This window comes from Rhea pennata, chromosome 1, assembly GCF_028389875.1.
Source record: "Rhea pennata isolate bPtePen1 chromosome 1, bPtePen1.pri, whole genome shotgun sequence".
Lineage (NCBI taxonomy): Eukaryota > Metazoa > Chordata > Aves > Rheiformes > Rheidae > Rhea > Rhea pennata.
In genome coordinates this window covers 97997069-98285426 of record NC_084663.1, presented here as the reverse complement: position 1 = coordinate 98285426, position 288358 = coordinate 97997069, and the positions used below count along the sequence as shown (strand labels likewise).

Sequence of the window (288358 nt, the reverse complement as noted above, 5' to 3'; positions counted from 1 at the left end):
GTAGGCAAGCAGCAAACAGCCTCCTTCCCTCTGCAGTGGGGCCTCAGTCAACTGGCAACTTGGGGGAAAAAAAGCTAAGGGAGAGATTTCTAGTCATGGCAGTCTGCTACAATGACGGTTAACAGGGAGCAGATCTGGGAGTGAAAATAACAACTTTAAAGCAGTTCTTCAGAAAGGCAACATACTCATGTCATTTTTCCTTTTTTTTTCTCTGCCTCTTACACCACAGGATGCCTCATGTGGAAAAGCATAAAAATATTAAACACATGTAAATTTGTGAGCTGGAATTCTCTGGTTGCAGCTAGATGCATGAGCCAAACCTAAAAATAAATCCTTTAAAATATAAGTCCTGTTGGGAAGACAAAACAAATGTAGAACAGTCACTGTCAGAGCAAATAGTTTGCCTGTTGTTGACACCCTTGAACACCTAATGTTTCCTGTGGGTTTCCTGGCTTTCAGTCAGACCTGCCCTCTGAACAATCTCACTGAGAAGGACCTGAAAGATGAGTCCCATCATAACATGAGCACAGCTGGCTAAGTACAAACACACTTCAGATTTTTTTTTTCCTCCCACCAAAGTTTAAGATGTAGCACAGGCTACTTAATATCCTGGAGCTCTTCGTGAAATTTTGATGACTACTCAGTCTAAGGGAGAATGTCCCTGACTAGAAAAGGCCCACAAAGGCAATGCTTTGGTCTAGTGGCTTACACTGAGGTTTTGTAAAGCTGTCAGTACAGCGCAAGTAGTTTCGGTGTGCCTTGATTTCAAAGTGATCTCAGTTGCACTGTTTCCTGTACCTCTAGAGGTGATATTATTGTAGTGCATGAAGGGGAATGCTGCTCCTAATGTCAATTTTTGTATGCTAAGTGTGTCCTTTGCAAGGGAATTAAGCAAAGCTGGGGGGACTGGAAACCAAGACAAGATGATGATTCAGCTCCATATCCCCTTTCCTGCTTTTGACTTGTATGCTCCACAGCTGCTCAGCTGTGCCAAAATGTTGTCCTCACTTCTCAAAAGCCACAAGGAAGCTTGCACCAGGAACAGCGTTGCTTCACTTTCTTCACCTGTAGGTTTGTTAACACAAGTGTGCTGAAACACATTGCTTAAGTTGTATCTCTAATAGGTCACGTTTCAGGGATGTGCCTTGTCACACACACACCATGGAAGCTAGGAGAGGTGAATGACTTCTTCCTGTTTGCATGGGGCCTGCATCTCTTCCTACAAGGAACCCCAGAGTTGGGGAATTGATTTAATGTCTGGATGGGAGCTCAAGGATGAAGTGACCTTTCGGAAGAAACAGAATACTGAAGCAGCATCTAGAAGGTGAGCAATTTGCAGTTAGTTTTCCATGTGTTCCTCTGCTGTCACTTGAGACTGTTTTTCTGTGAAGTATAGTGAAGAAGGCTTGCTATTCCTCTGGGATAGAAATAGGGTTTGTTGGAAGAATTATGTTTCAGAAGTGTCTACTGCGATGGCAGTAAGGTGGAGTGGAGAATTGCTGTTCTTGGATTTTTTTTTCTTTTGATTGAATGATCCCTTCAAAATACGTTACGGACTGATTTATTTGTCTGCACTGATATCATTGGTATTCTGTTTATCCACAGAAAAACAGCAGCTGAAGCGACCACTGTATAAGAAAGGCTTTTATATTTTAAGCACCTGCCCATCAAGTGTCTTACACAGATTCATTTCATGCAGAGAGATCACCAAGTGACACCTTTTCATCACTATCAAACTGGATTTGGACAAAGGATGTTGACATAAGACTCGTTGTTTCTACCTTCATGCCTAAATCACTGACCTTGTCCATCTCTGCACATGCTTTAAGAAAATGGTTTTTAGAAGACATACCTTAAAGCTTAGATAACAGCTGCTCTTTCTTCTTCTTCTGAGAAATCTGCTTATCAGCAGGAGGAAACAGTTAAAATGATTCTTGCAGGATAGAGATACTGATCTCTGGTGTCTTTTATAACTCTTTTTAAAACTGACTGGTAAGCCCCTCCAGGATATCGATGGACAATTAATGCACTGTAGGTTTCCCTCTTCCGTTCAGATGTTTGCTTTTGACAAACCGATGGTGGGACTGCGTACAGCTACCATTTAAATTGCAGAAGAAACAACATCATTTCCTAAACAGGATACAGGGAATGCAAATGGCAATCTAGGGTTATGTCTGAGTCTTTGCTAACTAAATTTTTGCCTGGGTGTTGTAACTCTTTCATTCATATCCTAGATATGGCTGAGTTGCTCAAGATTTAGTATATATATATAAATATATAGTGCAGTTCTTTTCTTCAAACTCAACTAAAAGTAGGTACTGTCTTTTTAAACTCATTTTAAACAGGGAAAGGCAAGATTAGTTTTACATATTCTTACACATTCCTTTTTCTTGGCATGCAAACGTGTTGCTAGTCGTTGTAGGAAATGCTTTGGTAGTAGCTTTCTGCCATTTCTGTGTGGGACATGTAAGAACAAATAAGGGAAATATAGCTATATAAGAAATATAGCTCTTTGCTATAACCACTCTAACAAGACATGATTTTTGAGGTAGAGTTGTTTTCTGAGAACTAAGCAATGGAGGCTGTCAGAGATTTCCAAAGAGGGAATCTCTAGCGTTATAAAATGCCCTATTTTTCAATATCTAGATAATAGCCTGATGTGACTAGATTTATAGGCAGGGTCGGTTACACATCCACACTGTCATAATTCAAATAGCCATGAGGGCTAGCTCTGGCAATAACCAGCTGATGGCCCATGGTCTGCATGCAGCGTGCAAGGGCACTGTGCCCAGCAGAAGCAGGAGTAGAGCAGATAAGGGACTGTGAGCAGGAAGAGCCTGATGATTTAGGAGGGGGACAGCAAGGGGGACAGGACACAGAACAGGAGTGGGACTCTGTGAGCCAGCAGGTACCAGTCCTAAGGAGCAAGGAGATGGAGGTGTGCAGGAAGCAGCCTGGCAGGGCATGTGGGAGGGCAGTGCAGGACAAGCACAGTGCCAGGTAGCTACAGAAGAAAAGGAGTTTTCTGCACCAATGCCAGAAATGGGGGAGCAGTGAGAGCAACAGTATTAGCAGGGTGGGGGGAAAGGAGTGGAGATAAATTCCCCAGAAAAGGCTCGGGAGCCTGAAGGAGGGAAGGAGAAGGAGCTATGCGCTACAACAACATCTTGTTTCTAGTCATTGCACCAAAAGCAAATGTCATTACCACCTTGGTGCCTTCATTCTGGGCTGTAGATCCTCCCCAGGTGATCTACATGCTACTTAATGATGAAGATGCCCCCCACCGGGGAGGCAGTGGTCTATGGCAGCAGTTGTGGCTGGATAGATAATCTCTGAGCTGCCTAGAGTCCTCTTTGGATACCACCTGGAGTCCCCTCTGTGATCTCCTTTCAGTGGGCTTGGCTAATGCTGTTAACCCCACTTAAGGTGGCAAGCAGTGCAGTGACACACAGTTATCCTTGTTAGCATAGTGGTAAGCGCTCTGCTGGGTAATTAAATTGCTCAGCTTTCCCCACATTGGCCTTGAGCGCCACCAAAAAAAAAAAAAAAAAGAAGAAAAAAAGGAAAAAAGGGACATATTAATGTGAGTCACAAACGGCAGCAGGAAAGACTTTCAGAGGGCTGATGTGCAAACCAATTTCCTGGAAAAAGAGTATTGTGTGTGTGATATCTTTAAACTGTGAAGGTTTTAAAGGGCATGGTCACAACCCTGTTGTCGAGGAGCTGTGAACTGTGTCAGACTGCAGCCAGGCTGCAGTCAAAAGAAACTTGGAGTCTCACTTCGAGGTGGTGTGAAATTAAAAGCCAAAGGCCAGGGCTGTTTCACTAACTCAAAAAAGAATAAACGAAGGGGAATTTAAATGCAAGAAAGGTTGGTATGGATGAAGCAGTCAGGATGTAAAAGGGATTAGTCGGAAATTCAGACATTTTTGAAGAGGGAGGTTTTTCCAAGCATTTTAATTTTTGGTCATTTTTCCTACTCAATTTCTTCTCTTTGGTTATAGTCAAATAGACTCATTAATGGATTACTGGTATAGTAACAGATCATGGAGGATATATTTTTTTTCACTTCGAAGACATATAAGTTAAGCATTAGTTTGAGAAAATCAAAGCAAATTAACCTGAATTTATCTTCCATTTTACTTTGGAATCAAAATTTAGATTTGAAGAATAATGTGTGTCTTCAGACTTTAGCACTTAGGCTAAATTAGCACTCTGGGAAAGGCTTATCTTTGGCAATTCCCTGCCCTCCTACCCTGGTGGGGTGATAGATGTTTATTTAATTTGCACAGTACAGCTATTTGAGACAGGCAAACACAGGGAGTTTATTGCTCCCCTGCATGGTTTATAGCTTAACACCTGAATTTCACTACTCTTGTAGATTAACAACCAGTGCCATTCATCTGGTTTTACTGGGGTGAAGACAGAGGACAGTCAAAACAAGCGAATGTGTAAATGTGAACATGTGTCAAAAGAGGCAAGAAAGCTAGAATTACTTAATTCTTCTCATCCTTGAGTCTGGTTATTAAAGATTTTATCAGTCTCATGGTAGAGAGGCTCCCTTTTAGCATTACTTTTACCTGAGGAGTTGCTGGTGTGGTTGTTCACCATCTGATCACAGCTTTATAGCTCTAATAACTAAGGGCCAGGCTTGGGGCCTCTCTTGCTCCTTAAATAGCTATTGATTTTGAGGCTGTCTTCAGGCATTGCTTTTTCCTGTCTCCTCCTTTGCTCTCCGCCAGGTTCTGAACCTTTTCCAGCTATGACTGTTCCTATGGTGTCTGGGATGTCTGTCTCGGGGCTCTACAACTTTCCCCAAACTACTTTCTCACTCTGCTCCTTCTAAAGCCCAGAAAACAGCTCATTCTTGTGACGCACACTCCTCAGGTTAGGTATTTGCTTCTCGCTGCCTTCCCACATGCCACAGCCCGTCGGTGAGGAGCACCTTCGCTCTCGTCCACTGTCTAGCAATCACTTTCCATACAAACCAAGCTAAAGTGAGCTCTAAAAGAAAGGATTTATTCACAACAACCAAAACAGAGAGCACTGGCACAAACATTTAGAAAAGACAAGTTTTGAGAAAATGAAAGGAAATTGCTGTAAATCTGCTGAAACTGTATGTAAGAGGTCACCATCCATTTACCTGTTTTCAGCCACCTCTTACAGCTGCTTACCTGACTGGTTCTTTAGCAGTTCTGTTCTTCTCTGTGCCCCAGGCTTCAGGTTGCCTCTCTTGGAGATGTACCTTTCACAGCAAAACCTACTAGCTTGCATAACCAATGTGCTCCTCTGATATCAGACACCAGTTTATTTTTTCGACTCAGTTTTTACCCTCCCAAAACATATTTTCTTCCAATGTATTCAGGAGGATGCGTTCCCACTAAATATAGACTCTGCTTTTTAGGGGGGTCTGGGGAAGTATTACTTTAGCAGATTATGTCTCATAGCTGCTCTTTAACTGGCTTATTTAACAACTTCCAGAGTTACCAGAGAATAACACCTCCATTTTCCTCAACTGTCTTCCTATATAAACCAGCATTAATTTTAAAATGTGAAACACCTCTATTTGCTGGACCTTCCATTGGATATCAGTTCAAAAACTGGTCACAACACTTGTCCAAATCTCTATTGTCAGAAAAACATGTAGCTCTTGAGACTAAACATAATGGTAATCAGCAACTGATTTGGGCTGACTACTGGCCAAAACTAAACTTTTGAGGGGTAACCTTGGGCTTTTCAGAAGGCCTTAGGAATGAAACTCAGATTTTATCAGGTGAAATATAGATGAATGAATTTTCAGAACTAATAGTCTATCATAAGAAGAAATTCTTGAATCTTCTCATTTTGTTTTTAAAGCTTAAGATTCTTCTGGAAAGGATCTCTGCCTCTCACAGCTATGATGATACTACACAGGGTTGTAGTCCGTTGCGCACTTAATTCAAGCAAGCTGGAGCTTTACAGGACAAAATGAAGATCTGCCTTGGAGCCATTGTAGCCTAGAGAAGCATGGATGGTGAGCAGCCGTTTTACAGAAGTAAAGTTTTATTGTTGCAACCAGATGTTTTCTAAAGAAGGTAACACTTGATTTAAATGTTTATAGAGATTTAATGATATGCAGGGAGCTGGGCACACTGACTGTGTTGGGATTTGTTCAAACTGTCTTCTGGGTGGAAACACTGCTGTGGCCCTGCTTTCATTTGTGCAGAGCTTTCTTCCCACGCTCTTTTCCAGCTCTTCAATTTAGGGTGAGCTCTAAAGTGGTAGTGGAAAATATGTCAGTTTTAAACTACTGCCTTGGTCTTTTGAATTAGTCAAAGGCTATGAACTGTTTTTAATTGTGGAAAATGGTCTTTTGATCTCCTTTGAAAAGTGCTCAACGAAAGTATTGCTGTGTAAGTGGGTTAAGTTCAGCCACAGGGCTGTGGACTACTACTAAAAAGTAGCTCTGCTAGGACATAGAAGGCATTCAGAGAACTCAGAAGAGTATTCATGCATATGTAAATATTAAATTCAGTAGTCTATCATCACTGTCTTTCAGTTCTCACTTTCAGCTTGACTTCAGCTGGCATGAGTTTCCATGCATGAATATTTGTGGGCTCTGAATTTTAATTGTTTTTCTGTTGGTCTCTCTGTACTGAATACCCAGGAGGAGTCATGCTCATTCAGCTTAGAAACAAAGACAATACAGTATGATTGGCAACAAAATCACAGCAAGGCACTGTAAAGAAATACACGATCCTTTAAAAAAAAAAAAATATATATATATATATATAAAAGCAATTGGCAAAAATTGTAATTTTGATTTTCCTGAAATTATTCAAAACTTCTTCACTCACACTGAGCCCAGGAAAGAGATGAAACTGAAAAACTGAACTTCACACATTAAAAATACACTGGTAGGCTATTAATGTATCTTTCTATTGTAATATCTATTTTACTTTGCAATCTGTGTGTAGATTCATCACTTTCTGCTGTTTCTACTGACAAAGTGCTCATGCAACTGCTATTGTTGATCATTTCTGGAAGCACAATGTGGGACTGGCATATCAGATTAGGAGGGTCTCCTTACACACTGGAAAAACTAATTCAGATCTCATTGCTACCTTGTAAATGCACAATATTTTCCCACCTTTATGGATAAATGTATTCTCACTGTGCAATATGTGAGAATTCATGTGCTGTCTTAGCCAATTTTTATGTTTTGGACAAGCTGCTGTGATATGTATTCAATAGTGGGTGGCCTAAATTTGGAGAACTATAAAGCCTATAGTTTAGCAGTTACTGAGTGGTCCCTTCCATCCAGGAAACTTGCTGGTTATGAGATCTAAGTAATGCAAGTAAAAAGGAAAATGTATCAGGCATATATATATAGCCTCTCCTTAAGGAGCTTTTCTGTAAAACCGTTGTGCTGTCAGAAGTTAATAACGATCCTGTCACCAGATAATGAGACAGGAGCACTCATAATCCATTATTTTCATTGAACATAATGATTGGTAGTGCTGTTACACATCGTATGATCTTGTACTAGAGAGATAATGATTTCATGTCTGTACTCTTCAGTGCTGGGAGGCATTTTCTGCATAAACATACACACTTCAGGATGTCCAATTTTAGAGGATGGTTAAAACAGCTCTTTAACTTGATAGAGTCCTGATGCTGCAGGACTTACAGAAGACAGATCGCTTCTGTCGGGGTCAGATTCAAAGGACAGATCAGTCCTTTGCCAGCCAGCTTGCTCGTGCAGAGCAGCTACTTTCAGACTCTGCTCAAAACCCAAACTGACAATTTCAATGCATTTCTCTCAAGTTTCCCCTACCAGACTAATAGTTGCAGCAGTTTCAAGTTAGCAGGTTTCAGTGCAGATTAGTTCAACTTGAAAAAGATTCAGAGAAAACTTGGCTGGCCTGAGCAATGTCAGTGAGCTTCTGAGAAAAATGTAGTTACCTATTTCTGGTTCTCCTGGGACTCATCATTTCTTCTAATGAACTGGCTGAAAAGCAGATTATACAGCATGCTTTTGTTTTAATCTCTGCTTACTCATTAAAGTTCCTTAAGAAGCTGATCCTAGGAAAATGTGCCTAATGCTTTCATGAAGTGTGCTGATAACCCCTTTATTTCCAGGCATGCAATTTTAGGTGCTAGTTTAGACCTGGAAAGTGAGACTGCCTACCTGAAATACCCCATATTCCCTCACTCTGCTGCTTTGTCACTATTTCCATTAGCCTTCTAGCTTAGAGGCATCTGCTGTAGGAAACGGAGCCAGCAGATAAGGATTTCTCTGAAAAATCCTTCAGCTTCCACTCCTGGTTTCAGACTAGTATGTCCTAATGACAAAGCCTTCTGTTTCATGTAAAGAGACTTTTCTGTAATTCTCTTATTTTGTAGTTTTTGCTTTATATACTGTTCCCGGAAGATCCTGGTATATCAAGGCAGCCTGAACATTTTAGTGAGGTGCAGAGCAACCTTTCATTGCTGTAAATGGTACCTGTGCATGTGCCTTGGCTATATTTAATCTTTTGGCAATTACTGAGGCAATGAAAAGAGACCTCAGCTTGGGGCAGAGAGGATGAGGAGGGAGTAGGGTGCTGTGTAACCTTGAGTAATTAAAAAAGGAGATTATTTTCTTATTTATAGGAAAACAGTTTCCTTAGGCCACAAAGTATCATGGTTGATTCAATTGTCCGTATGCCTAACAAAATGTAATTGTCCCAAATGACATATGAGCCTTCTGTGGAAGGTTCATTCAAATCTTGCTTTAAATTACAGATTCCTATTTAATACATCCTTCTAAATAACTACCTAACCAGTTATGCTGCAGGGGTAAACAGCCAGCACCATGCTAAGTAGCTGCCTGTTTAGCCACTTCCTTCCCACAGTTGTTTTCTTATCGTTAGATAGTTCTACCGGCATTTTGAGGATGGCAGACTGACTGCTTTCCGATGGCACCTTGCACAATCAAGCCTTGGATTTGTGCTGATAATATGGATAGCAATTGTAAGGATGGTTTTTAAGTCTTCCCTGCACTAGCTCCCTGCTGCGCAGCAGCTTTCAGTCACAGCCAGGACACAGCTGAATGAATTACTCAGACAGGATCTCACATGCTTATTCAGTCCTGCCAATGAGGTAGTGACTGGCATGAAATCACCTTAGCAGTGGCTGTGCCACCCGGAGTAAGCAGCCAAATACGAAGTGTTGCTCCACACAAGTTATCTGGTAATGCCTGGGGCAACGCAGCTTTTACTGTTTCATCCTCAAAGGCTGCAACACACCAGTCTTACTCCTTTTCCTTCCTTCCCGAGCCGTACCTGGACTGGCACTGACCCAGGAGAGCTGGCCCTTCTGCAGTGGATGGAGAGAGCTGAAGCGACTGAGCTCTGTGAGTGGTAGGCACAGCCCACCCAGTGCTGCAGTAGGATGTTGCTGCAGGCTGGCCTCAAAGGGAAAAGCCGCTCGCTGGGTCTCCACGCATCAATCAGGTTTACAGCCAGCCAGCTTGATGGCCTCGCTTGTGTGAAGAGTTGTCACTTCTTCCCCACAGATTATGCTTGATATGATATTGTGTGTCTGAAATACAGATCTCTTTGACAGTCTTTGGAGCAGAAAAGTAATTACTGGAATTTTGTAAGATACTAATCATATACAAAGAGTGCTTATTTCTTTTCCTGACTGTGTTTTTCAGTTGTGGATAATTTTGAATTCTTTATGGTCTAACTTCTGATCTCATTGCTTCCTATGAGTGATGCAAAACACTAATCATTTATTTTCCACTCTACATGGATTGGTTATGGCAACATACCTGCCTCAGGTGGGTGATTTGTATATTTAATCAGCCAATATAAAATCACTGTGAACACAGTTTGCTTTTGCTGGCACTGAGGATAACAGCAGTAGATATAGATTAGATAAGTGTTTTCTCTCTCCAGTTTTGGTTTAAATTTAGGCAACAGAAGATCAAATGTAAAGCAGGTGCATAAAAATGATGTGATACAAGGCCAAATGTTTTATGCATTAAAATTGAATGAGACCCCATTCAATCGTCTGAATTACCATAGTGATGAAGTAGCATGTAGATCTGTCCTTGAATATCAGGTGCTACTGTTCTGTTTGAAGAAAGCATTTCAGCTCAGAAAATAAGTTTCTTTCATAAAATCATAGAATCATAGAATCAGTAAGGTTGGAAGGGACCACTGGAGATCATCTAGTCCAACCTCCCTGCTCAGCAGGGTCACCTAGAGCATTTCCTATTACCTTTATGTACTGTTACTTGCTGAGCTCATAGAAAATGGTGTTTCAATGTGGTCCTTCAGACTTATCCCACATTCAGTGTTTCTAACATGGGTTATGTATTGCTTACTTAGGCTCTGCAGCTCTGCTTTGAATGATTTGTGTTTCTGCTTAGAAGAAGGCCCATGTAGCATTAATCTTTTCTGTAATTACTGTTGGAGAATTGGGTTTTCTTATTTCTCCTGTCACATCAGACAACACTTGAATCTTTCATCTGGCTTTCTAACAAAAGCAAGGCTCATAAAATCATGCTGTTACGGTGTGCATCTGTTTGTTTGTCTTCTGTGTCCAGCCACAGTGAAAATTAAATGCTGAGCTCTTTTTAGTTGAATTTAACAAAGTGGCAGAGATCACAGAGAAAAATTGGTTCTTCTAAGCTTTGCACATTTAGGGATCCAAGTAACAGAGAGAACAAGCAAGTGCTCAGACTGTGGAAAGGGCTGCAGTGTGATTCAGATCTGACTAGACACCTGGGAACCCCCTTGGAGGAGATACCTTCTAAGTGCAGCAGCTAAGGAAGACCTTCAGCTGGAGCTGCTAACCAGCCATGAATCTTTGAGGAGTCTGATCTCTGTAGTTCCACTTAGAAACACATGCTGCCCATGTCACTCAGAAAAGAGACTCAGGGCTGTTGGACAGATGGTTTCCTGCATCCCCTCCTAGTTAGCTTCTGTACAAAGGCAAATCTGACACCAGCTTTCTTTCCTCTCTTTCAGCACCCATTCCTTCTCTTCTCCATGACGTCCATGATGTGACTGGCCTCAGGGAGTTGGTGCTCCTTTTCCAATAAGTTACGTTGTTTGGAAATCAGCTAGAGGCTGTGCAGTTTTCACAGAGCAGGAGGACAGGAGTCCCTTCCTGCTCTGCTACTGAGACCGAAAACTTCCAGAAAGAAATTGCAGCCCATCATCCTGATAGTAAAGAACCTGTGTCCACCTTCATAATCAGCAGAGCTGCATCTGAAATTCTCTTTATTTTAACTTTGTGCTTTGGATTTTACATCGGTAAGATACTACCTGTGCATCTGTGCTGCACAGAAAAAGCAAGGGAGAAAAGCCTGTGGGTGGCAACATGAAGGTATGTGGGAAAAGTCAGAAAGGAAGAGTTCAGTGTTACCTATGCTGGAACACTATGTAAAGCTAAATAAGGGGAACAAACCTGGAGGATGAAAAATTTTTTCCTGGTCTTTAATAGACTGCATAGGAAGGAGTTTAACATTCAGATGCCTGTGAAAGCCATTTAGTCAGTGTCATGATTGTCATGTAGTTTGATAACAAGAAATAAGCACCTCATCCTCCACTGCTACTCATGCGTGTACAATTCTTCCCATTTAATTCAGCAGGACTAATTATCTGAATTAGTGGCATTAGCTTGAAGCTATGTTTTTGCAGATTGAGTCTCTGGCTTTCAGAACAACTTCTTTAAAAGAATTAGTCATGTCTAAATACAACAGAACTGTCAGACTGCATCTTCTGGCTTTGTCTGACATTTTGGTCACAAAATCAACCTTATGCAAGACTGTCCTCATGGCAATAGGCTTAAAGCAGTGGTTACTCTAATTTTGTGTCGCTGACAGTGTTAATAGGTTCATAAAGTTTGGAGAGTTACCTCACTAGCTGACAGTAAATGAGGTTAAGATACACTTCATTTTACCCTCCACTTCACTGCTGGACTTCATCATCCACACTCCTGGGATGTCTGTAGTCCAAACTGTTTGTAAATCAACTCCCAAACTAATGCCCATTTTGATTTAACTTACAGGATGGACATAAAAACTAGAGCTAATTCTCAGGCAGATCCTACACCCCTGCCTTGACCACAACATCCGTTAAAGAGGCAGGCTGAAAACAGCAATACTTCAGGAGCTGATGCACAAATGTCTTGGACATCTCTGTTTACTGGGCAGCAGCATCCGTTGGATCAGCAAGGTGTACAGCTGGAGGAAGCAAAATCCTCTGATTTTTAACTTACAATTTAAAATAAGAGGCTGTGCTTATCATTACAGTCCTGTTTTTTTGCAATGAACTGAGGAGCTTCAGTAACTTCATAATGCCTGCTTTTATTACTGAGGAAAACAGTGGAAGGGTTGAGGAACTGCAGAACTTGTTTATCCAAGGATGGGTGACAAGAGAAGAGGAGTGTAACAGCCAGGACATAATTGTGTGTTTAACTGTTGGGCTCTTTTAGTCTATACGTCACTTGTCACCCCTTATCTTTAAATGAACAGTTCATAATTAAGTAGTGTGAATGAAAATGTGAAATTCTACATAGTAAATACTGAATTTGCATCTCATTTATCTTTTTCAAGTACTTAATGAATTTCCAGTTTCAGCTAATGAATAATGGAAATTTCAGGCCCAGTGTCCTACGCAGGGAAATTAATAATGGCCTGAGGATACTTTCAAGCCTAGCAGCATGGTAGAGATAGCTGAGATGTCAGAATACGTATTCTTCCTTAGAAGATCCAACACATTCTTCATATTCATTCCATTTGGTATATAGTTCATATTCACAAAGGACTTGGCACTCACAACACATAAAACCTGCTCTTTGAGGATGAAAAGTGATAAAATTGCCTTCCTTTACCTACTCTGCCCTTAGGGTTACCATATGCTTTGGTCTCACCAACAGGTCTTTTTCCATGTGGAAACTTTGACTAGGGCTGAAAACTTACTAGTGTTTGCTAGGAATTTGTTAATAATACATTGTAAGAAATTTGAGATCTCCCTCCCTTTCTTCAAAGATGTTCCAGAAGTCCTGAAACAAGTCAGATTAATGGATGGGAATGGGAAAACTTCCATACTCAAGTACTTGGCATAAAGAACGTTTTGTCATCACCTCTTTAATTAGAAAAGGAGCAGTGAATAAAAGTTTTCACCAGCTCCTGCTGCTACAGTGTAAGAAAAAGCAGCTCACTCTTGTAGCTGTGGTTTCTGTCACTTTTGGCATTCAAGTCAAAGTCCAAAACTTTAAATGTGGAAAGCGAAGCTTTCCAAATAATAGACAGTGGGATAAGATAAAGTCATTTGTGGCAAATACGTAACATGCCATATCCTAAAATTGCCAGATATGACAGATGTGTAGGATTTAATTGCTCATCCTTGTCTGTTGCTGGAGGTGAGTCCCAGACTGCTGCAGCATATCCATGTAAGATCTGATGTTTTCTCTAGAAAAGATGGAATAAATTGCATTAAAAAAACCCTCTGAAAATTAATTTAAAATCTTGTTGGCAAGTTCAATCTTCAGATTTGCAAGTCTTTGCAAATATTTTCTTCTAGAGGTACAGCCTCTTGAACCAGATTTCTGCGTGTGCTGTATAGGCTTGCTTTTCTTGACCATCTTGAAAATACCAATAATCATTAACAATAAGGTTGAAAATCATTATTCTGTGTTATCCAGAATGTCTTTTCATAGCTTCTAGCTTGTTGTCCTTTCTACCATATGTGTTAGTTAAAGCTCCAGATGTTAGTTTGTGTCGTATTAGCATTATGAATTTTATTCTGTGTGTTAACCAGCCTCCTTCTGAAGTCATAAACATGCTTCAGGGGGAGTGCCTGGAAATATTTCTGCAAACTAGCTTTAATTCCTTTCATATGACAATCGTAAGAATTGCCATTCTGCAGGCATATCTCATCTTGCTGTACGTCTGGCACTGTCAGGATCACAGCCTTCAGACGCATGTAGTGGACAGCTAATAGTTAGAGGTTGTCAGGCATGTTTTATCTGAACAACTTTTTCTGCTGGAAAAAAGTGGGGGTGTGGGTGAGGCATTCAGGAAAAACATAGAAAGCATCCTAAAGTAACTTCAGTTTTGTTGTAAGACAGAAATGAGGGCTGCCAGGCAAGCAAGCCTTTGCCCATCTCAATTTTGGAAGTTGTGAGATAATATCCTGATGCTTCCTTCCACTTGCCCAAGGACCTTGACTCCGGGCCTGGCAGGAGGACAGGGCGATTGTACCTTTTAGCTGTTTCTTTTCCATCTTGCTCCTGCTCAGAGTGAGTGAAACAGGCAACACCTTTCAGGTGGGACAATCCTAAGAATTTCAATTTGTGACTCCCCAAATCAAATTCTCGTCTTGCAAAACAGCACGCTTCAAAAACCACTTTTCAAAATGAAAATTTGTGCTTGTGGTCAAAAAGAAATCTACTTTTAAAGCAATAAAATTCAGACTATATTCAAAGTGTATTATGAGAAAAGGTTTGCTCATTTTCCTGTTAGTAGTTGCTGTTAGACTAATCAAATTGCTATTTCTTTGTAATTATTTTAAGCACTTAAACTTGTAGGTTTGTGAGTTTAGTGCTACCCACTCCTGTCCTTTTTAAAGGATTGCAACATCTTCATGTGAAAAGCATTTTTCAGGAGCAATGTGTGTTTTCTGCATTATGCTTGTCAAACGGAATCATTTAGCAATTGTTCCCTAAATTTCACTTAATTATCTCTCAAAAATGTGTGTATATTTTAGTACAGTCCTAAACAATTTCTTGATGACAATTTGAGATACTTTATTTCATGTAGTTGTCTGCCAATCTATAAATAATGGTTTTACCAACTGCTACATCTCATTCTCCATTTTGTTCAAATGATCTTTTTATTCTACATTGAATACAGTTTTGTTAGTGAAATAGATTATTTTTTTCCTTAGCCTTTTATTTTTCTACTGAGGAATTGCTTTCTGTCAGCATTTTAAACCAACCATATATTTCTACATTTTAACTTCTGGGGACTTTATATATGTGTGTGTGTGTGTGTGAGTGTGTATTTTATAGATATATAAAAAACATAAAAAGCTTTTCATGAAGTTCTTGCAAAGCATTCATAAAAAAATAAAAAGAACTTACCCAATAAAGTGACCACATTTAAGTAACTATAAAACTCAGACAGTAAAAACAACAAATCTTCAGCTTTTCAATTTGTATAATGAATATAGTCATATTTCTTAAAATTAATGTGTCTCATTATGCTGCTAGGCTCCAATTGCCAGTTTTGTTCATATGTTTTTATATTTGTCCGTTTTGTTTCCTTAGAGGCCTGTACCTGTTCTGACCCTATGAAATGCTCTGTGAAGAAACTCCATTTTTACCTGGCAATAGAAGGATCAAAAGCAAAAGATCCCAAATCCATGTAGTATTGTGCTGTGTTTCTCAAAGATGTCCATGATTCACTAACCTATGGTAGATCAAAACAGAAAAGAATATTCTTAGCTTTGATACTAAATAACAGTAGATCGAGCAACCTTCCCTATGCTGAGACTTTAGATACACACAAATAGCCTTGCTTGCCCCAAAAGGTTTCTGTTATGTGTTAATCCCCATTCTGCCTTTTTTTTTTTTTCCAGTAGATATTGCAAGATTGTGGAAAGAATACCTGCTCAGCCACAGTGTATCCCCATGCATTCTGGCCGCTGCTTGGGTCCCAGTAGTTCAGAGAATATGGTATTTGTCGTTTAAGTCGTATAAATTGATTTGCGGATTCTTCTGTCAGAAATGGTGCTCCGAGGACACCTGAAATGGAAGCTGAGCAGTATTTATAATATCAGCAGCATGGTTTAGTACGTACACTTTTATTTTTTTTATATATCAGCGTAGCATGTGTTTGAAATTTTAGTTTCTTTAAAAGAAGTCAAATATGGTCTTACCTTAGATCTTCAGAAAGATTTTTTTTTATACCCTGAAACTAATAAAACAGCTCCTATAGATCATTGTTTTCCTGTTGAATCCAAAGTGGATAAATTTACAACCAAATTAAAGCACTACCTTATTTTTAATACTAGTGTTTTGCAACAGAAAAAGTTTAGACTGGAATTGCACTCGTCTCAGGTGTGCTGAGAAACTTGAAGTAGTGTGAATTTCACAGCTAGCTACTTCTGAATTTCACTGCACTCCCTAAGCCCTGTGGAAAGGTGAGGTGTAGTCTTTATTCTCCTTAGCAACAGCACAGAAATTATCTGCCTGGAAGCTATTCTGTGGACAGAGGATATTGTACTGCTAATCTTTTTTTGCACCACATTGCTCTAGACATTTTTTGATGTCATCACAGGTGCAGATGATCGTCTTGAAGCAAGAATTCCTCTCGAGAAAAAAAGCTAAATTCCTCACTAACTTCATATGAAAGGCCTTGGTAGGGGAAAAGTCTTTTCTTGTTAGTCTCCAGGGTTTTTGACTTACACCCATCTAGGGCTAAACTGGTCTGAAATAGCACTTCAGTCCAAATTGCACAACTTTCAACAAGGTTAGGTTTAAACTCAGATGAAGTCACCCAGTGTGAGGCCAGTGTCCATAAACAAGCTTGCTCCAGTTTTATCGAATGGGTTTAAGTGAACACCTCAGGCTGAACTGCATGAACTGGCACAGCTAGGCCAAGCACTTGAACTAGTGTACATCGAGAGTCTGTCAATAGGAGTTTTGCAGGCCAGGCTGTTGCAACCCTGCTGACTCTCTGTTGCTCTTAGGCTCAAGGCAAGAATCTGTTCAAGAGGGGAATTGGCCTGACAACATCCAACATTTGCCCTTATGCGCAACGCTGAGCAGAACCCAGTTCACTCGCCCTTACTCTTGCTGGTTTTGCTGAGCAGCTGCAGTGTGGCCACTCTTTAGTTTTTTTAAAAAGCAAATATGTGCTGAGGCCATAGAGGTAGCAGATGTGCGAGGTAGAATATTTGTTACTCCTTTTCACTTGTATTTCTTTTCAGAGTCAAAAAATTCTTGGACAAAAAGGTGAGAAAATGCTTGATTGTACATTTGCTTAGCAAGTGATGAATGCCTCGGTAGTTCTTCCCTACTTCGGTTTCTTCAGATTCGAGGTTACTAGAGTCAGAAACTGGAGGTAGAAATTTTGGAAGAGGAGATTTCTAAGGAACACTATCTTTACCAGTTTTAACTAACATACAAATAAACCAAAGTTCAGACATCCTGTGTGTAAACTCTTGTAGTATGAAATGCTTTCTCTCTTAGGTAACCAAGGAATAGCTATCTCTGGACTTCAGAAATCAAGTAAAACTTTGGCCAGGGGAAAAAAAGATATATTTTTTGCCTTTGTCTATTAAGCTGCTACCCCTCTGTTCCAGAGCTGCATGAGATAAAACAAAACACCAAATTTCAGGTTTTCTCTGGCACTTTACTGTTATCCAGTAGAAAATCTATGAGCTATTAACTTCCCTTTAGTTAATTTGTTTTGTTTAGGTTTTAAATATTTTGTAAAGTCGTGATCACTCTTCTGGACTAAGATAATTGAACTGGGATCAGAATTTGGCTCAGTAACAGGCTTCACTTTTGTTTAGATATATATACTTAGTATATAGAGGCAGCATGTGCAGCTCTCCATCTCAGAGAAAACTTACACAGAAACCAGGAGATTGGAATTTTAGAGCATCCACGTGGGGCACTAGAGAGACTGAGGAGCAAGGGCATAGGTAAAAGTTGATGAAATTGCTCAGAACGTGTAAAGTTGAGTTGAGAGGCATAAAGAAGTTCAAGTTCTAGTGAAACAAAGTTAAGTCAGTGTTAAGAAGGCTGCACGCATTGGATGTGAATGTTTTTATTCAATTCTGTTTTTCCTCCTTTCTCCAAGATGAGTATGTTATTTAAAAAGCATATTTAGAGATTAATAGTAACCGGAGGGAAAATAGGAGGAATGTGTGTGGGAAGTGAACTGTTGTAAAGGCTGTATCAGCTGCTACCAGTCAGAGTATTTGTTTCCTTTCATAATTTCTATAGATTCACTCAACATTCTGATATGAAAATCAAATTACAGAAAAACTGGCCATTTTTCACATGCCAGATACTTAGCTTGTGTAATTTCTGCCTTCAACAGATAGTTTTGTCTGGCCTGTATATAGCATTCAGAGGGAAAACTATTGCTTCTTATTACTCCTATGATATCTTCTGAGCATCTCATTTTGGCTTAGTGAGAACTGGTATAAAATTAAACTTAACAGAGAGGAGATGGTGGTAGCCTCTTGTCATCTTTAGTCAAAATTGCAAATGGGTACTTAATCCAGCCTTGAAGGTCAGAAAACCTGATTATGGAGAAGGCATATTAAATAGCTTGGAATTCTGGGCTACTAAGAAAAAAGTATCAGAGTATAGCAAGCAAATTATACTAAAAGGATAAAAACAAAAGCCTGCATGGCTCTTAAGTTACTGTGCATTAAAATCTCATATCAGACTCATATGGGAGCATAACTCTATTGTGCATGGATAGATTTTTAGAAAGCAAGATACCTAGCTGGGTGCAACTCCAAAAACTCTATAGGGAGACATCTTTTTCAGTCAGCTGAATGCATAATGATCCACTTTGTCATACAGACAAAAATGGAAGTATGGGATTAGATTTGACACCTTTGTCTGTTTAGGCACCCACTAAATTGATACATTTTTCTTTTCTAAAAAGCTGAGCAGTAAGAGCTCTTGAGTGCTTAGCAGTCCTTCTGGAGAGGAAGAAGCCACCACTTGCATATCTAATGAGAGAATTTAATCATAAGGAGACAAACTTTTAGACATGCTTTAGTTTAGCATACACTTCTCCCCTGTAAGGAGTCTTGCTATGTGGATCAGCGGCAGTGTGTAAGCAGTGAGGAGCAATCTCAAGTCCTGGGACCAAACTTTAACCCTTGTGTGCATCCACCACAGGCAAGAACAGATTGTGCCTGACTTGCCAGGGTGTTTATGAAAAATATGACCATTACTTAGCAACACTTTACTCTCTCTTAAATCATATAAACTGGAGCTATTTGTTTCCTTGCTTTCTGAAGACTATCACATGTTTCTGACAATCTGAAAGCTATTGCTGAAGTTATTTATGTCAATGGAACTTAAATGTTGTAAGTCAGCAGTTGCTGTGGCTCTCTTCCTTTTACTCTAGTAATTCTTCTAATTATCGGCTTTAGTAGCTGTGCCTGGTCAAAATGTCAGATCACAGGGGTATGCCTGCCTGTGCTATCAGATATTAAAGCCAACAGTTAGACAGAGCTAAACTTCAACCTTCGACACTTTAACCTTGCTGAAGTTGCTGATGCTGACGTGTTGGGAACTTTGAAAAGGTAAATTGAGTGCTGCAACTCAGCTGTGTTCCTTAAGGTTAGGTATGGGCCGGAACGAAGCCCCGTGCTTCAGCTCTCTAAATTTCTAAATCCAGAAAATATTTACAAAGCCATACACTAGTACATAGTTGTCTTTCTTTTTTTTTTTTTTTTTTCCCCCCATCAAACTTCCAAGTATATCTTGGACAGACTTGTTCATAAGAGTACTTTGTGCCAATAAAAATCTTATTTTCATTTTTGATCAACGTATTTTGAAACATGCAAGGATTCAGAATACCACAATGCAATAATGTAAGTGCTGAAATAAAAGAGTGGAAGTGGCTGGTTCTGTCTTAGACGGTTTTCTAAAGTATTTTTGTAGATTATGTGACACTCCATAAAAATCAGGATGTGGGTATCTGTCAGTACTTTACAGGTGTATGTTAACTGCTGCAGGGACACTTTTTGGATTTTATAGACCACCTTTGTGTCACCATGTGTCACCATATTTTCAGTTGAAAAGCATGTTAAAGTTATGTTAAAATAAAGTTAGGTTAAAATTAAACTCCTGCATATTGCCTTTGCCAATGGTGAAAAACAGATAGTTGTTTGTGCACTGACTATGTATCCCTACATATTTGGATGGGGACAAGCACTATAATAAAACTAAATCAGATTTGCTAATGCCTATTGGCTGTAGAATTTAAGTCACCTATTGTTATGCGATTGAACGTAGTTTGTATCACCCAGTCTTTGGAATTTTGATCGCATCTGCTTATATTTAAAGTTTGAAGCATAGTCATCTCTATTCTTTGACAATTCTTAATTTTCCAGCACAGGACACAAGAGGTCTCTGGTTCAGGAGATGAGATCTCAGTCATTAGCAGTCATTAGAGATACATCATTCCCTCATCAGCAAAGGCAGACAAGAGACAGACAATCACCCATTGAATGTGTTGGTGTGATGCCAGAGGTCAGGAAATTTTGCGAGGACCAGTAATAGCAAGAAATATGGCAAAATTCCCAGATAATCCTAGGGAAAGAACGACTTTCTCTGCAACAGAGAATGAAAAATGCTCCACTCTTTGCTGCAGCACTGTGTAAAGGCTGAAGAAAAGCTCCAACAGCCCCAAAAGCCTATTCCCAGAGGTGTGCAGTGGTGCAGTAATCATTTGTAGTGGCTGAACTGAGGGTGTGATGAAGTGTCAGGTTCTCATTACTGGGCTTATAGGCTCTTTTTTAATTCACTACTATCTTGATCATTGCTCAGAGGTTTCACAGTTAATGAAAAACTGAACTGCACATTGCCAATGATCAATGCAGCTTTTCAGAACTCTTTTAAAATCAGTAGTAAATCGTTTTTCTTGTCTTGTAAAGAAAGAACCTTGGAAAGAGGGCAAACAAGGTTGTTGTGAAAGACAGAGGGAATAAAAGGGAGATAAGAGCAAAGATAACATTCTTCCAAAGCAGTGTCATCAGGCTGCTCACAGCCTGGTTTCTGGTGAACCTGGATGTGTTGTCCTGGCCTTTAATGGAAAGGTGGTGAGGTTCAGGAAGACCCAGAAATGGTCCAAGCTCAGGTGCACAACAGATCAGGGAGTGCAAATAAAGGCAAGGGAAGGTATCTAGATGTGCTGTAACCTGCAGCAGAGAGAGAGCCTGCAGAGCCTCAACTGCAGCCAAACCGTAGGGACATAAGACAAGAAAGAAAGAATTTGGTCCAAAAGAAAGAGTATACTTGAAGGTGGCCCCAATCCACAGCACAGCTTTTTTTGTACTGTGTAAGGGCAAAACCTCTTTTTAATAATCATTTCTCAGACATCCTTTTCTCCACTGAGAAAAATGAGTGACTTCATCAAACTATGACTGCTGCTCCTCTTTTACTTTACTGCTCTGTATAAAAAGTGAAATACTTGGGCTGTTTCCCTCATGTGGGAGGGAGGCTTAATTAATTCATGTTTAAGTATTGGCTAAATCTGCCTGCATCGTTGTGCCTTAGTTCTTCTTCTCTTGTCTTTACAGCGTGTGTGTTGAAGCACTGAGATCAAAGAAATGCTTTTAATACATTCATGTGGATGGAGCATCTTTCCATGATTTGGGCAATCACATGAGAAGTCTAGAGTCACTTAGTGCCTGCCTTCTTTGTTTTAATTTAGTGTGAAATAAATTAGTCTCACAGCGTGCACATCACTGATCCTTGACCATACCAGTCTGTATTTCTTTGAAAAGAACATTCTTTTAGCCTTAGTGATGCTGCAGTCCTGCTCCATCCATTTACACAGTGGTGTAAGTTTTACAAAGTGATTCTGGATTTTAGATGCCCTGGTTGCAAGGCGTTATAAAGGTCCAATGATCAGACAGTCTGAGAGCGCTGAAAAAAATCAGTCCTCTTAAGCGATTTCAAATCAGGCATCCCAGAAATCACTTGTAAAATTGATCATTTTGAGCCCTTACAAATGCACGTGAACTGTTGGTGTTTCTTACAAACAATAAATGATGTGATCAGAATAAAAAAATAGCGTTAAGCTTTTTGACAATATTAACAATTCAGGAAGTCATCCTCTATGAGACTTTCTCAGCCAGGAATGTGTTCTCACCACCAAGAGCTGAAAGAGGTTCAGCAGGAAGAGCTTCAAAAGCAATCGCAAGGAGCAGAATCAAGACTGTATTTCACAGACTTGCTGTGTAGCCTTGTGCTCGCCCACTCTCCCATATGTCCTCTCTGCAGTGATTTCCAGTTAATTCTCTTTTATCAGCGCTATTCTGGCTGTAACATGGTTTTCTTGCCAGCTGACTATTTAGCAAGCCAGAAGGAAATGACAGGAGAGAGGGTGCCAGGCACTTACCTGTAAACAGCAGAGCAGGCACCAGAATTTGAAACATTTTCAGAGACATTGCAAATTGTCCAGAGAGTGTTTCCTTTTTAAAGCAGGGACAGCCATACAATTTTATACTTTGCTATCTTTAGGTTTATAAATCATTCACCAGATACCTCTAAAGTGTTGGTGCAGTCAGAGGGCAGGGTACAGTGCTTAGCTCTGATTTGTCTTGTATGCCTCTGTTCATACACTTTGGACTTTGCAAGCTGATCCTCTAGTGAGACACAATAACTCATTATTGTGTGGGTACATTAACTTCTGCTTAAGCTTTATAATGTGAAATAGTACACTGGGCTTGTTCTGTGCATGCTGAACATGGCAGGTGTCTGAGAATCAGGCTTTTGCTTAACTATTTTCCCCTGGTTGTAATGGAGTATGTGTTTTATAGTTTGTGAAATGAGTGGCGAGAAATAGTGTTTGAATCAACCTGCTCCAAGAAGTGTCTAAATATGCAGTGTATTTTAGTTCTATAATGCTTGGATTGGGAAAAACTTCTAAGAAAACCTCTTGAGAATGCACTGGGACAGGAAGGGAAGGAGGGAGTTCAGTACCTGCCAACTAGAAAAGAATCATAGGATCTTTTGTTTTCTCTTTCTATTGTCAGGAATCTGCAGAGGGTGGGTCACTGTGAATTCACGCTATCTTACCTTTCTCATGTCTTCGGGTATATTTTACTCTCCCCCCTTTTTTTTTACATAATTAATTGCTTGTAATTGTTTTGTCTTGCTGCAGTCCCATTCATCTTCCTAAACTCATATGCATCGAGGAGAACAGACCCATGGAAAAGCTGAGCTTTATCACACATTGAGGTGAGTTGATCTGTAGTTCACCAGCTCAAGTGTACATACACTCAAAGACTTTTAGGTCAGAGAATTAGACCTTGTTGACTTTACAGGTTCCAGGGACCAGATTCCATACTGTTGGGCAGGAGCACTTCATTCTTAGAGTAAGGACAACCATGGTAAGAACCACTCAGTCTAGATAGTGAATGGACCAAAAGTTTGTTGGGAAGTGAAATAGCATTTGCTTATGTAATTATAAAGCCCTATCATTTTTGTCATCATACAGTGGTAGACAGGAGGGAGGAGGGGAGATATTTTGGCAGCAGGCCTAATACTAGAATTCCTAACTTTGCTGTATGTCATTTAGCAACTTAAGTATTATATTAGCATCATTCTTTAAAAAAAATAAATCAACCCTCCCCCCAGAAAAATTATGCTCGGAGGCAGGTACTCTGCACTCTAGGAACACAATAACCAAAAGCATTAATCATCTGAACTTGGAATATTTGGATCCACCTTCTCCACCTCTGAACTACTAAATTAAGTGTTTGATACCAGCCTTTTGGGGGACTAGCATTAAAGACTGAAAAAACTAGCATTAAAGGCTGAAAAAACTGGACTTTTGCCAGTGGGTAGCCCAGGTATCTGGCAAACATAAACTCTCAGGAACTGTAGACCTCCTGACAGAGCCTCCATAGTTATCTTTTCTAGCTTACAGACCTTTTTGAGCCATCTTCTCCAGTCCGTTCCACACTTAGCTCTTCCATGGATCTGCTTTCTATTGCAGTTTCCCTTCTACAGGCTTTTCCTCCCAGTTCCTGTTTCCTTACCTATCATGACATATGGAAAAAATATGTTGACATGTCATTTCATATTCATCACAGTTACCCTTTCTTTAATGTGCAGTTTGCTCATAGAGAGAAGAGTTAGTGAAATGGCCTAGGCCAGGTGAGATGATAACAGCCTCTGAGGCTTCCTAGTTACTCGGGCACAAGGAGCACTGCTGGACTGGCAACATAGACCCAAATGTCCTACTCTTCCTATCTCACCTTTCTTTGTGTCATCTTGTTGTCTTTGTCTGATTTTAGTCTCCCTCCTGCCCTCCCAGTCTTTCTTGTCCAGCCTGCCTAACTCTTGTCTTCTTCCAAGATTTATCTTCCCTCCTGCTGTGTGCAATTTCACATGAAATGATTCCACACCCATAAAGCTGAACTTCTTCTTATTGAATAATTTATTAGTCCCTTGTATATAAAGTGGCTTCCCACTGCCATTCCCCACCCAAGTCCTTTCTTCCTCTAATTTCCTTACCACTTCCATGTAGACATAGAGCTGCCTCCTGCCAGCTTCCTCCCCAAATCCTGCTGTGGCCCAGGCTCACTTCAGCTCAGGATACCTAAGAGGAAGCTAGTGTCCTTTCCTGGACCTCTAATGAAAACAGTAAGTATATTCAGTCTGAGGGTTGCGTATGCCCAGCTGTCTCACATAGAAAAACTTTTCGGAGCCAGATATGTTCTTAGCTGTTCTTTGAGGGCATTATATAGGCAATCTGGACATCACTAAAAATCATGAAAAGCTTTTACTGAATATAGAATTTTAGCTGTTAATCCCTAACAGACAAACAGATTGCACATTTTTTGGAAGATATATGACTTGGCCCAGTGGCTCAAATCTTCATATGGAGAAATGAATCATCATACCATTCTCATATGATACCCTCCCTCTCTTGTCAAATTTCTGTACCCTACTTTAAGGCATGGAAAGCTTTTTCAAAGGAGTTGTCACCAGAATATTCAGTATAACTTAAATCTCCCCCCCACACACACATGTCCTTGTCTCATTTGCAGAAATAGCTGAGATATTGGCTGAAATGCTTCCAAAAAAATTCAGTCTGAGGCAGACACCTAACACGTTTTAAAAAAAAATCAGATGAAATGATAAAAGTTTAACTAAGTTACAACCATGTGAAAGTAGGATTATATAAAGGGACATATCAGGCAATCTTAAATGGTACCAGCATTATTAATAAGATTAGGTGCAAGTCAGGCTTCAAACAACAGAACTCTAAATTAGCAGAAGACCAGATTTTTTTTTTTTTTTTTTTTTTACCTTTCATAATTTTATACAGTAAATCACCATTTCAGAGGAAAAGTCTATGTTCTTCATCTACTGGAATCAAATAAAAAGTTTTTTTTTTTCTTTTAAGAAAAAAGGTAAAAAACTAAAACAGTAACTGACTATGGCTGGAACAGATTTAGAAAGAGCTAGAACAAAAGAGACTGGGCTTATCTCAAAAACATACCAAGGAAGATGACCATTGGCTTTATAATGTGGTCTCTGTGTCCTGAAATATTTTTTCAGGGGGTTTGACTAATGAAGTAGTTATAAAATAGCTAATTTATAAAATATCTGAAATACATAGGAATTCTCTGTCTTTAAGATCACTTGCTGCTTCAAGTTCATTGAGATTAGCAAACAGATGGTGAAGTTATTTGGAAAGGGCACACAGATAGGAAACCAGTCTACAAGACTCAGTTATAGAACAGAAAGGAAGATCCAGTTGAACAGTTTGAGGTCATGAGCTCGAAAATGCCACATTCTTTTTCTTCCTTGGCACCTGTTTCACACCTGTACCTGTGTCTCACAACAGGAAGCTTAACTCTTTTGGTCTAGTTTTGCCACCTAAATATAAAGGCAGTTTCTTATACTTTGCAAAGTGCTGTGTATCTGTGGAAAACCATCATCTTCTGTGTGGATTTATTATCAAATATTTCATTGGATTCAGTTTGTCTAACATTTACCAGTTGTGTTTATTCAACTCCAAGACAGCTTTGACTTAAGTGGGTCTGCTTACACCAGTCTTGAGCTTAAAAAAAATAAAATTAAGTGTTGTGTTGCTGCGATATTTTTCTGGAATGCAGATGAGATAAGTGCAAGTAGTTTTTAGGAGAGCATAAAACACACAGGGTGTGGAAGGTTTCTCTCTGAAAACAGAGCAGTAAAAACGTGTACAGAAAGTTGCACACCATCCTGGGGACAATCTACTATGAATAACTAAAAACAGGGCATTTATTAGCAGTCTGAAGAGCCTGAGAACATTTTCACCTTGTCTTGGTGTTATGTTTGGCATTCTCAGTGTGATTTGGACAAGCTAGACTGAGCAAGGATGCAGTGCAAAGGCAAACTTGAGCTGCTTAAGTGAAGCACTGCCTTTCAAGAGTCCATGCATGAGGAACACAGCAATAGCTTAATGTTTAATGTTTCTTGATGGATTCACAATACCTTAGGTTTGTAACCATCTTTTAAATGTATTTTAGCTTTTGATATCCATCACATTCTGCGGCAATCCACAGCTGAACTAGTGTTGAACCCAGCGGCTGATGACTATTTGGGGAGAGTTTCTTCTATCTCCTTTGGTCTCATGGGGAGAGCTGGTGTTGGCCCAGCCACATAGTTTTGTTCACTGTTTCTCGGCTGGTGGGAAGGAAGGAGCATTAACATTGGGACCATCTGTGGTGTGGGCACTGCTAACAGCTCAGCACAAAAGACAGCCCTTGGCAGGAGTTCTGAGAAGGTCCTGGGGGCTTCCCAGCACTTTGGGTCAGTTGCTGATTCCTTACTGGGTTACTCCAATTACTATTTTCTATACTCTCCCATACAGTCCCCAAGTAGCCAAGTCTTGGAAGGCACCTGCTGGGAGCCTGGCACTGAAAATGAGTATCGACATGCGGGCTAAGAGCAGCACTCTGGCTCCAGTTGCCACAAGCAGTGCTGGCACGGATGCCTCTCCGAAGCCACCAGCACCATGCTAGTGTGCAGCCTGTCGACTCAGCTGTCTTTAAAAAATGTTTCAGCTTCTGGGGAGTTCATTCTCCCCTACTTTTCTGAGGTGATGGTGTACAGGCAATTTATGTACTTCTGTGTGCAGTGAGTTTGAACTAAGAGCAACAGGGAGATCTAATGTGAGTAAATTAACAGGCTTTTTATTAGTTCCTCCTTCAAATACCTAGCATGTTTTGAAGGTAGCTTGCTGTCATATGATATTTGCCACAGCAAGATTGTGCATTTTATACTTTCTGGCTTGAAAGTGTGTTTTAGTTCATGGTTTTTTATTCCAGTCAGTTAGATTTCTTGCTGAGCCCACACTCGCCTGTGCAGAACAATACTGCCAATGCAGCTGGTTTTGTGCTCAAGCACTTTTCTTCTGTTCATCTTTATGAGTCCTGAGCACAGGCCTGAAGCTCTCTTGACAGAGGGAAAAGGTGTGAATGTTTTAACTGGCAATTTTTAGGAAGCATTGAGCTGCATAGTACTCTCACCTTCTTTTTAGCACAAATATTCCTTGGTTTGCAGAATTGTAGGAGCTGGCGTGGTAAGTGCTCTGCCATGTGCACTCACTAGCCCAGATCTCCTAGCCCTGTTCCTAACACACAAGGAGGGCCCAGCACAACCAGGGACTTTGGTTTCCTTCCTTTCTATAGTGTTATCAGTGCAAAGTTTAATAAGGGATGCCAAAATTCAGTGGAGTGAACTGGAAACTTAAATAATCATTACTTTGAGCGTTCCCCTTATTTACAAAGGCAAATTCAAGCTCAGACATGACTGCAATGGCTAAGAAACTCCGCATCTCTTTTGATGCAAAGGTTTAATTACTAATCTTCTAATGTCCTCCTTAGAGTGTTTACTGTATCGTGTACAGCATTTGTCTACATTTTCAGCAACTTTGTTATGATTTACATTATGCCTGATTTTGTATCTACTAAGTGTCCTATTTTCAGGGAATAATCTGTATCCTCAATAAACAGCCAAGTTAGATGAGCTACAATTGTCTGGATTGCGTAGAAGATAAGTTCTTTTTTCTTTATCATTGAACTCAAGCATAGGTCCAACGGTGTAATTGCGTGGCCAGCTCAGTCAGCACCACTGATAACTCTCTGATGCTGGCCTTGCTCTCAGCTCGCCTGAACACAGCTGCCCCAGTGTAACACACTGGCATGAGGCTGAACAAGAAGCTGAAGCAATGTGCAAAATCTCTGAGAAGCTGTCAGTACTTTATCTTCTGAAGCCTTACTTCCTATTGTGCAAAAGATTATGCAGTCTTGGGGCTTTTTTATTTTTTACTTCAGATTTCTGCTTTAAAATCTCCTACGGTAGCATAACCTGCAGTTCTCGTGTGGCAGCCAGGAATTGTCACAGCGTTCAAGACAGGTTGCTGCTGTCTGATCCTGCTGTGGTGTAGGTATTAGCTGACAACTCTTGGAGCCGTTCTAATCTATCACTCCTTATCCATGACAGAGCAGCAGGGGCTTGCGGGCACAAAATAAACGTTCCCCTTGGCGTAGTATAAGGCTGCACCCAGAATGTCCTGTCTGTTTTGCTGCCTTTTTTGCCAGCAGTGCTGTGGAAGCTGAGGTAGGTGCAACTTGGGTAGCTTAAAGCAATTTTAAATGCAGAATTCTTTAAGTCCTCTCTCTTCCAGAAATTAGTATATATTGCTGCCAGCCCTGCATCGGTTTGGGCCAGTGTTCATGAAGTTTGACTGAACTGGTCAGGACAGGACATGATGAATCAGTTTTCTCTTACGTGAGCCCTTGGAGGGATGACATGTGCGTGCGGTTTCTCAGCTAAAAGAGTAAAGCTGTTGGGAGTGTCTTGTGCTGTCATCCCCTTCCTATGTACGTAATGCAGCAGTTTCCAACGTCTACAAGCAAACAAATGTTTTAACTTGTGGTAAAGTCAATTTTTATTAGTTCTTTCTAAAAGCTGAATAACGTCAGCTAAAAGTATTGGCTTTGACGTATAGGATTAAGGGTCAAACCATAGCCTGTGTTCTCAAAAAAACAGGGAAGTTAGTGTCCAGATGAGAAATAAGACAAATCTTGTAGCTGGAGCGATATGAGGAGCATTGTTAGTGCTCTCAGAGGCTGCAGTGGGAATTAACTACTATTGGTGTGACTTCTGCCACAGGTGTATTTAACACAGTTGAGTTAAGTCCTTGTTCTGTGGAGTCCGTCTGTTAATCTGGCTTCAATCCTCCTGTCACCTGCTGTTGCTGAATGTGGGATGAACTGATCCTTATGTGCACTTGGTAAATAAGGCCTGGTTTTAATCTCATTATAGTGGTAAATCAGGGCTAGACCCACTAGGACTGGAGTTACGCAGATGTGAAACCAAGTTTGGTCATACTAATTGCAAATACATGTGTCTGCATAGCTCTTGCTCTTCATAGATCATGCTGTCGTAGTACCACAAAATGGTTTGGATTTCTACTAGATTCAAAAAATGTATTAGCCTTTCATCTCAGTAGAGAATAGCCCTAATAATTGTATCACCACTTAAAGTGTTGGGAATGAATGTACAGAATATAATATAGACAAAATATTAAGATGTAGTGTGAGCAGGAGTTTAGATGCCTCTGTCAGCGTTTCAGTGTTCAGAAGTCCTCCACAGAAGCCTTCACAGTTGTGTGTCATATCTGAATCGTCAGAAAGAGCTGCTTTCACCTGGCTCAGGATGTCTGAAACTGAGGGCACCACTCATGTTCTTTACATGACGCAGTTACTTTGCTATTGCTAATTGCTTCTCATTCTTAAAAATGTTCACAGTTATTTATTTTAGATCTACTCGTGATTTCTTCAAAGCAGCTGCTGAGATGTTTGACAATGCCTGGAAAATATGTTGCTTTTAAAAAACAGATATTTTTAATTTTCATGGATCTGCTAGAGTGAGGAAGATATTCTCTGCCAGCCAGCTATTCTTTGACAAAATCAGCCATACTCTACAAAAGTACTAAGGAGGATGGTAAATGAAATATGATCTGCATGAAGCAGCTGGAATGTTTTAGTATTTTATCTTTTTAATTATTCATTGTTTGCTAATGAGAGAAAATGTTTTATTCAACCAAACCTGTATTGTTGTGTTCCCTTTGCTACTGAAACAGTGAGTGATGTCTGGGGCTGCTTCCTCTCCAGAAAATACTAAAGCTGTTCACTGTATCTCATAGGAAAATAGAACAAAACTTAATGACAAGCTGTTATAATGGTTTGTCTGATTGCTTGAAAGAAAAGCACTGTTTCATCAGCGCTAAAACTAATAAGCTATCTAAAGCCGAGATGGTGTGTTGGAAACATAAGTCTCTGATCTTCAGGTTTGTATTTCTGGGTTACTGTTTATTGCAGGGGTAGGAAGATAAGGTTTCTCTCTCGTGCTAACTAGTGGATCCAACACTTCTAAATTCAAAAACTTATGTTGCAACTAACATGCTATTTTGAGAGAAAATAACATTTTCTTATTAAACAAATATGTTGCAATTAAGCGTTTCACTAAAAGATTCCCATCAGTAACTCCAACTGGTGTACAGAAGATCCAGCTTTTAGTTGCCAGTTAGTGTTGATTTTAACTTGTTTTTTGTCACCGTTCCTCAACTAAGTAGTTTTGGCTGGCTGTGAATTTACCATCTCCTGTGATCATAGAGTATGCACTTTCTAAAACACACTGTTATCACACATGCAGATTTATTCTCTTCCATTTCTTTATTTAATAGGACTAATGCTTTAAAATATCTATCAAGGATAAAGGGAAAGCTCACTGTGTGTGAGTCACTAGCCAAAGTTACTTTATAATGTTAAGCCACAATAGCTCGGTAGCTGTATGTGGGGGAAATGGTAATTTTTAAATGTAATAATTTTTGATGTTTTTTAAAAAAACAACAAAAAAGTAATTCCTAATTTAATACCAGAAATTTTCTTTTTAATCAAAAGCCAAGTTATGTTTCTAAGACATAAAACATTTTTTTGTAAGTTTATAAGGGCTAGAAAGCTGTTATTTGTATTCAAGGGTTTTTAAAATATAAAATGTCTAGATGAAGAACTGAAATACTATGTCAAGATGAAAGGAAATGGCCAATATTTTTCAACTTTTACAGTGGGATCTCTTTATTTAAAACTGGAGGTGGGAGAAAAGTTTCTTATGACTGAATGCTTCCAGGAAGCTATTAAGTAAAGCATGCCACAAAAACATGACATAACAGGGACTGAATGTTGAAAAGATGTTAATTCATCAGTGTGCTTCATGAGCTCAGAGATACAGATTTTCGTCTTACAAAACATGTGGTCCACGTCCCTTAATGCCTTGCTGGCAGGATGGAGAGCAGGGAGGGAGTAAAGGGTCATTTCAGATGCACTTGTGAGTTAAAGGGTAATGTAAGGTAACGTGATACTAAAACTCCTTTCTACTTTGTGAGAAACTAATGTTCTTTGAATAGCCCATTGGCAAGCCGTGTCTTGAAGTTTGTCAGTGAGATTATTGAAGTGTAGAATGAAGGAATTAAAGAGAGATCCTCGTGGTGCCTTGCCTCTTGCCATCGACAAGGCTGCAGAAAACTCCAAGGCTAATAGTTGTCTGGTCCCTTTGCTGCTGTGTAATGTCCCATAAAATGCTTCCACCGCCTCCACTCTTGCCCCTGGAATACATGATTTTGATGATAGTGAGATATAATGGAAAGGTCTGTGACACGATCTGCTTAACCACATCATTAGAGGCTCAAATAGGAAGGGGTAACTGTGACAAAAAGTCAGTCTTTGTGAAATTAAGCTCCAGGATCTGTCATCAAACCCTGCTAGCTGGAGATGTGCAATTCCATCCACATCAGTAGCATTCAGGTGTTAATAAAAATGAGCAATTAGCTGACAAAGTATCAGCCTCTGAGGCACTCTTGAATGTCAGATCATACCCAGGTTTTGATGCTGTAGATGTATCCCAGCGAATTCCCTCTGCAAGTGCTCCGTGTCAATGATATATGTTCAGTGAAGTGCTCAAGGTTGAGACGAAAATCGGATTGAAATACAAGAATTCTAAAAGCTGCAAATCAACTCCTGGAATACTTAATGGCTATTTTATTATTTTTTAACTGTCCCTGACGTATTTAAGCTTTCTGACCTTCCCCTTGCATCAGTAGCACTCTCAGCTTCATTTCTCCTGAAATATTCAGTAGCTTGCATTCTGAAGCTTTCCACCTCTTAATCCTCTTATTGTCTCTCTTGATATCAACCTCAGCTGCTGACATGACAGCTTTTTCCAATATGTATGTGAACTAAATGGTTTGGATAAAAGCCAAGGAACATCGTGCCTCCTGGAGAACTGTAGTAAACAGATATTGCATTAAGACCTTGCTAGCCAGAGTGAAAAGAAAAAAAAAAAAAAAAAAAAAAAGAGAAGAAGAGCAAAAAAAGACACTAGCAAACTATTGCCTGAAAGACAACTTAATTCTATAAAGCTTGTGAAGGACACACAGGGCTCACTGCTCTTGGTCAGCTCCATTTGCTGTGGGGCCTTCAGTGTCACTTAGCTTGCTGCAAATGGATACAAATGGCATTGAAGTTTAAATGACATCTCTTCCATGGAAGGGCTTTCTTTCACTCCTGCAGATGACTCGTTGAGGTGAAAATTAATGCTTTTGGCTTTTGGCAGTTGGTACTTTTCTTTAATATATATACATTTTAAGAGCTTTTTTTTTTTTTTTTTTTTTTTTTAAGGAAGACTCTCGTTCAGGAGCCCCTTGCAGCAGCCAGCTGTGCTGCAGGACGAGTGCTGCTGGTGTCATAGCGCGAGGGCCTGAGTTGCTCGTTCGCCCGGAGGGTTTGACATGCCAGACGGTTGCATGCACGCTGAGCCCCAGCCTGCTCGCTGTCACCGCTGCCCCTGGACGAGGCTGGCTGCTCCTCCTCGATGCCGGCAGCGCCTCGCTTTTCAATTAAGCTTCTGTTACAGCTGTGTGAATTAGAACGATTCCTTTCTTGACCTAGATGCCCTGTCAGTAACTTTGCTCTGCTAAGTCTCAGAGACTCGGGAGCTACCAGACATGACATATACACTAGTAAGTAGAGGAAGCCCCACGACAGAGGACGTCGCGCTGATTGCCCCAGGTAAACATATGGAGAGTGAGTACGCTGGTCTGTGGCCAGCTCTTCAGTTTAACACTCTTGGCTGCACGCTCTCTCAGGAGCTGAAAACTCCACTTTGGAAATGTCAGGTGATGACATTTTCATTTCCCTTTGAAAACTATCCCACAGTCAAACGGATCTTGCCTTCTAAAAACATTTCTTTTCCTTCTTTCTTTCTTTTTTTTTTTTTCAGACTGTCTTCATGTTTCAAATAAAAGGGATGAAAAACAGTGTATTTTGTGTTTGGGTGCATAAACCTATTCCTTGGCATCAGTAGAGCCAGTAAACATATTGTCAGCTCAGCTTCCTTACAGGAGAAGGCTTTTTTGTTTGTGTTTTTTTTTTTGTTTTGTTTTGTTTCTTTTTTCCCCCAGGTGAGCTGTTCTCAGCTGACCTCTCTGATCCATCCCTGGTGGAAGAGCACTACCCGCTGCACAGGGCTGAGCTTTCTCAAGTTTGCTCTGGTAGTTGATCCTGCTCAAAACTGGAGTTGAGCTGGGCTAATCCTCCTACTACCACAGCTCTCTGACAGTAAAGATGAAACCTTTTTTTTTTATTTTTTTTTATTGTCATATGGGGGAAATATTTCAATAAATCTTCACATGATAGTGAGATATCTCAGAAATGAGTGTCTTCACTTGCGCTCCTCCCTTCTTCTTCCGTATGTGCTGCTCGCCTCCCCTGCTGCCAGGAGCCTCAGCTGCAGCCTTGAACAGAGGCCAGCATTTGCTTAGCTCCCGTCGGGCTTGAGAGGGGTGCCAGGGCAAGTTTCCTTTCTGCACAGCTTGGAACAAAATGAAATGTGTCCATATGTAGAAAATAACTGCAGTAAATGGCAGGAAATTGGAGGTAGAGTAGCGCATTAGAACACTTTATCGGTTCTTTTCTGTGGGGATGAAGGAAAACTTATAACCAAAAGGCTGAACTCCGTCCTAATTTCCAAGCATTTTTTTTTCCAGTAGGTAATGATGGGCTACTTTCTCTTGTGCTTTTTGGATGATGGATGTGGCGTGACCCCTAGTAAGCTAGTTGCATTAGTGCTCAACTGCATAGCTAAAATGAATTTTCTTTAAACTAATAGAATACCATATATGTAGAGTACTTTATTAAAAGAACAAATATGCTTCGATCAATAAAGAACATTTGTACATTATTTTGCTAGAAGAAAAAATTCATATTAGATTGGGGGTTTGTTTGTTTCTTTCTAAGATGACTGTGCATTTTCTTAGAGGAATAAAACGTGAAATTGATCTTTATAAAAGCCTGTCTGGCTTGCTTTACGCAGTAGCACCACCACATGTCAGAAAGCAGCCAGAGGTCCAAAGCACAGTATTTACTCTTCATTCTGTGATGAGATAAAAGACTCAGTAAAACCTGCTTTAAGGAAAATATTGAATAGTTCCTGTTAACCCCATAAAAGTAAGATACTAATCTCGGAATAACCTTACTAAAAACTCTTCTTCCACCTTTGCTCAGTTTTACGGCATTTCTCATGCCACTGCCTAAATTGTTTAAGGTTGCAGCGTTCTCCCTGCATTGCTGTCTCTCCAGAGCTCACCGTTTGTTAGCTGGTGGATGCAGTCCTTGCTGGCCTGAGAGTTCTTGTGTTGCCTTTTATGTTTATCAATACATGCTGGGATCTTCCAGCAGAAAAAAAAAGTGAAAATCTAGGAACAAAATCACTGTCTTGCTGATGTCCTGAAAATTGCTTTTCCCTTTAAATAGCGCACTGGTAAGAATTAAGTCTGGGACTTTCATGTTCTCTTAGATAGCCACTTAAGATAAGCTTTCCCTTAAGCCACAGGCACTGAGGAGTCAAAAGAACGCTTTTGCTCTGAATTTACAGGCTTCATGGTGACATGTAGTTAGTGTCCTAGAAAGCTGAGGAAGAGCAGTGCAATTAGAGGCTCAAAATAATATTGGCAAAGGTGAGTGTATACGAACTTTTGTTTTGAAGCTAATGAGAAAAGAAGCTTACAAGGAATACTCATTAATTTCCTTAAAATATCTATAATTTTAATTAAAACATGATTTAAACAATACTCATTATTTTCCTTAAAATAGCTATAATTTTTATTAAAACATGATTTAAGCATAAACTACTATATACTATTTGTTACTTAAAAGCGTGGTACCTATACTCCCATTCTCAGTGTTGTGCTTAGGCCAGGCAAAGAATAACCACTGGTGGTCCATTATTTGCATAAGGCCATTTATCCTTTGAATTCAATATTTTTAAGATAACTCAACTCAATGCCATCTGCTCATGAGAAAAGAATCACCATATGCTCGCATCTCTGCATAGTGTATTTTCTTACATGATCCCACGTAGACATTTCCTAAGAACTCTTTCTTACAACTGAGTGTAATGGTGGTAACTTGCATTGGTTTGAAGACTGTGTGGTATGAATTTGCATAATTTTGCTGTTGTGTTTTACAAGTTGATGTAAGAATAGCATTAAAGTGTTCTAGTACAAGAATGCACTACTTTATAGCTTATTTCTCTCAAAGAAAGTAAGTAGAGTATTACAGTGGAGAAGTCCTTAGTTCTCTGAAATTGTTTTCTAGCATTCTCTTGGTGTGCCTTTTTTTCTTTTTAAGACAGTATTTGTTTTTTTTTTTTTTTTTTTCCTGAGTAACCAAACAGTCTTGCCATCCAAAGGTATCTTTGTGATTTGGTATTTTGTTTGGTTCATGTTGCTGCCGAGTAGATAATGCAAAGTCTATGTCTTGGTATTTTTAAGCCTGACGCACTGAAAATAAACTGTTCCCAGGATGACATTGCCAGGTATTCTCGCAAGCCAGCTCTGCGTATTTAATTCTTTGAAAGACATCTGGCAAGTTTGATTTTCCCTGGAAGCAGAGCTCTTCATTACCTGCTGAAGCTATCAGTACATATTGAATCTACTGGTTCTGTAACTAAAAAAAACATGAGCATGTGTGTTTGCAGTAGTGGTACTTTGTGATGGAGCAGTGAATCTCAGTCTAGTTTGTAACTTTGACGTTGCCAGACTGCTGATCCCATTAATGACAGGCCGCTTGCTCTTGTGTTTCTCCTTATATTAGAAAAAAGGAGAGCTGTTCTTACCTCTCCTGAATACTGAAAATCAGTATACTCATACTTTTGAAGTATCTAGATCTTCATATAAAATATGATTCAAATATTGGTTAATTTGTAAATAAGGCAAATATTTATGGTTTGATGCAAAATTTGATATTAATATTGATCCTGATTTGGGTAGAAAATGAGTCAGACCACTGGAGATAGGCCACTTGTCTCTGAAATCCAGTATCTTGATTCTGCCAGTGGCTAGAGTCCAGTTCTGCACCAGGGAGAGGTGTTTGTATTAGCTGGACCGAGCTAGCTGAGGAGGGAAAAAATGTACTGGATTCCTGTTAAACAGAACCACCGATAATATAAACTTGAGTTCTCACAAATGCTTTGTTCTGAAGTATCATGAATGATAATAGTACAAAGAAAATACTGTATGTTTTTGAAATTGGACATTGGGCAAGTTAGGGTACTATATCTGATGAGTGCCTCATAAGCACAAGTCAGTAAATAGGCAGTCTATTTGTGTTTCGGAGGAAGCGAATGATTTTATTTATTCTGGAAGTTTTTCTAAATGGACATGAGGCTCCAAGATTATTAGATTCTGTGACAACAGACTGAAGTCTAAGGGCTTGCTTTTAAATCATCAGCTCATAACCCAAGGTCTCTTTTTTCTTCCTCTTCTTCTTCTTCTTCTTCTTTTTTTTTTTTTTTTTTTTTTTTTTTTTAAGTAGTGGCTCACTTTATGGTAAGTTGCAAGAACTAAATGGAATACAATTATATAATCATGAATAGTGAAAAGCTAGTGGGTTATCTAACACACTTTAATTTACAGTTGTTGCTAACTGAATTCTTATTTTCTGGCGATCTCTAAGGTATTTTGCAGAAGTATATTTCTTTATCATTCTGCCTCCCATTGTCTTCAAGGTTTTCAGAAGAACGCTGCCTGTTGCCATTCATATCCTTGCTTTGTATGGATATAGTTTCCAACTGATCTAGTTAGGAGGAATAGATAAGTACCTGGGTCTGAAATGATTTTTCCCCTCTCTACAGTCTATGTTTATCCTCAAATTATCATGAACACAACAGCACTAGTACTGCAGATTTAATCTGAGCCTGTTAGGAGTGTCAGATGTGCTTCTGTCTTCTTAAAATAGAATAACGTCTTGACAACAAGTTATTTGAAAGTAATTGGCTATTTTCTAATTTTATTGCATGTGAATAGGAAAGGATTTCATATTTTTCACTGACAAAGATGCAACGACATGTGCATACTTTTCTGATGTTCTGTGAGAAAGATGGTCTCAATGAGGTAGTTTAGTTTGTTTAATTGTCACACAAGTGCTTTCAGTAAAGCTTCAAGTATCCTTTCAATCTGATCAAATTTAAAGCTCTTAGATATTTAAGTGACTGATGTTTTTAAATCATCTGTTTATATTGTTTTGAATAATAAATGTATAAAACCATACTTACAAAAATTGAAATTTGTCCTTTTTTTTTCCTTTAGAAAGTGTATCTGTGAAATACAATCTTCATTCAGAGATCACTGCCTGTGTTTTGTACGATTACTTTTTTTTGTAGAAAGATCAATTTGTTATGTGGAGTCACTTGCTAACATCTGCAAATCGAGAAGATGCCTAACTGTGAGCCCTACCCTGTGGGACCTGGCGTCACACGGTGAGCTGCACCTCCTGCGAGAGCCCCCTGGTTCCATCCAGTCTTGCTGCCCCTCTCACCAGACTAGGTGCTGGTCAGGAGAAGCCACATGTCGTCACTCTTTCTAGGGTGAGAAAAGCAGCTACATAGAGCTGTGGTTGAATAATTGACTTCTGATATAATGAAAAACAACTTTTCTAGAGAAAGGGCTCACTGGTTTGCCTCATTAGAAGGTACTGCACCAAGTCTAGAGCAGCTGACAGGGCAAGCAACAAAATGAATGCTGAAAAACCTGAAAAAGGAATGGACTTGAAAACATGAGTGACAAAAAGAGAAGGAGGGAGCAACATAGTAGTAACTGTCGTAATAAAGCATCTGACTCACAAACTTTTATCCAGAGACCCAAAACGTTTATTAAAGCAGCAAGAATAGAGAGGCCACAGAGAAGGTGCATGGTCTTTGGGGTCAGTACTCTGACTAATAACCCTTCTTACTTACAGATTGGCTCATCCTGTGCTGATTGAGGAGGGAGAAACAAATGGAGTAAATGGGCTGTGCCAGACTTTTCTTGCAGGAAAAGAAATGGCCAAAGATAGATTTATGGGACAGCAGAGCTGCACTCTTACACCTTCGCAAGAAGTCTTCTTGTCCTCAGTGAGCAGAGGAGAGAAAGGAGCCCTCTGTGGCTGAAATGTAACAGCCCCCTGGAAATACCTGAAGAGCAGAAGGACACCAAAGAGGAATTTGATCTCTCCATAGGTGAGATATACTTCTAATTTAAATGCTAGTAGTTCACACCCTCATGTTTATAAAGGACTCTTAATAGATATTTGCCCCCAACAACTAATGGACGTTTTCTCATACACAGGCCTCAAGGAAGAAAGCTGAGAAATTTTCAGAACATGCTTTTACTGTGGTAAACATTAGCTTTGCATACGGTGAGGAGAGATGTGATCTCTGCATGACAAAAAAAAAAAAAAAAAAAAAAAAAAAAAAAAACGGGGGGGTGGAAGAAGAGAAAAGGAGGGGAGGTAAGCATCTTCATGCTGTAAGTATAAAAATAATCAAAAACATTTCAGGTATGTTGAGAAAAAAAATCCATAAGCGAGAGCGTGGTGGTTATGTAGCGTGGTTACAAGGGATGAGGGATAGGGAACCGCAGCTGCTGCCAAGCTCACTGCTTCTCCTCCATGGTTGCTGTTTTCACCCTGCTGTGTTTCCTGTGCTGCAGTGCACCCAAGCACTGACTTCAACTTCACGTGTGCTTTTTATGTGTTTTCATGTTGCCTCCAGAAACTTTTCTCCTTCAGATATGTAACTTGGTAATGAGGCTATTGATATGAGAAGCCCTCATGACAGAGGGCTGTGGACAGCAGCAACAGTCTGACCTGGAGCAGACTGCATGATTTTGCTTTAGTAACATGTGTAATAACAGCACGTTGTGATGGCGTTGAGTACCAAACAAAATAGTAGATAAGCAATGTTGTGTGAATTATCTGTACGTGAATGTTTGATCTGGTGTTTTTGTTAGAAAAGTAAATTGGCCTTCTCAGCTGTTTATTTAGTCATTTCTCTTTGGGCTTATGAAGCAGTGCAGTTGTTTCAGGTGTTATAGTTCTCCTTATCTTAGGTATTGATTTACCTATTTTGAGACTCTGGCAGTGAGGGCCAACTGTAGCATTTATTAACTCAAATTTTAGTACAGCCTTCCAAAACAGTATCTCTATGAGAAGTATGGTACTGTTAGTGGATATTTAGTCAGGCACTTCTTTCAGATAAGCATTGAGGAAATACGTGGCAGAGAATGAAATCTAACACCGTTCTTCAGAGTGCAAGATTATGACAATAAAGCAGGGCAAATCCTTTACAAGATGTAAGCTGGTTTTCATAGATTGTTTACTGGATGTTCAGCCATTTTTACTACTTTTTCTTGACCTAGTCTTTGAAAAGATCTCTGCAGAAATAAGAGTCATGATATACATTTTAGAACTATTGGTCTCAGGTTTGGGAAACAAAATGAAAATGTTAACTATTACTAGATCATTTCTATGATTTTGTTTCCCCCTAACAAAAACTCCTTACAATTCTTTCTTTCTTCAGTAAGGCTAATTATCTTGAGGGTAATTCTCTGCTTTATGACTTCTCAAAAAACAAAAAGTAAAATAACAAGAATATTTTTTTCTAGCCTTGAAAAAATACTACAGGGGTTGTACTTTTTAGATAGTTATCCCAATACCTTTATAATCATCAAGTACCAGAGAACCTATCACAGTTTATCATGAGAATTGTGTTGTGGAGGTGTCAGTCATTCTGAAATGCTCTCCTTTAAAAGGTGAATTAAGACAACAGTCCAATGCCACCTTTGGTGTAAGGGGTAGGTACAAAAAGCTACCATTTTAGTGATTGAATTTTTATGATTTTTATGGTAGTCTTTATGTGCAGTTATGCTATTGTATGCTGTTGCTACTGCATACAGTAACAGCAAAGTTTCATTTAAGATGCCTTACATTCATGGCTTTTTATAGAATTCAGTCGCATAATTTCTATATGGTCATGCTTAACATTGGTAAAATACTTCAGTCAAAAGCCTGAGCAGATGACTTGAGTTCTTACAAAAGAAATCAACAGCCCTACTGTATTCTGAGAAGAATCCCTGTAGATATAGTTGTTTGTGTCCTTCACCTGCCTTTGGTGTGGGCTTTCTTTAGTGTCTTTACAGAGCATAACACACGATGCAAGAACCTTTTTTCAGCTTGTATCTTACACGTAACAGGATATTCTTTTTTGATTTTTGTTTTGTTTTGTTTTCCTTTACAGATCTGATTTTCCAAATACTTTGAAATTTTCCATCATTTTCCTCAGCTCCTCCTCCCAGTGTCTCAGCCTGAATCAACACAGAAGTGTAGTATTGCAGTCATGATGGTCTGGGGGCCTAAAAGAGACAGAATTTAGAAAGAGAGCTCAGAGCACATCCACTCTAGACCTCTTGATGTTTATTTGAAAGATAAATATTTTTCTCTAGGAAGTTTAATTTTTATGTAATATTTTAAAATTAAACACAGTGGAGACCCGGACTGTATCTGGAGACTGGTGAAAGAGCCATTCTGAACATTGGGCTGCCAGATGAGTGGCACAGCTCCACTGGGATGCTGAATTAATACCTCTAGCAGACACTGCAGGAGGAAGGGTCTGTTGTTATGGCAAACTAATAACACCTGTGGGGGTGAAAAATAGCATAGAAATGACTGCTTTTTTTTTTTTTTTTTTTTTTTTTTTTTTTAACATATGGAAAGGTAGTGAGGACACTTGGTTGTGGGAGTGAAATGGTGTCATTCTGGTAATATTCATCTATTTCTTAATGGGTTGGGTGAACAGTTCAGAAAATGTATTTTTCTAAAAAAAGAAATCTACTCCTGCCTGTGCTAGCTCAGAATTTTTTACAAGTATTAGCTAGAGGAAAGAAAGAAAAAGGCAAGTTAAGCTCTAAAAACAGAGGAAGACCCACTGGAAATATAGTACACTTTACTTAGGGCAGAATCTTTTATTTATTTGAGAGGTTTTGTGTTTTCAATATATGCCCAAGAGAACTATGGTTTCAGTTAATTTTTGTAGAGCATCATTAACTTGCTGTCTTATATATCATTCACTGACATTTTTAAAAGAAAGTTTAAACTTTCTGGGATCTTTTTTCCTTTTTTATGCCTTTTTTGCCATTTTGCCAGGAAGAATATCAAGTGTGCCAATAAATCCTGATAATGAATTTTGCAAAGGAATGCTTTAGAAATTTTGATCCTACAAGAAGTAAAATGGGCTAAACAGAAAGAAGGTATCTGGATGCCAAGGGAAAATATGAAAACTCATAAGGAATAGAAGTTACAAAAGAAGAATCTTGCAGAGAAACTAGGATAGTTGGTGGTGGTCTCAGAGCACTCTGTCTCCATTTTTAATCCCTTGTACTTTTGTGCAGAATTCAGCAGCAAGGACTGGTGAGCAAAAAACATTGGGAAAATAAGGGAGCTGAATCTCTGGTCATGGAGCAGAGCTCCCAGCAAACAGGAAAAGGAGGAACAGCCTGAAGATACTATTGTTTTTTTACTATTTTGAGGTCAGCTCAGTGGCTATTGGATTGAGCTACTCTTTTGGTTAGCATATGGGAATATTTCCAAAATAGCTTTTGTATACCTTAGCTACTGGTGTATCTTCAGTAATGATACATGCTGTACTAATGGGATCATACAGAGAAGACAGTCTTCCTCCTTCTGTTAGCTAAATGTCCTCTGCCTACCCTGGGCTGCCCAGCTTTCCTCTTTTCTTTGACCTAAGCAAGGATTTGCTCTCTCAGATTAGTCAGGAAGAGCACCAAGACTGTTTATGGAAAGGTCCTTTTCATTGCCTTCACTAGAGACACTGGAAGGGAGAGACCATAGTCATCATTCTTCATGGGAAGTCTTCAGAGGGCTTCAGCTGGAAGCTGTGAGCCAGGAAAGGGAAGAATTAATAAAGTCGCATAATTAGGGTAGAGAATCATAGAATCAGCAAGGTTGGAAGGGACCTCTGGAGATCATCTAGTCCAGCCTCCCTGCTCAGCAAGGTCTCCTAGAGCATGTTAGACAGGCTTGCATCCAGGCAGGCTTTGAACACCTCCAGAGAAGGAGACTCCACAACCTCTCTGGGCAACCTGTGCCAGTGCTCTGTCACTCTCACAGGGAAGAAATCCCCCCTCACATTCGGGCGTAACTTCCTGTGCTTCAATTTCTGCCCATTGCCTCTTGTCATGTCACATGGGACAACTGAGAAGAATTTGTCCCCATCCCCCTGACACCCTCCCTTCAGGTACTTGTACACATTGATAAGATCCCCCCTCAGTCTTCTCTTCCCAAGGCTAAACAGGCCAGCTCTCACAGCCGTTCGTAATAGGGCAGTTGCTCCAGCCCTCTGATCATCCTCGTAGCCCTACGCTGGGCTCTCTCCAGTAGCTCCATGTCTCTCTCGTACTGGGGAGCCCAGAACTGGATGCAGTACTTGAGATGAGGCCTCACAAGGGCTGAGTAGAGGGGCAGGATCACCTCTCTCGATCTGCTGGCAACACTCTTCCTAATGCACCCCAGGAGACCATTGGCCTTCTTGGCCACAAGGGCACATTGCTGGCTCATGGTCAACTTGTCATCCACCAGCACTGCCAGGTCCTTCTTGGCAGAGGTGCTCTCCAGCAGGTCAGCCCCCAGCTTGTACCGATGCCTCAGGTTATTCTGCTATTTTTTCCCAGCTCTTCAGGCTTACTTCCACCTTGCTCTTAGCTCTTTTTTTTTCTCCTCCAAAAAAGAAAGGTTTTCTATCTATACTGTCCATACTAGATGCTCTAGAAGATCCTGCAGTACAGCCGTTGCTGCTATGTGATTTAGTAACTTTGCTGGACGATCATGCCTTGGGCCTACACCTGTGTGTCATTAAATCCCACTAACTGATAAGTTTGTATCCTGTATGGATAGAGTATCCCATTATAAAAATTGCATATAGCCAAATACTGAGTGTTTAGTTCCATTAGCTTTAAGTCTAGTGGAAATGCTTAAACTGACACATATTTTCAAGAGTCTGGCAAAGTTACTCCAAAGAAAATCCATAAATCCTTTAATTTCCTACAGAACTTGCTGTGAGAATCCAGGACACTTTAGTCTAGTGACTCTGGGTTGGCTCTGTGCTCTTTGCTTATTATGCATCTGATTTTCCCCATACATTAGAGTTCATGTTTTGTGGTCTGCAAATAAACTTAGTTAAATGCCTTCCAGAATGATGGTCATGAGGAACCTTTGGAGCTATATTGTTTTTTGACTCATGGATGGGAATATTTATTCAAGCTGAGAAGGCAGGGACAGCACACATGCCTTGTTTCTTTCATAGACCCGGGTGAACAAGGTTACGTTATTGTTGCACTCTTAGATACTTTAATTCTCAAACCAATGCACTTGAAAACCTAAATAACCTTTTTGTCATGGTGGGAAATTGACTTAGATGGCAGGGTGACTCATAATTTAAGCAGAGTTCAAATCACATTGGCAAGCAAGCCTGCTTTAGTGTAATCATCTGTAACAAAAGCTTGGCAGTCAGCGCAACCTAGGGCAGCAGACATGGTACAAAGTAATCACCTTAAAAGGTCCTCTTGTTTGTTCTTTTTTTTTTTCTTGAGCGTCTCCAAAAAAAAGTTGCAATATAAGATTACAGGTCACTTATGCAGCTCTTTTTTAATGCCCCCTTAATCTTTCAACACATCATTTAAGCAGAATTGCTCTTGAAGTAAATCTTTCCATGCCTAATTAGTGGACAAGTTCCCATTCGTGTTGGACCTGATCCAGCTCTCTCAAATATCAGCAAAGAGACTCCAGCTAAGTGTACAAGGTGAAGTAATCAATTATTTAGCAACTAAGTTGTTAACACCAGATCTTTATGGAAAGATTGATCATTGTCTCTGTAGTTTCTAGCACAGGTGATAATATATAAAAGGCTGCTGAGTCATTTTTCTTGGCTAGTGTTGTAGATGAGCTGTAGGTGCAAAGGCTCTGGTAAAGCATCCTTCCAGCATGTGAAATACAGCTGTTCTGAACAAAGATATTGGAATTACCAAGCACTGATAGTTGGCACAGATCAGTCTGAGTTTCCCCTGTGTTCAGCCTACATCTGATAGAGTCTGGTCCAGCATTAAAAAAAACTGTTATCTGAGATCATCTTGCATTATAGCCGGTGGCTGTGGCAGACAGATGCTGGTGCTGCAGCTCCTGTGAGTATGGGAGCTTTAAGCAAGTCTTTGGTAATACTCAGTTCCAGTCCTCTTAAAGTGTTGGCTCTAATGAATTACAAATTTTCGCATGCAGTTCCATGGTTGATGATCCTTGGATGATAAGCTATGTTTTTCATTTTGTTCTAGCCTGTCTTTCTGCAGTTTTATCAGATTTAGGCTTACTACTGCTTAGCTGTAATTTTTCTTGTCTTCTTTCCCTTGTGGCATTGCAGTATGGAGTCTAAAAGTAGATTGTTTTGAAGTGCTTAACCTTGACCTTATCTCTGCCTTCTAGTGTAACTGCATTTGGCCAGCAGAGTGCTCCTGAAAATCTTTCCCTACCTGCTGTTGTAATGTGCTTGTGTGCCGCAGGGTAGGATGCAGATTGCACCTGTCATGCACACAGCTGGATGTCATAAATGATTCACAACTGTTTTTAAACAAGGCTTCTCTTAGGAAAAGGCTTTGTAGTAAGCGCTTAATAAACTCAGCAAGCCGCTACAAAGAACAGCCTAAATAGGACAGGGCTGGGGATCTGCTGCATACATCAGATGATGTCTTTACCTTTCCTTAATACAAAATTTTAATATCACTGAATCAGCTGCTACAGTTCAGTTTTCTGACACTGTGGACCACAAACATGTGGCTTTTCTCTACCAGTAGTTGTTTTAGACTTGAGCAGTGGCTGCCTTAGCCTGTCACAAGGCTTAACCTTTGCTCTATGCCTTTGTTTTAAAATCCTGCTGAGCCTGCCTAAGGGCTCTCTTAAGTAAATCACTTTTCTTAGATACCTACCCTAAGGTGTTTGGGGTCCTGATAATTTTCTTTCAATTGCTGTTACCATTTCCCTTCATTCTTTTTTCTAATTTTGAAAACTGCTTATTGGTGACAACTGTTCAACAAGAGAAAAGTGACTGATCCTCCCAGACAAAGCTTTCAAAACTGACTATAAACAATCTGTTTTGCCACTACAGATGTTTAAGCAGATTCGTTACCTAACCAAGTATTCATATGAATTTTGCAGCATTTAAGCTGAGATAGATAGATAGATAGTGAACTGTTGAGCATGGTAGAAGGCACTATGCATAGAACTGGAAAGGGACACTTTGTGGAGGAAAAGATATCAAAGTGGAGTGACATCTTGTAAAATGTTAAGCATGAAGTAAAGAGGAATAAAGAGATGCTAAAGAGTGCTGGCTTGAGGGAAAGCAAATGTGGCAGTTTTGTGGTGTTAACACAGTGAAATCTTTAGCTTCTGCTCTCAGGAGTTGCTTGCTGTTGCTTAAAGCCTCAAGATGCTATGCTGAACCAGAAAGGTGGCTGCCTGTTAAATAATGTCAAGACATCAGTTGCTGCAGGTTTCCTGCCTTATGTTGGAAAGCACTCTGGATCAGCAAGGATCGCAGGAATGTAAGCTTTTTAGTTTCTGCTGCAAAAAACATATATGCTGCAAGTCAACTGCTATCTTATAAGTGAACTGAGGAAGTCACTCAGTGTTGAGAAGGGAGAGCCCATGGGACACAGCACTGCTGCAGTGCTGCTTAATGTTTTAAATGTGTGTTTAGTGATAATACCCGCTTTTTCCATCATTTTCTGTTTCTCAACACTTTCTAGTGCTATATTCTTTCATTTGTGTGTCCCTTCTTTGTCTGATCACTTTTAAATATTATCCTGGATTCCATTATCCTGGTTCTCGGTTGTCTTTAATGGATTTTTCTGTGATTTGTTCTATTTCAAGTACCAGTTGCAATTTCTCTTTGTTAATGCATTATATTTGCCCTTGCTCCTTTTTTCCTGTGAGATCCAAATCTCTTCAGATCTTATAAATGTGCTACTACATTCTTACATTTGTTACAAATTGTGAATGTGATATTAAAATGTGATGAAGTCTAATCAATTCCATACAATAATGCTCTCACTCATGAGATCAAGGCATCATGCAAATGATACATAACTGGTCCTTTTTACTCCCTCTGCTGATTTCTACTGTTTCAAAAGCTTTTTATTTGTTTGGAGATGGGGGGGATGCGGAAAGTGGCTGAAAGGTGTCAAAGAAAGACCAGTTTTAGTAATTCTGGATAGTGCTTCAATTCATTAATTGGTTTTGTACCCTTTTTAGTCACAGAAATAGAGCAAACAGTCAATTTGGTTATGCCATTTGGTGCTGGGGAATTTCAGCCTCTTAAAATCTGGAAGAAAATTTCTGTTTTCTGCTATGAGTAAGCTGGTGCTGGATATCTTATGTCCATTTCAAATCATAAAAGCGGAGACCACGGTTTGTGACAAGGGAATTGAATTAGGGCATTTGGGAGCTGGTCCCAGATCTCCTGAGGAAATCTCTGCTGCTTTTTGGCTCCTCTGTCAGTCTGTTCTCTGCAGGTGTCAGAAGTCTTCTTCAGACTTACCACTTTGCTTTTCCAAAGTCTGGGTGGTGCAAGGCCTGGACAAGCCTAGTCCAGGGGCCAATCTCCATCACAGAGTTGTCTGCACACTGGTTTTTGATCCTTTGCTTCCACTGAACATTTTCGCAGGGACTGAACCTGTCTCTGCTTTCCTTTTGCATGACATGCACCATCTCTCACGCCTGTGGTTCACGTCAGCTAAAACCTGTCTGCTCCCCATGCCCTTCAGCTCCTCCACCAAAAACATCAGTCCTGAAGACTTCAGGCTGAATGCTGATGTCGTCACTGTTCAGCAACCTTAATGTGGATGTTTGGGTTTCTTTTGGTTTTTGCTTTTAAGAGATCACAGGTTTTATACCTCTCTGTCTTCACCAGCAGAGCTCTTCAGAGTCAAGGATGAAGAGGAATTATTTATACTATAAATCTTTGATTCATAATTCTCATCTTTTTGTGTTTATGAAACTGCGATCTTCATCCACCCTTGGCTTTTTCAGGGCTGACCCCTTACCAGCTAGCTTCCTCCGCCATCTGGATTGGGATCTGAAACTGCACATCAGACTGCATTTGTCAAGAAAGTTCTTTTACACAGACAAGCAGCAAGTAAAACACACTACATGGGGGACTTAGAAGCACACACCTGATTCTGTCTTTCAAGGAGCCTGTCTCTAAATTCTTTACCCATTGATTTAATTGGTATTTTTTCTGTTATCTACCACTTTACCAGCAATTTAGGTTGGTTAATTACTATGGGCAAGTATCAGGCAGATGTTCAAGCTCCCTCCATTATTATCAGTGTCATTTGTTTTGTTTGGTTCATGCTTGATCCACTTTTTTTTTTTTTTTTTTTTTTTTTTTTTTTTTTTTTGGCATTTCAGGTTCTGTGTGTTTCCTCTTATGCTATTGCCAGTATCCTGTAGGTTTCTGGACTCCGGTAATCCTTTGGACTAAATGCCCATCATCAGTCTATTTTATCTGTCGTACCGTTGAATGCTACACTGCTTCAGGTGCAATATTTAAATTTCCTATCTTTCAAACTTAGCACTGTTCTTGCCCATTGCAGGGATCCTTCAGATGACCAGAAAGAGTTAGGCTATCTGTACTGCTCTTTTCTTATTCTGCTGAATTACCACTTCCTTTGTGCTTTTCTTAGTAAGCAATGAAGACTAGTTATTGATTAATAAGTAATATTTCAGCATCTGCAGCTATTTCTCCCCAGTCACTATGGTCTCAATGTGTAATTGTTGTCTTAGAAGTTTCCACACTAACTCAAATTTCTGGCTGTGAGACACTTTTTAAACCCATGAGGCATATCTTTGAGACTAGCATTCATTGAAATAACATTTTTTTGACTCATGATTACTGCTGGCAGATTAAGGGGCAGAGCTGTTTATTTGCTAAATCTGTAGCTACATGTTTATTCTTCTTTACAAGACTGATTTTCTTCTAACCTCCCCTCCCCCCCCAATGTCCCTCTGATTTTATGTGAAGCTGATGTTACCAGCCTTTTCTTTATTTTTTGTCATACACACAAAAAAAGGTTGAAAAGGGCTGCAAAATGACTTCTTGATTCACAGTCCTTGAGTATACAGAGAATTTGTTCCTTCATCAAAACCACCAGAGAGGCAACACCCTTTCAAAGCAAAGGCTGTGCATATAAAACCTGGCTTTTGTGCTACCCAGGAAATGTAAGTAAATGAAGCAACGAGTCTTTTGTAAATCATATGAGCTTCAAAAGCAGGTTGCTGTTTGCAGTAGCGCAAGTTGGTTGCCTTGCTCTTTTTTTTCAATAAGGCTTAGTATATCTGACAACACATGATCTTTAGTCTAAGTACTGATCAGGTGGCTGTGACAAAAAATGACAAATTCAGGGTCTGCATAGAGCCTCAGTTTCTCCAGTTCATTACAGTGACTAATTATAACCCTTCTGATCCATTCTTCTTGGTTCAGTAGTTGGAGCTGTAATATTTGTTCAAATTTTCCCTTAGATAAGATGCAACTTTGCGCATGCACTGACAAGTATTAACTTTGGATTCCTAGCACTGCACATATTTATCCATTCTATACAAGCTGACATTTTGCATCCTTTTGAAAATGCGTATAAGAAGGAATCTCAAGTTCTGTGCTTAATCTGCTAGTTGAGAGAACCAGGCAGTCTCTGTTTCTAATAAAAAACCTCCAGCTCTTGGATGGCTGCTCTCTACTTTTCAATAGGACAAGTGTTTATGCTTTATTTTAAAATTTGAGCGTTCAAAAAGAAATTACCTCTGATTTAGTGCATTTTTGCTCATCTTACTAGTTTCCAATTTGAAATAGACTCTTTGGAGCAATCAAGAATTTATGGACTCATCTCATTAATTGTTTTTGACTTTAATATCATAACAAATCTTCTGACAATTGTTAGTTTTTATGTTCATGAGTAATTTATGTCTTATATTGTCAATGAAAGCTTTTTAAAAGAGCACTATTAGATAAATGGACATTTCTGGTAATCTTTGCAAAATTACTCATAAAAATTCAGTGCTAGTGGGGGAAAAAAAGAGTCTGGTAATGAGACTAATTCACTCTTCAAATGTTACAATATCATTTGAGCATTGTCCCATTATCTTAAATCACTCTCAAGTCTAAAAGAACCCTTTCCCATTTCAATTTTCTCTGGAAAGCTTTCTGTAAAAGCAACGAAAGTATCCAAATTAATTTGGAAGATCACAAAATTGCTATTTCTTTTTAGAGGAAAGCTGTCTTACACTGATCTCTTGTATGCAAAATTATCTTAATGATATCTCCTTTCATCTTCGTGTTCTCCCTTGAGCAGTTTGAGTGCTTTCTGGCTCTTGGCGGTTGCAGCTAAACACTTAAAGTGTATGTCAGAAATGTTGTAGTCTTGAGTTTGTCTCCTTTTTGTTCCAGGAGCTGCTTTGATAGAAAGCCAGTGACATCTTTTCACCAAGTATGATATTAATCAGTGGTTCCCAAACTTTTTTCTTTTTTTTTTTTTTTTCCAATTTTATATGGGAACTCCCTCCTAATGTGGGGCTCTGCTTTGCCACTGTTGCCCTTTGGTACCAGGTTCTTGGACACCGCAGCCAGTGATGTATCCTGAGGCCTTGCATGCTCCGTTGGGGAGGTGGGTATAAGGGATACAGAAAGCCTGGTTCATCTACACCCTTATTGCCTCAGTGTCTCTTTTTCACTTTCATCAGTGCCACCTCTGGGAAGGCAGGCAATACGTCCTACAGAGCTCAGCTGCCTGTGTCCTGCACAGCCAGTTACCTTGTGCCAGGGGTGTCTCCTGGCCGATATGTGCGCTCTGCTGGTGATGAGAAAGGGTGAGAAAACCACAAGCCATTTAAAAGTTTTTTTTTTTTTAATTTTTCTTGTTAACTCTTGTGCAAGTTTTTCCAGTCTCTAGCAATCTGACTGTGCACTCAGTTTTAGCTTAGAATGCTGCTGTTCCACTTGGTAAATGTTACTGCCAACGTGAGTGTTATCCAGGAGATTTTGTCTAATCACTTGAGTAGTCAGCTTGAGTTAAGTCAATCAATTTGGATGAATCAAAGAGCTGCTTGTGATTGTGGTGCATTCGTTTAATGTATCTGTTAGGTATGTATGCTGGATACCTTGGATGCAGACATTATGATTTCCTTCCTTTAGTCTCATGAAATTTAAAAGCACATCAGATGGACTTCTGGAAAATAGTATTGCAAAGATGAGAGTGAAAGGTGACTTTTAGATTCTATGTTGGTTTTGAGTGGCGTATCGTTTTTCAAGAAAACGGTTTAGGTTTTCTGATAGCCAAGGTGCTGAGCATTGCAGACTCAGGTATTATTGCTCTGTAATTACATGGCCCTCAATGTATTAAAAAATATTGTATGTGCTTGTAAAAATCTTGAGAGGTGTCAGATCCACCCTTTGAAGAAACCATTTGTTGTACTCCTCTGCATGCCTCCTTTCATCTCCTTGTCATTAAAAAATGCCACGATGAATGAAGGTAAAAGGGAAAAGCATAGCTCAAGATTGGTATGCAGTATCAACCTGCTGGCTCTATTTTGCTCAACTGTGTGCATGCTCAAATTGCTTTTCAGTATGCACTCCTGGTTTACAAAGTGCTAAGGCTTATTTGCCAATAAAAAGAAGTATTTTTTATTGTTTGACTTTGTCATAAACTTTCTCTGAACTTGCAGAATATTAAGACTTTTTAGAAACAGCATCAAGTGTCATGGATGGAAGTATTACCTCATTTTAAAGAAAAGTTTTGCTTAGCAAGCAAAAGAGTGATTTAATTGCTCTAAGGACTGATAAACAGAAGAGGAGTAAGAAGGGAGTGGTTCTGGGTCAGCTATCAGCAACATACAGAAACATTTTGAAATAAATTAGCCTACTAATATATGCAGTTCTCCTGTACATCTTCAGTTTCAAAAAGCATATGCAAACTTCCTATTGGATCATAGGATTTCTAAATGGCATTGAACCTGAATTTTACTAGCAGTAGGGGAAAAACTACTTTAAAAAAATGGAAACTCTACACTCTGTGAAAGAATGTTTATTTCCTTCAATTTTTTTCTTATTTTCTTTCTCATCCCTTAAAAACATTATTCCCCAAGTGCAAGGGTACTACTTTCAGACCTATTCTTACTGCAAAATGATCACAAGGGGTCAAAATTTGCAGGCTCCTTGCAAGAGAGACTTGATTGGAGGCTACCCAAATTACATCTTAGTTATTCTCTGGACATGTGGAGCTACAGCATGCTAACTGCGGGAAGCAGCCGTGCTTTTACCTGTACAGCTTCAGGCCTGCGTCCTGCTTCCCTTCTTGGTTTTGTCAGAAAGAGCCAGCAGTCAGCGTGCTCCTCTGCAATATTCTGGCTTGGTCTGAATAAGCCTTTTCTGGTTGTTGCCGTTTGGGTTGTTCTCTGTCCTTTCTACGTGCTCAGGCCTGTAACTGACCCTTTCCCCCCCACCCAAAACGGGCTTGTGACCTGAGTGGATGCTCAGCCCGAGAAACCTCAGGCCGATGAAGCTGCCGTGAATAACTTTTGTGCGGCTCGCGGAGGTGACTGGAGCCGTGTGGACGGCGGCTCGGCAGCCCCGGCGCCCTGCGCGTGCCGCGTGGCCCGCAGGCGGCAAGCCCTCCGCACCTCGCAGCTGCGAAACGTGATGATTTCTGAATCCAACATGGCCGAGCTGTCGTGGCACTTGTCAGAGAAATGTCCTTATTTCCCCGAAAGATGTGTTTTGTAAGGCTCTAAGCTAGGCTTTAAGCAACTGCTTGGTGCATGCCGCCTAGCCGAACAAGCTGCAAAAGAAGCTAAGCGCTAGTTCAGACCTTGGGAAGAAGCTGTCTCGCATGAAGCCGGTGAGGTCCTGCAGCATGCATAACCTCTCTCAAGCAAATTCAGAAACGTTGCCTTCTATTTCCAATATGCTACAGTGACACCTGGCCTATAGGGCCCGGGATGCTCCTCTAGAAAATCAACACCGGCGTGGGTGTTTTTTTGGGGGGTGGGAGGTGGGGGCAGTACTACCCGGTTTCTTTAGAATGTAACTGTTCCAGCGCAAGTTAAGAGCAAACTGAACGAAAGGCTTTTGAAAATTACCCCACTGGCAGCATCAGGCAGCAGAGGAGAGCAGCTAAACTGCTGGCTGCTAGTTCCATCGTTTCTGTTGCGGAGCAGGAAGTGCTTTACTTAGTAGCCAGCTTCCCCAAGTTTGCCCCGATTCTCTATTGCTTAGACTTCCTTATGGTTAAATCAGTCGTCCTGTGGGAGAAAACAACTGCATGTTGGCTCCCCGCCCCCGCCCGCCTTTATTTCTTTCTACAGTCTTGTGCCTCTTTACAAGCACACGGACTTGAATTTGGTGCTGTTTCTCTGGGGGCTTATCCTAAGTAGAGGCTGCCTTTTCCTCCTCTTTCCTCTGATGAAATTGCCTGCTCAGGTTGTATTACTGAACGCTCGGGAGAATGCTGAAGGGATGTGTCGGATCCTTGGAGAGAAGCAAAGGCGCCATGCGAGATACACAAAGGATGGCTGCCGTGTCTGAGAGACAAGGAAATCTGTAGGAGATTATACCACACCTAGGAAAACTCTGTCGAAAATGCTGGTTCCGTTGGTGAGAAAGGTTAGGCAGACATTTCTTCTGTTCCTCATAGATCACATGAAAGCCGCGTGAAACCCGATGTGCTGGAGCCTGTGCCGGCAGCCAAACCACTCGGGAAGGGAAGCTAGAGAAAACCCTCCTGCCTCTGGCCACCTCCTTGCTCCTGGGTTTGGATGTCTCCTGCAGCCTCACGGCTTGCCGCTTGCCAAGGCCGTGCAGGAAGCCATCAGCAGATCTGCACGCTGACAGGCCCTGCAAAACCTCCTCTGGTGGCCTCCGCTTGCAGCACGAGGTTGCAGCAGACACCTCCAGAAGCCCCTTCCCACCCAAGCTCCTCTCTCCCTCTCGCACCGCTTCCGCGCGGTTCCCTCCAGCGCTGCCTGCCTTCCTCGGCAGTGCCTGCACCAGGCTTAGTCTCCCGACGCCGACCTGACACAAAGAAACACGGGGGCAAACTCTTCCCAGGCTTTTATTTGGAGCAGAGAAGGGACGGGGGGGCCCACGATGCGGCAGCCTTTCTGCAGCAGCCAGCAGAGAGCCTGTGTGCCTCTGCCTCCGTGCTCTGCAGCAGCCCCCGTCTCGCGGCACCTCTGGCACCTGCATCCTCCGCTGTCCCTCTCACTGCGCTGCGAGGCAGCAGCAGCAGCAAGCTCTGCGCAGAGTGCCGAGCGCTGCCCTGAGGCGCGAGGACCATCGCCTGGGAGGCGCAGCATGTGGGAGGTCGGCGATGCGCGCGGGGGAAGGAGAGTCCTGGGCGAGGGGCCGGGCAGGCACAGGGCAAGGCTGAGGGTCTGCGTGTGTGGGGCAGGCCTCTGCCCTTGCTCCCGCGCTGGCTGACGGGGCGAGAGGCACGCCGTCCTCCGCATGCTGAACGCCTCCCGCCAGAGGAGGTGCCGCGGCCTCGGCTCCTCTGGGCGCTGCTGGGGCCGGAGGCGTGCTCTGCAGCTCACCGGCTGCTTCCCTGGCCGTGTGCTGGGGCTCGACGGTGGGCGAGCGCGGCACCTCCTCCTGGCACCTTGCCCCGTCCTCCAAGAGGCTCCTGAGGCTCGGCCTCACCCAGGTCATGCATAGGGAGATGCTTTGCTGCAGCTCCTCCCCTTGCAGAGCCTCTTCCTCAACCTCGCCTTCCTCGTCGCTCCACTCCGGTGGTTCACGCTGTGGCGCTCCACCAGCTCTCCTGCTGCCTCCCCTCTCACGCTCCCTCTCGGGGGCATGCGCATAGAGCCGCTCCAGCACCTGCCACTTGGAGCTCGCGTCCTTCAGGAGCTCCACTCGTGTCAGCTCCGGTCTCCACAGGTTGTAGAAGGAGTTCCTGGCGCAGAGCTGAAGCGAGAGAGGGAGCTCTGTGAAGGCACTTGCTTTGCCCAACACAAACTGCCCCCCACGGCCCTGCCAGCACCGGCACCGTCAGGCCCTTGCAGCAGGGCACAGCGGCTGGCCCCGACGCACGGAGGCTTCCCCCCTGCCACCGCCCACCCCCTGCACTCACCTCCCTGGGTCGAATGTTGAGGCGTCCTGACGCGGTGAGGGAGAAATGCTTCCCCTTGCCCTCCTCTTCCTCGCTCTCGCTCTGCCTTGGCCTCCGCTCCTTCCTCTGCAGGCAGGCTTCTCACAGCTGCGCCAAGGTCTGCCCGGTGCGCGCCAGGCAGCTCCTCTCGAGCTCCTCCAGTGGCTCGGTTTTGATGGAAAGCACTGCGAGGAACCGTGAGGTGTTGTCCGGGTGCACGCGCAGCGTCCTGCCTCGGAAGCGACACATGATGCCCAAAGGCTGCTGTCTGGCGCCCCGTGCCGCCGATGGTGCTTTGGGTGACGGTGGAGCACAGCCCCGGCCCGACGATGCTGGTGCACCGGCTCCTCTGACCTCCCTTTGGCCACCGTGAGCGTGGTGATCAGGCTGTTGCGGAGCTGCGGCCTCTGGGCTTTTACTGTCCTCTCTGCTCTGCACCTGGAGAGCGCTTGCCAGGGCTGCTGCAGCAGTGGCGTGTGCCAGCATCTCCTGCACGGCGCCTGCACTCAGCTCCTGTGTGCTGTTGTCTGCACGAGGCTGCACCAGCTGTCGCCGTTGTCCGGGGCTCCTCTCAGCTGCATGGACGAGCCCCAGGCCTGTGTCCTCTGGAGGCGTGGCAGGGGTTGCGGGGCTGTGTGGAGCAGCTCTCTGCCTCTCAGCCCTCCTTTCCTCTGGTGGGGCCATTTTGCTGTGGCACCTGCCCACCATGGCTTTGGCAGAGCACCGTGGTTCCGCTGTAAAGCAGGGGCCGGTGAGCAGAAGCTCCTCTGAAGCACCTTCGGCCCTGGTCTCCTGCTGTAGTGCATCCTCTGGGACAGAAGGGGCTGCTTCTCCCGGGGCATTCTCAGCACGGGGCACCTGGTCTTCTGCAGGCGGCAGGTCAGCGCCTTGGGACACCGGGGACTTGCTTAGCACCCCGTCCTGCACCTGGCCGTGCACCATGGTGTCCAGCCGTTGCGCCTTGACCTCCCGGGCACAGGCCTTTCTGGGAGCGGCGAGCACCTCCCTCTTCAGGTCCTGGCGCTGTTGTTGGGCAGTCCTGCCGAGAGCCACCGCCAAGGGCAACTGTGGCAGCCTTGGCACTGCCAGGCAGCTGGGCCAAGGCTCGTCCCGCTCCTTGTGGCCGGCCATGCCTTGCACCTGCCCTTGAGGCATGGTCTGTGCTGCCGGGGCAAAGGAGGAGTGTCCTGGGAGCTGCCGGCTTTTCCCGGGAAGAATGCTCCACTGTGTGGCACCACTGTCTGGCACCAGCCTCGCTTTCCCCGCTGTGCAAGACCTCAGCCTGGCCTCCGGTGTGCAGTGGACACGCTCTTGACTTGGCCGGGGCAGAGCGCCAGCTTCCCACTTGGCCACTCGAAGGGCAGGCAAAGCAAGATGGCTTGGCTTGAGCTCTTCCCTTCGCAGCCTCCACCCGCAGTCCAGAGCCTTCCCAGCAGCACCAAGGGGCGGCAAGCGCTCCCTGCCATTGGCCTTGCGCCTTGCAGAAGATCTGCAGGCTGCTTCCAGAGCAGGCAGCTGGCTTCCTCCTGGAGACGCGGCCCTTTTGGCCACAGAGGCCTCCAGGCCTCCCTGGGCCTGCCTAGCTGCCTGCCTTGGCAGAGGGGGCAACCTGGGCACAGGCAGTGTCTCTCTTCCCCTCCTGTGCTCTGCCACGAGAACATCCCTGGCACTGTCCTCTTCCCTCTGCAATCCAAGCCCAGGAGAGGGGAAAGTGGTTGCAGTCCTTTGCCCCACTCCCCAGGCTTCCCACAGGCACACTGGTGGCACCTGCACCACCCTAAACGAGGGCAGCGCTCTCCCAGCTGCGCAGCTGCTGCCCTGCTCCCAAAGGCTGCCTGCGCAGGGAGCTGCCCAGCGTGGGGCAGGAGATGGGCAAAGGCAGTTCCCCTGAGCAGCCGCAGCCATGTCCTTGCAGACTGCTTGGCGAAGCAGGCCGACAGCCCGCGCGGACCAGGGACCTCGTGCACCCTCCCACCACTGCCCGCCTGCTTCTTGGCGCCTCCAGGCAACCACGCAGAGCCTTTGCCACCATTGCTGCGCAGCTCCCATCCCTCACGGCTGCTTCTCCCTCCACACCCACCACTCACCTCCCTTCCGCCTTCCGGCGTGCCGCGAAGCCCTTGCATGGGCTGCGAGCAGCCCTTCGGCTGCTGCTGCTGCTTGTCCATGTCGAGGACTCACAGCTACTCTGGGGACTCGCTGCTCTGACGCCAGAGGGACCTGCTCCCTCCTCACCGAGCTACTCCCCTCAGAGTGTGAACCGGGTCAGGCCCGGCACAGCCAGGGTCACCATGGGGCCTGCCCCATCACAATGCCCGAGGACGCATGATGCCACCCCCATCACTGAGCCCTGCCTCTTACCTTGCACCCCCCCCAACCCATGACCACCTCCTGATGATGACCACAGCCACCCACATCACAAAGCCTTGTCGGTTGCCGTGGGCACCCCATCACCGTGTCTTTGCCTCCAAGCCTCTGCTCCCAGCTCCTGAGCCATCCTCACCGCTGGCAACTGGGCAGCAGCAACTAGCCTCTCTCCACCTCTCTGCTCCACAGCCCTTGCACGGCCTGCCCTTCTTCCGGCTGCCCAGAGCACACGTCCACCACAAGGCCAGCCCTCTTGCTCGGCCCAATCATCCTCACCCCGACCCTCTCCAAGGCTGCATGCGCCGTCCCCACGCAGCGCTCCCTGCCTTCCCACTGCTCTCCCACACAAAGGGCGATTCCCGCTCCACCCCTTCCCAAAGAGCCTGCATCATCCGCGGCAGTGCTCCAGGCAGGGGAGCCGTGGCCCCGGGTCCCCAGGCACATTGCAGCCCTCTGGCTGCACTCAGATGCCCAGGGCCTCGTCCTGGCCCTCAGGCAAATGTGAGAGTTGTCCCCGTCCTCTTGGTCTCCAAGCACTTCCTCAGTTGCCTGCATACACTGGGGGGGGGCTCCTCCGCGGCTGCTTTTCAACACATCACCCAACACCTTCTCCTTGCCCTCCCGCGCCATCACTTCCTCACTCTTCTGGGCGTCACCGGCTCCCCTCAGGCACTCCTGCCTTTGGGCTCTCCTCCACCCCGGTGTTAGTACCCATCTACCTGAGGCCTTTCTGTCCCACTAGCAAGGAGGGAAGAAAGGAAAGGGACACAGATACATGGAAATCTTTGAATCAAATATGCCTACATGTACATGCAAATCTGGTGAGACCCTCGGTGCCTGCACGTTAAAGCCATGTTTTAAAAACCGGGATCTGCTTTGGGTAGAATTTGGTAATTCTGGTGTGTGTTAAAAATATATGCAATGTGACTAAAACCTGAGCTTTTTCTCATAAGAACTCAGTATTGAAAACAATAAACAATCTTAGTACGGTTTACTTCTAAGTGAAACATGCTGCCCTGTTCTGTTCAGGGTCTTTAAGTCCTCAGTTCTGTGCTGGTGGCTGCAATGCTTGGATTCTGTTTTGAAGAGAGTCATTTTTTTTTCAATATGAACGTGGATTGTCACTTCAGAAAAGGAACTTTCCGCTAGCTCAGAGGGCTTTCTTCGTGGTGTGGGCTGCCTTGAGTCATGGAGCTCTGCTTCTTCCCAAGTCCAGTGTCCTCATCCAACACTACCCTCAAAGGTGTGATTTTGGGGGGAAGGGGTTTTCAGCTGCCCCAGAAGAGTTGCTGTCTTTTGTAATGCTGCTCGTGTTTGCCGGATCGCACTGCCTTTTTGGTCGTGGGCCTGGAGGTGCTCTTGCAATACTTAGCCTCATAGGATCACGATAGAGCGATTGGCAAGGGAAACGGCAATCCTAAGAAGCGGAAGACTACCCCACTGTAAGGAAACCTCTCCTGGGCAGCGGGTACTCCCAGCACGCTGTCATATTTGCGTCTCCATCATCTTCTGGTCCCGCCTCAAAGCAAAACAGCTCTTCTACCATAAATGGTTTTCACCTTACAGGTAACATGTTGAAATAACTGTAGAAAAACCATCTTCTGTGAGTCGATATTTGAGCACATAGGAGCAGTGTGCATGATTCTCCCTACGTCGTTAGAAAACTCAGGTTCATCGTGGCTGTTCTTGAGCGTGTAGATTTGTGGGATGAATTTCCGGATCGAGATGTTAAATTGCTGTCTCCTAAGTGTTGCTCTGAGAGCCTGCTTGCAGTGACGTCAGTACCAAACTTCTGGTGACTTCAGTAGAAAAGCTTTTGCTTTGTAGAAGTAGCTTTCGACTGCTTTAAGAGTTTGGCTGGTGCCTTCTCTTTGCAAAAGGCTTTTTTTTTCTTTGCATTTGGAGGTTGCATTTTTGCTCGTTCTTCAGCAACACTGTCGGAATGTTGCTTGGCAAGGCTACCTTTTTGTAAACAAGAGAAAGGAGAGTATAAAAGCAGAAGGACGAAATGTTAATGTTTTGATACAGTTACTTCCTGTATCTACCTTCCTGTATCATTTACTTGTGGGAACGAACTGTACGGATATACTAGCTTTAGCTGTAGCAAACGCAGCTAGCGCAAGTTCTGCTTTGGTTATTATTAAAGTGTTGGAGCTACTTTGTGTTGCTGTATCTTCCCTTGTTTGGGAGACTGTAGTGACGAAATAACTCCTTTAATGGCACAAGCTGTACCATCGAGAGTAGGATTTGCTGATACTGATAAACCCTTTGTTTTTTTGATGAACTTCCTAGTAATTCTTTAGGTAGGTCTTTCCTCATAGCTTTCCGTGTTTCCTTTCTTGAGTTGAGCGTGAAAAATGACGGAGATGCATTTACAACCGGTGTTAGAAACGTTTATCGCAGTAGATTGTTCTGTGCCTGGATTTCGTTCTTTTGCTGTGTTACTTTGCTGTAATCCCTAGTTCTTCTCGTTTAACACTTCTGCGGTTAGAGAGGGAGAATTAATGTGAATGAATTTACCATTTAGCTTATTTCTTCTACTATGAGAATAGACTTTTCTTTCTTTTCTTTCTTTTTTTTTTTTTTTTTTTTTAACTGGAGCTCGTTGAAGTTCCTTTTTGGGAAGATTTGAGGTAAGGAAGAGCCAGGTTTTCCCGCTGGATCACACCCCTGTGTCTAGTCCAATATGTGATTAGTTTGTGCGAGGAGGAACACGGGTGGTTCCCAAGGCAGCCCGGAGCCCCTGCAGGGAGACGGAGTTGCCGTTTGTCTTGTGGAACATCTGCAAAGCTGCTTCTCCCCTGCACGTTAAACTGCTGCTTTCCATCGCAGTAGAAACGTTTTCAAGAAGTGCTGGTCCTCATAGCTCCTCGGCATGCTTACTCTGCCGTTTCAGTTCCTTTCTAGGCGAGATTCCTGTAGACCATTTCCAGTCTGTTAAATAGAGGGGAAAATATCTCAAACCTTAACGTTTGTAGAACTTATCAATCAAATGACGGTGGCAAATAAGATTACATCTTCTGGGCTGTGTGTGTGTGTGTGCTGTGAAGGTAGCACGGTTACTCAAACTGTCGCTTTGAATTTTGTTTTTCCTTTTACAGTTGCATTCCATGCGTTAATCGTGATCTTCTCTGAGCCATGCTTCTTAGCTTTTTTTTTTTTTTCTTTTTCTTTTTCATGTTTGTTTCGGAAATTGATGTCGAAGACATTGCAAACACAGTGATTAGGATCTTCCTGTGTCAGTTGCATGTTCTACTAGCTGTAATTCAGGTTTCCATTTCCTACTGCTTCCTCATAGCAGAACTACTTTGTAAGCAGTTTGTTTTGTTGCGCATGTGCACATAATTGTCCGTTAACAGAAACTAAATTCTTTGGCTTGGCTTGGCTTGGCTCGGCTTGGCTTAGAGAGGAAAACTCTGTAGTATCGTATTGGTGATTATGTGACATTATGGAAGACTATCTCCTTCAGGGATCAAAATTATTTGTCCAGATAAAAATAGCACACATCTCTATACAATACGTACAAATACTCTCTTTGATTCTCTCTCTCTCTCTCTCTCTCTCCCTCTTGCATGCAGTTAAAATCGAGGTGCCCATGGTATTTCAAGCTGCCTGTGTCAGCTGGGTTGGTTTTCATGAGGAGAGCACGTGTGTACTTGTGACCTAAGCTCTGCACCTGCCTTTCAGTTGGTTTGCCAGGAGATAAAGATGTGTAAACTGCAGGAAGCACTACCTGACCCTCCGTGACAGTACCTCATTGCAATAATTGCTAATCCCCGAGTGAGACAGCCATGTTTTGTGTGTAACACAGAGGAGGAGGTTGTGTTAGGAACAGTTTGGATGCTTACTTCAAAGCACTCCCAAACAGAGCAGGTGCGACAGAGCTCGCCTAACTCTCTGCAACAAGCTTTTTGCCCAGTTCCCCCCTGAAATATCCCTGAAGTGATGTTGGACAGATTTGTGTAGCTATGAAAGCTCTCAGCTGCTACTACTATACACATCTCCAGAACTATACTGATAGGCTTAAGTCCCCACATTTCTGATTCCACGTGGTAAACAGTCTCTGTCCATTTCTGGCTCACCGTCTTTCCTCTCTTTGCCAGATTCACCTGTTTGGCTCTGGAAGAAGAAGCTGAGAGTTGCTATTGCCAGGGCCTGGAATAGCCCAATATAGCTGGGCACGAAGGGCAGAAGGAGCAAAATACTTCTGCCCGTCGGTGCATGAGCGGCTACGCACAGAAGTTAAACTGGGTATCTGCTCCTTTTGGAAGATGAGGAGTGATCCAAGCCCGAACCCAAGTCAGCAGTTGATCCCCTGCGTAATGGCAGCAGTAGGCCTGACTTGTGGCAGTATTTTATGCCACTTTCCTTCTTCTTCCCATCGGTGTTTCTCTTTCCAATGGCACTTAATTTAGATGTGGTTCGGCATAAACAAACCACGTCTTCTAACTTGATGTGCCCGAGCTTTTGGGGGCGCAGGAGCGGTGAAGGCCGTGTTCACGTGCAGCTCACAGGAAGCCGTCCTTTGAGGACTTGCTTCCCACAGCTCTGGGCGTGGCTCGAGAGACTGGAAGTCTGGGACGAGGACTTGCTGGGATCTCAGCAGTGGGGAGAATACCAAGGTGCTGCTTGGTATTGTCGACTGCCAATATCTGCTGTTGGGGTGCTGCTGCTTGTTGCTTATGGGAATTAGAAAACTGATGATAGTTCCCAAGTCACATGGAGCACGTGAAAGTCAATTTGACTGTAGTTCTGGCCAAGTGTTAAAGAAAGCCAACTTTCCTGCTTCCAAAGATGTACTTGAAGCACGTGGCTAACATGGTCAGATGTCAGAGGCGATGGGTAAGGATGCCTTATGAGAAGAGGAATTGGATCAAGGCGTTGGACTGCCAGCTTTTCTGCAGTCACGATGGACATGGCGCTTGCCGTCAGACAAGACCCTTCACCTTTCCTTTCTGCCCTCACCCCATCGCACCGCTCTGCAGTTGTGCACTTTCTGGGCTAAACGTAAACTGTCCGTCCAGATCACTGGACATGTAGTCCTCAAGCCTGCTCACGCGGGAGCATCAGAGCACTTCCCCCAGCTTCCACTGAGCTTCAAACCTAGAGTAAGAAAGCAAATGACACCAATGTGTGCCAGGGACTTTCAGTAATGCTTTCTGTACTGTGTGCGCTGCCTTCTTCCTCAAAACAGAAGTGTCTCTGCATTTGTCAGAGACAAATTGCGTGGGGCTCAATGAGAGGACCAGAAATGCTTTCTCAAAGTTTTCCTAAATCCACATTTTTTAACAGCACTGCCTGCCATTTTACCCAACTGTTCGAGCTCCATCTTAGCCACCTCCACGTTCTTTCTCCTTTCAGCTCTTATGGCTTTCTTCTCCGTGCCCTGTCCTGTCTTTAAAAACATATTGCAGCCTTTCCCCATTTTGATGTTACATTTCCCACCCTCCCAGGACTAATCAGGACTACAGTATTTGCATGTTTTAGTTTCACCAGCATGCGATCCACTTGGAGCGTGCTCACTTACTCTCCCTACAGTTTGTTGCAGTGTGGGCTCTTTCTCTGGGCTGCCTGTTCTCCTGCCCATAGAGCTCTCATTTCCCATGGTTTGAGCCTCAGAAGGGCAACAGATCCCCTTTATATGTTTCCAGTGCGTGGTAGCTTGTATGCGGCTTCATTTACAGTTGGATCATTTGACTCAGGTGGACACGCTGGCTGGCCATACCAGCGGCCGAGAAGGGATGGTTAGGGCAGAGGATAAGGACAGGGCAGGTTTATGAGGAGGTGCCTCCCCAGACCGCTCTCGTAGCCTCTTGTGACTTGTGGCTCAGCTTGCACCTGAGCAGGCGCAGTATGTTTGTGTTTAACGGCCTTTTTAGGAGCTTGCTTTCATGGGTTTGTCCAATTGCCTTTGAACCCCTACACAGCTTCAGGATCAAAGACAATTTGTTTAACCTTTGCATTAAAAGTACCTCCTCTAGCTTTTTATTTTTTCCTTTATTTTTAAAGTTTTGTCTGAAGTCCCACAGTTCTTACAGTTCTTCCCATGACTCTCATGTTTTTATGCATTTTTCCCCCATCCCTTGACTCTGAGGTAGAAGAAATGTGGGAGCCGCTCCCCGTTCCCTGTGTGACACAAGCAGTGATTGCCTACCGCTGAGTGGGATGAGGTGGGCTATTACAGTCACTAGTGCACAGTGCCAAGAACTTTGATATTTGATTTGGAAGAGGAAGGCAAAGACAATTTCAGGCCTTTCTTGTGATTAGCCATACTCTTCGTACCAGCCGTACTTACTGAACATTCTTAATGCTTAGCTCAGGAACATCACACTGTTTTTCTATCACTCCTGTGATGGGGCAGTCTCTGAAACACTCTCAAGGTAGAGCGCTGTGTAAGCATTTACTGCTCTCTGCAGCAGTTCTGGGAACCTGGAATTGGCTGCAACAGCTTCAGTGTTCAGAAAGGGGAGCTGGAGAAAAGCTCTTATTTCAGGGTTCATACGACCAAAAGTGAGGACTCTGTCTCTGAGTTTTATATTACAAATGCTATTCTTGTTGAACCAAAGCTATGCTGAAGTCATACTACGATGGGAAAATCCAGAATATACAGAAGCATCAACTTTGCCAACAGTTAATAGACTCAAAAGATGCTATAGGCTAATTTGTACTTATTTGTGACAGTCTGATTTTGTTTCCATTTTTCATGTATATAAAAAAAAAGATTGTTGAACTTGAAAATATATTGAGGCTCTCGTGGAAATAGGTCTGGACATTTGAACGTTGCAGTTCAACATATATAACAGAAGTTGTTTTAATAGCATCTTGGGGAAAAAAAAATAGCCAGACCTAAGCAGCTCCTTGGGTTTCTTTGGGTCTGGGTTCTTTTATTCTGATTACATATTTATATACTTCTGCATCTGTGGAGGTGTTGCTCAGAAGCTGGCTGAAGAAATGGCAAGTCAGCTTTCCTGGTTTCCTGTGACCTTAATATTCTCAATAATTTATTTTTCAAATCTGGATACCAATGAGTAGGTTTCTAAATTTGTAGATTTAGAATCTGTAGAATTTTAGGCTCTAAAATTAAAATACAGAGAAACTAAATAATTTAAAGGCTGCATTATTATTTGCTTTTGATAATATCCTTGCTCTTAAATTGATGAGCACTCATATAAATTATATCTTGAGTGGTTCAGTAAAGTGCTTAGAACTTTAAGATCTTTGTTTTTTGAAACTTTGCCTGCTCTGTCGCAGTTTTTCTTAGCAGAATATTGGAGTACATTTAGTCTCTGAAAAATTTATTTAGTTGAAGTATAGTGTCAAAGCTTTTTAACAACACTGGAATCTTTTTAGGGAGTGCATTTTACAAATAGATGCTGATATCTATTCTTTTACTATAGCTGTATTTGTTTTTTGGCAGGTGGGAATGGCATTTTGAAAAGTGTTTAAACACAGCTGCTTCTGTTGAACAGGCGACATGTCAAGAAGCTTTGGTATGTAAAAGACAATTAATTTCTGCAGTGTGCCCTCATAACTGCACATCTCCATTTCCATTTCCATTTGCACAATAAACACTTTAAAAGTGTCTCCAAATTGCAGGCATGCAAGAGTACACGACTTACCTAAAGCTTAGTCAATATCTTTCCTATGCATTGAATGTCTTTATATTTTCAGAGGACTTCACAAAGATGAGGTAATCCTCACTGCAACCCTTGTATTAGGTAGGTTGTTAACTGAAAGGAGAAATCTTTTGGAAGTCTTTTCTGCAAAAGAAAGATCTTTTTCAAAGCAGTGCATACAGCTGCTTGCTCTGGTTGTTTTTTTGCCCACTTGATATAGCAAAGATTTGCTTCTCTGATGTACGTTCTTGAACTGCAGACAGTGCAAACTAGTCAAACATATTGCTCTGGCACAAGAAAATTTTGGCTGTATAATTTTCAAGGCAAAAGGGAATAGCTTTTCTCTGGAGCATGTTTAGGTATCTAGGTGCCAAACGGCCTTTGACACCCGCAGAGGCAGTTCCTTACAAATGCAGGTAGACAGTAGAAGTGCCCTGTGTTGCTCAGAGTGGTAAGCCAGAATAACTGCAACTACAGAAAGAGAAACAGAGCTGGGATTTAGCAGGATTATACCAGAAAAAGTCATAAAAAATAAAATACCTTTGTTTCAGCTAATTCCCGCACCTTGAGAATACACTGCTGTGCCTTCATTTGCTTCTTTACGTATGCTATACATTACTTCTTAACATTAGTTTCATTTTATATCTTTGCCTAAAGAATGTGTCAACATTTTGTAACTGTTGATTTGCTGATTTTATTTTCATCCATTTTTGTTTAGTCATTTCTAAAGAAATATGAGAAAGAGTGCAGCAATTTGGTGCATCGTATTAGTCCAGGCTGTGTTGCTTCCAGAGAAAAGAATTGAGGCAAACCTTTCAATTCGAGTCTGCAACTTAACCATTAGTTTGCATTAACTCACTCAACTCTTTTTACAAGCATTATTGTAGAGTAGTCTGCTCCCATTTAAAATTTGCTCTCTCTTCCTGGTGTACCAGGGGCTGAATCCTTATGCTTTACAGTAGGGAAACAACAAGTCTGAAGTTGGCCAGCTTATAAGGTTGATTTTGGTTTTGTTGCACTCTTTATATCAGCAGTATCCTGTGGAAAAGGGTCTTCTTGCCAATTTAACTCTGGTTTAAAATTCTTCTTTTTTTTCTTTCAGTCTCCTGCCATTCTGTGGCAATATTTATTTTGTGGAAGCCTGGCATGAGCTTCTGACTTTCTGACATGAAAGTGATTCTGTGTCTCAGTTTATCATAATGCAGTTAAACAAGTACAGCACAAGTCACTCTGAAGAACTGCAAGGACATGTACTCCACATCAAAAGCTTAATAAAAAGCTCCTGTAAATAGTTTTTCCCCCTCAATGGCTTTGAAATACAGTATTTTCTTGATTAAGTTGTCTGTTCTCATGAGGAAGACTACTAGTAATAACAGTAAGAGCAAGGAACATGACATTTAATTTGCCTTTAGAGTTAAAAAGGGAAAATTTCCAGATGGTATATGAAATTGGAAGATTTATGTGTCTCAGGTATACTTATTTTGATGTAGAGTCAATAATATCAGCTAATTTTCCTTCCCAATTAGGTACATATCTTCATACACTGAAGATTGCAAAATGGTTGTAGCAGAACCAAATCTTTCACTTGCATGAGAAACAGCACTTACTGCTGGTATAGTGCCAGAAAATCCCTTCTACAACACATGGAAACTACTGACAAACATTGAACAAACAGGGTTTGCCAAGCTTGCTTTAGATCGTCAGAGCCTCATGATGCTCTGCTTCCATGTAGCATGCCAGGTACTCACTTACAGCCTCTGCAATGCATGTCTTTAAAAAAAACAAAAATCAAAATTAAAACAAAAAAATCCTAAAACTTCCCCTGAGCACCTTCTGGAGCAAAACCTGCTGGGACAGAAACCCAGCTGGACCTGAAGCTATCCAAAGCTGCTTCTTCCATAAAAACACACAACTCTGCATATTCTGTGACTGCTTAGCAAAAGTATTAGAATTCAGTGGAGTGGAAAGGAAAGCCAAAAGTGTGTATTTAATATGTTTGTATTCAATTATTCACCCTGCCTAGTCATAATATGACATTTTATAAGCATTTTTACTGGTTAGTCACTTTTTAACTATCTTTAAAATGCTGGAAATACTGACTTCTGTAACATAGGAAGCACAATGATTACTAATATTTAGAAAATATTCTGCCCACTTTACTACTGCTTGAGTCACACAACATGCCCTATGAAAGGAGAGATTAGGTCGAGAGATTAGGTCAGTTTTGACCAGAACAGTCTATACCTTCAAAAACTGCTGTTAGATGATCAATAATCTTACAGAAAGCAAACAACAAACATTACTGGGAAGGAAAAAATGCATACTAGGCCTTTTTGCAGGAGAGGGTGAAGAAGAGGATAAGGGAGGAAGATGACAGCTTCATAATACTGCTATATGGAAAAAGTCTCAATACTACTACTGCTGATAATAATAATGCAGTTAAAATTATCATACACACAATTCCTAGCTTCTGCTCCTTTCCCTGACACTATGCTTATCCTTCCACTGTCCCTTGGGGTCTAATGTTGATGGCTTTGAGGGAGAAATGGGGGAACATATGGCTCAAACCCTTAGCCAGGAGATACACAATGTTGATGATTTCTTATTCCTTACTTTAGAATCTACTTGAGGTACTTTTTGTGTTTGATAACGTGCTTTACACCTCGCTCTTTCTTCATTGGTTAGTTCACATTACAACTAAATTTCCTTTATATGGTGAATTTTATGTAAGTTGGGTGCTTTTTGTTATCTTTGTTACCTCTGAAAGTATTTTTTGTTGTTGTTGTTTTTGGTTTTTGCCAAGTTACAGGCAAAAATTTCTACATTTCTTTAACTGGCCATTGGTGAGTTGTTTCTAGTCCTGGGGCTTCCAGTGTGCTCTGTCCCTTGCCCATGCATCCTGTGCCCCATCACTTACCATCCCATGCCTGCACTTCTCTACACCATGCCCTGTGTCCCCTTGTTCAAGACCTCTGCTGTCACACCGTATCTTCTACAAAGAATATCTATATAAAACTACAGCTATACCATGCAGAGAAGTAAAAATAAAACGATTCAGGCATAATACTTGGTCATTACCTAAATTGCTGTTACAGCTAAGGTGGGAAGTGGGGGGAAGCTCCAGGTATGTCAAGAAATGTTTGGACAAAGTAAGGTTGACAGGGCACTGTCCTGAGGCCTCACAAACTCAACACAGAGCTTGTGGCCTGTTATTAGCATTAACAATATTGCATTTATTGGGCTACAGGGCTACACCATACTAGCTACAAAAAGATACAACCCATCTTCATTAGTAATGTGATGCCAGTTAGGGATGTTACTCTAGGAAACATTTTGGAACTACTTCAGTTAGTTTTTCAAACCTCATGTCATTTTTATAGTGCCACATTTTCTCTTCCAGTGGGATTTATGGGCCCATCTCCTGACTTTTTAATAAGAAGCATGACAGCAGGATTCAGTCACTCCTGCTGTGGATGGGCCGTCATCTATTACACTTTGAGTCCTGTCATTTCCTCCCTCCTGAACACTACCCAGCGTGGGATCTGGAGTCAGTTTAGAGAACATGAAAAGAAAGCTCTTCTGTGACAGGCTATTTTGAAAAGGTTTTTATTTTTATTTTTTAATGGCAGCTGTTTGATAGAACTTTTCGGAATACCTCATAGTTATTTATAAAAGCTTCAAGGAATGGCTGGTGAATGTGCATGAAGAATGCAGTTAAACACAACACCCACAAGAAATGTGGCACAGGGTAAGACATCAGGCCCCATGTTTACTTCAATGTGCCAGTGGCTTTGGTTCATCTATCCTGTCCCCTGTTCCCACCTCCCTGAGATATGTGCCTTGCATGGAGAGTGCAAACACAGTGCTTTCATGTAGAAAGTAGAGGCTCTAGGGGTATATGGACTTGTACCGAAATTCCAAGGACTTAGGAAGAAGTCAACCTTTCAATTCATTAACAGAGGCCTTTTGATGCAGTTGTTTTCTCACTAGCTGACTTCAGTGTTGCTACACCCAATGAAAGTATGTGTAGAAGGCAAAGGCTGATTGACTTTTTATGTTCGTGATTGTGTTGCTGTATATTATTATGTAGGTATCTAAGTAGCTAGAGAGAATAAAGTATTCAGTATCTTTTTTGCATAGGACAAGCCAGAGTCATCAACTAGTTCCCTAGGAAAAGATCACTCTAATGACCTATGGGTAGTACACATTTTTGATGAAGCAGAGTGGTGCAGCAGAAGCATGCTGGGCCTGTAACCCAGAGGCTGATGAATTGAAACCATCCTCTGCAAAGGCCTTTTATCCCCTAGTCCCTCTCCCAGAGTGGTGGGGGGCTCTCACTTTGGGGGCTGAAAAAGCTCAGCTAGAAGAGCATTAGACTAAAGATCTAAAAGTCCCTGGTTTAACCCTGAGCTTCAGCAAGAGGGTTCCTTGTTGCTGCAACCCTGTCTAACATGCTCTAGGTGAACCTGCTTGAGGAGGGGGTTAAACTAGACGATCTCCAGAAGTCCCTTCCAACCTTACCAATTCTATGATTCTATGATCATCTTTGGCAAACATTTGCAGGGGATGAGAAGGATGGAGGAGAAGAAGGTGATCAGGAGTAGCCAGCAGGGATTCACCAAGGGCAAATCCTGCTTAACCAATCTGACGGCCTTCTACGATAGAGCAACTGGCTGGGTAGATGAGGGCAGAGCAGCGGACGTTGTGTACCTTGACTTCAGCAAGGCTTTTGACACTATCTCCCATAATATCCTCCTACAGAAGCTCAGGAAGCATGGGTTAGATGAGTGGACGGTGAGGTGCATTGAGAACTGGCTGAATGGAGAGCTCAGAGGGCTGTCATCAGTGGTGCGGGGTCTGGTTGGAGGCCTGTGGCTACTGGCATCCCCCAGGGCTCAGTACTGGGTCCCATCCTGTCCAGCTTCTTCATCAATGACCTGGATGAGGGGGCAGAGTGCCTCCTCAGCAAGTTTGCTGATGCTACCAAGCTGGGAGGAGTGGCTGATACACCTGAGGGCTGTGCTGCCATTCAGAGAGACCTAGACAGGCTGGAGAGTTGGGCGGAGAGGAACCTCTTGAGGTTCAACAAGGGCAAGTGCAGGGTCCTGCACCTAGGGAAAAATAACCCTAGGCACCAGTACAAGCTGGGGGCTGACCTGCTGGAGAGCACCTCTGCAGAGAAGGACCTGTGAGTGCTGGTGGACGACAAGCCGACCACAAGCCAGCAATGTGCCCTTGTGGCCAAGAAAGCCAATGGTCTCCTGGGGTGCATTAGGAAGAGTGTTGCCAGCAGGTCAAGGGAGGTGATCCTGCCCCTCTACTGAACCCTGGGAAGGCCTCATCTCAAGTACTGCATCCACTTCTGGGCTCCCCAGCACAAGAGAGACATGGAGCTACCGGAGAGAGTCCAGCATAGGGCTACAAAGATGATCAGAGGGCTGGAGCATCTGTCCTAGGAGGAACGGCTGCAAGAGCTGGGCCTGTTTAGCCTTGGGAAGACAAGACTGAGGGGGGATCTTATCAATGTGTACAAGTACCTGAAGGGAGGGTGTCAAGGGGATGGGGACAACCTCTTTTCAGTTGTCCCATGTGACACGACAAGAGGCAATGGGCAGAAATGGAAGCACAGGAAGTTCTGCCTGAATATGAGGGGGGATTTCTTCCCTGTGAGAGTGACAGAGCACTGGCACAGGCTGCCCAGAGAGGTTGTGGAGTCTCCTTCTCTGGAGATATTCAAGGCCCGCCTGGATGCAAGCCTGTCTAACATGCTCTAGGAGACCCTGCTGAGCAGGGCGGTTGGACTAGATGATCTCCAGAGGTCCCTTCCAACCTTACTGATTCTATGATTCTGTGAAGCTCATATTGGGTCCAGCTTAACAGTGAACTTAGCTTTTGAGCCACACTACTCTTTGTGTTATATTTATAGCTTTATAAAAAAAGCCTCGTTCTGGTGAGAGCAAATGTGTATATGAGTGAGAGCCAGGCAGCAATGGGATCTCAACAAAAACCTGGTTGTGTAGAGGAAGCAGCGTAGACATGCATCCTGATTTCATGTCCATGGAGAGATGAGCTCTTTTCTTTGGACCTAGGATATAAAAACATCTGGGGACCTGTACGCCTGGTAGCATTCTACTCTGAAAAGTGGCTTTGTAAAATAAATTTAAAAATTACACCTTGCTTCAGATTGCTCTACAAAAAAGAATTAAGTGGCAGGGAGAAGCTGCTGGCTTTGGCTCCCAGCAAGGCTCTTAACATTGTGCTTTGTTCTGACTGCATGATTTTAGCATAATCTTTTAGAGAAAGTGGGTTTTACTTGCATTCAGTGCACTTAACAATTGGCAGGTTTTGCCGATGTACTGAACAGTCCTAGTGTAGATCCAGGGTTTTTCTCCAAGCAGTGCACGCTCTCTAGAGCTAACAGCTAAAATTAGTGATGCCTGATTTGTCATTCGATGTTGAGAGGAATGATACAGAGTACATTTAGAGAAGGATCTATTGTATAAGACAAAGACTCTCTTATAGTAACTCTGAAGAATTGCCCAGTGTGTGAACAGTGCTGTGTTTTAAAACATCAATGATAATCCCTTGCCAGGCAACACAGGATAGTGGTAGCATATAATATACTTTCTTTACTGATTCTTTCTGTTGTATTGATTGGTCCTACACTGTAGGTGTGATTGAATAGGATGCTTACCCTCCTCTGTCCCTTTGGGCACTCTGAAGAAACTAGTGCATTTGTCAAATGACAAAAAGAAACTCCGTAGTGGGTTAATTGAGAGACATCAAAAGAAACAGAAAACTTGCAGTCCCAGGTGAGCTGTTACCGAAGTTTATCCAGCTTCACATCGTTTGTGGTTTGTCTTCATCGGCCATTCTGCTAAATTCTGTGTGGATGTGAGAATGGAATATTGTAGGGATTTTGATTGCTTGTTTGTTTTATGGGCCGCCTCCCCGCTTCCTAGGAAGAGCAGATAAACAGTATTGGTAAAAGCAGCAAGAACCATGTAGAACTTCTTCCATGGCTACTATGGGGTTACAGCTGCCTAATTAATGATTGCTTGGTTGAACTCGCTTTATAAAAAAAATCATAAATACCTCAAAAATCTCCAGGTTGATCTATATTTTTTAAATAAAACACTACATTTGACAGGAAAAGTACTAAGACATTCACAGCTCTGTTCTAGGTATGGGTGTTTATGAGTTTGTCATAAACCTTGATTCAGGTTTTTTTCAGATTGGCATTGGGATTCTGGAATCCACTGGAATCCCTTATCCAAATGCAGCTAGAAGCTAATACATCAGAAATAAATATATATAATTTGCTAAATATCATATTTACAGGGAATGAAACAGATGGTTATTGATTTGAAAGATACAAACTTTCTTCTGTCTATACTTGGAATACAGAAGCCATTGCTTGCTTTGATGTAGTAAGTAGTTTAGGAATTGCAGGTTGTGAGGAATAAGATGAATCAGCACTGTACAGGCAAGATGTTTTCCAAATGCTCTTAAAAAAATTATCTACCTTAATCCATAGAAACAGTGGTCAGAAACAGTGCAAAGACAAGCAAACTCTTTCAGGAACTTAAGCCTAATGTTTGGTTTCTGAGGACAAATCCTGCCTCAGGAATTGCTGGATCAGATGGATGGGCAAGGGATAAATAAACATCTGCTGTTAGAAAGAATTTTCATCGCAAAACTGTATGGTATAGTACTTCTTCAGATGACGAAGTGCTTGTTCTAGGAAACAAGCTTCTAATAGTGTGGAACAAGGACATCTGTTTATTTCTATTTATTTTTGGAACAGTAAATTACTGTTTAGTGAAGCTGTCATTTCATGTATGTTGTTTATTTCATCCCAATTTCTAATTATGTCTTGTCTTGAAGGAAGAAGAAATCATAAGGCCTCTCTTAAATATATTTAATGTTTGATTGCTGTCTTAGCAATTTGAAAATTTCTTTCTGAAGTAGATTTTCAGTAGTAGTATGGTTCTAAAAATTACTTAGCATGTTCATTTTTAGGTCATCTCATTTCACCTTTCTGTCATGTCATGCTCTTCATCAAATTATTCTACCACTTCCCAAGAAAGTGTCTTCATAGAGTTATTATTAATGGTCAGAGATGAAGACAGTGCCACACATCTGGAATTTCTCTCCTTTGCTTTGCAGTGGTAAAAGGACAGGAACTGGTTTCATGCTTTATTTGCCTTTATATCAGCACAACTGTACATTAAACTGATTTCTGTATTTCTCATACAATTACTTTTGCGAGGTCACCACCTGCCTAAAACGTGGTGGATGCGTCATGCTGTTCGCCTGCAGGCTGCAAAGCATTGCAGCCCATGTACCATTTTCCTCCATCCCTGGCGGCCGGAACAGGTGGCGGCGCCAGCATCCGTCGAACGGGACTGCCTGCACGGCAGCTGCGTGGGGCTCTGCAGCAGCTGGTCTCGGGCTCTGACCTCCTGGCACATTCAGAGACATAGGGTTGTCTGCCTGAGTTTCCTTCTGAAAGTGGGACCTTGTCCACCTGAGCGTTTCCAGAACGGTAAATGTACCTTTTTCCACTGCCATGTTCTGTTGCTTGTGCTCCTTAATGCTCTATCTTTTTGAGCACTTGTGATAGCTACAAAAGACAGGCTTTGCAAAGGATTTCTGGGATGTTTGCTGTCTTTCCAGCTCTTTGACAAAGCGCAAATTGGACAGTGCACCACTCTGCCTATGCTCCCCCACTGCTGTCAGGGCTCCTGTGGGATATGGTTTGACGGGTTTTTGCAGTCATTTACTTTCCCTGCTCACACCCCTCTATTAAATCCCTCCTGAGGGTCATGTTTTTCTTCTAAGTCATGGAGTCATCTCTCTGTCTCACTGTTAACTGCATTTTTGGCTGACCCTGGTTCTTGCTTCACCAGCTCTCCCTTTTCGTCTGTCCTCAGCTTTGCAGCCAGTTTGCTTTCTATCCCTGTAGTGACATCTGTTTATCGGTTGCTTCACTGGGTTTTCTAGGCTACTCACTCCGTTTTAGGGAAGTTAGTTTTGTTTCAGGTTTTGCTGTTGCACTCAGGGCAAGGTCTGTTCAGTTTATTGAGGATTTTTGACCGCAGTTTATATAAGAGGCAGATGCTTGGACACATGTCAAGTTTTGTAAAAGCTACCAGCCAGAAGTCTGATCACACAAGAGTGGTCAGTAGTTGTATGCATTGCTTTAAATCTGTTTTTAATAGCAAAACTGAAATCACTTTAACTACAGGAAAGCAAATCACCGACACGTCTTGCGACATCCTTTGCAAGCTTGGAGTAATCTTTTTTTCCCTTTGGCTCTCCTGCTCATCTGTTATTTCTGATCTGCTTTCCTTTCTTCTCTAGAGAATTGCAAACGAGTTCCCTAGTACCAAATATCAAATTTTCTTTTCATATTTCTTTCTTTTCTAGAACAAATTATGTTTCCTTACATAGATGACAAATGACCACAGAATTAAGTTACAAGTTAATTCAGCATTTCTCAGTATGGCAAATGCACATCTCTTCTGTTCATAACATTATTTTCTTAGTATTGCTTCTGGGAATATTGCTTTGCAGCAACTTAACAAAGCAACTTAACCAGCTGGATTACTATTGTCTTCATCGCGGCAGATCTGTTGGTTTTCAGCAGTTTGTCTATACTAGCACTGTATACACAGGTTTCTTTGTATCTGCTTTATCTTGGTAATTAGCTGCCAGAAAGTATAACTCTCCCCATTCTAGTTTAGTCCAATGTTTGCAGTTCTTATTTAATCCATCTTCACTTACGTTAAGCTTTTAGTTGTCCCCAAAGGAATGTGGGACAAGGATTTATTAAAGTTGCACACTTAGAGCATATAGAATATATGAATTCATTCAGTTCATAAATGGGGCAAAGAACGATTTTGTGAGTCACCAAGCACCAGTTACCATAGAAATGCTGAAATTTTACTCAAAATTTAATACAATATCCTTGTGTTATTGCATTACCATCTCTTTGTTTCTTACGAAGTCTCTCATTTATCGAAACTGCTGGCTTTTCATCTGTGGGCAAACTTTAACTAGCCCCCAGACTCTCCCGCTCCGGAGGGCAGAAAGGATGGGGGCTGTGGAGCCATCTCTGCCAAACTGAAAAGCTTCCAGCTATGAGGCTTTGCCTTCTGTTCTTCAGTCAGCTTTTTTACCCCATATTCTATTGTGCCTTCTGTTTCTTTGATTGAAGTCCCTTGTCAAACGCTTTTGAAAATCTAAATATAACTACATCCTCTGAATTTGCTGCTATGTTGGTTGTAGGACCTTCAGAGGACTCTTGCAGGTAGGTAAATGTTCTTTCCACCAGCTAAATGAATCTGAGGTAACACTTCAGTTGTGTGCGGATCCTACGAAATTCTGAAAAACCCACACGTTTTTACTGTGCCAGCTTTATACTACATCTTTATACTGCAGTCTTTTCAAGTTAGACCATCAGTGCTATTGCTAGAGTCACTTTTTAAAAAACTTTTAGCCCAAACTACAGAAACTTCTGAGGATTTTCGGACAGAGGGGAGCCAAGCTCTTTTAGATACTTCTTGCACTAAAATAAGCTGTCAGAAATCCTGAAATTTAGTGATAGGATGATGCGGAAAACGAATGCATACTATATACTTTTCAAAATGTAGTACAAACCTATTATTCTTAAAAGAAAAAGAATAGTCTTTGTTATACATTATTTGAGTCATACTCAGACTTTTCAGGGCAGGAAGTGTAAATGCATGCATACTATTTAACTATGCTATTTGTTTTCATGCATTAACGTACTTTGACTATTTATAGAAAACATGAAAATTTCATTTAAAATTTTTCAGCTGAAAACAGTTGGAAGCTAGCAAAGTATGTTGCAAAAGTATCACATGCTTGTCCTATTATTCTCCCCTAAGCTTTCACTAGCATCATTTCTGGGAACAGAATATGGGGCTAGATGGGCCCTTGGTCTGAACCAGGTCCCCAGCTTATGTGTGCTAGTTTGGCCTGATATTTATCAGATTAATACATCTACTTATTCCATGAAGAAGGTCCAAATATGATATTATGCAGGATGGCCACTCAGTATAAAACCTGTATTCCTTGTGCAATGAATACTATATGAATAATTTTCTGCACATAACATGTTTTATATGTGTTGAACATGCATTAGAATAGCTTTTAAAGAATCACTGGGTGAGCTATAATTTGGATGCTGAACTATGATAGGTTCTCTATGATAATTTATTATGGAAACTGTTTGTATTAAAATCAACTAGATTACTATTCCCTTTTTCGATAATAAAACTTTTTTTGAAGAAAAATATGTTTGCCCTCTGCTTATCTTGCAATCTTCCAGAGATTCTGGGTAACACCAAAACTCAGAGCTTTTGAAAGTATTACATGAAGGGTCATTTCAGATTTCCATTTCTTGAGTTTCCTACATCAGGAAACGAAGTTCAGTTGCTCAGTAATGTCCATTACTGAATTGCCAACAGATGGTAAAATTACATGTCTGCAGGCTATATGGCTGCCTTGTGTGGTTGGGGCGGGGGGGGGGGGGGAGGTTGATATGCTGTCACCTGAACATGCTCAAGGTGCATCTTCTCAGTAAGAGTGGATGCCCATAGATGAGGCGACCTTTTTCCTCCGCAGGCTTAGGAGGGTATTTAGAAGTTATTTTGAAAGGGGTTTTACAGCTTATTTCTGTAGCTGTTTCTTTGTGCCACAACATCGGGGGGCATACTGAATCTGAGCATTAAGTTGAAATGTCAGTTGCTAACCTTTGGAATAGGCATTTAGTGAGCCCTTACCATTTTATGACAGGCATATATAATTAAGTGACTAAATTTCATACATCTTTCCCATAGAGGACTTTTTTATTAGGAACACAAACAGCTCTTTGTTCTGGAGGCAGCAGAAGTCCAGGATCAAATGTAAGCATTTCACCGTTTGGTTTCATGTTTTCTGATGAACACCTACAAAACAGAACTAGAATAAAAAATTAAAATGGTCTGTGCACAGCACCAGGTCTGTGCAAAAAAAGCTTCTATATGCAAAGGAGAAGATTGCACTTAGAAAAAGTGTCATTTCATCTTACAGAGACCTTCTTTCTGGTCAGAAACCCATTTAGAGTTAATGGAGAACTAGACATGGTCAAACTTTACACTTATTCATGAGTTATACTGTAAAATAGTGCATGGGCGTTTATGAAATGGACACACCAGCAAGACCATACTTGTCCTTTGTCAGCTTTGTGTGGTGGCTAACACACACGTCTAGTCTGAGTGTGTGCGTGGAAGAGACTTGCGCAGGACAGATGGAAGAAATATTCTGACCTGTTAAATGCTGCACGGGAAAGGTTCAAAAAATGAAAATAGGCAAAGAGCTGCCCAAGGTGCAAGACAGGTAGTGAAACTGGTGTGCACTCATGTGGCATGTGATTGTGTGGGAAGAACTAACACATGTAATGTGAAGATGACCTGGTCTGGGTTTACTGCGTAAATGCCTAGCATTGCTCAGGTACTAGCTTCCCTGAAATAATCTCCAAGAAATCTGCCGACTGGAAGTACCCACCGTTCTTTGCTTTATCTCTCTTTTTTTTTTTTTTTTTTCTTTTCATATATATATATATATATATATATATATATATATATATTTTTTTTTTTTTTTACTGCCTTTGTCACTGGCTGTGTGAACTACCAGGATGCATTTGGTATGTACAGTGTAGTCAGTAATCTTTTGGGGAAAGGGCATTGATATGCCAAACCACAAATATTTCCAGTCATCTTGCAAGTCATGAATAGTGATGAAGCTCATCTCTTGTGCTGGAAGTTTTATTACAGATCCACTCAGGATTCATGCTGCTGCGATCTGGTAATAGCCGCCTAGGCTGTGATATTGCAGGTCATGTCTTTGGCAGGAGGACTCGTTACACTGCTTTTGTGAAGGCTTGTTCATTTATTACAGTTCTTTGTCAGAATACCTCCCAACCCATTTTTCAGGCAGTTAGCTCTGTTAGTACTGTTTGTACTTTGCTGCAGTTTTTATTCAAAACACAAAAGTAACTTTTTTGAATTAGATTGTTCTTCCGTTGCCTCCAGTCTCAGAAAGACCGAGTCACTTCTATTTCTGCTGACTGCATCTTCAAAGATAAAAAAAAAAAAAAAAAAGTGAACTAAATAAATGGCTTTGCTTTGGATGGAGACCAGGCCTCTAACACTTCAAAGTTCATTCTCAAAAGGAAGGGATTGGAAAGTTAATGTAAATACAATTGGGAAAACAACGTTCTTGCATTACAGCTCCTATAATTCAACTTGCCCAATGTTCCTGCATAGTGCCAAAAGAAACAGACTGTCAGAAAGCAGCAAATAAAGCTGTATGTTTAATACGAGTTTAACTTATAAAGTGCTGCATGACTAACACTTGGAGTTAAACTGACTGGGATAAAAACTTATCGGTGCTGTCAGTCTTCATGCTTCAGGATGTAAATTAATCACTCACAAAGGTCAGGAAGATTTTCTTCCTCTCACAGCCTGTTTTCCTTCCTTCCACCGCAAATTTGTTGAATATGAGTATATTGATTGTTTGCTTCCTGGTTTATTTGCCTTCCCTTCATGTGGACTCTTGCTGGAGATTAAATGAAATATTGGTTTAGCCTAATAAAGTAATTCCTGGTCATATTTGCAGCAAGCAGTAGTGAGGAAATAGGTTGCCTCATGTGAACCTATTAGCATTTTATTTGTTTTCCGATATCAGGAAAAAGAGTTGTGTCAGTCTAGATCTTTGGAAGATTAATCTGTCATTAAGTTAAGCACTGTCATCAAAATAAAAGGTTGTCAACCAATGAGCTGTTAATTGAAAAACTGTTTTTTACATGGCAGTCAGACAGAGAAAGGTAAAAAAAACTCCAAAAAACAAAAAAACCTCCCACAGTTGCACCCAGTTTCATGCAAAAACTGCAAGCAGGGTGTTGCATAAGAAAATAATGGAACCTTAAAGCTGGAGGCCACTTTCCTAAAAATGTAGAAATTAAAAAAAATGTACATCAGTGTACATGTGGATGTTTTAACACAGCGATACACTTCCTAGACAAGTCATTCAACGCTGCATCTTTGGTTCTTGTAACCTAACCTGTGACAGTGGTGTGACTCTTGGGTAATTTAAAAACACTCCTCTCGAGAGATGAGTTTGCGTGCTGCTGAATGGGCAGGGGCCGGCGCTTTGTCTCGGAGCCCCACACGGCTCTGCGCCGTCCGGGAAGGTACCCGGGACGCCCCTCCGTGCCGCCGTCCCATACCAACCGCGAGCCCTTTAGAAAGTGGAAGCAGGTTCAGCAAGGACCTGCCCGCGGAAGGACACGTCCCAGGCGATGCTTCCACTCTATGCAGGGTTCAACACTTGTGCTATTAAGCTGAAAATGCCTGTTCCTCATCTAATTTTGCAGGTGTCACTTCGCAGTCAGGAGCACAAACACCTGCTTTGCAGGCTATGGCTGTTGTTGCAAGTGAAGTGAAATGCAGTGACAAAGAAATAATCTGTGTAAGGAATTTCTTTAAAGCACTAAAATATTCGTATGGGAACAAGTAAGATCAAGTCTGACTGCAATGGTGATCCTAAATCACCATCACCCAAATGGTGATCCTCTTCTTTCTAACGGGCTGCTTAGAAACCACTTCTCACGCCAGCATTTTACAGCAGTGTACTGTCACCGAGGACTGAGAACAGTTACACTGTAAACATGAATTTACAAAATTTCTTGTAAACCGCGGTGAAAGGCTCTGCATGCAGCAGGAAAAGTAGCATGGATAAGCTTTAGCATGGATGGACTTTAAGTGTTTTAGAGCCAGTAATACTCTTAACTGGCTGACTGAGCCCTCTAAATCTCTGCCTTGGGGTATCACTCCCTTTAATTACTTGTGGATCATCTGCTTTAAAATGCTAGCTTATTCTTGAAAGGGTTATATTGCTGATGCAGTGAAAGCCAACATACACCTGCTAGATGGGTTCAATCAATGCTTCCTTACCATTAGTTACACAAACATAGTTAACTCAGAATAATACTAAACCCTGTAAAAAGCAGGTTTATCAGCTCAGGGGATTCTTTTTCTTTCTCTTCCTCCCTTATACAAAAGAGGAAAAAGAAAAAGAAAAAAGAAAGAAAATCCAGTTCAGTAGTATATAGGAGGTGAAGATATCTATTATTTATTAACTTTCAGAAATGGAAATTTGATAGCCAGAGGCTAATTACTAAAATTACAAAGAATTACAGGAAAAGCCATTTCCTGAAAATAATGTGAATTCAACACTCCAGAATCAAGAGAGTAAAGTACAAGCAGAAAATAAATCAAGAAAGGCTTAGAAGGTACTAGTGCATTATTTAATATGAACCAGTTGCAGTGCTTTGCTGCAGTGCAGAATGGACTTTTACAATACAAAAAGTATAACAAACTCTTAATGCCATTTGTAACTGAACAAAAGATATCTGCACAGATGTATGACACCTTTGGTGGAGAAAGCAAAGGACTTAATATTAAGGAGTAGTTTTAACAATTGCAATAGGGATGGATTACATTAGGAATTAGCAGGCAATTTAAGATCAGAAAATTCCTCAACTGATTGAAAGCAAGATTATTTCCTTCCATTACACTAAATATCATTAAGGTTTTGAGTGCTTACAGTGCACAACTGTTTCTCACAGGGGAGAGGAAGTCTAACATCGAGCACGTCATCAAAATGTGTGTCATTTATTTTCTGGCAGGCAGTGGAACTCATCTGTTTTGAGGTGGCATTGCAAGAAGCTGTTTAGGTAGGAATCCTTATGGTCAAGAGGAACCATAGATACACTGCTTTTACTATGCTCTGTTTCATGCTTTTCTTGCAATTAAATACCTGGCTATATGCAAACAGTGTCATTTTTAGGAGGCAGCATGTGTGATAGAACAGAAATGTGAGTTAGGATCATCTGGTCTGACTTTCCAGGTCTCACCAAGTCACGTTACAAATGGAAGTGCCCAATAGCTGTTTCTTAGCTGTAAGAAATTGGCAGAATAGAAGAGGGTAGTAATTTTCATTACTATGTTCAGGCTCTTTGAGAAAACTGGCCTGGTTCCTCTTACATTGCTGGGTATCTGGCAGTTTTACGTGCACATGATCAGCCATTTAATCTGTCAGATGGAATAATTTAGGATAGGTTTGACGAATGAGTCACAGAACGCACGTTATCCCTGTTGTAGGCATAGCTGAAATGTCTGATAACCATACTTTAAACCATGCTCTACCTCATTTTTATGTGCTCAGACAGGTAGTTCATTATTTTTAACAACTCTCATCATTCCTGAAATAAAGCTACGAGAGTAGCTCCAGTGTTGCTTTCTATTTGTAGAAATGTAATGCCAAGAATTGGAGTAAGTTACCTCTGTCTTGAACATTTCATTCCTTGGAAAGCATGATGTCGCACCCTTTCTTCATCTTTTCAGTCTGCTGCTGGACCTTGTTATCATTAGCTATGTCAACACATATCATTAGCTATGTCAACACATCATTAGCTATGTCATACAGCCCTGTGTAGCTACAGGGCTTGTCTGCGCTGACTTGCAAACTTACAGTGGCCACAAGAATCGAGCAAGAGCACTTTGCCCCATTCCCCCTGCTGTCCCGGCCTGGTCCACGTGTCCAGGACACTAACACCATGCTGCACTTCAGGGGCCTTCTGCTCTCTTTCCTTGCAGAGTTCTTTAAATTCTTTTTTTTTTTTTTTGACATCTCTTTTAACCTAGAAGCTTGCCTGTCTCCTTTCATGGGCTAATAATTCTTGGCTTTTCATGACGTACTTCTATACCACACAACTAGACCTGGGATTAACTTTTGTGGCCAGTCTAATTTGGTCACAGGTGATAATCAATTTGCTTTTACTGCAAACCAAGTTACAATATAATACACAGACTCTTCATAAAACCAACCTTGGCAGTGCAGCTGTAGTGACAAACCTGGCAGCGCCCATGGATGGCAGAGGATCAGTGCCAGTTATTCTGCAAAAGACCTTCTGCTGCTCTCAGGTGGTACCTCCTACCATCTCTCTTTAAAAAAAAATAAAAAAAAATTAAAAAAGAAAGAAAGAAAAGAAAATTAAGGAAAATTATGGAAATTATAACAGCTCTAAAAGTATACTTAGTATATTTTAAGCTAAAGCTTGGTATAATAAACCTCATATCCAAGAGCAAGTGTAAAATTTTACAGTCATTTTTAGTAGGTAATAGAAGAGGGCAATTGAAGCAGTTACATGAGATAGATGACAGGAAATTGTAGGACAGTACAAATCGATACGCCTGGTCAGACAGCAGCTTTAATTTCCCTCACTGACAGGCAGCGTGCACCAAACTGAGCGCTTTTGCTGCCAGGCCAGCCCACCTTCTGCTTTTTCCTTTTGGAGTTCGCATTTAGGGAGGCCGAACACGTGAGAGGCCAGCGAGCCTCTGCCTCGAGGGTCGGTTGGGAGGTCTGAGCCCTTCGGCACTCTCGGTTCTGCCAGCAAGTGTTAACAGGGTCCCCATGCTAGAGTAACTTTGTAATTACCAGGAATATACACGGGAAAATGGGGACCATTTTCAGTGCAGCACTTAAGTTGTAAAATACAAAACTAGAGTATTAGCGTAAACTGAGGATTACATGGCCAGGAGTCTCGTTCCGAGTCATAGTTTCCCACCTCCTCATCCCACAGGCAAATGATGTTATTTAACTGTTCATAAATTGCTCAAGGTCTATCCTACAGTGCTGCAGGTGATCAGCAGCCTTTCCTTGTACTGAACGTAACAGAAACTCTTCTACTTGCTAGCAGCCTTTTTCTAGATTTTATTACGAACTTGATTTAGTCTACTTTAAGGAATTTTGCCTTTTATATGTGCTGAAACTGTTCTTTTGCTCTTTTAAAATTTTAAATCATAATTCTAATCAATTTTGAAAAGCTGCTAGTGTATAATTATGCATTCAGCATTTTTCTGTAAATAAATGCCCCCAGATGTAAAAGACACCTTTAGGATTCTTGTTTGCATCTCTCTTCGTTTCCTGGTACTTTAATTGATAAACCTATGGTTAATAAAATAAATCTGATATTCTTGTTGCACACATGCTTCCATTATTTTCAGAAAAAGAAGACTTTAAAACCAGTGGTTAAACACCTATTCCCTAAATTGCTATAAAATAGCAAAGATTCTTTTTAAGACCCTGCTGGGAACAGTCCACCCAGTATATTAAAGGCAAGGACTTATCCAAAAGCTCAGATCCCTTAATCATGCTAACTTAGCTTCAGCTGTGTATTTTTAGCCTATGGTTAGACCAGTGTAATTACCACCGTGTGCAGCTGTGAGCAAATACATGTGGCACTGTAGGTGCTTAGCTGTGGCGTGCCAAGCACAACACACACAGTCTTGTAGGACATAGAGCTGCTTCTAGCTTCTATTTGCTATAATATGATTTTCCCAGTCTGGAGCAGTTGCATGCCTGACTCTAAGGGTGCCAGAATGGTCAAATGCATTTGGGCCACCTTTTCTTGATTTTGTTGGATGAAAGAGATTAACAAGTTGTAGAGTACAGCATGGAGGAGGTAAGATAAATGGAAAGGGCACATCAATAACACTAATGCAGATATTCAAATAGTGAATATTCAAAAATATTCAGGTGGAGGTGGCTCTTGGTAAATATTTTTTTTCTCCAGTGAGTAATGCAACCATTTATCCTTACGTGGTGTCTTGGCCTGTAGTGTGCAGTATTTTTCTGCACTTTACAGTATGTGTCAAAGCTGTGGCAATTGTTGCTTTGAATTGTTTCCTGTGCTTCTTTTAAATCTTTGTGAAAGGAAGCCCATCAAATAATAGGTTTAACTTAGTGGATTTTGCAATATGATTTAATTTTTAACAGTCAGACTAGAGGCCTGCCAGTATGAAAACACTAGATTTTTTTTGATCCAAAAATTTTTTAAAAATCCAAAATGTATCATGCTAGCTATTTATTAAATGATTTCATTTGTTTCTCATCTACATTCTTTCTTTGTAAAGGTACATATTCACCTGTCACTTGTAAAGCTAGTTAAGTTCTGTGATTTCACACAACTAAACACATCTTACTTACTGCTTACGAAAATTTGGAGCTCTAATTCAATCGCCTTCCCAGTAAAACGGTACCTGTTTCCTAATAGATGCCAGAATAGGCAGAAAGTTGCCTTCTGTTTAGCTTTGTCCAATATTATTAAGCCCAATTTGCAACCCAGCTACTTTACCAATATTTTTCCCAGCTCGCACTGTGCGTATCAGCCCTCCACCCTGTCTAAGACAGGATACTTCTCCAAGCATCAAGCATCTTGTCCTCTGGTTCCCAAAGCAAGAGGAGATCTCACCTTCTCTCGCAATGTTTACTCAAAAAAAAAAAAAAAAAAAAAGAGAGAGAGAGAGAGAGAGAAGGAAAAAGGACTGTATGGTCTCCCTGGATTTGAAATTTTAGTTCTGAGCTTACTGTGGCAGCTTCAACATGTGTTGAAGGTGAGAGCGTGATAGCAACAGTATCTCCAACTTTCTTTAAAGGTGCTTTATGTTCTGCTTATTTCATGTACTGAAGACGTCCACACCATTAGGCAGGAAAATGATGCAGCATCCACAAGATCTTCCCTGTGCCTATCTAGGAGGACAGAGGAAACTTCAACCTGTTACTGAAGGTCGGATTTTCTATGGCAAACACCTGAGTAATCCCAGATTCTTTGAGCCATGCCTTGAGTTCACTCGCTATTCTAGAGCTTGAATTGTTTGAGTTTGAAAAGCTGCACAAAATATCCAGAACATCCTAAACTTAGGTCACTTTTTCATCAGTTTAAGGCACGTGCCCTGCAATTTTATTCCAAGTACAGATTCCCAGATGGGCACAGTTAACCTTGAGGGTGCCATGTGAGGGTGAGCGTGGGCAAAAACCTCAGCTTGAGGCCTTGGCCCCTCAGTTTTGTGCCACAGAGCTGATTGCTCACATTGGGGAAATGCTATTCAGCTGCATTAGCGGTGACTTTTAGTACAGAGGGGAGCTGACAAATTCCTCTCTTCACAAGTTGAATTCCCATTTTGTGGCATTATATAACTCTAATCCTGGTTTCAGCACTTTAGCAGGATGAAACTGGCAGGTATTTGGTTCTTTTCCTGTCACATAACCGTGGTGCAGCGCTGGATTTAGCAGGGTGAAATGAGGATTTTCATCTCTTAGTACCTCTGAAGCTACTAATAGCAGCACTCCCTGCGATTGTTCAGGGCTGTTATTCAGGCAGTGGAAGACTGTTCCTCTTTCTAGACAGAAAATTGAATTAAGAGTGAAACTGCAAGTACTTTGTCCTTGGATGAGGTAGGAAGTCTTTGGTTTAGTGCTGAACCATTGATCAGGAAATTGCATAAACTGAAAACTTAAGTGTTTGGCAGGTGCAGTGTTCCTACCAGATTTGGAGGAAGAACGGGGGAGCACAAGAACAGCTCTGAAACATTGCAATGGAATGAAAACTAGATGCATTGTAACAGCAGCGTTATCTAAACTTCCCTTGCAAGTGTCCTTCCTGCTTTTTTTTTTTTTTTTCCTGCATATTTTATTTGGCTGGTCATGCACTATGTGTTTCACTTAAAGACTAAAATACCAAGCTGCTTCACTTGCAGATTTGGCTTCTCTGTTGTGTTTAAAACAAACAAACAAACAAAAAATTGTTATCTTAGCTTGTGAAGATAGAAGCAAAGAGTTTCAGATGTTTTCAGACAATTTCTTTCCTGAGACAAATATGAATAGTGTACTAAGTGAATGTTAGAAGTAGAGATATATTCCAGACTCCTGCTTTTATGAACCAGTCCTTAAAACTGAGCAGCTGTAGGTCATAGATGGAAAGAGGACCTGGTTCCATAGCAGGTTTATGCTCCCCAGGAGTCTTTTACATTAAACAACCACTTAGTAAAGCAGAGCTTAGCAGACTTGTCCTTTTAACCCAAAATAAATAAATAAATAAAATTTAGACAGGTGCTAAGATTGAACAGGCAAAATTTTATCAGGCTTCAGATGTAAGGATTATCAACTTGTGTAATAATGAAGTGGAGATAAGAAGAAGCTTTAAAGAGGTATTCGTTAGCAAAATGATGAAATCTCTGTATGAGCAAATGTATTTGCTGTGACCAGCACAGATTTGTTAATATAAAAAGATTAAGTCAGTTTCCAAGAGGAGAAAAATAATTCTGAATTTATAAGAAATGCTAAAGTTACTCAAAAACATTTGAACAATGTTTTGTCTCTGTCAGTGAAAAAAAAAAAAACTGCTACTGTATTTTATTCTTTGATGCAGTAGATGTAGTTCATAAAAGCGTGTGAGCACACAGCTAAACTTGTTAAAATACACCCTCTCTGCAAGGGATTTCTTTAATCTGTTATTTTATTTGTGACTACTCCATAATTAAGTTAGATATTCAGAGAAGAATAACTGCTGAAGTAGAATTGCACCAGGCTTTAGTTCATGCATTAAATAATCTATTCAAGATGTGTGTTATAACAGCACTATAGCAGCTTTCTCACATCATGCGTCCAAAATTTAGCAGATGTCCAACAAAATCTTGAAAAATAACGGTGGTTTCCTAAGGCGACATTTCTGCCTATAGTGAGAACTGCACTAAACCCATCCTTTCAGCAGGGTTCTGCCAGAACGCGCTGCTGCCTTAATATCAGATGTCCATACAGATAATTACTTCTGATATGTCATCAGTGACAGGTTTTACAGCCAGGCTTTTTGCAGGTAAAATGAAGCTTGTAAGAAGCCTGCATCCCTTACTCCTGTGGTTGCACAGGAACTGGGGGTATAAAACACAATCTCACGTGGGCTTGCGGCAGAGTTGCTGGGTGCGCTAAGCTCCTGCCTGCGATTCAGGATGCATTGCATTTACCGAGGCAGCGAGTAGACCTTCGAAGCTGTGATTAGCTCACATTCATCTTAAGATACTCAATAATTCAAGCAGGGTTATTAATGCTTGGCAATATGAATATTGTTTCTAAAAAGAACCTTCTCCAAGTCCCTTCTCTGTTGCAACTTGCACCCTGGGCACCAAACTCACAGCCACCACATACCCAGGGAAGAGAGATAGTGTAGTGGTTATCACATCTGCTTTACACGCTGAAGGTCTTGGGTTCAAGCCCCAGTGGAACCAACACCAGGAAATCTATGGGAGGTTGGACTAGATGACCTCCAGAGGTCATTTTCAGCCTTACTGATTCTGTGATTGGAGATCCATGCCTCGCTCTGTGGAAACTGTCACGTGCCCCCGGGGAAGGCAGCTCTTCGCTGCCATTTCCAAGGGCCAAGTGAACCAAGCAGCAGGGAACTTCATCCCTGCGATGCCACCTGACAAAAACAGGTGCCGAGTTGCTGCATGCTGTTTGTGGACCGAGCAAGGTTTTGCTGCAGCTCTGAGCAAGCCCTCTTCTCTTTCTGCTGTGTTTCAGCTTCTTATCTGAAAGGCAAGGAAGTATTTCTGTTAAAACACTTGTGGTTTTTTGTCATTGGTGTAAAAATAAAATTAAAATAGCTTTCTGTCCTTCTGCTGGTGCTGTTCAGAAGACTTTTGAAAACCAAATTCAGCTTTCGTGATGGCAACAGATAAGCACAAATAGTTGGCCTCCAGTCCAGTTCTTTAATTTTAGACCCAGAAAATTATACAGCACAGCTGCCAGATGGTTTAGTATCATCTTACACAGCTGGTTGAAAAATGGAATCAATTTTCATAAAATTGAGACATTTCTGCTACTAAAGCTGTACTAAATTGAAAACTGCCCACTAAGTAAATTTTCTGCTAGCTCCTCTAATGCAATGGTGTGTACTGAAGTCTTGTAAGGACTTATGGAGAAAGATTAAAGCCACACGTTTTCTTACTGAGCTCCAAGAAGTTAAAATCCTGCGGCGTTTGAAAGCATAGTTTTATTTGTTGCATACACTTTGTTGCACTCCACTGTACCAAGGGGGAGCTTTGCCACAAGCCATGGTCCTTGCGAAAGGTGCCCCAAGTTATCAGGACATGACTTTCCTGGCCTTGTTATTTTACAAGTTTTGCTATATTTCCTGCAAGCCTGGGTGCAGTCAAGAGAATCGCTTACCTGCCTGTCCATGGAGGATCTCGCGTCTGTGTTTGAGGTAGGTCAACTAGTAGTCATCTGACTGTATTCAGTTGTAATTGGAGTATCTTCCGTTACACAAAGTCCATGCTGTAGTAATTAACAACTGATACTTCCTTACCCCAAACGGGAGGAATATCCTGCTCCCTCAAGTAGTTCAGATTTATAGATACAGGTATAGCTCCTATTTCTTGGGAAACCACAGTGATATTTCACCTGACGTAACACGTGGAGACATTAGATAATTGGTACCAATACACACATTGATGTAACTTTTTTTCCAGGAAATTTTGTAAGGGAAATGATTTGCCTTTCCTGTTTTTAAGTTGGTGCAATGTCTAGTTTTGTCTTCACTGGCATTAAAATTGTTCTTGAAGTAAATGGAAGCTGCAGGAGTAGCTCTTGGTAGGTGCTGGTGTTAAACTTGATTATTTCCGGCCGTGAGCAGAGATGCTGCGTTCTTTCTGCAGATAAATTATTGCCCACCTGTTTTTAGAGCTCTGCAGACCTATAGTGAACTCAGAAGGCAGAACTAGCACCATTCAGGGAAGCTGTAGCTCCATCCAGCTGTATTAGTAAGCTGCTTTCCTTTTGCTTATAAATATAGCTAATTCACTTTTAAAGGGAACAGCTTGCAAGCAGCTGTAAGGTGAAAGTCAATGATCAGACATTTTCAGGCAAAGTGTGAATTGCTTCCCCATCAAGGACCCAAAAAACATATCGTTATGTTTTGGGGGATCTTTTTATATTTTGCCCCATCTTCCAGCATGAGGAATGTTTACTCTGTGTGCACAACTGCTGGGGGTTGGCGTTAGTGAAGGGTGCCAGTGGCGGGCTATAGGATGTGTCCTCTCCCACAGCCTTCTCTAAGGTTTGCCACAGCATAACTCAGCCTTCAGCATTGCCACATTTTCCCAGAATTGGCCCACACAATTCAGCAGCCTGTCACGGCTGTTCTGCTGAGCTTCATTTAGATCAAAAGATTTGGGATTTCTGTTAGTATCAGAAGGCAGGTTTCTCAGTTTTCCTGACGTTTACTCCCCAGTACTTGAGAATTAGTACTTTTAAATACCCCTATGTCACCTACAAGGGATAGGAGGATGACTCAGCTGTGAAAATGCCATTTTGCTCCAGCTGATAGTAAACATTTGATTTGTTCCTCCAGGGCCTCCATACCCTCCTGAAACAAAACAATGTTGGATGATGCCTCTTTTTTTCTCTCTCCTTTCTCTATTTGCTTTTGTTCAGCTTCAGTTTATTCCTTTACAAATTTCTCTTGGTTCCTTTTATACTCTTGCATAATACCAATCTTCTGAATATAAATACTAATTCTTTTTCTTTATTTATAAAAATAGCCAGAGTTCTTCTGAACAATTAAAGAAGTCAGAATTGTGCTGTAGCCAAGTAAAAGCTATTATATAAAATTCATTTATATTCTAAGCTGATATACCGTAAGATAGAAGTAATTATTCATTGTGTATGCTACTTTCTAAGGAAAAGAGAATTCTTTGATTTATATTCTTAAATTTATTAACTGAAGTACATTTAATCCTCCAGAGAGCCTTCTCAAATTATGCACAGTGAACAAAAAGGTTAAGCCCAATTCAGAAAACTCAAGTTCAGCTTTCAGTTATTCTCTTAAAACATTGTGGCACTCAAGACCATCAAAAGCACTAATACAGGAAGAATTTAGGTCACTTAATGCAAGAGTTTTTTGTTTGTGTAAATAGTTCAGTTTCTTTGAAGAGAGGCTGGAAGATTTGGCCTTAGACTTACTAGTGCCCAGTGCAAAACAGGAGTGGTTGATCTCGGAGTACCTGTTCGGCTTTGCAGGCAATACGCCAGAAAGTTTATCTCATGTCCTCAGCAAATGAGATCAGTGCGGTGATCTTCACGAACTGCGAGAGAAGCAAATGGAGTCCATTCCAGCTCAGCTTTCCAGGCTCATGCAGGCAGCTCTTGCTGTCAAAAATAGTTCACAAATTTCACTGTGATTCCTTTTTAAAGGATGAGACTTGGTCTTGCAAGTAAATTAACCTGCAGTAATTCCCTCTCTCCCCATCCCCCACCATATCTGCCAGGGGAAAGAATTTGATAAAATGTTCATGCTCACTGTTGCCACTCTAAATACATGTTGAACACGTGACTTGTAGAATGGCAAGTTTTTCCCTTCAGCCCATATCTTCCTGGATCTTTTTCCACTTCAGTGGATATTGGTGTTTAAGAACACAAAAGTTTGGGATAGATCAGAGCCTTCCTTAAAATGCAAAGTAATGAAACTAGCCGACCAGCTGAAGCTTCTATTTGCACCTGAGGACAGTGGCTGAGGAACCTACCTGGTGTCACAAGCTGCATAGGTAACTTCCACTTCTTAAGCTAGAGAACACTCTTCTTTTTATGAATTAAGCCTTCAGACAGTTTTGGAATGAAAATCACTTTCTCCCCCCCCCCTTATTTCTTTTCAAATACTTATTGCAAGACTGAATCAAATTTATCAGAGATTTGAGCTTAGCGTTCAAGTGGTTTACTCCTCAACAGTGAATGCTGATGTGCTGATCTGTTGCATGATGATGAAAATGGCTTAAAACGCAAAAAAAAAAAAAAAAAAAAAAAGCAAAAAAAAAAGGCATCTGTAATACATCAGCAATTGTCTGGAAACACTAATCTTTACTTTCTAAACTCTACCAGATTTCCTGTGCCTTCATTTTAATTGCATGTGCTGATTAAGCAACTTTTAGGCCATATGTTCTTTTTTAAAAAGCACTGAACTTGTGCCTTTCCACTCACATCAACTGTAACTTTTTAGTGTAGAGTAGGTTATCTAAAAAGTATTTTCTTCCAATTTTTTAGACTGAAACACAGAATTTCTTGCTATCAATATCCAGTCAAACAGCACTAGAATAAATGTTGTGCCTGCTGATATGTTTTAATATCTTGAAATTTGTTAAGAGTTCTAGCAATCAGGGACTATCTTTGAGATTGCTGCAGCGTTGAGATAACTTTGCAGCATAGTTAATGCTGCATAACAGAGTAGTGATGAAATATCTCTTGAGGAATACAAAGTATAAAGGGTGGAACATTTTCCCTATATCTTTATTTTACATTAAATTCCATGCTGGTTTTACTTTTATATATTACCTCTCAGGCTGTAATGCAGAAAGCCGATAGTGAGATAAAAATCTCATCAGTTTCTTCTTTGCTCTCTTTTTCCTACCCTTTTAGTAAATCTTACTGTCAACTCTTTGGGGTCCTTCTCTGATAAAAATGAGAAGGAAAAAAACAAACAAACAAACAAAAAAAAAAAAACACTTCCCAGCGTTTTTGCTCTGACCTCACTATTGTAAAAGGCTGGCATTTGGCTGGCCTCTGCACAGGTTCAGATAAAACTTTTAAGGCAGGCTATAAAGGAAGTTCCTGAAATCACCTGAATTCTTTCCAACTCTGTTACTGTTGACTGTATTGTCCAAGTATAAATGTGTATGTATAGTAGTTTTTGGCATAAATGTATTTTAAGGGGGGGGGAGGTGCAGTGTTACCTTTAGGCATGAGAAAACAAACCAGTCTCTTTAGGTTACAAAAGAGTATTTTGGCAAGGAAAAACTTAGGCTCTCGCTTGCCGCACCTACAAAGTGGACCTGCAGCAAAGGAGTTGCCATCTTAACTGTCCAAGCAGAACTTAGCAGCCTGGGGAAAAGGCGGCAGAATTCCTGAAGCACTTTCATGAGTTAAACGACACCCCAGTTCAATGATGGATAGTGAAGAAGAAAAACATGGCCCGTTTTGGTGGGCACCCATGTAGACATGCAGATGGATCATGGGAGCCAGGGAGATGGGGCCTTGGGGTGTTTGAGCTGAGCCTGCTCCCTCTGCACCCAGCAGCTCCGTGGGGATGTGGGAGGTGCTAGGGTGACCCAGGCCCTGAGCGCTAATCACTCCGCTTGGATAATCCCCAAATCCAGACTCTGTCCCAGCTAGGACTGACAGATCAGATGTGACTACTGCTGTCAAATTGAATTACAGCCTGTTTATCAAATGCAAGGTGGCTTTTTGAGCCTGGTGATGCTGAGTATGCTGTGTGTGGTCTTCAACTATAGGTTATGTAATCATTTTATAGACATTGGTTATAAAATTAAGCAAAAGGCTTTAATGAAACTATTTCATGATGTTTAATATCCTTCTGAAGCTTTTATTACTTTTCTTATTTCCTTTTCCCCATTATTGTAGGGTAAAGGAGATGGTTTGAGCTGATTTTAAGATAAAGTGTTGCATAAGCCAGTTGCAGGAAAACAATGATGGCACCTTAATACTTTTTATAAACGGCTTTAGTAGAACTAGGATATTACCTATGTAGCCTTACCAGTGATTCAGAAGGAGCTTACAGAACTAATTTCCAGAGGCATGTAATAAAGTTTATAAGAACCACTGCAAATTAACTAATAAGAACTAAAAAAACCCAATTAATGTAAGTGGAATTACAGGTTAATAGCCTACACCAAGGAGATGATCAAACGGTTATCACAACTCTTACGATTTTTGTCTTTTTAATAGGTGACATCAGTGGCACCTGATTTTTGTCCCTGTAAGCATCCTAGTTCTGGTAGCAGGCAGATTTCTGCATATATATAACTTTCCCCCTTTTGAGAGCAGAGGTAGTGCATAAGACAATAATAAGTCACTACTTTACAGGTTTATTCCTGTCTATTCAGAGTTGCATATTTTCACATATGATTACGCTAAAAAGTTTATAGGCAAATTACAGCAGAAAGCATCGCAGCAAAGAAGCACTAAGCCTCTGTGAAAAAAATAATGGGAAGATGCAAGTAAAACCTTAAGAAAAGAAAAAGATTTCAAGGCATTTCTAATAAATGTGCAAATTCAAAATAAACTGGCTTTGCCTTGCTTTGTCTCTAGACATCAATCTAAGACAGGACCATCTTCAGAAATAACGTCATTTCTCCAAAATCATTGCTCTTTGTTTCCCTCAGTCTGAGCAGCAGGTGAATAGAGATAAGCCAATTAAATATTCTTTGCATCACGCCTGGAATATAAGAATAGCTATACTTCACTAGTCAGAGCAAAAGCTCTTCTGGTCCAGCATCCTGTCGCCGCCTACAGCTCATAGGATATGCCTGGGGAAAGGGTACCCTGGTCACCCGCCCTGCTTCGAGCAACCAGTGTCTTCTCAAGCAGATAACAAGTTCAGTACAGGGGTTTAGTGGGCTTTTCCTCTGTGAAATTGTCTAACTGCCTTTTGAACCCATATATACTTGTGGCCTCCATGCCGCCTTGTGGCAATTAGCTCCACGTTGTAAGGATGCGAGAGTTTGTTCTTTAAAACTTCTGAGCGATTCTGTCGCTAATCGTTTCCCAGGACTATTTCAAAGAGTCCCTGGGAGCCTCTCCTAAGGCTGTCTTTCCTTTTCAAAGGAAAACGAGACTTTTTGGATCGGTGATCTGCTATTTTTACGACCACAGTTAAGATTGTTGCCTGTCACTCTAGCCAAGGGATCAGATAAAAATTCAAAGCGGCGCAGGCTCTCTATGGCCTTAAAGTCCACATGTTATTCCCATGCATTGCAGAGACTGATGGTGCTAATATATAACACTTAAGAGTCTCGGTAAGAATTTTGCTGTGGGGGAAAAGCTTAGTGCCTTGAAGCTTGTCCATAAAAAAAGCTGTTGACGTCTCTTGCCTTGATATCATGGACCTCACTGCCTGTAATTTTTAGGTTAGAACTCCTTCATTACGTTTTTCTCACGTATTTCATAGCACTGCAAAAAGAGGACTCAAAGTCTCCAGACACAATTCTTGAGAGCCTCAAGGACCTTTGTTTTATAACCTCTGCTAGTAATCTTGAGTCACTTCCAATGCACCATGCTGGTCTAAGTGCAGGTGTCACCTGGTACCATGCTGAGAGACTCCAGGTGACCTGGCCCTTTTCTCACCATGTTCAGAGGAAACTAAGCATGTGGTTCACAGCCACTATTCAGGCAATGGGTTTCTACGTACAGCTGCTGATGCTGGGCAGGAGGAACTCTCTGGGATTAAAATCTCTTTTCCACCCTGATGCATGAAAACAAATTCTTTTTTTTTTTCATCCTTTCTTGTAAGGTCTTGTCTTCTCAAATTCCTGCCGGCTTTTCTCGTCCATGTTTCTTTTCCTCTTCTAGCATTTTTTCTTCCTTTTTATTACACTGCTTTTATTACCCAGCATGCAATTTCATCACCACCTCTGCTTTATTCTGCATTCTCCCTCACTCCATTTCTGTTTTCAGGACTTTGCTTGTAGGGTCATGTGTGTGAAGAAATCCAATCCCTGACTCACCTGAGTGTGCAGATAAAATTCTACGAAAATTATGCTTTAACTAGAGAAGTCAGTTTTCCTCAGAGTGGTAGTATTAAACTGTTTTTTTTTTTTTTTTTAACTGTTTTTTCCAGCATAACCATTCTAATCTGCATATACTTCACCATTATAATTCACCTATACAGCACTCCTAATAGAAACATGGTCTGTGAGAACTCCTTTGGAAGTAATTTCCTCTCCTACCTGTGCTTAATTCTATTTCCACGCACCCATTTTATTCTGGATTGTTGCACTGCTTCTTCTAATCATATGAGTCTTCTGTCTTACTTCTTTTCCAATTCTGACTTTTTGCCAATAAGCATGTCTTGTTTGTTTATTCTGTCAAATGTTACACTGTAAAATTTAATTTTTTTCAGATTCCTCATATAGATGATTTGGAACAGATTGGTGATTATCTTGGAGAGTTACTTAAACAAAATGCAGATTTCTTTGCCATGTTAATCTTGTATTCTGTAAGGACAAACACAACAGAGGTAGGAGATCCTTCCATGTTATATGAAGGAAGTACGTTTTCAAGGACTGAGATGGCTTAGTCTTCGATATTCATATTTATGCTGTTACAGTGTTCGGAAACACATTTGAAAATAACAATATTCAAAAATTACTGTGAACTCTTATATTCAGTTCTTGTATTTAAAAAAAATGCTCTTGGCTTCTGGAATTTGAAGCCTTTGTTTTTTTTCTTTTGAATGCTCTTGTTATTTCTGGAAAAATAAAAGGCTAAATCACATGAGTTGTAAAACACTTACTCTGTTTCCCTGAAGCATAAACTTGGCAGGTATATACTTGAAAAATTCTGCATTGCTATTTCAAAATAATAGCTATTGAAAATTCTGATTTGATCAACAAAGATAAAAGATTGAAGATTGCTTCTGCAAGTTACTTCTCCTTTGTATGCTCTTCTTGCTTATTATAAATACTTGTTGCTTGCTTATTACTTATTGCATTTGTATTATTAATACAGTTGCTTTCTAGAGAATCAGCAAATCTTTGCCCATCATTGATATTTTCAAGCAGAGCATTTCCAAATGGCAGTTCACACATTTAGGGATGTACTCCCGTTTTATTCAGTATTTTACCCAGGTAAACCCTGCTGCTTCTCAGTACTGAAGACGGTGATCCCGTATCAGGTAGCACGTTAGCAGACAGCTACTGTTGCTCTGTAGAGACTCTTGGAAGGGCTGCAAGGAAAGACCGCAGCTTAGAAAAATCCCTTATTAATAACAGCTACCGTGTGTGTTGCTACCTGAGTCCTCCAGACACCCAGACATGTTTTCCCCCACAGCAGCACTGTCCTGAGCGGCTGCAGGCTGGTTTGTGCCATTAGTACACGCAGAAAGTCCTCTCTGGGGGCAGCCTAGTTTGCTGCAGCCCTGCTGCCCTCCACAGTGGGGGCTTGCACGCACTTCCGAGAAGTATTTTGCAATTCAGATCTTACATGATTTGAGTGTCAAAGCCCTTCAGCTGTCTTAAGAATTAAACCCCAGGTGACTGCGTGAGCCTGCACACTGTGGCACACTGGCTACCCTCACCCTCCACACGCGTCAAAGCCCACTGGGGTAGCTCAGCCCAGGTCCTGCCACGCTGCCCTCGCTGTGCCCACCTGGCAGAAGTGCAGCCGCTCTACTGCCCTGTCACTTGAAAATCAGATGCGATCACAGGATTATAAGGCTTGTTTATAGTTTCGAGCTCCAAATTGTGAGAGATTTGTGTCTCTTGGCTGTCGATACCACTTCTGTGATTAACTATGCCAGAGCCTCATCCAGAAGGACATCCGGCTCATGCAGCCCGAGCAGTTCTACATGGGCCTCTGTGGGCAGCTGAACCTATGGAGCAAAGTAGAAATACTAGCTGGTTTGTGCTCACCTTTTCTCTTTGGAGGCCCCACTACGATCTCAGAGGTGAAACTACATCTTTATGGTAGGTCGTTCTTAATCATAACAACCATATTTTTACATTCCAGCAGCTTGTGTGTGCCATAGTTCATACAATAGGACTTAAAAATACAGTAAGATTGTAAACAGCTATATACTGCTATAAAGTATAGATGTTATAGTATTACATTATAAGTTTCCACAGTCTCAGCCACCAAAAGAAGCAGTCTTGCACTCACTCAGCTGCTTGCCACCCTTTTCCATGCCCGCTGTCTGTACGTCTCAAAGTTTTGTGAGACCAGTCAATGCAAAATTTAAATATTTTTGTTTAAAGCTAACCATTTTTTAGTATTTTATTTATTGCAAGCTTTTACCTGGGCTAGTTCTTAACAATTGTTCCCAAGTACAACCATGCAAACACTCCTGCTGGCCTAAGGGAAGGCATGGGACTGAACAAGCAGTGGCAGTGGGGGAACAGCTTTAGGACACTATTAGCTTATGCCAGACTCAAACGCTTGTACGACTGCTGTCTAAGGACAGCAGAGTATGTTTTGGGTTTAGTGGATATCTGCTTTAAGTTCTTTCAGGTTGTCTAAGTCAAATCATGCTGCAGGTTTGGCCCATAATGTCTGCAAGCAAAGATCTGAACCATGGTATATAAAGAAGTAATAAAAATGAGAAGTCAGAGAGCACACGTTTGGGCTGCAAGGCAGCTGTCCAAAATGTATTCATGTATTAAAAGGAGGACAGAGGACATGTTCTGAGAGACTTCACTTGAGAATGGTAGCAGCCTATCTTTGTGGGTTTTGTTCCGGGAAAGACATGGTGGGAAGGGAAAGCCATTGCAACTCAGTCTACCATTAAGAGTGCCAATATGCTGTGCAAGCTACTGTAATATGTATGTGCATTACCATTATACATGTAGCCCCTGCAATGTTGAAAGGACATTTGGGCTGGAGGTTTAGTTAGATCCTTGTGAATTACAAAAAGGTTTAGCAGCTATCCTCAAAATCTATGTTGCTTATCCAATAGGCAGACAATTTACATAACTTCAGCACTGTAGACGCTGGTGCAAATTGGGCCACCATCTGCAGCGGCATCATTTGTCCTCACGCTGTGCTGAGGCTCTGAGAACAGGCTGGGTGTAAAGACCATAATCAACAGATAAAACCTTGCTGCTCTAAAACTGGGTACTGGTAATCTTGCCAAGATGCTATATTTACTTAGTCTATATCTGTAGTGATCTGTAAGAGGTTTAACGTAGCTCTCAGAAGCAGAGTTGGTGTTCAAATGATTGTTGTTGGGCAGCAACTAGAGCAAAGGAGAATGAGCATTTGGATGAATAAATACTGAAAAAGGGATTTGGGAATGTTTGACACTATGGGTGCCGCTGGATCAGCGGATGATATTAATGCCTTGGAAATTCATCACTGGTACACTAAATTCATGAAGGAGTGCCCATCTGGACAGCTTTGTCTGCATGAATTTAAGCATGTCCTGGATCTGCATGGACTTACTCCAGAAGCTAACAATTACGTTGAACAAGTATTTCACACATTTGACATGAATAAGGTAAGAGTTCATTCTTAACTGCACGGCTTTCTTATGGCTGTATCATTTGATCTATGGATAGCACATCTCAAAGCTCTGATAATGCTGAGGTGATGGAGGCAATTCAGAGATGACTGAATAGCTGGCAAAAAAAAATGTGAATGGCCAACAAACAACTTCGAATGCTTTTCCTAGTAAATTTTGCCCTTCTGAAAATTGTATACAGTCATTCTAATACATGTTGAATAGTTTCTCATCATTGAAGCCTGAATTTCTGTTATTATTTCCAATTTTGTAATGTTTTGGAAGTTTTATTTACATAACCCTGATCGTGATTTTTTTTTTTTTTTTTTTTTTTTTTTTTAAGCCGTAAGTGTTTGCCTGGCTCCACAGATATTAAAGCTTAAGGAATACACAACACAGAAACAGTATGATGCTTCCTCTCACCAAATGAAGTATTTCGGCATTTGTTCTGAGCACCTTGCATGGCTTAGTCTGGTATCAATCAATCCCCCTTTTCCAAAGACACGTCTGTCTCGTTTTGATTTCTCATCCTAGTTTTACTGCTTAATGTCCCAGATGAACCTGAAGGCATCCAATGACTATTACTGGCATTGCTGTCTCTCATTCTTCCTCAGTGTTCATACAAGTTTTTCAGCCATGAGACCCATCCAGAAGACCATGCCCTGTTATTTCTCCCTTGAGCCAAATTATCGCTTCCTTATCAAGTACTGCAAAAGAAATTGTCGTACGCAATTCCAATAGCTGTGTTTGCCCTTGACTGAAAGAAGGTTCAGGTTGAATTGTCAATTCCACCCCAACACTCAAAGTCAGCTTTCAACTGAAGGAACATGTGGCCCCATGCTGGTACAAAAACCTGTTAAAAAAAGAAAGCATTAGTGCTCTCTATCCATGCCATTGACTTCAATGAATTCAGAGAGTAATGAAAAATGTGTTATTACATGTATGACTTTAGCAGGAGATTAAAACTGATGATCCAAACTGTGCACAGAACTATTCCAGATAGTTTCAATCTCTAGAAATGACCTTTCTGTTGTCTGTTATGAAAATTAATTATATTTGATTCACTGCTTTTCCTTTTTCATTTGCTGAAAGTGGATGATATCATGTGTACATCCTTTGTACATTCAACATTTAATTCCTTACATGATGCCCAGTAGCCTAAGAATTTCCAGAGCCAGTACTTTGGTTATATAAAGTATTCTTGTTATGCTAATTTTCCCCTAAAATTTAGCTAGTCTTTTTTGGTATTACATAATTCTCTTTTTAAAACAATTTCAAGTACTGTTCCTATAAAATGATATTCCACATGTGGTGTATGGTGTTTTCTTTCCAGACAGTTATTAGATGATTAAATATGCTGCAATGAGATTAAGTAGTATCACGTAACTCGGTAAGTGTGCTAATTACACGCTTACTGCTGGCTAAGTTGGCCAGCAAACCTCAAGTCCGTTAAAATGAAATCTGACTGGGATGGAGTTGTCACTTTATTGTGGTTTTTTTCAATTAACAAATAAGGTACTCGTGCATTGTGCTCCCCAGTAAAACTGTATCAGTGTTTACGTTCTTAAGTTCTGCATGTGGACAGTGTCTGAGCTCCCCTGAGAGCAGCTTTGCTCAGTAGTACCCAGGAGAACTTGTTTCTCCTGTTGATGTTGATCTATAGATTTTCCAAGTGTCTCTTCTACTTGGTACGTGGAACATCAAGTACAGCGAGCTGGAGCAGAATAAGCTCAATCACAGCCTGGCAGGGTACAGTTAGTCTTTCCCATCGTACCCTGCTCGCCTTTCTTGACAGTTTGTAGACCTTGTAATATTAAGTATATTTAAAAGTGTAATGGTTTTCTTCAGTTTTTTATAATAGTTTTAATATCAAGAATGTGTGTATAGATGCTGATGTCTGATGTCTTTTTTATACCCTTTGAGCATCATGATCTAACAGGTTAAAGCTGTGAAGAGTGCTTTTCTGTTTATAAGTTATTTAGAGTACCTTTCTATAAGAAAAAATATTATTTGGCCAAGGTCAGCCCAGTTATCAGCTGGGAGCTATGTCTTCAACTTAAGTTATATGCAGATCACACACAAGTCAGACATATACACATGTAACAGGCTGTTAGGTGGTCCCATCCATCAGTCTCTGATCCCCTTCTCCTGTCACCTCACAACTTTTTAATCAATTGGTGCATTTCAACCAAATTTGAAGGTATAGGAATTTCAGATACCTAATTCCTAAAAGGTTCACGAAAATTGGCAGCTGGGTAACAGGGATACACCCAGAATGACTGCTCCAGTCCAGCACAATTCAGCTTTTATTCATTGTTTAAGGCAGCAGCTGGCTGGCAAATAATCAGGCATTTGTTTTCTTTTGCCTGCTGAGGATACAGGGTGAGCCAAGGTACCAGAGCGACGAGATTTAGGAGACAAAGACAAAGCTGGTACAAATCTACGCTGCTTTTGTTTCGCTGTTCCCAGTAGAGCTTGTTTAATTAATGTTCCATGTTAGATAGAAAAAGATGTTTCAATGTTTTACCCCTTTGGAAGCCTTCCCCCCATTTTAAAGAAATTAAACAACAATTTGGCCTTCAGGGCTTCATAAAATCCACTGTAAAACTGTTATGCCAGGTTTATAACTTAATTATTTAATAATGAGTTTCCAGCTAAAGATCTGATGCTCCTTTCCTGTTTTGCAAGATGTTTTTAACATTTCTGCATTAGCTACTGTAATCGGAGGCATTGATTTTATTGTATATTTTCTTAATTGAGCTGTTGCAGCAGAAAGTCCAGGAAAAGTTATTTAGAAGGCAGAATTGGAATGGTATGTTTAGAGCAGCCATATACTTGAGACTGTACAGTCAGTATCCTTTTACAGCCAGTGATCGTATGAAAAAATGTGGCCTCTACTCTCAGATAAAATGCTGTCAAGTTTTTCCCCTTGTCCAATCTGCTTGTATAATTTAGTGGCTGAAAAAGATGGAATGCTTAGAGAAATGAATTTGCTGAACTAGAATGTTTTACCTGAATGTCTTTTTCCTTTTTTTGTTAAAAGAAAAGTCTAACTTTTTAATTAAATGATAATGATATAACTACAAGTTTCAGACATAACACACAGCATCTGGATGAGCTGCAGCTCAGTTTTATTTCTCCTTTGCCTTGAGTAAAGCCTTGTGAGAGCCTCAATGTAAAGCCTGTGGTAAATGACAGGCAGGATCTTTTAAGCCATATGCCTGGGATTTTATAAGCTTCTACTCTGGGATTCACCCTGACTCTGTTTAGTTTGATATGATGTGTATATTTTTCTGTTGTAACATAGGTTTCCTGTGAAGCTGTTTGATGGGACTGCAGACAGGCTCAGGAAACGAATTTTAAGTAAGAAAGAGTGATCTGTTGGCTTTCTAGCCATCCAAGAGTAAAGCATATGGGATTTTTATGGCTTGGTACAGGCTTTCTCAGTAACCATATCCTCACATTGTATTTGATCATTCTGACTATATGGACACTTTTCTAACCAAAGTAATGTCTGAGCAATGAAGAGAAGAACCCCAGAAAGGTTTCAGCCCTGATATTCATGGAATTGCAGAATGGAGGTCATCTAGTCAAACACTTGCTCAAAGCATGTCCAGATAGACCAGGCTGCTCAGGGCCTCCTCTAGTCAAGTTTCAACCATCTCCCAACAATGAGTTTCCTCAACCTTTCTTGGCACCTGCTCCAGTATCCAGCCTCACTCATAGAGGGAATTTTTTCCTTACATTGAGTCGGAATTTCCCACATTCCAGTTTGTACTTGTCTCACATCTCTGGAAACAGTCTGGCTCTGTCTTCTCTATGCTTGTCCAGGAGGCAGTTGCAGGCAGCAAAAGGGGCTCCTCTCAGCCTTTCCTCTTCCCAGCTGAAGGAGCCTGCTCTTGCAGCCTCTCCTCCCATGCCCTGGACTCCAGCCCCTAAGTAGCTCAGTGGCTTGCTTCAGTACAGCTGATCTCCCTTTGGGGAGCCCCAAACTGGACTAGTGTTACAGGGGTGGTCTCACCCATGCCAGATAGAGGGGAAGGAGCACTTCCCTCAACGGGCTGGCAACACTCATGCTAATGCAGCCCTGCATGTGGTTGGTTGCCTTCACTCCAAGGGCACACAGCTGTCTTGTGTGCAATTTGCTGGTCACTAGGACTCCAGGTCTGTTTCTGCAAAACTGTTTTCCAGCTGCTGCATGGGGTCATCCCAGCTCAAGGGCAGGATGCAGTGTTTGTGCTGAAAACCAGAAGAGTGCTGTCAGACTGTTTCTCCAGCCCCTCCAGGTCCACCTGAAAGGCAGTCCTGCCCCAGTCCACTGCTCCACCAAGGTTGGTGTCTTCTACTTAATTGCTGAGAGTGCACTTGATCCCATCATCTGGGTCACTAACAAAGACATAAAACAGTACTGGCCCCAGTATTGAACCTTTTGGGATGCCACTAGTAGCCAGCTACCAGCTGGACTTTGTATTGCTGATCATGACCCTTGGAGCCCAACAGCCCAGATGCCTTCCTACCCCCTTTGTCATCCATTTATCCAGTCCATATCTCACCAATTCTAATTTCACTTGGTAAATCCGTTCTTACAGAGACTACGTCAAAGGCCTTGGCCAGAGTCAAGGTGAATGACAGTCATCCATTCCCTGTTCTGTTCCACAACGTCTCAGTTCTCCATTGCTGAACTGAAAGGCACATGCCCTCCCATTTTGAAAGGCAAACATATATGTGCTTCCTTGCAAGTGAATCATATCCCGAATCCATCTCAGTTGCACTTGAACAGTTTATATTTACTGAAGATTTGGTCTTGAGTGTTGAGAAGAGAACATATGGAGTGGTGCATTCTAGTAGATTAGATATTAAGTTTGCATGTGATACAGAAGTTTTTTGTAGTCCCAAGTGCCTTACTATACATTTGTTTTAAATGAAAAAACAGATTTACCAAGCAAAATTAAAAGCACATCTAGCCTCATATTGTGGCCAATGGTAGATGCCATAGGAAAAATATAAGGGCAGGGCAACTATGCAGCAGTGCTTGCCCAGAATACTCTTCCAGTTTCCATGAATTTGTGGCTTACATCTCCAGAGCTAATTGTGATGACTTTGTATCGAATAACTTTAAATGAGTTTTTCTGCTATGGATTTGTCCAGTTCCTTTGAAAACATGCAAGTCATTTACCATCCACAGTACTGTGGGGCAAGAAGCTCTCCTGTGGGAACATCATGAGATTGCATGGAATAATGTTAGAAAAAGGACCTGCTCCTAACTGTCTCTCACTCTTTAAAATTTGAGTTGAAGTAAACTGTTCGCTACTCAGGTGCACTTCTATTTTGAGAGATTTTTCTAGAGAGATTTTTCATGAGGCATTTAAGCCAAATAACTATGTCTGATGGCTTTATAACTGGCAAACCACGTTAGTGTGTTTTGCTGCTATGAATTATAAGAAAATAATCTTAGTTTTTCACTAAGTAGCTTCTAGATTTATGAAGGCAGTCTAAATTTGGTGGTTTGCCTATTCTTAAATGTTTGCTTTATGAGTAAACTTGCTTCTAAAACCTTACCTGTGTATAGTACAGTCATAGCACATTTGTCTTCTGGACTCTGGTCTTGCTAGAGAAGTCCAGCTCAAGCTCCTTTCTATGCTCAGCAGAGCCAAAGGATCTAATTTCAAGATGACTCATCTCTTCACAGGGTTAGGTGGACCACATGTGCTCTTTCTTCCTGTATGCTTTGGTGTGATAACAACCTACCTGCTTTGGTCAATAGAAATTATTTAGCTCTTTCTTAACAGAACAAAGAAACATAATTTTTAATCTGTTTGTGAAAGAAACATCACATAAGTCAATGTTCCTAAACCCTCTGAAGTGTTGTAAGGTTTAGGGATGCAAGAAGTCATTATTGTTCACACTATATAGTCCACTATAATGCAATTTTACTTCTAGGTTTCACAGAGATTAAGAATTGCAGGGTTAGGAACATTTTCTATAAAGTCTATGTGTTATTCTTCTTCTGTTGGAGGATCAGATTTTGTCAGCTGCTATGATGATAAAATCAGTGCCAAATCTTTGACATTGCTGGATGAGGAAAAGAATTTGGGACATAACCTCTTCTAGCATACCTTTGGCATTCAGGATATGAGATTTCCAGCAACTAACAGACTTTGGTGGGCCACAGGCTACTCCCTGAACCTGAAATCACTGAAGGTGTCCTTATAAACCTCCACTTTATGTGATATTGAAAGAGCCATACTTCAAATACTCAAATTTCTATCCCTGTATTATCTGAGTACCCATCATTAAGATTGTATAGCCCTCACCGAGACTGTGTGAACAGAGTGCACATTAAGCAGATTATACGTATGAAGTTATATAATTACATTTCAGTGTCCTGTTCCTCCACCCCCGCCATGCTCTTATTGTTTCAGGATGAAAGGAATAAGAAAGTATTTCTGGTTCTTTTTGCTTTAAGACCATATGGAAAGCAGTTATCTCCGGCTTGGTTGAGATAGCATAGATAAGTCAAATACAAAGCATGCATTTTTAATGGAAGAAAGAATCACAAATGCCTTTAGCAGAAAAGCCTCCTTCCTTAGCTCTGTTTTACATACTTTTGGAACAACTTTCAGATTCCTGTGTGTGAATTTTACTGATTTTTGACTTTAATCTGACAGTTCGTGTGGGAGATTATCAGAACATTTGTTTTCAAAACTAATGTTATACTCATATGGTCTGTTTGCATATAATCCTCCTTCAGTAGGATGAACACTTCTTGGCACATACTAACACCAGTTATCTCAGGAACTAATTCTTCCTGTGCTAGAGTTGTCATATACATTATGAGCATTTTGCAGCATTTACAACGCTCCATATTTTCCAAGGGGCTGAAGGCAAAGTCCTCCAAATAAAGTGCAGCAGCACCATTTCATGGTTCAGGGGAACATTCAAAATCGTGGAGCCTGCTAACGTTCAAGCAGATCTGGGATGGGGAGAGCCCTCACCATTTCTCCTTCTACCTCATGCAGACCTGCAGAGATCATTAAGAGGTTTGTGGTGGTTTTGCAGTTCCTAGACAAGAGTCTTAAAATACTCATGTTCCCTACCTTTCACTACTGGAAAGCTTTGTGAGTATTTTTTGCCTGTACTTCTTCTTTTCCACCCTCTCCAAAGCAAATTCTCTTCAGAGCTACATGTTTTGGACAGCTGCAATGAATCTAAATTTTCTTTTTCTCTTTATTATCATTATTTTTACTATTATTTAAAAAGTTTGCAAAATAATAATACAGCTATTTTTGTTCCTTGCCTGCTCTCTAAAAGAAAGCAACTTTTAAAGCAGAGCAGCAGAGAGAAGATAGACTTGAGTTATTGTGTAGAAGATCAGAAATCTGAAGAAAGATAGTGCTATTTCTTGTAAAGGATAATGGGAAAGAAGCCAGAAGTGTAATGAAAAAAGTAGAGCCAAAAAGTAGGAATAGACAGGAATAAGACAAGTAGGTAATGGCCTCCAGAAGGGAGAAGAAATAAAAAAAAAAAAGAAAGAAAGAAAGAAAAAGAAAAAAGTGTAGTACTGCAGAGAGAGCCAAGTCTACATTTCCCACAGACAGAGAAACCATTAAACACAAAGGCGTTATTCAGCAGCTGCAACAAGTAACTGTAATCCTAACTGGAGCCACTAGGAGATGCAAGTTGCTCAGTGTCTGTTAGTGTTGGGAAAGACAAAACATCAAGGAGAGCATCTCCAGTCGATGCAACGGTTCCTAGGTAGGGACAATATCTCCTTTTAATTATATGTTTACTGATGTGTCTCTCCATTGGCCAAAATGCCTAAGTCTGCGTGTTTGATTACTGGTGAAGAAAAAAAAGGGGGGATATTTTAATACCCTAAATTCTTCCAAATAGCTGTGCTGTGTAGGTAGGTAAAGACAAAAAGCTAGGATTTAGAGTTGTTTAGAAATCTATAATACTGTTAACTGGAAAAAGCCAATTTGTCTAAGCTGAAATCCTTTATGAAAACAGCCTGCAGCATCAAAATCTTGTTGTGGCGGAGGTTAAATCAGAGATACGATACATAATACGTAGATTTTTTGGTGCTCAAGAAACAAGAATTTATGAATTTAAATTGAAAATGACACTTTTAAAACAATAAATTTAATAATAATTACATAAGGTGAAAATCAAGTGTTTAAAAGGTTTTCAAAATTCAGTATTTGATTTTTTTTTTCCTTCCTCCCCAGATTATAAGCATGCAAGAGGGATTACTTTTCTTCTTTTATTTCTCACAGGTGGAGTCAGGGCACCTTTTTGGTATCTCAGATTTTCTTTGGATGACAGACTCATATCTTTTTGTTTTTAATTGGACCACTTAAAAGTAACAGTTTAATTGTCTTTGGACTGTCTTTCTGTCCTTAATCAGAGGTTGTTAGTCCCACTTGCTGTTCCCTGATGCCCACAAGGCAGTCCATAAAAATCAGTGAATTTACAATAGCTACTATTCCTGACCCTGTAGGCATAACTGTCATAGGAGGATATATCTTGTGGATGACTAGTAATCTTGACGTAAACAGTAGTTTCAGGAGTGGGCCCTTAGTGCTGTGTCTTCAACTCCTCATGGAAAGCGGAAAGTCAGTATCTCAAAGTACTTCCCTTAATCATCAAAACGAAAAAGAAAATGGACTATAAATGTGTTCTGTAGAGAGTATAAGACTTGTGATTCTGCTGCACTCAGTCTGCTGGGTATTTATAGACACTAGTGTGCTGTACTATGTGTGGCTAACAAGATCAAAGGAGGCATATCTGTAAGTGGTTAGTTTAATGACAAAAAAGCCTAAGCTAATCTACCCACAACTAAGATAAGTACAATTTCCTATCTCATCACAAGGGCATGTATCACTGTGCAGTACTTACAATCTGAGTCACGAATAATGGAGCAATAGTACAAAAACGAATCAGACATAGTAGGCTGCTTTAGATATCTTTTCGTATGGTCACTGCCTTCTGTTTGTGTTTTGAAAACTTCCACAGACCCAGGGAGTTGATTGCTGGTAGATATCAAAGGTGTACAAGGAATTGGATTGCCAGCTACAAAACTGTGCCAGTGCTGGACCAACGTTTTCAACCAGAGAATAATCAAGTGATTGTACATGTATTTCTGCATGCTTTGCTGAATATGCCATGGCTAAAATGCCACAGAAAGTAGTTATGAGCTCTCTTTTCCTCTTCACCATGTTTGTGTTAGGAGGAAATTGGTGGGTCCTCTCTTCTTAGGCAGGGAGATTGAGATTGTACCCTGCTAGAACCGTCCTCAGAGTTTATTCTGATTTGCTTTTGGTTTATAGAGGAGAGGGAATTGATCCTGAAAAGCAAGCCTCCATTCCAATGAAGATATGGGAGGAGGAAAGACTAGCTAGCTTGGTTGTGCTCCCTGTCTGAGGAGGCCAGTCCATCTCTCTGAGGAGGATAACCTCCCCTTTTCGCAATTTTGTTTGCTGTCAGATGACTCTTTTTCAGTTGGTTAGCCAAGGTGGTCTCTCAAACACCTCACCTAGCTCTGGTTTGAGCTGGGAAGTTGTGTTCAGCTGAGAGCTGAAGCTGGTGGGAGACAAGGCGTAGCTATAAGCACATTGGGAGCTGGTAGCACGTCCTGTCGAGGCAACTCCCCTCTGCCCCTGAAGCTGGCCGTGGCAGGTGCCTTGCCAGCAGCTGCAGATGCACTCAGCATCAGCAGGACATAACATCTGATAGCAGCAGGGTTGAGGAAGGGAAGGCATTGGAAGATGGCTGAGACAAGGGTAAAGTCCAGAAGCATGGGCTGAGTCATACAAGAAAGAGAAACAGCACTTTTCAAAGCAAATGGTAGGTAGAAACTGCCAAGGAAGGAAAGAGGCAGTGGGGATGGAGTCAGCTAGAATGGATTCAAAAATCAAGAGGAAAAGACAAAAAGTGAATTAGAGAAGTGACAGCTTTTAGAGGAGAATCATCTTAAGGTGCTTTAGGTAACTTTTTTTATTTGAATGCATTTAAAACTCAGCATTCATCACTTCAAGCTCTAGTAGTTGTCTCTTTTTTCAAATAGGTGACATTCAGCTGAATCTGTCATGGTCAAAGATGTGTGATCTCCCTGTTTTATAAGACAGGGATTCAGTATCTGCTGTTTACAACTGAGTTACCACTGCTGTCATAATACCCAAGAGAATGAGAATATTCTCTTTTTTACTTATCTGCCATTGCTGATATCAAGGTATTCTCTGAGCATCCTCCTGTGAAGATACCAAAAATAGCAACTTCTATTTTCCAATGCTGTCATAAGACTACCTTTTCTTACTTGGAAAGAAGTTCAGATTACATTGTCCCTTCCAAAACTGATGAGATTTTATATCATTTTCCGATCAGTATTAATTAATCTGATTTTTTCTTGTGTTTTCCTGCAGAGATAGTTTTGCTTTACTCACAGTGTGCATTTTCTATGTGTCATCTTCCCACAGTTTTGCAGTAGTCTATCCTTGAACCAACAATCCTTTGTATTATAGGGAGGTCATCTTCAGCGCAAATATGCAGTTTAACTGTTTCCCGTTTGAAATTACTGCTTAATTCCCAGAATATTTTTCAGACTCCAGAGAGCTACTGCAACTTCTTAGCATGGCTAATGTAAATCTCAGTAGATTCTGTCATTTTATCTTCATCTTTTAGCATCAGACTAGTTTGGTATGGATAGCTTATTTGCAGGTGCTGCACTGTGCTTCCTTTACACAAACTGGTCTCTATATCCTTCGTTTGAGTTTTCTTCAAGATGCCTTTGCTATATTAATTTCTTCAGTTCAGCTCCACATGGTTATGAGTTGTTTTATGAAAGCAGAAATAGGCCATTGCCATTGGCTTCTGTAACAGGTGATTTGTGTAGAATTACTATTGTTGTAGCACGTGCTTTCTCTGTGTGGGTTTATTAACAGCAGTCAAACCATGCATCAAGTTATAAATTTTAGCCTTTTGATGCTCCATAAAATTCACCTCCTGTTTTTTGATTTGTGGGATTTTTTTTTTTTTTGGTCAGGTGTAATACGAGCTCTTACATACAGCTCCAGTTTCTCACTAGGTGCAGGATGCTTTTAGACTAAACCATAAATCAAGTCATTTTTTCCCTGGGCATTTTTGCTGTCTTTTACAGGTATTTTAGTTATTGTTACATTAAACTAAAGGGATCCTGAGAATAAGTATTAAATTAAAGCTGGAATGATCTTAAAGTTACATTTTCATGTAAGTTTTCTACCATACTGTACAATATTTGACAAAGTTTGACTAGTGAAATATATGAACACAATTTCATTCCTAAAACCTCATTTTGAAGCCAGTGTAGCAGTCCATCTAATGTGCCTCAGCTACTAAGGGTACATTTCCCCAAGACTTGTTATTTGGAAGCTGGTAGCTGCTGTGTGGGTTTTCTTTTTTTCTTTTTCTTTTTTCTTTTCTTTTTTTTTTTTTTTTTTTTTTTTTTTTTTTTTTTTCCCGGGGTGCGGGAAAGGGATCTTCACTATGTGACCAAATCCCAAGTTCCTATGCCTCACTGGGATCCTGGGAACAATGTTTGCATAAAGTGAAGAGATGCAAGAGCTCTGTTGTTGTTTGAGTGGAACAGATTTCTCCTAAGACGTCCTTCCAAGAGGAAGGGTGATGAGCATTGGGTGAGTTAGTGATGGACAGTTTTTGCCTAATCATATTAGGAAAGGTGTGTAGCCTGCTTAAGTCACATTCTCTGTTGTCTGGCACAATGATTTCTCATTACTTAGGGACCTGGGCATGACAGCTGAAAAAGAAATGAGGGACTTGGTCAGACCCTACATACACAAGAGGCTTGTCTGCTATTTTCCTTCAGCTCCCTTACCCATGCTTCATTTTCCTGCACCCCCCATGCTACCCCAGCTGATAGTCACCTGCAGAAGAGCAGTGGACTTGAGTGCAGGCACTCCCCACTCTGCAGAGAAGAGCACTTCACAGCATGGCAGGGACGCTGTTGTGTTCTCCCACTCCCTTTTCACCTCAGCTTGGAGGCTCCCTCAGCTCTCATAAATGGTCTGAGCCACATAAGGACTCTCCTGCCCTCCCAGCCATGGCAGCAGAGCAGAGTGCTCCCAGCCCAGACATCTCCCCTGTGCTCACAGACACTGCAGAAACGCAGTCCCTGGGATCAGGCAGCTGCCCTAGAGCTCAGAAATGGTCCCTTGGGGAAGGACAGCACCATAAAAGCCACCCAGTTTGCTCTATGTGCTCTACCTACTCAACCAGGTTTGGCTGAACCTATGACAATGTCCATGTCTTCCTGTGAGATCTTCAAAAGTTCACAGTCACTTGAGGTGCATTCAAACTTTCTTCTGCATATGTCTCATTAGGAAGTACATGTTTTGAAACTTAATGACGTCCTCATGGAGAGAGCTGTAGCATAACCCGTTTTCAGCATGTGGAGTCCTCGGTAAAAACTGTCCTGATCCCATACAATATTGATTGCTCTCTGGCTTAAGTTGGGCCTGAGGGAGGCTGCTGTTTTTCATGAGGTGCTCAGCACCTCACAGGACTGTGCTCTTTAATTCCATCATATGATTGTAAGTGAAAAGGATAAGTGGGTGGGACTGTTTTCTCCCTCCATCTCTCACATCCTATGATTTTTACACTGGTATTTTTAGCACCAGATTTGCCTTTGCTATAGTAATGCTCCTGAGCCGTTCACCTCCCTGTATAGCAGCTAATCAGTGCCAAAGTGTTTTTTCTCCTTCCCTGACCTTATAGAGGAAGAAAACAGGCATGTTTGTTTAAACTCTTGCCTTTTTCCATCCTTATTGATAGCATAAATCATAAAAATTATTTACAGCCAATCCAGGATTAGACTTTCATGTGTTGCTAATGGTTTGCAAATAGTTTAAAGTCAACAAGTCTGAGGATCTATTTTTAACTTTTTCAACATGCGTGTTCATAGTCAGTAGGAAAGATTGGATTTTCATGAATTATAATTTCAACATGGCTCAGTTTACTTGTACCTTAGCCACGTTACAAAACCCCAGCTGGTTTAAAACCAGGCATTAAAGGTAATCTCACACAGGTACAAATAGTCACAGAACGAAAATAGAAGCTTACGTTGTAAGAGGTTTATCGTAGTCATTTAAGTGCGGTATTTGTCTGAATTCTGGTCGTGAGCAAGCCTCTGAACCTGAGAGATACAAACCCAGAAAAAAAGAGACATTTGCTGTGTAATAATATGGGTGCCAATGAATCATTACCAGGTGATGGCCCTGCCCCAGAGATGCACCATTATTACAGCAAATTTATGAGAGAATGCCCATCCGGGCAACTTAGTCTGCACGAATTCAAGAAACTTCTGGGTCTGCAAGGGCTGGATCCACAGGGAGATTTGTACATTAAACGAGTGTTTGATATCTTTGATCTGAACCAGGTAAACCTTCTTTTCTTTATTTCTTTAATCTCATACTGTGATTTTGTTTGCGAGTTGCAGCCTGCAGGCTCTTCTTTGGGCTCTGCTCACCAAACTGCTGCTGGGGAGAGGTTTGCAATTACAGTGCACTAGAGGTAAAGATGTGGGGCTGGACTTTGAGTGCTTTGAGTAGGACTCTTAGAAGTAGCTTCATTTAAAGAAGCTACTTTTGTCAAATGAGATGCAAATTGCAGTTCACTGTTTATTCTTCTATCCTTTGCTTATCTCCATTGTATGTGGGCGTATCAAAATATTAGTATGCTCAAGTACAAAATTAATGAGTAAGTTTTCACGGGAACATTAGATAGAGAGGGAAATACGGTCTCCACTCAACCGATGAGGAAGCGCAGCACAGAGAAACAGATTTGCCCAAAGTGCTTTACTCAATCTGTAGCACAGAGGAAGTGTAATTAGGATGCAGAGATAACACCCAGTGCCCAAATTACAAGACCATCGAGATTACTGAATGAAGAGGTAAAGCAGCTTCTCTGGGCTACATTTCTAATTTAGTCTCCCTGCTCCTGCAGTAGCTGCTTGTGATTGCAGTCAGCTGTCCATGCTGTAGCTGGCTCCCAAACAGACAAGGTATTTTCTGCATTTGTATAAAGGCTGAACCTGTAGCCGTATGCTCCCTCTGTGTGGCACCTTTCATTGGGTGACTTCAGACCATGGGGTTCTGGAGGAAGAGGGGAAAGATATCAGAGGATCTAAGGACTGACAGACTGGCAGGCAAGTGAGGTGTTTTCTAGGTCTCTTTTGAGCATTGCCTTAAAATTTTAGGTCCTAGAGCCAGGCAAATTGAGCCCTCCTTTCACTGCAACACCAGCGTGCCCCTGGACACTGGCTACCAGCATGTCCTCCACACACTTGTCAGCCTTGCAGCTTCTGAGTTAATTTAAAAGTGGAGAGAGAGGAATAAAGACAGGTTCAGAAAGAGCATTTGCTCACTTTTAGCCAGTGAGGCAGCAGCCAGGTGCACTTAAACAAAATGGCCATTTTGCCAATAGTCACTTCTCTCTCTAGCATTTCCAAGTTGTGTTGCTGACTGTTTAATACCCGGCTCTGCAGACTGTCATCAGTCACATAGATGAAGCTGTTGAGTTGGTGGATAACAAAGCAACTTTTTCCATAAGAATTAAGCCATAAGAATTATGAGAGGGCAGGTGCATGTAGGGAGTTAAGAAATACGTCCATTTTAATCACAGAGGGACAGATAGCAGAAGGAGCTGCAGTGGGATGGCCAGCTGCAGGACACTGGCTTTTCAGGAGGGATTGCCATCCTGACAGAGCTCAGCTGCTTCATCTATAAGACCAAACTCCTCTTTTTTACTGAGAGCACTCTTGCTAGCTCTTTGTCGTTGCTTTTACCCCTATCTTCCTCAGATGAGCCAAGATCAGTCAAGGGTGAAAGGTGGGAAAATGGGCTAATGGTCAGGAATTCAGTGTCATAGAAAAATTGCTTTTCTACCCAGCTGGGTTATTGCAAGCTGCGGACTTTGGGATGGCCATCACTCCACCAGGAAGGGCTGCCTATGTCCCACAACAGCACCTTGCCATCCTCCAAACAGGGATGGGGCCAGTCACCTCCACTGCCAAGGTCTTTTGCAAACTATCAAATACTTGGCCATTAAGCAGAGACTGTGATCCTTGAACATCTTTTGGAGGGCCTTAACATAGCCCCTCTTCCAATCCCAACATATACTCTTTCTGGGACCTAGGTATTTCTCACCTAGGTCTGCTGAAAGTTTCGGTGCTCTGTATCTGTGTAACTTGGAGCTGAGCTGTGGTTACAGCAGGTAGATCTTGGAAACATCAAGCTTCCTGCAGCAGAATGGAAAATTCAGCTATGGTCATAGGCAGAACTTAAGCAAAGTCATAGTTTGTAGATTAGCTTCCTAGTAAAAAAAACAAAAACAAAAACAAAAAAATAAAGAAAAGAAGAGGCACCCAAGTTCAGAAATGTATGCTGGTCACTAAGTCTCTAAGCATTTGCAAAGGTTATGTCAGATACTGAGAGGATCAACTAAGCTAGGGAAAGACATCAGGCAAACAGAACCAAACCTGGTACATTTTTAGGCCAGCATAGATTTTTACCCAAAATAAAAATGGAAAAGAACACTTTAAGATACACGATTTGCATCCTGAATTCGCGCCAGTTTTTTGTAGAGATTTACAGATTTGTTGTGTTTGAGTTTCTATTAAGTATAATGATTGCATTTCTTTTACCATACAGCCTTGATTATTTTGTTTCTTTTTCTAACATTGTTAACAGCACTCTGTTTTTGTAAGTTTAATTATATTGCTTTTCCTTTATTCCTTTTTTTTTTTATTTAACAATCCCTATTTTTAAGGCACACTTTTAGAAAAAACAGACACCAATCGAACACTTTCAAGTACATGTTTCTAATGCCTTTTATATGAGAAGCTGGGAATAAAGTGGCTATAGACTAGCCTCTCAGGGCAGGAGAAACAAATGCTGTGTTACCGATGAAATAAAATAAGGGGATCTCCTCTTTCCGTACATTTACTTTTTGACCAGTACCCTTTCTACAGCTTTTTCTTCTCTCTGGGGATTTTGGCTGAAATACAGGCTCTAGTCTTGAGAAGTGCTATTAGTTAAGTACTTGTAGTTAAGTACATACGTGAAGAGTGGTCAGTAGATGGCTGACTGGGAGTATCACACTGTGTGATCTTAATAGCAGTTACGATTGTGCAAGTACGGGGTCGTCAGCCTTCCGTGACACTGTGCAGAACACACAGGCACTCTGCCTTGTTAAATAGATGATAACTTTTCATCGGCAAGCCACAAAAGTTAATGAAAGTACATGATTGCCTGTATAACCCATGTGAATTTGGAAATAATTTGGTCATCTGGGTGCTTGCTTACATTCAGTTTCCCTCTGTGTTACAGATATTTCACAAATTTGTAGGCCAAAGTTTGATTTCCTTTGCTTTTTTGCTCTTCTCTGGTTGTTACTTTCTAAATAAGGGGTCATTAGCACAGTGAGCAGTGGAGTCTCTAAAACTTTTCGATATTTTTCTTTTTCTTAATAGTACCTTATATACCGAAATCTTGTTTGGCTTGATGGCTGGCAACTTGAACCTTCTCCTATCCTTCCCCCAGCTGACTATTTTATAGACGTATGTATTCGTGGGTAGACAATATCAGGGTTTAAGAGCATGTTTTTTTTTCAGTTTAATTTTTTTGTAACTTCTATTGCTGTCACTTAAAAGCAAGAGGAATGGTTGACAGTTGATCTAAATCTAAAGAAATTAATTTTGGAAAACTTAAGTTATTTAATCAGGCCCTCTGCTCTCAGCATATTTTGTTCTCATGTAGGCTTCTGTTTTCTCATGAATAGACATCTGCTCAGAAAGCTGTGTTAAAATGTTAGGCCTCAGGTTAATCTACAATACTAATTATAGAAGCTTAATGCTTCCTGAGTTAAATCAAGGCCACTGATGCTCAGAGGCAGTCTATCATAGAGTAAGATGATAAGACACTCTTAAAAGGTACATAGGCTTTTTCCTCTATTTTTTAAAAACAGCTAGTTTGAAAATCTCTCCCAGGTAAAGTGAGGATTCTTAACCTCACCAGAAGCTAATGGGACTTATATAGAAAAACCTACAATAGTGGATTGCATTTCACCTCCTTGTTAACCTTTTGCTTCCATTTGAGGTCTGTTACAGATATCTTTCCTTTACCTTTAAAAAGGATTAAATAAACTTCCACAAAAAAAAAAAAAAAATACTGTCAGTAATCCGGCAGTGGTGAAAAAGGATTGTGGTAGTGCGGCAGGATTTCCCCATTTGTGACTGACTGAAAGCCTCAGCAAAGCTTGTTACACTCAAGTCATCCATCCAAGTACCAACAGGAATCCAGCTGCAAGCTGGCCTTTAGAGGTGCCTGGATTTCTTCAGGTTGGAGATAATAAAGTAGCTCAGCTGGTGGAAACGGCTCTGCTCAGCAGGCATATGACATGGAGGGGAACATCCCCACAGCATGACTCAGGGTCATGAAGAGATACTCACGATTCCCCTGGTCTCGGCAGCAGCCAAACCAGGTCAGCTCAGAGCATTGCCTTAACTCACTGTGCTGCAAGGGCAGCGCCACCCTGGCCACCTGGCTTCAGGGCCTCAGTCATCTCGCATGTTTGGGTATGGTAAATCACTGCGCTGCATGGGTGCTAAGGCCCAACTCAAACGGGGGCACCTGTTCAATGGATGAAAGCTGTTTCCAGTCAGTACCCGCTTCTCTTGGGGTGTGGTGATACGTCCTAATTCTCCTTTATGGACTCCTATGTCCTATGTCCTAATTCTCTTTTAGAAAAGCTTTCTTCTCAGGAAAGTACCTCAAAAAAGCTAATCATTGCTTGTGTGTGTGTGTGTGTGTGTGCAGACTGCATCTTCCAAAGGCAAGTCAAAGGCATGAAGTATGCAGTATGTTTTCCAAATTTCTTAAACAAAGAAAAGTTAAACAAAGGTGCTAAGTCAAAGCTTTTCATCCCTTCCTTGATCTCTGTGGAAAGTTTTGCTAATAAGTAAATAAATAAATAAGTAATTGTGCTATTGAGTTTGAAAGTTGTTCATCATTGTTAGCTCCACTGAAAAAGAAAAATGCTGAACATTCAGAACTGTAAGTGCACAGTAAACTTTTCCTGAGTTATCACTAGGAGTGTGGGAGTTAGCATTTAAGCAACCATTTTACTCACAACTCCTACATTAATACTAGCAAGCATTATTTATACAAGGGGAATGGCAACCTAAGAAATGGTGGGTTTATCTTTTGTCACAGCTTTCCATGGAAAGTCTTCAAAAATAATGCTCTCATTAAAATACAAGTGCAGCAGAGATCATTTTTAAGAGATTCCTTTTATTAGGTTGTTTTAGGGGAAAGTGATTTCAGTCTTCTCCACTCTTCAGCTATTTGTAACATAACAGTGAGAACACTCCAACCAAACACAACAGTTCAGCAAATAAAAGCACACTGACCTCCTCTGCTTTTTTATTCCTTCTGCATCTCAGTCCGTATGTTACTGCCATGCAGCCCTTGTTCATGCAGCTTGCAGAAGAATTTCAGAGATGAAAAAGTTATGTTTACCTAAAATAATTAAGTGCTTAGCAAATATGATGATGTATATTTGTTTTTCTGTGCAAATATATAATATGTATTTCTGGCAGATTTTTATATCATTCAAGAGTGAGGTTACACCAGTGCTATAAGGGAGAGCATTTCTAGAAAAAGAATGCCTAGTATACCAAAAATACCTTGGTAGAGTTAGCTGTTCTTAAATAGAACTAAGGAAGAAAAATCCTACAGCTAACATTGCTACTAATTCACACTTTTATTCTAAAAAAATCAAAAACCTAGATCATGACACTCTAACAGTTTATTTCTGTTTATTGTAGCTAGAAAATATATGCTGAAATCTTCTTAAAACTAACTAAATCTGGTGCTTTCCGTTACTGAGATGTATTGTGACATTGAAAGTCATCTGAAAGACTTCGGTCATTTAATCAGTGTATTGTCATCCACCTTCAGGAGGTTGCAGTTAGGCTTGCCACTGCTAAATGTAATGATTGAATAATGCAAAGATTGATTGATTGGGTTCTTGTGACCTAAGAAAAAACAAAATTCACAGCTATTTAATATGTGAAACAATGTACTGAAAATGTGATGCTGCCACGGTAGCTCTCTTATTGCTTACTTTGGCATTAATTTTTGAAATTAGCCAAAGGAATAAGTATCTGTCACTTTGTAAGAAAATTGGATTTTAAAAGGTTGGATAAACTGTGAAAAGTAAAGAAGATTAATAGGATTTTGGTATGTAGCACTGGAGGAAAATTATGCAAGTCCAAGGGATTTTCTGCTAGGTCTTTATAAAGCACTGGCTAGTCTCAGTGGAGAACAGTATTTTTCACTACACTTCTTGAGTAGAGCAAGTTGGTAGATGCAGAAAAATGGACACTCTGCAGCAAATGTTTAAGAAATCTGCAGATGAGGAACATCACCTAATTGATGTCAGTCTTTGGTCATCTTTCTAGCTTGTAGTTTTTCTTTTAGTATTTAAAGTAGCTCTGTGATAAACTAGCATTGCAGATTAGACTATAAAAATAGTTTTAAAAACAATCCATTTAGAAATCTTAGGATGAAAGCTCAAACAGGCTGCTGGATGTAGAATAAAGTAAGCAAAAATGGGCTACTTAAATAGAAGTTAACTGTGTGGAGAAATAACTGTGTAGGAATGTAATCTAAACCTCAAATTACGTCTTTTTGTTCTTCTGAAGAGTAGTTTCCCTTCACGCCTTGTACTTTACATGATGCTGACAGGTGAAGTGTTGGAAAGCAGATCACTATTCCCTTTTCTCCTTATCCCTCTTTCTCCCCCACTGTGCTTCTGGGTCTTTATAGTTTTGATTTTCAGGAAGACTTATCACCTGATTCTGTGGTCTGACTGCAAATAGATGTTATCCTCTCTTGCTATAACAACATGAAAAGGATTTAGCTGTGTATCTCTCTGAGGGTATTGTAGTAGTAGGACATACTCATCTTTTCACCATGAAATTTTCTATAAAATCAGTGGTTGTGCCTCATATTCCACCCACAAAATATACAAATGCTCACAAAAATGATTCAATATTGTTCATAGATGTTCTTCTTTTTCTCTCAACTGATGAGTTGCAAGAAATGGAAGAATATTATTTCCACTGACATGAGCCCACAGTTCTAAATTTTTGCTAAAAATTCTACTCAAGACATTATTTTGTTCAAGACTGGCATGGCCCATGGCATGGCCCCATGATGGCAGCCTTCCATGTTCTAATGAAGGCATAGTAAGCACTTCAGAGCAAATAAATTGACTGCTAGTGAGCAATACTTCAAACACTACCTTGGACCTAAAAATTAAGGGTTTCCTCCTCCTATGGGGTGAGTTAGAATGGTTCAGGGCATCTTTGCTGTCTCTCTTTCTCTGGAAACTCTTTTTGCTCTCCTGTTGGCACTTTCTTTCTCAGATCATCTTGCACTGACATGTGCTCAGGACTGGGATTAGTTGCTGTGATATGAACTGGCAGGCTGCCTGAGAAACTGCCAGAGCTGTTGGCCCCTCCTTTACACCTTTGGTGGTATTACCAGCTTTGGCACTGTTAGCACCGGGTGCAATAGGTAACAGTTGGCCAAAGCAAGTAGAAAGAGAGAGGATGATAATTCCAGGAATATCTTTCCAGGCTTTTCCAAACAACTTTCCTTTTTTGTATCCTAAGTAAGTCTTCAAACAGTTGGGCAAAGGTAAGCTCAGTTGCATGTATAATTTTGAGGATGTCTTCAGGCTGGAATGACTCTCTGGGCAAGTATGCTTCTCCTAGCTTACTCTAGCCAGTGAGCTTAAGCAAAGCAGCGAGATTGCAGCAGCAGCATGTACACTAGAAACTAGGCTATGGCACCAAGAGCCATGTACTGCAGCTGGCAAGACACGCTAGGTTTTATGCTATTCCTTCTGCACTTCTTCAGTTACTTGTGTTGACCCAGGACACACAGAGAGCACATGCTATCACCTTGCCCAGAGATGTATCATCTTGTCTTTCTGGTTTTGAAGCCCTTTTCACTCTCACCGTCAGCCCTCATTAAGTCTATACACAGGGAAGTATTCATAACACATCCTTTCTTTTCTTCTTCTGACAGTCGTGCCATTGCAGAACCAGCAATAAAAGCATGTTTGTCAGAAAATTAAACAGCTTCTAAACTGAGAGCTAGGTGAAAATAAGAATAGAGATATCTCTTAGCCAGAAATAACACTTCTGCCAGAATTCACAAGCACTTATTTTTTGAAACACTGTGGGTTTTTTTAATTGGCATGTATATGTACATGTCCTTTCCCCATTACTTTTGGACACAATCCAACAAATGCAACAAAACCAGACCATTTGCTTCTCCTTAATCTGGAGTAATGTTGCATAAAATTATTTCAAATATAAAGTAACCAGCCTGATTGCTGTAAATAAGGAAGATGGTAAATTCTGGTATAGCTATATTATTTTTGGCAGTGTGTTTAAGTGCCTTTTAAATGTACTGTACCTTTATAAAAATATTCCATAGAAGTAACAGAAAATAACTTTTGTTCTATGAATATTTAATCTCGTTCCATGAAATACTACTCTACTAATGTATAGAATGTTTTAAAAAATGTCTTTGTTCTACTTCTTTTTTTTAATCCAATTTTATATATTCATTCCAGAAAGGCTGTAGGAATCTATTACTTTGCAAAGACTTTCCCACAATGGCAGGTGCAATTTCACAGTCTTTTGTTTTCTAACGGTATGGCAGAGGGCTTGCCGCTGTGATAGTACTAACTTGCACTATCACACCGTGTCATTACCAGCTAAAAACCTATTTTAACCTTATCATAAAATCATCACTGCTGGGGTGCCCCAAGGCATGCCCCTGTCCCATGGAGGAGAGGCTGCCTTAGGGTCTGTGCACAGCATGGGCATGATGGGCGATCGCTGCCCCGGGCAGCGGGTCTATCGTGCTGCTGAGCGCACACTCACCAAGGCACCGTGTTTCCCTTGCACTTACTCAGTGACCAATATTACACATCAAATCGAAGCAATGACATTTTTTCAGCACACGGTAGAGGATTTTTTCTTTGAAAATTTCATTTAAGTAAAAACCAGTATGTACTCTGCAGCTTTCACTGAACTTTAAAAATGCTTGGAGTACATGACTACAACTACCAGCTAATGCTGTAATTTCATCATATTGTGTGAACAGGCAATGAAGATTAACACTGTACAATTAAGCATAATTACTTTTAAATATTAATTTTTGCTAAATTGTAATATAGCTAAAGAAGAAAGTAATTTTAGTTGGAAACAGCTAAGGAATCTGTTTATTTACAGAAAATTTATGTATTTTTAAAAAATGCACCTATCACCTTGAGAATTTTTTTTATTTATTGCTATACTCATTCAGAGAGCAGTTAAAGGCCACACCTGCCTTATATTTTCTTCTGTTCCCCTTTTATCACTCAAGTGTTACTTTGATATGTCCAAAAGTATGCAATTGTGAATAATACATTTGCTGGTGATAACAGAAAATGAACCAAACTTGGGAAATGAAAAGAATTGCATAGAAATGCAACAGAAATTGAACATCCATTTTAACTAATTTAGTCACAAAGTTATGTAGTGACGCTAAATTTGTAACTGCTTTCCTGTGACAAGACATGATCTATCACCTTCTGTTTTTTATGGAAATAAAGATGTCAGTGTCTACTAGGTAAAGAAATGAGTGTACAAATATCTTCACTTCTTGCAGTCCTTTATCTGAGACGATCTAGTGAAAAGCTAATATAGAGTAGTTGAAGGAATGATAGCAAATGTGTTTAACTTTTGTGAGGATTCTTGTATACATCCCTTGAGACACTGATTTATAACACACAAGCTAAGAACACCTAGGACAATCACCCAAATAGACCATCTTTGCCACTAGAGGACATGTTTCTCTTTAAAGCAGTTCTTCTATAGCCTTATCTTGATTCCTTCTTGGGTTTGTCAGGCAAGAAAAATCTGCTTGAATTTTCAGCACAAAAAATCTTGCTGAAAAAATATAAGGCTATGTGGTCGTGGCTACAGTTTTTAGTTTTCTTTCTCTTACCAACTGCTTTGTTTTAAAGGAGAAAGAGGCTCCAAAAAGCACAGGGAAAGGCTCCTAACTAAAGACTGAAAAAAAAAAAAAAAAACAAAAAAAAAACTTTGCCATGCAGGAGATGATGGCAGGCAACAGGGTCCTTGAGAGATGTTTGCCTTCTCTACAGTGGTCTTGGGCACTACTATGCCATGCAGCAGGCTAGGCACAGCTTCCAGCCCAATATTTTGTCTGCCTTCTTTTCCAGTAATCTTGAAAGAAAATGGTGAGTGATGGCAAGGCGGTGGTGGTGAAAAGGGAGCTGTTAACCTCTGCCCCCTCCCAATATAAATGCCAGCTTTGGTTAGGTAGGGCACTGGCATTCCACATGACCACAGACTGCACAGGTTCTGGAGTTCTCCTTAAAGTCCCTCTAATATCAGATTTGAGGGATGTGTCAAAGTGAGAGTCACACATAGCTCTGTGTTCAAGAATGTGGATACAGCCTCTGTGGAAAAGCTAAAAGTCTTCAGAAGTAAATAGAAAGCAGAGAAATGCAGGAAGATGAGATGGAGTAAAATGCATCCTCCGTTGGTTTGCCCAGGTGGAGAAAGCAGTGATATTCAAAGTGGGGGCTGGATAGAAAGACAGAAGCTTGTAGGATCAGCTATAAATTGCACACAGTTCTTGTGAGCTGCTGTAATCTGCTATTTGACTTGAGCCAACATTATAACCTCTTCCTTCTGCTTTATAAGGCTTAAGTCGTATTTTAAAAGCCTAGGGGCGAGGAGAGAAGATGACTTAATGTTCCAAGCCTTAGGTCTGAAATACCTAGACTGTCTATATTTGCATACTCGTTAATCCTGGTAAGGTTTGCTGAGCTATTTATTCTCCTGGTGCCAGGTTGAGTTCTGTGCAGTTTAGAGGCATTTCAGGAGCAAATGTAAAACACAGACACTGCTTTTTTTGCATAGACCCTCAATAAAAGTCCACAGTACTCCTAGTAAGACCACGAGTTCACCACTCTTAAGGTTTTGAATTGGCCCAAAATCCAATTTTGAACTGATTTAAGAAATTGGCCCTGTCCATACGCATAGCTGTTGCGCTTTGCAGTAGATGGCTGGCTCCATCACGGCTATCTCAGTGATGCTGCATTGACACTGCTACGAAGTTGTATTCAGGTCAGAGCTGCGCAGCTACAAAGCAGCGCTCTGATCGTTCTGGCTGAGCCTTGACTTACAGCACTTTTTGAGGTCAGTTGTGCATTCACAGCTTTTCAATTTTTTTTTTAATCTGTATTCGAATAGTTTGAAGTTGAAAAGAGTTTTCTAAGGACCCATAAAGATTAGCAATACTATTCTAGGTACCAAAGGATAATGTCCTTCTTATGCTTCCAAGACTGGCGTATTAATCACTATTGCATAATACTATAGCTCCTTCACCTGCTTTTCCTTCACGGGCTACAGATCTCTGTCCTCACTACGTAACAGGAGCAGCCTCCAGCAATTGCATATAACCTGATACTCTGAAGCAGTAACATCTCATAAAAGGATAAAATTAAATTACCCTGTTCTCAGGAGATCCAATAACTAATGTGCAGTCCCCTTTTTATGTACTGCTTTGCCCTTGCCCAGCTGCACGGACATCTCCATGTATCTGACACAAAAGCAGATGGCACTTGGCAATCTACTTCTTTGTAGGCTGGTTTTCTGACTAGTTACATACAATCATGTAGAGATGCTTCAAATAATTTAGTTTTCAGAAGATAAATCCTCAAACTTCACCACCATTCTTTTCACTGAGGTGTACCATTCTGGTTAGCTCAACCTAGGCTCAACCTAGGCGGAAGTGAATAGTCTTTCTGGTCCATGTTGTTTAAAACCAGTTTAGTTGCAAGCTCTCCACTTTAATCTCTTCCTTTCAAAGCAGACTTTCACAGTTCCAGCTCAATTTAGCCCATCAAATATGAGAAAGGTGAACTCAGACTCTCAAGCCTTCAGCTTTAATATTTCTTTCTCCAGTCCTAGTGTTACTGAATTTCTTTTGACTGATTGAGAGCTGAGCAGTGGGAAATGTCTCACAATTTTAGGAGCTTTTGCTAGCAGAAGTGAGGGTTGATAGAAGAGTGAGACCACTGACCACCTCTTTTGCCTACATTGAAACCTGTTCTGAATTCAGTCCAATGCTTACAGGTCATGATGTGCTAAAAGAAAAAGGGACAAATTCTGCTCAGTGTAATCTGTGAGATTAAGAACTCACAAATGTACAATGCACACGTGACACAACTTTATGCCTGTAGTTAGCTTAGCAAGTTCAAATGTACCACTTCCAAAGCTTTTCACTTCAATGTAAGGGTCTGTCTGGAGTCAGAGTTCTGCATTGCTGCCATGTACAGCGACGTCTGTGATAAATTTCAGTGCAAAAACCTGCAAAAGCACATCCCCCTCCACGAAAATAGCTTGTTTAAGAATGGCATGGTAAAGAGTGTTTTAGGGGTGTACTATTTCTTTTCCTTGGGTTTGCTTTCCTTCTGCAGCTACACAGTCTACAATCTCACTTTTAGTCCAGCAAGAGTTAAAGGTCTTTAGGTAACAGTAGGCCTGTTAGCTCTTCTTCCTAGATGTGTACATGTTTCTACAACCATGATGAGAGTAGCATTAGAAATGCCAAGGACAGCAGATACCAAGTGTTGTGCTGGCTCCAAAAGGGGCAGAGATGGAAGAGCTTGTCTTTTCTTCAGGAGCAAAAGGAGATGGGGCCAGAGAGGGAGCCAAAAACAAGACTACAACAGGAGTCCGAAGTCTACCCAGGAGACAGGGCTAGAGCAAAGCCCTAGCAGATGTCTGAGGCAGATGTCTGTCCATCCAGGAGACACGTTAGCTGGAGCACAGACCTGAGGTCTATCCAGGAGACACGCCAGAGAGAGGACTGAGACAAGGTCATCTTGAACATAGCTCAGACAAGGACTGAGGACCTCATCCTGAGCTTAAATGGGCTCCTGGGCCCATCCACATCCCAGGGTGTGGATGGAGGCCCCCAGTGAGGCTGGTCAGGACTATTAAGGCCTGTGAGTGCCATCAAGTCCCTGGCAATTAGTTTTATATAATCAGCAAGTTCTCCCTCCAGTTCTGGAGTCTTCTTTTACATTTGTCTTGTTAATCAAACTGTCAGTTTCCAGGGACTTAAAATACACTTTTGTCAGTAAAAAACAAAATAAAAACAAGTTACAAATAGAAAGTATCAAAGGAAACACAGCTGTACACAATTGTAATGTAAGCTGATATGTCCTTGTGCTTCTAGTCTATCTAATCAAGCTCTTAGAGACCAAAAACCACAAAATCTTTTAATTAAATCAACTAAGCTAAGCTGTAAGTCCAGAGAGGTCAAGGAGGGCCAAAATTTTGTGTTTGGCCCTTGGGGACGTGTAAAAGGAGTTTTGAGTATTTTCTGGTGATTCTCAGGGCCAGTTCCTTGCATCACGAAACCTTCTGATTGCACTGCTGTTTGCCAGAAAGGCTGCCAATCTCAGCAGATGCAGAAAAGCAACCAGCTTTGCCTCCCTAAACAGCAGCCCCTGAGGACTGTTTTAGGAGATTTCCTTTCTCTTTTTCATTATACCTAGAGAGCGTGTCTTGTAACCTTTTCCCAGTTGTATGGGTGGAGGAAAAGCACACTCATTTTCCTTTGGGACTTTTGTGGGATTCCACCATAACGGGCTGCAGCTGAGGAAGGGAGAGGCGAACTCCATACAGGCATGGAAAATGAGCCTAAATAAACACAAACTGCATCGTAAATTACACAAATCTGTCCTGTGTTCTAAGCTGTCAGATAAGCAAGTTTCACCACCATAAACTGCATTTAACAACCATATTGCAAACTAGCCCTTTGGAATAACTGCGTAAAACACTGCAAGTGAATTCTTTTTATCTTCTGTCACTGGTGATCAGCTCTGCTTATTACTTTTTATGGCAGCCCTTTGCTTGTAACTGACTAACTTCCTAATGGGCAGTAGATAACTTTGTCCACTGTCCAGCGTGAAGTTTTACAGAGTCTGGAGACACACAAGGACCTACCTACAGACTTGTCTTGTGAAAGGTTATAGAGCAGCAGATGGGTAAATCAGCACTGTAGGATTTTCTTAATAACATCATAATGTAATAACTCCTCAGTATCACAGAACCACAGGATGAGCATCATGTGTTACTGTTATGAATGTTTTCATCATTTAACACACTCTTCTGAAGCGCTTGGATGCTACCATAACAAATAGTATTTCCCTTTATCTGAGAAAGCTCTGGATATGTGTAACAACATTACTACAGCCTTCTGCATCAAATAAAAGTTTTCTACCTATAATACACGTTTTTAGGTGATGACAGGGAAAAAAAAACAGCATTATTTCCTACCGATCCTCTGCAACACATTTGGTTCCATATTGCATAGAAATACTGAGAAAGCAGACATGACTTTTTTTATTTCCAGTGCATCGACTACTGAGGTTAACATGGTTGATGGTCATTGCATGTCTGAAGAGCGCGGCTGGGACTTTATGAGCAACTGCAGTTTTTCTCACGTGTGTTTCAGACGTGTTTTTTCTACCTTGGCCTGCCTCCCTTTCTCCTTGGGACAATCCAAAAGATCTATCAGAGTAGCCTTCCATATGCCCATCAGGTTAAGCTGATGGTTTCACTTTCCAAAGAGCAACAAAAGTGACACCAAAACATAGGAAGCAAGCAAACACAATACTGCTCTTCAAAATCCAAGGAAAAATATATGGGAGAAAGGAGAAAATGAGTCTGGTCACGAACATCCAGTAAGCCTAAAATTTCTGGTTTCAATAAACAGTATGAGCTTCAATAAAGAAGCAGCAGTACGTCAACTGGATCTGACCATGTTCTTAACAGATCTATAAAATGAGATGATGGGAATATAACCTGTACTTTCCATTACATATTTGATGTTTCTTGAAATTCAAGAAATTGGAAAATTCAAAAATTGAAATTCAAGCTAGTATGCCAAAAGAAGCAAAGCTTTCAATATGGGGCTTAATCTTGTCAGAAAACTTTACAAAATTACTGCCAAATTTCATTTAATTCTGAACAGTAGCTGAAGGGTGCTGTCTTTGCTGGATTTGCAGTTGGAGGAAATCCAGTGATCACAGTAGAACCTATGCAGAGAGTCTTTGAGCAATGGTCATCCTGCACATGTTCTGCATGGACAATTTCTGCATGCATATTGAATCCGGTGTGTTTGACACATTGGATTTACCTCTTATGTGACACTCTGGCAAACAGCATTGCACCGCAGGGCTTCTGCATTCTGGTAAAGGACATGGCAAACCTAGCCAAAAAGCACTAAACAGGCATCAAACACTGCAAGTATGGCAATGAGTAAACCACACATTTACAAGACTGGTTTTTCTTTAGTCTAGTGGAGTCTGGGTGATAGACTAAAATGTGATTGCAAAACCTCAAAAATGCAAGATCTATGTGGATGTATGATGGTAAAAAACACACTAACGCTACTAGATACTCATCCAATCTTCTCTTAATCACAGACCATCTGAAACTGATAACAGTCTTTCCAAGGTTTTCCAAGGGACTGGATTCTGGCCAATGTAACGATCACAAGATTAAATTTACCAGCTGTGAATTCTTTTTATATGTGAATGAGAAACATTCAGAGCATGTACTGCCAAATTCAACAACTGTTTCTTCCATTTTTAACACATTTTTACAGAAACAAATGAATTGTCATACTCTCGACCACTCAACCATTAAGTTCTATCCTTGACAGGTTTTTGTCAGGTGCTTCAGGGAAAGAAGCAAAAAATAGGGGATTAAATCAACCTGAAATGCTCTATCCTTATGAATATCCTCCAATCCTCAGTATTTAGAGACTGATTTATGACTTGAAGGTTTTATACCTCTCCCAAAATGTGTCAGTTGGAGAGACCAGATGTTGATATGGATAAACCACGACATCTGGAGATCATTCCAGGTTGTTGGTTACCATGTACAATACTTGCTACACGATCTCTCAGACAAGCAACACCTGGAGCAGCTCTATTGCACTGGAAACCATCTGCATTTCTACACAGTACCTATCCATATGAACATAAGCAGCACTACTGTAGAAATGTCATTAGTACCAAACTGGGTATCCCAGAACTCCCTCTTTTGCATTCGGAAGTGTACCACAAAATTGTTTTCCTTCTCCTCAAAACAATGTCAGTATCAATTGCTTAGAAGAGATTTGCTTCCCCAGCTTTGGGGAGAAAACAAAAGTGACTGTGCTAACACGGTTTCTATAGTGCCTTCATTTGAGCTCATCCTTTTTAAACACCACAGGAGATTTCTATGTTAAGGTGTTTTATAAATCCGCTTATTTTACAGGGAATTTGATGACCTGTTTCTAAGAAATCGCCAGAATGAAGAGGAAGAAAATATTTTTAAACACTTTTTTTTCTATTTCTCTTAGGATGGTTTTATAGACTTCTTGGAGTTCATAGCTGCAATAAATTTGGTTATACGAGGGAAAATTGACCAAAAATTGAAATGGTATTTCAAATTGTATGATGCTGATGGAAATGGATGTATTGACAAAAAAGAACTATTAAGCATATTCACGGTAAGCAAGTTATGACCAATAGTAAGTGCATTTGATTTATCATATTGCCTCTGATGCAGTGGTTTTTCATCTGTTGTAAATGGAGTGTCTGCATTTTACCAAAAATTTTACAGCTGTAAAACCAAAATTGTTCTCGCTAGTGACACTCTTGCCATTATTTTCTTGTTTGTTGAAGTAAACATATCTGAGCAGTATTTTACTTTAAAACACAGTTCTACAGGTACAATGTTTTATTGCAAGTGAAAACCTGTAGGAACAGCACTGACATTATTTTGATAAACTATACTATAAAGCAGCAGAGAGCTGAAGCAGTATAATGAATAAAACAGCTGGTCACAAGTGTTTGTGCCGGTGTGGTGGTGTGGAAAAATGGCTTCTCAAACTAAACTTTTGAAAAAATAAATAAAATAAATATTGGAATAATTTGATGATGTTTACATTAGAACATTTTATTTGTTATTGAAAGACTGTTAGATTTGTTTACTATAAATCTCATTGTCATGTTTTCAAAAATTAAATTGGGGAAAGTTAATTTTATCATCAAATCATACAGTATCACTTTGATACAAGTATTGTAGAAAATTTTGCAGAAAACAAGTCCATTCCAAACCCATAAAACCAAAGCAGTATAATTCTTCCTTGTAAAATGACTTCTATATTTTTCAACCTGCTCCAGTGAAATAATATTTTGCACTTCAGTAGTTGCTTTCATTGAAAAGATGTTATAAGGTGCTTTGCAAATATGAATGACTTTTAATACAGCTCCCTAAGTGTACAGAACTTGTTACACATCAAGATTTTGCTACAGGGAGCATAAAATCCAAATAGGGATTTAATGTCCTAATAAACAAGGAAGGTACTTTTTCTGGATTGTGCATTACTGCTGGTATCTGGCTAGTCACTGCTGGAGACTTTCAAGAGCTGCTGCCCAAATAAAAGGAACTGGAGCCAGATTAGCCATGGGGTCACACAAACAAAGCTGATGCATGTCCTTCTAAAGAACAGCTTTCTAAAGGCAGAAGGCCTAGATTTCTTCTCACTTGAGACTAGGTACCTGTCTAATGTAGATATTCTCCATTATATTCTACCCAAAGGCACTGAGGCAACTGTTTTTATTTTAGGCTTTATCTGAAAAGAGAATTGGAATCCTTTTAATATGAAGATCTCTTTTTTAACTTACCTGGTTTTAAAACCAGTTCAAACCTCTGTGTGCTTTCTTCTCTTTTGGAATAACAGAGCCTTAACCTAAACCTAAGTCATTTGACTTAGGCTAGATCAAAATAGGTAGGCTCTAAATAAAAACAAACATATGGGCTTGCAGCCATTAAGGGTCCTGTTTACATCAAGCATTAGTAAAACAAGGCCTTGTCTAAAAAGATATATCAAATCTGAAACATTAATTTAAAACAAAGAAGTCCTGTTAGAGCTTCATTTGTCCCTATGGCTACGCAAACTTTGGACTAACAGATCATTATCAACCATCAAAACTCTTGACATATAACCATGCAGCTTTTAAATGCCAAGTTAATTTGTTTTATTATTTAAGGTGATGCTGTGGTAGTCACTGATTAAGTACTTCGGTAATCACTGCTTTACTCTTAGCACTACAATAAAATTAACTTTGACAGAAGTACAGCTTTTTTTCCGAAATCTGCATTGAGGTTGGCCATATAGAATACCCAAAGTATATGAAGTGCGACTGAGTAACACAAAAGTTTATGTATCTATTTATGTAAAATTCTTGCTTCCTTTTGGAACTCTGTGTAAAGTAAGATAAAGACAGTGATGGTCAGGATTTCCACACCAGTGCCAAATACACTTACCTTACATTATACTTAAATACAAGTTCCAAATAACATCAGGAGCACTGAAATAAGTGACTGACAGGCAGATATTAGAATAAGTATAGTTTATAAATTTGCAAGAGTTACTTATACAACACAGTTCACTTGAATATAAATCAGATATAGAAAAACAAATTCTACACTATGTGCATTATAGAGTACCTATGCATGTGCATATATTATGTAGAGGTATACTTGCATTTTCCTAGCCACTTAGTAACTGTGAGACTGATTCTGAGGCCAACTCTGTAACCACACGCTTAGAGTTAAACTTCTGCTTTAATGTTTACTGCAACTGGACTGTTGGTTATACAGACTCCTAATTCCTTAGCTAGCATGATTACCACGATGCAAAAACCGTGGTCTCAGTGAATAGGATAAAATTTTGCAAAGATATTAATTTGCCCCTTTACTCCAAGTGACGGGTGTCTTTACAACAGAAAAGGTACAGAGACCTTTTAAAAAAATTTCTTTGAAAGATAAGTAAATTTTTCCAACTTCCAGGACTGCAGGACTGCCAGTCTGACTTTATTTGTGATTACTAAGTCAAACATTTTTTAATAGAAAAATGACTTAGGCTTTCTCATCATGCGCATTCAGCTGTGAGGAATAATACTATATTCAAATCACAGAGACCATGAGGCACTCTCCAAAGACACAGAACTCTCCAGGGCAAGACAAAAACGCTAGTGTGGGATCTAAAGTGTACTGCAGAACAGAGGTGCCACATGGCTTCAGAAGACCTTCCGAGATATGTAAATTAGTTCTGTAATCTTCAGGCTGTGTAATGTTAATTAATTTTTGAATCCTCATTACTGAAGATTTGCTCGAAATAGCTATTTATTTGGTGATTTTTGAAAGGCTTAGTGAACTAAAGGTTTGCATCCCAATTATTGGAGTTGCCAGTGTATTGCTTTCACTACCTGATAAAGTCTGAAAGAACTTGCCGCATTTCTGCTTCCAGGCTATCCAGGCTATTAATGGCTACACTGACATGTCTGCTGAAGAATTCACAAACATGGTATTTCAGAAGATAGATGTGAACAATGATGGTAAGAATTTAGGTTTTCTTGGCATTGGTGGGGGGAAGGCAGGATCTCCAAAAAGAAAGTGTGGGATCAGGGAGTTAAATACACTATTGAAGAACTGACTGTTTAAGGTGAACCCAAGGCCTGAATCTGTTCATCTTTATCCATATATGAACAGAATTACTTCAGATCTTCAGTGAAGTATAAACCAACTGACACTGTTCACCTGGCATGGGAATTAGTGCAGTAGTGGCTAAAACATGGAGCTCTTGCACCATTCGTCTAAAATGCCGGTGCTCTAACTGCATAGTAAAATGAAGGTGTGATCAAGGCCTTTTTTAGCATGTCTATGATGGCTTAATTTATCTAAAATTGATAAGAAAAGCAACTGAGATGCATGGCCACACATGCTCTACCATGTTCTAAGGACTGGACAGCCTATCTGACGGCCCTTGAAGTCTGATTCTTAATACATGCTAGAACACATGGTGCTGCTGTTTCTCATGACACCTAAATTAAGCTAATTGGACTTGCAATTGGAAATCAAAACTTCAATTCACTGCTTTGGAATTGCTTCTAATAGAAGACACATCACATGTGAACATCTTCCCTCCTATTCGCAATCATGAAGATCCTCCTCCTGCTTGTAATTATGTTATACATCAACTTACGTTATATATCAAATTATGTCATACATCAAATTAGGTTATATACCAACTCCTGACAAATTAGGAATATTAGGAAAACATTGCAGAGCAAGATAAAGTCCCAGCTGGAGATTTGGGGTGCTTTTTTGTTCATTTTTGTGGTCTCATTTGGTAGATTAAGGTTAATTAAAAAAAATGTTTGCAATATATAATCATAATACATATAGTGATCCTGTGATGCCTGTGAATAACTTGCAAAGGATTTTTCTCCACCTGTTTGGCTCATTTTGGGGGCAAATGCAAACTACAGGCTCCAAATACATATTTATATTCTAGAATCTAAAACCAATTCTATGATTATTCCTACTTTGGCCTCTGCTCTGCCTATATACTTATTGCAAGTAATAGTTGTATCTGATCTGGACCATCAGCTGAAAAGATAGCTTGTGTGCTGATAGCTTGTGTGCCTTTCATTTTAGCAAGAAGATGCCAGAACATGAATTATTCAGTGTGTTCCTCATAACACTCCCATTTCAAACTGCCTTCCATAGTTAGCTCTTTTTCAAAAAGCTGCAAAGCTGTAAGACAGCAGGGTTGACTCAAACTGCCCTCAAAGCGGCAAATTTCCACAAGTGTAGCTCCAGCAACGCTACTGCCTTTAGTCCTTGTTGCTGTTTATTGAAAAAAATAAATAAAGAAAGAAGGCCAACAGTCAAGTAAGTCGAGCACTCTCCTTCCTCACACTAAAACACAGGAAACAATTCCCTGGTTGTAGGGGCCAGACCAAGACCTCCCTCCACCCAAAGACCCCAGGCGCAAGCAAGGCTCAGGGAAAGAGATGGGGAGTGAGAGGGTGCCGGGGCTAGGGTGACGGAGAGCTGACCAAGGGACTGGCTGAGCAGCAAAGCCGGAGGGAGTCAAGCAGACAAGTACACTGAGATAGGTCATTCTGCCTCTGCTCCTGCTACGGTTGTATCAAGGTCCAGACGGGGGTCCCGACAGGAGAACAGCTGCAGGGCGCCATGTGCCAGACCCTGGAGAGGGCCTGACTCCTCTCACTGAAGCCTAAGAACCAGGACTTCTCTCAAACGGGGTCTTTTCAATTTAATAGCATGTACACGACATTGCTCACCAGCACGGGGAGGGCCCGTAACGCTGGCGAGGAAGCTGCCTTTACGGCAGATATGGTTTTCACAATTTTCAAGAGCTGATCGTTTCCTTGTTTTACATCAGAGGAAACTTCCAGGGTTGCCATAAACAAAATCCAAAACTCGGACAATAAAGCTCCAGAGAGTACTGAAATTCCCAAATAGCTAGAAGCCATCTAGCTAAGCATTCACCAGAAGTGTGTGTGATTTAAATTGCTGCTTGCCCATGCCCTGGGGCATCCGGCTGTTTTTCTGTTTGCCCGGCCTCTTTTCATTTCTCATTTTAGTGAGAAACCATTCATTTAAATAATTTCAATAAGAAACTTTAAACTGTTCTCAGAGAAAAAAAATAACTTTAAACCAAACTCTTCTTTTTAACTCCAGCCCTTTTTCTCCTCTCAGAGAAAAATGCTATCAGTAGAATAATTTCTAACCTGCACTCCTGTGTGCCTTGCCAGCAGAAATATGCCTAGAACCGACCTAGGACTTTGCTGAAGAACAGGAGAGGGAGCAGGAAAAGAGGAAGAATGCTAAAGGATATTCCAGCAGCTCAGAAAAAAAAAAAAAAAAAAAAAAAAAAAAAAAGATTTTATACTTGTCTTGTAACTTCCAAGCTATTACACAAGTTTGAGGTGTGGGCTCCCCAAAACAAGGTCTCAATCTCCATTTCAGTTGCTTGGAAGAATTTCTATAATTAAACCACTTAACTGATTTTTACTACATCTTATCATGGCTCTAAATAATCCCAGTAGTCAATACAGGGGGAGATGCCTGGTAATCCTCAGTAAATCATGTTCTAATCTCCATTAAGGTCAGGGCTGCCTGCTATAGGCTATCTCCAGTTATGTCAGTGAAAATAGGTCTGTGCAGCTAAATTCAACCTTGATGCAGCCTTGGCACACGTCTGCCACCACAGATGCTAAACACTCTTAGTTGTCTTTGACTTCAGTGAAAGCTTTGCTTGATCTCTTTCAACAGAGGAAAATGAGTCACAGCTTTAGGATCAGATGCAAAGTGGGAAAACACTAGAAAATATTCTTCCTGCATTTGCATATCAATGCAAAAGAGAGGAAGAGGTAATCTTCTTGGGGCAGGCAATCTGATATGATAGCCTTGTGCTGGGCTGAGGGTGATTGCTAGGTTCCTTGGTGTCTAAGAACTATCTGATTTCCTTTTAGGGGAACTGACCTTAGAAGAGTTTATCAGTGGTGTGGAAAGAGATGGGAATCTACTGGAACTGATCACAAAAAGTTTTGACCTTTCCAACGTACTCAAAGTCATACAGAATGGCAGGAGGCACAGCATCTGAAGGCTTCAGTGATGGATGTAGCATCTGTGTCACCATTTGCAAGGAAGATAACATGCGATACAATCAGAGAGCCTCACCTTGTCAAAGTCTGCCCGGACAATATGAGGCACCCAGCTCCAGGAATAATCCCCCCTCAGAATTTTCACTTTTGACTCCATGTCTCTCTTTCTTTTTCTTTGTTCCTTCTCTCAGGAATGACTGCGGTGGCTACAGGGCACAAAACTTTGTCCACACATAATAGAAAAACTATTTGGTGCAGTACAAATAACTTATCTCTATAAACACTGTTGAGAGTGACTGAAAAAACAATGGCAGTATCACAATTTTTTTTCTTTCTAGAAGACACAGAGTTAATGCTCTATAAACACTGTTGAGAGTGACTGAAAAAACAACGGCAGTATCACAATTTTTTTTTCTTTCTAGAAGACACAGAGTTAATGCATTTCTTCTTTTACATACAGGTTCTGTAACCTACTATTTAAAATGTCGTAATAAACTTCTAGATAGGATTAGCTTCTGTCTGGATCAATTAAGAATGAAGCCTTCTTTGCATTAACTGAACATTTGCTCTAATTAGTGCTCAGAATAGGACTGGATTACCTGGGAAACACCTCAATCAGCTTAATATTCCAGAGACCTGCATCCTCTTTAAAAAGCTGTTTGCCACTCTTGACTATATTTCATCTGTAAATTAAAATAAGGGGATGTTTTCCTGTTAGGGGAGGTGTCAGCTACTCTTCTTTCAAATTAACCTTTGCAGAAGCACTGGAATGAAAATTTTTTAGATTAATCTTTGTAGAGTAGAATTAGAAGTTCAAAGAATAGGTAAAACCAAATTATTTTGTAGGCACCAGAATGAATGTCATTTGGATTCACAGTGATTTGTGTCCTTTGACTTCTATGTCCTCCTTTTCAAAACAGTTCTACTTCTCATGGGGCTCTTTTCCATGGCTGCAAGAGACAAAAGGTAAGAGGTGTCACGACAGCTATGTGCTGGTGAGACTGCTGGCTCCTCCTGAATTCTTCCTGCCTTTACCTCACAGGGAATACTGATTTAGGTATTTTTGCTCTGCCTAGACACCCGGGCAAAAGCTTTTCACAATCCAGTCTCTCTGAGACTTCTACCTTCTTCCAAACTGGGCTGCAATCATCTCTGAACCTTGTAGCCATTAGGAGCGAGAGGAAAGGAGTCACAGGCTGCATGATCACATATGCCTCATTTTCTTGGGAAACCATGCTAAGAGTAACCCAACCTTACCATATAAGTAACAAGATTAATTCTATGAGCTCAACTGAGACTGCATGAGCTGGCTGCAAAGAGAAAACTGCAGTTCTCTCTGGTTCTGTTGGGACTGATTCTTTCTCAAGTCTGCAACAGGTTTTATTGAATTACAACATTGTATCATAAGAGTAAGTTCTCCTTGGCTGGCAGTGTCCTGCAGGCATAACAATAATACTAGTTCTTGTCAGGAGTACCAGCTTTATGCAAAATAATTTGTGCTTGGACTATTGCAGGATGAAGGAAACAATTATTAAGACTTCAATAAGCACAAGTTTTTCTTCCAAATGCACTTCAAATCTGCGTCCATTTACACAAGATAAAATGTGCTCCTTCTCTGTGATTATCTAGTTTCTGGTTTGATCAATAGAATATACTAAGAGTATGCAACAAGCATCACTTGACATTATAAACAGTTCTGACATTATAGTTCTGACATTTGCATTTTTTATATCCTTTCCGAAAAAAAAGAGAATGATGCATGAGATTGTTGTTGGGTTAGGACTTTAAATCTGTCTATTTACTTATCACTGACACATTAATATGTAACTGTCAGTATCAGTTTTCTCTACCTGGACTTCAAAAATATCACTTCTTTAATGTAGTGCTTTTGCATTTAGCTTCTACCAGGGTGGTTCAGAATTGGTTTAAAACTATTTAAAATAAAATGGTTCAGTCTAATCTGTTTGGGCGTACGGGAACAGCTGTGTTTTGGATTCTTGCTTTTAAACTAATGAAGTTACTGGCTTTGAAAAGTGACTGCTATTTATGTACATTGACTTTTTTTATAAAAGGATTTTTAAAAGAGAGTATTTCCATTTAAATTTGCATAGTTTTTCTGTGTAGTTGTACTTATTTGATGTGAATTACCAGTTCAGGAAGAGTATTGTGTTTAAGAAAATAATGAATGTAAGGAAATTCTTAGCCATCTTTTTGTGAAACTGTATTTTAAAGGAGTGGCTGACATGCTTATTTTCTACATTTTTACATGAAGTCATTTAGCAGAAACCCATGTAATTAAGAAATAAATATATTTTCTCTTTGATAGAATACTTTGGCATACCATTTCCAAAATACCATTTTCCAAAAATTTACCTACTGCAACTCTGCATGTGCTTAGGAATACTCCTATGACTTTATCTATAATACTAGATTTTTTTTTTAATAAATTAATTAACCTAACTTTCCTTTGACTACTTGAGCATCATTCAACGCACAGGTGCTTGAAATATGCATTATGGCCACAGTTGGCTATTGATCTCATTCTTCTAAATCTGACAGCTGCTAATCAGGTGTAGCAGTGAAATCAAGTGGCATGCAGCAGAGCCATCAAGCCTGACTCCCCAAAGTCTTGTTCAGAAGTTACTTGAAGCTGCAGTCTGGAGTAGTGTAGGTCAAGTTGCTTCACAGTAATGAAGGAATGTTGTAAGCTGATGCCTTGGGTTGGTTATTGCTATTTTAATAGACAATAGAAAAGGGAAAAAGAAACCAAGTGTTAGTTTATGTTATATCTACGCTTAACAAATATGTAGATTGTTAACAGGCGATGCGGAACCACTGATTTGGAAGACTGCCAGAGCCTGCACTTTTTTTTTTTTTTTTTTTTTTTTGGGTGGGGGGAGGGAGGAGGGGGCATGAATGCCAAAGCTCCCGCATGGGAGAACAAAATAATTATAGTATATGCTCTCAAGAAGTGCCATGGTCAAGAGGACTGATGTAGATGTCTGTGGGGAGTACCTGGAGAAGCTGGGCTGTCTACTTCATCATCCCTGTATGGCTAAGAGATTTTAGGTAAGACAGATGTGCACTGAGCATGATTACTCATTTTGTCACTGTATTCACCTTGGAAAAAAACACGAGCATGCAACTCAAATCTGTGTGGCCAGGTGAGCTTAGCCAGTCAACAATGTAACTGGTAGTTCCTTCTCTAATAGAAGGTCTTTTAAGAAATCCTCATGACCTTATGCTTATTTTATTGTATCTGTACAGCTATAGGTAATTTGTGTGACATTCTCCTCTTTTAAGCCATTCATAATTGCCCTAGCATTATCTCTTTTTTTTCCTGCTTGTTCAATACCCTATGAAAATAAATATGTAATTTTTCTTCTGAGAATATGGGAATTCAAGGCCACAAGTAAATCATCTTTTCTTGTAGATATGAAATTGCTTAAGCATTAGCAGACATGATTAAACCTTATGCCATAGCTCATATTGCTGAATAAGTGAGGGGAAAGCTTGCTGTACTGTGTAAAAGATACCAGAGCTGCATTTAATTTCTGACCTTATGTAAGATTAGCTCACCATACAGACCTTAGCAGCTAAATATTCAAAGCTCAAGTTTCCTGTGCACTGGAAACAGGTAGATATTTGTCCATTTACTTGAGGAAGTGGGCTCAAAATCTACCACATGGAAACATTAGTAGAAGACTTGCAGGATTACAGAAATGACTGCAAGAATCAAGGAGGGACTTTTAAATACCGTATTAACAACTACTGCTAAATGCAGTTGAGCATTCCAAAAATAAGAAATGTACATAGCTTTACTTTTGGATACTTTAGAAAAAAGCATTGATTTTTGGATGTGCTCTTAGTAGAAAGCTGAGTGAGAAAACAGAAAAGCTACTATTTTAACTGTGTTAAAATTATATACTTAAGCTATCTGAGGAACAGTGCTGGGCCACTATTGATTACTCTTGATTTTTCAAATACCAAAGGAATTTACCACTCAAACTGTCTTCTGTTTCCTCACAGAGGGTGTTCAATAGCATAGCAAAATAAACTTACTTTTCCTTGTTCTGCTTTAGATTATTTGCAATAGTCGTCCAACTTACCAAGGTACCAATAGGTATGTGTTATGCACAGCGGAAGTTTGCGTGCTGTGCCGAACTGTTTGCTTAGGAAAGCCACCAACTTCTTTTTGCACAGGTCACTCAAAATTCTGATTGGCAGTGATATTCAAGCACTGCTTTTCACAGCTGGGTATGACTAACTGATTTAAGAAGAAAATGCCTGGTATTTTTGTCTTCCTATCCTTTGAGCCATCTAGTCCTATGGCTCTTTGAATATACATAGCAATTACAGACTTCTTGCACTCTACCTGTCTGGAAAACTTGAAGCATGCTCAAAATGATAAATAAATGTGGACTTAAGAGACCCTTTGTGGTCCCATGTAAGTCAGTGATTCCACTGACTGTAAACTGGAACAAAATTTCTTCATGCTTATATCTAAAGAAAATATCAAACTCTTGCTTTATTCAGAGTCTTATTAACCTTTTATGAAGCACTATTTCTGCTGGCCACTGCAGAGAGGTGAAAGGAAGGAATAAAATAAGTATTTTGAGAACACTTGGAGAGAGAGAAAGAGAGGACTGTATTACCAACACTATCATTTTCCTTTTTTAAAAACAATGAAATATTCATGAAAAGGACATACATGCAGGCTTTGAGCATGTGTTTTCATTCTTAGCATCCATTTACATATTCCTTCCATTCCCTCTCCCCAAAGTAATAAAAATGATGATGTTTTACATTGGTAGTGTGCCTCTAGCATGTAGCTTTAATGCTTCTGGACAGGATGGGAAGAGTTTGCACATTTCCTCCTCTTTTTATTTAAATTATAAATATTTGACAAACTGCTTCTATCCTAGAGGAATTAAAAGTCCCCTCAGATTTAAAATACAGATAGCTCACTTTTAAAGAGCTGCTGACATTTGGTGGACATTTGCAATTAGACAAGCTTTTATTGTTCTTCTATTGTTCCTTTAATACACTAAAGATGCCTATATTAAAAGACCATCTTTATTCCATTTTTCTTATCTACTTTTTAATTAGGTCAGTCTTCTCTTTAGTATCCTGCTCACAAACTTAGCCTCTAATAAAAATGTCAGCTAGTGATCGACTTCTGGTGAAGCTCATGATAACTCAGTCATCTAAGTAATGAGACATCTTCCAATAGTACTGCATTAATAGTGAACAGCAAGCAGCTTATAAAACACAAACTATAACTTAGGACCAGAACTACCTCTAAGCAAAATTTTTTTTTTCAGTTTTCCAAGAAACTTTGGGTTCTTCCTTAGGACTCTAAAGTACACTGGGGACATGAACACACACAAAACCCAAGCTATCTAACTATCAATTATTTTTTCTAAGTATCTAAATTGGTGCAGTTCCTGAGTACATAAGTTAGGAGCTGATTCCCTTGATAGTTAGTGGAAAGAACAGGTACTTCCTAGTGGTTTTTGATTGTTATAGGGAAAAACATTCATGCCTATTTAGATAGAGGATATGTTCTGCTGTCACCTTCTCTTTCTCCTGTCCAGCAAAATGCTTAAAAGCTGCCATGTCTCTGGTTAGAAACCAAATGCACAAAACAGGCAAGAAGCTATTTTGAAGACCACAGGCAAATACTAATCAATGATCTTTACATAGCCCAAAGTGGGTGTGGATGTGTAAGAAATGACCATAACTGCATGTCCTGCAGGTACACAAGTTAGGGCAGATAGTTCAAGAAATAAACTGCATCATTATATTGGAGGGTAGAAAAATCCTTGAAGCAAAATCCTCCCCCAAGCTCCAAAGTTTTTTCCTGAGAGTGATGATGCCAATATATGTTTGTGACAAGACAGTCTGTTGCTAACAGGAGGGAATATTTTATGTGACATGAGCGAGCAAATGAGATGTGAATAGAGCATGACAGGTTATTTGTTTGTATCTTCTTGCTATTCCCCTCTTTCAGTCTGCTTGTGGCTGAAGTCCTTTTCTCTTCCAAATTCTTTTCATTTTTTTGCTATCAGTACTACTGGAAGTTTGAGAAAGAGAGAGTCTGACCCTGAGAACAAGCAGAAGGAGATAGATAAAATCAGCTGTACAGCATCTCAGGATTAATCTTATGCTGGAAAAAAAAAATGTTTACTCAGAGATGTGCTTGCTACCTCCACTGCTTATTTTGCTTTCTTTGACTTCTGCTTTGCATTGACATTCCAGGCACACTGAAAAGATCATTTTTCCTCCTTACTGCAGAAAGAGAATAAAGCATCTTTTCATATATATCTAAAACAGAGACATCTGGAAATGAGAAATGTAGTGCAGAGAAGCCTTGTGACACCATTCTCATCACAAGGCTTTGCTTATCAGACTGATGGAAGGACTTCACGTGTTGTAATGATTTGCAGTAAAAACTGCCACAGATGCTGTTAGCATTTGTGGAGTTTGAGATTAGTATTTGGCTGCAGATCTTCTTCCAGATGTTTCTGCAATACTGAATAGAGAGCAAAAAGTTACAGAAGCCTGAATGAACTTAAATGTTTCTTAAAGGCCTCCTTATTTAGAATGACTCCCACTATAATCTATTCAGTTGTATGGTCACTAGGTACAGTGAGGTATATAAATACAGCTTTAATTTCCACTCTAAAAATAATCACAAAATCACAGAATGGTCAAAGTTGGAAGGGACCTCTGCATATCATCTAGTCTAACCCCCCTGCTCAAGCAGGGTCACCTAGAGCACATTGCACAGGACCGTGTCCAGGCAGGTTTTGAGTATCTCCAGAGAAGGAGATTCCACAACCTCTCTGGGTAACCTTTTCCGGTGGTCTGACACCCTCACAGGAAATAAGATTTTCTATTTTTGATTTTTCTCCAAGCACTTGGCTACCAAGTCTTTATCTATGTCCTATGATTCTTTTTTTTTGTTGTTTTTTTCTGTAACCTAGTCCTCCAGCCACCTTCAGGCAGGCCCTACTCTAATTGAAATTTTTCCCTCACTTCCTTGAAGAAATCCCATGGAAGAAAGCAATTGGAGAGTGGAGGGCAAGAAAGGCAACAGATAGAAATTCACGTGCTGCACATTGATGCGAGCATCCCTTGCACCTCGGAAGCAATAAACTCCACGAAGGAAGTTGAAGCCCTTGTGTCCGGATGGGTTTAACTCCTTGCTGTGTAGTCTGCAGTGGTCAGATGTCAGAGGTGTGAGACAAGCAGGACAGCTTTGTGAAGCAGTTCTGCCTACTGACCCTGCTAGTAGCCCCAAATTCTTATGAGCTGGGTAACGGGGGAAGGACACTCCCTTCTCTTTCTTAATTTGGGTGAGGTATAAGTCAGGTTTGCAACATGTGGGAGTATGTGCCATGTAACTCTTAATTTAGACAGTTACCTACCATAAAAGAAACCTTCGACGCTAGAGCGGCATGGCAGGCTGTCGAGGGCTCCTGGAAGGTGTTTGCAGCAGACCTGGGCCACCACCCCATGCCTGCTACCAGGACAGCGCCAGCTCTCTGGAAACCTGCTGCATTACAGTTGCCTCTGTTGCGTAGAGGCATTCATTTCTCCGCTTGCAGGAGAGACCCTGAGACAGCTGACTTTGAGGAAAGTTTGACACAGCCGCTAGAGAAGCAGAGGGTTGGAAGAGGAGGGGGGAATGACAGCTTCAGGTATAGCTCTGTTTTCTTTTTGTTCTCCGCAGCAGCGAATCTAGCTTCAAAGCGCATTAATCTTTTGAACCGGAGCCCACAGAAAACGTTTTCTGTTTTCCCCTGGCAAGCACTTTTTCCTGTGTTTTTAAACCACTTCTACATCCAGCCCCTACAAGAGTCCTTGTGCCAAAATACGCCATTCTGAAAATGCCCTTTCACTCTCTGCGTACAGTAGGTCTCCCAAGTAATTGCAAATGTTTGTGGGCAATTTTCTAATAAGGACATGGACCCATTCTTTTAATGAAATTCATCATTTCTAGCTGAGGAATAGTGGTAACATCATCTATCCATCCAAGTCACCAGGCATATGTTGGTGAAGCATGCAGACCCAATATTTACCTTAACCACTTCAAAAATTGTGGGCTAATACTGATTTTCCTAGCTCTTTGTTAAACAACTGCAAATGAGAAATAAATTCAAAAAAAAAAAAAAAAAAAACTAAAACAACAGAGCTTGTTTATGCATAATTTGTACGCTCACAGTAGAAAGGCTATGTATCTCAGCTAAATCATTTGCAATGAATAATTCTACTATTCTGTACAGATGCAGAGCTTTGGAACTTACAGAACATTATGGAAATGTATCTTCAGTCCTCAGGAGATATGAGAATTTTAATTCCTGGCACTGAAGGCAGGCTTGAATGAGAATATGATTAAATTTTTATAACTGCTTGATGTTTTCTTGGCTCAATCAATATTCTTTTCAATAAGGCCTTGGCCTGTTTCAGAAGCACCGCCAATATTTGTTGTTCACTAAACGTGGCTTTATTTTTCATTCCTGCTGATCTGATCAACAGAGTGACATAGATCATAATGAGTGCTGTGTTCAAACGTTTTAAAACAATTGAGTCTCTTCATGCAGGACAGGGGTTAGACAGCCATGCTGATTGCAGCACATCTTTTAGTGGCCTCTGTTACAGATGAATATGCTTTGATACCACCTCCAAAATACCTGATTGTGACTGTTCATCTGCACAAGCTGGCAGGAGTGGATGGGAGCACAGTGAATGGTTTTTTCTCCCCTCCTTCAAGGGAAGCCCTAAAGGGACGTGACAGATCATCACGCATTCTTCAGAACTGGCATCCTGGGGACAGACCTAGTGCCTTCCATCCTGATGTGTGTGTGAAAGCGCTCAGGGGAATTGGCTAAAATTATTCAGTTGTTAATACTGTCAAGCAGTAGGATGCTAGACAAGAATTTAGGATGTGCCTGTAGCCTATTCACTGATCGAGCAACAGTCTGTGCTTAACCTTGGGCAGATCACTTAGCTCTGTGCCTCAGGTTTCCTATCTACCAAAGAAAGATGATAGTAATTCTTACCATGTTTTGTGAAAGTTTGAGATGCATTCATGAGAGGCAAGATGAGACTGCTGGGTGATAGCATTAACTCAGCACATTGGCAATACTCAGTACTTTGCCAATCTGGGCAGTAGCTACTTCTACAAAATGCCAGGTGAGTAAAGGATTTGGTGCAAAAGTCAGTCCAGACAGTGTTTGCTGATGCTGAGAAATTGAGGAAAGCAGGTAATGAAAGGGGCAAGAAACACTCCTTTTCAAGGAAATTATCATTCTTTGCTTTAATAGTAGTACAGTCTTACTGTGTCTGATTTCCAGGCTTTATCCCTGATTCTTCAATGATTAAAAAGTGGCTTTTGTTCTCCATATTCCATTTCTAGATGTAGTAGAAAAGAAGACTGGTCATTTCAAGGTAGTAGCTGCCCTGGTAATTGCTCGTTTTTCCTACTCTCAGACATGATGGTGGAACTTCGGACCTGCTTTCAAAAATGAGCTTATAGCAGCAAATATTTCAGTCGTAAGATATTTTTAGATGTAACCAGGCAAGAACTGAAAATAGCAAGAAGTCACTAATGCCCAAAGCCTCAACCCGGAAGAGGCCTGATTAGATTGGAACTGATTAAATTCCTCCCCCACAAAATGAAACATGTTCTTCACTAACTGAAGGCAGGGAACAGCCTTCACAGGAGTGAGCCAGGAATTGCAGCCTTTGAGCCTACACAGCGTTTGGGAGCCCAGCAGAGAATTGAGCTTGATGGGCAAGTCTCCCTGAATTTTGCTTCATATAAGCCTATAGCCAAGGTATTTTTCCCCCTTTCTTCTCATATACAGGCAGGGTTATGGTATGCTTGGGTGTGTTTAATTATGATAAGGATTGAAAACAGTTGTCTGTTTTAGAGAGACGCTCATGGGGTGACTGCCTTATGTGAAGGAAATAATTTGTGACTGTGGATAGAGTTGTGTAAGGGGGAGTAAAATACCATTTCTATCCTACCTCAGAGAGAGGAGGGAGGGCACTGCTCCTTGCAGAGGAACTGGAACACAGTGCCTGCTACTGCATCTGTCCTGTGCAGAATAATTTACTGTGTATTTTTCTGGGGTGTTCATACTCTGTTTTCCATGGGCAGCCAATGCCTCTCCATGCCTACAGCCATTTCCTGCTCCACGGTTCTTAGTGACTGGGTATTTCACATCATCTGAAATGTCTAATTATATTCGCTGACTTGGCACAAGCTGAGCTGTGCAAGGGTTTCTGGGAAAGAATAGTTATTTTACACCTTCATAATCCTCTGTACAACAAGTGAGATCAGCATGTCTAAAGAAATACACTTAAGAGAGATGAGCTTGCCATTCAAATGGTCAATATGATATTTTGACCATATCTGAAAATCAACATTTACAGAGAATAGATGTATAAAACCCTTTTTATATGGCTCTTCAGAGGATGCATTCAGAAATGATTTACTATTCTGGATACGTAAATACTAAAAGATATTGATTGACTGGAGAGAGTTCAGAGTAGAATAGTAAAAAGGATTACTTAGTATGGATGTTCTGATATACAAAAAAAAAAGATTAAAGGGATAAAATACTGCTTGAGGCCTGGCTAACTGATGAGCTAGAGAGAACATAGCTCTCTTCCGAGTGATAGAAACACTATGAATAAAAGAATTACATATGGTAGCATACCATAGGGTGAGCAATGGCATGTACAACTCAATTCTACAAATTATTCTTCTCTAAGTCAAATTAATCACAGGGATGTTGAAGTTAAATTTTCTGTCAAACCTTTCTGCATAAATTTATTCAACAGAATTGCAGAAGAGTTGAAGCCTGGACAGAAGAGCAGAAGAGCTTCTAAGTGGCAAAAGATTTTTTTCTTGAAATGTCTGCGTGTCTATATCATATCAAGTAATATTTTCTTTTACAGTAAAAAGACACAGTGTTCAATGTTTATGTAATCATAAGATTAAAAATATGCTGGCTGTCTTTATACCACAGGAAATCTTCAGCTGACATCAACTATGCCCTTTCCCTGTGGCAGAGCGGGAGTGGGAGCTTATTTAAGTGCAAAGTTTCCGAAGTCTGTTTGGGAGTACTGACTGCTCAAGCAGGACATTTTCACCTCTCCGCTGATACTGTCCACGACCCATGCTTCCTCATGGCACAGAGGACAATTACAAGTTTCCAACCCAGACACTTCAACTCAGATGAGCACTGCATCTATCCCTCCCTGCAAACTAGTTTTGCCAATCCTCAGTTAATTCCTGCTTTCAGAAATAGTTTTTATGATTTATTAAGTATCATTATTGACATAGAGCCTAAGAAGAGAGAATATTTTGTTTCAGTAGGTGCTACACGAACACAAGGCAAATGTTAATTTGCAATCTCAGTAAGTTAGAAGGGATGGCAAGCAGCAGACTCACAGGGATGTACCAAGGAATACCAAGAAAAGATTGGTCATTTCCTGGTCACACAAGCATCTACTCTGGTTTTTATAGGGACCTTAACAAATACAGTTTTAACATTATTGCTCCTGTTTCCTCTTTCTTGCTTTTTTACAGTTTGATGCACTACTTCATTTTGAAGCCTGCACAAACACACCCTCTAGACAAAAGCATTATCTATTATTTGTTGACTTTATGATTCCTAAGGCGATGGAATTCAAATTTTTTTGTTGCATCTTATTAAATATATTAGTTACTAGTGGTCTGGGAAAAATTTTGTATGCATCTGCTCAATGCCATTCTCATTTTCTCACACGATTTGTAGAAGAAATTCTTTACAATTGAGTGCTCCTGTCACTCTTCTGAAGTACACTGTGAATTGAAAATAGTTGAAATTAACTACTGAATAGATTGTGTTTACTGACTGATCTTCTATCAGTAAGATTGAAAGAGCAACAACATCCTATCCTTATTTTTCTAGGTTAGTAATTACCTCAAATATAAAATAAGTCTGGAGCTATTTCTATTATTTCTAGTATAAAATTATGTTTTAGCAAAATTAGAAGACATTAGGGTTAGAAAGTGAATGACTTCTGTTAGGGAATATCAGAGGGAAGAAGGTAATCTCAGCCTGAGTGTGAACTGTATTTCGGTTTTCCAATTATCAGATCAATGCAAGGGGATGACAAAACCCCACCATGAAGGTCAGAAAGAACCTGAACATGCATGTGGGATCAGGTAACAGACAAAGGCTCTATCTAAAGTGAGGACTGAGCGCAACAAACAGTTCTCAAGTTGTATTTACCAATAGCTTTATAGGCTGTAGCTGCCTATAGCAGAGCTTACAACTCAAATCTGGGTGTAAGTATAAAGCTGATAGCTGAAGCACAACGTCTTGGCTGCTGTGTTTTGCAGGGTAATGCTGGGCTCTGCCCCCTGGCTAAGGGCTTTCAAAGTGAAGTGTCGCAGACTTTATGGTGTCTTATTTTTCCACACAGCACTAGCACTTTGTTAAAAGAATTGCATAGTTAGTTACCCAACACTTCCTTTTATTCCTCTCATTAAATGCAGTGGTTCAGCCTTTATTTGCATGTCATCTAAAGCCTGCCCTGAATACAGACTTACTCAATTACTCAAAAGCTTCCTAACAATGTTCTGGCCTATCCCAATATTTGAGCATTTTGAAAATATTGCAGAATTTATTTTTCCAGGAACTCAGGGGGCACAAGTAGTAGTAATATTCCTGTTTTACCCAGGAGAAAAGAAAGATTAGAAGGACTTGAGTCAGACTGTTGAGTGTCCACTGATTTTGGCATCCAAACCTGAGATGCATAGAATTTGATTTATTCAGAGTAGTTAGCATTTCTTTTTTATCTTAAGATGTGTATATAAGCTTTTATATATTCAAAGCAAAGCTCCTATCAAAGTGAACAGCAACAGAAAGTGCTGAGAGCTTCTGCAAATCCAATCCCAACTGGATATCCAAAAAACAAAGAATACATAGTTATATGATTATCAGTGAGATTCTGAGTTTTGGCTGATTTGTCCTGCATTCATCCAAATGGGAAGAGAGTGAAAAAGATAGGGGAGAAATTTTCATTGGCATTGAATTATCATACTCATCTTTTCTCTTCCTTCTGCCCCTATCAACACGTTACTTCTCTGGTAACCGGCTTGTTTATTGCTCAGATATGATTTAACCCATGAATACATGGGTTCATGTCATAACAGTTGAAAATGTACATTGCTGACACCAGAAAAAAAAGACATGGCTTTTTTTTCAAAACTTGGAGACGGTGAGACCTTCTGAACCACATGATCATAAGAATATTTCAAAATGAGTTAAAGATTGTATTTTTCTTTAGTTCTGCTATCTCGGAAAAAAAATTATTACAACCGAACTCACAAACAGTAAGTAGATAAATATAAATCAGGTTGCGACAGGAAGCCATGCTGAAAATACAGCCATATCTTTATGTTGGAAAAATGGCAAACATTTGTATAACGGGATGTTCCAAGGAACTGCATGTGCTGACCCTTTTTCTGTAATAAAGGAGTGGTTGTTTGGGGAAATTAGAAAGTCTCTGTGCTGGTGAACAGGTAATGCTTGTAGTGGTGTCACTCATCATCTGCCTCCCTAGTGACCTCATCCGTACGGAACTAGTTAAGGTATGACTACAAAGGGCATGACGCACGATGCATTGTTGCCATTTAGTATCAAATTCTCCAGTCTTTAATTGTGACTATTTCTGCTGGATTTAACAGAAAAGTTATATACTGTTTTGGCTAGACCTGTCATGGCCTGGGGCACACTAATGGGCCTCCCTGCCTCCCCCCCCCCCTTGAGAGCAAGGAAGTTTTCATCACTTTTGGTAAACATGCATCAAATCAACTGCCTTATCTAAACAACTTTTTGTTATGTTTTGGTTCACTGTAAGCTGCCCGGCTTTTTTGCGGCCTCAGCGCCTGTCGCTAGCTTTATGCCGCGGTTATTTATCCCAAGGCCCCCGAGCTGCCCGGCTCGTCCGAACAGCGCTCTGGGTTTGGGCTCTGAAGGCACCACCCCGAGACCCCCGGCTCAGAGAGCGAGCAGCAGCAGTCCCAGGGTGCCGCAGGGGTTTGATCAGCTGCGGTCTCCATCCGGTACTAGTCGGAAGGAGCCTCCTGACACCGCCGCCATAACCACCCCAACCGCCTCAGCGCTTTGGCAGGCTCTATCCGTAAACGCCCCTCGTGACCAATAGCCGCTCGCACTGATCCCACGTCCAATAGGAGCTCACGGTGTGCCACTGTTGCTAGGTAGAAGAGAGGCTTAGTGTAGTGTCCAATCACCAATCCGTTCTGAGCCCAGGAGCCAATTCTGAGGCAGAGTTGACAGGAAAGTGGAAAAGGGTGGGCCCTCGGGAGCGGCAGCAGCCAATTAAAAGAAGAGAAGTCCGCTCTACGCGCTCCGATGGGCTGTGGCGCCCTAAGTGACGTTCGCAATCTCCAATCAGAGCTTGGGAAGCGGCGCCAAGGGGCGGTTGCGGCGCGCAGTTTGAATTCGTGTGAGGGGACGGTGGTGCGGGAAGCGGCGCGCCCGCTGTCCCTGGGCGCCGCGGGGGAGGGCGGCGGCGGCGGCGGCGCGCCGCAGGCCGGGGGGACGGGCCGGCCCGCGCGCCATGGCTTTCGACTTGGACAAGCATCTGCGGCAGAGCAACGCCCGCTTCGTGTCCGCCATCAACCGCATCCTGGAGCGGGTGAGGGGCTCGCCGCCCCGTTCGTTGGGCGCGGGCCGTTGAGGGCAGCTCATCGGCCCGGGGCGGGCGGGCGGAGGCCGAGTCACAGCAAGGCCGCGTCCTCCCCAGGTCCCTCGGGGGGACGACGGGGAAGGGTTTCCACCTGCGCGGCCTTTCCCCTTCCTTCCCTCCGAGGCCTCCGAGAGCTCAGTCCGCCTGCGATTTGTCCTGCCAAAACGACATGTGGCTTGGCTTGGCCTGGCCTGGCCTCGTCGTCCTTTCGGGAGGCTGTTACCCAGCAACTCTTTGGGTTGCTTTTCTTTTTCTTTTTTCCTCTTTTTTTTTTTTTTTTTCTTCTTCTTTTTTTTTTTCGAGGGTGCATCTGATTCCGAGTGTGTCTGCAGTGACAGATTTTCTTTTCTTCGTGCATGCTAATTTGCAGTCACTGACGTTGGATTATGTTCATCAGTTAATTATCTGCGGTGTCACAAAGTCCCATTTTTTCCTAGCTGCAAAAAGCAGCCCTTGCCTGATGTCTCACACAGCTTTGCAGTCCTTACTGAGTCTTGTGCCTTGGCATGTCTGAGCTCATTCAAAGCCAGCTTCTTGAATGCTTCTACAAAACTTAGATTGGGCCTGCCAGTTTGGGCAAGTGATGGAAATTAATGCCTAAATTGCCTTTGCTGCTTACTTAACCTAAGTTAGCTGCAATTAGATGATGTGTTTCCAGTGAAACTAAAAGGAAAAGTGAAAGACTCTCTCCAGGAATCCTACTTACCTTGGAGCCTTTTTTTCCTTAAAGATATGGAAATTGTGTGCTTCAGACTAGAGACCCACACATTTGTTCAGGATGGGCAGCCCTGCTGTTTTGGATGATGGTTTGTGTCAATGTTCGGGTGCTGGCATAATGCCAAGCCAGATTCTAGAGCACTTTTCTCATCTAATATTGGATCAGATATTTTTGTATACTGTAAACTGTGGACACATACTTGGTGGGTAATTCCAGTTCCTGCAGGGAAAGTTTAGAAGAAAACCTGTAATAGAATAAGTTACCTATTTTGAACACTTTCTCTGAATCTCTATTTATCAGTGGCTGTTCTATGTCTTGAATTTGAATGACTTAGGTATATCCTTAAAATATATGTGATGTCTCTAGGAGTTAATGTTTCTAGATTGCTGAATTTAAATTTATGCTAGTAAAACAATATACTGATAACTGCATGTTTCAGACAAAAATAAGTTATAAGAACAATATTTAAAGCATTAAAACCACTGTTTTGACCATCTATTCCTATCTTTAATCATTCTTTTTATTTAGTATAATCATCCTTTTGAAGATGATTTACTTATTTCCATGGAAACTCTCACTTATGATACACCTGATGGTAAGAACTTCTTAAAGTTTCACTATTTACATGCTATATATTTAGACTTCCTGAAACAGAAAACTGTTGACAATCTTATGGTGTCTAATTTCAACAAATACTGATTTTTTTCTACTCAGATATCTAATTTCATATGTAAACTTTGATATGTGCGTATAAATATTTGGAAAATTTGCTTATGTGCACCATTTTAGTCTGTGCTGGGTTTTAGATAATAAAAAAAGAGTTAGTAACAAAACTCTGCAGAAAATGATTGATATTTGGACGGCTTGTAGGGGAAAATATCAAAATGGAGGAGAAGACTGAGGAGAAAGAAAGTATGGAAGGTATTAGAAGTTGATATGCATGACTGGATTCTACAGTTTGAGCTCTTACTATTTTGAAGGCTGCTGTAAAGTGATAAATTTCTAGTATGTAAAATGTCAGGGTGGGCTAGATAGACACTCCCTTCTTTAATATTGCAGTGAACATTCATGAGGCTAGCATGACTCTCTACCATGTTGTGGCATGTCATGGTTTTCCAGTGTCTCATTTTAATTGTCCGTCTGTTTTAGAGTGATTAATGAGTATGTAGAGCTTACTGCAAAACAATTGTTATTCTAAAATAGATCACTCTGGGTTTTAATGGGAATTGTGACTTAGGAGTTGGATGATGTTATTGGAAGACTATATATTCTGCAAGTTTTCTTCTCACTGAAGTGAGGATATGGTATATAAATTCCTCACCAGATGTGGTTTAAAAAAGAGTTTACTGGACATGCACATCAAGTAGTACACACTGTCAAGTACTATGCAAATGTTACACCAAATAGTGTTTACTTTCTAAAGGCTTTTCAAACTGATAAGTTTCCATGTTATAGCATTTTGTACATGTTATGTGATATGTGTATATATGTTTGTTTACATAGAGAGAAGTAAAATGTATACAGTATTGTAACACTCAGTCTTGGATTTGTAAAAGCTTGGTTATGTGTTTGACTTGATAACCTCTGCTCATGTGTCATAGGAATATAGATCTCGATCTTTAACTGAGACACATGAAGCCTTAACTATAACTTAACTAACTTCAGACTCCATGCGTTTAAAAAAATCTTATTTATTTGCTTAAGTAAAACAACATTTTTTTTTTTTGTTTCCTCCTTTCTCCCCCCCCCCTCAGGTGTATAATGCTTTTTGGGTTTTAGCTCAATGTTAGGTGGACTCAGCATTTGATTTTTCTGATTTCTCAATTTTAATTTGAATTTTTAGTGTTCTTTATTTTCATTTTAAATTTTTATTTTAATAGTTGTTTTGGCTATTGTTTAGACTTGATAAAGTTTTGTTGTTAGGTAATGTGTTCTTCCTAAATATTATATTTGTTAGAAAGCTACTCAATATCGATATGGATTAATAGTGGTATATATAAAGCTATATTTGTATTAACCTTTTTTGTTATTTCTAGGACCAAAGCAATGGGGAGAAGTGTCAACCAAAAACCTTAAAAAATGGAGGAAGAAAATACTTAAGGTATCTAATAATATAGTCCTACTATGCAGATAAAATGTAAAACACTTCTTTCTTTTTTGTATATTATATATTTATATATATAAATATATAGGAATATATTCTAATCTTTCTGTACCACTTAATATTTGTAGGAGGTGTTAATCAATGAAGTCAATCACTTTTAAAATGTGGCTTTATGGCACCTCATTTGGTACCTTTGTCAATACTATTTGTCAAATTTACCTTTGTCAATACCATTGGTAAATGTATGGAAAATATATGTTAGAAAAAAAAAATAGGAGCACATCCTTTTGGATCTTTTCAAATACATGCTAGCTTCAGTGCCAATATTCTGAAGTAGAATGTTTTAGTTCTGGTAATCAGCTTTTCAGTTTCAAGGGCCTTACTGGTCTAATCTGTAAAACTGTGCTAGATTCTAAAATAACTTTGCAGCACTCAGGGTCTGTTCTGGGCTAAAGCCATTACTGTTTTGGGCCTGCTATCTGTATGTTTTCATTCTGGAGTATTGATGTTAAACAAGCAATTGCTTCTTTTCAAAATAAATTATATACTGCAAAGCTGCCAAAGACTACGTTGCATCTAATAAATGGATGCTATGCAATAATGTATCATATTCATTTTACTGTTTCCATATGTGAACCTTTTGACACACAAAATATTAGTCAACATGTAGTTATTCTGTACACATCAAATATTACTTATTTTGTTTTTTAAATATAATATGCCCACATTGCTTGCCATGGAGTCTAGAAATGTAGTATAAAATTACTAAAGCTGAAGTAGTGACATGCATATTCTTTCCTAAACTCCTCCACACAAACTAAACAGTGAATTTGATCAAGAGCTCAGTTTTTCTCAAATAACAATAAAAAGGCAGCCTGATGCCCCTTCCCCAATATCTGTCTAAAAGGCTAAGTTTTGTAGTGTTCCTTGACAGCTAACTCGGAACCTGTTATGAATCACACAGAGTGAAAGGATGGAGAGTGAAATTCAGTCTTGGGAGGCAAGAGTAGATTTAGTGGGCAGAGAAAAGAGGATGCATCTCCCTTTGTCCTCAGCCCCTGGAAATACCTTGGGTAGCTTCTACTAAGGGTCCCGACAGGAAATTACTGCACAGCTTTATAATCTGAATCCATTAAGGACTACAAAATAATTCTGTGTTAGCCTGTCATTTGTGCAAAGGTAGCTGTAACTTAGGTGCTTTTAGTGGTTTTAACTGCAGCAATATGGCAAGATGTAAATCAAAGTGAATCATCAGGTAAGCTTTACCATGTATTTGTTGCTTTGCTGGTCAGGCCTTTTGGAAAGCAGAAGATGATTGAATGGTTATTTAGGAAGTGCCTGACTGTAAAATATACCAAAGTAAATAAAGGCATCCAAAATAACCTTACTATTCTAAGATTCTTCTGACTCTTTTTTTTTTGTTTGTTTGTTTTTAATTGCAGCATGCTATTGGAAGTCGAAAGAATGCAGGTAAAATGTTTAAAAGAAAAAAAATAAGTGCTATAAAAGATCTTATCCAGAGATCCATAATAGATTATGTCCTGTTTTTAAGTCAGACTTTTCTAGATACTCGCAATTAATGCTTATGTTCTCCGTTTTGTATTGTCCTGAGAAGTTGTATGTTCTGATAAAATATGTTTTTACCAGGCAAAACGAATCTTGCCTGGGAAAATCATGATGTATAATATAGTAAGAGTTTGTTAGGCTTTGTTCTAAGGATTTTTTTGATGTGCTGTTTGTATTATGATGTTCACCTGAGAAACTTTTATGCTGAAGACTTGAGGCTAAAACAAAACCAAGCATCTCCCCTTCCTCTACAGCTGAACCAGGAAAATCTATTTGTACAGTATTCAGTTGTATACATTAGACCAGCCTACAAAAATAAAATACTGAACTGGGAAATAAGGGTTTGTTATAGAAAAATTCAGATGGTCAGACACTCGACTGTTAAGTTTCAGAAAATGTATGTTCACAGGTTTGAGCAGTAATAAGATGACTGGGTAGGACCTGCAGTGAGATTTAGAAAGGAACAGTGTCTAGAGATTAATTTTTCAAGTTAGAGTATTTGAAGTCTTGTGCACGTCATTTTTTGCCATTGTTAATCTTCAGGTTTTGACTTAAGGTCTGAATGGCTTAAAGTACCTATTGAAGGAATTTGCTTCATGGGATTTCTTTAAGGCTATAAAGCTTTGTCTAATTATTTCTTTCATCCATTGTTCTGCATTATAGATAAGGAGATTAGGAGAAAACTTGACAACTTACATCTTTTTCCTGATTTTCATTCGATTTAAGCAAAGTCTTTAATTATGTTTTAAGCTATCCTAGCAAAGAAATATTTAACTTCAATATGGAAGATGGAGGAGTAGCACCAGTGTTAACAGCTATAAAGGGGAAAAAAACCCACAGATTTTTATTTGTCCATGCATGTTTATATGTACTATAAAAGATAACATTTCCTAGGGCATGTTCAGTTCCTGGAAATCATTTCTTTCAGTGACAATTTTTATTTGAAGCGGAGCAGTACACAGAGTAATCATTTCAACAGGTCAGCAGTAATTTGATTTTGGGTGGAATATGTTGTACTCAAAACAAACAAAACTCCAACCAAACAAAAAAAACCCTACTTCTACCTACAAATTATTAAAGCTAATATGGAAATTTGACCTAATATTGTTTTATACCCTAACATTGTCTTGATGTATGTGTTACCAATTAGATTACACAAACTTATGTGCTATTCATCGCTAACATTTGAAGTAACTTTACAAGACTCAGATATCTATGTAAAAAAAAACCCTTCCCTTGGAATATAACTGGTGTTGGTTATTCAGTTCACAATTCTGAAGTTTTAGTATTCATTTGAATGATATTTGCAAGTTTTCTTGTTTTGAATAAATTGTCTGATACTCCTATTAAGTTTTACTGGGCTAAATGACCATTCTTTGAGTAGTTTTTATATGGAAATTCTGAGCATTGGAGGACCAAGTATGTTAAATTTCAAACTCCAAGAAGAGCAATATTTGTGTCGTACATTTTCCACTTAAAATTCTTCCTTTCTTTGAGCAGAAGGATTTTTAAAGCAAAACTCCTCTGTGGTGTTTCATAGATCTTTGTCTATAGGGATGGAGATAAGAATTTCCATGGGACATCACTAATAGTTTTGTTGTTTTCTATGTTCTCAGCTTAGAAAAATTGGAGAAATGCTTTATTCTGCTTCTACGTGAAGTGTTAATATAGTTTATATTTGCAAAATAACCAAGATAAATTCCTATCCTGAGAAGTTCCCAAGCTGAAACCTAATTCTGCTGCTTATATAATACTCATGATTAAGTTTATTTGTGGGAGATGTGTCTTAGCCCAGTGTCCTACTCTTCCTCTTATATAGGCATATGCATCTTCTAATATCTGCTGGGGTTGGGGAGGGGGAAGTGACACTTGTGATGTTCTTGTAAACTGGTTAGGAAATTAAGCCTATGTGAAACTACTTAAGACTGATTTGCAAATGTTGGAACACTGTACTTAGAATATTTATCAGTGGTCTGTGCTCAAACTGAGGGGAAACTTGAGGGTTTTTTTTTCCAGGACCTGTCCTGAGCACATTATTGGTTCATACTTCCATTAAGTAAATAATAGAAAAGGGAATATCCTCGATTAACTTGCAGATGATAAGTAGGGAGAACCACTGTGAAAGATACCCTGCTGACAAATTAGAGGATTAAAGGAAACCCAGAACTTTATGTAATTTCATGAAGGCAAGTTCAAAGTAACAGACTTGGATAGGAATAATCCACTGCAGGAGAAGGGTAAAGGCTAATTAATCAAGACTGTTGCGAAAGTAGCACACTCTGTACTTGAAGATATGCAGGGTGCATAATATAAAACATGCAAAGCAATTTTTCTGTGCTGTTCAGCAGTGGTGATGCCTGTGATGAAGAACTTTGTTTTGGATGATATCTTGGCTAACTGGGATCAGTCAGAAAAAGGGAAAAATAGCCGGAGGGAGAGGTGATAGTGCCTAAAAGGAGGGGGGAGAGAAGAAAAATGCCTACACTCATACCCACACCCACGCACCCCTGAAATGAAGCCCTTATGTTAGATATTAGAGAAACTTTCCAGTTGTAACTGTAATCATAAGGAAGCTCTGAAATACGTTTATTGAAGAGTTGTTCTTAAAAATAGATTAGGCTTCTGTTAGGGATAAGCTAGATATAGTTAACTGCTTTAGAACAGAGTAATAGACAGCATCTTCTAGTCACTTTCCATATATTCTCTCAAAGCCTTAGAAAACTGGAAATCTTCAGATATATGCTTGGCACTATTAAATCATTGGAAGCATTTATAGGAGGAAGTAGTATCTACATGCCTGAGTTGGGTATGATCAAAGTTTTCTCACCATTTAACAAAAAAAAGAAAATCATGTCTGATATTTGACATGAATTTATCAGGAGATGGAAATGCAGAAAAGCAGAAAAAACAAATCCTGCCATTAAGCAGAAACTTGATTACTGGCAGTCCTAACTTGATTAAGCAAGTTAGAACTTTTTCTCCACACAAGCACTCAATCATTAAGAAGTGCCACTGCAGTGTTAGTATCAGCAGAGTCCATCTGACTAGCATTTTCTAGATCCTTTTAAGTCTAACAGAGACAGGTTTTAGCATTAACTTTTTCAGCAATGTCAAAACAGTTATTTCAGTAGCAACAGTATCAGTTTTGAAGTTTAACTGCAAAATACAATCTTACATAAAAGTCTTTGAAGCTAGTTGCTTCTACCTATTTTGGGGTGGGGTTTTTTTTAAGTCACCTTTAGTGCTTCTATTGTTGCAATAGCTAATGGAGAACAAGGTACACTTTGAAATATAAAAAAGGAGACCTTTTCTTATTAATTTTTATGGAACTTAGACTGCTTTTGCACACTGTTTCTTCTGCTTCTGATGAAATAAATCAAGATTTTGGATGAGGCTATTTGTGAAAGAAGGCAGACACAGCAATTACGGAAGGTGAAAGTATACCACAAGCCCCCTTTCCAAGACTCATAAGAAGGATGCAATAGATAGATTTGGGATTTTTTTCTCTCATGCTTTTGGAGCAGCTTGTCTTTTTCCTATTCTTCTCACCATATGCCTAGAAAGAACATGCAGTTGTCTTCCTCTTCCATAAATGATACTAGCTGATGAAGGGATATAGCTTTTCTTTTCAGTGTTGCTTCCTGGGTAAAGAAGAAAACATATAATAACATGACAGAAGTACATCTTAACAGCATTAGTCTGCTTTTTTTTTTTGACTTGAATGTTCTGCTACTTGTTGTCTATTCTTCATTTCACTCTTACGTATGTGCTCTCAATTTTTTAATGTTTGTTAAATCTTTCCATAATAAATAAAATATATGTACACAAATTAATTTGAGTACAGGTAAAATATCAATCTGCAAAATATCAAATTCTAAAAGAAGTATTTCTTTTTTTCCATGCATGCCAAGAAATATCAAAACAACAGACCAGTGATCTTGAAGATGAACATTCAAAAGTGCATCAGGTAAGGGACCCTGTGCTGCACCTACTTTTATAAATCTCTTTAAGAAAGTACATTTATGTAATCATAGCCTAATAGCTAAGAAATTAATTAAAACTGGGTGATCCTGTACAATAGCTATAAAATTAAATTTTACAGACCTATTAATTGCAGGGGATAGAATTACTTTGTTCTCTAAGTACTTTTAAGAAAATTAAAGACTTAATGTTTTTCACACACAAAAAATGGATATTTTGGTTCAGTGTTTAAATAAATCACTGCAATTGTTTGAACTTCAGGTATCTTATTAAACAATTGTTCTTATATTTTTCCTCAGAATGTAATACTTTAGGTACCTATCCCGTTTATATTCTGGGTCTCTGCGCTGTTTTTCTTCAATAAAAGCAGAGGAAAAGTTCTGGCTATAGTGTTTTGGATGAACTCATAGTTGGACAGAAATTGAGCTATTTCACAGTTGATTTCTTTCTTTTCCTTTTGATGGAGTGTCTCAAAGAACATTGAAAAAAGTATTTGTTTAAATCTGCAGTTTTGTTTGATATTTTCTGGTTTTGAGCAGGTTCTGGGTATTTAAAATGTACAGTAATATTCTTTCCTCTTATTAAATGTTGACAGTTGCATTTTTTTAATTTCGTTTTTGAAGAGTAATTAATGCTGCTTATGGAAAAGAGTATGTGAAAGTAAGCTTTCCATGTGTTTCACGTAATTACACATCCTTCCATTTAATAGCCATTGGGTTCAGCTGAATTCTAGTCTCCATTTACATTTATTTAAAGTGAGAGGGAGTGGCTGTATGTAAGTTTTAAACCATCAAATATGTTTTCAGTTAGGCAGTATATATCTAATTTTTCTTGTATACTGTGTTGACACCTAGAACAATTCCTTTTGAAACTTGATCTGTTTAAGGAGAAAATATTCAACATTTGGAGAGTGATGTGGGCAAGCTGATTGGTCAGGCATTCCTAGTTACTTGTTCTTTGTTGGTAATAGGATTGTCTGGGTTTATTGCTGTAATTTAAACCCAAATGCACTTTTATGATTGATACAAGCAGAACAATAGCTTCTTAAATCTTTTTTTTTTTTTTTTTTTTTTTTTTTGAAAGAAATCCTCAAGAATCTGGTATTATATGTGTATTGGAAACCTTCAGAAAAGGCTTCTTTTCCATATAAATGTGCTCTTTATGTAGCTGTCAGAGTACTAGACAATCATATTTGAAATACTACATATAGTATTGTTTAAAGATGGCTATTAAGAAATTTTCCTGATACATCAAAGCAGAAAGAAAATCCCTAGTACATACTGATAAAGATCTGGTGATTACAACTCGTTTGTGAACTGTTTGCACAATTATACTTTTTTGTTGTGAAATAGCTGCTTTTTCTTGTTGGCTTATTTGTCTGAATATAGAAGGGCTGAGTGAAAAACTGTTTTCCGCACATCCGTGGAATCAAATATGAATCAAGACAACATATGTACAGGTTTGTTGGTAAAGATGACGTCATTTAGGCACAGTTTGTGGAGTTGTGGTTTTTTTCTCCCGAAACTTGATGAACTAATGAGAGCAGAAAAACTTTTCGGACAAGTTTATATATGCTATAAAGTCTTAAAATGCTTTTTCTGTACTTTTAAGGTGTCTTATGAGAACTCTACTGTTGATACATCTGATATAGGTGGGTTTTTTGATTCACTTTTCAGTTGCTTTGGAAAAGATTGCAAATAACTGTTTTTCATAATTCTCTAGTAATTTTAATGTGTTCTATGTTCTTTCAGAAGGTAGAGAATAAGAATAGTAAGAGACTGAGTTATTGGTAATAATATTGACCCAAACACTTCTCTAAATCTTAGTCCTGAATCCCTGGTATGTTGGTTGAAAAGTCAACATGGTATATGTTCAATTGCCTTTTCTTAATAAATTGAAAGGAAAGATGAGATCAAAATCTTTGTGTAAGTTAAAATAAACATTTTATTAATAATTACAAATATGTAAATTAGTTTCTAGTTGATCTGGTAAAAAGGGGTATTGAATTGAGCTGCAACAATATTCAATATTTGGAAAGATCAACTATCTTTTATTCAGTATTTGTACAGTTTGCCTATCAGGCTTGTATCTTGCCTGCACGCAAGGTTTTGGTAGCTTTGACCTTGTGTTCTCAAATAATTATTTGACTACAATAATTGCGCGTAACGATATGTAACTGTTTTAAAACTTATCTAAAACTTATTACTTGATAAGATCTTTATCTTGAACATATAAAAGCTTAATATTTTGCATAAATTGAACTATGACTAGATGGTATCAAGCATTTAACTCTAATAATTAAAAGAACAGTTGCAGCATTATGGGTAGCTAGATGCTTCATATTTCTCTGTTGAGAATAAATAGCAATCTGAATATACTGTGTGCTTCTATCATTTGAGAGGATACTTTTCAAATATCTGTATCTGAAGGATAAAAACGACTTTCTGCAAACTTAAGAAATATGACTTAGTGTTTTCTCGGCCTGCATGGTGAAATATAGGAAACTGATTTCAGAAGCATCCGTAGCTCAGGTTCTGTAAGGTGTTTTGTGTGTGTGTGTGTTTCCTGCATAGAATAAATGAGTGGTACAGTTCAGAAGTTCTTGTATCTTCATGTGTTATAGGATAGATTTTTCCAAAGAGAAAAATGTGAATCTTAATTTTATATTTTGTTTCTGCAGTTGAGGAACAAAGGTTGAGCCTAACTTTCCTTTTAGCCCTTAAAAACGCTTCAAGCTCCCCTGGTGAAGCTATTTAATTTTTTTCCCTTCTTTGCTGTGCCGTGGTCCTCTGCTAATAAAGTTCCAGTGTTCTGGAGTATGATCATCCAGTGAATATAAATCGTACTAGAATTATACCTCTGCAAAGTTTTACAGTTAAAGTTTGCAGCTTGCCTACAGATAAATTCTTTCTATGAAATAGGGTGTTTTGTGACGTTTTGACGTTGGCCTGATAGTCGAGTATTTCTGTCTGTGCACTAGAGTTGTTAACTTTACAACTTAGATACTCCAGTTTATGTAGCACTCTAGTCTGATCATCTCACTGACCATTTAGGGAATATTCTCCCAGTTTTATGCCAGGTACTACTGGAGGAACAAATGGCAGAAAAAGAGAAATTACAGCAGGAACTGGAAGCTAAATCTTCTCCAGATGAAAACAGTTAAATTCTTATTGCTTCCTCTACTATCGATGTGTAGTAACTTTGAATTCCTGTAGATAAAATGACTACAACTTTGTCTTCCATCAGCCATGTGGGAAGAAACTTAGTCTGACAGGTTGGGGTTTCAATCCCAGTAAAATCACCCTGTTGGTGTCCACCCAAGGAGGACATTATGATCTGCTCCATCTGATTGCTCAGCAGGATGCCAAACTGTGGTGTCCCACAACAATAGTATTTTTTTCATATGTATCCTTTTCCAAACTGTGGCGGCAACAGCCCACAGAGCTTTAGCTGATGATTGCCCTAATAGGGGAAAAATAATGGAAGAGGAGATTAACTTGGAAAACAATTTTGTTCTCTTTCTATTGATGTAAGAATAGGCCTTTTCTTTTCTTCTCTTCCTTCCCTTCCCTCCCCCCCCCCCCCCTTCCCTCTACCCCAGGGCCTTTTCCCTTTCAGGGCAATTCTCCTTCGGTCCTCTTCCTTCTCCCAACGGTAAATTGGACAAATATATACCAGTCAAGGAAATTCAGAAATCAGGGCTTATATTGCAGTCAAAAGTTGTATGATCTTGAAGGACTGAGGCTTTATGTAATGATGAATTAAAATATCTGGCTACCTCTAGCCTAAAAAATGTTCTTAGATCTCATTAGCAAAACTACACATAGAATACTTAGAGTATGAAGTTTTGGACTTGGTTTTGAACACTCTCAAGTCTGTCTGTCTTACTTCTCACCTTTCCAGTTCTAAGATAGCCCTGACAATAACAAAATAACAAAAAGTGTGTTAGAAGAAGGTGACAATGCCCCTTTCCTAAGTATCTTTTGGGGGATATTTAGGAATGTAGGGAGAAAGAAGTGGAGGAATGCATGAATAAATACTTTTACAGAGCAATGCTTTGAAAGCATTTTACCTTCTGAAATGGTTAGTGCCCATCTTAACTTATCTGTAACCAGTTCTTTATCTTTAGTCTTCTTTGTTCTTCTCAAAATGTATTAATGATCCAATAAATCATGGTTTTCAATTGGAGTTGAAGTGGGAATGTAATACAGAAAAAGCTTTAACATACAGAACAATTTTGTAAAATGAAAACAGTTTAATCAGTAAGTTATACAGTGTTTTGTTTAAAGCATTTCTAAGAAACTGTTTTCATTTTGTTTTGGGCTTCAACTAAGTTTTATTTAGTGTTTATTTTAAAATTGTAGGTGAAGAAAGTGATGCTGATATAGTTTCAGTTAGAAGAAAATTTGAAGGCATTCACTTCCAGGTAAAAGTTTCAGTTCCTGTTTGCTAATGTGATAGAATAATTTTGTGTGTAATTAAATAGCTCAACTATTTAAGTAGCTTATATATGGCTAAAGAGATAATACACTATCAGCAGAAGACTGAAGTTTGCAATTTAATGCACGTCTGTAGTCAGTACACAAGATGGGAGATTCAAAAAGTAATGAAGAACAGTTTGAAGTAATTTCTATGTCTTGGTATTATTAGTATACCAGAGAAAACTATACAGTATATTGTATAGAGAAAGGCCATTGTAGGTATGGGAAAAGAATAACTAGATGAATCAAAGTAAAGAGAAAACGCTTATTTAAAAAAAAATCACTGCAGAGTCTAAAATAAAGAAGGAACACAATTTAAAAAAATTTGAAGTAGTGGGCTACCACAGCAAAAGCACACTGGAATCTTCTGCTGTTGTTTCACAAAACTAGACTATTGGTATTAGGACTACCCAATGTAATTAGCGATGAAGAAAAGTAAAACACATGCCTTGTTTGAAGCAGTTTTCCAGTGTTCTGCTTGCTCAAAGACAATTACTAAAAACTTACCTTACTTAACACAAACATTGTATAAACTGCTTCAGAAAGGTAGAGTTTCATTTTAAAGATGTTTATGATTTATTACCAAGTGATTTTAATTTTTTAAGTAGAGCTGCATTATAAAGAACAATTTCCTTTATGCATAAATTCATGGGATGTTACTTATATTGTGTAAATATTTTTAGCCATAATTATTAGTACTCTAACTTATCTCTGGGACTTGTTGGAGGTTTTTTTGCTTGGTGGGTGTTGTGAGGCAGAGAGGAAGAGGATTACTCTGAATCAATAAACTAGATAGTTATCTCTTGTTATAGGTTTTCATATACAGTTTTTTTTAATCAGTTTTCATGTGGGTTTGGAGTTTTTTGGTTTTGTTTTTCACACAGAATATGTATGTTAGAAAAGTTTGTTCTGGTTAGATATCTTTGTCTGACTAAGACTGGTTTGAAACATGATAAATCTGAGTGTGTGAAACACTTGTGTTTGTCAGTCACTAATTTCTATGTATTGCAATTAATCTTTTTAACTTTTTTTCTAAGAATCTGAATGTTGATGATGAAGAAATGCAAGAGAAAGTAAAAGTTCAGGTGGATGTGATAGTACAAGATGATGCTAGAAGAATTCCAAAGTGGATTACGGTAGCATATTTCTCTACTTCCATTAGAAGTTTTTAACTATTAGTAGTTTAAAGATGCTATATTTTTAACTTCTTATCTTTTTTAATATATACTTTTATTGACAGAGAAAGCTAACTTTCTTGAGGATGCAGCATTTTAAAAATATGTTGAATTGATTTAAAAATGGATTGGAGGTGGCTTGTCCAAATTTGCTTGTGTGGCAGAAAGCAGTGATACTATGCTAAAATTGGTTTTCATTAATTATTTTGGCCTTTTTTAATCATCTAAATGTGTTGATACTGCTGAATCAGTTTATCTGCATAATGTTACTCAATGTTATCATTTATACTGTATGTGTTTCTAACTTGCTGTTCTTTCCTCAGCCATCTCACTACAATGGAATTGCAGTTCCCATTAAGAATAAGGTAATGGCTCTTTACCTATGGGCACCATGATTACTGATAAAGATTTTCTGCTGCTACCCTCATTGCTCTTCTCCTACTTGCCCTCTGCATAAATATATATCATAGCATCTCAGATCTATCACAGCAATGACTGCAAGACACTTTGTTCTTTTTACTGTGATGGTTGCATTTGTCTTCACATTAGTAAGTCTGCTAAAAAGCCTACTATTAAGGTTTATAGTAGAAAAAAGAAACCAGTTGTGTTTCATTTAACACTTTCTCCCAAGCAACGTTACGCAGAATATAGCTTCTATTACCTACCGGATTTGCTGGAGAAGTATAGCTTATCAAAGTATGTATAGCAATATCCATGCATAAAATCTCATATTTAGGGAAGAAATTGAAATAGGATACATAATGTAGAAGTTGGTAAATAACTTTGCAAAACAACCTATTTAAAAGTGGTAACTTCTAAGAATTCTTACTGAAGTCTTCAACTAGACTTTTTCCTGCTTGTCCTAAATTTTATTCAGTCCGTTTGGACCATATCCCTATACAGGGGAGAAGATAGGGAGAGTCACAGTTTTCAGTGAGGTTTTGTTACTTCTGATACACATAAAAAAACCCCACAGAATATTAGATTTATGTGTGTGTGTATTTATGTTTTTTCTTTATTTTTCAGATAGTACCTCAAAAATCATCGAAAGGTCTTCACTTAGCTTCACCAGTGCAAGAACTGATTGGTACAACTAAATCTTTTGAGTGTGGGGTCAAATATATTAGTTATTTAGCATGTTTTATTTTTTAAAAATAAGTGTTTAATTTATTGAACATATGGACACTTTAGCCAACAGAAAAATACAGGAGTTTGGATTCTTGAAGAGACATTGGAGAGATCTGATTTTTGCTTGTGGTAAAATGTATTTGAAAAATAAGTAAGCAGCTTGTGTAAGTAGAAACAGCTACTCTACTAAAAACAGTCCCAGGAAAAACATCTGCTTGCAGAATATGGGAGAATTAAGCTCAATTACACTAAAACATAATTTTGTGGGTTTACTCTATTTTAAATGAAAGGAATATATTGAGTGGCTTTTTGTCTGATGGGTAAGTCTTTGGCGGTCAAAGTGGTACTTATGTAGTAAACTTTCTTCCTCCAAAGGCTCTCCAGACTTGATTCTGAAGAACTTAGGTGGAGTTTTGATGTAAATATTTCATGCATTAAACACTCCAATGAGCATTATCTTCAGCATGCTTTAGCACAAGGAAAGTTGCATTGGTATTAGCCAAGTGCAAAACTTCCACATCATATGCAAATACAATAACAAAACCTGTAGGATGAAGCTGTGCCTCTTGATCAGAAGTTAGAGCAAAGGCAGCAATCTGTTCCTGCAATGAATCTTATTTCTAAATATTATTTTAAAATATTTTTTCCCCAATATATTTTAGTTGTCTTGTCTATATTAATTCAAAATGGTTAAGAAAACTTTTTTTTCTTTTTCCTCGTCTATTGTGTGTTAATCACCCGTTTAGCTAGGCAAAAATGTAGTGAAATTTGCTATTTTATAAAGAATATCTATACCACATGCCATTGATTCTAAGTCATGTAATAGATTACTGGATATGTTGTTAAAGTTTTGTCTGTTTTTATGTGGTTGACTTGTTTGTTTTTTAACAGGCAACCAAGCCACTGTTTGCAGAAAGAAATCAGGGTTTGGAAATGAGTATTCTTCATCTAGATGTTTCCAGTTACATTTGCCTGGTGTTCCTACTTCAGCAAATACAATAACTGTACCCAGGCGTCAACCTGTTCCAGAAGTGAATGAAACTTGTTATGATAGTATCTTGGAAGTATACCAGTCTGCAGATGAGGAATGCTCCTGGAGTAATGTAACACTTGGAGACTTGTATCCAGGGATGGTAGAGACACTAACAAGACTTATGAGAAAGTGTTTTCAGAGAAAAGTATCTGAATATGTAATTGGACACTATAGACACAAAAGATGGCGTTCTAGAAAACTAAAGCTCAATGTAACTGTAGAGAAAATAAAAGGATTCAAACCACTTAAATTGAAGCGAGCCCTGCCCAGCTTATGCACCAGTAGTAACGAAGATGTCCAGAATCTACGTTTTGGAAATAATGCAATTAAAAACTGTGATAACAAATGTTCCTTCAATAATTTAAATCGCCTGGTGCATTATTCTCACAATGATGCAAATGAAATGATAACAGACTGCTCTGATTCAAATTTAGAACATTATCCAGCATCTGGGAAAGGCCAAAATGTCTCTGACCAGACTGTTCTTCCTAACGTTATGGCTAGAATGGGAGCGACATTTCTAGTTGAAAATCCATTACGGACTACTGCTGCACTGAAGAATTCAAAATGCAATGAAAGTGAAAAATTGATTTACAAATGTTCTTCACATTACCCTTCTATAACATCTGCTGTCAGCTCAGGGTCAGCAGCGCTTCATCTGGTAAAAGAGAGCAAAACTCAAAAAATTCACTTTCCTTTTGATGATACTTCAGGATTGTGCTCATCAATTTGCAATTTCAGTAGTGATGGTAACACTTTTGCACCAGTTAAAAACAATTCTCTTAAAAGAACATTGAATACCTTACTCAAAAATCCTGAAATAAATATTCCTGAGAGGGAAATTTCTCTGCAGCGCAGCCACTCATTTTCTTCTTTGCCTGTGAATCTGAGTCCCTCAAAGACTCAGAAATATGAAGATGCATTTGAAGAACTCTACTGCAAACTGTCTTCCAAAGAAATTCAAAAGCCTTTGGCATTGACAAAACTGCCTTCAAGCTCACGGAAGCTTGAGGAGAAAGGAAGATTAATGAAGAATAAATTTAGTGATTCTGTGACATCCAATATGCAGTATGACAGAGCCTTTGAGAAGGTTTATCAGAAATTGTGTGGTGATAGTGTTCCAAAAATCCCTGGGCTTCAGAGAGCTTCTAACTTCATGAAATATGAAGTAATACAGATGTCTGAAACAGTAAATGCTCTTGTTAACTCACCTATTCGAACTTTATCTGCAATTCCCAGAGTTAAAAGACTAGCAAATGTTCAGAATGATCTGCTTTCTTCACCTGTAAAGCGACTGAGAAATATACCTGAACATTATTTTCCTCCAACAGTATATCAGCAGATTTCTTGCAGGAAAAATGTTAATCTTCAGACAGTTGGCACAACTTTTGCAAGCACATGCAGTGACAATAATTCCAGCTTTAATGACAGTCATAACTGTCTGAGTCAGGTATTGAAGGACCTTGTAAGAAATTTGTGTAATATTTTGCTGAAATTTGGAGAAAGGCTTAAAAAAAGAGGTTGGCATTGGAAGGTCTTTAAACTAGTCAGAACATTATTCTGATCTTTTTTTCTTGGTAGCGTGTGTGTGTTTTGTAAAACAGTTCGAATGTAATCTGTATCGGGTCTCCTGGATCCTCAAATTCTATGTGAGGAAACTGCCCTGTCAATTAAGGCATTGCAATCATTAGGATTTTTTAAGTTTTAAATCAGGCCTTAGTTCCAAGTTTCCAGTCATTTCTTCTAGCATAAGCTGTGAAGTAATACTGGAGGTTCTGCTACTGATGTAACCTGTTGTTTTATTTTCAGGACTCTGGATTTCATGCTTCTCCAGATAACACCTTTCTTGTTGGTCCTCGTACTTCTCTGCAAGGTTAGTTTCAGAGGCTTTCTGAACTAGTATTTTAGCCCCCACAAGTCCTTATTTAAAGGATGAATCTATAGATTTCCTCTGCAGACTCCCATTGAGATGATAGCTCTTCTTTCTCAGTAATAATTGGATGTGTTTATATTTCATTAATAAGTAAGGAATCTAAGCAGAAAATAACTTCCTGGATCACATGTTGACTACTCTTCTGTTTGTTAACTAGGAATTTTCCTGCTATCTACTGGTTTACTGGTTGTTATCTGCTAGTTTATCTGCTGGTTTGCTCTCTACTTTTTTTCTATGAAGCTTATTGTTACATTTACTTTCTATATGTAAATATTCAGTAGGAAATTGTACTCTATCAATTGCATTTTTTCTGATATCAACAGTTTCTTCCTTGACCTGTACATAATCGTGAACTACTTATATCCTTCTAAAGCTAATAAATTACAAGCACTTTGAAGAAAGTTAGCTTTATACTTAAATATATACCATGCTTTTGAATTTGATTTGAAATTCCGTTTTGCTACAACCTTTGACATTAAAATATTTTCATAAAGGATCTTGCTGATTTAAAATACAGTGATTACGATTGTCTTACTAGGCTAATATTTTAACAACATACTGTGATGCCTATGGTACCACACATCATGCTTGCCCATTTCATCCTGTTATTTTTCATCAGCAGAGTCTGGAATTGCGGATGCCCACTCTGACAAGCCTAGTACACTGCAGAATTACACCTTTCGCAGAAGCGCACAGAAATATCACCACAAGTAAGTGCCTCTGGAGTTTCTATTAAAGAAATTTAAAACCAAGTTCTTGCGTGTTCTACATCTACTTTGTAGGCACGGAGGCTGATGCTTACAGTCCTGCATCGTGTATACTAGTATGATGAAAATCAACTCGGATCCTTGGGAGAGCCCAGGCTAATAAAACCTACAGACTTGAACACTGGGAGGCAAGTATTTCTGGAGAAAACTAGCCAGAGTCCAGCATGGATGGCCAACAAACAGAAGTTGCTACGATTAGCCTTGTTGAATAGTCACTCTAGCACTTATTTTGCATTCATTATAGAGATGCTTTTCATTTTAGCTATGACATAACTGCAAAATTGCTCTGGTTCTGGCTATGTATTTGAACTGACAAGTCCTCTTCGGTTCTTAAGATCTGGAGAGTGCAGTATGTTGCCATTTAAATGGCTTTCAAAAATCAACTCCTGTCCAGGTGGGCATATTTATCTGTGTTCTTGCTCTGTGCCAAACCAGCAGTGGATCTCTTAGGAATGGACCCAGGATGTTCTGTTACTTTTTATCACTATCAGCAGAGTATTTACATCTCAAAGAGCATTCCTTCTAGCTTCCTGGATGATGGCTTACTCGTATATTTTTCTTATTTTGCTTATGAAGACTTCTCGAACTTCAGATCCCTTAGATTATGAATTAAGAGTTAATTTTGTAGGCAGCAGAATAAAAAGGCATTCAAAGTTCACTAAACATTCTTTTGTTTTCTGAAACATTTCTGTGATACAAAAACCTTAGCCTAGTTTTGTCAAAAAATCTGGTTTGGGACCCCAAGATGCGTTACCTTTCCAAGTTCAGTCAGGAAGATGTTTTCCCTATGCTTGAGATGATCGTACAGCTAGTATCAAATTTTTCTGACTATGTTCAGGTTAGAATTTCAAAAGAAGACTGAATGTGTTTTGAAGGCATCTGTATGGAGATCATAACTGGAAAGAGGCTAAATTATTCAAAGTCAGTTTAAGCAAAGATGAAATTAAAACTTAAACATTTATATTACAAGTATGAAATGATATTAATAAAGATTGCATTAAGATTATTTTTGATACAGAGGAGTATTGGCAGGAAACTGAGTATAGAAGGACCTTTCCGTGATGTTGAGTATGCTCATTTAACACTTAGCTATGTGAATTTTTACTCAGCTGTTGAATTTACACTTACTCCTCCTTTATGTTCCTCTGTCTGCCTATGAGATTACTGAATTGTTTTGAAGAACAGAAAGAGTTTCCTCCTCTTAAAGCCTGTGAGTAAAAAACTTTGGGAGAGAGCAGGAAATCAAGGTTTCAGTGAGTGCTTTCTTCCCAAACCATCTAGAGTAAAATCTACTACTTTGTTTCTTAATTACACAAATACATGTTTCTTAATTTGTAATCTAAATGGACCAAGCTTCCTTAGGCATAGGCTTTCATATTCTTAGACTTTTATGGCTGTAAACATCCAAGGAGTGATGCTGCTCTTTACTGACTCTTGAGCACTTGGAAGTTCTATGCCTAAACCAGGTGAGAAAATGCTGCATGTTATAATGAATAGTCATGAGGGTGAAAGGGGGGGGAGAATATTTTTGTCTTGTCTGGAACTTGTCCATCTTCATCCAGAAGCTGATTATGAAAAGAGGTATTTCAGAAACATCCTTAACTAATAAACTGTTCTGTAGCTTTGTGTAAATGTTCTCATATGACTATACCATTATACCTAATTTTCAGATGTAAACCACAATGGTTTAAAACAAACACAAAAAAACATGTTGCAATTTCTTCACTAACAGCAAAGAAATGATTGTGTTCTCACTTGCAGCAACATAACTTTCATTAGCTGCTATTTGTGAATATATTCAGCAACTGCATCTCAACACTGTTAATAGATATTTGTGCTAACATAATTTAGGTTAATGTAGTAGCATTACCGAGATGTTAAAGTGACAAGATGAGGAGTTTCCACTTCAGTTGAATGCATGCAGGCAAGGAAGCCTGCTGCAAGTCACATCAAGATGTTCAGATATCTTGCTTGGGCAGTTTGTTTCAATTTCACTCTGTTTATTGTAAACTAACCAGTAAACAAGCATAGTGTTCTTTAATTTACTTTAACTTTATGATCTAAACAAATTTTTTTATATAGGGTATCCAGAAAACTAAGCTACACTGATGGGAAAGACAGAAATCCTAGCATTCCATTGGAGGACTTCCTAATCAAAACTCATGAAGGAGCATTCATGGACTGCTACAGAGAAAACATTGTTTTATAACTTTTAAAAATCAATTATGAATTGTAATTTAAATATTTTAATTAAGAAACCACAACTCTTAGTAAGCAGGAAAATTAATATACAATTGATCCTGATTTATACTTCCCTGTAATATAAAGCAAGCTCCAGGAGCTACTTCATCCCTTCTGAAAAGCAGTTCTTACCTCTCCAGTTTCATCAGGTATTTGCAAGAATCAGGGTTCCTTTTTATGCCTAAGTTTGATTTCTGTATTTAGTAGTGTTTATAATAATAGATTTTGTGATCTTTGCTATTTTTTTTATCTACTGGTAAGCTTTGATATTTTGTGTAGTAGTAATAAGGTATTAACAAGCTCTGTCTCTGCCTGAATTCCTACCTATGCCTGTTTTATACAGGTGATATTATTAAGCGCATGAAAAAAAATCTAAATGGGCCTAGATGATCTAAATGCAGTATTATACACTATGACTTGTAACATGCCTGGTGTGTAATTTTAATGTTTAATTTTTCAAGTAGCTCAAAGATGATTGTTCAATAAAATACACAAATGGATTTGATATTTATATTGTTTTATATTCTTACCAAGTTCTACCTGACACAATATACAGAATCATAGAATGGTTCAGGCTGGAAGAGAATTCTGCAGATCATCTAGTTCAACCTCCCTGCTCAAGCAGAGTCACCTAGAACATACTGCCCAGGATTGTGTCCAGACGGCTTCTGAGTATCTCCAAGGATAAAGACTCCACAACCTCTCTGGGCAACCTGTTCCAGTACTCAGACACCCATACTGAGAACTTACATAACCCCATTAATCTTTTCTATTCTAAGGTAACTTAAGAGTATATGAGAATTCTTTCTGGACATGTTTGACTCTAGAGAGGACTTCTATGCAGCAACAGAATGAAGAGTTACCCAGATGGGAAACTAGATTTATTTAAAGAACATAGAAGTAGCTCATTCCATCTATGCAAATAACTTAAAATTTTAAGAGGTAGTTTTTGACAAACCTTGAGGTGCTGGAAGACAAATAAGCTCATCTCATGGGCACCTTTTTGATGCTAGCAATAGCAAGGAACTCTGTTTTTGGCATTTGATCCTCCACTGGAGGACCCACTTTTTTTTTTTTTTTTTTTTTTTTTTTTTTTTTTTTTTAATGTCAAGACTGCTGGAGAGTATACTAATGTGTTAGTCCTATGATAATTTAATGGTATTATTAATGCTATTACTTACTATGTCTTCTTTTCGATCTCTGTCCTTCCTCCATTCTAAATAGCCTTTGTTTCTGCCATCATATTTTCTCTTCTCTACTGTTACTTGCTTCACTGTTCTATTGAATATTTGATAACTGAATGAATGCTAAGCTTTCTTTTAATAAAAACGGTTTCACACTGTATTGTTTTACCCCCAAAAAAAAGTGTAGGGGGTATGGTATGTTCTAAAAACAGGTTACTGAGACAGCATAAATCTGTACTCATCATTCCTTTTTGTCTTGTAATTATTTCTGGAACTTTGTATGTTAAGAATTTGTTAGGTAATGCATAAAAGGTTCTGTAGGTCTTTCTGAATGACATGAAGGAGCAAGACTGAACATGTACTTTCTTGGAATAATTCAGTCGTTTGAAAATGATCACCTAAATAACTGAACTAAAGAAATTTTTAAGCAAAGAAATGATAAAGAACTGGAGGAATAATTGCTGGGCTGCTCACAGTTCATGGAGGAAAGCTATATCTGGACTGTAAGAGCATTAGAAGTGCCTTAGAAAGAGCTGATGAACCACGAAAGTTAATTCAGAAGTGGAGGCTGTGAGAACCACAGTGAATAACTTAATGAAAGCTGTGATCAGGTTTAGAAAGGAAGTATAAATCGAAGGAGAATATTTACAGAAAGTACCATCCTCTTCAGCAAAATAATTTGCAAGGAAAAGCAGCTGCTGAAAATTGGTGTAAATAGATAACTGGACTTAACAACGAAGACTAAAAATATAGAAGACGTTAATTGGGCCCAAACCTTATTAAGCATGCTTGTTGTTAAATGTGCAGTCAGTGAGAGAAATGTTTCTGTTAAACTAATGATCAGGTTGAATTCAAATAACTTGTTGAAGCTGTTTGACCTTAGAATTTTTAGAGGAAGAGCATAGCCAACAGTGCAAGTGTTGTGAGAAACTTGGGAAATAGCTGTTCTTGAAAAAAGCTACACAAGCTGTTATGAAAATTATGAAAAACAAGCACAAATCCAAGAGTATCAATTTGCTTGAGAGCTTGTTCAAGAAAGCCTTTACTTTTTTCAGTCATCTCAGAGGGTTTGAATATTGTATGTGATTGGTGTGTCTGCTAAATTGAAATACTTGTATAAATATTTTGGATATCATTGATACTATTCAAACAGTCATGATAGGTGAGGCTATTGATGTGTATTTTATTTTGTCTTTACTTTGTTGCCAGTATGGAACGAGGCTATAAATAATTCCAACTCAGTCAAATTAGGATAGTAGTGCTTCATGCTCTGATGTCTCAGCGTATAGCTTTGGGTTTATTTCCTGCCCCACCCTTCACTTAAGATTTCAGTCTGAAGAATAGTTTAATATAATGCTCCATTAAAGTGTTCTTCTACTGATTCTCCAAAAGTACTTTTTGCTGCTTTTTCAATGGCAGTTAGTCTGTTTCTTTTACAGTGACTTTTTTCCTTCATAAATTTGCTACATTTCTGAACATGTCCAGCTACTTCTGCTTTTACAACAGGTGTTGGTCCTTTGCACAAAGGTGTTTTTTCTGTTTTGTGACTGTTCTCAAGACTGCTAGTTCTCCTTTAGGACCTTAAATGCTCTCAGGGCTGTGTATGTGCTCTTGAGCTCTGTGGCAACACACTCTATGTGGATTTTAAAGGCCCCAATATCTTTTTCTCTGAAGACAAAACTGACACCTGGAGGCATGCATGTTACACCAACAGTGTTACTGTTTCACGCTACTGCTACATAATGACTTCCAGAATGTATTGCATAAAAATGAATTCTCTCTATGAAAGTTTATCATCTGATGAGGTTAAAGTCTAAAGATGAATGTGAACACTGTGTTATTTGGGGAAATAAAAAGATCTATTTTCTTAAGATACTTGTTAAAAATGACAACATAAAACCCAGTACCAATTTAAATGTTAGTTATAATATTGGAAGGAAAAAATCCTCCCTGTGAGTTTTATTTTTACAGATCATTTGCTAATATCTTTACAAACTGTTGAATATGGTTGAATACAGCATTATGTTAGTAGAGGAGTCAAGATTTGAGATGTATTCTGGTATTGTTCACAAAAGGAAACTAAAGGTGTATAAAGATAGTGTTAAATTTTGCAAGATGTACAAGTACTAATTTAAACAAGTTAAATTATTCTCTGATTAGCTTTAGATGTATTGTCATATTGCTGTAGACCAGTCACAATGGGAAAGTACAAAATGTTGATGAGCAGAACAGTTTTTAATTGAAAAATCAACCAAATCTTTAGCTGTGCAAATGTGAAACCCTATGTGTTTCCAAAGTGTGTTGTTAAAACCATGTTGCTAAAACTTAGGTAGAAGAACAGTGAAACTGTGTTAGAGCTCTACAAAAACCTGAGTGGGTATTTTGGGACTGACTGAAATAGGAATTGCCCATGGTTCTCTGAAACAAAGGATTAAACTTTACTGGAATAAATACTAGCTCAATGCTGTCAAATTCTGAGATACCAGCACCTACAACTCCATCCAAAACACCTTTGGAAGCATGGGTCCTTCAAAGTGGTAGGGAAGACAGTTTGAACACTTAACTTACCCATTTTACACCATTGATATGTCTGTTTGCCAGGACATTATAATCATTCATTGCTCCTCCAGAATGAATGAGCAGATCTCACTTTACGATTACATACTTGCTTCATGAATCCACTTCAAATGCTCTCCTTCGTAGTATGAATCAAACCCATTAATCTGATGGGATCATCATGAATGGCTTCTGCCTCTGCTGTGTTTTCAGCAGCTAGCTGCTCACTATTGAGATAAATGCTGACTTTGGAAGGCACAGTGGTGGGTTTAGATGGCCTGTCTTCTAATGAGGACTCTTTCTTTCTCCTTGGTTTTCTGCGTTTTCCATTGATACTGTGATTAAGGGAGGCATAGCACATCTGATTGGTAGACTCCACCTAGAAGAAAATTCTCTTTGTATTTAACATCCAGGAGTAATGTTTGCCTTAAAATTATATCTAAGGCTTTGTGTATATATGCATGCATTATATGACTGAAGTTTCCTAAAATTAGCTGTAAATGAACGTGCAGAAAGTACACAATTAAGCTGTGGCAGCAGAAAAACCAGACCCATGTACCTTAATTTTAAGTGACTCGTGTTCTTAGGGTAGTGATAGTGTAAGGAAAAATTCATCAATGTATCATCAGAAAGATTCTCTGTTGGAAAAGGGGTATTTTATTTGTTCCTGCTCCTTGGAATGCAAGACATTTTTGGCCTGTATTTTTTTTCCACCATTCTATTTATTAGAATCCAGTCATTAGTAAGAAAATTTTTCACAGACTTTGTCTGTCTAGAAAGATGAAATCTTGTCTGTATGTATAATCTGTTTTCCAGTATGAAATCTATGCTGTGTCTGTTTCCTCTGCTTCTCTTGATGTGCAATTTTGCTTGAAAAAACACATTTGATATAGGAACTTATTTGTGAGTTTTATGAAAACAAGTGTCTAGGTGCCCTCTGGAAGTGTCTTGGGGAAGTGAGAGGCTGAAGTCACTCCTTACGTGCATGGAAAACAGCACAGGAATTGGTACTATGAATGCTTCAATTACAGAAAAAGTTTAGTTGAAGCTTGCTTGTTTTTAGGGAGCCAAGTAATTCAAGAACAAAATACAAATCAGTCAGACTTCTTTCTTTTATTGAGGCATACAGATTTTGTGCTGGGCAGAAGAGTGTCAATCAAATAAATGCTTGTCATGGGACTTGACCCATATTTTTGTTTGATTGGTGACCAGAATAAATAAAACTAATTCCTTATGTAAGGCAAGTGTGTAGCTGCAGGCTTAATTTAGCCTGTTCTGCATGCTTGTGACTGAACTTTATTGTGCCATATAGATGGAAGTGAGCTACCTGTATTTCTCCCTCATTAATGACCCAGACTAAGCAAAGGGCCAAGTCTGTACTTAATTTCACTGATGAATCGAGGCATGGTAATTTTTGTGATAAGCAGCATGAAGATTTTTGTTATGTATTGTCACAGGATAAGCATAAGACTCTGAGACACACCAACATGCCCTAATTTGGAAACCCAAAATCAAGTTAAAAAATAAAGATACCTGTAGCTCGTTAACCGGCCTTTGAGGCTGGGACTTCATCTGCTCATAACAACATTCCTCTAGAATTGGTCAAAGTAAAAAAAAAAAAAAAAAAAAAAAAAAAAAAAAAAAAAAGGTTTTAGTTATTAAAGCAGCCTGTTGAGGATTTAAAGAATACCAGATCCTCCCTGTTATAAAGCTAACTCCCCCCAAATTTTCTTTGGTAGAAGTTTGGGTTTTGTTTTGAAGCCTCACATGTAGGTATTCCTCTACTTACAGAGGTGCAAATAGCTAGAGAATTCAGATGCATGTACTCTGAAACCAACATTCATTCTGTATACTCATGGATGGGATTGTTCTCATTATTTATAGAATCATAAAATGGTAAGTCTGGAAGGGACCTCTGGAGGTCATCTAATCTAGCCCTCAGCATAGCCTGTATGGGGACTGAACCTGCAGCCTTGGCATTAACAGCACCATGCGCTAACCAGCTGAGCTAAACCTGCCCCCAAAGCCAGGGTGCTGAGCGGCACAGTCCCCCAGGCACCCTACCCACAGGGGCACCATCATTATACCAACTAAAATATGGTAAATAATTTGTAAGACTTCAGAAGGCCCTAACATCTAACAGCAGTTTAGGATCAAAACCACTGGTGCTACATGGAGGATAATGCAGCTTTTGTGTTGTTCTTTGGTTCCTGTGGATGAATATTCTGTAAGTGGATGTTATTTCAGGCTCCGAAGTGAACATCTTACAATGGAGGTAGCTTCATATTTGCCATATTTGTTAGTGAAGGCAATCCTTTTAGGTACGAGGCTATGCAGAGCCCAGGAGGAATGCTTGGTGGCTGAGAATGATGCTATGAGTTTCAGGAGTTAGTGATTAAATTGTATTCCTGACTCTGCCTTTAGTTTTTCTGTGATATTAATTCAAGTTACTTTCTCATGCCACATCTCATTTTATACATAAGTTAAATAAATTACTTCATATTTTGAGACTTATATAGTGTCGATGCATATAAGCATTGGTGCAGCTAAATTTAGGTAAATTCTGTATGTGAAAATTGATAATTTTTTTCCATTGATGTACCTTAGTTCACTTTTGCTTAACCGCAGGTAAGACTAGCAAAAAAGTCGCATCGATGTTTCCTAATACTTGCTTTAACATTGTAAAGGCTCTGAGACACGTGCTTCAATGTATCTAGCACTAGCTGCAGGGTTATGTGATATTACTGCTATTAAAGCGGTACCTTTCCGCCAGGCGTTATTACTGCAGTTCAGCAAAGCAGAGGAAAGCTACTCCTGCCCACTATTCAGCCTCTGTGGGCTCTGTTTGCCCACATCACTAATATGCAAGTTTGCAACAAGAGATGGATCTGTGAATAGCCACAGCAGAAAACAGTAAGTTTATCTTTCTGCCAGCTGCTACGGGGACAGTGACTTTATGCAGACGGTTGTTTTGCCTTAGGCTGTTTAATGTGCCTAAATCAAGCTGTTACTTAAACAGATGCAGCTCTACGCTTAGAAAAGCTCTTTGTTTTGAGATATTTGGCCAAATAGGAGCATTTGGATTGTAAAAAATCAAACTCAGTGTGTGGTCTTATGAATAGTAATAGAGTACGGTGCTTTGCGGTTCTATTCTCAAGTAGGGATTAACACAACAATTAAAAAGCACTTGATTCTCACGTTTGCTATTTAAGAAACATAGAAAGTGTTGATCATTCTGCTGTTAACCATCCATTTATTATATCCACCGGATAGATACGTTCCTGAAGTGAAGCTTACCTAAAATATCTTGACTGAGATTGCCATAAACTGGGTCATCTTCTGTATAATAGTTATCATAGCTAGAATAGGAATGGAGAAATACTTTTAATTGATATAATAAGCTTAATTTAGCATCTCACTATTTTACTTTGAGCATTTTACATGCATATAGTAATAGCCAATTGTATGTGACCTAAAAGACAGGACAAAACATGTGAGGGGAAAAATAATAGTTTTACAGAAGGGGAAGACAGGATATTGTCCATATTCTGAAAAGAGACCTGCTCTCTAATGAAGAATCGAACTCTTGTTTCCTCTATCTTAGTTAGCATAAAGCTAATCTCAAAATTACTAAACTACTGCTTGATACAGTTCTAGAAATTGTAATAATCACTTCAGTGAAGTAAAACAGTGAAAAGAGGACTGAAAAGGAGTTCATGGGTCAGTGTGTCTAATCTCTTACTCTATCTAGCAGGCACACCATCTAATCCCTTTGAGAGCTGCATCAAACTTTTCTAATCCTGCTACTCATTTTCACTCTGTGACTGCTCTGACGTGGAGCTTTCTGTCGCCAACAGATATTTATTCGGGTAAGACACCCATTTCTGCAGGAGCCAAAGTCCCCTAGCCCAGAGGAACATACTCCCTTTTAGATGCTCACCCCTTTCATGCTCCAGCAGCTGAGCCTTGCTACACAAGGCTACACATGGCAAGTCTAAAGGAAGGAGGAAAAGGTTGGAGAGGCCTGTGCCCGCACAGTCGTGCAGCACAGCAGGAGCACATCTGTCGAGTGAAACAGTTGGTGCTGAGGAATGGACAACACCATCGTATGCCTTTGGGAGAGGTTAAATTTGCATTAGCTAGTCCCACACACTGAGATCCCATGAGGAGCAGCCCTGGAGCACGGCTCCTAGAGGAGTTTCATCTCGAAGGAAGCCAATTCAGGCACTCTGAGACTGCTTCTCAATACGAACCAAAGTGCTAAATGGGGCTCTTTGGGAGGTTTTCTTAAAGAGTGCACTCCTGATTCAAACTAAAACACTTACAGGGACATGCCAAGAGAAACTAAAGCAAAGTTCAAATTCAGGTATTTGATGGTGTTCTGTATTTCATGACCTGTTGTTGCTTGAAAATGTTTTTAAGTATGTTTGTGAAAATGGGAATTGTAAGTAGAGCCACTGAACTGTCTCCCTATACCTCTGCCCAAAATGGCATCCCTTTACCACGCTTTTTCTATAGGATGCTGTAATGCAACATAACACCACTTTTCAGTGATGTTCTTTGACTAAGCAGAGCCAGAAATATACACACCGACAGACTTCCCAATTTCAAGCAAATGCATAATTGAGGATTGTTTGGAGGGGGGGGGGAGAGGGAGGGAGAGAAGAGCTTTGTATTTTATTTTAAGGGCCTTTTGCATCTGAGGTGGGATGAAATCCTTTCCATCTCCGTTTTCTAAAGCAGCTATTTTGATATAGAATAATTGAAACTTCCTGGTAACAGATCATAGGCTGTACAGCAGCTGTGAGCAATGTAAACAGACTGTTTTACTGCTTTTGAATGGAATTTGTAAAAGATGAGTATGAAGTACAAATATATAAATTACTGCTCCACAAGTATACAGTATCAGACTGTAATTCTATAATTTATCATAGTGTTCCAAGAGCTCGATTCAATTATTAGAGGGTCATTGAGACTGAGCGATAATAAATAGTGTTTTAGCTCAGTATCTTTCAGTTAAATATATAAAATTTACCATATTAGTATTGCATTATTTGATTACTGGTAAAATGAATGCAGTGCCAATGTAATATTTTTTCTGCTTTCTTTGGAAAATATTTCTTCATAACTATCCTATGCTCTGGTATTTCTAGGCAGGTTTCATGAGATCACTAAAATTTCCTCTGTGCTACCCTTCAAAGCTATCTATCATTATTTATTGCTTATTTTACCCATGCTAGAAAGAAATGTTTTTTTTAATCCAGCCTACCTTGGACTGCAGTCTTCATAGTCTTCATATATTTTAGCTAGAAAATGTATTAAAAAATAAAGAAAGTGAAAAGAAAGGGAAATGTACTACTGTTGAGTATTTCAGATTATCATCTCAACTGCTTTTGATATTGCTGTAAAGAGTAAATTGAAACCTCTAGGTTCTCAGCACCTTCGGTTGTCCCACTTCTTTATTCAAATACTTTTAATTTAAGACTACTCTAAGAAACGCTTATGAATGCAAGCCATGCTTGTAGATTAGGACACTCCTTCCTCTAGGCCCTGTTTTGTTAAATACTGTATATCGAAGACAGTCCTTTCCCCTCAAAACGCATAGGACTGATTCTGTGTTTCCGCCCCTTCCTTGTTCTGCTTCATCTTTTTCTCTGACCAGTGCGTCATGTGTTTATATTGGAAGATGAAAGGTTCATTCATTTTACTAGATTTTTTTGCTTGTGTCTCTGAAAGGTAGATCCTTTGATCCACAGATGAAGAAACTGAAGCAGAGACACAGCGGCTACAAACAGATTAGTTGTTGCTAGAGCTTGATTAATAACCCAGGAGCGTCCGACTTTCCATCCTGTGCTCTAGGACTCCAAAATTTTCTCTAAGATCTGATTCCATGAATACTGCAATGTCAGCCACTCTGACTGCAACCTTGCTTAGGATTAGTTTTGTAAATAACTGATTTTTCATCATAGAAATACCTGTCTAGTAACACTAGAGGACAGAAACAAAAAAGCAAACCCCCCAAACCCCAGCACTCGAGTAGCTATATTAATATCCTGTAGTTGTACCAATTATGTTATTCTTAGTGAATTCAGTTTATAAGCATAGGCCTTCTGTTTATGTAAATTATGTATGGATATGGATATATTTAAAGTGGTCAAACACACTAGTGTTTGCCAGCCCACTCTTGTGCATACAGCACAGATACCAGTTTTCCTGTGTGAAGGTGGTTGCTCCTGAATAGGAGTGGAAAGGATTGTACAACTGAGTAACTATATCTGTATGCATACGGCAGGTTGTACTAGCATAATCAATTCTGTTTTTTCTTTAAAAAAAAGTCATCATTAATTTTAGTCAGAAACAGAGAATGACTGTGGTCACTAGGTAACATAAATTAAACAAATTATTTCCTTATTGTTAGTGACATATTAGTTTAACAGCTACATTATGATCCCACAATGAAAAGCACTTGGAACCTGTTTTCAAAATTGATTAAATATAAAATGTGTATGAAATCTGAAATTCAAATTAGCATTCAGGAATTTTGGGAGGAGCAGGTTTTCTCAAATACATTTTGCATTAGCATGGTTACTTAAAACCATTTTTTATATCCAAGCACAGAAATTAGTTACATGAAAGTACATACACTTAAAAAGAAAGGAATAATACACTTTTAAAATGTATTTTTTTAAAAAAATATCCCGTACTAAATTCTTCACTTCATACATGTTCTGTTAGTTTGTTGTTAGAGAATGGATTTGGATAGTTGTTTACGGCAGGGGTTTGGGCAGCTAGTAATCATTCTGTAATCATATTTAACTCTCCTAATGAAAAAAAGAAGAAAAAAGAAATTTAAACCATCAAGTCCATCATTCTTGCCCAAAGATGACTTTTAGTTTCAAAAGAATCAATTTGTTGGCTTGACATCCAGCCTTTCTCTACAGGTACTTTCAAATGCTCAAACTCCGTTCCTTACAGAGGGACATCACTTACCTTCTCGCTTCTTTTTCATACAGTGTGAAATATTCAGTATCAGTGAAAGAATCAGAGCCAAACTTAGAAAGGCCAAAATTCCCCAGACAGAAAAATGGCAGTCCATTTCTGCACCTGAAAGAAAAACCTTTTATAGTACGTGTTGTCTCAACAGAACTGAATTCTTTGTGCTTAGTTGATTTCTGCTTTCTGTAATTCAAGCTGCTATTTTGTTGTTCACTCTGTGACAGCCATTGCTATCCAAACTCAATAATTAATATCAAAAATGGATGCTAAATAATAAACAGCAACATGGATAAATGGTTAATGGAGTTAGTTTCACAACAATTCAGCTAAAAGTTGGGCTACTGGTTTGCCTGTAGGGTACCATAAAAATCAGGATTTTGCTGATGAAAAGTCGTTTTAATGAATAGCTCTGAAATTCTTTATAATTATCTTGAACTTATTATTTGCAATAACTTCTTGTCTGAATCATGAAGTTTTTTGAATCAGTTCTGAAGATGACCTCTCTTCAGACAAAACAATTTATGTTGCTGGAAATTTATCTGAATAATAACAAAGGTGGTAAGATTTTAACTCTTTTTGCCACAAATTTCAAACGTTGGTTGTGTGTGTTTTCTTGCATCTCTTATTAAAAACATTTACAGAATGAAGAATTTCACATTTACAGTCAAAAGAAGAGCAGTAGCTGGGAACCAGTGAACTCCCAGACTGGCTGCAGAGCTAGACCTCAGCAGCTCCCAAAGTACCACTTGGGGCAGAGTAAGTAAACGTAGTTGCGCTAAGCCTCCCTTTGCACTAAACCTGCCTCTCCTTGAAGCTCTGTTAGAAACACAGGAAGGCCCCTCCCCACAACAAATGCATTTTGTCATTTAATTAACCCTTCAATTAGTCTAGCTCGTGCTGGTTTTCCACCACAAACCTTGCTAAAGACAACAGGCTGCTTGTGACAGTTTGATGGCCAAGATGACCAAGGTAGCTGCAAAGGACCTGGGAAATCCTTCCTTAACAGAGGAAATGCTGAGCCAAATACGGGTGGAGCATGAAAGCTAGATTTTGCCTTTCCCCAGAGGTGTAATTCATATTCTCCTTGACCTAGAGTGTTTGAAATAGAGTCTGGTCCAAAAACCTAATGAACTCCACTAATACTGCCCTGAAAGGTCTAGCTGGAGCAAAGAAGTAAAGGGGAGAGGCTGGATGATACTGTCAGGGCGAGATCTGAGCTGGCCTGTAATGTTCCTCTTATTTGGTTTCCACGCAGCTGGATTCTTCCGGGGCTTTGGCGTTCTGTCCATTTCTTAATGGAAACCTGAGGTCAAAGAGAACGAGAAAATACATTCTCATGTTGCAAGCGGGGGCAGATGTGTTTTCTCCTGCTGAGAAGACAAGAGTGTTGTTCCTTGACTCCCTGGCTCCAGCCCACCTTAGGAACTGCCTGTTCTGGTTGTGGTACTTGAGTTTTGTTTCCTAATGATGCTGGTGTTGCAAAGGCTCCTTTAGTTGTGTTTTATTCCAGCCACGGATGTCTTTTGTGATGAAGGAACAACGTAAGATAATCCTTGGTAGTGAAAAAAACATGAATTCTGCTTCTATGGTGCAGATTTCCCTCCTGATCAAAGTGATCTTTAAAAAAAAAAAAAAAAAAAAAGGAAAAAAGAAGAAGAAAGAAAAGAAAAAAAGAAAGACAGACAGCACATAGCCTGTAACATTGACAGGCTTGTGACTGTTTTTGCACATGGTCCTTCCATCCTTCCAACCATGCTCCCTCCGTTTCTTGTTCCTTTTAAATGAAACATCCAATTTCCAGTCCTGTTTCTTTCCCGCTCTAGTTCTCCCAAAGGCATTTTGGGGTTCTCCATCACTGTAACGACATTTTTCATGTTGACAGGCGCTTTTTTGCAATATGATACAGTCATTCAGGACAGCAGAGAAATCATCTGTGAAGCAGCTAATAGATATTACTTCATCTTTTTTCAGAGGAGGAATTGAAAGAAAGGGCCACCTTGCCGTAAGGAGGTGGTATCAGGCCGCATCAGGAACCGCCTGTGTCTGGAGCCCTGGGGGGATGAGCGAGTTGCACGCTGAAACTTGCAGCCTGCGCAAATCGTCCAGAACCACAGCAAGGCTCTACCAAAGTCAGGACCTTTCAATCTCCTGCCTATATCGCAAGATCATCCTTTTTCCTTCTCCTGGCATTTTATCTCGCCTGAAGTGATTGTTTTCCATTTTTCATATGTTCATTTCTCACTGGTTTTCCTATAAATTTATTTTGTTTATGGAGCAAAAGCAGTACCGTGGCGTGAGGGCTGGGAAGCCCAAGTAGTTGTAGGTTGATTAGAATAAAAAGTGTTGCACCTAATGCGCAACTCAGACCCAAGTTTGTACTTTTTTCTTGGTACTGAATGTTACCATTTATCTTTCTGTTTCAGAAATTCTGTTTTTTCTTTATGTTCCCAGAGTAGGAGAAGAACTTTCAGTCGCAGATTGAGTATTTTCAGCCCAAACTGAAGTGGAGGAGGTAACCAAATTTTTGAGGACAAATATTTTTTTTTTCTGAAGTGTTTCAGCTTCTTATTTTAATTGGAATTATTAGTAATAGTAAAGGCTGGAAACAGATGTTTCTCTTTTCAGTTTCAAATTTAACTTCTGTGGTATTTAAGTAATTCTAATTCTCTAGGCCTTTAAAAATATTCTAGTAAAAAAGAAAGCCTGAAATTTGAATTTCTAATAAAATGCACCAATGTTATAAACCTCACAGTCTATAGCTCTGTCTTAAATACAGTTTAAAAAAACTGCATGAGTGTGGAGAGTGGAAGGAGACAGGAGTTTAATTTACTCCTAGTTAAACACAGCTTAGATTCTTAATCTTAAAATTTATTTCCCAAAACTCTGATTTAAACATCTGTTTGTATTTCAGCAGAATGTATACAAACATATGTGCCACATCTTCTTTTCAAATCTAACTCTGTCTTGCCTTTGCAACACGCACTATCTACTTGTCAGCCAATACTGCTTAGGTTTTAGAAATAAAAACAATTTTCAAATCCCCCATAAAGTCACAGCAAAAGCTTTGATCAGGCACACAAGTGCCTCGCCGTGTGCCCTGTGCTTTTCTAATGTCAGTTTTAATTTACTCTTCTTTTCCAAGCACAAAGTATGAGACATTTCTTTATAGGTTAGCGTTAGATATACGGCTCCCTGCTCTTTCCCAGCTCCCAACTGTTCTTTTACTGCTCTTAGAGCTGTTGCCAGTCTGCTAGCTAATTTACAGTTATAACTAAATTATTTAAATATTTACCATGTTGACAACAGCAACAGCAGAGGGAAACCTGAACGCTTCTGTGAAGAACAATTTGTCTCCACAGATAACTACAGCGGCATCTCTATACGCACAGCAGCAAATCATGACAGCTAACTGGCTGTGCTAGAGACGAGAAAGAACGAGGCACGGGTGAATGGAGAGCAAAAAACAAACCGAAAGAGAAGCCTGATTATTAGGCTAATTGTTAGTTTAGCCTGGTCTGAAATAGTATCTTTTATTCTCTATTCTCTAATTTTAATTCTCAGCCAATCGTCTACTGTCAAATGTGGCAAAATTATTTTTTTTTATAGATTGTTTATTCTAAAGATCCTTGGCGCAGTGTTCAAAGGCATTCTCACTCTCTGTGCAAATAAAAGCCATTAAATTGATTTTTTTTTCTTTAAAAAAAAGTCAATTTAGCTTTTTTTAAAGAAAAATCCTAAGGAAAAATTAGACCCGTGAGAATAACAGACTATGATTTTAATACAATAAGCCCAAATTCTATAAGGGTTTTCTGCAATAGTCTAGTTGTGACAGAAAAACCTGGGAGTAATAGTCATTTGTTCATGACAAACAATACTGACCTGTGAAGGAAAAGAGTTCATCATACGAAGGTTTGCATGAGTAGGACAAGAATTCTGGTTTTCATTTATGAACAGCGGGGAGGAGGAGCAAGTACTCATTGCAAAGATGCCAGGTTTTTGAATGCCTAATACAGCATTTCTTTAAAATTAATGGTACATTCCTATTGTGCTGTTTCTTTTTCTTTTTTTTTCATTTCTAGTTTGGAAATAGCATCAGACTTGGAGGTACATCTAAGTGTTATCTCTATCTAAGGTAACTTACTCCATGTGATGATAATTTTTCATTTCTGACTTCAAGGATGGGTTATTCATCTCCCTTTAGTATATTTTACACTGCTCTAAACTAATAGTATTATTCACATAATACAATCTAAGGCATTAAAAACAAATGAAAGGCTTGCTAAAGATGCAGTTAGGTGTGCTTTTTCTTCTTTTTAAATCTCTTCTGACAGCCTTCTCCACCAAGGGAAGCAAGATACAGAATAAATAGACTTTTGGTTTGGCTCACTACAATTGTTTTTTGTTTGCAGGGTCCATTCGACTGTAGTTTGAAAACAGACAAACAAAAACCCAAATAAACTCTCCTGGATTAATATTTGCTATTCGGTATTACTGTAACTCAAAGGAGCGGAGATAATGATCCTTTCATAAAAAGTACCTACTTTAGGGGAAAGGGGCAGTTTTAACGATTTGTGGCCAAAGATGGGTGTTTTATCCTCCTAAGAGAGAGAGAAAAAAAAGTGCGTAGTAGAAGTACTAAGCTCTTTCCCTTCTCATTCTTAAGGTATTTTGCTTAGAGACTCTATCATAAAGGGTAAAACAGAACCATGTCATTCCTCCTTTAGTCTTTCCTACTGAGAAGGGTCAAGAGGAAGGGAATATACAGATACTCGTCCAGCAAGAATTGGACGTGCCATCTCCGATATCAGTTCGTCAGTCATGGAAGTGTATTAATTACTTCGGTCTCTATCAGATTTGAGAAGACGGTCTGGAGCACAAAAACATATTGTTTCCTATACTTTCTGACTGTCTGCAAATTTGTCAAAGATAGGACGAAACTATTTTTTCCTCTTCAATGAAATAGTCAAAGAAATATTTTGTATCAATGACCCTTAGCAAAAATAAACCCATTAAGAGACTTAAGACTGAAATGTTAAATTAACATTAATAAAACTTCCACCTGTGTGAACTTTAAGGCAGTATTGATTCTCTGGAAAGGACTCCTCAAACTGCAATTAATTAGTGCACAACTGATTACATTGTAATCAGATACAAACTTCATAGTTCAGAAGAGAAAAAGCACAGAGTAGAATAAGAAGCCTCCAAACAGTAGATATTTTAAGCACAGGCTGGTGCCAATGCTTATTCTTCATTAATAAATCTTAATGCGTTTGCCGACTTAGCTGAAGATTAATGAAGGTTTAGCCATTGATGATGACTGTAATTGTGATTATTATTAATAGTTTGACTTTAGGAAACTGAGCAACCTTCTTGGGGAATGGCTAATCTATCAGAGCACATTTTTTACTATTCCCTTTTATGCATATCCATAATACTGAAAAACAAGACTTACCTATTTTCTTCTTATTGCTTTTTGGAATACTCCCCGCCCCTTTATCCAACAGGAAACTAAGTTGTGTTACATTGGCTCACCTTGGATGCTCTTTGTTTTGGACCTTTCAGCATGAATCTGTCTCTACAGTTGCCGTCAATCTTAAAGATCTCTAGACTTTCTGAGGTTTTTTCTTTTGCCTGCTTTCTTACAAACAGGAAATGTAGTGGAGGCTTTTACAGTCTCACCATCAAGCTGGCAGTCTCCTTTATTGTTTGCCTCTGAGAGAGGAAGAAAATACGAGTGCACTTCCATTTGTTACTTACCTGTCTTGCCACACAACAGGATGATTAGCTCTTTTTTGCTCATCTCATCTATTTTGCATGATACAAACTTACTTTTGGAACATTTGGATGTGACTCATACTCTAAAGCTTCTTCTGTGTGGTCTGCTCTTGAATTCAGCTAAATTATCTGGACGCCTATTGAACTAAACTGCAGAAATATTTTACCTCAAGAGTGCTATTTGATTCTTTCTCTTGAAGTTTCTAAATCAAGTCTGAACATCCACCGCTGAGAGAGCCCACAGTTTAGCTAAATTAGGATTCTGAGGCATGCAGAAATTACACAGTTGCTACCTGTGGAAGCTCTATCTAAGATATCATAATCTGCTTCCTCCGTTCTTTAAAGCCTATAACTCTATCCAAAATACTTGGGAGAAGAGAGCTGAAGTCAGTATGTGGTTTACTGTGTATTTATCTTCAAAATTTAATGGCAATTGCTTGTATTTGAGTAAAGAAACTGTTTTATTTCCACAATTGCAGTGGCTTCTCCAAGAGGAAGCTTGAACTCTAAGAGCCGTCAGAAGCTCTCCTTTAACTTTGGGGGGTTTTTTGTAGAGCAAATGGCCTTATTTTCGATTACGCATATAGTACAAGCGGGAAGAGTTGCTTAAGAGGAAAAGTGAAACACATGACTACGTTTATCTTTTTGGAATAAGTACATTGAATAGTCTTCTGTGCAGTGTGTAAAATGCTGCTCTTTGGGAAAGGCTCTTAAGGGAGAAAATATCCTTTACATTATACGTTTAGTTGTGATGTTATTACTTCAGAATATTAGTTATATATTAACTGCTTCAGATCAATATTTAGAAAGTAAGTTACTGGATCAGCACCCGATTTGGTCATGTAGGAGAAAGTTATTTGTGATATACTCTTCCATTTTTGTCCAAAGGTTAAACAGACTGACTTCCTAGAGCTTTACCAGAACAAGGCAAAATGATAAGGAGCAATTAATGTCAAAACACTGAAAGAAGTGGATGTTCTTGCACTTTATTCTATTTTGACGTTGTGATTATCTTGATAAATTACATGAGAAAGGACAGATTTTAGAGTGTAAATAGCTTTGGCATTTGTCAGCAACTGAAATTAGACAACCTCCTCATCAATATGGTTAGAACTGAAATTTAACATAGATATTTTCACACTGTTTAACCAAAAAGCATCAATACATTAGAGTTTGGTGAAAACCAGGAAAAAGAACCATAGCTCATTAAGCGATACAATCCATGGTCTGTCGTCAAACTGTGGCTTTAGGTAGAGAAGAGGTCCAGTGCTGTGAAAGGGAGAGTGCTATTATATTTAAAAGTACAGGATTTGTTACCAGCTTAGGGAAGGAGGAGGACTCAACCAGTTAAAGGGATCGGATTTAGCACTTTCATGTTGTAGGCTCCAGTACACAAAAGAGTCTTAAGGCCATCTGATGAATGTATGGAACTCAAAATGAGGCCTTTTGAAAAGGATAAAAGAGACCCTGAATTTGGAGACATGCTGGAGATAGTGGGAGGTGAGTATTGTAGTGATGGAGACAGTTGCTTGGTTTCAGCGCTGAGAGTATGAGCAGTAAATCTTAGATCTGCAGAGGATTCAGAAGAAAATGTTTTTCTGCCTTAACAGGAAGCTTACAGGGAATAAAATCCTTTGGAAATAATTAGGAGCATAATGGACAAGTGAACACTGAGAACGCAGCAGAGGATTTCTGGGTTTATAGTCCTGGTAATGTGTTAATAAATCTGCTCTCTAGAAACAAGTCTTTTTTGTACACTATCAGTTTTGACTGACTGCAGAAGCCAAGTCTAATATAAGATTGGATGTGAGCTTGTTATGCTCTTTTGGGCAGCCTGGAAAAAAGAGGATGGATCTTGGATTTCTTTCTTTGGGCTTAGCTCTTAGCTCAGTCTTTTAAGCTTGATAATAGTCGGGGGGGGGGGAAGTATATTATGAATGCTTAATCTTTTTTATCTTCAAAATACCTGGTACTATCTACAGATTAGGATAATTAGAAATCTTGGCTGTGCTTGCGTTAAGTACTCATAACTGGTAACTCACAACTACCATGAAGATCCTTAAGTTTGTATGCATCTGTGGTGTATGTGGAATTGGAAGGTCTACACTCATTTTTTGGAAGGAGAGATATGGTAGTAACCAAACATGGTAAATATCTACAGCCCCTTTCTGTGATGTGGCAGCTGGCTATGCCAAGGAAGTTACCACAGAACATGGAGCTGAGGCAGTAGCTGACCAAAGAAAGATTAAAACATTGCTGAGACCCAAACAGTGGAGGTCAGCAAGTTTCCAGATCATCAAGACCATTACTAGAATTTAAAGGACTTTTATGATTTTAAATGAGCCTTGCAGGATGGATTTTTCTTTTTTTCCCCCTGTAGTTGCTCAAATGGTAACAAGCCTCCTACAAAGCTTCTGACAAAGCATCCTTAGCAATTCCCAGCAGTCTCGACCAAGCTTCTGGAATCTGCTGTGCATGACTGGGAAACAAGGTTTCAGCCTTATCAAACTGGAAGCCATTTCAGAGATTGAATTTCTCCTCTCTTCCACCCCAAGAGATCAAAGAGCCTTCTTGAATCCTTTTTCCTCTTTAAAGCAGAAAGTTTTCACTATGACACTAAAAGGAGATTTCTGGGAACTGCCTTAGCTGTTTCTTAGAAAAAAGTTCTTAAAACTGAATATTGTGTTTTTTAAGTGTAGTGGAGAAAGCACAAATTTAACAGGTAATTGGCACACGATTCAAATATGTTACATTTGATAAAATCATGTCTCTTATTTACTCCTGGATTCATTTAGTTTAGTCCATTTTTTGCAACATATGCCTGTTGCCAGCAAGCTCTATTTTTCTAAGACTGCCGAATGCATGTTTTTCTCTAACCTACCAAAGGTGAAATAAACTGCACAGTTGACAATGAAATCAGACTTCTCTCAAATACCTACTTTCTCTACCACTACTCAAATTAGTCTTGCTTTTAAAAAGATGTCATTTCGGATGCTAAACGGTATAGTGGAAACCCCCACACAAAGAACAGGAGACACTGGTTATAGTCCTGAAAAGTATAGGTATTTCTGTAAGGTGCAAATGACTTTTTTTGATTAAAGCGTGAATATATTTTTCATCTTGAATCTTCTCTGAATTGCTGGGGAAAGTAGCTGTAGCAGAAATGCTTGGAGGGGAGCTTGTGCATGGCTCTGCTGAAGTGGAGTCTGCTCTGATTCTAATCGCATGAATATATCTGAGAAGTAGAATTGTGCTTTGAATCTAAGCACGTGACTCTGCACTTAGATTGCAGGTGCAGACCTGGTGCTACTTGTGTGGTAAGCGTAAATGAACAATAATGCTGCTGAAGAAGGGCTGGTGTAAAATCGCTGCCAGGGGAGTGTGAGGCCTTTCAAACCAGCCTCAAATCCTGTAGAGCTCTTTTGAGCTCAGCTAATTTTGTACTGCATGATAGGATTAATAACCTAATCAGGCTCATTTCTGCATTGTAGATAATGTCCTGAATTTCACTATTTTATCTTAAACCACTGTTAAGCACAATGCTATCTCATTAACTGCTCCTGAAATTATGGCTGCTATTACAAGCAGGGGTTATATCATGGGCTTCCTGTGGGGAAACCACAGTTTTTTCTTCCCAACGCTACAAAACCTTATTATCAAGGACTATGAGCAGAGGTAGCGAGAGAAAACTACTTATCTTAGTAATTCTGCACTGTCAAAATTTCCACTGAAAGCTAAAACTTCACACTTGTGCAGCTTTGGGTGGATTTTTTTATGTTGAGTGATGTAAGATAGCTGAGCAGAGTCTCTGCGTGACTAGCAAAGAGCAAATAGAACAAATGTCACTTCACCTAAAACCTGTTGAAGTCAAGTGTGGTCTTCCATTGACTGTATTTTATTTTGTGTTCAGAGAGCAACTGCATTCTGAGAGACATCTCCAGCAGCGTTTCTTTCAATAGCCACAAGAATAATGAATTTCCTGTTAAGGTTTGCAATAATCCACTTGCTGGTTTGGGTATTTTTGTAATTCTTCTTTGACACACTTGTGCAAAGAATGTGTGCACTGTTTCCCCCTGGGCAGCTCAAGACCTGATCCTGTAACTATTCTTTACACGAGTCTTCCTAGTGAAGTCATCAGGCCCCACTCTGTGCTCGGAAGCAAGCTTGCAACTCTGTCAATTTTGTTTGACCAAAGTGCGTGAAGAATTTACTAGCAGGATAATGTCCCTAAGACACTAAACCTGTGCTTTTAAAAGTTGCTTGAGAATACCACAAGTAGGTCTGTGTGGCTCTGTGGAACACAGTGTAGAAGAGCCCAAGGAGTGTGAGTGTTGCCCAAAGTCCTGGGGGAACCTCTCCAAACAGTGCAAATCTCTTCCTACAATGACAAAGCTGAGCTAATAAACCAGGCTCATTCACTGGAGTGATTAAACCTCCTCCAGCTCTGCAATGTGCTCTTCACCCTGCTTAGCTTTCTGACCCTTCGCCGCATGCTTATGCATCTGGCTAGCAGAATGCCAGAAGCTTGTTGTCCTCTGTTGCAACAAGTTAAACTTACTCTGCTTTGAGTGAAGCAATTCTAAGCACAATTTTGAATGGAAATATTCCCTGCTTTGAGCAAAATGCCACTTGCATTACATTGAGTGACTGGTGTTGCAGCTGATGAGTTGTCCTAACTCAGGCTGCTGCCTCTGCATTTGAACTCTGAGCCTCTCCCACCGCTTCCCCAAGCCTGTGTTATCACAGTGTGCTTCATGGTGGCTTTTAACTGGACTTTGGCCTAATCCCTCTTTAAAAGTTGTTGCAAACCTAGACTAAATTGTCCAGTTGTGTTTTTTTGTTGGAAGTCAGGGTCAGCTCTGTATGGGGCTGCTCCCAGCTCCCTTTGCCATGACTATGCGGGTACTATCACTGGACTCGCTTGTTTTCTCCTCTAACATCTTTCCTAAATTTTATCCCTGAAGGACAGTGTTCCCCCAACATGACACAGTTGCTGAGTGGCAGCAGGGGAATCATTGCACTAGGAGCGTTTATGGATACAAGTCTCCAAAGTCAGAGACAGTGAAGAGGAAACAGAAAATGCACAAGCCTGCTTCAGCCTAATCTCTGTGGTTGCAGGCATGTACCAGCCAGCCGAGGTATCTCTGCAGTGCAGCAGTATAGTAGTGAGACCTCTTAGATCTAACTAGCGTACACATAGGGTAAGATGAAGACCTAAAGTAATCACAGTGAAGCCAACCTTTGAAAAGTGGTCAGTGATGCACTGAAGTAGTGAATTTGATCTGAATCATTCAACTACTAAACCTTTCAACTTAACTATGTTGTGGTTGCATCTCTCTATTTAAAGAAATACCTGCTAAGTAGATACAAATAGTTGTCTCACCACATTCAGTGCTGTTGAAAGACTGTTTTCTTACTGTTTCCTGTTCAACAGTGGATTTGGGTACAGCAAAGTGTGTGCTAATTTCCTTGTAGTCAAACTGTCAGCAACTTGTTAGCACTTGCAGAAAGAGCAAGCACAGGTGTGTAGCGAATAGCTTTCCTGTCCCACAAAGTGCTATAAGGCTGGAAGTGATTGTTCTCCATTGACATAAACATTTTGATATTTCTCAGAGGCCAAAGAAAGTGTTACATATGTTTAAGATGTTATCTTGGGACATGAGAGTCTTTGTGAACTGGGCAGGACAGGGACTGCACTTCTTGTGTCTCCATGTGATAGTCAGGGTCCTGTTAGGTGTTGTGGGTACCTTGTCCTGCAATGACCAAATCCTGCATCCTTACTGGGAGCAAGTTTTCCCAACAAAAGTGCCATGACATGTTCCACTAACCTTCCTGCCTGACAGACACGCGTTCCCTAGGAGCTATGACCATTGCTGAGGAACTCATCAGCAATAGGCAATGTGTGTTGCTGCCAGTTCAGATTTACAAACTAGCAGACTAAACCTATGATTTCTCTTTTTGCTTTGTTTCTAATCTAACGTACTACAGTCTTTCTATTTGGGTTTTGTACTTCAGAATTCTTATTTCAAGGTCTGTTCAACAACTTACTTACAAGCCTACTTTTCTCTTTTTTGAAAAAGTGCTTGTTAGGAGTGCATTTTGCCTTTTTTTTTTTTTTTTTTTTTTGTAAGTGTGTGGCTCCCGTTTCTATAGTTGATGCTCAGAAAGCAAAGAGTTACGAGTTACCCTCCCTGCTACTATTGATGCCAATAAATTCTTACCGTTTTGCTTAGTCAGTACCTTATTTGTAATATTGCTCAGGGATACAGAAAATATTTACAGGAGTGACTCTACTTTTGTAATCTAAAGAACAAAATTACATAGCACTCTTTAAAGGCGACAGGCAAGTATGTTTTGATTACTATTTAGAAACTTCTGTTCAGAGGCTGATTTAACTGACGGATGAAGAGCACACATCCTTCTATGTCACCATTGATGTACATGTTCAGGTTCAGCTCTCTGTGTCAGATATGACCAGGTGGAGCAAAGACACTGTGACTGGGATGGGAGCGAAACATGCTAAATAGAGTCCAGAGGCTTGACATCGTTGCCTCCAAGCAGAGGAGGTGGGTGCCGCAAGCCATTTCCACCTACAACCAGTACCTGAACCCACCCAATGGAGAGCTTGCATGTTATTAAGCAGTTAAGCAGTAACTGTATGGTATTAATACTGTGGAGAGAATTAATACAGTGGAGAGAACAGAGGATGATATGCTATACTGTAACTTCAATGTAAAAAAAAGTCCCAGCACCTCTGCAGGAAGCTTAAAAATAAAGTGAGGCAAGCAAGGCAATGGTGTTGTGTTAATATTTGATCTTTGTGCAATGAGCTTAATTTTTTTTCTCAGTGTCTGACTAAGCTTGGGCTTAAAACTGTTCATCTTTGCTCTGAGACATAACAGCCTGGAAAAAGTATTGATTTTATGTTTCACTCCACCCTTTAATTGAAGTGAAACGTTATTCTAGGAGTATGGCAACAGGCTCAAGTGGAGAGTTTAAAATATTTTTTATAATACTCGGAGGATATTTCTCCATTTTAGCCAAACAATCACAACTTGTGTATTGTAGCTACTTGGGGGAAACAGAATGTGGTAAGAGTTGACCATTTTAGTTCGTGGCTTTCTCATCCTGAATACTTTTATTCTGTGTTTGAAACATATGTCCAGACTTTACATCCTGGGGCAGTCCAGGGTGGGTCATTTTGTAACACCTAGATTAAAGGTTTTGCCTTCCATAGCAGCAGTTTTCCTGGAGCTGTGGTACAACTCATTAGCAGTATTAAAACTACAGAGCATAAAGAAAAGCTGGAATTTTCTCCATATATTTGGAAGATTGCTTTTCTTTTAAATATTATTAACATTCAGGGTACATTAAATATTTGCACTGATACTTCTGTGCAAGCACATGCAGCATTTGGTTGACATCTGAACACCAGAATTCTTTCTCCATAGCTAAAGCTAAGGAAGCTCCTTTAAAGAAGCTCTTGATAGCTTCTTTTTTTTTTTTTTTTTTTTTAACTGTGAGAAAATTCTGACTGAGGCCATTTGTAGCTCACAGAAGGTTCCTATTTCACTGGTTAAGCATGTATAATTGGATGCATGATTCATATGCTAATGCTGTGAGTCGATGCTAACTTCTTTTCCCTGCTATCATGTAATAGAATTCAGTATTTTAATGTCCTCATCCTTTCAGCTTCTCTCTGCTGAAATGCAGAGAGGGAAGCTATGCTGAAATGAATCTGTACTGAAGTGCTTTTTAAGGCTTGATACAAAAGACTTCTTACAGGACTGTTGCGTGTATCCTTGAAGCATATCAAAGCACTTTATAAACCGAAATCAATAAACACAGAGCATCACATGCAACATGGTCATATACTCAATATTGAATTAGAGTCCATTGTGATACAGAACATACCTCCTATTCAGCAGCAACTCTGTGAGATTGTTTAAGGTCCTGATGGAAGGATGCTGCTAAGTGAGGAATGTAGGTTGACTTGTACTGAGTAGATTGTAATAACACACAATTTCCTCCATACACTGGCATTTTCCTCTGTTTTTGCAAATAGTACCATGGTATTTTAAAAAATCTGTATATATTCAGAATCTTGGCTTTGCATTTCCTCTAAGCAACACCATATTTGCAAGTTCAGAGCTCAGGTGACTTGCTGAAAGTGCTAACTCACATGCCCAATTTAAGTGCAGGAGAGATCTGTGCTAAATTTAAAGCTAATTGCACCCAGGTTTTCAGGAAGGGGCATTATCCCAGTATTTTGAAAATCTGGGGGAAAGGAGGGTGAGGAGAGAGAGGAGTGTTCTAGTCCACACCTCATAGGCTTCCCCAAAATGTCCTGCCTCGCTAGCTTCTCCCCCGTACTGATTCCCAAGGTATAGCCGTAATGATAGTGAATTGTAGTGAAGTCCAGTCTCTCTTTGAGAGACTTGACAGCAGCACCAGGAGAAAGAGCAGAAGCGTGTCTGAATGCATGAGCCTCTAGTAATGCGTCTTATTAGGAGCTGGAGGGGAGGACATGCAAACCTCTAAAACTTAGGAAATGCTGACCAAAAACTGAGGTGCCACCTACTCAATTACAACTTCTTACAGCAGACTGATTTTGTCAGTGGCCCGAGAGGTCCTGTGATCCTTTAACACCATACTGCAGGGTTATTGTGTTCAGACTAGCCATATCCCTCGTTCCCCTCGCCAGCACGCTGAGGCTGTCAGTTAATTGGCAGCTGCCTTGCTGTAACACAGATACGAAGATGTTTGTTATCATGGAGCGGGATCAATAATTGTTACACTTTCCTTCCAAAGTCTGTGGTTTCTGCCAAACATAATGACTTTTCTGCTATCTTAAAGCAAACTATGGTTTAATTAGAGGATTTTAAAACAGCCGATGCACCCATCTGTCCAGTGTGAAGACTTTCTTGTGGCCATAAGCTGAGCGGCTGGAACTTCAGATCCTTTCAGCAGACACCTGTGTTAATTTGGAGAGCTCTTCAGATGCAGCTTTCTTTTTAGGCCAATGCTGTTTTGTTCTCATCTTTTTGCCTTTGAAAACAGAACCAGCCCTGTGCTGTCAGCAGGAACTGGAGTCTTTTTCCCAGTGCCAGGGAATTTACTCATCCTCTTTTGTCTGCATTTCCTCCTTCCATCTCTGTTCAAAGGGTGCCTTATCATGAGACAGCAGAGCATGCAGTGAAAACAAACCAATATTTATGTAGAGTAAACATCAGTCAGGTCAAGATACATAATCCAGTTTATCATAGCAGAGCACCATTTCTGAGACATCCCAGAAGTTCATTTTCTGTACTCTAAACACCTAACTGAAAACATGGTTTCCATCTGGAGAAAAGTGCTGAGTTTTGTGTTGCTTCTTTAGAACGACAAACAAAAAAGTAGAGTGCACTCAGCACCAAAGCCACATCTTTATGCCACATTCAGTTCTCTCTCAAGGCGATGTTCTAGCTGAGAAAGAAATTGTGGAAGCACAAATTGAGACAGTGAGTTCCTAAGTCTCTGTGCATACTTTTTAGTGATGCATTTTGAAGCTGAACTCTTTGGATCTCAGGAAATTCCTCAGGTCATTGGTGCTTGAGCTTAACGATGACCCCGCAACATCAAAGGCTGAACGGCAGTGTGGACCTTGCTGGAAAGGGGCGAGTGGGGAACACCACAGTGAAAAAGCAAGAAGACTTTAAGATGAGGAAGAGGTAAGGAATAGAGAAAAAGACACAGGGCAGAAGTGAAGTCATTCTGATAAAGGACAAATAGCAAAGGTGCTTTCCCTAACGAAAGGTCTCCCATCCCACGCCTAGCTGGCTGACGTGAGGTTTGACCTGCCAACCATCCACGTGAGAGGAAGAGGTCACATAGTGAGAGGAAGACTGCAGCGTTGTCTCCTTGCTGAATGCTGTACTGGCATATTTGGAGAAGGCACACATGCCCCAGCTGTGGGCTGGCACAGCTGAGGAGGTCTTACTTCACCTCTCCCTGTGGTTAGGCGTGGGCTGCCTTCACCACTAGAGAGGAAGAAACTTGCTCTTGGGCCTCTGAAGAATAATACTCTGACCAGGTTTGTTACTCAGTTAAGAAGGCAGTTAATGTAAAACTAAGGTTTTTCTTTTTTTCTAGTGGCAAGATTACCTTAAAAAACACTGTGATTTACTACCTCAGTGGTGTCAGTGCCACCATTTGGGTCTCATTGTTATTGTTGTGGACTGGATCCAGTCTGTGGTGGATTCCCCCCCTCCCCCTTTTTTTAAATATAAATTCAGGTCTCTTCATACAACACTGACTACAGAGCAACTCCTGATGCCAGATTCAATAGGGAGATATAAAAAAATGAATGTTAGTTGTAGAAGCTGTAGACTTTTAAAGGGCAACTAGGAAAGGACAGCCCGGCATAGTACTGCATCATTTATATCACTTTTAGGTAAGTGTGCCAACATGCTTGATTTATGTGTGTGTATATTTGGACTTATTTTCCTCCTATTATCCCAGAACTTGCGACTGTCTTGTGACAACTTAGATGCTATTTATAGGGCTTGTGATCTTCCATCACCTGCCTGGGTTACAGTGAACACACTGGAACAAAAGCCCAAATGCTCCTCCTCCAGAGGAGGACATCAGCGCATGTGCCCGGCTGTGGAGACACGCACAGCTGCTTCCATCACAGCTCGGGGCCATGGGTGCCTCTGAACAGAGTTTTGTTCTGGAGACCAGAAAGGAAACTTTCATTCACATGGGTTTGCCATGATTAAGTTTCACTTGGAAACTTTATCCAAATGTGACCGTTCAGGGCATTTATCTGAGATTCTGGCAGCCTAATGGGAGTAAGTGGTGTTACTGGCATGGCTGGGGTGGTTTTGATGTGTCTCCGATGTGTCAGACTTGCTATATGATTACCACAAACCGTACTGGTGGTTGGCACCCACAGGTCATATGTTTGGGCTTTGTCAGACCAGGTGTCATTCTGCTGCCCAGCATGTTCCTGCCAAGCAAACTGTGGACAGAAGCATAGTGAGCCTTCTTCTGTGGCACTAGTGAAGGAAGGATCACATTAGCCTTCTAGAGAGGCATAGAAATCCTACATGTTTTCCGACCCCTTTTCATTATTTATCATGACAAACTAAACTAAAGTTCTTGGTTGAACTCATTGAGAAATAATACGAATATTGTTCCGCCACCCTGGAAGTAAGAAGGTTTGGCAATTTAAAGAGACAAAGGGGGAATGTGGAAAAAGCACTTACAGATTTCATCCTGGGCTATTCAAGCACTCTTTCTCAGAAGTAACCTGCAATAGTTAGTACAAAGAGCACCACCTACTGATAGCGAAGAAAATGAACCATATGTATACCAGACCTTCTCCTCCATCCTCTTGCCCCAATAAAGCTGCTGGAGACTTCCTGAATGCAGCTGTTAATCTGGATTTTGGCTGTTCGTTGCAAGATGTTTTAACCATTGACTCCCCTTGCTAATGGCACTGATAGGAAATCTGGTGTGTTTCATCAGTAGATAGTCTGTTCTGCCTCTCAGTGATCCACCAAAGAAGGGACCTGGGTAGTGCTCTCAACATGTGCAGGCACTACCTGCTGCACAGACCATTTGCCTATCTAGCCCTTACTGTCGTGGTATTCTGCTTCTGTACCAGTTAAGAAAAGCATATTGAGCTCTCACAGGCTGCCAGTGTCCCTTTCCAGTGCCATTCCATTGAGTGCACCTCAACCTCTTGGCTGAAATTGGGTGACTTATGAAAACCTTACCAGATTGTTTTATGTGCTCTGAGCTAGAAACATGCTGCAGACTTCAGGAGCTTAATGCTGACATGGTTTGTGGGTCATGAGGGTCCCTCTGCTCTCAACTCCCAGGCAGCCCAGCACTGAGATCACCTTAAACTTTGGCAGTTTTAAAATGAAGAAAGTCTTTCTAGAGCACTCATCACCTCTCTGACGTTAGGGCAGCCTGACTTCCCCCCTCTGTTATGGAGGAGCAGCTGTCAGTTTTCAATGTTGTGACTTCATCTCTGACTGACTCTCCACCATGCAGGGCTTGTTTTTCAGAGCCAGAATGGGCATCAAGTTGAATTCTTCAGAATCCATAATTATTGGATTAAAAGCATTTGTTTGAGTACTCTTTCTTTGGGGAGGAGGGTGAGCACATCATCTGTATTTGAACAAGGAGCATTGCCTAGTTTCATAGTTTATAGAAGGTACAAAACTGCCTCTTTTGTTGTACACTAGCACCACTTAGTGCTGGTATGTTCCATAAGTCACTAATGGAAAAATATACATGATGATATCCAATTTTTAAGTGAAGCCCAAGATTTGTGAGCCTTTGTCTTACAGAATAACTTGTAGTATCTCATAACAATTTCTTATTATGCTTTTTCTCCAACTCCTCCCCAACTTTACATAGCTTGCACTACCAATACCAGCAATAGCAGTACATCTCTCAAGCATAACACTGGGGCACTGGAAGTTGGGGTAAGACTCATTTCATAGCCACCTGTTCCCAGCCATTAGACAGTCAATTCCAAAACTGTAGATCTGGCAAATGTAGCAATTGCATATTTAAGGATTCTGGGTGTTCTGCTTCTCTAAATTTCTGTGATCTTTAATTGATACAGACAAGTTGACTATAGTCAGGACATAAACAAAGGGGAGAATATCTTAGACGGGTTAATGCCGTTGGAGTAAAAAACTGAAAGTGAGCCTCTTTTCCTCTTCAGTAATCAACAGGTTTAGTAAGAATTTAGTAAGAGTTCCTGCTTTACAGGAACAGAATCACTTGTGGGGTTCAGTTTAGTGCAGATGACTAGAAAGAGAGACTTTTTTCCTGCTTATAATTATTCCCAATTCTATTGATTTTATTTTTTTCCCCTAAACCTCTCCCCTTCAATTTAGAACCTCAATAATGTCAAGCATATTGTTCCCCAGGAGGAAAGAGTGAAAAAGGGACAATAAAAGCTATTCTAGACATGTTCTGCCCCCTGTGTCGGGGCAATGTACTTTGTCTTACTTTGCTCTGATTCATAAACAAACATGAGCAAAAAGAACTTTGCAAGACTTTTGCATCCTTAGCAGGTGCCAGCTGAGATTTTCATCACCTTGCCTATTTAAATATGACACTTTGCATACAAGCTGAAGATGATTCATAAATGATTATTTCCTTCACGAGATGATTCATAGATGATTATTGCCTTCATCATTGCAGACAGCATCTGGTGGCTGCTTCTTGACCAAGTACAGAGCAGCTAACATTTGTCTGCAAACAGTAGTCCCAAAACAAGCCTGAAAGAGTGCACATAGACAACCCAAAGGTAAGTGGAGCTCTTCTACATAATTCTTGAGAATGGAAAGCGTTATTTGTGGTACAAAGGGCTATGAATGTTTGGATAATGTCCAAATGTTTCAATACAAATATTTGACTGCAAATAATCATTGTCCTCTTGAAAATTCTCCTTGCTCTGGTACCCATAGGTAACAGACAGCACCTGTGCTTAACTTCACTGCAAGTATTTGAAGATTACAGAGGTGGTAGCTGCAGAAAAACAGCAAAATCTTTGGAACTAGGGCACATGGAGAATGGAGACTCCGCTCATTTAAAGAGAAGAACTGTCATGAATCAGTGTGGGACTAGGGCCTACACAGCTTGAGCTAGTAATAAAAATCTTAACAAGCAGGTGAAAGCTCTTTTCTTATTTCCATATGAAGGATGTTCCAAAAATACTTAATATCCTATTATGGAACAGTCCTTGTGCTTGTAATATTTTCTTTGGACTTGGCTTTAACTCTCACACCCTTTGGTCCTAATCTATGTGTACAGGAGTACAGAGATACAAGTGCATAAAGTTTCTGTATCTGTCACAGTACTGCCACAGCGGCAAAGCCTGGCAAACAAAGGCCTCATTTCTTTGCTTTATTTAGGTCGTATTCTTATTTCCTCATAAGACTTCATTGCAACTTCCTGCTTGCTTAGCAAGTGTATCGAAAAATATTTTTTCCCTTTTTTTTGTTCAGTAAAGAAAATCAAATGGACAATTGGTAAGACATTCCACAGCTAGAAAAGCTTAATGTTTTACAACAAAATATATCTGGGACTAGAAACTGGTCTCTAGATTAGACAAAAGAATTTGTGATCAGTGTGGTTTTTTTGCAATGAGTAAGGCAGCTGTTGTGCTTTTCCACAGGAAATCATGGTTAATTTAGAAACTGTTTTGTTACCCTAAAAATTGTGGTTAGGTTAAAAAAAAAAAAAGAAAAAAAAAAGACATTTGTTTGGGATTTTTTTCCTTTGTGTCTGAAGTTTATGTCTTTTCTTTAGGTATGAAGCTCAGGCAGGTCTTGCAGCAGAGGTTATACTTTAGGTGCAGCAATGTGAAACAGTCTGCTTCCTGACACTATTTATGATGTAGAGTTTTGAGGTTTGATCTTAAAATTCAAGGTAAGATATGTCCTGGAAGACACAACACTCAATGAAGTAAAGCTACCAAAACTGTAAAGTGTTTGAGTTGTGGGCATGTCATTGGTTCCACACCGTCGAGTCTGCAGACCTTAAAATTTTGTCTTGAAACTTGCGTTTTCTATAGAAAATATTTCTCTTATATTGTAATTTTGGTCCTGAGAAATCATGGGAACAAGTAGCATAGTGAGACTTCATGTGTTGTGTTGGTTTCAGTGTTATTCATTTTTTTAGTACTAATTCTAATACATCTACAAATATTTTCATGTGTATCTATGGTCAGAAAAGCCATCTAGATAAAATGAGCCCCTTTTCCAAGAATTCCTGTTTTCTGCCCCCTTGTGTGAACCTTGTGGAAGATCTGATCCTTGAATAGGATCCCTGCGCTGCCTACACTGGGGCAAAGGGGTTGGGCTGGGGGCGGTGGTGGGCGCCCTGACTGGTGAAGCAGAGGGACCCATCTGAAGTCAGCAGCTGATCAGCAGCAGCATGGGGGAGACGGGCCGCTGATGCCTGTCCATGTTTTGTGGGAGCGCTGGCACCTTGCTTAGCCTGTGTAATCCACCGGGCATTCAGCAATTGCCAGCTCTTTCTGTCCTGCCAGCAGTATTAGGAGGGGAGGGGAGATAACAGCATTGATCCCTACCCTGGTGTGTCCCAGCTGGGGTTGGTCTGACCATCCTTGAAGGGGCCTGGACTTCTCTAACACTGGCGAGAGCTCTGCAACAGCGTGTGCTGGTGCTGCAGAGGACACAGCTGTGCCCTGCCCGGGATGAGTTATTAACGCTGTGCAGCCAGTTCTCACTCCCACAGCTCCCGCAAAGTCTTTGGCGGAGGGTAGAGGCAGCAACAGCTTATTTCCTGTCTGACAGAGCCATTTGCTTCTTATGCTTAGTGCAAATGACCTTCATATATGTGTGTACCCCCTGTAATTCCATTCTCTCCTGGTGTCAGATTTAATATTTACCATGGTAAGGCTAAAATGTGTTTGCTTCTACAATGATTTTCATAAATTTACTTCGTACTGAAGCCCAGATACAATGGAGTGAAATGCAAACAAACAAACAAACAAAAAAAAGAACTTTTCTTCCTCTCTCCCTTTCCAAAAATGTGCTATAAAAACTAGTTTTCCCAAATTGAGAGCAGAACCGTTCTTCTGAGCGCGCAGCACACGCACGCCGCGGCTGCGCGGCTCTCCCTTGGCGTCGTTACGGCCGGGAGCGAACCCGGCGAAGGACGGCTTTGGCACTGTAGGCGTTACGTGGACACTGAGGACGCTACTGCCCAGCTCCAGGCTCTAGGGCAGGATTGCCTGAGGGCGTGCAGAAAATCTTTCTCTCAGTTCAGCGTGCAGAAAATGAGCATGTGAATGAAAATATGCGCCTTTTTCTGTTTGAGTACCTTGCCTAAAAACTCATCACTACAGTTGGTAGTGACAGTTACTTTGAGAGTTTTTCACTAAAAAGTCACTTCAAATAAGATCTAAACCTTTCGCTAAGTACTGTTTTGACGTTCATTTTGGAAAAGCTTGATCAAATATACTAGAAAACTGTTCTGTTTCAGCACCATTTTACAATATACTTCTTCCTTGAAAAACTGAGAGATAAAAAATGCTAATTTACCATAACCTCATTTTAAATAGTGGACTGTTTATCCCCTTTGGCGTTTGGCTTTTTGATACCTTAAACTTCCTCAAAGTACCAAAAGTTACAATAGTAACTACAACTGGTCAGAGTAACGTGCCTTTACAATGCGCAGTAGAAACTCTCGTTTCAGTGGCACCCTCTGGCTGCTACTACTTAATAACCTTTTTCTTTTCTTTTCTTTTTCTTTTTTTAAGCAGAAGGACTTGGGAAGACAGAAAATCAAATATGCTTTTCAGTTTATTATTGAAGCAAGTATTTATTACTTGGAGCAGGACGACAAGGGAAAATGAGAAGGCTAAATGGAATAAGAACTGAAGAGACTGGGGGCTGTAAAACGAAAATAATACATAAATGAAAGGTAAGTGGAAAAATACGCAGGAGAAAGCAGTGACTAGGGGCAACAAAAGATATATAGCCAAACAATGAACAGCACCAAAGTTATTTGGATGAAAGGGGATACTTCCAGAGGGGAGGAAAAAAAAAAAAAAACAGTGAGGGGGACCCAAAAGTGAAGGGGAAAAAAAAGGTTTGTATCGTTATTGAAAAAAGATGTGAAGAGATGCAGGAAAGGAAAAGTGGTGAATTGAAGAAGAAAGGTAAGTCTTCTGTTAGTGCTTTAAGCAGGCCTGGGGAAGCTCTCCAAGAGCTGGAACATCTTATTGCCTTGGGGCTCACAGTAGTGTAGCAGCAGGTACTGTTTGAATAGCTGGTTAACCCCTGTAGAGATATGTGATTCGCTGTAGGCTTCGGTGAACTGGTGTCAGCTGCCTCCTCACTGTTCAAAGTGCTACCTGTCTCTGCATGGTTTTTTCTCCCAGCAGGCCTGGCTCCACTAACTGAGCATAACCTCATGGAAGTTGCTTTTATTGGCTAGTGGTCAACTTCCAGAGAACGACTTTGGGATTCTCCCTGGGTGCGAACAGCATCTCGGAAATCAAGAAGGGATTTGGATTTGTAAGGCTGGATTCTGTGTTGTGACACGTGGAACATGACTTCGCAGTTTAGAGGATTTAGATAACAGTTAAGAAGATAAATGCCAAAGTATGAGGAAAGGTCTTTGACCTCTCATGATAGCCAGCCCTTTTTAGTAGCGCTGCTGCATAGGGAATAATCTAATTTTGCAGTTGCCTGAGCTGCTGCTAGGCCCATTTAAACTTTTGTTTTTCTAGACAATATGATTCACTCCTTCAAATCTTAATTTGATCCTCTATTTCTATCCCCTATTTCATCTCTATAAGCAAGGCTGAAGCCTACGTTTAAATTTCCTGCACAAATTAAAGGCTAGCCGGTCATTTTGTGTGGACAGTTTGTAGCACTAGCTAAGCTGTCTTTTTGATATTGAAAACAGCATGTGGCTGGAGATGTGTCCTGGTAAATTAATTTATTTCTGAGGGACTTGACAGCATGGTCCCAGCTTAATACTTCTGCATAAATTCAGCCAGTATCTTGTACCTTAGTCTTTCTCCTGATTTAGTGATTTAGTTCAGAGAAGAGAGTGAGAAATCAGCCCTCATTTGATGATCAGGAAGAGAACAACTGTAAAAGCTCCAAGGAAGGAGAGCTTGGACTTATTACCCACGAGCTGTGTAAAAGATTTAGGGAGCTGCCTGATGGGTTTGTAAGCTAACTATTGGAGATGTTGGGAACATCTGTACAGAGAAGGGTTACCATGGTTATTCTAGGATAAAAAAGGCACCCAATTCAAAAATCCTTCAGTATTGGGAGTGGTGACAACAAAATGTGAATCCTGTTCCTTGCCTTACCCATGCTTTCTTTTTGAGGTGCTGCTCATAATGAAGAAGTTAACTGGCTTGAGGTAAACAGATTAAAAGAGAAACCATTAAGTGTGTGCAGGGTTCAGGAGGCTTGGTAGTAGGATATCAACAGACCTTCATCTGGATGGTCTGAGCAGGGCATAAGAGAGCAAAAATATGTCCCCTACAGTGGGCTGTTTTATATTCAGAAAAGATGGGACCTGCTCTGCTGGAATAGCATATAGTAAGGTCGATGTTATGATTTCATTTGAACTCACTCAACCATTAAGCACTCTCTTCATTCAGTCAGTGCTGCTAACTCAGGGCCAAACCGCTCTGGAGGTAGTGCTGTATGTTATTGCAATTACACGTCTATAGCTGCGCTGCTGTTCTTGACTCTAGCACTTGGTGCAGTAGTGTGATACTGTAAGAGGGAGCATGAAGAGCAAACTGCTGCTTTTACCATCGGGCGATCCTGGAGGGAAGTAGAGTCGCATTTGCAGAATGCTGCGGAGGAGCTTGGTTTTTCTTCTAGAGTTTGTCTGAAGCCTGAGCATATGTGGAGATGGACTTCAGCGCGGTGAGGGCAGTGCATGCATACAAATCACACGAATATTCAATATGCAGTGAGAATGACAGTGCTAGATAAATCCTGGGCATGGTGCAAATCAACAACCCAAGCTGTGACACTCCTGGGACGACACTTAGAGCTTCTCTGGCTGATGAAGGCTGAAGGAAGTGGCTGGTTTGCCTAATCTGCTTCCTTTCTGCTTTGCAGAAAAAGCTCTGCCTTAGAGCTGGTAATTTCGGTAGGTAAGTACAAAGATTTTAATATTTTAAGTAGGTAGTACAATCCATTTCTTGTTTCTTCTTTTACCCATTCTCATGAAAGGTTTTCCATGGAAAAGGAGAAACCCTGGATGACTTCTTTGTGCATATTCATATGCTTTGAATACTTAGCTTCTTTAAACTAATTCATAATAGAACCAGTCATGTATGTATGCGGATTTTGTTTTGTTTCGTTTTCCTCACTTCAGGCAAAAACACTTCAAGTGGGAGAATGCCACAGGACTGAAAATGGTTGTGGGAAAGACTTGGTTTTGTTGGGTCCCAATTTAACACTCTTGTAGCTAAGTTTTAAGCTTTGGTGAAAAATAACTTTATTTGAAAGTTGTTGTTACTTTGGACTAAAAATTATTAATATTTGCAGGAAGCATCCTTGGACTCCCAGACAAAAAAGACCATTTCCTCTTATTTGCTTAGGATTTTGTGTCGCCACCAGTTTTCTGAAGGTCTTCCTATACTAAACATCAATTTTTTAGAGTGTAGTAAAATGCAGTTCCATGCACAGCTGCCTTTCGAGTAGGCTGCCAGTCTGGCCTAATGTGTCATACACGTTAACTTCAAATCTTCCCGCGTATGAGGGAGAGGCTGACAAAATTCCTATTTCACTGTAAAAATAGAAATTAAGCAGATCCATAAGAATTGTCTGTCTCATTGTCAGTTAGCTGCATCATGCTAAATGATGCGCAATGTGTTTGTGATGCCATGATTCATGGTCAAATGACTGAGAAACAAGTACCGCTCTGTGATATCCAGATACAAACCTATGTGGAAGAAGATGGTATGGAATATGCAGAGTGGCTCCACCCAGTCCATATAAGTATGCTAATCCCTGAGTGCTTTTACTAACGCTAACTAATGTGGAACTAACAGGAATTATAGGAGCTGGTAGTCATTTTTGGTGCTAGAGAATAACAATGCACTCTTGTAACAGGAAAGGAACGAAAAATCAGTGATTTATGGTATTCCAGTGAGTGTTACATATTAATGGATTTTCCTGAGAGGAGCAATGAGGTTGTCCATACGTGGAGCTACTGGAGAGAGTCCAGTGTAGGGCTACAAAGATGATCAGAGGGCTATAGCGCCTGCCCTAGGAGAAAAGGCTGCGAGAGATGGGCCTCTTCAGCCTGGGGAAGAGAAGACGGAGGGAGGATCTTACCAACGGTGTGCCTGAAGGAAGGGTGTCAAGGGGACGGGGACAAACTCTTTTCAGTTGTCCTGTGTGACAGGACGAGAGGCAATGGGCAAAATATGAAGCACAGGAAATTCCACCTGAATGGGAGGGGCAATTTCTTCACTGTGAGAGTGAGCCTCTGGCACAGGCTGCCCAGAGAGGTTGTGGAGTCTCCTTCTCTGGGGATGTTCAAAACCCACCTGGATGCAACCCTGTCTAACATGCTCTAGGTGACCCTGCTGAGCAGGGATGTTGGACTAGATGATCTCCAGAGGTCCCTTCCAACCTTACTGATTCTATGATTCTATGATTCTATGATTCTCTTGGGGTTTTTTTAGAGCAGTGACACTTTCTCATAAGTACTACATGTTGTTTGAAGTCAAATAGAAAAGAATGTGATATCCTATAGAAAATAAGCATTTCTTTATAAACAGAAAGAAATACAGTTATACAGAAGTATTCAGGCAAAATGGAAGGACGCATCCAGCTAGTAATTGACCTGAATGGTAGGTATTAAAAAAAAAAAAAAAAAAAAAAGAAAAAAAAATCCTTCTCCTGCAAGAGGCATCCGCTGGATCAGATGGTGGATCAGTGTGTCACTCAAAGATATTTGGACTCTTTGTTGTTTGAGTACCTCAGTCTGGATTTCATTGTTTTGCTTAAAAGAAAAAAAAAGAACTGTTGATGGCTAGTTAAAATAGTTAGCATCAGGACACTTAAAAGGAAAAGCAACTTTTTTTTGAGAGCAAAGAACAAAAACTAGCCTGAAATACACAGAATATAACTCTGTTTGTTCTGAGCCTGGCTTGCAAGTTGTTGTATAAAATTCAGTCCCAAGACTCTCAGGAGAAATCAAGTGATGTTTTTGCTTCTTGTATGCAGTGCTATATCAGTAAGTTTTTTAACATAAAATGCACGAGTTCTGTAACTTTTTAAAGTACAAGAAGAGGGAAAGGAGAACATGATTTTTGTAATTCAAGATCATTCACCTTTCAGTCTTAGTGCTCCGTCTTGCAAAACTCCTGTCCACATATGTCAAGGAATCTCTTGATGGCTATGAAAGGGATCTAGCAGATAGATATCTTCTTTGAAGCGGGAAAGAACATATAAGAGAGTTATTTAGCACATTATTTTGTACTTGCAGTGGTAAAGGTGAACCTTATAAGAATTGGATGATGATCTTATTGTAACTAAGTTATTACATCTGAAGTTTAGACAAGGATATTGAAGTTCCTGGGATGCCAGACATAGGAGTGCTGTTTCAAAAACTAGATGATGTAAATAAGTGACCATCGGTATTACATTGCTTGCCAAACTTGACAGTAAAAACACAGAAATAAGAATCAAGGATAAATTTTTTATATATTCTAAAGACTGCACAGTCTGTCCTTGTGACTATTTTGCATTAACATCTTCTGGACTAATACACGCATATATAGAAATCTTGTCATTGTTACAATTTATTTCCTTTTCTGTCCAGTAGTCTTTTTCTTTTTCTTTTTATTTATTTTTTTTAAGGTTCAGAGCACCTTATAGGAGAGTCTGTGTTTATCTTTGGTTGAAAAGTATTGGACATATAGTGGGTAGAGCTAAAAATAAACTAGTAATAAATAGGTCTATAAAGAGGTCCTTTGTATGTTCTGTTCCTCCACTAAGTAAAGGTCTATTTAACTAAGGTGACATGGTTCTATTTTCCTGTCCCCAAATTCCCTCTACTGCACTTAGAACACAAATGCTATGAAATAATATCACATTATTTAGCAATGTGCTAATTAACTCGACATGAAATACTCAGAGGAAGAGGGTATAGGTAAGCTGATCTCCATTAGCCTGCCAGATTTCTCCTAATAACTCTCTCACCAATTTGGAAATACAGGTTTTAGTCTTTCACCAATATTGAATGTGTTCTACAACAGTTAAATAGCATTAAAACACTGACCATTTTGCAGATCTCTATAAGGGCCACATGAAATGATTTCAATAATCTGTTATAGTTGCTTTTTTTAGATAACATCTTCCAATAATGAAACCTAACTCTTAGCATTTTGAATGTTTATTTTTTTCCCCTCTTGAAGATAAAAGGAGATCAAAATACACTATTTAACTGAAACACAGTAAGAGTTTAAGTTATGGAAAATAGCTATTTCCCACTAATAAACTAGAGATTGCAACTGACTCGGAGAGAGGCACGTGCTGACTTTTGTAGAGGTTGCCAGTGAGACTTTCCACTCTGCAATCAGTGATTCAGAACCATTCAAAGTGATTTCACATCAGAAGGGAATCTGTTAGAGAATCACACACAGCATGGGTAAGGAAGGGACCTCTGGAGATCATCTAGTCCAACTGCCCTGCTCAGCAGGGTCACCTAGAGCATGTTAGACAGGGTTGCATCCAGGCGGGCCTTGAATATCTCCAGAGAAGGACACTCCACAACCTCTCTGGACAGCCTGTGCCAGTGCTCTGTTCCCTGATTTTGGTCATCAATAGTCAATAGAAAACATTCCCAGTTTGGATTTTTTAGGATTTGAGGCTGGACTCGAAACTTTCCAACCATTGTCCAAAAACTGTCTTAAAATACTGTTTCTGTTCAAGTTTTGGTGGAGCCTTTGAATAACAAGGTTAAAAAGAGAAAGTTGAGTAATGGAGAAAATTGAGGTAATGTATTAATAGTTTAGGGTTATGTTAAGTGACTTACAATGATAAACTGTCTGAATTTCCTTCCAGTTTCCCTGTTTCCATGGTCAGAATAGCACTGAAAAACAGTTTTTCCACAATGAAGGTTTAAGACACTTCCTTAATTATGTGGAGTACTTCTTCAGCATTTAGGCAGCAAGGATGGAAAGAGGGATTGTAATGTGACGTTCTGTTATGTACGCTCCTGGAGTGTGCCATTGTTTCGATTATCAGGATTTCAGCAAGGTGGAACACAATAGAAGAGAAAAGACGACAAATTCAGAAGAAAAGAGGGGACATGTAGCAAGAACTTGACTAATACAGAGTTTATTTCAGTTAACTCATCAAATCCTGCACTGCATGCGACATGTCACTGCCTTGCATTCTGGCAGCAATCTATTATGTAATTTTTCTCCTGCTAGGGAGATGCAGGTGAGAGACTTTTAAAAACACATTTTAGACCAAAAAAGCAGCTGCTATTTAGTAATAGTTTACTTGCTTTTTTTTAGCTCAGCATAGTGGTGTTCAAGTCCACTAGAGGGATTCAGAAATACTTTGTGAAAACTCTTTGCATTATCTCATCCTTTATTTTTCAGAATATTCTGGGCCAAAATAAGTGACTTGCATTTCATCATGACTAATAGCTTTTGGCAGGTGCTTTTTCTCAGAATTTCTGGGACCTTTTGTTGGTCATGACATGAGAAAGGAATTGCTGAGGATATTAAGCTACATATCTCCGTATGCAAAAAAACATTGCTCAGATTGAATTGGGTAGGATTACAAGTCCAAAATGGCCTTCATTAGCATAATGCTATCTTCACGATCCTGTTAGGGATTAGGAATTTCTCCAAAGAACACGCAGACTGCATTCATCAAAGCAAGCAACAGCAATTCTCACTTCAGAAGCTTCCCATTTACATAACTAGTCTTGACTCATGATGCAGACTTTGTAAATCACTTTGCCAATCTAAAAGGTGCCCGCTATTCAAATTACGAAACCCCTGTGAGTGGTGATCCATTACTATGAATGGAGAGGCCATAAAAACATCAGTACCACTGACATAAACCTGATGTATTATGTAATAATGTTTCAAGTAGAACTGAGCGCTCCATTTATCAGGAACGTCTGGAATTGGGTTTTGTACAGGTTGTGAATGAAACCCTGGATGTTTCAGTCACACCACAGATACAGAATGGCATATTAAAGAGGTTGAGAGAGCTGGATTCAGGTTGTAAGCACTCTTTCAAGCCAAACACTCCCAAAGACTAGGGGAGGAGGCAGGATGTGAATGTCTGCTTTAGAGTAATGCTGAGTGTCTTCCTACTGAGAGCAAATTGTGCTGTTTGCTGTGGGAGCTGCCAAAGTAAACCCCAAAAGGCAGGTTTCTTACCTAACTCTCAGCTTGCGTAATTCAGTTCATTTCAGCAGCTTTGACATTTTACTAACTGCTATTCTTGACCATTGAGTTTCCCTGTGTAGTTCAAAATTATAGCTGGGAAAATGAGAAGTTAAATTCCTGCAGAATGCATCTTTGGGTGGAAAGGATGAAAAAGCCAGGATGCAGAAAGTCTAAGGAGGATATGTTTCAAGCTAAAATGCAAATCAGTCAGTATAACTAAAAGCCATGTTGCTTGCTGCTCTTTTTCTCTTGCTGTAATCCTTGTGTGTATTAACAGATACAGGGAATTAGTAAGTAAAGAGTTAAGACCTCATGATCAGGAGCTGGAACTGGAACTCCACTGAGCAAGCACTCGGGGTTTAGCTTCACTTTTATCCGAGCTCTTGGCATGTAACTGCAGCACAGGGTAGCACTGCTTTGTGTCATGCGTGAGCAGTAAGCATGCTAGTAAGAGACTCCCATGTACAGTAACTCAAGCCAGCTTTGCAGCTAGCCAGTGCGAAAGCCAGTGCTGAAGCCTGGCCACCTTCCTAAGTAAACACGTTCTGCCCGATGCCTGGAAGCAACTGAAACAAAATTCAAGTACTTGGTGCCTGCTGTGAAGCACACCTATCCTTGCCTGTAAGTTCCTTTAAATATTCCTCTCCCTACTCCTTGTTCTTTCCAAATGCTCTACGCAATGTGCTCAGGATAGGAGCAAAGGCTTTCAGAGGTATCCGTTATAACAGCATGTTCTTACTGGGAAGAACTAACATAGCTAAGACTGCGACAAATGTACAAGTCACCACAATCGCAATGCAGATAACAAACTTAGTGTCTCATGTCTTACAAAAAGCTTGTGATGTGTCATCTGTTCCTAAATAGAAAGTAGCTTGGGTGAAAATGTTTTGTTGTGCCAAACTGGGCCCATAGATCAGGAAGGAGATGAAAAAGCACGTGTTTTAGGAATGGTATAAAAATCAATGTCTCTGAATAGCAAATGTACACATCTTTTCTTTAGAAATCTTCCCGGTTTGAGAGCATCTTGTAAAAGTTTCATAGTAATAAAAAGCACGCATTAGCAGGGCTCAGCACGTGTTTGCAAGCTCTAAACCAATTCTGTATGTATGCAGTGTTGCTGACTGCATGATTTAAGTGTTGCTAGGAATACAGGATTTGGTTTCCAGGATGTAAAACATTGCTACTTTGATAAGTAAGTGCCTATGCCAAGATTTCTAGCAGGTAGGTTTCTATAGTAGGTTGTTACCTACTATAAATCTATGACTAGAGGACACTATTGCACCAAAACAGGCGCAACAAATGAGAATGTGGGGAAACCTGGGAATCATTCATGGCTGCACTGGGTGTCAGCTTACGGATAAACATGGAATTTTAGTATCCATGGCTACTGTTGCAGGTTTGAAGATTTAAGATTGTGGAGAATTTAGCTTGTATTCACTGGCTGCTAAACAACTGTGTTTGTTCTCTTGTGTAAGCAATCCATGTATTTAGCTATTTAGTGGGGAGAAGAGCCTTTAAATGCAGAATCCTACTGTATACATACATTCCATTGCTGCTTGCTTCTAGGTATGGAGGTGATATCAGGCATGCTGTCTGGCATGTGCAGAGTCCCTTATCCCTTGGCTGGAGGTTCTTCATTTCCAGGAGGAATATGCCACCCAGAAGGTTGTTGCCATCCAGCTTGTATTTCCCATCATCTTTAGAGATGTTGGCTTTAGTTACAGCTGGTGCCTGCTCAGATGACAAGGTTAATCTCTTCTGGATGTTGCTTAAGAGCTGCATGTGCCAATACACTTCAAATTCAGCTTCAAAGAGAGACTTGAAACCAAACGTACAAGCAAGCAGTGCAGACAAGCAATATTTAAGATATGGCTGTGCTGGGAGACTGCTTTATGGTGATGTAGTCTGTAGAAATACAGAGCACATAGATCACGTAAAAGGTCCATGTTTGTTCTTCTTTTGGAGATCTTCCACTACTGTTTCACAATTAGTTCTAGGTTTTCATTTTAGTTTAAAGAATCTTTAAGCTAAATCTTCAGCTAGTGTACTTACTAGCGCTAGTATCTGTAACTACTGGTTTAAAAATAGCCTTGATTAGAAGCCTAAAATGTCTGCTTGTTAGGATTATGAAAGCGGCACTGTCAATTAATAATTATTAAATAATAATTATGGTATAGGTAATATTGCTTTCCCCGTAGAGCCTGTCTGCCTGGAGAGCAACCTGGGAGCAAGCAGGGACTAAAGACCTGGACTAGTCCAAATTGTTTTTCCTTTCTTGTGGAGGATGAAGGAGTGGAAAATCCTGTTCAGTTTGCAATTCACAGAACTAATTTATTTTGTAAGAGTGAGGTTGTTTTTGAGGGGAATCTACATAAACTAAGTCTCTCACTTCTAAAAATGGTCTTAAATTAGCATCAATAAAACACCAGAGCCAGATATTCCAAGTCTTCTTCCATGCTTCATCCACTAAAGACAATTTGTATAATCTGCTTTTTTCCAGAGGCAAGTACGGTAGTACTCAATGCCATTTGGAACTCTTGCACTAGTACTGACCATTGTGGGCAAAGTGGTGGGTACCTCCTTTGTACTCATATCTCATTGGCATGCTACATGTGTGCAGGTCTCAGTGAGCTAACAATTACAAATCGCTGCTTAGTTTTGGATTAACATTAGAGAAATATTGGACAAACTTTGCTCCAAGTTGGCATCTTAGTGGGAAATTCCTTTGAGTAGTTCTTGCTTTCCTTAAATGGTGAGCCATATCCCCTGTTTCAAAACTCTTCAAGGGCTTTGAGGTTTCATCATGAATTATTTTCAGAGTAAATTAATGATACTACTAGCTTAACACAGAGCTGTAAAGTACATTTCTAAATTTCTATGACTGAATGAAGCAGTGCTTATCATACATGAATTGTGAGGTGATACTTTGTATTAGGAAAATACTCCCTGAAAGTCTGTATGTCTTTGTGCTCCTAAAGGTCTTGAGTGGCTCTAAAATCATTAGATTCAGATTCAGCTGTTCAAACATTATAGCCATAAACTTTCCTACTCCCATGAGTCTCCTGAATATGGAAAGCTCTGCCCTTTCCACACATTTTTTTAGTGAAAAACAGCAAAAGATTTCTTCATCAGAAGCTGAGAGCATACAGTACTGTCTGCTTTTCTCCTCTCTTGGAGGTGACTGATTCCAGCCTTTAGGGAGAATGTACAACCAAGGAGAGAGGTCAAAATACTTTTTTGTGAGTTTATCTGGAATACTCACTACAATGAATAATAGATGATTTTCAGGTTAGGGATATGTGCATTTAGCCTGGTAAAGAAAGCAGCTGGCTGTGGAATAGACTTAAGAGAATATTAATCCTTCTGCAGAGCAGGTATAATTCAATTTACCCTTTTAATGTTTATGGGCAAAACAAGCATTACTTTCTTATGCTGGGGCACTGAAGAAGAATTAGGTGGAGAACAGAGGGAGCATTTCAGGTAACTTATGAGAACTGGCATGGAGATTGAAGTTTAAAAGTAAACTCTTGCTTTTGTAATCAAGATGGGTTTATTTCCTAAAAGGAAATCCAGATTTATTTCTGTGTCCTTTTTTTTAGTCAGTACACTTCTCCAAGAAGAAGAGCATAATCATTAATGTTAATCTGAAAGCTTTATGGAATAACAAATGTAAACTTTTATCTTATAATATTTAATTACAGATGTCATGTTTCCATTTTTAATTGCTTTTCACTTATGAGGTCTGCAGATCACTTTAATGGCTTTTGATTTATTTGTCAATTAATTGTTGTTGGTTTGCATGCTCCCTTATTATGTCTGCAAACTACTTTGTGGTGGCTGACTGCAGAGGAGTGCTGCAGAAGGCTCTGCTTCCATTTCTTTTTCTGAAAAGCAAGCTGGTGAAATGGAGTTAAGCATCCAGCATAAATTAAAAGCTCGCACATGTGAAATTTGGAAAGCAGTTTGTGACTGTAATTTTAGCTAGTATAATAGAAGTGAATTACTGCCCTAGAAATATTGTACTTGGTATCTGAAGTGTCTAGAAGATGCTTTGCGATCAGGGAATGGCTTGAAATACAGATGCTGTAGACCCAGGTGCAGAACCCTAGATCCTGGACCCTCATGGTTAAAATCAGAATGTGTTTTCATCTCGGTAATAGGAAATCAGAAAATGTAAATGTCATCTTTAAATAGTTTGAGACAATAGCTCAAACAGAGGTAAACTGCCCCCACTTGCCTCAACTCCAAAAGAACTTCCAAGAAAAGGTATGGCTTGTCATAGGAGCAAGGACACAATATGCAGTTATGAAGTGAGATGAAGTTGTCTGTGACGCCACATTGCCTTTTGAACTGTTAAATGAAATTTTTAATTACTGAAGGGCTGTGTCTGAAGATGGCCAATATTTGAGGTTCTAAGAGCTGATAAAAATATTTGCTGTGACCCATAAAACTATAGGGTTTCTGTGATGTTGCAAACAGCCTGCAGAAAAAATGCCACCTCTTATTTTCCCAGAAGGTGAGGAAGAACCTGCATCCCATTGATAAATTGTAAGTCCTTTAGTTTGATTATTTCTTGTGTTTGGCTCTCTCCCTTGCACTGCATTAGTCCTATGTGTAATAAAGATGCTCTGAACTACAGAACAAGAAATAACAACTGGGAAAGGGCAGCTGTTCAAAACTCTGATACATGTATAAAATCTTGAAACTCATTAATGTTTTCAGAAATAGCTGGAGGTTCTCCAAGCAGAATCATAATCCACAAACAGTGACCTCGAAGCAAGCACTCTTATCCACAAATCAATCTTAATAAACATCAGTTCTCCTTAAGAGGGAGACAGACCAGCTGAGCATTATTAAATAGATTACAAAGCCGTTCAGAAGTCTTTTTGTGGTGCTTGAAAATATGGGAGGGTTACCAAACTTCAGATTTCTCTTACAAACCTGAAAGTCTGGTCAAGATAATGAGATTTTTGCATAAAACTGCAACAAATGCAGGTGCCCAGTCAGGCTTCTAGAAGTCAAATTGTGTCTGATGTCCTGCAATGTAAAATGTAGCAAGACTGATGTTGTTTTTATAAGGAAACATCCATTTTGCCTACTATAAGTACAGAAAATCTTTGATTTTTAACTTGGTGCTAGAAATGCAGGAAGTACAGAAATCCAGCAATATAACACAAAAAGCTTGTACAGATTCCCTAAGCATTGAAGTGCAGAGTCTCAGACAAAGTTTGAGCCCATAAAAAGTTGTTGCTGAAAACCTAGGGCTTTAAGAAAGTGAAGCTAATGCAGAGATTATCTCTAAGCCAGAGGAGATCAATTTTCTGTATTTTTGCCTGCATATTAAGTATTAAGACAACACTGAGTGGTTAGGAGCAAGTTAAACATAATTAGTTTCAAATTAAAACATCCTACATCTTACTAAATCAAGGAGAGATGAGGGAGCAAGCTGGCACGGACTTTGAGCATTCCCTGCCCACAGCAGGGAAGCTTTTCAGTAGGAGAGACTTGTGTGTTTCACACTCCACGTACGGCATTTTAATGTAAACGATTTTGAAAGTATGAGCTCGTAATTGGAAATGGATCTTGTCCCATGCTTCTGCAAGTGCAGGGGATGACTTGGAGCCCTGTTAGGAGCTGCTCTTCAGATTGAGTAAAAAGGACAGACTTTCAGTCCATGACGCAGGTTACCTCCCAAACCCTATAGTTTTAAACATATCAAGGTTTGGTCTGTCTCTATTGCAGCATCCAGCTCTTAAAGTGCACATGTATTTAGGATGTGCCTGTGATACAGAGGGGAGCCATACCCCCCCTTTTAGAGATAGGAACTGAAATGCAGAATAACTCTCTGCTCATCCCATCACGAACAAATGCTTTTAGAGTCTAAGCTCGACCCTGCTATGCCTCACACCTGAACTGGCAGCATCTCTGAGGATATGAGAAGGTGGGATTTTGATTTTAGGTTTTTCAGGAAATTTTCTAGAAACTTAAGGTCTTAATAGATTCAGTGAGATGCAAGGGCATGCTCTGAGGATTTCAGTCTTGAATTAGGGCATTAATCAAATGGTATTCAGGTTTCTGAAGATATCAACCAACTGTATGTTCGTCTGCTGCACCTCCCTGAGGATCTGATGTAACAGATACTGCACTATGGCAGTAGTCAGTCCCATGGAACATGATGACTTCCATCAAATTTAACTAATGCCTTGTTAATTAAAAATGATAGTAGAGATGCTTCTGAACATTTATATGATAGTGCACTGCCTAAGTTTAAGGAAGCGAGAGATTTGCAGCTGAAGAGACTGAAGCTATGTCTTAAACTTTGCAGGTTTTTCTGCCGACACCACAGTGGTCTGGGTGATGGTTGCTTTACCTTAGCTTTTGAGTCTTGCCTGCCATGTCCTGCTGGCCTGCTTCTGGGCCAGAGAAATGCACTGCAACTGCCTACATCAGCAATCGAGAAATTAGAGTGAAAAGGCCAAACCACTGCAAATCCTGGAAGGCTCCACTCTGCCGGGAAAAAAAAAAAAATGTTGCTCCTGCAGGCAAGCAGGACTAAAGGACTTTGTGGAGATACAACCCTCAAAACTGGGCTTTCTCTGACAGTAGAGCTGTATTATAAACTGCAGAAGAGGTTTTGGTTTTTTGTTCTTTAGGAAGCCAAAGGTTGCTTTACATTGGAGAGGTCTCAGGTGTAGTAAATTATACTCTGCATGTCTTGGCTTTTCAGTAGCCTACCTTCCTCACGCTTTGTAGACTTGTTGGAGTTAGGGGAAGGAGAAGAGAGGATCTGGCTGTATGTGGCTTTAGATCCCATCAGCAGGCTATTTGCTTAGCGTAATCTGATCTGTCACCTCTGAGCAAAGCAAATAGTCTGTAACTCTTGTATAAGCACTGCTGTCATTTCCTGAGTCTAAACAGATGAGTCCTCCACCCTCTGTTTCAGCTGACAGGTAATGGAGCTAACATTATTCTAGGACATGAGCGTTAAACACTACAGACTCCATTTCAGCAACTCCTAAACAACCTTGGTTATTCTAACTCTGGTACGTGTATCACACACAGACCTTCACAGGTCAACACTGAAGGTTTTTTATATGTTAGTGCATTCACTGGGCCACTATGCCAATGGATAGAAAGTAGCAAAAGGTACTTATCTCTCTTCATTCTCAGAGAATAAAACACTGTCTAAATTAGGTGATATGAAACCCTCTTCTCCACAAACAAAAATTTTTTGGTTAGTGGAAGAGTTAACTAGTATGAATGCTCCAAAGTATCATCTTGTTGATTGTCTTCTAGAAGCAGCAGAATTTTGAGAAATTCATTTCCTGGCTAGTGTGTGCTTCTTGGGTGAATATAAGCGTGACTAGAACCAAATAGGGTGCATCTTGTTGCATCTCAGTGCTTCATTAAATCTTAGGCTTTGTTTCTCCCCCTACCAATCCCAAGATACTTCAGACTATTTCACCAAATAGGTTTGACTTTGCTCTTATCATCACTAGCAAGCTATTTTAATGCCTAGGAAATCAGAAAGGAGAAAACTGGCAGATGGAGTGACCAGTCATTGCAAAAGTGAAGTACAGAAATTCACTGAAACCCTCATCATGTTTCAGTAAATCGTCCCTCACTGAGGGTGGAGGGGCAAAGGAAGAACAAGAGACATAGGGTACTAGTGGAAGGAGATACTCCCTTTGCTAAAGTCATCTTTTCCCAACTTGTCTTGCTCAGAGGGTAACCTCAGAGCCTTCTCTCCAACCCATGTGCTTCTCTACATAGGACTCCTGATGGCCACCTCGGTCAGTACTGGAGCCTGCCTCTGTGGCAGCCCAGTCTGTGTGGAGCCAGGCCTTGTCATCAATGAATTGATGACATGGTTCACTCAAGCTACTTCTGACAGGAAGGAACTTGCAAAGGCAACATAGGCTGGGCTGTGGGAAGTTTTTTGGGTACCTCCGCAAAAGCAGCACGAGTGAAGAATCCAATTTCTCTCTCCTCTAATTGCACCTTCACTCTTTCCTGCCTAAAAACCTACTAGGTTATTTCACCCTGCAGACTGATGGGTTTCTTTTCTGTGCTCTGTAGGAGCACAGAAACCCAGTAAGAAAAGGAAACAGTAGAGCGGAAGTGGTAGCGACCATCAGAGCATGGAAAGGGAGGGCAAAAGTATCGGAAAAACTGAGAGACAGCCTGGACCAAACAAATATCTCCTAGTTACTATGCTACCTGCAAATATCACTGAAGACTACTGTTACCCTGAAGCTGAATGTGAAGGCACATCCTGGCTCCTCTCCAGGCATAGAGGACCACAGGCAGTGTTAGTGGCCAACAAAAATTGATTCTGGCAAATAGGCGCTGTGTGAAAACACACCTATGAAGCAGTCGTAATTACACTTTTTGTCTTGCAGTTCAGCTGCAAGAAATACTTAAGGTTGAAAAGCATCCTAGACTGTAGTCATGGGGATTGATTTGCTGTTTACTGAAGGAGTCTCATGGGCCTAGAGACAGACTGCTCATTGGGAATGGGCTTGCTCCAGCTGGAGGGTTCCTAATGCACCAGCCTGGCTGCATCAAGGCCCTGCTCAGAGCCCTACAAGCCTGAAATCTTTCTTCTTTAGGGTCACTTACCATTTCTGTCATGACAGTTTTCTGTTTAAAGCAGTCTAAAGCCTTCTGTCCACTATGGCATTCTGATCTATTGTGGTGTGCACCAGAAAAAGAAAGGTATATTTATTTTTGAAACAATAGTAAAATGAAGTATATTTGTTAAATTGTGTCCATGTCTGTCACAGCTATATATATATATATATATATATATATATAAAAAAAAAACTGTAATAGATGCTCTTAACAAAAGAATAGTATAATTCAATTTGTCAAGTAAAGTATTGATGACTATGCTGGGTTTATATAGAGATCAGCAAAAACCACAATAAAAATTCAAGTTAAAAAACAGTATCTAGCTACATGTCAAAAGAGCTTTCTTTCTGCGATTCTTATTATAAAATGTAAAATCCCCAAAAGCAAATTTTAAATACATTCTCCAGTGATAAAAGATGCAATATATAATGTGTTTCAATTTTAAATTATTTTGTTCCTTTGAGTAAGTTCTTTGCAGCCTGTAATGGTTCTAAAAATGATATTGCCATAAATACCAGTAGAAGTATTAAGGACAATGGAGACAGACAGCAATTCTGAAGGGTTTATGCATTCTGGTAATGATTAAGCAAAGCACTTTGTAGCATATATTTTGTCTTATGTATGCATGTCAGACTCTGCAAGAGTATTGGTATACTTAAGGTTAAGGATGCATTTAAGTATTCTGTTGGATTATATTCAGAGCAGTCATCATCTGTCAAGATTCTGCTTACTCCGAATCCCGTGGCAGACTGTGAGAGAAACACCCAAGTCAGACTGCCAAGCACTGCTTTGCTAGTCAGAAACTGCCAGTGTTTGCGTGGCAAGTTACCTACCTACATCTAACCACTGTTCAGCTCTCACGAGCGTTCCTCCTGGGCTATACGTACGTACCTAATAGACAGAAGAATGTTTATGCACAAAACAGCACCATGCAACTAACTAGCTAATTTTGCCTTGAATGTTGCTAGGATAAAAATTCATTTCAAAGGAAAGACTTCTACCTACTGCAATCTGCCTAGTGTTGGGAGCAGGGAGAAATATTCTAACTAAATGTATATGTAATCAGGCTCAGATCAGGGAGGTTTCAGACCTGTCATTCCCTCATTTCTCGAGAACTGCATTCATGGGCCATGTTACCTAAATGCTTATTACACTACCTCCCCTCCCCACCTAAATCTTGGTAGATATTTGCAGGTTTCCATGTCACTACCAGTCACTGCATTTCTCTTAAAGAAACCATTCTGTCCTATACCCTTGCTGTACCTTGGTAAATGGATGATTTGTTCTGGAACTAAACAGATGTGTTTGAACCAGTGAAGTTTGTTTCTACATTGTTTTTTATTCTTGACTTGCAAATGATTCACAGCAAATTACTTCCTTGTTTCAAAAATTGTTCATCAAAAAGGTGAAAGGTGAAAGTTTTCAGACAAAACATTTAACAAGTCGGGTTTTTTAATCAACTGCTATACCAGGCTTCTTTCTTTAAAATACTGTTTAGCTTTGATGTTATTTTGTCATGATAGACCCAATGAAAAATTAAGAAGTGTTTTAAGCCAGTCTATTATTTTGAAAGTTTAAATGCTATTACAACATTGAACAAGAGCATTCAGCTGGCCTCGTAACTCCTACTAATAAGTAAACTAACTGCTGACATAAGATTCCTGAAAGCCTCCTCTTTCACTGACAAAAATGTCCAAATATTCTTAGAGGAGAATAACACCTAAATTACATTCTCCCCCTGACAGATATTAATAAAAAAAAAAAAATCTAGCAACAGTAATACTTTGGTCTGGATTAGAATCAACATAGTAATGATCAAGTAAAAGTTCAGGCAGTGCTAGTAGTTAAAGAAATACATTAGTTAAAAAGAAATATCAGGACCGTACCTTCACACAGCACATCTAAGCTCCTCCAGCAAGTCTTAATTACAAAAATGGAAAGCAATCCAACGCGGCATGAGAATGCATTCCTTTAGTATAACTGCCAGTGTAGACAAGTTGCACCTCTCAGGCAAATGTGAACTAGAAGTTAGTATTTTTTTCCTTAACTTTGTCAGTAATACAGCAAGTACACAACAAGTTTTACAATCACCTATACAAGGCTTCTCAGTGGGGAAAAAAAATGTTAACCATAGGGGAAATTGTTTTTACAGAGGTTTTTGGGGGAGGGGAGACACAGGAGCACTGTAATGAACAACAGTAGAGAAATGAGATAAGCCCATAGATGTAATTAGGCTGTAGGTAAATAATTTTAAACCAACCTACAGCCTTAGGGAGATCATGTTTCATTTAGACATTGAATGAGCTCGCTGCCTTAGCAAATCCATCTTTCAATGTACAATTTATTCCTGCATGTAGTTGAACTCCCTCATGGCCTTCAGGCAGTGAAACTTCTGATCAAAATTTGTGTTTTAAAAATGTTTACGCTGGGATAATAAAGCTCAGTGAACTGTATGCGATGTTTCCTGCTGTAAGGAAATATATGAATGATACGAAGGTTACTGTTTGAGCGGCTTTGATCATGACTCAGTAAGCAATTCTGTCTGCCCTTCCTGTTGAAATAAGATTGCATGATCTAGTATATGACCAAGTACCATGTTTTGGTTGTTTCTTTGGGGGCTTTATTCGAGGACTCAGCTAGCAGGGCTTCCTCCATTTGGTCCAGGACTTAGTAGTCTAGAAGACTGACATGTGGGCAACGCCCTTTTGAGGGCCATGAATACTGTATGTTCCAAAGGAAAACACTGAGGGAGCAATACACCCTCTGCCAGCACGTTAAACTTATGGAATACTCTCCAGCTGAGGGCATGACACACAACCTTCTGCAAGCAATAGAAGTTAAGAAGACAAGAATTTCAAATGCAAATCAGCTATACCTCATTAATCCCAAAGGCCACTTATTTCTTGGAAGAGGTTCCCTCTAAAAATAGGAATGTCTGGATATTATAGTAGATTGATAACAGAAAATGGAGTGTTCGCCAAAGGTAAGAGATACTGTCTTCAATTTCATTACTGCTGTACACTGTCTCTTTTTGACTTTGCAGTCTTCTTTGGAGACTGAGTTTTGTAATCCAAGTTGTGAAGGAACAGTAAGTCTTAGCAGGCAAATTTTGTGTCGTGAACATGTAGAGATGGCTGTTGAAGGGTGCAAATCATTGAGGAACTTCTGTAGTCCAACTCTGAGCTGACTTCAAACTTAGGATGCTTCTCAGAGATTCCTTGATGATTTGATCCTCTGAACTTTGGCAATAATTGTAAAACTTGTTATAGTGAGTGCCAAACCAGAGAATAAAAAGCATCCAAACGTCCTGCTTTACTGAGAATACTTTTACTATTTGGCTTGTCTATGCTGCAATGAGCTCAAGCAATTAGCCTGGTGCATAGACTGCCTCAGCGGTATCTGTGTGCCCAGGAAGAAAGATGTAGTGTGATAAAGTGTTAAAGCAGTTAGAGAACTCTTTCTAATGTAAACAGACATACACATCCTTCTGTGACAAGAAGCTCTTCCTTCAACCAGTGTTTACATATGAAACATAAGCAAAAGTTTAGCTCTGTTCTTGAATGGCCCTGGGAGCCTGATGGCTTAGGACTGCCATTCTGCTAAACCTAAAAAATCAAAAGCAAAAGTACGGGACAATTCCAAGCCGTGTACCCGCTTGTCCATGATATCTCCTTAGCATGTGCTCTAACCTCAGCCTGCATTACTTTTTGTAATAAAATTGAACATGCTTTATTAAAAAGGAAGGGTGAGATGTGGAAAGAGCTTGAAAAACCTCAAGTATCATGCAGTTGAACAAACTGTTTTCTGCTGGAGTGCTTGCTCTCTTTTGCCCTCTCTGAGCTGTACTTTCTTTCTGAGGTCAACACTTTTGAAATGCGCTAGCTTTGTGCCTCAAGCATATCACAGAGATTTCCATGAGGTAACTGTGGCTGCTTTCAAATCACTGGTTTGTCCATACAGTATATAGCAAGATGGCCCTCATGTAACACCTGGAAGGGCTGAATTTAACAGCCAGCAAGGCTGACTGAAACCCACATAGCTTTTGTGGTTTGTTGTTTACTACTTAAAGCTTTTCTTATGTCTCAAAGCACATGATGGTATACTTTAGTTTACTATACTTTAAGTATAGTACATACAGTTAACACTTGGAGTTATTTTGACCTTGGCTATGTAAGCAAGGTCAGGTAAGGCAATGCAATGCCAAATACAAAGTAGATACTTCAAAGGCTGGGTAGGTGTATAGAGGCCGAATGCACAACTGATATGGGGCAAATGTACCCACTGACCCTGTGGCAAGCTCACCTCCAAATGGGAACTACTGCTTAGCTTGACAAATCGAGGATGACCCCCCTAGGCAGTTTTAGCTCCTTATTTTCAAGCAGATGCAGGTGAATTCTGTGCTTGCAAAACAAGCTGAGCACTAAGTAATTATTTGCTCCAAGCATTTTAAGAATAACTATCCAGCATTCTAGCCTGCATCCTCAGTTGATGCATGTTTGCATTTCTCTAAGAAATACTGGGGCTGCTTGAAAGAGTTCCTTCTACTTCATTACAAAACAGAGCTTGACTTGCTACTGGAGGCAGACTTTCTCTCTGCACAGACTGCATTTGTGCTTTTGTCCCCTGAATACCCTGTATCACTATAACACACCCACATCCTCTGATACCCATTTAAATGGAGCCTTTGATCTTTGTCATGACTGCAATTAAAAACAAATTCTGTTATTCCATTCCCAGAATTTGATTCTACAATAAGCATTCTCTGGAAATACAGATTCATAATTAAATACTATAAAACAGATGACATTTGATGGTAGCTACCAGTGTCAGATTTAAAAGTATGAAAGATGTTAATTATAATATATTAACTAACTTGTTACTGCAGAAGATTAACAAGAGAAAATACCTTGGAGCCTTCTTCACTTACATCAGTTCTGCACCTTTACATTTATCCCCTACATCCCTTCCTGACTTGCAGTGGAATAAAAGGAAAATTGATTCTTTCTCTCTATTTAGTAATGACTAACATTAAGACTTAATTTCTGTATTGGCAGAAATCTAATGCCTAAATTACAGATCGCTAACTTTATCAATCAAAAAATCTTTCCTCTTTTAAAGGATATAATTGAAGTTAATATTTCCTCTGCAAGTGATTGAAACAACAAACCGGAAAGCAAGCAGTATCTGGTTGCTATTTCAGCTACATTCTACGTAGCACTGTATGATCGGGAGAGTCTTCTTCTGACAGTTCCTTCTTTAAGGGTAGCATATATTTGGTCAGATGGGATTTCCCTGTGTTCCTGGAAATCTCAAAAACCTTGAAGTAATGCAAGGCCAGGAACTGAGAAAAGCCTTTTTAAGACAAAAATAACCAGGTATTTGGAAGAGTTAGTTATGCCTCAAGATACCTTTGTACCTCTGTACCAGGATGGAGAATAGTTGCTTTGAACCAAGCAAAAAGAAAGAAAAACCTTGTATGTAAAGGGCAGGTCAGCCATGACATGTGGACTAGTGAAAGAACATTAAAATCAAATCAAACCTGCTGGCAGGTTGTACTAAAGCTGTTAGTTTCCCTACTTTTCCAGTCCAGCTTTTCTCTTCCCAGAGCAATGGGCTGCCAGGTGTGGTCTACCTTCAGGATGGAGAAGATTCAGCTTTTACTTTGGGCTTCCACCACCCCAGCACATCAGGACATTGTGTCTCCTCTTGGCCTCCCCTTTCACATAAATTGGGCCCTGGAAGCCCCACCTCTGCTTATCCCCTTCCTGCCTTTCCAGAAAGCCAATGAAGAGGTATTGCCCTACTTTTTTTTTTTTTTTTTTTTTTTTTTTTTTTTTTTTTTTTGGAGGGGGGAGTTATTGGTTAGCTGCTACAGTGTATGCTTTGCTATTTGATGGCTTTGCTAATTGTATAAATTTTATAAATGAGCAACCAGCTATCTGACAAGAATTTGTGCATGCATCCAACTGTGCAATGAAGGTTTTTTGGTTTGATTTCTTTCTTTTCTTTTTTTCTTTTTTTTTTTTTTTTTTTTTCCTTTTTAGAAAGGCAAGCTAAGGTCTCTCGATTTTCCTGAACTGCAATAAGGCAGAACAGCAAGAAAGATTTTCCTCTCTGATCACTCAAAGAGAAAGAAGTCATCCAATCTAAGGAACTGCTGCTTGCTCAGGAAATTCATTACTGATATCCCACATAAATCCTATTAATTAAACCTCTGCCATCCCAAAATGGGCTGTCACCTAGTCCCTCTGGAAGGTGAAAGGATTATTGCTAAATTTTGCCCGGGAGTTGCACTTGCAATATGATTACCGTACCTGCTAGCATTAGCCGGTGATCAAGAAGCAGGCGTGACTCTTGTAACTAGGCAGGAGCCTGCGTACGCAGTTCCGGAAGCAAGACCCACAGCGAGTTTTGGCAAGCCATGTTTGATCCGGAGGTGGCCCACAGACCAAACGTCACATTCATAGTGCTAGAGTGTGAAGGAGCTGACATCAAAAGCAGCCATGCTTGTCACACTACCAGACTAAAAAATAAATTTAAGGAAACAAAATGTTAGACAGCATAGGGTAGCTGTTATCATAACAATTTCAAATTGTAGCAGAGAGCAGAGCTCCATCTTTTCAAAACTGGACTTGCATGAGCACAATCTGATTTTTTTTTTGTGCTGCAATGTGAGAAACATCACTATACTAATGGTTTGGGGTTTTTCAAATGAATAAATTTTAAAATCTGCATCAAAGAAGGAAAGCAAGCAAAAGCAAGCCTTGTTTCTTCCACAAACACCTGCAAAAAGAAACAGATTTCTGCAAAATGAAGCACAAAATATGGAATAGATCAAGACTATGTGGATAACCAAAAAAGCTGAAGTAGCTGCTAAAGGAGATGCAGTAAAAGATATTAGCGATTCAACAGCACTCATCCAAATAAAGAGTAAGTTTGTACTACTGTGGTATCTCTTACAGATAAACAAGGAGAAACATGGACAGAAGAAGAAACATGAACAATAGCTGAGACTTTTGGGGCATGGTAGATAGGCTGATCTACAAGAAACTGTTGCCTGTCAGTAACTGCTTGCAGTCAGCTAACCCCGTCACAATCGTAAGCAAAGAAATGAAAAATGAAATTCAAGTAAAAGCCCGGGGAAAGCCCAAGGGAAAGTACCAAGTGAAAATGCTGAAAGCTTGTAATGACTCCTTTGATTTTTTACAAGTTTTACAGAGCTCCGGCAAAGCTTGGTACTGGGAAAAATGTCCTGACAAAATAGAATAAAATGCAAGTCCTCCCCTAGAAAAGAAGAAAAACATTTGAATTAACTTATAACAAATGTTAAGCTGTGATAAATCTCAGTAACTTGAATCTGAATTATCAGAAAAAAAAGGAAATATTCAGGACCCATGTTCAGCACACCTGGCATGGGAGTGCTTAATTAGATGGCTAGGACAAATATTAACAATTCTCCACTGACCCCTAGGTGAGATTTTTGTGCTGTTATATGAATGATCACAATTGGTACACAAGGGCTGCTCTCTGTATAAACTACCAAAGTCTCATTTTGTGGGTAGAAAGCTAACTTGCTAATTATGTAGCTTTTCTGGGGCAGTCCAAGTGATTTACAACCCTGGGCAGATACCTGAGAAGCTCCCCAGAGTAGAAATTTGACTACTTCCCTGTCTCCACGCCTGGTGCACGTGATGGGGCAAGTGCTCTGGGAGCAGAGCTGTGCAATATCTCAATCCTACAATGTCTGCTAAAAAACATACATCAGTGATCTAAGAACAGAGCAGTTGCTCACCCCCTCTGACAGTCGTTGTGCACACAGGTGAGCAATGTTGTTTGCTGCTGGTGTGCTCCCTTTACCTTTGCATGCTTGCTTTAAGATGGCAGCATGCCAGTTGGTAAAATTGGTCTAACTTGAAGAAACTCTGCTTAGCAGGGGTGCTTACCAAAACTTGTTGTCTAGTAAGAAAGACCAGGGTTAAACTAGCTTATTCAGGATTAATGCTGAGGATGTTGAGAAATACATATATATATATATATATATACAGATAGATAGATAGATAGATATGTGTGTGTGTGTGTGTGTGTGTGTGTAATGGCCAGTGCAAGCTCAGAAATGTGGCATAACCTTTCCTGCAGTGCAAGTTGCTGTTAAATTCCACCCCCAGCTTTTCTAACTACTTTCCCTTATTTCCTCAGGAAAGTTACAGCTTAATCAAAACTAAAGCTTCTGTGCTGGAGTTTTTATACTTTCATCTAGTTAAGTGAAGTGTGCTTATACTAGTTTCCATCTATTCTACCAGAGAATGTTTTTCAAGTAATTGCTTAGAAACAAGCCAGAGCAAAGTTGTTTTTTGGGTTTTTTTTTTTTTTTTTTTTTTTTTTTTTTTTTTGTTTGTTTGTTTTTCCTTGCTTAACAAAGGGAAGCAAATCCCAATGCAAATCTGGAACCGTTTGTGAAATGGAATTTGCAGCAAGAAAAGGTCATAAACTATTAATTGATTTTGCTGTGAAACAGAACAACAGTTCAGACACTATTGCTGTTCTCATAGCAAAGTTTTGATACAGCTCAAATAACAAATCTTGAAACAAAATAATCTTTTGATATCTTTGAACTGCAACAAAATGTTCTATGTTGATTTTTTTCAGTCAGAACTGCAGAAGTGAAACAAAATCTGGAGCCTTTTAAATCAGTGGCTTTGGATCCAAATCTGAACTTTGTGGCAAGGTATATTAGACAAAAGCCTTTTTTCCTAAAAATCTTCCTCTGTACAATTTTTATTCCTTATTAATCACTTTAGGCATATTCACCAATTTGGAAGCTTTGTTTGTGAACTGTCTTTGTATATTCCTTCTGTACCCTAGATAAAATATACTTCCAGCTCGGCAGAGGACAAACTTGCTTTTTATTCTCTGTAATGTAGCAACAAGCCAAATGCAAAACTGTGTTCTGGAATACAGAGCATTAAATTTCAGATCTACGTCTGAGCTTCAATCTGTAAGTAAATGGCATTTAGGAACAAGGTAGACCCTACCGGCAAGTCATTTGTTGAAACTTATTGGTATAGTACAGCTGATTAAAAGCAATGAATCTGCAGACTTCCAAGGAGCACAGTGCAAGGTGATAAATGAGAAGCTGAATAATTGAAGTGCCATTTTTTAGTACACCTCTGCAACATCAATTTCTCTATTGGAGCCTTTGAACAAAGAGGTGCAGAAGGGGAGCTGAGACTGAAAGAACAGCAACTGCTATTCCACAAACAAGAAATGCCTTTACTTTTGTTTTTGGGGCTTGGCTGGAAAAAAAAGGGTATTCATTTTTCAAGATACTAATAGAATACTTCAGATTGGCTTCTTATTTAATCCAGACTTCTTTTAGGGAGAAGCAGGTCAGAATACAGCCTCATCAGCTCTGAGACAAGCACTGGTTATAAATTGATTTATTGCTGTAGCTTGACTCTATGTTTGTCTTTGCCCATCTGTTTCTGTACGTCATATTGCAGAATATGACTGTGTATCTCTGAATCGCAGATAGTGCCAAGTAGTTGGAGAGGATTTTTGAACTTTGAAACTTTTTCAGGTGTAACCAGGAATTCCACCCTGTGTGGCAGCAGAATTACTCAACAAAAAATACTGTTTCTGACCTAAACCATTCATCCGCTCCAAATATGTTCAACTGTCGGCTGTTTAGGGCCAGAGTTCAAACCAGCCGGAGCTGCATGCTGCAGCAGCATAAACTGGGGCTTGAGCATCCTCATCTGGCAACACAGGACAGTAAGTGGCCACCTCCCCTCTCCCTGTGCCCTGGTACCAGGCATTTGTGCCAGAGAACTTCCAAGACCACTTCCAAAGGAAAGGCTGTCGACTGGGTTTTCTCAGGATGGAGATATCTGCTAAAGTTTCTCGTTGCTCTGATAATGGTCACTGAAGAAGCCAAAAAATCGGAGGTTGATCTTGGAGGAAGATTTTCAAGGGATACCAGAATTAAATACAGTGCTTGAAACCCAGCTTTGCTGGACTGTGCTGTCAGTGTTGGGGCTCTGCATGTGTGCACACATGTGTGCATGTGCATGTGTGTGCACATGTGTGTAGTGCCCAAAGGCAGTGAAATCTCTGTGCAAGAGGAATGAGAATGGGAACATCTGCTTCTACAATGTCTGTGTGCACATATGCATATACCACAGTGTCATCTGCCATCAGTCAAGGCCAAGGCATTTGCTTTTTAACAATGTTGTTGCTGCTTATGTTGTTCAAAGCTTTTTAAGTTTCCTCTCTTAATTTATTCAAGAATTTACTAATTACATATTGCAGTTGATGTGTCTCCGCTTCTCACTGTGATGTGAGACATGAAGTAATAAGTAGGCAATATTTATTTACAGTGTTTGTATGAATTGTCCTTACAATGTAAGAGTCTTTGATCCTTCTTGTAAAGAAGTTAGCTATGTGGGAGATTTGCCTAGCACTTCAGAGGAAATCAACGGTGATCATTATTTTTCCTAGTCCTCTTATCAGCTTGGTTGACCAGTGTACATCAAAATCACAAACACCATATCTTTGCAAACACCTCAGGTGTAGAGTTGTGAGCTTGAATTAGGCTTCTCTTTGATTTCATAGCAGTGAATCATCTTTGCACAAACCAGAAACATCTGATTTAATGCTGGGAAAGACAAACAGATTTGCAGCCCTGTAGTCAGTGGCAAAACTGGCAATAAAGCTTAGGAATCTTTGTACATGAGTTCAGAGCTTAAACAATTTTGTCATTTTTACTATATAGCTTTATTTCTACTGTTGAGTGTTCATCATAATGTTTGTCTATATCTCCTGCTGAAAGGTAGTGTGCTATGTAAGCCCATATAGTGATAATGCATACAACTTTTTACAAATGCTTGTTACAAATGAGAGATGATTGTATAATGCACTAGTCTTCTGGGTGGTTTGGAACAGATTAAGCTTCTCTGGAGAAAACTGTATTCTTCTCCAAGTTCTACGGTATTTTTACAGCTGATGTCCAACTACAGAATAAGTATTCAGAAATGCTAAGTCTGATCTTTAATCTGAATGACAACCATCACTTTGCTTTCCACTGAGGAAAAAAAGTGTTACAGATTTTTAGTTATATAAATCAAATGACTAATTATCAGTTTCTCTGATAATATACAAGACCCCTATGATATTGAATTTGGTTTTGGTTTGTGAATCACTCACTACCTACTTTTATATTAGTGTTTCTGTAAGTGGCAATTACAAACACTCAGGTAGACTGGAAAGTTGGTGGGTTTTTTAGTGCCTTTTCAAAAAACCTTCCTTTTCCACTCTGGAAGCAGAAAAAGTAATATCTCTACTGATTTAGGGGACTGGATAATATGTTCCTCCACACCTTTGGCAAGATGATGAGAGGCAGTGAATTCACTAACACTGACTGATCACACAGATACCCAACAGCTGTGAACTACCAATTAAACCTTTAGTAAGTGTTTATATTGGACACAGCAAGCTGGCTATAGATACCACAGTGCAAGAGTATAGGGACTGAATGCTAGTCAAGTGAGACCCTAATTAGCTAATTCACTTTATAAGTACAAAAGAAAGAACATATAAGCATAACAATACCTGGCTGGCTATATTTGAAGTGTTAACTGTGAACAGCCTCTAGAGGATATCTCGTGAAGCATAAGCTTGTGTTGTGACCCACGAAGTAATTCAGCATGATAAACAAAGCTATTATTACACCTCTGATATAACTGGAAGCTAGTCACTTGGCAGCTGTGAATTCTTACCCAATTCCCAATGCAAACACTTTCTTTAATAGGGTGGTTCATTTTAGATTAATCTTCTATAAAGAGTCATAGTGCCATCTAGAGACTGCACAGAGATTTTGAACAGCTTTCAGATCTGAGTTTAGAGGAACAGAGAAGTCTTTGGATAGCATACTTATGTTTAATATATTATTTCTTGAGAACAGTGCTTTTCACTGAAAGAGTGGTTTTCTTTGTTATTATTGCTACTCAATTTTGAATACAGAGCATCACTTCCATTTTTTTGTGTGTGTTTTTTGAACGTAAAATATGAAAATGCAAAGAAGACTTGCAACCAGAGGAAGGAGGCGTAGTAAACTCAACCCCTGAAATATTTCCACTCCTGAATTGCAGCTGCTTAAAAACACATCACGGTTGCAGAGGGCCCTGTGCACTTGCAATACCATCCCTTTGAACTCCCAGGCTAATGTTGTTGGCATATGCTTTCCCCTGCTGTATGTATCTGGAGGGAAGGCTCAGATAGGAAGTAACTTGATTTTCTGGCCTTCTTGGTAGGAGTTATGTCAAGAAATATATCTGCTTAGTGTTGGCCAACATGCTGTTTTCAAGAACGTCACTTCATAGCTATTCCAAGGTATGCTGGAGGCAGACAGCAGAGCCAGGGACTGGGGGCTGATACTCCCAGTCCATAATCTGTGGGAAAAATGCTTGGCAAAAGCCACCTACCAGATGGACCAAGACAAACAATCTGGGATGAGCAATGGCAAACAGTAATACAATGTAATATTTTTCGTAATTAAACTCAAGAGGTAAGATTAATGTCCTGTAATGAGAAGAAACTAATCTGACTTTGTTGAGGCCTGAGAATTGTCCCTTTAAACCATTGCCTGCAGCTGTGAAGGGAAGTTAGGACTCCTACAGCAGCTTCAGGGGCGAGCTCTACAGGACTGGTAGTCCCGTAGTCTCTGCCCCACTCAGTCTCTGTAAAAGCTATTTCAAACCTGAGATGATAGCCCTTTCCAATTTGTTACTTAATGCTAGGTGTTTGAAGATGTATGCACAGTTTTGTTTGGATGTCGTGCAAGTTTAAACCCTTTCTTTTTCTTTTTTCTTTTTTTTTCTTTTCTTTCTTTTTTTCTTTCTTTCTTTCTTTTTTTTTTTTTTTTTTTGGTAAAGTATAAATGGAGATTAGCTAACTCAACAATAACTGTAAAATAGTTTGTGGGTTTCAGAAAAATCCCTAGCAGGCAGCACGGAGCCTGTGCTAGACCCTGTGTGTCCAGAGGGTGCATCCTGCGCCTCTTGCAGAAACCACTCCTTCCCTGGGAGAGGCGTTGCTGCTGCTCCTACGAAGAGTGCACAGTCAACGTGGTTAGCTATCCTGGTCTGACTTCAATGCTTGGTTTTGGTTTAGTGAATGGGTTTTCTTCTCTACTTTCCTCTTGATGGCTACCACAGCTGGCCCAGGATGCTGTCCTGCAGGGAGAGCCATAGTGCATGGCTACAGCCAGGGTCACCTGGTGACTGCTATGTGTGGGGAGCCTTGACCTCTCCTGAGAGAGCTGGTAGCATGGCTATGCCAGGGCCATCAGGGGTTTTGGAGCTGAAGGATGCCCTTAGGAAGGGGCATACCTCTACTTTTCATTCATGCCATCTCTATGCAGCCCAGGGGTGCCATTTCGTGCCATTTGAGTGAGACATTATTTTATGAAAGATCTTGAGGAAACCTATTGTGCTTCTTTAATTTGACAGGGCAATTTGCTGAATCACTTTGATGTGAAAAATCAGCATGACGGACCTTTCTTATTTTTCAATAGTCGACATAATTTCAAGCTAAAACAAAATGCCCAGCATGTAGTCAAGGGCTAGGGCTGTAGAGCTGAACGGTCTAATTGGGCTATCTTAGAGGTTGTACAAGAAACAAGATCTACTTGAAAGCTTGCTGATAGCTCTGTTAAAAATTGCTTTTTAGCTTAAGATTAATGATCTTCAAATTTGCAAGGAGACCTGTTTATAAAAGCTAGTTTTGCTGTAAATCTAGATGCTCGCCTTGTACTGTGTTACAGTCACATTCAGGGCTTTCTTAGCTCTTTTGGCTTGGTCTCTGGATGGGTTTGAAGTTCGCCAGTTTGGTTTATCAAGTTTTAAAGTTCATATCCAGTTTGCCTGCAGCCTGGATGGGACAGCTGGGAGCCAGGCAGGATAAGCTGGCCGGCAGGGCAGAGCCTTATTGACCTATGCCCTGTCCTGCAGTCCCCAGCGAGCTGAACCAGGCCAGGCCATGGATGGTGGCCAGGATCAGCCCAGGGTTCCCATCAGAAACTGCATAGTAAAGTGGTTGTGACACTTTTTAGTGTGGCATGTCCCTATAGGTAGCTTATAGCAGTCTTTATGCGATTATATACTCCTATCCTTTTCTCCTCTGTAGGAGTTAAGTAAGCTTTGTGGGTAAACTCCTGGATTTCCAAAGAAAAATGGAAATGTTCATGCTGCTAATTTTCATTTCTGCTTCTATGTTCATAATTCATTTAACCAGCGCAATAGAGTTATTTTCAGAGGCACCAAGTCAGGGAATCATTCCACACAGCTTTCATGCTGTGAGATGGAGCATTTGGGCTTGTTGGATTTGAATATTAATTCCATAGTAGGAACAGTAGCAGCAGGAGGCTTTATCTGCCAAAGGAAGTCAAAATGAATCAGAACTGAGAACTTCATCAGTAAGAGCTGGTGAGTGGCAGCCATGCTGCTGTAGTTTAAGTAATTTTTTTCTTCTCCCTCACTTAACAAATCAAATGGCAGAAAAAACAACCCTGCCTGATTCAGTGGTTCAAAACCAAGCATGCAGTAATGCCCTTACTAAATAGTGACTGATACATACAAAAAAAAATAAAAAATAGAAATAAAATAATAACAAGGTGCCCAAAAGAACAGGGCAGCATTAAGTAACCCGTAAATCTAGAAAGCTAATTTTGGCTGAAGAGGTAAGCTAGTTGATCTAGTTTTCTAATTCTTTCTAATTCTTTGAAAAATAACTAAAGCTAAAAAAGAACAGGTAGAAGTTTGGAAGAATGTTCTTCACTGAGAAGTAGAGGTGGCTTCCCAGGTACCCAGGTAAATAGTATAAAAATATTGGTTTGCAATGTAGTTCATGGATTATGCTTATATGAAAGTCACAATTCTAATTCTTCATACTGCTCTGTTGCATTACTTGATGCATGATCAATGCCATCCATATGTTTTTAAATAAGATATGGTTAAAGGGTCTTTATCTATATTCCACTGTATATTATTCTTTTCAGCATTTGATTCTGTTTTAAGGAAAGATTTGTGTTTTGTCCCACTTACCCACCCATTTTTTCCTGGTTCCCTTCCTTTCCCCCCTCTGTGGCTCACCCTCCACCTTTCCCTTCACCTGTGGTTTACCTTATCCACTGACATGTTGCATGGTTGTAGCTTACTCTTAATTCCCCTGCTGCTCTTTCCATTCTAGTCTCTTCTATTTTTAAAGACTCCTTCTACAATCTCACTTATGGTTCCTACTGCCTCTTCCTCATTATGTGCTCCTTTTGTCTGTCTCTAAGCTGATCAGATGCATTGCCTGGAGCTCCCAAGCCCATCCCTCTTACCTGGTGATTTGTTGTTAAAACTGTTCTTTCTCAAGTTTGTAAGAGCTGAGGAGCAATACTCCATTCTTCTAAACCTGCTAGACCTTCCCAATATTTTAAGTACATGATTCTTGAAATTTTCATGTCCTTTATTTCCAGTGATTGTATGTCTGTTGGGTTTCTTTTTACTCCTCAGAATACTTCTGCAGCACTTAACTTGAGAGAGACTTTTCATTGCTTTCTAGCTTTTTTGAGGAATCCTAGCAGATTCTGACTAGGTGTCTGTTTCTACTTTATTTTAGCTGCAGCAGTAAAAGCACCTACAGGTTTTTAACAACTTGCTGACAATCTTCATAATTTAAACTTTTTGGTCTAAACCAAAATGCACGATGTATTATCTGGAATATCTGACCATCCACCCAACCTCCCATGTAGCATTCATCCTTTCATCTTCTCCATCACTCCATGATGGAGACAACTGACAAAATGGACACAACTGGGACATCTGTAGGCTACTTTATTCAGACTTCACCTAAATTTTGCTAGTTCTTTCTGAATACCAACTATAGGGCATGTCCTTTCCTACTCATCTCTACAGATAAGAATCCTTCCTATCTTTACTGTCCTTCCACAGTTTTTATCCTCCTTTATACAAAATGCTCTACTACTTATACTTTATTTTTCTACATATCTGCTACTGACAGATGGCTTTTGGTTTAACTTAGGTGGATAGCTCTTAAGTTTTCTTTGCTTTTGACAAATGCACTCTTGTTCTTCTGGTATGTCCCACAAATTCTGCTGTAAAAGGTCCTGTAAAGACCCCTTTCTTTCAGGATGTCTATGACTTTAACTCTTGTATTCATTTTAGCTCAGCTCAGCTGACACCCACAAGTAAAAGCCTCTATAGGAGGATTCACAGCTATCTGTCTTGCTTGAAGATATGCATTCAAGCCAAGGCTCTGCACGAACTTATCTTGTAAGCACAAGCACCAGCACCCTAAGACAAGCCTTTCTTCCAAAATGGCAAGCTATAGTTGCCGGGTATGCAGTGGTCTGGTGAGGACAGGGGCAATTTGCTAACAAGGAGACTATAAATAAGAGTAAACAGTACTGTTTCTACTAAGAACCTCAATTTTACTTCTCAGCAGAACCTGCGAAGGGAGAAGGCGAGACAGGATGTCACTGTTGAAGGATGACAGACCACTACCATAGTCAGACTCTTGTGTTCAAATAGTAAGATAGAAACTACAAAAGAGACTCTTATAGTGAAGTTATTTGGGGCAAAATATGTAGCAGCAGTATTGATGTGATCAACTGTAAATACATTTTGACACCTTTCACAGTTTTAATTGCACCCTTCTTAACAGGAAAGCAGTACATTTAGGATACTGTAATGTGAACTGAGTTCTTATTGCATTTCATGAACTGTTTTGTGAGCAACTGAGACCTGTGATTGCAAATGTCTAAGTCAGAAGCTGATTATTCAGTTAACATGAATAAGGACCATCAAGCGGAAGGAGGGGGTTGCTTTTGTGAAAATGAAGCTGAAGACTCTGCTTTCTGGATCTTGAAGATTATGTTGTCACACTAGATTGCTAAAAATAGGTCTAAGGGTGCTGATTACCAAGATTTGAGCTATTTAGGATGGATTGAATGAACTTCAAGGAATCATTTTTCTGGTAGAAATAGGATTTCACTAAAGTCTAAAAGAGGAATTTTGGTGGATTTTTTTACTGCTTAAATCTGTAACACCTGGACGTGTTTCAGGTCAGGCTGAATTGCTTCTCTGCATTTGCTGCACAGCTGAAGTGCTCCACTGTAGGTAGGATTTCCCCATCCCTTGAGCCTCTGTTCTCCCCTGGCTGATCTAAGTATCTCAGGAGGCCCCATGGTCTCTTTGAGAGGCCAGTTTACACAACCATTTTCTTCAATTTAAAAACATGTAAAACTCTCATATCAATGAAACACCTCCCCCCTTTTTTTTCCCTCTCACAGAGTTTTCTTTTTTTCTTTTCTTTTTTTTTTTTTTTTGGTAAGAAGTATATTAAACTACATGCAAAAATTGGATATATTATAATTTCAGGGAGAAATTTAATATGGATCATTGAGAACCCTGAACACTGGGCTGCTAGATAAAAAGGAAAATATTGTTTTATGATTCTATCTTGCAACTTAATTTTTGAACTATTCTGGATAGTTTCTGGACAAACAAAACTACATATTCATATTTTCTAATAGATATTCATATATTCTAACACCTATTCATATATTTTACAGTTCTGTAACTTTTTTCATTGTTTGAATCTATAGTTTTTAATTCTAATTTTAGCAAAGTTTGCATTTTGAAGGATCACTTTCAATTAACTTGTATTTTAAAAATCAGACAATCTGTGAAGAGGGTTGTAAATCAGGCTTTTCATCCTAGGTTTATGTTTGACTAGCAAGCAACCGTAAAAAGCAAATGTAAAACTTCTGGAGACTTGTGAATTATTATTGCTCTAACTGCAATCCGTAAGTAATAGACACACCAGTTAAATTTTCTTGTTGAATTTGCACTATAACTGCATACCTCAGGTACAACTCATATGCAGACCTCAGGTACAACACACCGTCGAAACACAAGCTCATGTAGAGCTGTCTACATCATGCTACAGTTGTGAATATGGCAAAATAAAATGTAATTTAGTTACTATAATATCAGCTTTTACAGGTTCACTTCGTACAGCAAGTTAGAGTATTTTGACTTAAGATATAACTCAACAAGAACTCAAATTTGCAGAAGATTTAGCTAGAACTCAGCTTTCTGGTTTCATATCTTGTTTCATCTGCGTGTTATCTGGTCAAGCTACAATGGCCCTTCAGCTTCCTGTTTTATTCACAACTTCGGCAGCTTTCAAGTGCATTGTTTTTTTTTGGCGGGGAGGGCATAACCTTCTTCTGACTCTTTCTATTTAAACCTGATCGGGGCTAAACATACACCTAGATCATTCCCTGACTGCTCAACTTTTCACTTTTCCAATCAACCTCGTGCTTCCTCACCTTCCCCTTTCTTACAAGGATCATTATTAAGAGCTTTACTGTGTTAGAGCTGCAGCCAGTATAGGTGATAGAATCAAAATTCAAAATGTTCTTGATGTACTGAGGTGTTACTACAAAAATTCCCCACTAAATTTTATACTAATGGAAGCAAAAACTGCAAATGGTAATGGCAATATGGCAGAAAATGAATTATAGTTAGTCAACCATGACGTGCCCCATGGCTGTTCTATGTAATGAATAATAGCTAACTGTTTCGCTCTTCCACTCAAAAGACTTGTTCGATTACAGGCATCAAATTTAGAGAAGTAATAGCTACATACATATGTGGTCAGAGAAGAGCAAAGAGAACAAATTCAGGGCTGGAAAGCATGACTTGTGAGCTTGGACTTAAGGAAGTAGTTGTATTTTGTTAAGAAAGCAGAAGACTGACTGGAGGATATATGTGTTTTTAAATGCAAGAGATGATTGTTAAGGAGAGAAAAATTGGTTGTTTTTCTTTCCATAGCATGCTGGGAATAGGCGAAGAGGCACTCTCACCGGAAAAATAACTTATCTCTTTTCCCTTTTGTCCAACATCTAAAAGGCTAGTTAATCACTGCGGGAGGCTGTCCGGGGAGCTGTGAAATCTCCTTCAGCGGATAATGGAAAAAAACCTAGTCCTGTTTTGAAGCAGAATGAAATGATTTTAAAAGCAGATTCACGATGGTCTCCGACTCGTTTGGTGTAGCTAAAATTTGGCTGATAACGCCTACAGCCTCAGCTGGGCATGACTGCCTCAATTGCTCCAGCCTCGTTAGAGGCACTGAGGAACGCTACTGGCTGTGCCTCTCTCACACCTTTTCCTGCCCTCTGATGAGAAAGTCCATACAGCAGATTCCTCAGCATAGTATTGTTTTGGGACATCCATGCTGTTATCATCTCCTAGGATATTTGTCGCAAATTGCACAGAGCCTGGAACAGTTTTCAGTCTTTTGCTTCTGCAGTGAAAAGCCTCTAATGCCACAAACAGTCCTTAGCATGAATTACAGCGGCTTCAAACTGTGTCTTCACTGTAAGCACAGCCAATCTGAGAACCAACTGCACGCAAGAAATGAGAGCAAGTTTGCCCACAATGATTTTTGCCAACCAGGAATCCAGCAACTTCCTAGAGAGGACTCCTGCAGCCTGAGCAGAAGCCCAGGCTCTAGTCTGGATGCACAGATGTTATTACGCTAAGCAGTAACCTGAATTTGCTGAGAAAGACTCTGCTCCTGTCATGTAGGTAACACCCCTTTCAGTTTTCTGCTATTCAGATGAGACCCTCTCAGACAGCCTAGAAATTTTTGTTAGTGAACACGGGTGAGGAAAACCAAGTGTTGTTCTCTTTATGTATTTCCCTAGCCTGTAAACCGAAATACACACAGATTTCATTGCAGTTAATATTGTCAGTTCTTACTGCTGACGACTTACGGGGATGGTAGCCTGGTTATACAGGTTTGTGTAAGCCAGAAATACTTGTCAAATTTGTGAAGCCCAAAGTACTTGTTAGGAAAATACCGGGCTTGAGTTTATAGCCAAATTTGGCCTGGGGAGACATGCTGTTACAGGGCCCCTGCACACACCATATAAGGTATCCTAGCAGTATTGCTAGGATAAGTCCTGTCTTGGCTTTGCCTGAGCCTTGCATTTTTGTTCTGGACTAGTCTACCAGTGCCAGAGCAAAGCGTATGTATAGGTGCATGTGTAAGAGACAATGCAGAGTATAACATCTGGTTTGTTTAGCATGTTTGCAGTTTAGGCAGCGATAGATCAGATGGCATGTATATAACCTCTCTTTCTCCCTCTCAGACTTTCTCTTGTATATTTCTATGATTTTTCCTTTTAAACCAACTTCCTAGTCTCAAATCTGCTTGAATTCTACAGATGAGGATTGTAAAGTAGAAGAATCATATTAGTGCCTGAGTGATCCTCTTCTACATTGTGGTGGGGCTGTCTTGATTTACCCTTTAAAAACTCAGTTCTACTGGAGATGCATTTGCATTATGCACAGTGAACTAAAACAATGGTTTTGGTGCTCAAAATTTCCTGTTTTAAAGTTAGAAGTGGGAAAAAGCTGTCAAACTCTTTATTTGAATAAAGAACTGGAAACCTCAAAATGAACGGAAAATATGAGTAAGCTTGACCACAACACAACATTTTCTTCTCCATCTAACTACGCTTACTAATAGGAAAGATTTTTAAAACAATGTTCTTAGATTAACCAGACCAAAGCTTTAATCTTGCCCTGTCAAACACATCATTGCCCCTGCCTCCAACCAAAAGAAATACATCAGAAGTGGGACCATGCTCATGAACAAATTGAATGCATTGCACAAAGTAGACCACTTGACCAGCGGTAAAGGAAATTCATTTCCTTCCTAACAGAAATCTACTGTAATGATTACAAAATCTAAGTTGTCTTTAAAGTTTAACAAAGACGACTATGCACCTGCATGCCACTAGGAAAATCTTGTGGTCCCAGATTCTGACTCTGTGCCGTGCTTAATCGGGGTTACTTTTTCTCACAGAAAGCAAAACTGAAGTGTTTCTAAAGAGGAGAGGAGAAAATGCTTGTTGCTGTGGTGGGGAACAGCTAAATAGGTGTATAAACAGAGTGAGGAATGTAAACCATCCTCAGAAGAGAAAGCTGTTGTGCTCATTGTACATTCTCTTGAAAAGAAGTTTGTGGTTTCGTCTGCAATCTTCTGCATGCAGGGCAGAAAATAATTCTCTAACAAGCAGGCTTCCTTAGACATGATAAGAGCAATTCATCACCATTTAGTGCCACTTCAGGTGCTGTAGGTATTTTGACTGCTCTCTAGCTACCACCAGAAGGGCATGGGTTTCTTCATCCAAGTTCAGCACCATACCTTCCAGCCCTTTGTGGCTAACTATCTCAGATATCCTGGGATGTCTACAATGGTACCAGGTACTCTTTTAGACACACTAATCCCACTCAGAATTTTAGAGATGAGTTGATTCAGTGGGTTTCAGGCTTGGAAATTGAGAAGACTGAGCAGAGTAGCACCAATATATGTATCCACAGTTGAATACCAAGCTCAGAATTTGTCATTTTCATCAGTGTAAGTACTATTGCTCTGATACCATGTTAGCTCCGTACTGCACTGAATGCTTCCCAGATCTTGAAATAAGGAGGTTACATGTATCAGTGTATCAGTGATCATGACTGATCACTATCTTTCGTTACTATCTTTCACCACATTCAGCTATTAATTACCAAGTCTACTAATCACTGGTGTTCATTCCAGTGCCTTTTACTTATACTACTGCTTTCTCTCAATTCTTTTGTCCTTATTTAATTCTCCTTAGAAGTTTTCTCTATTCAAAGTACTGAACTATTTTACCATAGGCTAACTCATTTCTCCCTCTAACCAAAGTTTCCCCCCTTCAAATGTTTCCTCTTAATATTCTCAAACTCCTGTCCACTTATTCCCTTCAATTTTTGTCCTGTAAACACTATAGTAATAAAAATGAAAACACTTTTCATTAAGTTCTTGATAACCCTTAGCCATTATACTACTGCACTATTAGCCCTTCCTTCCACTGAAGCACTTGGTTTCTGTTCCAAATTTTCTCATCCTCCTGTGCTTTTTGAAATCATTGCAAGGTCTCTCTGATAAATTCATTCTCACCAAAGTCCCTTGATTTAACTTCTCCTTTATGTCCCAATTCTACTTTAGCATCTTTTCACTTTTTTGGAGGTCTATTGCTTTTCCTCTTTCAATGGTTTTTCAGGATCCTTTCCATTGCTCAGTTTTTTCATTCCCTGTTCTGTCCCTCCTAATCCCCTGTCAGGTTTTTACTACTGCTGTTGCTCCCCAGAGAATCTGCTTTCCATATGGTCTCTTCCTATTGCACTTCTTGCTACTGGTGGGTTTCCTTTACTCAAATCCTCTCCACTTCCCCTTGCCAAATGTCCTCTGTTTGGGTCTTGATGTTGTCTCTAATCTCATCATATCGTTGAGCTCCAGTAGTCCTGGAGCTACTTCAAGGCTTCTGAGGAGCCTAGATGAAATGGAAATGTGCTGACTTAAGGACTGGCTGCCAATATTGCATCTGCCATGGAAAGAAAAGGCAAGGGCAGAGCAAGGATGAACTTACTGCTCCTAACATTGCTGAGGAACATGGTCAGCCTGTAGATGGGGGCTGCTGCTGAAAGAAGCCCCCAACCCTCATTTCTTTCAGAGTACTTTCTCATGGGTTCTTTTGTCATCAGAGGAGCACTCTACTAAGCAGTCATGAGGTGAAAAGTGGCTGTCATTTCCATTTGCATAACTTTGAGATTTAAGCCTGCAAGGAAGTAGCCTCACAGTCACAGGCCCTGGTTCTCACGGGAGACTTCAACCATCCTGACATCTGCTGGAGGGACTACACAGCAAGGTACAAACAGTCCAGGAGGCTCCTGCAATACATTGATGATAACTTCTTGTTGCAAATGGTGGAGGAGCCTATGAGGAAGGGTGTCCTGCTATACCTTGTCCTTACTAACAGAGAGGGACTGGTTAGAGATGTGAAGGTTGGGGGCAGCCTTGGCTGCAGTGACCACAAGATGGTGGAGTTCAGGATCCTGCAGGAAAGAAGTAAGACAACAAGCAGGATTGCAACCCTGGACTTCAGGAGAGCAGACTTTGGACTCTTCAGAGACCTACTTGGAGGAATCTCATGGGTTAAGGCCCTAGAGGGAAGGGGGGTCCAGGAGAGCTGGTTAATATTCAAGCATCACTTCCTCCAAGCTCAAGAGCAGTGCATCCCTATGAGTAATAAGTCCAGCAAAGGGGGCAGGAGACCTGCATGGGTGAGCAATAGCTCTTGGCCAAATTCAGACAGAAGGAAGTACACAGAATGTGGAAGAGGGGGCAGGCTGCTTGGGAGAATTATAGGAATGCAGTCAGAGTATGTAGAGATGCTGTGAGGAAGGCCAAGGCCCAGTTGGAATTGAGTCTTGCAAGGGATGTTAAGGACAACAGGAAGGGCTTCTTCAAATACATGAGCAGCAAGAGGAGCACTACGGAAAATGTGGGCCCATTACTGAATGGGGCAGGGGCCCTGGTGACCAAGGATACAGAGAAGGCAGAATTACTGAATGCCTTCTTTGCTTCAGTCTACACTGCTAAGGACAGCCCTCAAGAATGCCAGAGCCTGGATGTAAGGGATAAAGTCTGGAGAAGGGAAGACTTTCCTTTGGTTGAGGAGGATAGAATTAGAGACCTTCTGGGCAACCTTGACATCCACAAATCCATGGTGCCCCCAGGTACTGAGGGAGCTAGCAGATGTTGTGGCCAGGCCACTCTCCATCATCTTTGAAAAGTCATGGAGAACTGAAGAGTTGCCTGAGGACTGGAAGAAAGCCAATGTCACTCCAGTCTTCAAGAAGGGCAAGAAGGAGGACCCAGGCAACTACAGGCCAGTCATCCTCACCTCCATCCCTGGAAAGGGGATGGAACAGCTCCTCCTGGATGTCATCTCCAGACATATGGAGGAAAAGGATGTGATCAGGAGTAGCCAGCATGGATTCACCAAGGGGAAATCCTGCTTAATCAATCTGATGGCCTTCTCTGATGGAATGACTGGCTGGGTAGGTGCGGGGAGAGCAGTGGACGTTGTGTACCTTGACTTCAGCAAGGCTTTTGACACTGTCTCCCATAACATCCCACTAGATAAGCTCATGAAGTGTGGGTTAGACGAGTGGACAGTGAGGTGGATTGAGAACTGGCTGAATGGCAGAGCTCAGAGAGTTGTCATCAGTGGCATGGAGTCCAGCTGGAGGCCTGTGGCTAGTGGTGTCCCCCAGGGCTCAGTACTGGGTCCCATCCTGTCCAGCTTCTTCATCAGTGACCTGGACGAAGGGGCAGAGTGTGTCCTCAGCAGATTTGCTGGTGATATATGGGAGGAGTGGCTGATACACCTGAGGGCTGTGCTGCCATTCAGAGAGACCTGGACAGGCTGGAGAGCTGGGCGGAGAGGAATCTCCTGAGGTTCAACAAGGGCAAGTGCAGGGTCCTGCACCTAGGCAGAAATAACCCTAGGCACCAGTCCAAGCTGGGGGCTGACCTGCTGGAGAGCAGCTCTGCAGAGAAGGACCTGCGAGTGCTGGTGGATGACAAGTTGATCACGAGCCAGCAATGTGCCCTTGTGGCCAAGAAAGCCAATGGTATGCTGGGGTGCATTAGAAAGAGTGTTGCCAGCAGGTCAAGGGAGGTGATCCTGCCCCTCTACTCAGCCCTGGGGAGGCCTCATCCAGAGTACTGTATCCACTTCTGGGCTCCCCAATACAAGAGAGACATGGAGCTACTGGAGAGAGCCCAGCGTAGGGCTACGAGGATGATCAGAGGGCTGGAGCATCTGCCCTAGGAGGGACAGCTGCGAGAGCTGGGCCTGTTTAGTCTGGGGAAGAGAAGACTGAGGGGGGGATCTTATCAATGTGTATAAGCACCTGAAGGGAGGTTGTCAAGGGGATGGGGACAACCTCTTTTCAGTTGTCCCATGTGACAGGACAAGAGGCAATGGGCAGAAACTGAACCACAGGAAGTTCTGCCTGAATGTGAGGGGAAATTTCTTCACTGTGAGAGTGTCGGAGCACTGGCACAGGCTGCCCAGAGAGCTTGTGGAGTCTCCTTCTCTGGAGATAGTCAAGGCCCGCCTGGATGCAGCCCTGTCTAACATGTTCTAGGTGACCCTGCTGAGCAGGGCGGTTGGACTAGATGATCTCCAGAGGTCCCTTCCAACCTTACTGATTCTATGAAGATCTACTGAATTTGCTTCTATTTTCTGTTTCTGTTCCCAGCTAATTAGGTCTTTAGGGAAAACTATGAAGAATTTGTAGACATTACATTCCTGAAAGAGAAAGTTTGCTGCTGTTTCCTATATGCTTTTCTTTCAATTTGGAGGACAGAGAACCTGCATGAAGCAGGGCAGCATTAAGCAGATGCTGCTGTTCCTTCTCAGATCTGGACTTCTGGCTGAGTCACTAACCTTCAGCTGCCTCATGGAAGCTTTTTATTTATAATAGGTATAGATAAAAGCCCCACAGAGTTTTTATCTGTAGGGAAATACAGCTGTATTTGAAAATGAAGAATCCTTACCATTACTATGAATACAGCTGGTAATTTATGGTAACGTGTGATTTCTACAGTGAAGATCAGCTCTGCTACTTCTTGTTCACTTCAGACCTGCCACTTCTAAGAATTTCTCTTTTAGGTGAATCTTTTTTCTAACTCCCAAAGTTCTTTGATACAAAGCCAAATCTATTCGCTTTATACCCCATTTATCTAAGATGTCATCTGGATACAGTTAGTGTGATAAATGATTAACTTGCAGTTAAAAGTGCATATGTTAATATATCATTTTCATGGGTATGAAGTTGTCAGGGTAAGATACATGAAAGTTACAGCTAGATGTGCAATCTAAACATAGCCATCCTTGCTGGCCAGTGTTACACTGCTGCTTTTAACTTAGTAATTATTTACCTGCTTTCTTCCACAGGATGTTTTTGCTACTCTGTGGCCAGGATGGCAGTGTTCACTGTGTCTCACACTTCATTTCTTTATTGTAATTCTTGTGTCGTTGTACACCTTATTTTGCTGAATTCTGTTTAAGCAGAGAATTGCAAAGTCTTTTTTGGACCTTTCTATAATTTCGTCACTAGACTGTTCAGGACATTGCAAACATTCATTTTATTTTTCTAAAATTCATCTCTTAATCCTAAACAAAAAATAAATGGTTCCTGTAAACCATTTCCTTCTCCCTTATAAAAATTTGATTTGTTCATGTAGCAGGCTGTGGCTTTAGTGAGACAGATTTCATATGGAAAATGATATAGTCATATAATTGACTTTCTCAACCATTGCAGCAGATCCTTTATTATATTTAATTTTCACAAAGGGAGGAAAATTAAGACTTTAGTAGCAGTGTGCTACAGCTCTGGCATTTCCTAATCACTGAGTACTTGCCATTGCAGGTTAGGTGAAGCTTTTCTTAAATGGAGAAGGATTTATGAAAAAGAAGGGGGGAAATCTCCAAATACCATCTTTTGGCATTTCCTTGGCTTCTGTATGGATCGTCAGCAAGACTGGATCCTGGAGTGGCACCACATCAGCCCAGTATCCCTGGCTCTAACAGAGTAAGCAGCAGCAGTGGTGCCAGATGCCACCATCTTGGTGAACTGAAATTGCAGAGGGTCATTGGCCTTGGGCTGAGGGGTGTCACTGGCACGGTCTGGCAACAGGGAAATCATGAAACTTCATGACAACTTTGTAGCTCAGGGAGGTTTGGTTCTAGGTATCAGAGCTGAGAGGTTAAGGTGCAAATAGCAGGTTTTGAAATCAGGAAGACTTATGCCAGTGCTCATGACTCTGGCCTCCATTTTGGCCTCAGAAAACTTTGGCCTTTGGAACACTCCAGCAGTCCGAAATCCATCCCCTCTCTTTTGAGGACTCTTGTTTCTCCTGCCATCTCTGCCCCCCAGAACCCTAACTCCAATCACTCTGCTCTATAAGTTCTTGTCTTCTTTTCAATCTCACCATCTGATTCACAGCTTCCCCCACATCTTTAGGTACTCCCTCAGTTTCCTTCCCCTCACAAACACCACCCAGCTTGATTCTTATCTCCTGCTTCCCTATGTCTGCATGCTCCTCTTCTGATCCTCCACTTCTAATAGGGAAAATTTTAAATGGCTGAGACAGCATCTCCCTTGGAGCTAGACAGCATTTCCTCCATCAGGGAGCTGCAGTTTTATACATGGTTGTATCTGGCCTTCTCGAATTGACAGTATTTTCCCAAGGGTCGCAAAAAGCACTATCCAACCCCCTTCTCTTTCCTGCTACATTTTCACTACATGGCACAGAGCCAACAGACTCCTTGATTAAATAGCTGTACTTTAAAAATAAGGGTGGTGGTGGGGAAAGAATGCTGTGTTTTGAAAAATCTCTGTTTTGAAAAATATTGCTTAAGGTGATCCTAGCAAGAAAAATAATGAAACAAGTGGCATTTTTTTCAAATTAATGACCAAGATCCTTATGTGTAAGACTCTGAGCACCTTTAAATGTCAGCTCTGTTGTTACAATGTGAAAAAAAGACTCCTCCTTTCTGATGTGGACTGTGACCAGTAGAGGCAAACCATTTCCCCTTTCCTTCCTTACCTGCATTCATGAGCTTTTAGTACAGATTGTTAGCTGACTTTTCTTACAGAAAGGTCACTAATAACACAGATGAACTCATGTATGTACTTAGCAACTCCAACTTCAATTATTTCTAGACACCTGCATTTGGAATAAGTCTTCTAATGCCAGACTTCTGATCTGGAAGTGGTCTGAAAGACGAGAGACTTTGTTTTTATTTGTCCATGGAGTTTCCATTTTTTCATGGAAAGATAACAAGAAAAACTTGTGAAGAGCTGCTGACCAAGAAAGGAAAGAATGGTAGCTATTTAATACGGGAGAGTGAAAGCGTAGCAGGAGCCTTGTGTCTATGTGTTTTGTAAGTACTCTAATATTATTTTTTTATGAGTTTTAAAATAGATGCAAAGACAAGAGTTCAACTTTCCTACTATTCACAGTTCTTCCCTAGTATTAAATGACTCAAAATTTTTGTCTATGTGTTTTCCATCAATGCTGGTTGCCTTAGGCTTTCTCTTTAGTGTGTAGTGGAAGATGGTGTTTGCAAAAGACAGTTTGCAAAACAGAGGATGGATGAATCATTCTCTGCTAATGCTGGTGTCTCTCTGCAGACAATAAAGGGAGCCCAGAGAAAATAGCTTAGCCTGACAAAATACAGTGATAAGAACCTCTCTCGAAGCTGACAGTTATGACATCCGTAATAAATGAGTAAGTAGCATTTTAGCACTACTTAGGCACTAAAAACACCTTATGGTAGGATATGAAACAGTTCCTTCTTCATATCTTCATATGCGTTATGACCTTTTAATGAAAGGTTGCCCTTGCGCTTGTATGGAAGTTTTATCTGTAGCAAGAAGATAAACTGAGACAGAAAGCTATCACGTCCTGTCCAAATTCATATGACAAGCCTGTGAATAAGCTGGGCATAGAAAAGTACAATTTATAATCCTTAATTTTAATCATTCAGGTTAAAATTTTATTTTTTTCTTGTCCTACAGGGAATAGCACTTTCACTTTCCTTCCAAGATGCCTGTTTTACACTTTTCATATAAAATAGATCTTTTCCTAACATGTCCAAAGCTTATAAGCTGTTCTGAGTCATTTTTTTTGTCTGATTACATAATTTTTAACACTCTTCTTGAGGGTATTTGTGTTTGACTGACATGAAAGTTTTTTAATATTCACATCTAATTAGTTCAAAAATATCGGGAAATATTCTGAATCAATAATCAAAATCTCATGGCTTTTGGTGAAAATCAGAAGAGAAGGGAGAAAAAGAGAGGGAGAAATGCAGTATGGGTTTTGTGGATAGAAGAAAGGAGGACTATGATATGAGAGAGAAAAGGAGAGAAGTAGCAAGTGGGGATGAACAGAGCCTTTTGGGAGAGGCACGGAGAATAAATGAAAATATTCATCCCTGACGAATGGAGAGGAAGGCTTCAGTCTTTCACCATATGGGAGGAAGGCTACTGAGCTCCTATGAAATAGTGATTGATGAGGAATTGAAGGGTACTTAGTTGTGTGTAATGAGTTTGAACTATTTAAGCATCCATAGAACATACTGTGAGCAGAGGCAAGCCTGCTCTGGCCATATTCTGAGCTGACATAAAGCTTAAGCTTGGTGCCATACTGTGGCAGGTGCTTGCTTACTTGCTTGTTCGCTTGCTTTTTTTCATTCTTGCTTGCTTTCTTTTTTTCGGCAAAGTAGATCTGCCATGTAGCAACTTGCAGACATATTTATCTGTTTGTGATGTTCTGGGCAGATGTACGGAAAGCATACAACTCCCAGTTTGACTCCTGCTAGCCTCTGCGGGTTTTCAGTGTTACGAGGAGGCAGTGTATTTGACTTCAGCCTGCTCATTAACAAATTTCTTAGCTAAACTGTAGAGATAGAAGCAATGGTATGGCAATTTTTAGAGGTACGTGTTAGCACTGTTTACAGCATGAAAAGACTGAATGCAGTTCATAGTCTGAGGGCTGACTAGGCTGTGGCTCCCCTTCGTTCACCACGGATGGAGATTCTGCAGTTCTCAATGATACATGTGTTACCCCTTTGCCTGCAGTTTATTCCCACATTGAGATTTGCACAAAGTGGTTTCCACTGTAGTGAGCAACTCTGCTAATGGTGAGCAAGGACTTAAGCATCCTACAGGAGCAAGGACTCTCTTCCGTCTTTCACATGGCACCTCACAGTCGAGTCCTAGACTCTTCTTTTATGTTTTCTTTATCTCAGAAAAAGAAATGCACATTCTCAGTGACATCCAGGCCTCTTCTAGGTATGTAAACCTGAAGCGTTTTCATTGCTCTGACTTACTAGAACTATTGTAGAATGTAGCACAGAAGATGAACTTAAGAAACTGGAGAAATACTCAGGCAATTAGCTGATGTGGAGATCCATAAGCTAGCTGGACATGGTTGACCAGCATCTACACTGCATAAAGTGCAATGGCTGCAGATTGAACACAGCACTCTTAGCTATGACTACCATACTTGTCCTAACTCTGCAAGGCAACAAAAGAGAGCGATGCATTTTGTCCGAAGTTAAACAGATCTGAACAGTGGTGTATAAAGGACAAGATCTGAGGTAGGAATGATAAAGTAGTATTCGGGTTTCTGAGGCTTAGGGAAAAACACACACATAACTAATTTCAGCAAATAGTCAAACATGTGACTAATAGAATCTGAAATATTTTGAAGGCTCTAATACATGAATAAAATGGAAAAATTAATACATACTTCAAGTTCAAAATTACCTTATTTCATGGCAATCTTGAAAGACAATTATAGAATATCTTTCGGTAGAGTTTGTATGCTCTTAATGGAAAATATCTGGATACATTTTAAACAGCTAGTGAGTGTTCATTTTCATTAAATTAGGCTGTAAAGTTGATACTGACTTTACCTTATAAGTGTTCCACAGAGTAGTTAAATGTCTGGGTATTTTCTAACATAACTACTTTTACAAGTGATATTCTGGTATGTAATTGATGGTATTTAGCATTAGGTATTCCTTGAGATTTGTTTCTTTGGCTTCAGTCTTTCACTGTATTGCAGTTGACTGTAAAAAACAACCAAATAAACGAGAATCAAACCTTGCTGCTAGGTTCAGCTGTAACAGTCTATGGTAGTTCGAATAGTCTGACAGCCGCTAAAAAGCATAACATATGAAACAATGTTTTTCACAGCTTTGAAAAACTCATCTACACTTACCGTATCTTCAGGGAACACCAAGGGTATTTTAGAATACAGGTAAGTAACCCTCATTTCATCATATGAAGATCATGCTAAAAACATTTTCCTCATTAAAAAGGATATATATATATATATATATGAACACATTACTGTAGAAAATATTTCCAACTTTGCTTTCTACCCTACACAATTCTTGACTAATTAATGTCCTACTTATTGTTGCATATGAGCTCAGAAGTAATCATTATCTATGCAGAAATCTCTTATAACCTAAGAGGATCTCTTACTTGTTGACCAAGTATTTTCTGGTTTGACCATTTCTTTTTGATATCACTGAAAAAAGCTGTCACTTTCATTACCTGCTCACTTATCAAATCAGCTTTGTTACAAATTTTTGTTGAAAGCTCTGCCACTGCTCCCAACATCTTGTAGGGGCTTCTGAATATTAGAATGATCTTTTTGACTAAAACACCTATCTACAGATCTGTGTGATTCTGAGGCAGCTGAAGTGACAACCTCAGATAATGCTGCTCATTGCTGGAATAGGCATGAAAGTAGACTATCAGTCAAATCTCTACACAAAAAAAGCTTTAATCTAGAGGCGAAGTAAGAGGACACTTCAAAATGCTGGCTCACTCCTTTGCTTGTAGCAGAATAGCCAACAGGACTGTCAACAACTAAGTAGTGTTTTAAGTGAAATGAGGCTACCAATCTCACTTCATAAACAAGACACCAAGCTGTCATATAGTGGTAACTCTTTATTAATGCTTTGGGCTGAGCGTGAAAATCATCATTTCCCATGAATAACTGAATATTTTGCTGATTCAAAAATAACCTATTTTGTATTATAGCCATTCTCCTGCATTTTGCTGTTGCACCTATCAGCACTAATAACTCAAATACTTTCAGTTTTTTCAAACCCAATTTTCCTTACAGGGTTCAGCCAAGAATATAAAAGAAAGCACTATTCTTCAAGATTTTAAAGCTAGATTGTTTTGGCTTACCACAATAATATCTTAAAATAATATATTGATGGTACAGGGGGCATTGTTTGCTTTTTTTTAAGGGCAGACACAGCCATTAACTTTCCAAGGCAGTGGCATCCAGTCTGTGAAGAGCTGAATGGAAGATAAAGGATGCATAAAAACAACAACGGAAGTTTCTTTTGCTAGATGGCAAATGAAGCCCTGTTCACTTTTAATCACTGGTATTGGAAGTAGGACCCTCATCGTGATATGAGCTGATTAATGTGCTTATTATCTGTCACTGTCCTAAAGTATCAGTGTTGCAAGAACCTCTGCACAGATTACTCAAGATCTGCACTGTGCAGGCAGTTTAGTGTGGCCTTGTGAAACCAGAGCTTTGTAAAACCTTTGGCTTCTACTTGTCACACAGTTGTTTGAACCCAGTATTTTGAGTGGAAATGAAATGTATTATCTCTAAACTCATGTTCTAAAATGGGAAGGAAGCTTGTTTTCCCTCCTTTAAACTCTGCTGTAATGGATTGCTTCAGTGCACATCTCAGTCAATTGTTCAAGCTGATGTACTACTTAAAATATTTGCAACTATAATGAAGAAATAGTCACAAGATTGCTAACACATACTATACTGCCTAGAACTGGCAGTTGGTGGTTGGCATCTGCAAGAGTTTTAGCTCCTCTGCTGGAAAAAAACTACCTTGAACTGCATGAACAGTTTGACAGTTTGGGAAAAGACAGTTTGAAGAACTCAGACCTAGGCTTGCAAAAGAAATTTTGGTCAGCTCACTGATATTAGATAGAGATATTATTTCTTACAAATTTGCATTGCTTAAGGCTCCAGAATACACATCAAAACTATTTTGCTTACCCCTCGTCAACACTGAGTATTTTAAGGAAGAAGTCTTTCTTTCTTCTTCTTCTTCTTCTTCTTTTTTTTTTTTTTTTTTTTTTTAGTCCTGGACTTGCATCTGTGTTCAGGTGGTTTACCAGGACAGCAACATCAGAAAACCTTTCTGTGGCACAGACCAAGTCCTGAAGGAAGGACAGATGACAGATGCAGGAAACGAGAAGTTTACCTGGGCACTGTGAACTCCCTGGCTTCCCAAAGGACAGAAGTGGTTCTGTTCTTCTGCAACTTAAGAAAAAAACAAGTTTGCCTTGTGATGAAGCGTGAAATTCTCCAAGACATGGACTATAGTTGGCTGAAATCTCTCTCTAATGTTTGAACTGATAAATAAAAAGAATTGTGCTTTAAGTACCTGATTAGTCCTAGATCCCTCATCAGGGATTCCTGAAGGGAGAGCAGTCTGAGATGCAGCCAGGCCAGCAAAGAAATGAGGGATTGGTTACAGACAGTGGTTAGAGAGGACTGAAAGAGGTAAAATTTGTTCATGCTAGAGTAGGAAGCTTTTGATTCCAATTAAGATAGGGGGCATTAAACAGCTTCCTCCTGGCTGCAGTGTGCTTGCACTGGGATGGTGAGGGAGGTTACACCTAATGTCATAACCACACCACCAAATAGTGGACCCTACTGTTTTAAGAATAGTAAAACAAATCTGTTTAGAAAAAAATCCCTTGGTAAAGAGTAAGCTATGTACATTCCTCTCACTTAAAGGACTTCCTGTAAAATATAACTGCAAACAAACTTTCTTCTTCCATCCTCGCAGACTTCTGTAGGTGTTCCAGAGAGGATCTTCAAAAATTTAAAGGATTTAATATACACATACGAAAAGCCAAACCAAGGACTAGTAACAAATCTTCGTTACCCAGTCAAGAAACCAAAGCTGCCACAAAAAAGTTCAAGGTTCAAGTCAGCTACAGATAATGTTTATGACGGTGAGAAATACAGTTTGGTCTCTCTTTTCTTCACAGGTCTGTGGTGAACCGTTATAAATTCTCTGAGCACAGCTTGCATGGACAGAAGTTCAACATCCTTTCCTCTCTCTTCCCATAGCTCCCTTTTTTATCAGTTTTCACAGGCTCTATAATGAATCATATATCAGAGTAGGAGAATAGTTGTAAACTGAGTCTTTCTGAGACTAAAGCTTACAGCGAGTGTTACGGCATTAAAGCGCCTGGAACAGATGCCAGCACCACAGAAATCTGGTACATGGAAACTGATTGAAAACAATGTTACTTGGTAAAAACAGAGACAGGGAAAAGAGAGGTTCAGCCAAACTTGCTTAAGGGAAAGGGTTAAATAATATGCAATCCTTGTTCTTATTCAGATTCCTAGTGATGGTTCCTTTCTTTGGTGCCGTTAGCATGGGCTGGCTTTGAACATCACAAGAGTGGATATCTGAATCACACAGTATCTTGATTATTTTTTTTCCTCTTTCATCAAAAGTCAACACAAAGTTATAGTAACTAGAATTTCATCAGCTATCTCTATTGATAGTTTGAGAAGGAAAGAACTTTTGCTAGTAAAACTTTCCCTCAGTTTAAAGAAATAAGGATTTGACATATAAAGTGGTATATAAAGATTTTTATTAAAAAAGCTTATCCCTACTGCAGCCAATTAAAATTTTCCAGTTGAACAAATATTCTGCCAGAAAATAATATTATGTTATCTGATTTTTCTACAGAAATACATCAATTTCAATTAAATATTCTTTTGAAAGAAGAGAAAAAAAATATTTCAATAAAGTTGAAACATTTTGCATGTTTTTATTTCTCATTTCAAAATGAGCTTATTCCAATCTGACTCTGTTACAAAGTGAGGTCAAAATCACAATGAAACATTTCAATCTCACTGACATACAACCTGAATCCAAGCTAATATTCCTGAAAGTTTTATTTTATGATAAATTTCAATATTGTCAATAACATCATTGAGAACCAAAAATTGTATTCACAACCTTTCCTGTGCAGGAAAAAAAGGCTCATTTTTGCTTAGATTTAGTTCGCATGTATTATTCGTTCGCATGGGAAATGACTCATTTCCAGCTCATAAGCAACATATCCTCATCCACTAGAAATTAACAAATCAAAATTGAAAGAGATACAGAAAGCAAAGCATGATGCATAATCCTTCGTGAGTATTCATGGTCCTAGGCTAGAGAAGGCTGCAGAACAGTTTTATCTGATGTAGTTCCTCAGTGGTACCAGGCCCCTGTACTTCAGTGAGGCTTAGAGGCTGTTCATTACCTTTACTGCCCAGGTTGAAAGATATTTTGATACCAACATCTAACTTAATTATCTATCGGATGCTAGATGAGAAAAAATGCCAGCCAACTGGCAGTTTAACGTGATTTGTGTTAAAACATCAATGGTCTTCTAAATTAATATGTTGAAAATAAGGGGCATATAGTGCTCAGAAGACAACTTTGGAACCAGACCAATGGTGATCATATGCTGACTTCTGTTCAAAAGTCCCAGTTATAAAATTAGGATATAACATTCTTACTTGTCAGAAATATTATGCAAACAGATATGTTAAAGATGGAGGTTTTCACAGAGTGGTATACCATGGTTTATAGTCAGGTCACTTTTACGTCCTCAGTTTGGGAAGAATGAGTAGAGATACTAATGGTAATTTGCCAGCATCCCTCCCACAAAAAAGCCACTTTTCATATTGCTGTTGAATGTTGTTCAGCCGCAGTATTCATCAGGTCACAAGCTGCAAAAGAACCTTAAAATTATCCTCTTCTGGGGCCTCTGTCTGAAAGAGTAAGTGTACCTACCAACCAAAGTGACAGCATGCATGAAGAAGGGAAATTCTTTCATTAAGCACAATTATTATGACAGAGCACATTCTTGGAGTATCTAATCTTCCGTGTGATTTATATCTTCACACTAATGCTAGATAAAATGAGCTTGTTTGGGCTAGCCTCCTTGTGCTGCAATCACACCTTCTGACTGTATTTTCTTTGTAGCCAGCAACAGTGCAACAGCCCCGGTGCCTCCTGTATCAAGAAGACTTACGATAGGAAAGATTGAGCTCTCCACAGCCCTTCATGCACTAAGTTGTGTCTTTAAGAGCCAATGCAGTGACAACCTTGCTAGGACAAACAGTACCAAAGATATTTCTCCAGTCTTTCTAACATTACTTTATGACTTCTGTCACTAAGGCAGATATGCCATGTTCGCTCTAAAAAAGGTTTTATGCTATCTTGTCATTGCTGCTACAGGAAGCTGGAAAATACTGCAGCAGCGGTAGACATAATGTTAGGAAAAATCAATTGTGAAACACATTTCATTCTCTGGTCCTGCAGCATCAACTTTTCCAGGAGATGTGCAGCATCACGGGGGGAAAACAAAACTTTCCCTTAACCATCAAAATGTTTCTTGTAAAAACACAGGCTCTTAAAAATGATCAGATTAGTTTTAAATTGTTGCTATTCCATTTTACTTTAAATTTCACCCAGACTTTCCCCTCAGACTATTTTGTTACATATTCACAGGGGAGCTCAGGTTAACGTCATGATGGACATCTCCCTGAAATGCAGTCTTCCTAAAGCAGGCACTGTATCATTTTCCTGGCCTTGTCCCTTGGTGTTGCACCAGCAGCTGCCATTGTGTCATGTGCCGGATTCAGTATTTCAAGGCAATCGGTAGAACAGCTTGCAGGACTTGGGTCACGGTGCCCATCATTAGTCAATTTTGACCATTGTTTTCTAGCCCAAGAATAGCTCGACTCCACAGTGGGAGACAGAGTCCTAAGCATTCAATATCTGCCTTTGCCCAAGTTCTCTCTCTCTCTCTCTCTCAAAAAAAAAAAAAAAAAAAAAAAAAAAAAAAAGAGAGAGAGAGAGAGAAAAGAAAAGAAAGAGGGTTTTTCAAGCTCTCCTCCCCTCATTGACTTTCCTGTTGGAAATATTTAGCAAAGAAAGGATGTGTTATGCTATAGTCACAGCAATCTGATTTGCTGATATGATTTACTGACTACAGATGATTTACAACATTTGACTTTCTCATGAAGAATGGTTCTTATGTGGCTACAACTTTTTAATACTGAGCTTGCTGGTTCAGGAAAGACAATGCAGGCTTCTCCCCCATATTGGAAATGGTCTGGAGGAACCTCTCCATGTTCCTACTGTTTGCTAGGACAAACAGTACCAAAGATATTTCTCCAGTCTTTCTAACATTACTTTATGACTTCTGTCACTAAGGCAGATATGCCATGTTTGCTCTAAAAGAGGTTTTATGCTATCTTGTATCTTTAGGTCCAGTCTATAGGACACTGGACATAAATGTTGCCCTGCCATAGCAAAGAGAATACTGAGAAACTGAATTGAATTAATATGTGCCTAGCAACATACCATCATGTTAACAGTGGTCTTTCAGGGGAGTAATTTGCAATGACAAGAGCCTTTTATATTGATTTTTAATTGAATTTATATTGATTTCTTTACAGAAATTGAAGAGGACGATTATGTTGACGTCCTACCCTGAATGATCTGCAACCTGATGACTTAGAAAGCTGCACTTTCAGACTATGCCACAACACAACAGAACAACTGGAGACAGTTATCAGCAGGACATTCTTAGGTGTGGATCTGTACCTCTGGAACTGGCTTCTTTTGGAGCCTATCAGAGCAACTACCCAGTAGATCCAATACAAGCTATTATTTCTTTTTCAGCATTAAGAATTATTATTTCTTCTAACAGACATATGCATATATGTATGCGTATGTTTTGGTTTTTTGTCCAATATATTTCCTGCTAAAATGAACAATCTGTTAGAAAACAGCAATCTAAGTATGATAAACGAATGTGCATAAAGCAGCAGTTTATGGCAGAACTGATATATGTTGACAAAAATGATACGTATAATGGTAAACATTCTAACATTCTGTTGAAATTATATGGTGCTTAAAAAATTCCAAACTCTATTCTTTCGTGCATGATTCATGTTGCCTCTTTGCTGGCAAGATGATAACCATTTCAGCTACAAATATGCCAAGGAATACTAGTATTAGCCTATAGTTCAAAATAATCTAAATTAGAATAAAAAGGCACTGGTAAACCCATGCTGTATAAAGTAATAATATGCAAATGGCTTAAACTACTTTTAATTAATAGCTCTAGGATGTTACTAGAAGAGTGCAAGCTTTAGAGAGGTGTGTTTATGAATATATCCTTTTGAATATACATGAGAATATTTACTATATTCATTTGTTGCTGCCATTAGCTCTATATTGTATCTTTATATTTATTGTATATTTAGTACACACTCTTATACTGAAGGTGACGTGCAACTAGCAGCCAAAGCCAGAACTGTTACACATGCCCTGATTCTCCTTGTTATTAGTACCAATTCCTTCTCAATCTGTGATCTTAAGAAAGACGGTTAAATTTGTCATGCGTTTGTTTAGTATTTTTCATAAATTATTTATGTATTCCATAGGGGTATTACTAGTTGTATTTCTTGTTTGCTATTTATCTTTTTCATCAGTGTTTGTTGCAGGACTTTTAGATGTTACACTGCTTCAGACTTCACTGAATTTACAGTGCTAAGTTTCTGATGTCAGGCTTAGCTGCTACTTGTCACATGAGGAAGATGAAAACAAAGAATTTAATTAACTCTGACATTGCCAAAATTACTAATATGTGTCCAAAACTCATGAATTGTAAAGAAAGTAGTTGCCCATGAAAAATGGTACTATTGGAGGAAAAAATGTTACTTTGTAGAAGCAAAATGTATTGACGCAGCTCTCTCCCAGCAGCCTGTGGGATGCTTGGTCATCCTGTGTATCAGACTGAGCATCTGCTGCATTGACATATCCAAACTATGCTAGCTTTAACTGTTAACAGCCCACATCATTGCATGGTTTTCCTGTAATGAGAGTCACAGCTTTCGTCCATGTGATTAGTTGCTCATGCTGATGTTCAACCTTAGGAAAAGGCCAGGTGACCGCAGGACACGCGGGGTTGCACCTCATGAGCGCGGCTGGGCGATTCCCCGTGGCTGAACTGACTGCTCCTCGCAGCTGACGGGGCAGCGCAGCCTGTAATTCACAATCACACCGGTGCCCACACTGTGCTGTGGGCAGTAGCACGCAGGACTCGGATTCACTGTGCTGCGTTGCAATCCAAGAGCATATCCAGCTCGCCTTCTTGTCTTTGGCCATGCCTTAGCTCTAACACACGTAAAAAGCGAAAGACAAATGAGGCAAGTATCTTTTGAAGGATCGAGCACTTAAGAGTAGTAAGCAAAGACCTGCAGTGGAAGGAATTTGACTTATTCAGCTGTACTTTACAGCGACATATTCTGCTAAGAATATATGGGGGAGGGGATGTTAACGTATACGTTCCTAGCTAGGGAAAAGGAAAAAAAAAAAAAAAACAGTGCACGAAGCTTCCAAAAAGCACACGCTAAAGCTTCACGCGTCAGCAGATACCTTTCCACCACCCACTTGTACGGGACGAGCGCTCAGCCCGTCCGCGCCACCAGACGCCTGTGCGCTCTGCTTGTCCCCAACCCCACCGCAAGCGGCACCCAACGGCCGCCCCGCCCCAGGCGGCACCCAACGGCCACCCGCGCGCCCGCCGCAGCGAGTCGGCACATAGGCACGTCCCGCTGTTACGTCACCTCACAAAAGTGGCGCTCTCTCCCCGCCCCTTCGAGCGCCCGTAAGGCAAGATGGCGAAGGCGGTGCCCCTCCCGCCATGCCTTGCGCGGCGGGCGGGGTAGGCGGGCGCTCCCCTCAGTGGATCCCGCTCGCAAAATGGCGGCACCGGCGGGAAATACGAGTGGGGACTGAGGGGAGGCAGCGCCGCGCCGCGCCGCGCCGCCGGGGAGTCCGGCCGTTATGGACGCCTCGGGCTGTATGAAGTCCCTGCTTCTGGCTGCCGCGCAGTACCGGGCCGCCAAGACGCCGCCCAACGCGGCGCTCCTGCAGCGTAGTCTGGAGGTGAGGGCGGCGTCGGTCCTGGCGCGGCGGGGAGCGGGCGGCCGTGGTGTCCGCTCGCTCTTGAGGGCTGGCGTGGCTCTTGGCACCTCCTCGGGTCCGGCCTAGGTTGGTCTTCCCCGCCACGAGCGGCCGCGGCAGGGGCCCGTAACGGCCGCCGACGCCGGTTGGTACGTGCCGCGCAGGCCGCGGCCTCCCCCCGCACGGTGCCCGCCCTCCCGCGGCCGGAGCCCTTCGTAAAGAAGCAGCGTTTAAATGTTTAACAATGTCCCCGCGTTACTACTTTATTCTTTATTATAACAGTTTATACTGTGTGTGTAGGTCTACAGGTGCAGTCTCTGTATGCCTACAGGCATATATGCTATGCATATAGTGTAACTTACGAGTATTTCCTTGTTTTTTAATTTTTATCTGCCCCTGAAGATCTGACCCACAGATGTCATTTGCTTTCACAACTTGAAAAATGTAGTTTCAAGGACAAACTAATCTTGTATCTAGAATCTGCTTGTTTCATGCAATGTATATTCAAAGATGCTTGCAGCTAGGGGGTAATCCTGTTGTATCTTCTGACCACCTCATGCTTAAGTACAGTTGTCTCAGTAGGTAGCGTAGCATGATGAAAAACAGCGACATCGACTGAAGATCTGTCGCCCCATCTGCAGGGTGCCTTTCTCAAATATAGGGTTTTTTAATTAAAATTTTAATATAGCAATTAGTATTCAGCTTAGCTGAGTTTTGGGTAATTACTGTGAAGAGGTATGCAAGAGAGATGCATAAACAATGTTACGTTGCTCTATTATGCACATGTGAATTATGTTTATTGATGTGTGGATGTGTCATTTTTGGCATTTTCTTATATGCCTTCCATGAATTAAAAATATCTCTGATCTCTGAATAGAGTATTCGCAAAGCAGCATTACCTGTTACTGCTTATCTTCGTGCAGAATAATACCTTTGTATTCCAGTCCTCATCTTTGTAGAACAGTCTGTGGTGTTAACTGAAGGCTAATCGTTAAATGTTTGTATTGAGCAATGTGTTTGATTACTCCTTCAGAATAGATAAGCCCTATGCTTTATCTGTTCTAAAGTATATGTGGGAAGAGTAAGCCTCTGGTATTAATTCACTTTAATGTGTGAGGAAATGCAAGTGTTGTTCTGCTACAGCTATTAGTTTGAAAAGAATAGTTTTTGTTAAAATAGTTTTTGTTAAAAGCTCCCCTTTTCTTATGAAAGGAAGAAACCACAGCATAAATTAGGTATTTTCCAATCCAAGACTAAGGAAATGAAAAGCCTTTTTGGTTTTGGGTGTGTTTTTTTTTTTTTTTTTTTTTTTGTTTTTTTTTTTGAAACAAATCTGAGCTAGAGGCAGTAGCAAATGTGTGTGAACATGAGTGTGTCCTATTAGAATGATACTTCTCTGTTTGTCAAATACGGCAAGTGATTTTTAATTCTAATACAACTCCCTGCTTTGACTTTTGTTCAGAAAAGTAATTGTTTGAATGAAGGGGGAAAAAATGTGTAACAGTATGTGTATTTATATACATGTGTATGTATATATGTATGTCTTTTTTTTTTTTTTTTTTTCCCCTCCTCTCTTCCTTTCCAGGTTATCTCCGGACTGAAGCTTACAAGATTATTTGCTTCAAACCAGATTCTACCAAGTGAATGTCTTATTTGCCTAGTAGAACTCCTTGAGGATGCTAATACAAACCCTTCTCTAACCTTGTCTGTGGTTACTTTGCTATCACAGCTAGGTAAGTTTTATATCTTCACTTTTTTTAGCATGAGTTTGAGAAAGCAAAGAAGAGATAGGTCTCTTCTTTTTTATCTTTTCCTCTAAGCTTGAAAATACTACCATTTTTATGAAGTGAAGAAATCTGCCTAGGGGATGCACAGGGAAGGAGAAACCATGATACATCAGTTGCCGTAGCCTCAGTTCAACCCTGTAGTTGAGGGGCTTGTTCCGTGGCAGTCCATGCGCTTCAAGTTTCTGGATTAGGGAATAGGCTCTAGTGCCTCTTACCTGTTACTCTGATTTTTTTTTGTCTTTTTTCCCCCCATTTCACAGAAGTGGGACTGTATCTAGGGAACCATGTGCACACCATAGCACTCATATAGGCTACATACATAGTGAAAGATTCACTATTTGCTTCACTGTGGAGTTTCCAATCATGTGTGAGTGGTTTGGGGGGATTTTAGTCCTTTAGAATGTCCTGTAGTTCATCTGACCTGATTCTTGATTCTTAGCCTCTTTCAAGCTTCCTTTGAGCTTCTCCAAATAGCTAGTGTGAAAAGAAATTTGTTGCTGTTTCACCCTTGCCCCCATCTCTCAGGCTGCGAATATGTTAAGATTCCTCTGCAAACTGACCTATTGCTTGCTTTCTGTCATCCTTGTTTGTTCCTCCTTTGCCTGGACTACCTAAGCAGAATTTGGCTCTTTGTGCTTGACTATCACTAGGTAACTATCAAGATACCAGTCTTAATCTACTTTCCCACTTGATCAAGGAAACAAAAATCATTGGTGTAAAGGGTTAAGGGTGCAGGACTCAAGATCTCAAATAGACCTAAAACTTTGTTGGTAAGCTGGGAGGGCAGTTCCCTCAGTGTCCATGCATCTTAAAGGAAAGTATTGGTGGTTCACTTACGTGCAAGTTAAGTGAGATAGAAACACAAATGTTCAGGAGCTATGATTTATTGTAGTTACTTGTGTAATATATTAAACTTGGACAAGGCCTTGACTCTTCTGGCTTGTGCTTAAATCACTAACTAACATAATTGTTACTTTTGCTGTTATATAGGTTTTTTTAATAATACTTTTAAATTCTAGCTTTAGACAATGAGACTAGAGAAGCTCTTCAGGATACCTACAATCTGACCAGTGTGCTGGCAGGAGTGGTTCATCGAAGTTCTACCAATCTTAGTGATCCAGTCTTATTACAGGTAATTGGAACTCATGCTTAATACTTTGTTATTGTTGCATTATGCATACAGTAACTTTTTAAAGGTGCTACCTGAAATAGTGTGTTGAGGGAAACCTGATCAAGGCTACATGTTTTATTTGCTGTCTGAGGCTAGTATGGTAGGATTTGAATACACACAGTTTGGTGTTCTTTATTTAATCTTGCTTGTACTTCTCAAATGCTCTAATTCACAAAACAACTGCTTTTTGAAAATACAAATGTCTACTTCAAAAATTGCTGCCTGAGAACTTGGAAGCTTATTTTCCAATTATTCTGAGGTAAACTTAGTTATTTTCCTGATATTGTCCATCATAAAAATCTGGATATTGTTTCTCTAGTCAGTGCATTGAGAGGTGGCTGCTGAAATTAAAGGAGTGAAGGGGAAGCTGTGGCTGCCAGTTCTCATTGAAGTTTTGCAGGGCCTGTTTGCCTCCTTCCTTCTGATCAGGGATGTCTGTCAGTGAATGCAAGGAAAGAGCTGTGCTTCTGGAAGCACTTCTCTCTAAGGAGCCAAGTGCACACATTATTAATTCTTCAGTCAAAGCATAATGTCTTGGAATCAGACTTCATCAGTTCTTCATTTGTCCTTTCTGTGCATTGATCAGTAAAGTTCTAGCAAAAATTCCGTGTTTTTTAAGTATGTGCAGGCTTTCTTATACCTGGCTCTGAGCTTTCAGCAGGTACTTGCTGACTACCATTTGTTAATTACCTCAGATCACTTTCTTTTCTGGGCAAGGAAAGCAGCAAATGAATTTGCTAGCAGTTCTGTTACCCTTCCTCCGTGGAAAATTAATTAAGCATCTAGTGAAGAACACTTCTTGTGCTCTAGATACGTACCAGAGCACTAGGAGTACGAGAGGACTTAAGGATTCACGCAACTTGACCTGTCAGTGGGAAAGATTACTGTAGATTGCAAAGTGCTTTGGGGTTTTTTTGGTGAACCTTCTAGGTATTTCAAGAGGACAAAGCCCCTTTCTCACTGATCAAATGGAGATCTTGCTGATCAAGCAATGGAGAGAATTGGATGGGCAAAAAAGTAACTTCTCTGTAAAAATAAAACCTTATTAATCTGTTTGTGCTCTTAATAAGTACATGCAGATCAATGTAATAGGAAAGTACTCAGTGTGCTTGCAACAGTTTGTGTGACTAATGTTAATGTTGCAGAGTATGAAAATGAGGTTATTGCAGTGTCTTGCTACTTATTTTTTTTTTCCTCCCAGCTGAAGGAAAAAGCCTTTTGTACTTGAAACAATCTTCAATGAGATGATATAGGAAAGATGTATGTGAATAACTTTTATTTCCTTAGAGTATTCAACTGCTGCAGAGGCTAACCTACAATGTTCGTGGTTTTCATGCTGGTGCCAACATCAATGAATTAATTTCATTTCTAATGCATCATGTGTAAGTGTATACTTGGTTGTCTTTGCTTATGGGAAATACCTAGCCAAGTTCCTAAATTTTCGCAAGATCATTAGCTTGTTGCACTAATCTGGTCTCTAGAATGAGTTGTGACGTATTTGCTCTGAAGTTGCCAGAGATTTTTCTTTGAAAACAGTTGTAGATTGTCAACTGGAGCGATTATGGGAATTTACGAGGCTGAGTTTGAATTGGCATCTTAAGTCCTTGCCCCCTTCACCAATCAAAAAAAATGGGGCCTAGCAAAGACAAAAGCCAGGAGAAAATTCATGCTTGCCATTAGGAATAGAATTATGATAATATGAATTTTGTGCAAATGTCTTGAGGTCTGACTATTAAGTGTTCACAGTAAAATCAGGACCTCCTTTTAGCTGTTATGCTCAATTAAAAGCTTCCAGCAATATGGGGACTGCAAATCTAAATTTTACTTTGCTTGGAGGAATGACTATCTATCTCAAAACCACATTTGTTGCAATTAAATTCTGGATACTTTAATATAAACAGACTTGTGGACTTTTTTTTTTTTTTTTTAAGTCAATCCGCTGAAGATGAATTAACGATACCATGTTTAGGACTTCTGGCCAACCTCTGTCGACACAACTTATCTATTCAAACTCAGATAAAGTCTTTGGTAAGAACTTTGCTTTTGTGGCATGATTCTCTGGGTTGAGAACAAGAGATAGTTATTTAACTCCAGAAAGTTAACTTTATATTTCTTATGCACCTTTTCTGTAGCAATAACAATCCTGACTTGTTTGTTTTTCAAGAGCTGTCAGTTATTTCTCCCGAACTGGAGAAAATAGTATGTAGAGGAACAAGAAGTTGGACATTTGGGGGCAGATTTAGCTCCGTTGGTTAGACCATGGTGCTGCTAATGCCAAGGTCATGGGTTCAGTCTCTGGGCTACGCTGAGGGTTGGACTAGATGATCTCCCAAGGTCCCTTCCAACCTTACCATTCTGTGATTCTTTCCTTCTGTATGTTGCTATATTGTTACACTAGCTCATATTAAGCATACTGTTTCTGCAATTTTTTTTCTATGAGTGAAAGATGAACTTAAAATTTGTGTGTCTCTTCCTCAGAAAAACTAAATGTCAGCCTAAAGACTGGATAGATTTCTGGCAAGCAGCAGTAACTTGAACCAAGAGAAAGTTTCACCTTTCAAAAGATAACTCAGTATTTCTCACTGATCTTGATGTCAGGTTAGGGCTCCAGAAGCGTCAAATACACATCTATATCTCAGGTGCTTTGTTCCCATCTCTTCATTAATTAGTGCAAACATAAGTCAAAATTGAGAAATACAATTTCTTCTGTATGGCAGGGAATGTACTGTGTTTTTCTTGGAAGAAAGGCAAAAAAGAGGGAGAAATTGTTTTCAGATCTGATCACAGAGCAGAGAGGAGATAGCTTGCTCTCTGCACGGATGTTTTAGCAGAAATGATGGAATTCCTTTTAATTTTCCACTGATCAAATTCAACAGAAGATATAGTCATTGACATCAGCTCTCTAGAAAACTTATCATTCTAAGATTCTTGTATCATTGTTTACGATTTATGTCACTTATAAGTATGTACTAGCTGTAAACTTGGTGTGTTTATAGAATGGAATAAAATCTCTAATGCCTGTGTTTTTCTTTTGTTCTTTAGAATAACGTGAAAAGTTTCTATCGTACCTTGATAAGTTTCCTGGCCCACAGTAGTTTGACTATGGTTGTGTTTGCGCTTTCAGTGTTAACAAGCCTTACTTTAAATGAAGAAGTAGGAGAAAAAGTAAGTGATTCTTTGAAGTCTATTCTATTGTTAAGTTATAGATAAAATTATCAGCCACTGTGGCTAAATCAGACTGTGATTCCAGCTAATTTTAATAAGAGCCCTGTGCAAGGTAAGTATGTGCATTGCATGTAACTTTCTTTTTCATTTCAGCTCTTTCATGCTCGGAATATCCATCAGACTTTTCAGCTAATATTCAATATTGTTGTAAATGGAGATGGTACGCTAACAAGAAAATATTCTGTTGATCTACTTGTGGATCTTCTGAAGAATCCCAAAATTGCAGATTATCTTACCAGGTATAACTTCACTTTGTAAAAATTTAAGATCTTCTTCCTAAGCTTCTGTTGGGCTTTATGCTATTTATATTCTAGATCAAACCCAGGAAAAATTCCTAGGTGCTTCTTGAATGTTACTAGTTGCTTATAGCATCTTATGTTATAAACTAAAGGAATTCTTTTGTTACCAATTTCATACAGAAATAGTGAACCAAATTCTGTCCTTTCATTGTTATTTAAGGAATATTATTTAATGGTTATGTCCAGTAATTCTGTTTCTCTGGCCATTATTGGTATTAGACAACTTGATGAATGAATGTTGCCATTTCACAGGCCTACAGTATTTTGAAATGGAATAATATTAGTGCAGGGCTCTACAATGTAGTTGTGCAGAATACTTGACTAGTGATTTTGTAAATCCATGTGGTAGAATTTAGTTGCTGAATCTAGATCTGAATCTCTAATAGTAAAAATAGCTGGAAAAATCTTTGTTTATTTTAAAATAAACTTACTTTCATTTTTAGAATATTTCTAAAGTTTAGCCTCTGACTAGAAATTACATTATTGAATCTGTGTAAATGATCAAGACTTAGATCTGCACTTGAAGTGTTTGGGGGTGAAAAGGGGAACATAGCACTTGCATTCATCACTTGGAATAAATGTTACATATGCTGTAGATATGAGCACTTCACCTCATGCCTTGGGCAAGTATTAGATCTTCTTCATGGAAGGGATCCTGATTCATCAACTAAGGTATTTATACTTTTTCAGCATAAAACTAACTGCTTATGCTTCCTAATCTGATTCTACTTGTGTAGTCAAAAGCAGGTTTCTTATGTATTAGGGTTGATGATTAAATGAACTGTAGGTCACTTAAGAGTCTTGAAGTGAGCATTGATCCTTTATAAATCTTTCAGTTGTTCAAAAAGCCATCAGGCTGACTTTGTAGAGGTCGGCTGTATGTCTGCTTTCAGACAACTAGCCTAAAGACAAAAGTCTGACATAAGCACCTTTTTCTGCTTTGACTAGTAAAAATATGCTCAGAGCTGCATTGGAAATGCAGTGTGTGCCTCACTGAATTGGCCAAATATTGACTTAATACTCACCAGATTTTTGAACTGAAACCATACTATTAGTTTCATAGAATCATAGAATCAGTAAGGTTGGAAGGGACCTCTGGAGATCATCTAGTCCAACCGCCCTGCTCAGCAGGGTCACCTAGAACATGTTAGACAGGGCTGCATCCAGGTGGGCCTTGACTATCTCCAGAGAAGGAGACTCCACAAGCTCTCTGGGCAGCCTGTGCCAGTGCTCCGACACTCTCACAGTGAAGAAATTTCCCCTCACGTTCAGGCAGAACTTCCTGTGGTTCAGTTTCTGCCCATTGCCTCTTGTCCTGTCACATGGGACAACTGAAAAGAGGTTGTCCCCATCCCCTTGACACCCTCCCTTCAGGTGCTTATACACATTGATAAGATCCCCCCCTCAGTCTTCTCTTCCCCAGACTAAACAGGCCCAGCTCTCGCAGCTGTCCCTCCTAGGGCAGATGCTCCAGCCCTCTGATCATCCTCGTAGCCCTACGCTGGGCTCTCTCCAGTAGCTCCATGTCTCTCTTGTATTGGGGAGCCCAGAAGTGGACACAGTACTCTGGATGAGGCCTCCCCAGGGCTGAGTAGAGGGGCAGGATCACCTCTCTCGATCTGCTGGCAACACTCTTTCTAATGCACCCCAGCATACCATTGGCTTTCTTGGCCACGAGGGCACATTGCTGGCTCATTTTTCCCTCACAAATTTTAGCAAATTGATGCCCTTTTGGATTAAGCAGTTTACCTTTGCATTTACCTTTGCCTCACTGCCACCTTGTGTAAATGAAACACATCTGATGTCTGTCACTGAAGACATGAAATGTCCCAAAAATATTTGGGCTGAATATATATATATATATATATATATATATATATATGTGTGTGTGTGTGTATACACACACACACATATATATATATGTATACACACACACACACACACACATATAAAGTAAGATTTGTTTCATATATATATACTTACTTTTTTTATGAATGCATTTCAACTCATACTAAATGGTAAATGTTAATATTCCTGTGGATGTGGGTTTTTTTGTTTGTTTGTTTTGAGGTGTGATAGTTTTGGGGTTTTGTTTTTTTTGATGAGGGGGGAGGGAAGGTGAGATGGGGTGGATTTTTAGAAATGCGTGTTGAAAATAAAGCTTTCTGGGGGCCTTTGTCTTCATCTCTCTGAGTGTGCACATACACAGCCATTAAGATCTCAGAATGTTTTTCCTTTACATATCTTTCTTTGTTCAAATTGCATGCGGAGGCATTTCTATTGTTAATAGGTTTCTAGGTAGAAGTACTTGATCTTAAAATATTTAAACTCTTCCATTCACTTCACACAGGTCTTAGAACTGCTACTTGCCTTCTGTTCTGTGATGGAGTTGCGTCATACTCTGCGGCAGGCAATACTGGAACCCTCAGGCTTGCCAGTCTCTGGAAATACTAGATTTGTGGCTCGCTCAAAGACTTTTGAACCATCTGTTGCATTGGTGCACTTGTCAAACCAACCACTGGAAGGCTCTGAAGACTGTTCAGTTTTAGCTTTGCAGCTGTTCAAGGAGATTTTTGAGGTATAAAACAAATAATTGACAGTCTTAGCAGCGGTTTTATGTGTTTGAATTGATTTCTGAAAAACTGCTGTTATAGTTAAAATGTTAAAACCATCAGGAGAAATTACTTGAAAATAGCATGTAAAAGTATATCTGAAGTGTAATTCTTCTTGTTCTAGAATTCCACATGCTGTAAATCAGCTTTCTTTTAAAGACTGACTGTTTTTAAAAAAACATATATCTATGCTGAAAGGTAAGTGGAAGACATGGCAGTTCATGAAGTAATTAGGTGGGTACAGAACTGTCAGTAAAGATCTGCTTTTATTAGGACTAGTAGAAGTGAGGAAGTCTGCTGATTCTGTGCTGTTTGTTGAATTTACTCCAGTGTGATACTGATCAGTAATCCCAAAATTACCTGAGATAGCAAGGGTTTGGGAAAGCTAGAAGACAGGTTGGTAGAGGAAAAGTAGAATAGGAGAACAGTAGAAAAAGAGTAGAATTTTCTTGTTCTGTAGTTATAAATATTGACACAAAACTTTTGTTACAGGATGTTATTAATAGCGGTGACAGTGCCTCAGCTGAACACTTTGTGGATCTTTTGCTGCCTGTTCTCCTTGATCATCTTCAGATGCCAGAACAGATTGTGGATGAGCTATTAGTGAAGAAAAAGTGTGAAAGAATGGTCCAGGCTATTAGTGTTCTGATAAATATCCTTTTTATATGCCTATTGACAGTTAATTTATTATTCTTCTATGATCTCTCTAAGCAGTTTCTAATGAGGAATGAAGTTTCATTTCCTCTAATGAGAAAATGCCTGTCTTGAGTCACTTAATAGCTTTTAATGACAATCAACAGCCTAATTTGGCTTAGGACTGTCATCCTGAAAGATCTTAAGTGGCTTTCTAACTGCTGTGAAATAATTGAATAGTACAGCGATGCAGGATGAAATGTGGAAGCTGCTCAACAGTATAAAACACCCAATTAAATATGGTGCAAGTTCAGTTGGTGAAATGCAAGGAAAAATAGGTGTGAAATGATATTATTTTACATCCTTCTATTTGTAAAGGGATTTTCCTTCATTAGGATATAAGAGCGGCCTTTCTGGCCTGCCTAGGCTAACCTTCTGTCTCCGACGGTGGCCAGGCCTAGGGAGGAGTATGGGAAGAAGGCAAACGTAGTGCTACTGCTCAGTCATTTTCAAGCTTCCAGCTTGAAGCAACATTTTTTTTCCTGCTTCTATGATTTTTGTCCAGTTAACTTTTTGAAATTAATGTCTGCAATGTCCTGTAGCAGAGAGGACACGACTGCAAGACAGTCCTAAATGGATTTCTATGAAGTCATCTTTCACTAGTTTTTAGCTAGAGAACTAGTTCTTGTGTTAGAGATTGACTATGTGCTTACTTTTGTTCACCTTCTGTGTCACTCATGATTTTATAGACTGTTTCATTTCCCTAGTCCTCCAGTTGCCTTTCCAAATAGGTATGCTTTTTGATTGAAAAGTGAAGCTTATTTGGCTTGTGTATTAAGTGTGGCTGTTAAGTGGCTTATAGAGTTGTATTTAAAAGTGTATTTTCAGGGTCTTATGTTTCAGTGTATTGGCTTGTGTCTTTACTACTAGATCATGTAATTTTATATGTCAGTGCTTAAAGATGGATATATTAAGTTTTATTCTTAACTTAATATACTGCTGTGTGGAGATGACATACTGAAAACGCATGCCTCAAAGGAGCTGAGTGCCAGCCGATGCACATCTCTAATAGAACACCAGTTTGTTTATAGTGGGATTGATACTGGTTTGGGGACAAAGGTAGTGAACTCTGAACTGTGGTGAGCGCACTAAAATCATGTTTATCTGTAATTTAGCAACACTTGCATGAGTGTGGTGGTGTAGTTTCAAAGGAAATCGTACTCTAGTTGAAAGCACCATTTAAATACAAGTAACTTGGTATTATTTTTGATTTCAGTTTGATATTTTGGTGGAAAAAGCTACTAGTCCAGTAGGAAAACCTAGCTTAAATGTTCTGGTATTGTTTTGGGGATGTTAGGATCCACTTATGTGGAAAAATGATTTTAAACCTCATATGCCCTAGTTGAATCTTATTGAAGTCAAAGCTCACCTGAAATGCTCATGACACGACTTTCCATTTGATTTTACATAACTAGAGTTCAGTAATATCATTCATCAGTATGTGGGGAAAAAATAGCATACTAAAGGCATATAAACCACTCCAGCTCAGTATAATTGGCTAGAATGTAGTCTAGCCTGTAGTTGCCATGCTTATTGCCAAAAAGCAGTGAGATGTAGTTGGCCTGGGATTAAGCCCTCTTCACCTTCAAGCTAAAAGTGTTCTTTAGCTTTCACTGTTGCTGTCTTTAGTATGCTGGGAAAGCTCATTAGCACATCCAAGGAATTGACCAATCTCTCTTGGTATTGGGATCTTTGCCATGCTAGACATGTTTAAATGGTGTTGGAGGGGGAAATCTCTGTTTTGTAGATCGACTGAATTTTATCAGTGCTGATTTGACAAATCTTATTCTCTTTTCTTTTTCCACTTCACTTTTCCATTTATGTTAAAAGCAAACTTGCTGCTGATGTTATTTTGAAAACACTTGATCTTATGAGCAGACTTAAGCAGGAGGTACCTAGTATGGAAGTCAGCTTCTACAAAATTTTACAGGTATGGTGTGAAATCTCTTTTTAAAGCATATCTTTGAAGGAGAGTGTCTTTAACACTGCAGTAGTTTAAATTCTGAATGATTTGTGTGCATATCTTTGAAGTGATAAAACTTCCAGGGAAATACAGTCCCTTGGGCTCAATTTTTAAAGATTGTTCCATTGTTAATCTTCTAAAATGAGAGCAGTTTACTTTTATTCAATTCACTTACACATTTCTGTATTGCATATGAAAGTATTTTCAGCTCTTTTGCAAGCATTATCTGTGTAAGACTGCATTAGGACTGTGTTTTAAAGGTAGTAAACTAGAAAAAAATTATCACAACCATATATTTGAGTGATTTGTGGTGCTGGTTACTATTAAGTATATCCACCCAATTTATGACTTTACACAGATGAAACAACTTCTAGTAGGTATTGGTCAGATGGTACTTTAACAGTTCACTTTGTACATGAAATATTTGATAGTCTGAGTAGATTTTCATATTATTCTAGGGGATTTTCTTTCGAAATGGATGGTAATGTGAAATTTAATGGGTAGTAATGGGAGTTCCAAGGTTCTCAAATTCTAATAATAACTTAATCTTATGCTTTTTTTTTGTATCATTAAAATCAAGTATTTTAAAATCTAAAGGAATTAAGTGGGTTTTTTTTATCTGTTGCCCTGACTTAAATAGGCAAATGAACTTATAATATCCCCGAATGCTAACTGTTTTAAAGTCATTTCTGTTTCATTGACTTCAGAAACTTAGAAAAGTAAACTTTGGAAAGGTAGCTTCAGTTTTGAATAAAGCATTTCTGTGCTAATAGGCCTTGATGTATTATGATGTCTTTTTGTTGTGGACTTACGTTGTATTTGATCAAAGTAGTTTCTTTTTAGGATCAGCGCTTGATTACACCTTTGACGTTTGCTTTAACATCAGACCATAGAGACCAAGTGCAAGCTGGACTTCGAATACTGTTTGAGGCAGCACCCTTACCGGATTTTCCTGCCATAGTGTAAGTTTGTTTTTCTGATAGTTTGGTAGAATTTGACATTTTTATGGTTGTAGGGGGATGCTCATGTTTCTTGGGATATTGCCAATATTGGCATTGTCCATTTGAAACAAACTTTAGAAAAACTTTCTTGTTTCCTCTTTATCTCCAGTTATAGAGACAGCAGTATTGTTCAGAGGAAGCAGCACAAACACTGATGGTAATCAGGTGAAATCAGATGCTAGAGAGCATTGTAGCAATTTAATTCTGTCCCTCAGGATTGACTTATCCAAATTCTGTTCCTGGAGTTTTGTGCTTGAACTGCATTTAATATGCAGATTTTCAGAGGACTCTTGACAAACTTTGTCAGACATGTTGTTCTTCAGTTCCTGCAGCTGAATCTCTTTGTTTACCCTTTTGCAGTAATTTCCAAGAAAGAGCAGATGGAATAAGGCATAAGCAGGATAGCAGTTTAGGAAGGGACTTAAGGTTTCCTAAATAGGAGAAACAAAACATTGAAAAAATTTACTTAATGGAATCCATGCTTCTGTAAATCTAATAAAATGGGAAAAACCTAGCTTAAAGTCATAGCACACTTCTTGCAACCTAGAGAAAAACAGACTGGAACTGCTTCCCTTTTTTGTTAAAGATAAAAAAAAAAAAAGAAAAAAAAAAGAAAGAAAAAAAAAAGTAGAAATTGTTTCAAAGGATTTGCAGATTGTATGTCTTTGATATTTGAACTGCTCTTCTGGAGTGAAGGATTCACAATGTATTGGGTTTAACTCAAAACAATGCCTGAATTACTACCTTTTGCGGGGATGGGGAAGACTTGACCAAACCGTAGTAATTTGTTTTATTGTATTTTTCTTATTGTTTTTGAGAAAGCTCAAAGATGGTGGTATGTCCAGAATTGTTTTTAAAAAAAATTCTGCCTACTAGAACTGTGACAGTTAAAATTATACTTTAATCTTTAAAACCTTGATGCTGTTATGATCATCTAGTAGTAGTATATTTCAGTAGCACTTGCATCTAGTTAGCTATAGATGTCAAGAGTGAAATATTGATTTTTCAAGTAAATGAATGTTTGTAACATGATAGATGCAAAATAAATCTTGAAGGCTACTCTAAAATGGAGTCAAAGGACAATTCAAAAACTGCTAGCATCTTCAGTTGCAGTTGAGGTGAAACTATGCAGCAATTCTCAGAAGTGATTATCTTAATTCAGAATAGCTGAAATAATTTGCATGATGTAATGAGAAGAGCCTGGGAGAAGATAAGAAAAAGCTGAGTTTTTATCAATAGATGGTACTAGAATCAATACTTAATAGACTGTTTATCTTGCTAATATTGCATGCTTTCCGAGGGTATCAGTAATTGAACTACATGTTTGTGATACTGAGAGTTGGCTTGTGAACAGATAAGGAGAGACAAGTACCAAGTATTAAGTAATTTGTGACAAGACTAAATTTTCATTGGTGTTTAGAGGTACATAACACTGTCTAGCTTAGGACAAAGCTTTATGTGAAATTCTATGAGTGCAGCTAACAGACAGTTGATAGAGCAGTTTACCAAGCCATTTCTGGACAGCTTCAAGATCTTCTTAATCTTCTGGGGATTTGACATCATATGGGTCATTGGTCAGCAGGGGGGGTAGGGGACAGGAAAAGCCTTCTTTGGAGCCCCCGATGATCTTCAAGGTGTCTGTAGCTGCCAGGAGAGGATAGCTACTAGAGGCTATGACTTCTAGCAAGCTCTAGTAGCTTTTAACAAACTGTCAGCTATCAAGAGATCATCAGGAGCTTGGGGCTTTTGTTCTAACCCACTCCTTATAGGGAGGGTCAAACACTTTTTCAGCAGGAACTAGGGAGTGCCCTTTATAAGTGCTGGTCTAGAGCATGGTTTCCAGAACACAGCTGAAAGAGGTAGTCAACAGACACAGCAGTTTTTCCAGTGGTTTGTGCATCAGGGCACAAAAGTGGCCAGCAACTGCTCAGAGCAGCATATGTTTCCTCAGTAATCATGGTAAAAATGTCCCAGTGCATGGTCTCCAGCAACCATTGAAGTAACTTTCTCTTCATGCCAGAGGCAGAAGATGCAGCTCTGCAAGTCTCAAACTGCAAGGAGTGCCTTTTAGCCTGTGGGAGATGTGCGGTTGTTGAGCTGTATTGCGAAGTAAAGGAGCTATGGGAGGAGGTCCTCAGACTGCAAGTAGCAGATGTGATGAAAAGGAAAAGACTAGATCTTCTCCAAGACGTTGCAGCTTCAAGAGCCATATCCCTCCCTGTCCCAGAGGAAGGGGCAGGTGGAGTCTGTGCCTGTTGGCTTGGGCAGAGATTCTTGTGACAGCAAAGGCTGGGAGCTTGTTTCCAGAGAGCAGGAAGAAGGCTTCTGTAGCTGCAAAACTTCAGGTGAAGCAGAATAGATTCAGTGCCTTTGTAGCAGACAAGGGGCTGGGAGCTCTGTCCAGCAAAGCATCTCTGCCAGCTGTGCCTGAGCCATACAGCAGCACCAGGAAGAAGCAGCGAGTATGAATAGTCAGAGATTCCCTGCTGCAGGGAATGGAGGTCACCATCTGCTGACATGACCTGTCACCTAGGGTGGCTTGCTGGGGGCTCAGATTCGGGATGATGTTGGAAGTCTGCTGTGGCATGTCCAGCTCTCAGATTTTTACCCTTGCTGCTATTCCACGTGGCCACCAACAATACTGCTAGGGAAGACCTGGAAAATGTCAAGTGTGACAGTCTTTGGTGGTAATGGTCAAGAGCATAGGGGCCTGGATAGTGTTCTCCTTGATCCTGCTGGTGAATGGGAAGGGCTGTGGTTAGGGAGAGGAGTAGATGGATGCTGAGAGTCAACAATTAGTTCAATGCCTGATGTTGGGAACAAGATTTTGGTTTCCATGACCATTGGACTCTGAGAATCTAGGACTGCTAGGAAGAGACAAGATCCACCTGCCTAAGCTGGCAAAGTGTTGGCATCTATGCCAGCGGCCTAGCCAATCTAATGAGGAGAGCTTTAAACTGAGAATGACAGGGGAGGGAGAGGATGGACTGATGAGCAAGTGAGAAAGTGATAAATCAGGTTGATAATGTGGGGATAACGTGAACAGGAGGGACTTCGCAATCAATAAGACAGGACTGAAGTAGGGTCAGTCCGAGCATATGCTCATGAAAAAGTGATTGCTTATTGGATCACACTATGGGGAAAACTTTCGTATGCCTTCTGGGAAATCAGCGTGACAGGATGCTTCTCTAGTGCCTTTACAATAATGCATGCAACATGAAGAGCAAAGAGGAAGAATTAAAGTCTGCATACAAACTACTAATCTATGATTAGGCTATGATCTCATTGGTACCAGGGGGATGTGTTGAGATGGCTTACACAACTAAAGTGCTGCAGTGGATAGATACAGGTCCTTCAGGAAGGATAGCTTAGAAAGCTGAGATTGGAGAGTTACCCTTTATGTGAGAGAGCAATGGAAATTCATGGTGCTTTGCCTTGGGATGGCTGATGAGCCAGCTTGAGAGCTCAAGGGTTCGAATTGTCAGTCTGCCTGACACAGGCAGTGTCATGGTGGTGTCTGCCACATACCACCTGGTTAGTAAGAAGTAGGTTAGGCCTTCAGACAACTAGAAGCAGCTTCATGTGCTCAAGCCTTGGCCCTCAGCAGGTGACATCATCCTGATATCTACTGGAGGGACAACACAGCAGAGCACAGGCAATCCATGTTTCTGGAGTGCATTGGTGACAACTTGCTAGCATAGGTGATCAAGGAGCTGATGAGGGGAAGCATTTAGCTGGACCTGATTATTTCCAAATATGGAAGAACTGGTTGGAAATATGAGGACCTGGGGCAGCCATAGCTGAAGTGATTGTAAGATGGTGGAGTTCAGAATACTGAGAAGAAGAAACAAGGCAAAAAGCAGGATCACAACCCTGGGCTTCAGCAGAGCAGATGTTGGCCTGTTTATGGACCTGATTGGAAGAATCCCAGGGGCCCCCTCACTTTCCTGGAGAGGAGAGAGCCAGGACAGGTGGCTAATATTCAAGGATCACCTCTTTAAAGCTCTTAGTTGTCCATTTTAGTGACCAGGAAATGAAGGCAAGGCAGCAGAAGGCCTGCATGGATTAACAAGGAGCTGCTGAAAAGACTCAAACATAAAAGCGAGACAAACAAGAGGCAGAAGGAAGACGGATGGTCACAAGCTGGTAAAGGCCATCATCTTCCTGGTCTGCATTGGGAAAAGTGTTGCCAGCAGGTCAGGGGAAGTGATTGTTTCCTTCTACTCATCACTGAGGAGACACCATCTGATGTGCTGTGCCTGATTCTGGGCTCCCAATAAAAGAAAGATGCGGAAGTACTGGAGCAAGTCCAGTGAAGAGTCATGGAGATGACTAAGGGACTGGAACTTCTCTCACCTGGGCCGGGGCTGAGCTGGAGAAAAGAAGGCTCAGGGTAGGGATCTTACCAATGTTTATAAATGTCTGATGGGAGGATGTAAGCAGGATGGAGACAGACTGTTCTCAGTGGTATCCAGTGACACAACAAGAGGCAAAAATTGAAATACAAGAAATTCAGTTTATTTATGGAAAAAGTTTTATTTGTACAAGTGGTCAAACATTAGAACAGGTTGCATGGAGAGGTTATACACTCTCCATCCTTGAGGATGGTCAAAACTTGACTGGACTCAGTATTGGGCGACCTGCTTTAAATGACCCTCCTTGGAGATGGTCTAGTTGAATCCCCTGCTCAGGAAGCCCCATCCTACCTTAACTAATCTATGATTCTATGGTTCTTGTGGATATAAAAAAAAGTGTTATAATGGCCAATTAATAGACTGGTTAAACTAATGAAGGATCTGTTCAATCCAAAATGCCTGGTTTTACACAATGGAATAACAAAATAACAGGCCTATAAGCGCAAGTTGAATGTAGGCTCTGTTTGTGTAGACAGGAAACAATTGAGACATGTCTTCAGTAAGGTGTTTGGGTTACTTAATTTGTCAAGATTTTGAGTAGTCACTTAAAAATCAGCTATTTTGACTTCTCATTCTCTCTGATTTGGAAGATAACATGACTAGTTGTCCTGAAAATAAGACATGAGCTTTATGCAAATGTGGGATGCAGGTATTCTATTCTAATTAATGGTGTCTAAACTTTTGTGTTCTCTTCCCTGTACAAATGACTCTGCACCTACTTGCCTTTTTTATTTGCATACTTGAGTTATAGTTAAAACTTAAGAAATGTGTAAAGTAGCATCCCAGACAACAAAAATGGAGGGATTTTGGGTAGCACCCTGCCTTTTGATTGTTCAGTGTTTTGATCTTTACGATTGATAAAAATAACTATTTGCTAAATACCGCATCTGTTCTGCTACTTAAAAACAGTGGCCTGGTTGAGGTTAATAATAACATGTTAAATATCCTGTTTCTCAGACTAGCGAGGAACAGTTTCTCTGCTGCTCAAGAGGAGCTGAACAACAGGCTGTTTCTGGTGAAATGCTGCGCTTGTGATCCATGACACGTTACAAAGCCTTATAAACGTGAATGTGGTAGATCTTCAGTAGATGACTGATGTTTTTCATTTCTACTCCTTTCAATTATCTCTAGATAGTCTGGGTATGCTGTACCTTTGTTATGTGATAATGCAAATGGAGTTATTTCAATAGTCTCATGTTTTCAATGAGAGAGAAGTTATGTTGTAAAATTGTTCATATCTTTAACCCTCACAATGGTTTTTGTAGCAAATACTCTTTAATAATCTTTGTTTATACAGGCTTGGTGAGAGCATTGCAGCAAATAATGCTTACAAGCAACATGAAAAAGAGCACACATCAAAGAGAATCCAAATGCAGTCACCCATGACCAATGTTACTTCAGTGAGATGTTCTTCATCCCATTCTTCATGTGATGATTCTGCAACTTCAAATATTCAGGAATTAATACAGAAACTCCATTCTGGGCTAGAGGTTAATAGCATTTATATATATTAAATACTTAACACTTTACAGAAAAAAAAATAAAACTAAGTTCCAGGGTACAGTGCACTTACCAGCTGAGATCAGCGTAGATTCCTGCCTGTTTTGAATGTGCTGCTTTTACTGAGCTCCAGAGCGGAACTCAAATGACAGTTCTTTGTGCTATATCAGAAGCTGGGCTCTTTGAGATATTTTTCTGCAGTGGAGTTGTCCATTCTTCTAGGTGTCAGATATGGAGACAGGTGTCAGATATATCTTAGTTACAGGTGTGTAGACTTCCTCGGATGGGCACAAAGAGTGCCTTCCCTTTCTCTATTCTTCCTTCCACCCCTGGCCAAAATAGAGGTGATTTTGTTGCTTGTAGCTGGCTCTTTAGCATTTGCATTTTGATCTTTGTGGTCTTCCTCTGAAGACAGTATTATTACTTTAGAAAAGTTTTGCTTTCCTCTGCAACAGCATGCATTGTAGATGAGACACTGGAATAGGTGCCACATACCATTCCTCTCTTAGAGGGCCATACTGTCAGATGTTGAATATTTTCATTTTTTTTTGTTCAAAGCAAGGTAGTTGCTTTATAGCTGTTTTAGATAAAGTGATAGATTGTTGCCACTGCTTTCTTTTGACTTAAAAGAACAGTATGCAAATCAAAGATTGAACAGGTGGTGTCTCATAAGGGCTTTGTAACTATGTTAGTGCCATTGACTTCAGCCTTAGCTTTGCGACCCTTCATTCTTTGTCATCAAATAAGAATGAAACTCAGCAAGCTACCCGTTCTAGGCAGTTGCTGGAATAATAGTGGAAGAGGTCAAGTAACTCTTGCCTTGGCTTCTTTTTTACTCTGCCACTGGATACTTTCATTGATCATTCTTTTCAGGACTGCATGTGATAAGTCTGTAGGTGTACTGCTGTGTCTTTATTAATGAAAGTCAAAGTGGCCACAGGTGCCTTACAGCGTTAGGTCACTGGCTTCCAGTAATGTGATGTGTCCTGCAGCTCCTAAGATTTTTTTGATGAGGAACAAAAAATTATTTTAGATACATTGTTCAGTAAATTATTTCTTAGTTTTTCTCATTAGTAGAATTTTCCTTTGAAATGTGTATTTAAACACTGATACACATTCATTTAAGATGTCCAGTACTTCAGCTCTGTGTGCATTCTGTATGTTGCGTGATGTTCAAATGTGTATAAAATGTATTTGAGAAACTTCTTTTAATAGAATAACTGTACAGAGAAAGTGAGGGGAGCTTACATAAGCTTTCCTTGTTGTAATATCTAAAGGGGCCTGGAGATGACAAGTTTGCAAAAAAAAGAAGAGAAATTATTTGCCTGTAGTGTTAGGGACAGGGAAATGAGCTGAGGACTGGAATTATGTGAGGGCTACTATTTCCAAGAAAATTATCATCTCTGCACTATTTAGAATGATTACGTAACTTTTCAGTAGGTATATGTTGTATGAACAGCTGGGATAATTTGCACTTGATCATGCATCTGTGTTGATGAACAGCTGCTCAAAATTGTTATTAGACCAGAACGCTCTAAGAAAGAGGATTCTGAAGTTGCCAAGTGGCATTCACTCTTGACTCAAGTGTATATTTAAATAAGCACTTAGGGCTTGTGTTATTGTACAAAGTAAACTTCCTCTAGTAAGAAAATGGGTTAGTATAACAAGTTCTGTTCTGGACAATGTCCTTTCAGAATAACTGTCAGGGGTCTTTTCTGATAATCCAGATGTTGACAAGGCTGAAGAATATAAATAAGGATTTTTAACCATGTGCATTCTGTCCTGTTTGCATTAAGGCAAATTACTTCAGTTAGATGTCCTATTAGTTCTCCAGAAGTTAGCAAAGATTAGACCAAGGGGAACTATTGTAGACATGATGTTATGTCTTCATAGTGGCTGGCTAAAAATCCTCTGCAGATTCAAGCTATTTGACTTAACTAGTTTAATTATTCACAGATTTTCTACAAGTCAGGTGCATGCAGTTGAGTAGATAGTTCCAGAGATGAAATAATTTAAAAAGCTAGTGGTCAGGTACAATTCAAGAAACTACTGAGCTCTTCAGATACACTTTAGCTGTCTCAATAGCTACAAATTTAATGTTTTCTGATTTCTGCTACTGTAAAATTTTCCACAGGTGAAGGAGCCAATCACTGATATGAGGATATCTGACATAATGGATGTTTATGAGCAGAAGCTGTCAGCATTAGCAGTGAGTATGACCTGAAGTGTGTGTGGATGCCTTCCTGGCTGTACATACAAAAATCTTTAATGAAAAGTGGGGTTTTTTTTTTGTTTGTTTGTTTGTTTGTTCTTGGTTTTTTTTGAGCAGTCCAAAGAAACCAGGCTGCAAGACCTTTTGGAGGCAAAGGCACTGGCGCTGGCTCAGGCTGATAGACTGATGGCTCAGTACCGATGTCAGAGAGCACAAGCTGAGTCTGAGGTGCGTAGCAGGACCCTTATTTGGGAATTCTGGGGTGAAGCTGAGTGATATTTGTCTCTTAGCTTAAACTGTGATGGTACATGTGTAACTCTGTTGCTTAGCTAAGCAATTTAGGTTGATCTTGATATGTCCTTATAAGCATCCTATTTTCATTTGGATGGTTCTTTGGAACAGTTTTCTTTTCTTCAACTTTCTTTCCCTTATAGGCAGTCAACAAAACTAACCTATTGTACCAATTACCTTTACCATTGGTTAACCATTAATGTTCACTAATCTGGTGAAACTAATCTCTAACACAAACCAAAGCCCTTATTAGAATTCTATATGGAGTTTGGTGTATGTAGAACAGCTTCTTGTTTGTGCCTTTTAATCACTTGTCATATTTTATAGGAAGATGAACTTGCAAATACATCTTGCGTCACTGCAGTGTTTGTAAGTGAGGTGTGCTTTGAAAGCTCATAATCCCTTTTTTTAATGTTTACTATAAAGATTCAATAGCTCAGGCAGCAACTTATGAAAGGCATGCATGTATGGATCTTAAGCTTTCTTCTTCCCTCCTCCCCTCACTGACTATGAAGGGAGCTAAAGAAATTTAGAATGAGCTAATTGCCTAATTTTCAGCTAATATTCAATGAGAGAAATCCCTTTTTTAACATAGCTGATGATATTTTAACATATATGCCTATAATGCCTATCATATTAGGTATCAAATATGATGTGAGATATCAAACGTACCTATTACAAAGTGGCTTGTAAAACAGAATTTGTAATTGTTTTGGGTTTTCTCCACATTCTAAGGCAAGAACTCTTGCTACCATGTTGAAGGATGCAGAACGAAAAAATGAAGAACTTCATGTTTTGCTGAAAGCTCAGCAGGTGGAAGCTGAAAGGGCGCAAAATGATATTGAACAACTCTTTCAACACAACAGAAAACTACAAACAGTTGCTGAAGAACACGAAATACTGAAAAAATCCTCTATTGATCTTCTTCAGAGGTAAGACACTCAAGGTGTCTAAGCAATTATTTCATATCCAACTGGAGTGATGAAGTTGTTTATTTTTTGGGATGGTTAAGTACATTAGATGGACAACAGTACATGTACTTCACAGTATAAAATGAAAAATTCCCTTTTTTCCGTGCTTATAGTCAGGTACCTTTCAGTTATTTAGGAAGTTAATACGTTGAATAGAGTCTGAGAACTAAAGTTGTAGATGCTGAAGTGCCAGCCTGGGGAAAGGCAAAAGTTTTGTATATTAAAAAAAAAAAAAAAAAACCAACCAAAAATACCCTTTTGAAGAAACAAAACTAAGAGTGCTTGGTTTCTAATGGTGTTGTGCCATACTCTCAGCTTCATTCTTTGCTCTTATATGCTATCTTGAAAACCATACTGTATTGGCTGCTTCTCTAGACTATTCACAGCACTTCTGTATAAGGTGGGAGCTTGCATCTTGTGATCACTTCTGTAGCAAACTAGACTGGAATTGAGTAAAAGTGAGGTGGGGAGAACAGAAGCATTGTGCGTTTTCCCAGTGACACTTATATGTATTATTCCTTTAGGATCTTAAGGGCCTTTGAAGCACAAGAGGTACACAGGATGAAACTATTTATCTGTTTATAGAAAAAAAGAATCTGGTTTGGGAGAATAAAAGCCAAAAGAGCCCTTGGCTTTTCCATTCATATGAGTTAATCTTGTCCCTAGGTGTCAACAAGACAAAGAAGCTGATAAAAACTCAGAATCTAACTTAACAAGAACAAATATTGTATTAAAAAAATTTGAAGGCATATCACTACCCATAAGGAAGTCACAGAGGTGGAACAGTGGAATGCCTATAAGTGAATTGTTCTGGCTGTTATGGAGTGTCTTGAATAAGCGTCTAGTATAGTTGCTGTGGCAGTGCTGCCCTTTTTGCTTTAACTGTATATAGCCACATGCTCTATGAGCACGTATTTACTTGACTAGTTGTATGTGGAATGAAACAGTCTTAGTCCAGTATTGTAAGTTTCCTGAAAAAGGAATGAAATAGTTCAGTGATCCTTACAGTGTGATTATAAAGGAAGAACTTGCTTTCTAAACAATCTGCACACTTTAAATACTGCTTGTTAGATGCTTAAATAATTGACTTGGGGGGGGGGAATTCCTTTTGGTAGGAAGATGAAGATAGTGCTCTGCTTAGGGCATGAGATAATGCTTCATAAATTTCATAATGCTTCATCAATTTAATTGATGGTGTATTGCATTGTTTATCTTCAGGAGTATTTTCAATATGTGGCATCACCAGACAACTGGAGGTTAGAGACTCAAAGGGTCCCTTAAAAGATGGCTGCAAAAGGCAAATTTCAAATGGTTTGCCTATGCAAATTTCTAAAGGCGTCAGCATATTCATTTGTCCTTCCTTAAGAGCTCTCTGCTGGAGAAAAGTTGCTTCCCAGTGTTTGTTAAGGATATGTAAGGGGCCCACCAAAGCTGTTTTTTTTTTCCCCATCTATGTTCACAAAATTTTTCTGCTTTTAGCTTAAGTGGGATGATTGCTCAGGAGATGTCAAGTATTCCTTTTATCTGACAAACTATTAAAGTAAAAGCTCTTCAAAAACACTTACCCTTTTTAAGTATAACCTTCTAACTTATTTGTAGGCATGAAACAACTGAAAGACAATATAAAGATCTACAGATTACATGCAATTCACTAAATAAACAAGTGGAAGCAATGAAAAAGCTAAATGAATCGCTGAAGCAGCAGAATGACAAGTAAGTTTAGTTCACAGTCTTTTTTTTTTAAGCAAAATTAAATTGCACTTTAGTCTCCATTTAGTCTCTCTTGTGCTTTAAGTAACATCTGAGATGTACTTAGCTTCAGGGTTAACTGATATGTTTATTGGGTGAAAATCTATAGCAGTCATTTCCATTTTTGTTTTCTTTTCCTATAATATAATTGAGGAGAGGACAGATTCCGCATAAAGGCTGTAGGAATGGTAGGAAGAAAAAAGTGAAAAAAGTTTTCAGTGTACATGATGCTTTTAGGGTGGTTTGGGGGGGGGGTCTTTATCACCCGAGTTTTTCACATATTTTGTTTTCAGCTGCAAGGTTTCTCTTTAATCATATCAAATGTTGTTTGACACTGGAGGTACTTAGAGTTTTTGTCTATAATAAATAAGTGAAACTAATACGTGGTTTCATTTAAAAACAAAATAACCACAAATAGCGATGGTTGGTATTCTCTCTGTGGTGCAAAACTTCATTCCTTGTCCTCAGTGCTAGTTTTAGGGTCAAAATGTTTTTTCCCTAAACTAAGGGCTTAAGATCTGATGTATCTTTCACCTGTGACTAAGGGAATATGGTTCTTATTTGTGAAACTTTAATACTACTTTGAAAAATCTTCTGCAAAATTATGCTCATAGACATGCCTTGTATTCAATTTCAAAATAAATTCTATTCTTGGTTTGACTTGTAAAGTTGACTTTATCCTTCCTGGCTTTTGCCCAGTCAGTGGTCAGGGTAATCCAAATCACTGCCCTGACTTCTGATTCAAAATGGAAATTTTTTTCATGATGATGGTTTTCCTTGCTACTGAATAGATATGCATGCTTATTTTCAGCGGTGCAATATATGCAGCTCAAGGTAGTTGGGGACATGTTCTGAGAAAGAAGCTGCCAATTTTTGGAGGGGGAGGGGAGAAGAGAGGGGCAGTTATTATATAGGTATTTTTGGACTTCCACAAATAAAATGGGGACAATGGAAATAACGTACAATTTTCTATTCTTCCCCTACCCCCCACTCCTCTCCACACACTTTGTAGGAGACTGCAGTTAAGAAACTGGTAGATAGTAGGTGGATAAATAAAGTGAACCAGTGACAGTAGATGACATCCAGGCAAGACAAAGGTAGATTAAATATGTCTTTAGAAATTAGACTAAAGTAGATTAACTTCAGGAGGTATGAAGTGTTCAGGTTATAGATATAACACTAATACGAGATGACAGTGCTTATATATTAAATGATTATGAAACTAAATACTACCCTAACTAGTTAGGATGGCAGCAGACTTATATATGGGCTACAGTGAAATCTTATGAAATAGTCATTTTTCTGACAGTTCTGTGACAATTCTGTGATGTTCCAGAAAATATTCTAAATGATATAGAAAACTCTTCATGCATAGATGTGTTTACATAGAGAATAATGCTTCTCTGAAACAGATTTTACTAATAGTATTGTCAATACAGGAGCATACTAGGAGCTCAAAAAGCGGTATACTCCATTATTAATGGCAGTGAGTTCTGACTCTGAATGACAGTTTCAGTTCTGTCACGGTGTTTTGAATGCTTTGTGACTTTTTTAAAAAAAGTTCCTAGGGCATAAGCTGTAACAAGGATTTTTTTTATCCCCAGTGGTTTCTTCCCTTTCCCCTTGATCAGAGTGAAATAAAACTGTTTCACAGAAGAAGCAGAGGTGGGGGGAGAAATCTGTACCCATGTTCTGCAAATTCATAGTTGTGTTGATTTGATTTGAAGCTCTTGACAGCAGGTGAAATTGTTGTTGTCTTTTGTTTTAACTTTCCTGATTGTTAAAGTTTTTCTTTGCCATTTTAGAACTGCTGCCCAGCTGAAAGAAACTGAAGATAACAGAAAAGAATTACTACAACAGCTCCAGGACAGAGATGACAAAATAGCAAGTAAGCCTCTTAAACATCATTTGGATTGACAGAACTAGCTAGATTAAATAGGTGTTTTTAGTATGTGCCTTCAGAAAGTGGCTAACTCGTAAGTTTTAAAAGTAGCCAGAGATAACAATTGCATGAAATGGATTGAATACTTTACTTGAAAGAATAGGTAAATATGACTTTCCAGTCTACGTGGGTTTTACTGAATCTCTGCACAGTATCAGACATTCCTTCAGAATCTTTTTAGCGTATGTCCCTTAGAACTATTTTCTATAGGAACTGTAAATTACAAGAGTTTAACTCTTCAGTAAATGATTGGAAAACAGACACTGAAACTCAGCAGTAGATGGCAGTACTCTGTAATTCACTTAGCAGCCATGCTGGGTCTAAAAAAAATACTAGTTTCACAAGCAATTAAATACCTCTATTCTAAGTCTGGCAACCCATCTTTTAATGTGTTGATTTTCTTAAGGCTTGCAACAAAAAGTAAAAGTTCTGGAAGAAAAACTGAAAGCTCGGCAGAAAGAAAAAACGGATATGGAAGAAACTATAGATGTTCTTAGAAAGGAATTAAGTAAAACAGAACAAGCAAGGAAAGAACTGAGTATCAAGGTAAGAATTATTTTCACCTGCCCCCTAGTCTGGAATTTTAAGTATCTATATAACTGAGTTGGAGAATTGATATTTCAATAGTAGAAGTGGCTAAAGAAACCAGAGCAGTATAGGTAGTGGAGAAGAAGAAATACTCTTAGTATTTCTTTCGAGTTCTGAATAGCTGAGCCTGAATTTAAGAGAAGTCAGGAGAGTCAGGCTTTAATGGGGCTATATGAGGCATTATATGAGAGTACATAATGTTTGGAAGAAAAAAAAAAAACCCATCCTGTATTAAATGAGAGAGTAGAGCATGTGATTTCTATAGTTGCTGGTTTTGGCTACTCTAGAAGGTACGTTTTTCTCCCCCAATTCTTCCACCCCTACCCAGCAAAATGTTATGTTTTTTTTGGTGATATTTGAAATTCTAATAAAATACCTATTTTCATCTCTAAGAAAACTATTGACCTTTCTTTTCAAAACAGGTGCATCAGTTTGGCTAGATAACTCAGTAGTGTAAAGTTTTTTTTAAAAAAAAAAAAAACAACAATAAAAATCAAAAACCAAACAAATAAAAATCAAAAACCAAACAAAAGCCAGAAAAGTTCAGTGTAGCTTGCATATCCTTGCCTGGTGATATATTAAGCTTCCTGTTAACTCATAAGGCAGAGGGTCATTTCTCTGCAGACTGGTCAGTAATTGTAAAGAACTGCATGGTCTAGCAAAGCATTTGCAGTATTTCTACTAATTGTAGCACAGCTAATGTCTTCAGGCAATATTTTCCAATATATAGCAAATATTTCCCTTTGTTATTGGTAAATATTTAACTTTGGCTTGAAATAAAACATGGATGACCTATGAACGTGTTTGTCCCTTAAGCAAGACAATAGTAACATGAGAGATAGTGCTTTTCCTTTGTTCTCTAACTTCTCGAAGTGTGACAGTAGCTGTAATCATCCACATGCACCAAATATATAGCTATGTGAGAGCTGAGGAAGATGTTTCCCAACCAAGCTTGTAAATTAAAATGTACAGTTTTAAGTTAAGTTCACCACCAGGCCACTCGACCTTCAGTTCATTGTGTATGTTCATTTCCTCCTCTATCAACTGAAAAAAATCTTGTTTGTTCTGCAGGCATCTTCTCTGGAAGTTCAAAAGTCCCAGCTAGAGGGACGTTTGGAAGAAAAAGAAGCTGTTGTAAAATTACAGCAAGAAGAACTGCACAAACACTCGAATATGATAGCAATGATTCACAGTTTAAGTGGTGGCAAATTAAGTGCAGAAACAGTGAACCTCAGTTTATAGAGCTCTGTAGTAAAGGTTTTAGTATTTTATACATATGTATAAATATATGTAAAGATTTTTAAACTTAAAGTTAGCATATTATCTGGCTAAAAAGACCCATGTCACCTAAAATTAAGTAGCTTGACTGTCAATTGAGAAGAAAAACTAGTATTTTGGAAACTTTGGTTGAAAAATCTGAGCTTTTGTATAGCAAATAGGTCTTCCAATGGTCTTGTAGAACTACAGTCATCTGTATTGGGAGCTGGATTCAACTGTTTTGTTTGACTACTATTTCTAACCCTGCAAAGGGACAACAGGAGTCACTGACTTTTTTTTTTCCTGTACATTCTGTTATTGGCAGTCAGACATACAGCATGCTTCATTATAGAAATTATCAAAATGCTTAACCTTTCATCTTGTTAATTTTGACTGCTCTGAGTACCATGTATTTGTTCAGTGATGCTTCCTGATGTCTAAGATACAAACATAGAAAGAAAATGGATTGTACCTGTTAGAACATGTTACATTGAAAGCTATATTTCAGTTCATTGGTGCACGTTTCATGTAGTAAATATGTGGAGATGTTTCCAATTATGAGGTAATATGAATTTGAGCAAGTAGAATAGAAATGTGAATGATTTTCAGAAAGTACTATCAATTAGGGAAAATATTCTGATATATGAAATACATGAATCTTTGTTAGAATACTATATAAAACTTTCCTACTTCTACAACAATACTTTTTTCATTCCTTAAAAAGATCTGCCCTTTGTTTTGCATGTCCTGTCTAGTGTACACTAGCTATTGTCATTGTTGTCCACTTCTGTACACAAATAAGATTTCATATACTGTTTGTAGTATAACTATGAAGATATCATTTCTTAAAAAAAAAGGTAATTTTCCTATGAAAGACCAGAACTTGTGATGTGCTTTGAGTGGCAAAACACTTGCATGTTCTTTGCTTAGATGTGACATGACTAGCATGTCTTTTAGCAGTTGGCAAAATTCTTACTCCGATAGCTATATTTTGTTAGTCTCCCAGAACTCTGGTAGTTCTAATATATATCCTTATCTGTAGCATTACTGCCTTTATTTGTATCTAATTTGCAATGGCTAGATTTTAATACATTTGAGATGCCTTATGTTTTTCTGTTGTGTAATGAATGTGTCTTAATGAATCTGCTCAACTCATGTCTAAGTAGAGCCTTGTACATTCAGTTGCAATTGCACAACACTGGATGAATTGTATCTATTTTAACCTGTTCCTGAAATGTATTTCTTATGACTTAACCACAGGTAAGATGATAAACATTGTTTTGGTCTCTGTGAAGACTGCAGGAATTAAAAAAAAATGTTATATTTTGTCTTATGTATTCAGTTAAGTGAAGTAAATTATAGGGATAACTGCTAAGTGTAGAATACGTGCACTTTGGCTACCTTTTTGCACAAAACTAAGTTCTTAGGAAGGTGGGTTTTTTTTATAAAAAAAAAAAAAAAAAAGGTTATTGGAATCACTGAGGTAAGGATTTTTGTTGTTAGACTTTCTCAAATTCAAATAAGAAAGCAAGCTTCATTAGCCATAAATTTTTACTTCAGTTTAATGAGTTAATAAGTTTGAGTGTCAAAGTGAATTTGCAGACATGGATTCATTTCTCCTTAAGTCTCTTGGTCATGGGGAAAGGGTAAATAAACATTTCTGCTAACTTTCTGCCAAAAACTGTTAATGTAAAGGAATTTAAATAGGAATTAAAATGTCAAGCGTGTTACTAATTAAACTGATAAATGTGAGTCTGACTCTGCTTTTTTTAAATGGGAATGAGAGAAGAGATAAAATTGCGGCTGAAGTAACATTATTCAGTAAAGCTTCATGGCCGCAGAAAATGGTATATGAATCTGTGGAGTTGATATAATAGAATCCACAGTGAGAAGCATGGTATATGAATATTGACTGGTGGTTTTTCCTGAAAAAATGTGCTGCTTCAGTATGTTATTGCTCTAAGCCAAGGGTTGCTGAGCTCTGTCGGAATGCATAGCAAATAAATGCATGGACACATTAAACTCCTTTGACAACAGTTGTGTTTTCTTAGCTGGAAATGGTTTTCCAAATGAATAGTGGCTACTGGAACTAGCCAGTAAATTTGTCTGTTTAAAATTTACTTGAAAACCTACTTTTCTCCCTGTTTTTTTAATATATTTTTTTTTTTTACTTTTTTTTTTTTTAGGCAGGTTGACTTTGAAAATGGTTCTGTAATAAGCTTCCCTGTGCGCTTTTCATATTCCTGTTACATGCGATATGTAATATGCTATGAGACTACATTTTTCCTCACCGGCTCCCTCATTTAGCACAGAGAGTAGCTGGCACCAGCAAAACAAACAGCTATTCGATAGAGTCGATTTTTAATTATCTGTGCTATGTCAGGGTGTCAATTGCCTGTTTTGCAGATATATAGACTCTTGAGCTGTATTACTACAGAACAACCTCAAGACTTTAAATCAAGCATTCTAGTACTTGCATTATCTGGAAGTAGCTGCCTTTTATCTCACAATTTGGGGAGAGGTTTGCATTCAGCATGTGGCTCTGTATACTTTGCTTGTACATTGTTTGAATCCTGCTGTGAAACCAGTATTTCCTTTTTCTGCAATGTTGATTGCTGTACAGTCTGGTTCATTCTTGTTGTATTTTAGGATGAGATGGTCAACAGTTTGATGTTTACTACCTCATCTTAACATGTTATCTTTATCTTATCGCTCCCCTTCTCTTTAATCTCTCCTGAAGTTATGCAACTTTGTCTGGAATTTTCTTAACTTCATTAGTTAAGAAAATTATTAATTGTTAATATTTTCCACAAACAGTGGAACCTGGGTGTTATATAAACTGAAAGCATGGCTTTGCATTAGGAAATGATCTTACATTTAAGTGGTAGCAAGTAAGGCTGTTTATAAGAAGCAATATAATGAACATCTAAGATTTTTGATAGATTTTTTAGGAAGAACTCAATACTGATGAAGTAATAGAATATACTTAGAGATAGTGTCAAGAAAATACAAAACTCTGAGTTCATATGCAGAAGTATCAAA

The 288358-nt window shown here is 39.8% G+C and overlaps 6 protein-coding genes across 6 annotated transcripts; 4 read left to right on the top strand and 2 right to left on the bottom strand.

Moving 5' to 3' along the window:
- Window positions 1-13371: 13371 nt before the first annotated feature.
- Window positions 13372-22196, bottom strand: C1H3orf85 (chromosome 1 C3orf85 homolog). The gene is made up of 4 exons (XM_062572505.1): window positions 22148-22196; window positions 15650-15798; window positions 15366-15451; window positions 13372-13450 (listed from the first exon to the last, which is right to left on the bottom strand). Exons 1-4 carry the CDS (start codon window positions 22194-22196, stop codon window positions 13372-13374), a joined length of 363 nt encoding a protein of 120 aa, XP_062428489.1.
- Window positions 22197-97135: 74939 nt separating this feature from the next.
- Window positions 97136-133041, top strand: GUCA1C (guanylate cyclase activator 1C). The gene is made up of 4 exons (XM_062572491.1): window positions 97136-97339; window positions 126916-127065; window positions 129874-129961; window positions 132911-133041. Exons 1-4 carry the CDS (start codon window positions 97136-97138, stop codon window positions 133039-133041), a joined length of 573 nt encoding a protein of 190 aa, XP_062428475.1.
- Window positions 133042-147694: 14653 nt separating this feature from the next.
- Window positions 147695-168918, top strand: HJURP (Holliday junction recognition protein). The gene is made up of 11 exons (XM_062573765.1): window positions 147695-147772; window positions 149070-149136; window positions 150578-150642; window positions 152088-152115; window positions 160557-160618; window positions 161711-161809; window positions 162875-162935; window positions 163868-165459; window positions 165819-165882; window positions 166562-166652; window positions 168792-168918. The coding sequence occupies exons 1-11, from the start codon at window positions 147695-147697 to the stop codon at window positions 168916-168918; spliced, it is 2334 nt and encodes a 777-aa protein (XP_062429749.1).
- A 3811-nt stretch (window positions 168919-172729) lies between these two features.
- On the bottom strand, window positions 172730-179786 carry LOC134138599 (T-cell receptor-associated transmembrane adapter 1). Its single transcript, XM_062572477.1, has 5 exons — window positions 179681-179786; window positions 177960-177996; window positions 175988-176049; window positions 174224-174282; window positions 172730-173069 (listed from the first exon to the last, which is right to left on the bottom strand). The coding sequence occupies exons 1-5, from the start codon at window positions 179784-179786 to the stop codon at window positions 172818-172820; spliced, it is 516 nt and encodes a 171-aa protein (XP_062428461.1). The 3' UTR covers window positions 172730-172817.
- Window positions 179787-245821: 66035 nt separating this feature from the next.
- Window positions 245822-255321, top strand: SH2D1B (SH2 domain containing 1B). Its single transcript, XM_062572464.1, has 4 exons — window positions 245822-245955; window positions 248780-248843; window positions 251434-251602; window positions 255123-255321. The coding sequence occupies exons 1-4, from the start codon at window positions 245822-245824 to the stop codon at window positions 255158-255160; spliced, it is 405 nt and encodes a 134-aa protein (XP_062428448.1). The 3' UTR covers window positions 255161-255321.
- Window positions 255322-257520: 2199 nt separating this feature from the next.
- Window positions 257521-286036, top strand: CIP2A (cellular inhibitor of PP2A). The gene is made up of 21 exons (XM_062572451.1): window positions 257521-257622; window positions 259226-259373; window positions 260447-260559; window positions 261886-261980; window positions 262530-262626; window positions 263641-263763; window positions 263917-264062; window positions 264719-264794; window positions 266473-266700; window positions 267227-267386; window positions 268365-268506; window positions 269258-269357; window positions 270234-270352; window positions 276104-276296; window positions 278441-278515; window positions 278636-278746; window positions 279545-279741; window positions 281380-281493; window positions 283335-283417; window positions 283878-284017; window positions 285131-286036. Exons 1-21 carry the CDS (start codon window positions 257521-257523, stop codon window positions 285299-285301), a joined length of 2733 nt encoding a protein of 910 aa, XP_062428435.1. The 3' UTR covers window positions 285302-286036.
- The last annotated feature ends 2322 nt before the right edge of the window (window positions 286037-288358 follow it).

Coding starts and splice junctions, on each gene's coding strand:
- C1H3orf85 (XM_062572505.1), bottom strand. CDS start 22,196: ATGTCTCTGAAAATGTTTCAAATTCTGGTGCCTGCTCTGCTGTTTACA. Junction 15,799..22,147: donor GCCTGCTCTGCTGTTTACAG/GTAAGTGCCTGG, acceptor AATACTGCTCAG/CTTCCATTTCAGGTGTCCTC. Junction 15,452..15,649: donor GATACACTGTGGCTGAGCAG/GTATTCTTTCCA, acceptor GATCTACCATAG/GTTAGTGAATCATGGACATC.
- GUCA1C (XM_062572491.1), top strand. CDS start 97,136: ATGTTTGACACTATGGGTGCCGCTGGATCAGCGGATGATATTAATGCC. Junction 97,340..126,915: donor ACACATTTGACATGAATAAG/GTAAGAGTTCAT, acceptor TATTTCTCTTAG/GATGGTTTTATAGACTTCTT. Junction 127,066..129,873: donor AACTATTAAGCATATTCACG/GTAAGCAAGTTA, acceptor TTCTGCTTCCAG/GCTATCCAGGCTATTAATGG.
- HJURP (XM_062573765.1), top strand. CDS start 147,695: ATGGCTTTCGACTTGGACAAGCATCTGCGGCAGAGCAACGCCCGCTTC. Junction 147,773..149,069: donor TCAACCGCATCCTGGAGCGG/GTGAGGGGCTCG, acceptor CTTTTTATTTAG/TATAATCATCCTTTTGAAGA. Junction 149,137..150,577: donor CACTTATGATACACCTGATG/GTAAGAACTTCT, acceptor TGTTATTTCTAG/GACCAAAGCAATGGGGAGAA.
- LOC134138599 (XM_062572477.1), bottom strand. CDS start 179,786: ATGGACTGCCATTTTTCTGTCTGGGGAATTTTGGCCTTTCTAAGTTTG. Junction 177,997..179,680: donor TATGAAAAAGAAGCGAGAAG/GTAAGTGATGTC, acceptor TACATTTTCTAG/CTAAAATATATGAAGACTAT. Junction 176,050..177,959: donor TATGAAGACTGCAGTCCAAG/GTAGGCTGGATT, acceptor TTCCTATTCTAG/CTATGATAACTATTATACAG.
- SH2D1B (XM_062572464.1), top strand. CDS start 245,822: ATGGAGTTTCCATTTTTTCATGGAAAGATAACAAGAAAAACTTGTGAA. Junction 245,956..248,779: donor GCCTTGTGTCTATGTGTTTT/GTAAGTACTCTA, acceptor TGTTTTTCACAG/CTTTGAAAAACTCATCTACA. Junction 251,603..255,122: donor TACAGATAATGTTTATGACG/GTGAGAAATACA, acceptor ATTTCTTTACAG/AAATTGAAGAGGACGATTAT.
- CIP2A (XM_062572451.1), top strand. CDS start 257,521: ATGGACGCCTCGGGCTGTATGAAGTCCCTGCTTCTGGCTGCCGCGCAG. Junction 264,063..264,718: donor ATTGCAGATTATCTTACCAG/GTATAACTTCAC, acceptor CATATGCTGTAG/ATATGAGCACTTCACCTCAT. Junction 281,494..283,334: donor CTGAAGCAGCAGAATGACAA/GTAAGTTTAGTT, acceptor TTGCCATTTTAG/AACTGCTGCCCAGCTGAAAG.